This window comes from Prionailurus viverrinus, chromosome C2 (genome assembly GCF_022837055.1).
Source record: "Prionailurus viverrinus isolate Anna chromosome C2, UM_Priviv_1.0, whole genome shotgun sequence".
Lineage (NCBI taxonomy): Eukaryota > Metazoa > Chordata > Mammalia > Carnivora > Felidae > Prionailurus > Prionailurus viverrinus.
The window spans coordinates 74,725,723-74,999,137 of record NC_062569.1 but is presented as its reverse complement, the minus strand read 5'-3'; the positions used below and the strand labels follow the sequence as shown (position 1 = coordinate 74,999,137).

Below are 273,415 nucleotides of genomic sequence, written 5' to 3'. Positions count from 1 at the left end.
GTAACCAGAAGCTGATTTCTCTAGGAACAATGGTTCAGTATTTGCAGCACCTTTATAACTATGAATGAGAATTTACTGCACTTTGGCCTCATTCTGAAGTTGCTGGTGAGATTCTTCCCACTGCTTTCTACAGATGGGAAGTAGGTGAATTTAGTCATTTGTAAAGTAAGCCTAATCAAAATGACTTTTTTTCATAACTTCCTATTATGAAAATCTGGTCTGAAGCTACCCCACTTGGTCTGAGTGGGAAAGACAGTACAGTAATTCCAAGGAGATCTATCATCCTGGAGATATGTTGGGTAGCCATGAAGTTCTCTTTTTACAGGTGGGTCAGACATTAGTGCCTAAGATGTTCCCAAGACTGTACAGTTGCCCATAAGTTGTGGTTACCTTTGGCTTCCCAGACCCTAGAAATCTGGAGTCATTTTATGCTTGATAAATGAATTGGTAATTATTTTCTCATAAAAAGAGAATTAGTGTTGTTGCTGAGATTTTGAAAAACATTCCAAGTGTTAAAAATGTAGCTTTTTTTTTGTTGTTGAAATAGCCCTCCTCTTTTGGGTTTTGCCTCCATTTTTTGAGCACTCACTAAGCTTTATATTGTGCCATGCACTTTATTGACACTTTACTGTCCAATCTTCACAACACTATGAAATGCAAGTATTAATTCCAAGGCCATAAACATTGTTACAGTTTTTCAGTTTGTAGAACCTGGTTTCTATCTTTACAATCAACCCTTGAATGAGAAGTCTTAAAAACATTGAAAGAACTAGAACTCTACTGCAGAATAGCTAATTCATATTGCATTTTATGTGTAATTATTAAATCTTCAGTACTTTTAAAGCAAGATTATTGGAAAAGAATGGATGGATTTTACTTCTTATCATTAAGATTTTTTATGAATTCAACACAGTGAGAACACACTGCTTTTGATATGTAGAATAGAGATATCACAGGATGCTTTCAACTATGTCCCATAAACAGCTTTAGAGGTGGTTCTATGAATAGCCAGTTTTTTAATGTGTACATCTCAATATTAGTTTAGAGAGGTGGCAATGTTGAAACTGAAGATGTGGTTGTATTTCCACGGTTACATTCTGGTAAGTATCAGAAAAACAGATAGGGCCTTGATTCCACTACTGATCATTGTAAACTTGAGGGTAAGTGTGTTTCAATTCAGTCTGTTTTTACATCTGTCAAATGAGGGTTCCTTCTATATCAACAATCTCTGATTCCATAATGCCTTCATGTGAAACATAGGCAACAAACTATCTCCAATCTGTTGGATCGTTCTCTGGTGGAAGAGATGTTATTGAGTAACCTGAAGTGTTAAATAAAACCTAGCTCCACATACACTGTGGCAAAGTCCATCAAAATCTGTTCTTCCTACTTCCATAGTTCCTTGTAGTTGGCTCATGGTTACCTGTCTGGGGACGTTGCTTGGTGTAGATACATAACTAATTTCTTACCAGTAGAATAATCAGATATGATGTGTCTTAGTTCTGGATTAGTGCCTTAACATCATTATTTTTCCACATTTTCTCTTCCTGTCAATTAGAACCCATGTCAACTCAACTTCAGCCATGCAGGTGGTGATAATGTCCCAGGATGACAGATCAACAGGATGAAAAATGTGGATCCCTGAATGACTTCATGGAACAGGGCTAGCTGCTGACTGGAAGTCTCCACAGATTGTAATCACAGAATGTTATACCTCTTCTCTTTAAGCCTCTTTATTGTTGTTGGGTGGCCGCTCCAGTGGCCTTATATAACCATTGTCTGCACTGAGTGTGAAAGACATTTTCCTAAAGGAAAAACAATTTTGAATTGGATACTCATATGCTTATTTCTAGATTTATTAACAAATCCGTAACTTGCTTACAGACACGAGGAAAAGAATGCTTAGTTCACTGGCTCAGATTCGGTGTATTTGAATTTTTTAGCTTATTTTTAATGTAACCGCTTAGTCCTACTTCTAGAGATTCTGAATTGTTCAGCAGAGCTGGAGCTCCAAAAGAAAAGGAGCCAGCCACATGAAGACCTAGCAAAGAAGAACATTCCATGCAGAGAGAACAGGACTGCAAAATCCTTGAGGGATGAATGGATTTGGTAAGTTTGAGTAACAGAAGGGAAGGCAGTAATGTGGCAGCTCATTAGGTAAGAGAGAGTGACGTAAGATGAGAACAGAGGGGCAGGCAGGATACACATCACATATTATGATTTTGTGAGCCAGCACAAGGAGTCTGAATTTCAAAGTCCATTGGGATGTCTTCTGAGATTTTAAAATAAGGAAGGGAAGCATTTGAGTTTTGCTTTTAAAATATGACTCTAGGGACATCTGACTGGGTCCCCTAGAGTGTGTGACTCTTGATCTCAGGGTCATGAATTCAAGCCCTATGTTGGTCAAAGAGCCTACTTAACCAAAAGTAAAAGAGGACTCTGTTTCCTGTGTGGAGAATGGTTCCCAGGTTGATAAGAGATTAGTGTGTAGACTTGAGGTGATGCTGGTTTGAACTGATGTGATAATGGTAGAAGAGAGGTGGGCAGATTAGGGATATATTTTGAAGGTGGGATCAGAGAATTTAATGATAGATGACTGACTATGTCAGGGGAGAGAAGGAAAGACATTCTCAAGTGGTTGTTTTTGCTGTTGGTTGTTTATTTTGAGAGTGAGAACACTCGCAGGTGAGGGACAGAGAGAGAGGGAGAGAGAGAATCCCCAGCAGGCTCCATGCTGTCAGCACAGAGCCTGAAGCGGGGCTTAAACTCATGAACCATAAGATCATGATCTGAACTGAAATCAAGAGTTGGATGCTTAACCAACTGAGTCACCCAGGTGCCCCAGGAAAAAAAATTTTTAATTGGAACAGTTGTGTGGATGATGCTGTCATTAACTGTAATGGGAGAAAACTGGATTAGAAATGGGGAAAAAAATCAAGAATTCTGTTAGGGTTAGACATGAAATTTCTTATTCTCTCAAAACAAGTCAAAATAAGTAATGCCTCAAAGTATAGCCAGATCTTTTTCGTGTTTCTTGTCTGGATTCTGTGAGCACTTTTGGGCAGGACAATTCTGTACTGGATGTGTACATTTTACCCCAGGAAGTGAATTATCAGTAGATTCCTTCCTCCCCAGTGTGACAATCAAAAATGCACACATTTTACTTTATTTTTTTAAAGCAAGCTCTGTGCCCATCATGGGGCTTGAACTTGCAACACTGAGAGAATCACGTGCTCTACCTACTGAGCTGGCCAGGCACCCCACAAGATGCACACATATTTTTTTTCCTTTTTTTAAAAATATAATTTATTCTCAAATTGGCTTCCATAAAACACCCAGTGCTCATCCCAACAGGTGCCCTCCTCAATGTGCATCACCCACTTTCCCTTCTCCCTCACCCCCTATCAACCCTCAGTTCTCACTATTTAAGGGTCTCTTATGGTTTGCCTCCTTCCCTCTCTGTAACTTTTTTCCCCCCTTCCCTTCTCCCATGGTCTTCTGTTAAGTTTTTCAAGATCCACATATGAGTGAAAACATATGATATCTGTCTTTCTCTGACTGGCTTATTTCACTTAACATAATACCCTCCAGTTTCATCCATGTTGCTGCAAATGGCAGGATTTCATTCTTTCTCATTGCCAAGTAGTATTCTATTGTATATATAAACCACATCTTCTTTATCCATTCGTCAGTTGATGGACATTTAGGCTCTTTCCATAATTTGGCTATTGTTGAAAGTGCTGCTATAAACATTGGGGTACAAGTGCCCCTATGCATCAGCACTCCTGTATCCCTTGGGTAAATTCCTAGTAGCTCTATTGCTTGGTCATAGGGTAGTTCTATTTTTAATTTTTTGAGGAACCTCCACACTGTTTTCCAGAGCAGCTGCACCAGTTTGCATTCCTACCAACAGTGCAAGAGGGTTCCTGTTTCTCCACATCCTCGCCAGCATCTACAGTCTCCTGATTTGTTAATTTTAGCCACTCTGACTGGCATGAGGTGGTATCTCAGTGTGGCTTAGATTTGTATTTCCTTGTTGATGAGTGATGTTGGGCATCGTTTCATGTGTCTGTTGGCCATCTAGATGTCCTCTTTGGAAAATTGTCTATTCATGTCTTCTGCCCATTTCTTTACTGGATTATTTATTTTTTGGGTGTGGAATTTGGTGAGTGTTTTATAGATTTTAGATACTGGCCCTTTATCTGATATGTCATTTGCATATATCTTTTCCCATTCTATCAGTTGCCTTTTAGTTTTGTTGATTGTTTCCTTTGCACACATATTTTAAAATGCATTTGGCAGGGTAGTTCTATTCCAGGTTGTACCTTTTGTGTACCTTTGTTAGTGCAAGTGGTCTTTATATTCCTATGTGTGTGTTTTCTCAAGCAATGAACACTAAAAGTACAACTTATACCATAAGTTCTGTAAATTTTTTTTACATAAAAGTTCTTATAAAAGATTTTGCATTATGCATATGGGCACTTTGTCCAAGCCAATTCATTCTATTATTCTCATTGTTAATTATCTGTCTTATACCACCACTGTGAGTCCACAATTACAAGACACCTAAAATATTAGAAAAGGTACCATATAAAAATCACAATCTAGTAACATTTGCTAGTCTTTTTGCAAGTACAGACTTGGAAGGAATTAAAACTGTTAGAAATGATAAATGTAAATAAATATAAAAAACTTCTTAAAATAGTGATTTCTTAAATTGTTTAAAGAGAAAAATGTTTTTTTGGGTTTATAAAAAAAAGTAAATACATAACAATAGTACAAAGGATTGGAAGAAAGGTGAATGGAATTATACTGTTGTAAAATTCTTACATTATTATTGATGAAGTGGTATAATTAAGATAGATTGGTTCAAAGTAAGGATGATGTATATAAATCCTAGGAGTAACCTCTGAAAATAGAGGTAGAGCTAGAAATGCAAAAGAGGAGAGTGAATGGTAAAAAATAATAAATCCAAATGAAGGTAGGAAACGTAGAGACCCAACATAGAGATGGAACAAACAGAAAATAGGAGCAATGTAGAAAGTTTAAAGGCAAATATGTCAATATTTATACCGAACATCAAGGCTAAACACTAATTCAAAGAGATTGTTGGAGCAGATAAAAAGCAAGACCCAAGTAGATGCTTATATCTGAGAGTCACGCTTTAATATAAAGACACAGATGGGTTAAAAGTAAGAGGATAGTAAAAGATGAACCATGCAGGGGCTCCTGGGTGGCTCAGTCAGTTGAGCGTCCAACATCGGCTCAGGTCATGAACTCATGGTTCATGAGTTTGAGCCCCATGTTGGGCTCTGTGCTGACAGCTCAGAGCCTGGAGCCTGCTTCAGATTTTGTGTCTCCCTCTCTATCTGCCTCTTCCTCTCACGCTCTCTCTCAGAAATAAAAAAAAAAAAAAGATGAACCATGCAAAGAATAAGCATAACAAAACTAGTGTGGCTATATTAACATCAGATAAAGTAAAAAAGGACATTTCATATTGATAAAAGGAACAATTTATCAAACCATAACAATCCTAAATGTGTATGTATTTAATAAAAGAGCTTCAAAATGTATGTAGCAAAAATTGCAGAAATGGGCAAATCCACAATTACAGTTGAAGATTTTATCACTCATCATTCAGTAATTGATAGAATTGACCAAAAACAAATCACAAAAACAACCAAAACAACAAAAAAACTAGTATAAATACAGAACTGAAAATCACTATTATATCAACATAATCAATGTTTATAGAACATTACATTCAACACCTGTAGAAAACATATTCTATAGCTGGTATTTTCTACACATTCTCTAGTGCACTTGGTAAGATTTTCACTGGGATTGCATTGAATGTGTAGGTCAGTTTGGGAAGAACGGACATCTTGACAATATTTATTATTCTCATTCATAAACATGCAATATATATCCCATCTATTTAGTTCTTTGGTTTTGTTCATTAGAGTTTTGTAGTTTCCTCATTTAGATCTTGTACATATTTTGTTAGATTTACATCTAAATACTCCATTTGTGTTAATCTAAATGGTGTGTTTTTAATTTCAAATTCCACATGTTCATTGCTGGTAAATACAGTAATTGACTTTTGCATGTTAACGTTATATTTTGCAAGTTTTCTATAATCACTTATTAGTTCCAGAGGTTTTTTGATCGATTCTTTCAGATTTTCTTCATAAATAATCATGTCACCTGTGAACAAAGACAGTTTTATTTCTTCCTTTTCTTAATGCATTAGCTGGAACTTCAGTGCAATGTTAAAAGGAGTGATGAGAAGGGACGGCTTTGTCTTGTACCTCATCTTAGTAGGAAAACTTTGGTTTCTCACCATTAAGTGTGTTAGCTGTAGGTTTTTTATAGATATTCCCTTATCCAGTTGAGGAAAGTTTTTATCATGAACGGATGTTGGATTTTGTCAAATGCTTTTTCTGTATCTGTTGGTAAGATCACGTGATTTTTCTTCTTTAGCCTGATGATATGATGGATTATGTTGAAACTTAAAGGGAAAAGAAAGAAAATTATTAAGATATAACTGACATACAGCACTGTATAAGTTTAAGGTGTATAGCATAATGATTTAACTTCATTAATTGATTTTCAAATGTTGAACAAGCTTTGATATCTGGGGTAAACATTATATTTAATTTGCTATTTTTAAAACCACTTTTATAAGCATTTATTTGAATATATTTACATATAACATTGTATAAGTTTAAGGCGATACATTCATTTGTATATATTGTAATATAATTGTAACTGTAGCAATCATTATCACATTATATAATTATAGCACAATATTAATGTCTATATTCATTATACTGTACTGGCTTATTTACTACTTATTTCAAGTTTGTACCCTTAAACACCATCAGTCTTATCCCCCCCCTTTTTTTTTTTACAGGTTTGACTTTTTTTATATTCCACATATAAGTGATACACAGTAGTTGTCTTTCTCTGACTTCTCTCACTTAGCATAATGTTCTCAAGGTCCATCCATGCTGCTGCTGATGGCATGTTACTCTCCTTTCTCATGGTTGAATAATAATCCATTGCATATATGTACTGCTCTTTTTTATTCAACTGTTGATGGGCATTTGGGTTATTTGCATATCTTGGCTATTGTGAATAATGCTATGGTAAACATAGGAGTGTGTATATCTTGCTGAAATCCTGTTTTCATTTCCTTTGGCAATTGTTGGATTATATGGTAGATCTATTATGCAATTTTTGAGGAACATTCATATTGTTTTCCTTAGTGATTGGACTGATTGACATGCCCAACAACAACACGAGGATTTCCTTTTTACCGCGTCCTTGCCTGCACCTGTTGTCTCTTTGTTTTCTTGATGATAGCCATTCTAACAGGTGTGAGGTGACATCTCATTGGATTGTTTTATTTCTTTTTCTATTGGGATTTGATGTTCATTTCCCTGATGATTAGTGATGCTGAGCATGTTTTCATGTGCCTGCTGAAAATTCTGATGTCCTCTTTGGAAAAATATCTATTTAGTTCTTATGTCCATTTTTAATCAGATTGCTTTTTGTTAAGTTGTATGAGTTCTTTATATATTTTGGACATAGACCCTTTAATATATAGTTTAAAAAAATGTTCTCCCATTCTGTAGGTTGTCTTTTCATTTTGTTAATTGTATCTTTTACTGTGAAGAGGCTTTAGAGTTTGAAATAGTCCCATTTGTTGATTTTTGTTTTTGTTGTTTGTGCTTGTGGTGTCATGTCCAAAAAACCATTGCCAAGACCAATACTGGTGAGCTGCTTCCTTATATTTTCTTAGTAGGAGTTTTATGGTATTACATCCTATGTTTAAGTCTTTGATTCATTTTAAGTTAATTTTTATGAGTGGTATGTTCAATTGCATTGTTCTGCGTGTGTTTCTCTAGTTTTCCCAGCACCATTTTTTGTTTCTTTTTAAATTTTTATTTAAATTCATGACGTGGCCATTTTTGTACCTATAGATGTGCAGTTTGTTCTTTCAGTTCTCAGATTGATTTCTTGGGTGTTCAGAATGATTTGATATTTATCTAGCTGTGTTCGAGGGACCAGGCAAGCTTAGGGTCCCCCTCCTCCTCTGCCATCATAACTTCAACTCACACTTCTTTTCCCCAGCCCTATTTTTGAAGACTTCAGACTATCATTTTACCACTGGGTGTTCTTGATTTCTTTGCTGAATATTAGTTTACCTGCTGGGATTTAATTCTGGGCTCTCTATTCTGTTGCATTGGTTGAAGTGTCTCTTATTGTGGCAGCATCATACTGTTTTTATTAGTATGGCTTTGTGTATGGCTTGAAATCTGGAAGTGTGTTACCTTGGACTTTGTTCATTTTTCTCAGTGTTGCTTTGCCTATTTGGGGTCTTCTGAGGTTCCATACAAAATTTAGGGTTATTTCTTTAACTTCTGTGAAAAAGCCTTTGGTATTTTGATGGGGATTGCACTGGATAGAAGAGCCATTTTAACAATTCTTCTGATCTGCGAACATGGGTAATTTCCCATTTGTTTGTGTCTTATTCCATTTCTTTCAGCAAAGTCTTGTAGTTTTCACTGTACAAATCTTTTACTTCCTTGGTTAACCTAAGTATTTTATTGTTTTTGATGCTATTGTGAATGAGATAGTTTTGTTCCTTTTTCAGATGTTTCATCATTAGTGTAATGAAATGCAACTGATTTCTTTATGTTGATTTTGTGTCCACTTTACTGAAATCACCGATTAAATCCAACAGTTTTTGGACTGACTCCTTGGGATATTCTATATATAAGGTCTTGTCAGCAAATAGTGACAATTTTACTCCTTCTTTTTGGTTTGTATGTCTTTTATTTCTTTGTCTTACCTAGTTGTTCTAGCTAGTACTTCTAATACTATATTGAATAGGAGTGGTGAGAGTGGGCATCCTTGTCTTGTTCCTGATCTTAGAGGAAATGCTTTCAATTTTCCTCCATTGAGTATAATGTTAGCAGTGGGTGTGTTGTATGTAGTCTTTATTATGTTGAGGCAAGTTCCTTCTATACCCAATCTGTTATGAGTTTTTATCATGAAAGGATGTTATATTTTGTCAAATGCTTTTTCTGCACCTATTGAAATGATCATGTGATTTTTCTTTTTCTTTTATGTGATACATTACACTTACAGATTTGCATATCTTGGACCATCCTAGCATCCCAGGGATAAATCTCACTTGGTCATGGTGTATAATCCTTTTAATGTATTCTTGAATTTGGTTTGCTAATATTTCATTGAGAATTTTTGCATCTATATTCATCAGGTCTATTGGTCTGTACTTTTTTTCTGGCATCTTTATCTAGTTTTGGCTTCATAGAATAAGTTTGGAAATGTTCCCTCCTTGATATTGTGGAAGTGTTCGAGCAGCATTGGTGTTAATTCTTTCAGTAATTCTTTGTAGAATCCTCCGGTGAAGCCATCCGATTCTGGAGTTTTCTGATTACAGATCCAATTGCTTTACTATTGGTCTGTTTGGTTTTTCTATTTCTTCCTGATTCAGTCTTGGTAGGTTGTACATTTGGAGAATTATATCAATTTCTTCTAGATTATGTAATTTGTTGGCATATAATTGTGGCTAGTCACGATCCTTTGTACTTTTTTAGCACCAGTTGTAATGTCTCCTCTTTCATTTCTGAGTCTTCTCTTTTTCTTAGTCTAGCTAAAGGTTTGTCAATTTTATCTATCTTTTCAAAGTACTAGCTCTTAGTTTCATTGATCCTTTTTATTATTTTTCTGGTCTCTATTTCATTTATTTCTACTCTGATCTTTAATTTCCTTCTTTGTTCTTTTTATAGTTCCTTGAGGTGTAAAGTTGAGATCTTTCTAATTTCTTAATATGTGTTTATTGTTGTGAAATTTTAGAACTATTTTTACTGTGCCCCATATTTGATATGCTGTGTTTCTATTTTCATTTGTTTAGATATGGATTTTTCTTTTTTCTTTTTCTTTTTTTTTTTTAGCAGGCTCCACACCCAATGTGGAGGCTTGAACTCACAACTCCAAAATCGAGTCAGCATGCCTCCTACTGAGCCAGCCAGGCATCCCTTATTTCCCTTTTGATTTCTTTGACTCATTGGCTGTTTAGAAGTGTGTTGTTTAGTTTGTACATATTTGTAGATCTCACTTAATTTCTAGTTTTACACCACTGTGATGAGAAAAGATAGTTGCTATGGTTTCAATCTTCTGAAATTTGCTAAGAAACGTTTTGTGGGTGGCAAGATGGCGGCGTAGGAGGACGCTGGGCTCACCGCACGTCCTGCTGATCACTTAGATTCCATCTACACCTGCCTAAATAACCCAGAAAACCGCCAGAGGATTAGCAGAACAGAGTCGCCGGAGCCAAACGCAGACGAGAGGCCCACGGAAGAGGGTAGGAAGGGCGGCGAGGCGGTGCGCGCTCCACGGACTGGCGGGAGGGAGCCGGGGCGGAGGGGCGGCTCGCCGGCCAAGCAGAGCCCCCGAGTCGGGCTTGCAAAAGCGGAGGGGCCGGGCGGACTGTGTTCCGACAGCAAGCGCGACTTAGCGTCTGGGAGGTCAGAAATTAACAGCTCTGCTCGGAAAGCGGGAAGGCTGGAGGACAAAGGGAGGGAGAGCTGCTGAGCCCCCTGACAACAGAGCTCAGTTTGGTGGGGAACAAAGGCGCTCGCCAGCGCCATTTCCCCCGCCCATCCCCCAGCCGAAATCCCAAAGGGAACCGGTTCCTGCCAGGGAACTTGCTCGCTCCACTCAAACACCCAACTCTGCGCTTCTGCGGAGCCAAACCTCCGGCAGTGGATCTGACTCCCTCCCGCTGCCACAGGGCCCCTCCTGAAGTGGATCACCTAAGGAGAAGCGATCTAAGCCTGCCCCTCCTGCCCCCGAGCACCTTGCCTACCCACCCCAGCTAATACGCCAGATCCCCAGCATCACAAGCCTGGCAGGGTGCAAGTAGCCCAGACGAGCCACACCACCCCACAGTGAATCCCGCCCCTAGGAGAGGGGAAGAGAAGGCACACACCAGTTGGACTGTGGCCCCAGCGGTGGGCTGGGGGCAGACATCAGGTCTGACTGCGGCACCGCCCACCAACTCCAGGTATACACCACAGCACAGGGGAAGTGCCCTGCAGGTCCTCACCACGCCAGGGACTATCCAAAATGACCAAGCGGAAGAACTCCCCTCAGAAGAATCTCCAGGAAATAACAACAGCTAATGAGCTGATCAAAAAGGATTTAAATAATATAACAGAAAGTGAATTTAGAATAATAGTCATAAAATTAATCGCTGGGCTTGAAAACAGTATACAGGACAGCAGAGAATCTCTCGCTACAGAGATCAAGGGACTAAGGAACAGTCACGAGGAGCTGAAAAACGCTTTAAACGAAATGCATAACAAAATGGAAACCACCACAGCTCGGCTTGAAGAGGCAGAGGAGAGAATAGGTGAACTAGAAGATAAAGTTATGGAAAAAGAGGAAGCTGAGAAAAAGAGAGATAAAAAAATCCAGGAGTATGAGGGGAAAATTAGAGAATTAAGTGATACACTAAAAAGAAATAATATACGCATAATTGGTATCCCAGAGGAGGAAGAGAGAGGGAAAGGTGCTGAAGGGGTACTTGAAGAAATCATAGCTGAGAACTTCCCTGAACTGGGGAAGGAAAAAGGCATTGAAATCCAAGAGGCACAGAGAACTCCCTTCAGACGTAACTTGAATCGATCTTCTGCACGACATATCATAGTGAAACTGGCAAAATACAAGGATAAAGAGAAAATTCTGAAAGCAGCAAGGGGTAAACGTGCCCTCACATATAAAGGGAGACCTATAAGACTCGTGACTGATCTCTCTTTTGAAACTTGGCAGGCCAGAAAGAATTGGCAAGAGATTTTCAGGGTGCTAGACAGAAAAAATATGCAGCCAAGAATCCTTTATCCAGCAAGTCTGTCATTTAGAATAGAAGGAGAGATAAAGGTCTTCCCAAACAAACAAAAACTGAAGGAATTTGTCACCACTAAACCAGCCCTACAAGAGATCCTAAGGGGGACCCTGTGAGACAAAGTCCCAGAGACATCACTATAAGCATAAAACATACAGACATCACAATGACTCTAAACCCGTATCTTTCTATAATAACACTGAATGTAAATGGATTAAATGCGCCAACCAAAAGACATAGGGTATCAGAATGGATAAAAAAACAAGACCCATCTATTTGCTGTCTACAAGAGACTCATTTTAGACCTGAGGACACCTTTAGATTGAGAGTGAGGGGATGGAGAACTATTTATCATGCGACTGGAAGCCAAAAGAAAGCTGGAGTAGCCATACTTATATCAGACAAACTAGACTTTAAATTAAAGGCTGTAACAAGAGATGAAGAAGGACATTATATAATAGTTACAGGGTCTATCCATCAGGAAGAGCTAACAATTATCAATGTCTATGCACCGAATACCGGAGCCCCCAAATATATAAAACAATTACTCATAAACATAAGCAACCTTATTGATAAGAATGTGGTAATTGCAGGGGACTTTAATACACCACTTACAGAAATGGATAGATCAACTAGACACACGGTCAATAAAGAAACAAGGGCCCTGAATGAGACATTGGATGAGATGGACTTGACAGATATATTTAGAACTCTGCATCCCAAAGCAACAGAATATACTTTCTTCTCGAGTGCACATGGAACATTCTCCAAGATAGATCATATACTGGGTCACAAAACAGCCCTTCATAAGTTTACAAGAATTGAAATTATACCATGCTTACTTTCAGACCACAATGCCATGAAGCTTGAAATCAACCACAGGAAAAAGTCTGGAAAACCTCCAAAAGCATGGAGGTTAAAGAACACCCTACTAACGAATGAGTGGGTCAACCAGGCAATTAGAGAAGAAATTAAAAAATATATGGAAACAAACGAAAATGAAAATACAACAATCCAAACGCTTTGGGACGCAGCAAAGGCAGTCCTGAGAGGAAAATACATTGCAATCCAGGCCTATCTCAAGAAACAAGAAAAATCCCAAATACAAAATCTAACAGCACACCTAAAGGAACTAGAAGCAGAACAGCAAAGGCAGCCTAAGCCCAGCAGAAGAAGAGAAATAATAAAGATCAGAGCAGAAATAAACAATATAGAAACTAAAAAAACTGTAGAGCAGATCAACGAAACCAAGAGTTGGTTTTTTGAAAAAATAAACAAAATTGACAAACCTCTAGCCAGGCTTCTCAAAAAGAAAAGGGAGATGACCCAAATAGATAAAATCATGAATGAAAATGGAACTATTACAACCAATCCCTCAGAGATACAAACAATTATCAGGGAATACTATGAAAACTTATATGCCAACAAATTGGACAACCTGGAAGAAATGGACGAATTCCTGAACACCCACACGCTTCCAAAACTCAATCAGGAGGAAATAGAAAGCTTGAACAGACCCATAACCAGCGAAGAAATTGAATCGGTTATCAAAAATCTCCCAACAAATAAGAGTCCAGGACCAGATGGCTTCCCAGGGGAGTTCTACCAGACGTTTAAAGCAGAGATAATACCTATCCTTCTCAAGCTATTCCAAGAAATAGAAAGGGAAGGAAAACTTCCAGACTCATTCTATGAAGCCAGTATTACTTTGATTCCTAAACCAGACAGAGACCCAGTAAAAAAAGAGAACTACAGGCCAATATCCCTGATGAATATGGATGCAAAAATTCTCAATAAGATACTAGCAAATCGAATTCAACGGCATATAAAAAGAATTATTCACCATGATCAAGTGGGATTCATTCCTGGGATGCAGGGCTGGTTCAACATTCGCAAATCAATCAACGTGATACATCACATTAACAAAAAAAGAGAGAAGAACCATATGATCCTGTCAATCGATGCAGAAAAGGCCTTCGACAAAATCCAGCACCCTTTCTTAATAAAAACCCTTGAGAAAGTCGGGATAGAAGGAACATACTTAAAGATCATAAAAGCCATTTATGAAAAGCCCACAGCTAACATCATCCTCAACGGGGAAAAACTGAAAGCTTTTTCCCTGAGATCAGGAACACGACAAGGATGCCCACTCTCACCGCTGCTGTTTAACATAGTGCTGGAAGTTCTAGCATCAGCAATCAGACAACAAAAGGAAATCAAAGGCATCAAAATTGGCAAAGATGAAGTCAAGCTTTCGCTTTTTGCAGATGACATGATATTATACATGGAAAATCCGATAGACTCCACCAAAAGTCTGCTAGAACTGATACATGAATTCAGCAAAGTTGCAGGCTACAAAATCAATGTACAGAAATCAGTTGCATTCTTATACACTAACAATGAAGCAACAGAAAGACAAATAAAGAAACTGATCCCATTCACAATTGCACCAAGAAGCATAAAATACCTAGGAATAAATCTAACCAAAGATGTAAAGGATCTGTATGCTGAAAACTATAGAAAGCTTCTGAAGGAAATTGAAGAAGATTTAAAGAAATGGAAAGACATTCCCTGCTCATGGATTGGAAAAATAAATATTGTCAAAATGTCAATACTACCCAAAGCTATCTACACATTCAATGCAATCCCAATCAAAATTGCACCAGCATTCTTCTCGAAATTAGAACAAGCAATCCTAAAATTCATATGGAACCACAAAAGGCCCCGAATAGCCAAAGGAATTTTGAAGAAGAAGACCAAAGCAGGAGGCATCACAATCCCAGACTTTAGCCTCTACTACAAAGCTGTCATCATCAAGACAGCATGGTATTGGCACCAAAACAGACACATAGACCAATGGAATAGAATAGAAACCCCAGAACTAGACCCACAAACGTATGGCCAACTCATCTTTGACAAAGCAGGAAAGAACATCCAATGGAAAAAAGACAGCCTCTTTAACAAATGGTGCTGGGAGAACTGGACAGCAACATGCAGAAGGTTGAAACTAGACCACTTTCTCACACCATTCACAAAAATAAACTCAAAATGGATAAAGGACCTAAATGTGAGACAGGAAACCATCAAAACCTTAGAGGAGAAAGCAGGAAAAGACCTCTCTGACCTCAGCCGTAGCAATCTCTTACTCGACACATCCCCAAAGGCAAGGGAATTAAAAGCAAAAGTGAATTACTGGGACCTTATGAAGATAAAAAGCTTCTGCACAGCAAAGGAAACAACCAACAAAACTAAAAGGCAACCAACGGAATGGGAAAAGATATTTGCAAATGACATATCGGACAAAGGGCTAGTATCCAAAATCTATAAAGAGCTCACCAAACTCCACACCCGAAAAACAAATAACCCAGTGAAGAAATGGGCAGAAAACATGAATAGACACTTCTCTAAAGAAGACATCCGGATGGCCAACAGGCACATGAAAAGATGTTCAGCGTCGCTCCTTATCAGGGAAATACAAATCAAAACCACACTCAGGTATCACCTCACGCCAGTCAGAGTGGCCAAAATGAACAAATCAGGAGACTATAGATGCTGGAGAGGATGTGGAGAAACGGGAACCCTCTTGCACTGTTGGTGGGAATGCAAATTGGTGCAGCCGCTCTGGAAAGCAGTGTGGAGGTTCCTCAGAAAATTAAAAATAGACCTACCCTATGACCCAGCAATAGCACTGCTAGGAATTTATCCAAGGGATACAGGAGCACTGATGCATAGGGCCACTTGTACCCCAATGTTCATAGCAGCACTCTCAACAATAGCCAAATTATGGAAAGAGCCTAAATGTCCATCAACTGATGAATGGATAAAGAAATTGTGGTTTATATACACAATGGAATATTACATGGCAATGAGAAAAAATGAAATATGGCCTTTTGTAGCAACGTGGATGGAACTGGAGAGTGTGATGCTAAGTGAAATAAGCCATACAGAGAAAGACAGATACCATATGGTCTCACTCTTATGTGGATCCTGAGAAACTTAACAGGAACCCATGGGGGAGGGGAAGGAAAAAAAAAAAGAGGTTAGAAAGGGAGAGAGCCAAAGCATAAGAGACTGTTAAAAACTGAGAACAAACTGAGGGTTGATGGGGGGTGGGAGGGAGGAGAGGGTGGGTGATGGGTATTGAGGAGGGCACCTTTTGGGATGAGCACTGGGTGTTGTATGGAAACCAATTTGTCAATAAATTTCAGAAAAAAAAAAAAAAAAAAAAAAAAAAAGAAACGTTTTGTGTCCTTTCTATCCTAGAGAATATTCCATGTGCACTTGGGAAGAATGTGTATTCTGCTGCTGTTGGATGTAATGTTATGTATATGTTTGTTAAGTCCATTTGTTCTAATGCGTGGTTCAATTCTAACATTTCTTTGTTGATTTTGTCTGCTTTATCCATTGCTGATAGTGGGGTATTGAAATACCCAATTATTATTATAATGTGTATTTATCTTTTAAGATAGGTTAGTATTTGCTCAATATATATTGGTGTTTGGGTGTTGGGAATGTATATATTTATGATATATCTTCTTGATATGTATTGACCCCTTTATCAGTATATATCAGTATATAATGACCTTCTTTGTTTTTTGTTACCCTTTTTGGCTGGAAGCCTATTTTGCCTACCTTCTTTTGGTGGAATGTCATCTTCTATCCTTTCATTTTGAGCCTATGTGTGGTTTTAGAGCTAAAATGAGTCCATTAGGCAGCATGTAGTTTAAATACATCCAGCCACCCTGTGCCTTTTGACTGGTGAGTTCAGTCCATTTACAGTTAGGGAGCTTATTGATAGGTAAGGATTTAGTACTGCCACTTTATCTTTTCCCTTCTGGTTATTTTATTTCTCGATTTTTCCCCTTGTTTCTACTTTTGTTAAGTTTATGGCTTTCTATGGTAATTTTCTCGGTCTCCCCCACTTGTTTGTTTTGTGTTTCTACACTTTGCGGCTACTGTGAGGTTTATATAAAACACATCATAGATATAATAGTCCTTTTTTGGCTGATAGCAATTTATCTTCACTTCCTTTTTTCATCCTTTAACTGTTTCCCTTTTATTTTTGTTGCCACAAATTATCTCTTTTATAGTGTGATTTTATTACCACGTTGTGGTAGTGATTAAAAATTTTTTTTTAATATTTATGTTTTTGAGAGAGAGTGTGTGAGCAGGGAAGGGACAGAGAGAGAGACACAGAATCCAAAAAAGGCTTCAAGGTCTGAGCTGTCAGCACAGAGCCCAACGTGGGGCCAAGCCCACGGACCACAAGATCATGACCCGAGCCTAAGTCGGATGCCTAACCGACTAAGCCACCCAGGTGCCCCAGTGATAGTTATATTTAATGCTCTTTTCCTTTTACCTTTGTGTTATAACTGTTTAATATACTATTCTAAAAAAGGACTATGGCTTTATAATTCTATCACCTTAAGCAGAGTTTTGAGTACTTTTATTTTTTCATTTCAGCTTGAAGAGCTTCTTTCAACATTTGTTTAAGACAGGTACTAGTTGTTGTGAACTCGTTTAGGTTTTGTTTGGGAATTCCTTTATTTCTTCTTCAGATATGGAAGATGACTCACCAGATAGAGTACTCTTGGCTGGAAATTTTTAGTTTTCAATACTTTGAATATATCATTCTACTCTTGCCTGGCCTATAGAATTTCTGCTGAGAAATCTGCGGATAGCCCAGTGGGTTCCTTTTAGCTTAGTGTCTGTATTCCCCTGCCTGCTTTTAAAATTCTTTATCGTGGACTTTTGACAGTTTTAATTTAATGTATCTTAGAGGTCTTTTTGTATTGAGATAAGGTTTTCTATTAGCTTTATGGACTTGTATATCCAGTTCTGTCCCCAGGTTTGAAAAGTTCTCAGCTATTATTTCTTTAAATATGCTCTGCTCCTTGTTGCCTCTTTTCTCCTTCTGGTGTACCCATTAATCTTGTGTTGGCTCTTCTAATGGAGTCTGAAAGTTTTCCTAGGATTTCATTAAAAAAAAATCTTTTTCCTCTGCCACTCTAAACATTTCTATATTCTATCCTTGAGCTTATTCTCTTGTCCAACTGATCTGCTCTATTTCCAATGCTTTGTAATGCATTCTTCATCTCATGTGCTGGGTTATTTAGCTACAGGATTTTTTTTTATAGCATTTCAATCTCTTAAGTATTCCTTCAGCTCATTAATTTTATTCCTTAGATCATTGTATTGCCTTCTGGATTTTCTTGTATGCTGCTGAATTTCTTGGTAACAGCTATTTATCAGATAACAGTATTCCATGTTTTTGGGTTCAGTGCTGAAAAAGTCATTTTCTTTTTGTGATACCATATTAGTGTGGTTTTTCATGGTGTTTGATGCAAAGTTCCTCTGCTGCCACATTTGAAATAGCAAACACCATTCATACTTATGTAGGGCTTTGATTCTAACAGTTCAACTAGTTGGCAACTAGGAGCCTTCCCTTTGTTTTCCAGAAGGTGGCATGATAGCACAAGTTTTCAGTTTCTCTTACTAGAGCTGACTTGTTGCTAAGGTTGGGAGCTGCAAGTATTTTAAAAAAAAAAACTGGTGGGGAGAAAGGGAAGAAAAAGGGTGGCAGCAGAATCAGGGGAGGTGTGTGTTTGACACTTGGGGCTTTGGGTGTGCCCACAGCCCCTATGGGGATCTTCCAGTAGTGGCGATTCTCAGAGGCTCACTGGCAGTCCTCTTGCCATAAATTCCAGGGCAGACAGCAGGAAACACATTTCTCTCAGTTGTCTTTGTCATCCTCCCTTTCCTTTCCCCTTCCCAACCCAGTCACCATAATCTCTTCTCAGAGTGACAAGTTTCTCCAGCTGAAACATGTATGGCCTGGTAGACCCCCTACTCACCACTTTCACTTCCCACATCTGCTAGAAAGGCTGTACTGGTCTATTGCTCTGTGTGCAGACCCCCTACTAACCCCTCCCCCCTTTTTTTTGGTTATGGATGTGTGTCATTAGTTGTAAATTGACAGGGAAAGAAAAAAGGAAAGACTCATGCTGCTATGAAGTGGACATTACCCTTCCTGATTTGCTAAAATTTTATCAGAGGACATCTCTGTGGCTCAGTTGGCTAAGCATCTGATTTTGGCTTAGGTCATGATCTCACAGTTTGTGAGTTCGAGCCCCGCATCAGGCTCTCTGCCCTTCCCTAGCTCGTGCTCTCTCAAAAATAAATAAAAACAGGGGCTCCTGGGTGGCTCAGTCAGTTCAGCGTCCAACTATATAGCTCAGGTCATGATTTCACGGTTTGTGGGTTTGAGCCCCGCATCAGGCTTTGTGCTGACAGCTTGGAGCCTGGAGCCTGCTTCGGATTCTATCTCCCTCTCTGCTCCTCCTCCACTTATGCTCTGTGTGTCTCTCTCTGCCCTTCCCTTACTCGCAGTCTGTCAAACATTAAAAAAAAATTGATTTTTACACGTATGTTCATACAAAATATTCCGTAGTCTTTTTCCTATAATGTCTGTAATGTCTTTGGTGTGGTATTGGGGTAGTGCTGGGCTCCATAGTATGAGTTAGGAAGTATTCCCTCTGCTTCTATCCTTTGGAAGAGATTATAGAAAATTGGTATTTCTTCCTTAAATGTTTGCTCTAATTCACCCACCTGGGCCTGTTGCTTCGTTTCATATAGGTCTCTTCAATTGTCTATTTCTTGTGTGTGAGTTTTGGCATATTGGGTCTTTTATGGAATTGGTCCATTTCATAAGGTTATCAAATTTGTGGGCATAGAGTTGTTGGTAATATTCCTTTATTCTTTCAACGTCCTTGGGATCTATAGTGATATTGCCTCTTTCATTTCTGATATTGGTGATCTTTTTTTTTTTTTCCTTAGCCAGGCTAGAAGCTTACCAGTTTCATTGATCTTTTCAAAGAACCAAATTTTGGCTTCCTGAATTTTTCTCTATTGATTTCTGCTCTAATTATTTCTTTTCTTCTGCTTACTTTGGATTTAGTTTGCTCTTTTATTTCTAGTTTCCTAAAGTGGAAACTTAGATGATTGATTTTAGATATTTCTTTTCTAATATATGCATTCAATGTATAAATTTCCTTCTAAGCATTGCTTTCATTGCATCCCACAAATTTTAATAAACTGTTTCTTTTTAATTTAGCTAAAAATATTTTTAAATTTCTCAAGATTTTTTCTTGACCCATGTGTTATTTATAAGTGTTGTTTAATCTCCCTGTATTTTAGGATTTTCCAGTTCTCTGTTATTGATTTCTGGTTTCAATGCATTGTGGTCCAAGAGCAGACATTATAGGATTTCTATTTTAAAAAATTGGTTAAGGTGTGGTTTAGGGCCTAGAATGTGGTCTCTCTTGGTGAATGTTCTATGTGAGCTTGAGAAGAAATTTTTTTTTTTTTTTTTTTGCTGTTGGGATAGAGCATTCCATGTTATCTCCATTATATTCAGTTGATTGATGGTGTTGTTTAATTATATTCTTCCTGATTTTCAGCTTGCTGGATATCTCCATTTGATAGGTGGATTCATCTATTTTTGTATCACATAGTTTGATGCTCTGTTGTTAAAATTGTTACATCTTCTTGGAGAATTGACCCCTTTATCATTATTTAATACTCTTCTTTATCACTGATAATTTTCCTTGCTTTGAAGTCTGTTCCTTTGAAAATCATATAGCTGCTCATGTTTTCTTTTGATCAGGATGGTATATTTTTCCCTATCCATTTGCTTTTAATCTGTCTTGTTTTAAAATTTTTTTTAATGTTTATTTTTGAGAGAGACACAGCATGAGTGGGAGAGGGGCAGTGAGAGAGCGAGGGGGAGACACAGAATCCGAAGCAGTCTTCAGGCTCTGAGCTGTCAGCACAGAGCCTGATGTAGGGCTTGAACTCACAAACTGTGAAATGGTGACCTGAAGTCAGACACTTAACTGAGCCACCCAGGTGCCCTGATTATTCACTTAAAAAAAATTTTTTTTTAATGGGTGCCCTAGAATTTGCAGTAGGTTGGGGCGCCTGGGTGGCTCAGTTGTTTAAGCATCTGACTTCGGCCCAGGTCATGATCTCGCGGTCCGTGAGTTCGAGCCCCGCGTCAGGCTCTGTGCTGACAGCTCAGAGCCTGGAGCCTGTTTCAGATTCTGTCTCCCTCTCTCTCTGACCCTCCCCCATTCATGCTCTGTCTCTCTCTGTCTCAAAAATAAATAAAGGTTAGACAAAAAAAAAAAATTAAAAAAAAAAAAAAAAAAAAAAGAATTTGCAGTAGGCATTTATAGCTAATCCAAGTCAACTTTCAAATAACACTTTCTAGTAGTGTGAGAACCTTGTAATAAGTAAATAATCCTCCCTCCAGTCCCTGATCATTGCTGTCATTCATTTCACTTATGTTTATGTATAGTATAAACACATTATTGGAATTTTGAACTGTTACCTCTTTAAGAATAAAAAACTTTTATTTTACCTATACTTTCTTCATTACTCTTCCTTTATGTAGATTGGAGTTTCTGACATATTTTTTTTCCTTTTCTCTAAAGAAATAATTCTAACATTTCTTACAAGGCATGTCTACTGGTGACAAATTCCATTAATTTGTGTTTGTCTGAAAAAGTATTTCTCCTTCACTTTTGAAGGATAGTTTTGCAGAGTACAGAATTCCAGGTTGTTGACTTTTTTTTCCCTCTCAACACTAATCTACTTTCTTCTTGGTTACAATTTCTGAAAAGTTGGATGCAATCCTTATCTTTGTTCCTTTGTAGCTATTTTACCCTCTGGCTTCTTTCAGGATTTTATCTTTGATTTTCATTTATCTTCCTTGGTATTCTGAGTTTCCTGGATCTTGATTTGTTGTCTGCCATTAATTGGGGCAAAATCTTAGTCATTATTAAAATTTCTTTTCCTTTTTTATTTTGGTATTCCGATTCCACGTGTCATCCCTTTTGCTGTTGTCCCAGGATATTGGTTTTTTTTTTTTTTTTTTTTTTAGTCTTCATTCTCTTTGCTTTTGAGTATTCTATTGATATGTCCTCTGGCTCAGAGATGCTTTCCTCAGCAGGGTCCAGTCTAATCTGATCAAAAGCATTTTTCATTTCTGTTAACATTAACTCTAGAATTTTTTAGTTCTTCCCTAGGATTTATTTCTGCTTATATTGCCTACCTTTTCTTGTATGCTGTCCATCCATCAGAACCCTTACTATAATTATAATTTAAAATTCCCAGTATAATTCCAACACCCCTGCCATGTCAGGTTCTGATGGTTGCTCTGTCTCTTCAAATTGTGTATTTTTTGCCTTATAGTATGGCTTGTAATTTTTTGACAGCTGGATATGATGTACTGGATAAAAGAAACTGTTGTAAATAGGCTATTAGTAATGTGCTAAGATGTGGCAGGAGGAGTGTTCTATAGTCCTATGATTAGGTCTCAGTCTTTTAGTGAGCCTGTACCACAAGACTATGAACTTTACAAGTGTTTTTCAGTACCCCCCTCCCTGCTTAGGTGGGACAGGATGGCTAGAGTGAGTTAGAGTTGGGTATGTCCCTTCCTCTGCGACAGGTCCTGGATAACTGGTTTCATTTAAGGGCAGGCCTTCTTAAGAACGGAGCACTGTGGCATATTTCAAAATTGTTCCATCCATCTCTCCCCCATCACACACACATCCTGGCTGCTGGAAGCACAATGGAGTTTTCCTCTGATATTTACTGTGAGAAGCTATTCAAGTTCCTGAAGGTTAATCTCACAATGTTTATGGGGCCCCATTATGATAGGGCTCCTTGGAGTTTATCAGATTTGTCCACACTGAGCCTCTAGCAATTTACCAATCACAATTCAGGTTTCCCACCCTGCATTGGTTCCTGCTACTGCATTTTTGCCTTCAATCTGTTCAGCTTTTTACTTGTTGGTAGTTTGGGGTGGTGACTTCCAAGCTTTTTAAATGTGGAACCAGAAACAAACTCTACAGTGCACTTGGAATACTCACCAAGACAGATCAAATGCTGGGTTTTTTATATATTCTTAAGAACTGAAATCATACAGAGGATGTTCTTTGACTATAAAAGAATTTTAACAGGTAAAAAAAAAGTCCCCCAAATACTTAAAAATCAGTTTAAAACACATTCAAAGCTTATTTAAATTAAAGCTTAATTATTATAAAAGTTAATAGAGCTAGTATGAAGGTTGAAAGACAAAAGTAGTAAAAAGGAATATGCGATAAAATATAAAAATTGGCATCAAAACCAGAATGGGGTAGGAAGAGAGTAAAAATGTAGAGCTTTAAGAATTCATTCAACCTCGTTATATGTAAGCCTCACAATAACCACAAAACAAAAACCTACAGTAGGTAAAAGAGAAAGGAATCTAAGTATACCACACACATAAAATCATCAAATCACGAGTACAAGAAAGGAACACAGTAACTACAAAACAGCCAGAGAATAATTTACAAAATGACCATGAGTACATAGTTATATCAGTAATTACTTTTAATGTAAATGGACTAAATTCCCTAATCAAAAGACACAGTGGCTGAATGGATTAAAAAAACAAGATCTATATAAGTCCTACAAGAAACTCACTTCAGATACAAGAACACACACAAACCGAAGCGAAGAGATAGTAAAAGCTATTCCATGCAAATGGAAACCAAATGAAAGCCAGGATAGCTGTACTTATTAGATAAAATAGATTTTAAGGCAAAGACTAATAAGAAACAAGAACATAATTATGAAGGGGTCAATCCAAGATGAGGACATCACATTTGTAAATATGCACCCAATATAGGTATAAATATATAAAGCAAATATTAACAGATCTAAAGGGAGCAATTTACAGTAGTACAATAACAGGGGACTTTAGTACCCCATTTTCATCAATGGGGAGATCAAGACAGAAAACCAAATGGCCTTAAGTGACCCACTAAACCAAATGGACTTGGTAGAGATATACAGAACATTTCATCCAAAAGCAACAAAATTCTTCTTAAGTGCACATAGAACATTCTCCAGGATAGATCACATATTAGGCCACAAAACAGATCATAATACATTTAAGACTGAAATCCTATCAAGCATATTTTTCAACCACAATGGTATTAAACTGAAAACTACAAAGAGAAAACTGGAACAATCACGAAAATGTGGAGATTAGACAACATGCTACAGAACAACTAAGGGGTCAAAGAAGAAATCAAGAAATCAAAACTACCTGCAGTAGGATGAAAATGGAAATACAACACACCAAAACTTTGGGACACAGCAAAAGCAGCTGTAAGAGGGAAGTTTATATTGACAATTATGTTAAGAAACAAGAAGAATCTCAAACAAGCAACCTAACTTTACACCTCCACTACAAAAAGAAAAAAAACGAAGCCCAAAGTTAGTAGATAGAAGGAAATAACAAAGATGAGCATAGAAATAAATGAAACAAAGGCTAAAAAGACAGTAGAAAAGACCAAAGATCAATGAAACTAAGAGCAGTTTCCATGAAAAGGTAAAACTGACAAACCTTTAGCTAGACTCACCAAAAAACAAAGAAAAAAATCCCTCAACATCAGAAATGAAAGATGTTACAATTGGTAACACAAAAATACAAAGGATCGTAAGATACTCAGAACAATTCTATGCGGACAAACTGGAAGAAATGGATAAGTTCCTTGAAGTATAAACCTACCAAGACTGAATCAGGAAAACATAGAAAATCTGAACAGACCATTTACTAGTAAAGATATTGAATCAGTAATCAAATACCTCCCAATGAACACAAAATCCAAAACCAGGCAGCTAGCTTCATACCGGTGAATTCTCCCAAACATTTAAAGAAGAATGAGTATCAATCCCTCTCAAATTCTTCCAACAATAGAAGAGGAAGGAATGCTCCTGAACTGTTTTCATGAGGTTGGCATTAGCCTGGTACCAAAATTAGATAAGGACACCACAAGAAAATAATTACAGGCCAATATCCTTGATGAACATAGATGCAAAAATCCTTAAATTATCATCAAACTAAATTCAAGAATATATTAAGAGGATCACACACCACAATCAAGTAGAATTTATTCCAGAAATGCAAAGATAGTTCAACATTTACAAATTACACGATACACCACACTAACAAAATTAAGGATAAAAATCTTATCAATAGAGAAAAAAACATTTGACACAATTCAACATCCTTTTACAATAAAAACTCTCAACAAGGTGGGTATAGAGAAAATGTACTTCAACATAATATAGGCCATTTATGACAAGCCCACAGCTGACATCATATGTAATACTGAAATTCTGGAAGCTTTTCCTTGAAGATTAGGAACAAGACAAAGATGTTCACTCTCACCACTTTTATTCAACACAGTATTAGAAGTCCTCATTATAACAGGCACAAAAAAGAAATAAACGCCATCCAAGTCAGAAAGAAAGAAGTAAAGTAACTATCTGCAGATGACATACTGTATCTATATTTATATATAAAATATATATAGAAGTGCTAAAGACTCTACCCAAAAACTTACAACTGATAAATTCAGTAAAGTTGCAGGTGCATAATCAATATAAAAAAATTGTTGCATTTCTAATAACAAAGCATCAAAAAAGGAAATTAAGAAAACTATACCATTTACAATTGCATCAAAAAGAATAAAATAGAAGTAAATTTAAGCAAGAAGGTGAAAGACTGAAAACTATGATGTTGATGAAACTGAAGACACAAATACATGGGAAGGTATTCCATGCTTATGGATTAGAAGAATTGATATTGTTAAAATGTCCATACTACCCAAAGCAATCTACAGTTTCAATGCAATCACCATTAAAATTCCATAACATTTCTCACAGAACTAGAATAATCCTAAAATTTGTACGGAACCACAAAAGACCCTGATATACCAAAGCAATCTTGCGAAAGAACAAAGCTGGAGGTATCAAACTCTCTGACTTCAAGCTACATTACAAAGCTATAGTAATGAAAACAGTATGCATTAAGGCAACAGAGTAGAGCACCCAGAAATAAACCCATGTATATATATATATGGTCACTTAATTTACAACAAAGGAGCCAAGAACATACAATGGGGGAAGGATAGTTTCTTAAAAAATGATGCTGGGAAAACTGAACAACTATCTTACACCATACATAAAAACTAACTCAAAAGGGATAAAAGTCCTGAATGTGAAACCCTAAACTGTAAAACTCTTAGAAGAAAAAAAAAAAAAGGCAGTTAACCTCCCTGACATCAATCAGTTTTGGATTTGACACCAAAAGCAAAGGCAAAAATAAACAATGGGACTACATCAAACTAAAAAACTTCTGCACAGCAAAAGAAACCATCGAGATGAAAAAGCAACCTACCAAATGGGAGAAAATATTTGCAAATCATATATTTGATAAAGGGTTGATATCCAAAATATATAAGGAACTTCTACAACTCAATAGCAAACAATCTGATTTAAAAAGGGGCAGAGGATCTAAATAGACATTTTCCAAAGAAGACATACACATGGTGAAAAGACACATGAAAAGATGCTTAACATCACTAATCAGGGAAATGAAAACTATAATGAAATGTCACCTCACCCCTGTGAGAATGGCCGTTATCAAAAAGGCAAGAAATAACAAGTGTTGGTAAGAATGTGTAGGAAAGGGAACCCTTGTGCACTGCTGATGAAAATATAAATTGGTTCAAATTCCATGGAAAACAATATAGAGGTTCCTCACAAAATAAAAATAGAACAACTGTATGATCCAGCAAGCCTGATGAGGGAGTGTGGGGCAAGCTGAGGGCAAAATACAGGCTGGCACACCTCCCCTCAGGTGCAATATGTGTGATATTCCTCAGACACTCCTGGCTACCCAAGAACAAAGGAAAGGGGTTTAAGTGCTTGCCATGGTAATGTGGGAAACTAAGGCAAATGAAAAATTCCCTTACTGCCTATAGCCCACTGACAAGTTCTTGAAACATGCAGAGTGACCTTCTAGGAGATCAGCTGTCTCCTTGATGACACTTTGCTAGGGGCAAAAGAGAACCTTAGCTTAACATTATCCCAACCTCGATGATCCTATAAGTCAACTTACTTTATTTCAACTGCCCCAAGATATATGCTGGCAATCATACTCCAAGCTTATGGCTCCCCCCACCCCTGATATACATCTGAAAGGTCTCATGTCTGGGGTTTTATTAAATGGTAATAAGTGGTTATTTCCCTAGCAACAGCTAGCCTCTCAAGATCCTGGAAACCATGCTTCCAAAATTCCTTAGAGACTTTATCCCTGACCCCCTCCCAATCTGAGGGTATATAATGAGTTACCCATCACAAACCCCATGCAGCTCTTCCTGCCCATGGGTCCTTTCCCCATGCTTTAATAAAATTGACTTTTTGCACCAAAGACGTCTTCAAGAATTCTTTCTTGGCTGTCGGCTCCGGACCCCATGAACCCCCCCCATCACCCCAAAACTTCATCAGTCCACTTCAGGGTATTTATCAGAAGAAAACAAAAAACACTGACTTTGGGGCAGATGGCAGAGTAGGAGGACCCTAAGCTCATCTCATCCCACTGATTCAACTAGATAACATTCACATCAGTGTAAATAACCCCGAAAGCAACTGGAAGACTGGCAGAACAAACTCTTCAAGCTAAATATAGAGCAGAGGTGGCATGAAAGGGTAGAAAGGGCAGAGATGCAGTTGGGAGCTAAATGGACCTGTGGGACTGTCCACAGGAGGGAGGGGCGCTGTGGGCTCGGGAAGGGGAGTGAAACAGACTCTTACACCAGGAAGCCCACACAGGAAAGATGAATTCCTATAACATTTGGCTCTGAAAACCAAAGAGGCTCAATTTCATGAATTCTTACAATCAATAGGACTTAAAACCTGGAACTTTAAAAAATCAGTGGCCTTGGCTCTGAGAGAGCCAAGAGGGAGGGAGGAAACTGAACCCCTGATCTTAAAGGGACAGCACAATAGCCTTAGGGAGATCCAGCATAGAAGCAGCAGTCTGAACAATGCTGGAGGTATGCCAGAGGGAGATCTGTTTACTAGTCAAAGCACCTGCTAAAGGGGCAAGGGATCACTGGGAGACTTCTCCAGGAACAAAGGAGCTGGCAGGCACCATTTCTCTCTCCCACTCATCAGCATAAACAGCCACCTGTGAGAACTAAGTGCTCGGTGGACGTGGCCCCTCCAGACAGACCTCTGCTGCAGGTATTCTCCCACAGCTGACCCATGCAGAACTTGCTAACACCTCACATCTGGCCCTGTGCACTTCTGCGGATCTGCTCCCTCTAACACCCTCTTCGCTGGAGCCCATCCAAAGCAGAGTCACAAGCCTGATAGTGTGCAAGCAGCCCTGACGGGAGCCAGCACCATTCCAAAGTGACTCCTGCCCCCCAGGGAGAGGAAAAGAAAACCACACACAACAATCAGACTGTGGACCCAGCAGTGTACTGCAGGCTCCGCCCACCAAGTTCCCTGCAGTTCTGTGCTACTGCATCTCTGCAAATGCCTAGTCTGACTCAACTAAAGCCCAAGGTAGCCCCAGACTGGCCCAATAACAGCATGGGGACCAAACACTGCCCGTAACAAAGAGAGTCACTACAGATGACTGAAGAAAAACTGGCTGAGCCACAACAAACTGGACAACCTAGAAGAAATGGATAATTTTCTACAAACATACTATTTTCCCAAACTGAACCAGAAAGAAACAGAAAATCTGAACAGATTACAAGGAACGAATTTGAATCGGCAATCAAAAAACTACCAAAAAATAAAAATCCAGGACCAAATGGATTCACAGGGGTATTTTACCAGACGTTTAAAGAAGAGTTCATGTCTATTCTCCTCAAACTATTCCAGAAAATAGAAGATGAAGGAAAGCTTCAAATACATCCTACAAGGCCAGCATTGCCATTATACCAAAACCAAAGATACCACCAAAAAGAAAACTACAGGCCAATATCCTTGATGAACACAGATGCAAAAATCAACAAAATATTAGCAAACTGAATCCAACAATACATTAAAAAGATCATTCACCCCGATCAGATGGGATTCATTCTGGGGATGCACAGACATTTTGATATTCTTAAATCAATGACCATCATATATACCACATCAACAAAATGAAGGATAACGATCATATAATCATCTCAATAGATGCAGAAAAAGTATTTGACAAGTTCAACATTCATTCATGATTAAAATCCCACCAAAGTGAGACTAGAGTGAATGTCCCTCAACATAATAAAGACTGTAATATAAAAAACCCACAGCTAACATTATACTCAATGGTGAAAAACTGAGAGGTTTCCCTCTAAGGTCAGGAGCAAGGCAGAGATGTTTACTCTTACCACTTTTACTCAAAATGATATGGACAATACTACACACAGAAAATCCTAAAGACTCTACCAAATAACCATGAAGTAATAACCAAATTCAGTAGTGGCAGGATACAAAATTAATACTCAGAAATTAATAGCATTTCCGTATACTAATAATGAAGTATCAGAAAAAGGAATTTAAAAAAAAGCCCACCATTTACAATTCCGCCAATAAGATTGCTGTTAGTATAAAATGCTGTTGGTATCAAAATTTTAAGATTTTGATACCAACAGCATTTTTCACAGGACAAAAACAGCCCTCAAACAGCCAAAGCACTCTTGAGAAAGAACAAAGCTGGGTCTCTCATAATACCAGACTTCAAGATATACTACAAATCTGTAGTAATCAAAACAGTATGGTACTGGCACAAAAATAGACACATAAATCAATGGAACAGAATACAGAGCCCAGGAATAAACCGATGATTACATGGTCAATTAATGTTTGACAACGGAGGAAAGAATATACAATGGGAAAAGACAATTTCTTCAATAAATGATGCTGGGAATACTGAACAGCTACATACAGAAGAATGAAACTGGATCACTTTCTAACATTTTACACAAAATAAACTCGAAATAAAGAACTACATGTGAGACCTGAAACCATAAAAATCCTAGAAGTGAGCACAGGCAGTAATTTCTCTGACATCGGCTATAACATTTTTCTAGATACGTCTCCTGAGGCAAGAGTAACAAAGGCAAAAATAAATTATTGGGACTACATCAAAACAAAAAAGCTCCTGTATGGCAAAGAAAATAATCAATAAAACTAAAAGACAACCTACTGAATGGGAAAAGATATTTGCAAATGATATATCTGAAAAGGGGTTAATATCCAAAATATATCAAGAACTTATACAATACCAAAAAATAAAAAATAAAAACAAAAACCACCAAAGAAAACAAAAAACTCCCAAACAATCCAATTAAAAAGTGGGCAGATGGCCAGAATAAACGTTTTTCCAAAGAAGACATACAAATGGCCAAAGACACATGAAAAGATGCTCAACATCACTAGTCGTCAGGGAAATTCAAATCAAAACCACAATGCCTACATTACACCACCTTACACCAGTTAGAATGGCTAAAATAAAAATGATAAGAAATAACAAGTGTTAGCAAGGATGTGGAGAAAAAGGAAAACCTGTGCACTGTTGGTGGGAATTTAAATTGGTGAATCCACTATGGAAAACAATATGGAGGTTCCTCAAAAAATTAAAAATAGAAATAACATATCCAACAATTTTACTATTTAGCCAAAGAAAACAAAATCAACTAATTTGAAAAAGAATAGCATCCCCTGTATTTACTGAACTATTATTTACTAAAACAAAGATACTGAAACAACCTAAGTGTCCATCAATAGACAAATGGATAAAAAAAATGTGATTGATACACACACACACACACACGGAATATATGCAGCCATAAAAAGAGTTTGTCCCAATTGAGACCACGTGGATGGCTCTGGAGGATATTATGTTAAAAGTAGTAAGTCAAATACCATATGATTCCATTCATAAGTGGAATCTACAAAAAGAAAGAGGAAAAAACAAAAGCACAAGCAGACCTATAAATACAGACAACTGATGGATGCCAGGAGGGAGGTGGGTGAGACGGCAAGTGGGTGAAGGGGAGTGGCAGAAACAGGCTTCCAGGTATGGAATGAATAAATTTTGTGAATGAAAGGGACAGCATAAGGAATACAATGTAATGGAACAGATGGTAGCTATACTTGTGAATATAGCACAACATATAAACTTGTCAAATCACTAAGTTGTACACCTGAAACTAATGTGTCTACTAAAAAAAAAAAAACCAAAACACAAAAAACTCTTACACCTTAATTTTACTCCAGTGAGACTTCTGTCAGACTTCCAACCTACAGAATTTGGAATAAATTTGTGGGGTTTTATTAAAAAATTTTTATTTATTTTTGAGGGAGAAAGAGAAGCACAAGCAGTGGAGGGGCAGACAGATGGGGATACAGAATCCGAAGCAGGCTCCAGACTCTGAGCTGTCAGCATAGAGCCTGATGCGAGGCTTGAACCCACAAACTGCAAGACCATGACCTGAGCCCAACCTACTGGACCACCTAGGTGTGCCTAAATTTGTGTTATTTTAAGCTACTAAGTTTGTGGTAATCTGTTGCAGCAATACTAAAAGGTAATGCCTATTAAGAACATTCCCACAAATAAAAAAATTCTAGACCAGGATGACTTGAATGGGGACTTCAAAATAGTAAAAGAAATGATATAAACCTTACATAAACTCTTTCAAAAAAGAGGCCAAGAGGGAATACTTCGTAAATTGTTTTATGAGGCCAGTATAACCCTAACACCAAAACCTGATAAAGACATCATAAAAAAATGAAATTACATATCCTTTATCCTTTATAAGCACAGATACAAAAGCCCCTAACACAAGATTACCATACCAAACAGCAATATATAAAGAATAACATTTCATAACTAGATTTATTTCAGGGATGTAAAATTGGCTTCACGTTTATTTGAAAATAAACTGAGGTAACTTACCGTATTACCAAACTAAAACATTTTAAAAAATGATCATGATAAATGGAGAAAAAGCATTTTAAAAATTCAACACCTATTCACAGTTCCCACCATCCCTATTCAATTAACATTGTGTAGGAAGTTCTAGACAGTGCAGTAAGGCAGTAACAAGAGACATAAAGCATGAAGATTGGGAAAAAAAAATACTGAAACTGTTTCTATTCTCAAACGATATGACTGTGTATGTGAAAACTAAAAGATTCTACACAAAATTAAAAAAATAAACTAGAATGTTGAGCAAGGTTGTAGGTTACAAGGTCGAAAGTACAAAAATTGCATTTTTGGATTTTAATAATGAATAATTTGAAAACGAAAAAACAATTCCACTTACCATAACATCAAATAACATACAAATTTTAATGTAACAAAGATTTGCCAGATGTTTACATCAAAGACTATAGAACGTTCCTGAGAGAAATTAGACCTAAAATAAATGGAGATAGATCATGTTTATGGATTAGAAGACCCAGTATTATTAAGATGTCACTTGTCTTCAAAATGATCTATAGATTCAGCACAATCCAAATCAAAATCATATCATTTTTAAAATAAACATTTTAAACATTTTAAAAATGTTTATTTCTTCAGAGAGAGAGAGAGAGAGGCAGGGAGGGAGGGTGTGTGTTTGTGTGTTTGTGTGTGTGTGTGTGTGTGTGTGTGTGTGTGTGGCGGGGGAGGGAGAGCAGAGAGAAAGGGAGAGAATCCCACGTAGGCTCCACTCTGTCAGCACGGAGCCTGATGCAGGGCTCGATCTCATGGCCCTGAGATCATGCATGACTTGAGCTGAAATCAAGAGTCAGATGCCTAACCAACCGAGCCACCCAGGCACCTCAAAATTATATCATGATTTTTTGTTTCCAGAAACTGATCATCAGCTGATTCAAAATTTATATGGAGATTAAAAGACCTATGATAGCCATAATAATCTTGATAACAAAGTTGGAGAACTTACATTACCTAATTTCAAAGTACAGTATAAAGCTATAGTAATCAAGATAGTGTGTTACTAGTGTTAAAGATAAATGAATAGAACAGAGTCCAGAAGTAGATCCACATTTATGGAGTCCGTTAATTTTAAAAAGGGGCACCAAATGAATTTAATAGAGACAGAATATTTTCAACAAATGGAGCTAAACCAAACAGCCTTATGGGAGTTAGGAGGAAGATGCTTAATCCTTGCCTCACACCATACACATAAATGAATTTGAGACAGATCACAAACCCAAACATAAAAGTGAAAGCTATAATGCTTTCAGAAGAAAACACAGGAAAATATCTTCATGACTTTGGGTTTGATCGGCTATTTTAGATAAGACACAAAAAACACAAAACCATAAAAAGAAAAAAAAATTGGACTTCATCAAAATAAAGCACTTTTGCAACCCAAAATCACCACTTAGAAAATATCCATGAAAAAACATAGGGTTACGGGTACTGGCCCCCTATACAGTTGAAAATCCACTTATAACTTTTGATTCCCTAAAACTTAACTACTAACAGCCTAACTGTTGGACAGGATAGCCTTACTGATAACATAAAGTTGATTAACACATATTTTATATGTTATATAATATTATATGTTGTATTCTTACAATGTTAAGAAAATCATAAGAGAAAATACATTTATAGTACTGTGAAACATCCATATATAAGCTGACTCATGTATTTCAAACCCATGTTTTTCAAGGTTCGACTTTATACAAGCAAGCTACAGACTGGGGGGAATGTTAGTAATACATTCACCTGGCAAAGGACTTACATTCTTCTATAAAGGATTCCAACCATTCTGTAATGAGACAGTCTAATGAAAAAATGGCTACTTGAACAGACATTTCATGAAAAAAAAAACCCAAAACAAAAAACTGCCAATAAGCATATGAGGAGTTAAACATTAGTCATCATGCAAATTAAAATGAGATATAATAGAACTGGAACTCTCATAATTGCATACAAGTGCTCATGAAATGGCATATACAATAATTTTGGGAAACTTTTTAGCAGTTTCATATAAAATTAAACATAAACCTACCTTGTGATCCGGCAATTAGCTATTGCATAAGAGAAATGAAAACATGTTCACAAAGAATGCTCATAGTAGCTTTATTTATAATCATACCAAGCTGTAAGTAACTCAAAGGTCCATAAACAAGAGAAAGGATAAATTGTGAGATGTTTGTGAAATGGAATACTACTGAGTAGCTAACAGAAACAAACTGTGGATATATGCAACAACATTGATGAATCTCAGTCTTTTGAGGAACAAAGCCAGATGCAAAAGAGAACATGTAAAATTTCATTTATATAAAACTTAAGAACAAGTAAAATTCATCTATGGCAATAGAAAATAGAAAAATGGTTACAAGGGCAGAAAGGGAGGAATAAATTCATTGGAAAGTGGCATGAGGGAACTTTCTAAGATGGTGGAAATGTTCTTTATCTGGGTTGGGGTAAGGATTACACATGTATAGATTTGTCAAAGGTGACAGCATGTTAACTCTAAAATCTATGCACTTCACTGTCCACAAATTTTACTTGAAGACAAATCATTTTCCCTTAAAATTTAGAGTAAAAAATCGGACTCATCAGAGGGCCATCCACCACTTCTGAAAAGAGCTGTTCAACACAGACATGTTTACTTATCTCCATTTAGAATAGCTTTGTCCTTTGAGTCAGCTCTTCAGAAGAAAACTTGAATTGTTTCTGGATTCACTAATTTTTTTGGTGAAATGCTGCTCATTTATTTTTTTATCCAAAATTTCTAGTTCAGTAAGAACATTACTCATCATATTGTACCACAGAAGTTACAGTCTGAAGTTACCCTAAAGATAGTCCAAACCCTCAACTACTTTTTAAATAAAAACAGATGCATGCCTAGATAACTTGACTTGTCCTGGGTCGTATTCTCATTTCATTTCAGAAATAAAAATACACAGATCATACATTGTCACCCTCTGCATATGCTAACACTTGGGCAAATACAACAGCATACCTTTTTAATAAATGTAGATTAAACCTTCACATGTGCTTTAACTGGCAACTGAGAAAGCATAAGGAATAATTATTGTCATTAGGTTAGATTATATATATATATATATATATATACACACACACACATACATATATAATATATATACATATATATAATATACATACATATACGATATACATACACATATATAATATATATACATACATATATATGTATATATATATACACATTACATCAGTTATATATTTTTAAAAAACACATATTTCACTTCCAAATTCATATTGGCTGGCTTTTCATGAGTGGTGCAATTTCTAGTTCGAAGTGTGTTGGTCTTTACAGCTGGTACATTTCTATCACACCACTTCTCAGGAGCTGTAGTGATGATCTATAAAATCTGGGTAAACCAAAAACTTCTGGATTTTTGAAAACTGGAGTCAGTGAAAGGCATAAAAGCATTACTGTACTATAATGGAGGGTAAATGTAATAAAATTTCATCGAAAAAATTTTTGGCTGGTTGTAATAAGCAGAGGCTTAAAAAATGCACAAATAATGGAAAAACTTTTAATTATGTAGGAAAATTTTATTCAATAAATATAATTTCATGAACTTTAAAAAATTACTGAGAGCTTATACAATAAGTTAACTACATTTCCTAGCAATGCAGAGAAATTTTAAAGGATTTTATTAGACAGCCACAGTGTCTGAGGTCCTCAATTTTAAACTAAAGTGTGGCTACAGTATTTCCAGCTACTAATTCCCCATAAAAATCTAACAATCGCCATTACTACAAACGTATCATTAGTTGTGATCTATTTTTTTTGTAGGAAAATCATTCAAGTGTTCTCACATAAACAGCACTTTAATAATGTTCTATTTTTATGAAAATAGATGACTCATTTCAAGGTAGAAATAAAAATGTCTCTGAAGGGGGACCAAAATTAATGAAACATATTTTATACAACTCTTTGTTGTGTTTGTTTTATTAATACCTGCTTATATCATCCCCCAAAATGATCTTTACAGGAAAATACAAACATGGATGATTTTCCCATTTCCCCTGCTCCTGATAACTTTTCAGAGTAGCATATTTAAATTTTTTTTGGTATTAACTGTACATTTTTTTAGGGGCCTTGACTCCTGCCTATCAAATAGGAATCTTAAGTTTTTCTGAGAAGCCCAATTTCACAATCTTACAGCAGAAACAATCTGGTTAGAGCAAAGCAGTTTCCTAACATGGTGATTTGCCTAAGTTTAATCTCCTATTCAGGACAGTGCCAGTTTCGATTACGTCTGGGAAGCCTTTGGGTATCATGGAGACTGAGACCCAAGGAGGAGGGTAGTTAAGAGAAATTCAGACTGTAAATTCTCCCCTTCTTTCTTCTCAACTCCACGGCAAGCTTGGTAGCTGTAGTTCTCCTGGCCCATACTCTATTCCTACCACGAACCTACCGCTTGCTAAAGCTGAAGCAGGGTGCTGAGTCACCTTTTAGAGCAGCTGGTGGGCAATTCTGAAAACTGTCTTGGTGCCTGCTACTATCTTCAGGGATATGGCCTTCAGACTAGGTAGGCAAAGGTAAGAAAGTGAGGCAAACAGATCTGAGATCATCAAGTAGCAAAAACACGCACAGAATCTTATTCTGGTTTTGGCAGGTTTAAGAGGAAGTTAATTGCCAACATCGTACTTTCCAAACAATTTTAAAGAAATATGCAAAGGGGAATTTTTTGTGATTACCAGCTATGTACTGTTTTAAAACATGAGTAATAGCACTAGAAAACTATTTAAAGCTTGTAGGCAACACTTTCTTAAATAAATGAAGAAAACTTTTCTTACAATTGTAAGATAATTTTCTTTTAAACAGAGGTTTTGAACAGAGTAGGATGAACGTATCAGTGGATACCATTTATGTTTCTTTGATGTACAGTTCTTAAATAACTTCAAATGGGGAATGCAGACAGTTACTTCACTCACACCTTAAGCACCACATAGGCTAGCTGACCTCCAGCATTGCTGCAGTTGGTCAGACTGCTTGATGGCTTTGTAGTCCTCGAGTGTCGGCAGTTTAGTGTCGGCAGTTTGGCTGACGGCAAACAAGACACTGTAAACTGTAAGGTAGATGCAATGCAGGACTATTAAATGTCATTTTGTTATATAAATATTTCATAAGGCATTCTAAGAAAAAGCAAATTCTGTGTTATCTTCCACTAAACTACCCTCACTGAATATTTCTCAATATTTCCTCTTCTGGAACATGAATTGGAAAGTGTATATATTGTACATACACTGTATTATCCCTTTAATGTATTTTTGGAATAACGGTATATTGCTAAACTCGGTTTTGGAATATCTGACTTAAAGAATGGCTATTTATGAAAATTAATATTTAAGCTGAAATTCATAACCTAGTATCTTGCACTACTGAAACAAACATTATATTAGCAAGAAAATAAAAACTCAAAAAAAATAGTTCACCAGCAAACATGGTAAAGTCTTAATTCTTGACTCTACCATTCTTTCCCTACCAGCCCAATTCCAGAAATCTGATATTCATGCAATGGGAAAGTGGTGGAAGGTTGCAGAATAAATCTACAAAAAGGAATTATTATATTCTCAAAAGAAAATTTTGGAAAACCTTATTTAGCCATTTCCATACAATTTTAAATGTGTATGTACACATCATGTGCTCACAGCTGGGTAAGTTCTTTAACCAATAATCATTTCCAAATTTTAAAATGACATTACTTTTTATCAAAACAAATGACAACACTGATCATATGATAAGCTTGGATGCAAATTAAGTAGTGAAGTACAGTGAGTTAATTCAGCAGTATGTACCTGATTAACCATTCTTAGTATTTTAATTTATCGCTGCCATTACATCCTAAGATTTAGCATTTTAAACTTTGTTTTACTTACATTCTGTAGCCATGCCTGAAAATTTACCTTGTAATGGGGCACTGGACAGATTTCACTTTACATGGTAGTCTACCGTAACTTAGATAACGTATACTATCCTACAAATAACAGGATTCTTATCTGAAATCCTTTATTCTATAATCTAGCTTACTGAAAGTCAAAAGCAATTCTAAATTAGCCATAGAAAGAGGCTCTTATCTTTTTGTTGATTTAATTACCCTAATATTTTTATTTATATAATTAAAAATAGTTGCAATATTTAAATACTGTCCAAACTTGTTTTTTATTGATATAGTTGAACTTTACAACAGTGTCAGAAAATACTATAAACAGAGCCTTCTTCAGAGAGGGGAAAAAAAGCAAATTTAAATATATTAACCAGATTAAAGCATGCAAAAGATCCAATGATAAACACATTAAATAATACGCTAATGGTATGTAATTTACCCACTACAGGTTCTTCGTATTCTGTCACAAAAATATAGTAAACATCAATTTGAAATTTGGTGAATGGACTTGATTCCTGATTTATATATATAATATACCCTTTGCATGTATGTGGTTAATTTTACTGGTTGTGTTACAGTATTTAGAGAAGTTTGGTACTGGTATATAGTTACTACCCATAATGCAGTAAATAATGGTGGGAAATGCATTCTCCTAATTTGCTCTGTGAACTTAGAAAGCACTAATGAATTAACAACATGGGTCACTGAGCGACCAAAATTCCTTTCTATTCACATTAACTTTTCGCATGAAAAGCTTCAAATATAACTCTAATAAAAAAATAGAGTTTTCAAGGCAAACTTTTCAGCATAATTTACAGAAGCAGATCTGAATAGAAGACTCAATAACCAAGCTAATACTAAAAAATACAATTGACTAGGAATTACCTCCCTTTTCTACCTTGATATTAAAATATAGTGGCCTTAGCAAGAGGCTGAAATGCCATTAGGAGTCCCATAAGCACGAGGAACAACCCAAAGAGATGGAAAATATCTGTTTCACGAATTGTGACATGTTCAGATTTAAGTTAGGGGAGCTGAAAGGGGTTTGTGTTAATGCTTTTTGTTTGCCATTATAACTCTGAATGAGTATGAAATATTTGAAATTTCAGAAAGTAATTCTGCAGAACTAGTGTGGCCATTATCACGGTGATCACACTGAATTTTAGGAAAGGAGTTGAAATGGTTCCCACAAAGTACTACTGCCCCTTTAACAAGTAGAGGAGTCCATTGTGGAGAGAGTCAAGATGCTCCTGTCGTTGGTATAGAAAGGATCCGATGCACTCCATGATCTAAAGTAACAATAAGAGAAAAGTTTGGCTCACCAGGACCTATGTTTTAAGTGAGAAAAAAAATTTACTCTAAAATGCAATTTGAATATTAAAATAATCACTTATTGATTTGTTTTTAAATGTTAAAGAGAAATTATTCATACTAGCACCGAATCAGTCTATTTATATTGTACAAAAACTTGGAAAAAATAATGCTCTAGTCATTATATAAAATATTAGCCAAAATTCAGACATTCATTAGCCTTAAAATAATTCCTACAGGTAGTAAAGCATGAGATGCTCTTAAAATCTTCACAATTCAATAAGAAAGAAGTATGTTACTAAGAGTTATGCACATTCAGTTTTACTAAAAAGCAACTAGGTTATATTTTGACATTACAGAAGCAAACAAACATCCCACTTACCAAAAGCTTTGGAATGAAATAGTAATATGTTCATATTACATAATTTCTTTTCAGCTATAAATTCTATTCTAAAGATTTTAGTGTAATTAGCTTGAACGCAGTAAATGGTTTATTCACTAGATATCAAAGACAGCTGTAACTCAGTAGGGTTTTCACTTAACTGAGAATAAACCTGTAGTGGTCTGGAAAAGTTAACTACTGTCTGAATGATAAAACCTAAAAGCAATTAATTACTTTATTTGCAGCTCTATTAATTTAAGCTAAAATAACTCTAGACCCAAACTAGCCTTCTAGGCTTAAAATAGCCTAACCTATATTTCAAGTTCAGTATCAGGATTACCAAGCCAAAGGTGGCTCTTCTTAGAAGACTAAAAGCACTAAACAATAAATCAATACATTTTATGTAACTTTTTTCAGGGTTCCCACTTTCCTTAAAAAAAAATGTTAGAGGAAGAGACCAACATTTAAAGTGGCTCTTAAACTCACTCTTATCAAATATCCACTGTTTCCTAGAGATTCTGTTATTTAAATCAATTAAACAAGTACAGTCATAATGAAGTTTGGAACCTAGAAATTTTACAAAGTTGCCAAAGAGGAACACAAATAAGCAACAAAACCATACTGGTAATTTACAGGTTCTCTAATTTTATTAGTTTCCAGAAAACCTTAAACACCTTAGTTTAAGGAAGGGCTTGTTCACCACCCTCTGTCTAGTACCTAAACTGCACCTGGCACATAGTAGACACTCAGTATTTGTAAAATAAATGAATGAAATGAGATTATTAACATTTCTTAGAGTAAGTATTTATCCAAGAAAAGGCACACTTAGACACACAAGACAAAACATAACTGCCAACACCCTAATTATCGGGAGTCAAGATTCCATTCCCAAATTGCCAGTACTTTATATCAGGCTTTCCTCTTTCCCAACCATTGCTTACATAGAAGAATTTTATTAGGTAAGGCTTCCTTTGTTTGATCTTTTCAAAGCACACATGTGCATTCAGATGTTAAATATCCTATTTGACAGAACATTAAATACTGGAGCTACATATTAACTCCTTTCTATTCAGAAAATAGTTTAAAAAATTATTTTTAAAAATGTTTTTATTTATTTTTGAGACAGAGAGAGACAGAGCATGAGCAGGGGAGGGGCAGAGAGAGAGGGAGACAGAATCCAAAGCAGGCTCCAGGCTGTCAGCACAGAGCCTAACACGGGGCTCAAACTCACAGACTGTGAGATCATGACCTGAGCCAAAGTTGGACGCTCAACTGACTAAGCCACCCAAGCGCCCCGAAAATAGTTTTGATTAGGATAAAGTAACTTGGTAAAATGCATACAGAAAATCATTTATTGCTGAAGTACAGCCCTTTAGTGTACAAGATGGTATATCCTTTGTAGAGCACCATGATGCTACATTTGAAACCAAGCTTGCAATATGGCATATTCCTTTGAAAACATTAACTAATAAGATGTAAGAATTTCTGTGCCTGGATGGTAGAAGTTTAATCAGCTGAATAACATGTCATATGAAAGCACTAGTTGTATTTCTTAAGTGATGCTCATTACCTTTTATGTTTAATAGGTTAATGGAACAAATATCCAAGGGATTCTACAATTTGTAACAGAAGTATCAGCCTTGCTTTACCTTTTAAGTTAAGACATGAAATAGAAATGTAGAATAGAGGCTATTCCAAAATCAAAACAGAAATGTCGAACATATTTCACTAACACAATTATGTAAAACAAAAACAAAACTCTACATATCAAAATGACTTTCAAAGTTTAAATCTAATGTTAATGGATCTAAGGCAATTTTCATATAGTCCTTTGAAAAGCACCAAGTGGTTTTCTCATACTGTATCGATTTGTATCCACTAGAAAATACAAACAGATTTCAAAAGACTTTTTAGATTATTTGAAGAAAAAAGGGGGATAATGACAGTACTAACCAATAACATAACCTGAGATGTCAGACAAAAGTATTTTGGAAGTATTTGGAAAAGTATTTATAGTCTGTCAAATAAGATATTACTGTTAAACATTTTATTAGGAAAGTAAAAAAATAGTCTTACAAAAGAAAATATTATGATACAATTTTAAGTGAGAAAAAGTACAGATGATAACAGTCACCTTCATGTGCCAAAATAAGTCCCATAATTCCAAGGGCAGGTTCAAAGGGATAATGCAGTATAAAAATGGCTACGTAAAGAAAAATGGGGGCATATTACCTGAATTACTGGTATACAAAAAAGTCAGTACATAGAGCAAAAAAATATTTTTGGCTTATTTAAAATTAATTATAGTTTTAAAATATTTATTTATTTCTGACAGCACAAGCGGAGGAGGGGCAGAGAGAGAGAGAGGGAAACACAGAATCTGAAGCAGGCTCCAGGCTCTGAGCCATTAGCACAGAGTCTGATGCGGGGCTCCCAACAAACTGTGAGATCATGACCTGAGCCAAAGTCAGACACTTAACTGACTGAGCCATCCAGGCACCCCTGATTTTAGTTTTTGAATAGTGAAGATGTATACTGTCATTAAAGAGAACTTCCTGCTGAAATAGAAATTTAAAAAATTATGTGGAAGTTCTATAGTTGTCTCTTAGTCTAACTCCCACCTTAGTTCTGTATAGTAAAGCTGTCTTAATAAGTAAAATAATATTGTAAAGTGGGTCTTTCGGAACTTCTTTTGGAAAACTTGGTGGCTTGGGTACATAACAGAGCTTCTTTCTTGTAATGCACTTTACAATACAATTGTGGAAGTCATAATACAGAAGTGCCAGTAAATTTAACTCTTCGTAGTAATTCTTTTATGTGGAATAAAATGACTACAAAATGATACCACAGCATTGTGGAAATATTTTTGATCACATGTTATAATCAATAAATGGAGACTGAAACCACAGACATTAACATAAGAATGCTATTTATAAATGCAACTGTACCATAAAGACATGGCCATTAACTAAAGGCAAAATGGGAACTAATAAGTTCACCAGTAAATGTTACCTGAATTTTACGATATATGAATGGTATTTATTCATTTTTAAAACACAAAGCTAAGCAAATATGAAAAATTATTTTATTAGATTATAGGGCCTCCTCCATCCTTTATTCCCTGCTCCTGCGGTACTTTCCAACCTTTTCCATGCCATGGCACATGTAGAAAGTGATTATTCGTGTGGTACACGCTGGACAATGGAAATCGCCGTCTGTCTACCCCTGCCCATCTATAACTCTTCATGCCTACAAGCGCATTACTACTCTCATTTTAGGACTATGATATAATTCACATTAAGAATACCTAAGTGTGAAAAAAGTTACTTCCACTTTTTAATATCACCTAAATAGTGTGTCTCTCGGGAAAATTTATGAAGAAAATTTATGAATCCATTTCACTTTTAAATAAATTTAAGTGGCATTTACCAAAAAAATGGCATTTTTTGTTATGATCCACAAAAGCGAGCACTGAAATCTAACTGAAGAAACAGATTTGGGAGGGGACAGAAATGCTAAGATTCTTCTACACCATAATTTAAAGTGTCTAACTTATCAACTTAAAAAAATTTTCTTTAACATTTATTTATTTATTTTGAGAGAGAGAAAGCATGTGAGAGAGCGAGCATGAGTGGGAGAGGGGCAGAGAGAGTGAGAGAGAATGAGAGAATTCTAAGCAGGCTCTGTGCTGAAGGCTCAATTGCATAAACTGTGAGATCATGAGCGGAGCCAAAACTAAGAGTCAGATGCTTAACCAACTGAGCCACCCGGCATCCCTAACTTATCTAAACTTTTAGTTAGACCATGAATACCAAGCAAAAAAAAAAAAGCAAAAACAAATCACAACTCATTTAAAAAACCTCATCACAGAAAAAGAATGGTATAGGAGAGCAGTAATACAGCCTTTGTGTTTATAAACACCTCAAAGTCTCAAATGACTGACCAGAAAATATACATGAAGAGTAAGAGAAGCAAAATCCTTCGATTTCACTATTATATGTAGACTATTTTGTAAATACAAAAAACAAACAAAAAACAAATACAGGAAATAAAACAGTAATATAAGGTATAATCAAAAACAGAAAGTTATAAAAACCAAATAAGAGTACCATACCTATTCAGCACATTTTAAAAAGATTGTAAAGCAAAATGTTTCATTCATTAGATGAAGTCTCTTCAAAGGTGCTTTCTCTTCCTTTGTTAGCGAAAGAGCCCCCTACCCCAAGGCCACAAAGTGAAATCTACCATCAAAGAATGCTAATAAATAGCACACTTCCCCGCTTCAGCTGGTAAAACCAGCGGCTGATTTATTAGGTATCTAGAGATGCAGGTTCATCCTGTTCCAGTTTATAGGATACTCATCTGCAGCAAAGGCTACTTAAAGAAATTTCACACCTGCTGACATGGGTCGGACTACATCTTCCTACTACTCGTTCCAGCATTCTTCCAACAGATGCGCACGCTGTTTCTCCTTCTGAGAAACAGCACATGGAGTCCAAGCACTTGATACTTGAATTTGCTTTAATAAGCTGGAGGAGTTGAAGCAGAAAAAAATTAAGTTATTTACAGATTTGGATTTCCAAAAAGCATTAAAAAATTACAACAAGCACTTTAAAAACAAATGTAATGTATATACATATATGTTTTCTATAACATGGAAATGGATGAAGGGCTCTAAGAGTAATATTCAAAAATGCTTAAAAGGCACTGTGATCTAAATTAGAAGTCAAACAAAATAATTATATAAAAATAAGTGGCTGGATATTATTTAAATATGCAAAGATTTTGGATTTTATATCTTATTTATTTTAGTCAAAATGATTTACATCACTCATTCAAATTGAATGAATTCGAATTCTTCTTTGAGTTTTTGTTTATGTGAAATGCTCCTGTAATTTCAATTACAAATGTCTAGCAATTGAGAAACGTGGAGTGTGAACCATTTTGAAGACTGGGAAATAACAACCAGGCAGGACCTAACCCCAATCTTCAACAACAAGAGTAGAAAATACGTAGTGTTTACTATGTGCCAAATTCTAAGCACTCTATATATATGCACTCCATAATTATCCTTGAAAAAAGCATCATTTACCTTAAATTTGCTAAGCAACTAATAAGAGCCAATCATGCCCCTAATCAGCTTATCTTGCTTTAAAAAAAATTAATGGTAGATGTACTAAAATCTCTTAAACAAGTGACTTACTACTATTAGGACTTTTATTAATTTCTGAAGGTATGCAAGATTTATACTGATTCAGGCATAAATAACCCAGCAAAATAACTTAAAGCCATTACTACTACTAATTTTAATCCTGTTAAAATGAGGGGAAAAAATGGTATGACCACATAGCCCAATGAATCCCAACCCTGGTTTTGACACAGACAAGGACACTCCTAAGTTTCTCAGGGGTTATTATTTTAAACAAACTTATTTTCATTCACTTTCCTTTACATATATAACATACTGTACAACAAATCTTTGGAAAGTATAGAGGAGGGAGAACAATAAAATACATTTATTAGAGTGTTGCAATTCACAAAGGTTGGGAATCACCAAGTGTTGAGGGTAGGCATGGCAACAGGGGACAGACAGGGGACAGACGCTCACGATGGACAGAAGACAAATATGATGGAACATAAATAACCTGGCACTCTGACCATAACCAGTGGGTGAGGTCTGCAAACTCGCTGCTCAGAGTAATTCTGCCAGATAGCAGGCATTGTGAGACAACACAGTTCCTGTTTGGCAATTACCTGATTGCACCAATGTCCTAGGATCTGCTAAGCACTGAGAAGTAGCCAAGTTTTACTTGTTCTTTCATCACAATACCCTTGGTTTAGGACTGTTTATGGTATTGTTTCTTAACCTGTGTTTTGAGAGATGTTTTACAGATGTTTCATGAAAAAAAAGTTCCATGGCCTATTAATTAAGTTTGGGAAACAGTTCAGTGATGGTCTAAATAGACTTACTGAGCAAAGCGTTGTCAATAAGTCAGGATGTGTGGTCAATCTCCAGGGGGAGAGCCAGACATAGTGCGAATTCTCAAACTTGTTTTTTTTTAAGTAAAACCTTTCCCCCACACCCGCTGCCCCTGGGAATCAGTCAACACTAGGAAGAATATTAATATTCAGAGGAACAGTTTAGGAAATGTTGGTTTAAGTAATAAGATTTCATTAGTCTCTCAGTTTCCTCCTTGGGCTCTGTTTTCCTCCATCTCAAAATCACCCTCTACAGGAAACAGGATTCTAAAGCCCCCACATGCTCAAAAAATTACAATACAACAAGGAGGCCTTAAGGCCCTTTGTAACCTGACCTCAGGCTACCTTTCCTGCTCAACTTGCCAATGCTCCTTCACACAGCCAACGGATGCAGTGTTCCTTGCCTCTGGGCGTATGTCAGGGCTGGTCACCAAAGAGTCAGAATGCTGACTCCTACACCCAGTTCAGTTTAAATATTATCATCTCCATGAAACCTCCCTCACCTCTCCAGCTATCAGTAGTCTCTTTCTGGATTCTATTCCACTGCTTGCTTGTGTAATTTAAATAGTATAAGCACTTAAATTAAACTTTTACTTATTGAACAAGGCACTGTACTGGTTCTTATAGGAGACAGCAATCTAGTGAGTTAATAAGTTAATAAGGGAAAAAGGTGGGAGATAAGTCAGGAAAAAATAATAATGGCAGTTCCATTAATGGAATACTTACTGTGCATGTGCCAATCACTATTAAGATGCTTCTCATGGATTATTCTCATTTAAAACTTATAAGAAACTTTAGGGATAAGCACCATATTCAGAAACATTTTACAGATGAGGAAACAGAGAAGCTAAGAATTTGTTCAAGACCACCCTGCTGAGGCTTGAGTCTTGGTTTCTTTAATTCCACAGCCCACAACTCTTTATCAAGCTCTTATGCTGCCTTCTTATAATTATGGTATGAGGCAAACTACAAATACTAAAAAAGAGGAGGAAAGCTGTCGTTGCTGGTATTGGTGGGAGGGCATGAAAGATTTGATGGAAAAGATAGCATCTGGAACACATTTTGAAAACTGGGCGGGATTTCAGTAGCTGTTAGGTGAAGAGAATGAGTAACTATGTGTGGGTAGAAAAGTATGATGTGTATTCAGCACATGTTTAGTCTCAGTGTAAGAAAGTAGCTGTTATGCCTGCTTCCTTGCAAAGAGACCAGTGCCACTCAAAGTGTGATCCATGGATCAGTGTTGATTGGGGAAAACATTTTTTACTGGCCTATGAGGAGGTTAAGTGTTTCAGATCTGTAAGAATAAGAGGTTAAAAAATTTTATGGCAATTTGACAGAATACTTTTATAACTGCTGAATCTAATAATAATTTTAAAATCAAGGCTTATTTTATTTATCTTTTAAATTTCATTTCCTAGTACAGTTGACCTTGAACGACATGGGTTGGAACTGCATGGTCCACTTACACATAAATTTTTTTTCAATAAGTACATGTACAGTACTGCAAATGTTATTTTCTTCTCTAGCTGACTTTACTGTGAAAACATTATTGTGATACATAATATCTACAACATACAATATATGTTAATTGGCACTTCATGCTGTTGATAAGGCTTCCAGTCAACAGTTTGCTATTAGTTAGGTTTTTGAGGAGTCAAAAGTTACATGTGGATTTTTTACTGCATGAGGGGTCAGTAAGCCTCTAACCCTCACATTATTCAATGGTCAACTGTAACTAATTTTTATTGCATTTTACGAAAGTATTGGTCCGTGATAGATTGGAAATTAAAAACAACAAAGCAAGAAAACAAACCGGTCTTTCACATTTGGCTAGGGAACACCAAACTAGACTAGAAACTAGAGAGAAACGAGGAGTCTGCCTGGTATTTCTTAATATAACAACTTGTGTTTTGCTTATATAGCTGATATTCAACTGACAAGGATTCACTGAAGAGGACATCCATAATGTCAGCAGCATTTGAGTGCTCCATATGTGTAGAATACTGCTTAAGGCAGGATCTAACTTTAGGTAATAATCTTATTTTGTACTCATAACCTTTCACTTTAAAATCTAAGAAAAGGTATTAATACATGGACAATCCCAGAGAGAGTAAACATCTTGAAATATCAAAAATGTTATAAAGAAATGACTTCTTCAGATCACCTTTTGAACTAAGCTAAAATATATATATTTTATATACATTACATATATAATATATATTATAATATGTATAATATATACAAACCCTGGCTGCTTTAAAAATGCTGAATGCTGGTTAGTTGTGTAAAGCTGCTATCTATATAAAAAAACTACACTGTTCTCTAGCAAACTCCCAACCAAGCTCTACCACTTTCCTATATATATATATCTTTGATCTCATATTCAGGATCTGGGAGCCCAGCCAGAGTACATGCAGCCACAGCTGCCAGTATAACTAACGGGGGGTAGGAAAAGGATGGAGCATTTAAATCTCATTTCATTCAAAGTAAGGAGAGGCAATTATTTCTTTTTTCGGACGGCTTATAAATACAAGAAAAGAAAAAAAAGCAAAGTAATGGGAGTGAGACTCTACCTGGTGGCATTTTATTTTACCAGAAATTTTGATTTATTGGTAAGACACTCTGTATTGCACTTGCTTCCCAGGAATGGCCACATACCTTAAAGCTAGAAGGCTGCCCAGCAAAAAACTATGGGCATTCAATATGACTATGTATGATTAAGAAAAATTTTCATCTTTACACAACTTGCCTTTTGAGATAAATTCTGACTCACTGCTCTTATTCCATTATTTTCATGTCAGTGATAGTAAACATTTAAAAGTTTCTCTTAGTGCTTCTGTTTCTATATATCTTCTTTCTTTCTTGACTCTTCTAAATGTTAGAAAATTGTCATACGTCTCTAAATTAGTCATTTCTATGCTATCTTACCTATCAAGTCAAATAGTTTTTTAAAGTTTAAGTAAGAATTAGTAAACTATTAACCGTATATGTTCTGTTGCCTTTAAAACAGTTTTATAATAAATATATAATCAAAGTGAGAATCTTGTAAAGTCTTAAAGGAGATACTTGGAAACTAATTATGAAAAGAAAAAAGGTTGTGTTCAAGGAAATGTTTTTCTTTTTAATGTGAAATCAAAAATCATCCAATATTACTAATTTCCAAATTTGGTTAAGAATAATAAAACCCCTAAAACAAATAATGGCTTCATCTCATTATTCAGAATTGCAAGAGCTGTTTGGTGATGGCACTTGGAAGACTGCTGTCTCTTACTCAAGGCCTGTTTCTCCATAACATGCCTCAAGCTCCCATTCACTCCTCTATGCTCCCTTCCCTCTTTTCCTTTTCCTCAAGTAAAACAAACAGCTTTGGGTGGTTATAAATTTAAATACCTCCATACTCTCCTTTAGGTATCTCCAGAAAGGAGATTTACATCTGTATGTATTGCCTAAATTTAACTATTAAAATAAGCATACGGTAAGAATTACATCTATCAGGTATGCTTACTTTAATAATTTGGTTTATTCTAGTTTCAAAAAGACTGAGTCCCCTTTATTTTAATGAGGTGGCTGCAACATAAATAACAGTATCTGACTAGGAATTTGAAATTTAAGTGAAGAAGAGTATCTGTATCTGTAAAAAATGGAAAAATCACCAATTTTCATGGAGAGGGTAAATCAGAATAGCACTAATTAATGAACTAAGCCATGGTACAGCTGATGTTAAGGATTCAGTTTTCTAAGTATCAATCATCCAGAGAATGTCAGAGGATAACTGTTTGGTAGAAATAATGTCAACGCTAATATTTTTCTTCATTTCAACCTCCAGATGAAAAAGTTGCTCAAATAAGTCAGCACAGATTTGAAAATAACATGAATTTTGTCAAGTGTTGTACTTATCAGGTATGCAGCCAGGTCCTGCTACTCATGGCAGCCTTAGTATTATTTGTTTTTTAAAATGTTCAATTCTATTTCCTCACAGAAATTTTACTCAGAAAAGTGTAGCTTTTAGTGGCAAACAACTGAATACAGGCCATTAAGGTTTTCTGTTCCTTTGTAGTTCACTTCTTTGTTAATTAAATGAGACAGTGCTAGAAGCATCTTTGTCACAGAAGAGGAAGGTGACTTGTTGGCTGAAACTATTTAAGATGTTTTTTTGTTTGGGGTGGTGGCAGGTTTCAGGCAGGGGCTTAAGCATCCAGGTGCACAATGAGAAAGGTCAATAGTCCTAACATCCTGTTGACATCCTTACAGCACAGCTGGAAAGAGAGCATCCAGAACAGGCCAGGAATCCAGTGACAGAGAAATGACAAAACAATGGAAGCCAAGGAGTCAGGTGACAGTGGAAGGGAGGGAGATGATTAGAAAGCCCTAGCCCATGACAACATTTAGGGCTCAGCATCATCCTCTGCCTGATCTGACAAAGCTGACCAAATTTTGATTAGAGGAAAACAACTGCTATTTCAAGGCAGAAAAAACAGAAGAGGGATATTATATAATACTTATTTTTTTGAAGTGATTTTTATCTCAAAATACATGCCAAAGGCAGAAAACTATATAAGAAAAATATTCAAGGTATATTTCACTCAACAATGAAAGTGATATGCAAAAAAATAAAAAATAAAAATAAAAATTGCAGATCAGGGTAACACCCCCAGCAATTTTACTAAAATCATATTCACTGAAACTGTGTTCTTCTATCATCTTGTTTATTCACTGAAACAGGGCTCTGCTATCATCTTGTTTACAGGAAGAAAGACCAACTATCACAGGATGATGAGAAAACTCACTTATCACCCCTTTGTAAAAGAAATCATAACAAGGCCCCTGTTATTAGGACATTCTAAGAACTCAACTCTCAACTGTATCATACATTTTAATGGACATATGAAAGCAAAGCAGACTAGATCCATGTCTCATGAAATATCCACTTGAACTTGAACCTTTGGGGAACTTTTATCACAAAGGACAGGAATAATTTTATAGTTTTAGTCTAATCAGGTCCCACGTGGATTATCTGTTTTGTAGATTATCTAGGACATAATATAAATCCAGGCCAGCTCCCCCTCTTTACCCAGAGACCTCGTCAGCTGAGTTTTCCTTGTGGCTCAATCAGGGCATATTTTAAAAGTTAAGAATTTTTCTATATTTATCAAAGCAGAATACCAGATAAATATATACCAAAAATAATTATATAGAGCATCCCAAAACAAAAGTTGAGAATTGTTTTGAATTTCTTTTCAATTAATAGTAATAATAACAATGAAATAATTAATCATTTTTCATTTAGAGCAGTTCACTAAAGTAATCTAACTTTAAAAATATGTCTCCCAGAATAATTCAGATTTTTGAAATTACGTACTTGTTCTATGGTCTGATTCCATGGTACAGTTAAGATTTATAATTTTCAAGTAGCTTTGTTTTAAAGTTTCACCATTTATGAGGTTTCATCCCAAATGAGACAATAGTACCTTCCTGACCAATAATTATAATATATAAAAGGCAAATAACCCAAGTAAAAATATAATTATTAGTAGTGAGAATTTTTATCCTCCATAATTACTACCAATCAAAATATTCTGCATATCCTAATTAGGTCTAGAAGTGGTTGTCAGGATTTACTCCTCAAGAGGTGAATGAATCAAGTCCTCATCAATTCATACTTTTTTAGGACAAAGATATAACCAGGAAAGTTTATGAAAAGAAGTGAGAATCTGAGGACTATCGGTCAACAGAAAATTATTCAGTACCTCTAAGCACTCACTCATCTGATCATTTAACTCCAGACCTAGACAAGTAATCTGGTATCTAACTATATTAAGATGCATAAAATGGTGCACAACTACCACTTCAAATGGGAAAACTGATTTCAGAAATAACAGAAATAGCATGACATACTTTCAAAAGAAGTAAAAAGGAATAGTTTATTGAATAGGTTGTGAGAATACCTTACTAGGTTAGAATCTGAGGTGAAGTAGGATTTAACACTGTAACTCCAAAGAGAGACTAGTAAAATATTCAGAGATGGACATAAAAAAATGTAAAGATCACAAAAAAGGAAGACAAGTCAACAAAAACAGTAAACACATGAGGAACAATGAAGGATTAGTGAAATAAAAACTAGGAGTCAGGCCAGTTCTCCCACAGCATGCCCCAAGCATGAGAACTTAGCGGATATGTCCCCAGGCAGGTCCAGCGCAGTACTACCTAGTGCACGCAAGAACTGTCCTGCTGGCTGCAAGCCTCAGCTAGCAGGTGCCTACTGTCCTCCCCTCTGTGCTTGCTTTCAGCAAATTCATATGCTGAGCTGACTGAACCCTTATCTTCTTCCATCTGGAAGGACAGAAAAGCAACAAGTCTCATATTACAGAACAATACTCTCACTGTATAATAGGTTTAGAATCAAAACAGCAAGTTGGGGTCTGCAATCTGCGAGGCACAAATGAATGTTCATACAACACCGCATTCATTTATCGTCACAAAAGAGAGCTAATGGCAGCTTCTTTAGGGGAATACAACAAAGCACACAAAATTAAGCCATGATTTTCCAGTGCACAAAATTAATTTAAAACCAGATTTCCTTCACTGAAATTCAACTCCTTCTATTAAATTCCTTGTCACCAAGATTTAGGGTTCTTATTGCAAAGGTATGTATGCCCACTTTCACAACCCTTATGCTCCCTTCTTAAAAGACTTTTCTACTCCAAGTGAACGTCAGCAGAGTAGAAGGCTCATTCACATGGCCTTCAAATGTCAGACATGTGGGTAAGGGGCAGGGGGCTTGATTTAATTTTTTAACAAAATTAATTTAATCTTTAATTTGAAATATATATTTTTTAGTGAGTGCTAACTAATTTACACAAATTTTTATTCTTTGTTGTTTCTATATTCTTCTCAGGAGTATGTGCCTATAGCCATGCTAATTTTAATCTTTTTTAAATTACAAGAAGATGTCCTCAATGAATAAAAAACAAAATTTTCCTTATTTCTATGTGTTTTCTCAGTCTTAGGACTGACCAATAATTATTTCTGTGAAAAAAAAATGCTATGGTGAATGTCTTACATATATAAAAAATGAAGCAGAAGTCCTTGGTTTTAAGAGTACAATAAGCTTATGTAAAGACGGCTTATTATTATTATTATAGCTTTGGCTATAATATAAGGGATGGGAAAATACTCAAAATGAGTTTTCTTTCATTAAAAAAAGTTAATAGTTTCGTATTAATGGTTCTTAAGAAGTACTAACTTGATTAAAGATTTGAAGGCTCTTAAAGATATTTTATATCTGCACAACTTTTCTGTCACAACAGTAAACAATTAAGCTACCATGGATCACACCCAGAAAAACTGTTTAATGCACTTCAAGAACAAGATGCATTCAAAATTCACAGGATGCAGCAGCAGATAGATGTATATGAACACTTGTTCTTCATGCAGCTAGGAGCAAATGCCCACGTAGTGGTCACTCACTGCTCATTTAAACACCTGGTATTTCTGCCTGGCCTTTGGTTGAGCATAGTATTTCTTTTTGTTTTCTGATGCTGACAATAAGTAAACAGACCACAGTACATAAAATGATCATCTGACAGGTAAAGGACCTGGAGACTCAGAGATGAACTAATTAGGTTAGGACACATAAGCCGCAGTGCCAAGGGCATCACTAACATCCAGGGCTGCTGTCTTCCCAACAGGGCTCTTCCTTTTGCTACACCATCTGACTGGAGAGTGGCTTGCAGCAAAGGCTACCTGATCATATACCTGCTCTCACTGTGTTCTTTTCATAGATGAATGTTAAGTTGACTACCCTAGCACATTGTTACAGAACCTGGGATCTCTCTAATTTATGATATCCTTACCCAATTGTTTTTAAGTCTATTATTGCTCAAAAACAAACAAACAAAAAAAAAACATGGCTTGATTTAAGCCAACATGATATGTGAAAATACGATTTCATAAAAATGGCAAGATTATTTACAAAACAAAACTTATCTTTACTTAACAAAAGAGTTTGTCAGAGTGTTCTTTTAAGTAACAAGCTCTCCTGCTGCCTTAGAGTTAAATAATTAGATGTTCAAAAATGTGATAAATACCCACTGTTTTCAGAAAGGCACATATGGATAACATGTGTTATACATATTTGACTCAACCAAAGGTGAAGGCAAATCTTCAAGTTTGTTTTGATTTTAGTTCTTGTTTTAAACATAAAATTTAGGTGACTACCACTTAAACACCCATTTTTACACCTTTGTAATTCAAAGTAGAATATATCAAAAATCTGGAAGATAATAAAAACAAAATCAAAAAGTTTGATAAAACTTTAGAACAGCTCAAAATTATGAATTCAGAGTTATAAAAGCCATTACTTAAGCATTGCTTTGTCAAAGCCATTTGCTTGATCAAATGAACATAGATTAGAAATTTTGAGAATAAAAAACAATTAAAAAAACATATTAAGAATACACAAGATACTGACGGCGAGAAACTGAAAAGTGCCAAAAGTAAAAAAAAAAATTTTTGTTTTAGTTATTAGTTATATTACTTTTCTGTTCAAATCAGACTGGAGTTAAAGTTAATAAATAGTTCTGGTGACTTAATTATCAAAAGTTTCAGGATTTAAAACTTTCATTTTCTTCTATAAAAAGACATCTATATTATTATTTTTGTGGTAACGGACAGAATGGATCTGTCTGTGGAGATAAATATATGTATCTCATATATATATATGAGATACAAAATATATTGTGCAATTTATAGATGCACTAAACAGTAGCAAGGATATGAAATGTTTCAGCAGCCATTACAGTGTACAAAGACAAACACACACATGTATTTACAGCACAAATTAAGGCAAGATAAAAAATGGGCAACTCTCAGTTCCAAGTAACTGAAACTTAAAAAAACTTTAAACTTTATGATGAATTTCTGTAGCTTAAATTACTCAACATGCAGGAGCATCCTTAATTATGAAAATAATATGACAAGCAGAAGCATCAGAATTGTACTATAAAAGGTAGTTAAGGTGTACAATAGATAACAAGGTACAGATCTCTGTCCTGTTATGCTGAATTTTCATCTGAATTTTCAGTTCAAAGAAGAAATGGATATATATTTTAAGTTTTAATATACATATTAATAAAGGTCAAATTAGAGACAGAGCTGTGCTAACAAAAATGCCCCAATCTTATTTCATGCCTCTGCCCATCTTTTGAATATTGTTTAATTGACCTTTAGCATGCAGAAGAGTTAACAAGGTTCTACTCCTCCTACTCTACCTAAGTTTGCTCAGCTGATTCCTGGCCCTCGACAATGGCTGCAGTGCGATGAACTCGTCACTTAAAGCAACTGTGTTGGAGTACATCTATAAGTGGACAGAAAAGGGATGGTACATACAACAAGTCAGTGAGCTGTAATCATCACCTAAGAGACAGACACAGGACAAACTTTGTAAAGACATCTGTTCCTCCAAGAATAGGAAATATACATGGTACACATACATGACTGACATTTGTAGGGCTGTTGGCTCTGCAATCAAGAGAATTTATTCTTCATTCTTAATACCACATGGTTATTCTGGAGAAAAACAAAGCTCAAAATAAATGCTGACAACTTTTTTTTTTTTATGTTTTTTTTTCTTCTTGCTACTTTTGGCAAACAATGAAGTGTCTGACAATTTTCTAACCATTTCTTCATCATTTGAAATCAGTGGTAATGGTATAAGTCTGAAATAATAAAGATTACTGCTTGTAGCAAAGGAATAATGTCACACATAGGATGTGAATAACCATATACTGTTTCAGCAAAAACAAAACAAAACAAAACAAAAAAACACATAAACCCTCAGCAGGTTAGAAGATCTCTGAATGGAAGAAAACATTTCCTCTTTGGGTTGGACCCCAATAGAACATCGGGTCAAGTCATTTAAAATTAAGTTTAGCGGTGCAAAAGGGAGATTGTACTAGATTACACACCCATTTAAAATAAGTTTAGTTTACCCCACGTTCCATTTTTAATCGATTTTAACCTATGGTAAAAGAACCAAAATATATATAAAATACTTCTAGTTTTTTCTGGTGTAAAGGTCTACTTATAGGTGACAAATATTTCCTATGTAATCCTTTAAAAAGAGGCCATAGAAAAGGTAGCAAGAACTAATATCACTTTTTATTATCATAAGAAATCTCTATAAATACACATATTCTCATGTATCTAAAGATAAATGTAAATAAATCTGATTACTTTTATAAAGAATTAACTTTTAAAAATGGTGTCGTTAATATATTTTGGTGAAATATAACTTTATATAGTCCAAGAGGGGAAGACAAATGTGTTATCCATAAAGGTCTAGAAAAAGTGTAACAGACAATGTATTTAATACACTTAATACATTTAATACTTTCTTACTATATTTATGTCTGAAGATTAGAAAAAAGATACACAAACCTTTTTGATATATGTTTAAGGAATATACTGCAGAATAGAAAAGTTTCTCCATGCTGATGTAACTATGTGAGCACAGAGTAATCAATTATGCAAATTTCTCCAGCCCCATTTGGAAATTAGTATCACAGAGCAACAGCCTCACTGTCCTGATAATTGTGATGCTTTTACTGAGGACTCACTATGTACAGGCCCAGGGTTAGGTGTTTTACATTCATTATCTCGACAATCATGTAAGGTAGTAATTATTATTCTGATTTTACAGAGGAGGAAATTGAGGCTTAGGGATGTGACTTGATTAGGGACACACATTTTATAAATGGTTAAGATGGTATTTGAATTAAGTCTGTCAGGCTTCAGAGGCCTATGCTGTTTCAATGGAGTTAAAATGTATATTGGCTACGACTTAGTTACCAAAGCAAAGAAATGCTAAAGAAATGTTGATATGATCAACTGAAATTAAAGCTAATACATCATTTAGGTACCCACCTCAGATCACTACATACTTAGGGAGCAATTATTCTATTTTTGAATACACAACTAAATTTTCAAAATTTAAACAAAATTTGCTTAGTGTGTAGCAAATATGCAGAAAAAGTCTCAACCATGTACAAGTCAAATATACAAAATGGCACATTCAACTAAATAGCTATTATTTCCTGAGCATCTACTATGTTATTGAACATTATTTCACTTAATCCTCATTATAAAGGTAATGAAATAGATAGTTCTATCATAATTTTACTACTCATGAGGAAAGGGAGACTTAAAGTTACGGAGCTACCAAGTGGTAGAACTGGGTTCTGAACTGAGAATTATCAGGCTCTAAAGACTATATTCTTAAACACCATGTAACACATTGTTAATATTTATTAATATGCATTTAGTAAGAAAATATATTTTATAAAAATCCATTCTGTAAAAATTATTTAGGTTAAAGAACTTATTTCAGACTCTTGTTGAAAACAAAGTAATGTGAAAAACTGATACTAGAATTCTAATGTGTATCTAAAGACATGGATTTATCCCAATTATAGATCTCTGATAGAATGCCATAATGTTATTTAAAACATATTTATTATGTTTATCTGGACATAACTTGATAGTCTTCTATTTAAATCTAGAGCTCTGTTAATAAACAGTATAATTTAAGAAAATTTTAATTTGCCAGGAGTCAAAATTAATAGAAATAAGAAACAACTAAAAAATATCACATATAATAATATTTATTTTGCGAAATACTTGACACAAGAATGGATAATTTCCTATTCTGTGATATAAGCAAATTATAATGACAGCTATTCATCATTACAGACCTCTAATTAAAAAGGTATTGTATATAAAAAGTGGTTACCTGTGCCTTTTCAGTATTTGTAGGATGGAGCTGTCGTTCAAATACTTTCTTCACAATATCAAGTAGTAGACATGTAACAACCATAAGTATTATGGCAAACCAAGCAGAACCACTTGATAGGAGCTGAATAAATACAAAGTACATATTCTGGGAGCCCAAAAATGGCCTGCAAAGAAAGAAAGTAGGCTTAATAGAAATAGAAAACTGGGTACCTGGGTGGCTCAGTTGGTTAAGCATCCAACTTCAGCTCAGGTCATGATCTCATAGTTCATGAGTTCATACGCTGTGTCAGCCTCTGTTCTGACAGCTCAGAGCCTGGAGCCTGCTTCAGATTCTGTGTGTCTCTCTCTCTGCCCCTCCCCTGTTCATATTCTGCCTCTCTCTCTCTTTCAAAAATTAATATAAACATTTAAGTAGAAAACTGGTAAGACAATTTCTTAAATCAAAGCATCATGTAAATCCGCTATATGTGAACATCATAATTTTAAGATTACTCCAGGAAAATGGTCAAAATTTGCAATTAGTATAATTAACTGCATATCTAATAAAACAAGAGAGACTTTAATTGTTAAAAATGAAATCCAATTTAATTACTTTCAATGACAACTATAGTTTTTATTATTAGGAGGGTGACAAGTAGCTGACTAGGTAACTCTACCTGAGCAGTAGGATATCAAAAGAATTATGCAGTAATACAGACTTATGAGACCAAGAATAGCAAGGAAAAGTATGTAACAAAATACTTTCCACTAAGCAACTACATACCGATTACTCAAATCCTAGGCTGAAAAGCTCTTCTTAGAAGTTCTTCTCTAAAAATGTATTTTACAATAAATACACTCACAATTACAAATTCTACATAGTAATAGGTATAGTCGACATACTCTTTTTGGAATTTTTGTATAGATCACTTCAAAAGAACATGGGGAAATACAGAAAGAAATGGAAAAATAAAGAGGATTAAAATTAAACATTCTAGATAATAATAAGGGTATCCTTGTATGATCCTAAATGGAGGTTAATATTTAATCCAAGATGTTTTGGCTACTTTGTGTAGTTTTCTGCCTGACACTGGCATCAAACACACAGCGGGCAAATGTAATTCTCCAAAGGAGAGATTTTAGATTCTCACTCACTAAAGAATCTTAGGAGAGGCATTAATTTTCTCCAAAGGAGAGATTTTAGATTCTCACTCACTAAAGAATCTTAGGAGAGGCATTAATTTTCAATCTATCAGAGTGACAGAATATCTGATTTTACCAATAAAGACGAAGCATATTATTTACTTTTGAAAAAGAAGTTGACTCATTCATAAAAATAATGGTTCTATGTGACTTATATTATGTACACTGATAATTTAGAGGTAATATGGTTAGTGTAATTTAAACACTAAGTGTACAGTAAAACAACTGCGGTTTAAACCCTAGCTTTGCTACTTCTTAACCTTTGTTATCTTGGCTTTCAGTTTCCATATTGAAAGAATAGAGATAATATCTTAAGTTAAAACCACTAGAACATAGTATATATTCAGTAATTGTTAAATTTGCTTCTCCCTATCAGTAAGATCAACTGAAAGAAGCAAATTTATTACCGAATAGGGTCTCAAAATTACTCTGAGCAGAATTTGTTCATAATATAACCTATCATAATAAATAGAGTTGAAGCAATATAATTAAAATATAATATAGTTACTTACCAGAGAATCCCTCCATAAAACAAAGAAAATACAAAATAGAATATAATAGATCCCCAGGTAACAAGATGGTTGATCCAGGTCCAAAAATGAGTTTCCAAAGCCATCTAAAAACAATTTTTTTTAATCTTTAATACAAAATAATACTTACTTAAATTAAACCTCATAGATGAAATTCAAGAATAAAATGTAGTAATTTTAAGTGCCTAAGGTTCCTATGGCAAGTCCCTCAGAAGATAAATATTAATGAAAGGGTCCATATGAAATTGACTAATTTCAAGTTTATAATGTTTTTCTTCTATGAGGAAGTAGCACTGAAATTTATTGAATACTTTATTCTCTACTCCATGGACTAAAACAACCTGGGTTATTTAACATTATATATAGGGAAGTGAAATTTCAGAGATGAATATTGTGAGGTTAACCTTTATTTGACCATAAAAATCAGCTGAGGCTTTCCAAAATAACAAACTTAAATGTTTTTTAATAAAAATTAAAATGAAATATTAAAATAGCAATCAGTGAAATTATTCATGACTAAAAAAAGGAGAAGTTAAAAGGGAAACATATCAACCTACAGTTAAAAAAAAACCAAAGAAAATTAACTTTGAATTATACAGATACAAAATGTGTCCATGTTTCTAATTTCTGCACCATACCTTGACTGTGACTGTAATAACCATGACTGTGAAAACCAAGGTGCCAAATGTCCAGTTTCCAAACATCTAAACAGAAAACAAACAAAAAAAACCAGAACCATTACTCCATTAAGTATTAATAGGATGCTAAAACAGATATAAGGAAAAAGAAAAAAGCCACGTAACTTCACTCTTTACTAAAAATCACTTGCATTATGTAGGCCAGGTACATTTGAAATCTGTGACTACATTTGTAAGGTTAAAGCAGGTTATGAAAGGTTAAAGGTTAAAGGTTATGAAAAAACCATAAAGCATTATTATGTTTATTACCATCATGTAAAAATGATCCTTTGGGTAACATTATCAGATTAGAAACCCAAAGATGGCTTTGAGATTGTGTGACACAGGATGTTTTTAGTTAGAATGATAGTTATTAGTGACTACTTTATTCATGTCACACAATAAAAATGATAACTCTTCAATCACAACTGTCTTCTGAAACCATTCCAACCAGAGGTTATGGCAGATCACTTGACACTGTATTTCTGGACACAGCGTAGGTGAGCAGGCTCATAGGGTAATTCTATTTTTAAGTTTTTGAGGAAACTCCACATTGTTTTCCAGAGTGGCTGCACCAGTTTGCCTTCCCACTAACAGTGCAAGAGGGTTCCCGTTTCTCCACATCCGCACATCTGTTGTTTCCAGGGTTGTTAATTTTAGCCACTCTGACTGGTGTGAGGTGGTATCTCAATGGGGTTTTGATTCGTCTTTCCCTGATGATGAACAATGTTGAACATCTTTTCATGTGTCTTTTAGCCATCTGTATGTCTTTGGAAAAGTGTCTATTTATGTCTTCTGCCCATTTCTTCATTGGATTATTTGTTTTTTGGGTGTTGAGTTTGGCATGTTCTTTACAGTTTTTGGACACTAACTCTTTATCCAATATGTCATTTACAAATATCTTCTCCCATTCTGTCAGTTGCCTTTTAGTTTTGTTGATTGTTTCCTTTGCGGTGCAGTAATTTTTTATCTTGATGAGGTCCCAATAGTTCATTTTTGCTTTTAATTCCATTGCCTTTAGAGACGCATTGAGCAAGAAATTGCTGTGGCTGAGGTCAAAGAGGTTGTTTCCTGTTTTCTCCTCTAGGGTTTTGATGGTTTCCTGTCTCACATTTAGGTCTTTCATCCATTTTGGGTTTATTTTTGTGTGTGGTGTAAGAAAGGGATCTAGTATGCTAGATATGTTACCAGTATGCTACTGGTATCTAGTGGGTAGAGGCTAGGCATGCTGCTTAACATCCTACACCTCCTAGGATGAACCCCTACAATTAAAATTATCTGGCTCAAAATATCATTAGTGCAGAAGGTGGGAAGCCCTGATTCTGAGGGTAGGAAGAGAAGACTGAAGAGGAATAGTCAGTAAAGAAGCCAAAGTAAGTTATAGAAGCTGAGAGAAGATAACGGCAGGTAGGAAGGCTTTGTAAATTGTGCCCAGTGGTTGAGTTCATAAGGGCTGGGAAATGCTCTTGGATTTAACAATGTAGGGGTGGCTGGTGACCATAAAGAACATGGTTTTGACAGAGTGCTGGGAGCAAAAGCCCCACAGGAGTATGTTCAAGGGAGAAGAGGAAACAGGAAGTAGAAACAGCAAAAAAAGATAACTTCTTCAAATTTTGCTCTGAAAATACACAAAAAATACAGCAAACGCAATCTGTAGCTCAAGGAACTGTGGTTTTCATTAGAAGATGGGAAATATTAGAACATGTTTGTATGGTGACTAGTATGATCTAATAGAGGATGACAGATTGATGAGAAGGAAGGTGAAAAGATAATTACAGGAGTAAAGTCCCAGGTTAGGCAAGAAGGGGTTTAAGAATAAACAAAAGATGAAAACTTTTTGTATTAGGTTTAACTTAACTATACAGAGATCTATAAATGAATTACCTTCCCTAATCAGTTGTTTAGTTCTCCAATACAAACTCTCTTTATTATAGATTTTAAACATTTGATCAATTGTTGGGTGATACGATAAGAAGCGAAGTATATTTTTCTTAAAAAAAAAATTTTTTTTAATGTTTATTTATCTTTGAGAGACAGAGTGCAAGCAGCGGAGGGTCAGAGAGAGAGGGAGACACAGAATCTGAAGCAGGCTCCAGGCTCTGAGCTGTCAGCACAGACCCCGTCCTGGGGTTTGAACCCACACAGTCCGATGCAGGGCTCTAACACATGGACTGTGAGATCATGACCTGAGCTGAAGTCGGATGCTTAACTGACTCAGTCACCCAGGTGCCCTGCAAAGTGTATTTTTCTGTTCTCTTCTAATGTACACTAAATTTCATTTTCTATCAATTGCCTGGAGTATTACCAGTGCTTTAAATATTTGTCTCATGAATAAGTGAACATACAGGGAAATTCTTTAATGAACTAGATAATCAAAGTTGTATTAATCATAAAATACTTTATTCAAAGAAATCTGTATCTACTTATAGGAATTAATTGCATATGTGTTCTTGAATGACCTGACTGGTAATTACAGTGGTTAAATCATTTAAATTGAAATAAAAGATACTGTATTCGCTGTGGAATACAGATACAAAATGACATATTTCTAGTCTTAACACAGAGCTCTTACCATTTGGTGGTTAGGTTTCAACAGCTGATGACATGTATAGCATGAAAGAGAAATTAATTAAGGATAGGAAATAAGGGGAGAAATCATTATAATTTCAAGAAAAAATAGTGAACAGTATAAAAAAGTTTATTTTTCTCTTTCAGAATTACAACCTGAAATTTCATCTCTTTAGTCTACCTTGAGTTGCTAATTAATCTGGCAAATGGTCCAGACCTAGAAGGTTTGATGAGGGTGAATTACTTTTTCTTCCTTAATATGTTATATCTCATTAAATTTTTAATGTGGTGGAATAGTGTACAAAATGTATTTTAGAATGGTACTGTGGCTCTGATAATTCCAAAATCTCCACTGGAGAAGTCTAACTAGAATTAGAATACTCTAAAAACTTTTCCCTTTTTTTCCCAATCCTATATATATTTTTGTAATTTCAGTTATTTTAGTTTTTAAAACTGGGTACAATTTCATAAGGACACAAATCATTAATGGTAGACATTTTCCTTTTAGTTCTTGCACACTTCAATAGAACAAAACCAAAACAAGCAAATTTAAAAAAACCCTTATTTGGGCCAGATCTCATTTTAAATAGTTGCCTAGTTTGTCATTTTCATATCAGACCATTGAGAATGAGTGCAGTAGGTATTAGCATTTGAATTCCTGAGTTAACAGGAGCTGTTTTTCTTTAATCTTCTTTCTTATGAAGCCTTTGGCTGAAACCACCCAACAAGCAACATGTCATGTAGGCTTATGATGGGAACTCAGCTACCTCTAAAACTCTTCTCCTGATTATTTTCCTCCCTATATCATCTTGGTTTTCCATTCTCACCATATGACTAAAATTCCCTCCTTTCTGTTTCCTTCATTGTAGTGTTTTAGTCTTCTAATGTACTCTTACCCAAGCTGACATGCCTTTGCCTTTGCATCCTACAGAAGTCCACTTTATTGGAGGTGAACTCTTCGAATCTGAATTGCTTTTCTACCTTCTTTCTTATCTATAATCTTAAGTAGCATCTTCCCCATCTATGATTTTAAATAGCTTTTTCCCTGAGACTGTTACCTTGCTGAGATCATAGGAAGACAATACAAGCTATTTCCAAAAATATTCCAAACAGCAACATTGTCAGAATAAGTGTGTTCTAAGATGAGATTACTTACTCTGCAGAGTCAAGAGAGGGGGAGATAAATTCTTTTTTTAAAAAGACAGTCATTTGTTTTTAGTACCTCTTACTTTACTGAAATAAACATTCTTCATTGGTGTTTACCTCCCAATTATTTAGCTTTAAAAAAAAAAATGATTTCATAGATAGTCATGTTCTTAGAAACAGAAAGCAGAATTGATTTCCAAGGGCTGAGAAGAGGGAGAAATGGGTAGTAGTTTATAGAGTTTTGGTGTTCCAAGTTGAAAAAGTTCTGACGATTTTATTGTACAACAATATGAATATACTGAACTGTACTCTTAAAAATGTTAAGGTGGTTAAAAAAAAAAGTATCACATTCTTTTACAAAGCAGGAAAGAATATCCAATGGGAAAAAGACTATCTCTTCAACAAATGGTGTTGGGAAAAATGGACAGCAACATGCAAAAGAAACTGGACCGCTTTCTTACACCATACACAAAAATAAATTCAAAATGGATTAAGACCTAAATGTGAAACCTGAAACCATAAAAATCCTAGAAGAGAACACAGTCAAGAACTTCTTTGACAACAGCCTCAGGAGCTTTTTTTCTACATGTGTCTCCTGAGGCAAGGGAAAACAAATGCAAAAATAAACTACTGGGGCTGCATCAAAATAAAATTTCTGCACAATGAAGGAAACAATCAACAAAACAAAAAGGCAATCTATGGTATGGGAGAAAATATTTGCAAATGACAAAGCCAATAAACAGTCAGTATCCAAAACATATAAAGAACTTGTAAAACTCAACACCCCAAAAACAAATAATCCAATTAAAAATTGGGCAGAAGACATGGACAGACATTTCTCCAAAGAAGACATCCTGAGGGCTGACTCAAGAAAAGATGCTCACCATCACTTACCATCAGGGAAATGCAAATCAAAACTACAGTAAAGTATCACCTCACACCTATCAGAATGGCTAAAATCAACAACACAAGAAACAGGTGTTGGCGGGTATGTGCAAAAGAGAACACTTGAGCACTGTTGGTGGGGATGTAAACTGGTGCAGCCACTGTGGAAAACAGTATGGAGGCTCCTCAAAAGGTTAAAAACAGAACCACCCTATAATCCAGCAATTTGCACTACTGGATATTTACAAAGAGTACAAAAACACTAATTCAAATGGATACATGTATCTCTATGTTTACAGCAGCATTACTTACAAAGTATGGAAGCAGCCCAAGTGTCCACTAATTGAAAAATAAACAAGAGGTGGTATATATACACAATGAAATATTATTCAGCCATTAAAGGAGAATGAAATCTTGTCATTTGCAACGATACAGATGGAGCTAGAGAGTATAATGCTAAGTGAAATAAGTTAGGGAAAGACAAATACCATATGATTTCACTCATGGGGAATTTAAGAAACAAAACAAACCAGCAAAGGGAAGAGAGACAGACAGACAGAGAGAGAGAGAGAGAGAGAGAGAGAGAGAGAGAAACCAAGAAACAGATTCTTAATTACAGAGAACAAAGTGATGATTACCAGAGGGGAGGTGGGTGGAAGGATGGGTTAAATAGGTGATAAAGATTAAGGAATACACTTGTGATGAGCACTGGGTGACATAAGGAATTGAATCACTGTATGGCACACCTGAAACTAACAGAACACTGTATGTCAACTAACTGGAATTAAAATAAAGACTTTCTAAAAAGTATCAAATTATCTATTTTTTTTTTTAAAGGAGGTGCTTTTTTTTCTTTCAAATTTTTTTTTTCAACGTTTATTTATTTTTGGGACAGAGAGAGACAGAGCATGAACGGGGGAGGGGCAGAGAGAGAGGGAGACACAGAATCGGAAACAGGCTCCAGGCTCTGAGCCATCAGCCCAGAGCCCGACGCGGGGCTCGAACTCACGGACCGCAAGATCGTGACCTGGCTGAAGTCGGACGCTTAACCGACTGCGCCACCCAGGCGCCCCATAAAATTATCTATTTTTAAATATGTGCAGTTTACTGTATATCAAATACAACTCAAGGTGTTTTTAAAAAATGATTTAATGGAAATCAGTTTTCATTATTTTTGGAGGACTTAAAAATTTTTTTAATTCATTTTTTTATATTTCTCAGTAACCTGTACACCCAACGTGAGGCTCAGATTCACAACACTGAGATCCAGAGTTGCATGCTTTACTGACTAATAAGCCAGCCAGGTTCCCCTGGAGGGCTGAAAAAAATTTTAAGTTATATTAAGATCTGACTGACTTATTTCGCTTAGCATTGTAATTTCACTCATACATGTAATTTAAGAAAGAAAACAAACAAGCAAAGGGAAAAAGAGAGGGAGACAAATTAAGAAATGGATGCTTAACTATAGAGGACAAACTGATGATTACCAGAAGAGAGGGGAGTGGGGAGATGGGCTGAATAGATGATGGGGATTAACGAGGGCACTTGTTGTGATGAGTACTGGGTGATGTATGGAATTGGTGAATCACTATATTGTACACTAGAAACTAATATAACACTGCATGTTAACTAACTGGAATCAAAACAAAATCTTAAAAAAATAAAACTAAAGTTTTTGTCAAAGTTACATCAAGATCTCTAACAAATATTCTATAACCATTTTAACTTTTGTCAAAACTCTTTAAACATAAAAGAAATGGTGATTGTGCTTTTCCATGAAGCATGTTTAAAAACACCAAAAAAGTTGATTCTGTTGGATTACAGAAATACTTTAAAGTTTTATGTTAAGCTCATTTTTAGCTTTGAAAATAAAATGAAAAGATTACCCATGCAATATAGCCACCAAATTACTAATCTGTGACTTCTGGACAAACGTTTGTGATGATACCACTGCACTGTAAGATAAGCTCCAGGTTGTAACTCCAAGCACTAGGAGTATCTTAAGCCTGCATAAGGCTAGGCAAATTTTACATGAATTTAATTCTTCTACTATTTTGGAGAAAAATAATTAAAAATTAGTCACTATGTCATTTTTAAATGGTGCTGTGAAGGTAAAGATCTGCCCACAGGAAAGCAGTGTTTAGACACACACACACAAACAAGCATTCAGCCATGTTATATACATTACTCTTTCCAAATCTCAGAGAAGATTTTATCAGGGTGCTTGTATTTTACTAAAGAAAGGAAGTCCTGTTAAAAAGATCTGAGAAAAATGAAAAATGAGTAATTCTTTCCTAAGTTAAAGAGAAATTAAGAATGAGTGAATACTTCAAAAATATTTGTCGAAAATTCATACTTATAATATTCATGATACTGCTAGACCATTATACAAAAAATGGGAGTGGAATCTTAACTTCTCCTGAACTGTCCTGCTCTACCTGGACCCCAAACTATTTCAACTCTTTCTCCTGCTCCTCTCTCAGGGTCACTGATTTGCATCAACTTCATCCTTATCTCCAGCTATTCCTCTTCCCAGTACTTCCCCCTAATAATGTTTTCTACTTTAGGCTTTCAACTGTTGGTAGATTTGTTGGGCACACAAGAATAACTAACTGGAAAACAGAAACCATTCAACATATCCAGTGTTGAACAATGGGACATGAGCTAGATGTCTAAAAAGATTTTCAGTATAGGAAGACGTAAGAGAAGGCTGGAGCAAAAGGACAGAGGTCTGTGGGCTTAACCCTAAGGAACAGATGGTTCTAAGACTTTAGGAAAAAAAGAGTCAAGAGATGAAATATAACAGTGGCTTGGAACTAAAATGAGCACATTCTGAGAGAGTCAGCAAGGAGAGTTTAACATACACATTTAAAGAGGAGAGAGATTCCAGGAGAAGTTGATCAGATGGGATTGGGAAGGCAGGGTCTTCAAAATACTTATTGGATGGTAAAAATAACAACTAACTCTGCTAAGACTGATTGAGTACTTGTACATGCTAGCCACTATGCCTAATGCTCTTTATATATAATAATCCTCACTGCAAACCTAGAAGGTAGGGATTCTGCTCCTATATATAATTTTGTGGGTGAGGAAACTGAGTCTTAGAGAGGTTAACTAACTCATCCCAAATCACTCAAATGGTAACTTCAGGTGTCAGGTTGTGGAGTCATTTCACCTGATCCCAATGTGTGCTTCTTTCCCACCATACCTAGTATTGGTGGCAGGGAGTAGTAGATTAGTTTCTAATGGTATATATCTGAGTGATAGAACAATTAGGCTAAAAGAGGAAAGAAGTTAATGATTTACAAATTGAGTTACCAAAAAAAGGGAAACCAACAATTCATACATGGTAATGAAAAATATCTTCATTAAGATTTTATCTTTGTATACAGCATGCTTAAAATTTAATTTTAAAAGAGTCACTAAACATAAGAAACAAATTTAAATTATCAAGGGAATACTTAAATTCTGACATATAATAAAATACTATGTAGCCATGAAAAAATATTTTTGAAGCATTTTTAATAACATGGAAAATCACTTAGGCTATAATAAGGGGAGAACTATAATAAAGCTATCATTGGGGCGCCTGGGTGGCTTGGTCGGTTAAGCGTCCGACTTCGGCTCAGGTCATGATCTCACGGTCCATGAGTTCGAGCCCCGCGTCAGGCTCTGTGCTGACAGCTCAGAGCCTGGAGCCTGTTTCAGATTCTGTGTCTCCCTCTCTCTCTGCCCCTCCCCTGTTCATGCTCTGTCTCTCTCTGTCTCAAAAATAAATAAACGTTAAAAAAAAAAATTTAAAAAAAAAGCTATCATTGAGACATAGGGGGATATAAATTATGAGGTTAATGGAAAATAGCAAAAAATAAAAAGGAATGGGTGAAAACATGTGAAAATCATAGAATTATACTTAGGTAAAAGGACAACAGGTGATTTCTTTCTTTCTTTTTTTTTTAAAGATTAAAACAATTATTTTAGTAACCTCTACACCTACTGTGGGGCTCAAACTTACAACCCCAAGATCAAGACTAGCACACCCTCTGACAGACTCAGCCAGGGGCCCTGGTGATTTATTTTCTTTATATTTTTTCCTATGTATTTCAAATTTAATGGACACATACAACTTTTAAAATCAGGAACAAAGTACTAACCAGCAACAAAAAAATTAATTTCCTTTTATGGATGACATGTTCCTTCTACTTTTCAAACCTTCTGTCCAGTTTTCACCCTAATATTTCAGGTAGCAATGGGCATACTATCTGTAAGTTTGATGGTCCTTGCACAGGTGGCACTATTGTGTACAAAGGCACTGGGCTAATAACTTGTTTCTCAAAGGAACTTAGGATCATGGCTAAGCACACAGGCTTTGAAGTCACAGAGATCTGAGTCTGAATTCTGTTCTTGTAATTTGTGACCTCAGGCAAATTTCTTAACCTCTCCAAGGTTAATTTTCTTTTTTTTTTTTTAATTTTTTTTTTTTTTTTAACGTTTATTTATTTTTGGGACAGAGAGAGACAGAGCATGAACGGGGGAGGGGCAGAGAGAGAAGGAGACACAGAATCGGAAACAGGCTCCAGGCTCTGAGCCATCAGCCCAGAGCCCGACGCGGGGCTCGAACTCACGGAGCGCGAGATCGTGACCTGGCTGAAGTCGGACGCTTAACCGACTGCACCACCCAGGCGCCCCGCCAAGGTTAATTTTCTAATATGCAAAAAGTAATGATATTTTCCTCACAGTTATTATAATTTAATAAGCTACCACACACAGTTGGCACAAAGAAATAACTCAATAAAACGTAGTATTTGGGAAGTGCTGTAATCTTTATACTGTACAAAATAAGATCATATTTTTGTCCAAATCAGGCTAAACATGTCCTCAAAAGTGAATGTACGTATGTTCCTGCACTACATCTTAAAGGAATGGCTAAAAAAAACCTCTCTACAATTGAAATCCATTTCCTTCATTGCACTTGGATATTTTATTTGCTTATTTTTTGTATCTCACACGACTCTATGCTCCATGACCAAGCATGTTTAGTTAATCTCACATATCCAGAACCTAGTATAGTACACAGTATGCTTGGTCCTTAATAAATATTTGCCAAACAGATAAAACTTCATATTCTCCCAATTGCGAATCTTGTATCTCTGTGTCTCAAAATATATTCTGCAATGCTTAATTAAGTACTGCCAGTGGGAAAGGGAAACTAAAGGCGACAAACATTTCCAATTTACCACAGTACCACTGCTGTCACTTCCTTTCCTCATAACTCATTTAGCTAAGCCTAGAAAGAGAGGCCTAATTCAGCCAGAAGTCAAATAAGCTCTCCAATCAGGACACAGTAACAATGGCCACTTCCTAAGCATACCAAAAAAAAAAAAAAAAAAAAAAAAGAAAAAGAAAAATTCACATGATTAAAAGCAAAAAACTAAACACCAAGTCCTCATTTCTCATATGAAAAATGCAGGTCACAGTATCTCTCCAATAGGATTATCGTGACAATTAATGGAGATGGAACATGTAAAACTCTTAGCAAAATAGTAAGCACTAAATAGACAGCAATTATTATTAAGACACAATCCTAGGGGCGCCTGGGTGGCGCAGTCGGTTAAGCGTCCGACTTCAGCCAGGTCACGATCTCGCGGTCCCTGAGTTCGAGCCCCGCGTCGGGCTCTGGGCTGATGGCTCAGAGCCTGGAGCCTGTTTCCGATTCTGTGTGTCCCTCTCTCTCTGCCCCTCCCCCATTCATGCTCTGTCTCTCTCTGTCCCAAAAATAAATAAACGTTGAAAAAAAAAAAATTAAAAAAAAAAAAAAAAAAAAAAGACACAATCCTAAAGTGAACAGCATGCAAGGATATATCCCCTTGTGTGAATTAATTTAATAGCAAAACTGCCTACTAACTTGAGTTTCATATTAAGACTATAGTGTAATGCTTTTAACTTTTGAAATCTTTATACAATTGCATTTTAACTTAATACCTACAATTTTATAATTTGAATTGAATTTTACTTTTATTTTTTATGAGAGAAAGTTATCAGAGATCAGACTAAATGAAATTATTAACAAATATTCTTTAAAAAATGATATATTTTACCTGGCCATTTCCAAGCAGAGATATATCTTTTCCAATTAGAAAATAGGATCCAAAAAAGAAAATAAAGGCATGACTGAAACCCAGGATGGTCCAATAAAGAAATGTTTTAATGCTTAGTTGACGGTTTTTACTAATGTCTCTGTATATTAAAAAAAAAAAAAAAAAGAGAGAGAGAAAAAGGAACATGGTAGGATTCATGTTTATTATTTCCATACTAAATTATTGTTACAAATTCACAATGAAAAAACAAGATGGATATTTAATTTAAAATTGCTTAAAAATATTAGCAGAAAGTATACACCTGAATTTACAAATCACTGTTTATAATACACATCTGTGTAGCAGCTTATAGTTCATGTAATATATTTAAAAACATTTTCTCATTTAGAAAAAAAAACGTGATATAGGCATAATAATTCAGCTTAATTGTTAAAAGTTGATCTATCTGCAGTATATTCTGTTGTGAACAGTCACTCTGCTATGACTATCTGTTTTTAGTGGAGTCATTTGAGTTTGGTTCAGCATTGAGGCTCCTAATCGATTTCATATCCACCAAAGGCTGGAAGGAAGAGCAGTTTGTGGTAATCTTAGGTCAAGCCCAGTCCTAGATATCCTGGGAAATCAAAGTGAGTTATTGACATTTCTGGATGACTGAATACCTCTGTAAGAGTGGACATCAGGTTAACTTGGGAACCATAAACTGGTCTTCAGGAATAGTTCCACATCTCTGTGCTTACTTACTTGGTTCTGGGGAAACAGGGATAACCCAGAAGATCTGGAATAGGAATTAATGTCCTCAACCCCGCATTTTGCACTGATTATGACTTATTAATTTGTCAATGCTAGAAAATAAACTAATTTTTTAGAAACTCTGGAGACAACCAATTACTAAATAACTTCTTTTGTGCACATAAAATGGAGTATTACTGGTTTGCAACAGTAAATGCAAATTAAACAGTAAATGTCCAATGCATTCCTAGTACAAAAGTGTTCATTTCTAAAAACACTGGAAAAGTTAAGTTTTTCTTTGATATCCAATAACTATAAACCATAAACTAAAATACTTCCTTAGTAAAATATTAATCACTGAGATACTGCCTAATATATTTGCTTATTTATAGGATGCTTTCAAAAATTGGTAACTATGTAACACACTTTTTATACTCAGAAGTGTTATGGACATTTAATACCGGAAAATACTTACCGATAGAGGGTAGGCTTGCTCTGTAATACGTGAGGGTCTATATGCTGTTCCAACAGACTATATATCAGTATAGGTAGGGAAGTAAAACAAATATTGTATAAAGTCAGGTACACGCTGTCATACAGTGTCTAGAAAGAGAAATTGGTGGGAATTTTGAGATTCTAAACTGTGTATTAGTTATGTATATGATCACAAAGAAGCCTACTAGAAATAAGCATAAAAATTATATAGCTTTCTGAATTTACACAAAAATCCAATTTAGTAATTCCAATTTGTTTCTTATATAGACACAAACACATAATATTCCTAGATTTATATTCTTTGTGGGAATTGGAACATTTTGTTATGTCAAGTGATCTGGAATTACAGTGAATTGGAGCTACACTTCAAGATTCTCCACAACTTGGTCATTGAGATGTCGTTTTTACACAATTCTCCTGCATGCATCTTAGGCTTTTTACTATTCCTTTGGTAGGGAAAACATACAGTTTTGCTTTTATGACTCTGTCTTCCCATCTAAGTCCTACATTTCCTTTAAGGTATGATCCATGAAACTTTAAACATTGGCTAAGTTCTTGATGATCAAACGTCCTCTTCGAAACAGCTGTCTGTGCTACTATTGGTACTAAATGCCTTGCACTTTGCCTACACTTCATTTATTGTTTTTATTGTTATTAATACTGTCTCAAATTATACTGTAAATTCCCTGAAAACCTAATCAAAATAGATTAGGTCTACTTATCATATGCTCTTATAGCATTCTCTAATTCATTCAAGTAAGCAAACATTATTACTGGCAATCGATGCCCAAGCAGATATTTGAAATTTAGAGCTACAGGTTGTAAATGGAAGCAAAAACAGGATTAAGGATAGAGACAGCTAAAGAAAAACCTAAGATAATCAGGCTCTTATTATTTCAATAAATTAGAACAAATATCTTAATTAGAGATGTATAATGTGGTATGTAAAAAGGGTGCTCAATTAGTCAAAAGCAGTAGATCCTAGTATGGTTTAGTTATTAACTTCGTAGCTATGTGATCATGGCAAGTTACTTAATTTCTGTGGATTTCAATTTCATTTTCCATAAAATAAAACAGAGTAGATGGCAAATATGTGACGTGTGTACAACCAAAGACCCACATGTGCTCATTATAGCTAATACTACCTGATTACAGGGTTTCTCTTTGAGCCTATAGCTTCAGAACACTTTTCAAAGTAGCATTCCTGGTGGCTCTATCAATTATTTACAGTTCATTACTGAGATAAAGTCTATATGTCATTCCTGGACTCAATCACTAAACTTCCTTCCCAATCCAAAAAAAACTCTGTGAGTCAAAAAATAAATAATGAGGTAATCCCCCAATAGTTACTCTAACATGGCTTAATATAGAGCTTACAGAAATATTACATGTAAGTTGAAAAAGTTACCAAAATTCTCTCATAAGCTGTTAAGAGTTAATACTTATTTTTTAGAAAACATCTAGAATTAAAGTATATTTTGGTATTAACATTCACTTCAAACTGAAAATCAGAATAAATATTATCAATTTTATACTGATCAAATACACTAATTACGGAAGTTTTGTCTATTTATTTGTAGGACTAGGAAAAATGTAAAAAGTCCCTCCAACTACCAAAAACTGAATACACACACCTTATTCTAAAAGGATAAATCAAAAGCTTCTATTTACTTACTTGTTGAGAAAACAAACAGTAGAACTGATATAAAAATTGGGGTGTGATAAAGCACACATTCTGAAAAACAAGATTAAATGGAAATAATTAAAATATTTGGGTCTAAAAGGGAAATGATTTCTAAGAATGGTTATTAAAGAGTCCAGAACACAATTTCTGATATGGTAAGTAGAAGATCTACTCATAGGAACTTGTTCCCTTATTTAAAATTTCTAAAAGAATTCTAAGCAGTACTTCAAATGTCAGAATGAAAATCCCTTGGGCTCTTATTGCTAAACAATGCCATAATTTTGAATTTACAGCCTTCCAGCTATTATTCAATACTTTTCATATATAATACAATAAGTACAGTTTATTTAAACTATAGGGTTATGGGGCACCTTGGTGGCTCAGTCAGTTAAGCATGCGACTCTTGATTTCGTCCCAGGTCATGATCTCAACGGTTTGGGAGTTCCAACCCCGTATCAGGCTCTGCGCTGATAGCACGGAGCCTGCTTCGGATTCTCTCTCCCTCTCTCTCTCTCTGCCCCTTCCCTGCTCACACACTCTCTCTCAAAAATAAATAAAATAAACATTTAGACCTTAGGGCTTAATAGCTTTAAAATAAAAATATTTAAAATAATAAATGGAATTATGAAAACATCTTTCCATTTCAATATACAGTATAAAACCTTGGATTGTGAGTAACTTGGTCTGCGAGTGTTCTGCAAAATGAGCAAACATTTCTAATAAATTCTAACTTGATAAATGAGCAATGTCTTGCAATATGAGTAGTATGCGATACTGAATGTCATATGATCACAACTCTGCCAATGGTTTTTGAAATTTGCTTTGATAAAGTGCTCTGGATTACAAGCCTGTTTCTGGAATGAATTATGCTCACAAACCAAGGTTTTATTGCACTTATATCATAGCAAAAGCTATGATAAGATAGAAAAGCTATAATAAGGTAGCCATCATTTATTAGCAATATGCAATCTACCTGTGTTCTTTCATTGGCTTATAGATATTCTTTATAGAATATATGCAATATAGAACACTATATATTGTATTAAATATCTTGGTATTCAGGAGCTCCTAACATGGGTTCCCTTGAAGTATACCTTCCCAAAAAGGGTTAAGAGAGAGAATGGTATTTCAACATAATTAGTTTCCTTGTAATCCTAAAATGTATCTTATTTTATGCAAATAAAACCCCTCTAATGAGTAGTTTATACATCTTACTAGACTACCAAAAGGTCATTTTTGCCACAAAAAGGATGAAGAACCTCTGCTTGAAACCACTGTACTGGACCTAAATTAAAACTTATTACTTGCTCAGGAAAAAATAACATGAAAGAAATCAAATTAAGTATGTTTCAATTTGCATAGGATAAAATGTATCAATTTTAAGTGTGAATTTTGATGCTAACACATTTATGCACCCAAGTAACCACCACCACAATCAAATTAGAGAGCTTTTTCTATCATGCAAAGTTCTCTTATATCCCTTTCCAGTCAGTGCTATCACCTGCACCCCTGGCCTCAGGCAACCGCTGATTTTCTTTCTGTAGTACACATTAGATTTATGACAAAATAATCAAAGTATATCCCATAAACTGTTACTTCTACTTATAGAAACAATTTTTAAGAATAATTTGAATGGCAATCACATACCTTAAATTAAAACCTCAAATTACTGTCAGTAAATGGTTATATATATCTCCATGAAACTCACCTTATAAAAAAAATACTGTACAAGGGTAGCTATTCTAATATAATAAAAATGACCATGAACAAAAAGCAATTTGGAGAGGAATTTAAATCTAGCTATTGCATAGTCACTGTTTCTTGCAGCTTGTCTTCCTTCTTTACCCATGATTCCTGTAATAAAGAAGACAAAAAGGCAAGTTCATTGATAACTGAGAAGTGCGATTTTGATAATTTAACTACAAATATCTTAATTATCTATAGCAGTTGAACCTGGGCTTGGGAGCACTATTTCCCAATATAGAGTGGATAGAATTTTCCCAAAAGGTTGCTCCACTTAAATCAAATACATAATTAAAACAAATCTACAATACATACCAGGTATGTAACATCAAGTGTCAAAGACTCAAAATAGAATAAAATACAATGAATATAAAAATAATATTGAAAGTTAAGGATCTAATAAGAACATCAAGTTTTACACTAATAGACACAAAGTACTAGTTAACAGATTTCTAATGGAGAAAGTGCTATAAAACAGCTTTAACTTTGTTAATTTCCAATGAACATAAAAAAAATCCAAATTGAATGATTAGAACCTAGCTAAAATGAGCATTAAGTTTAATGGTTTTAAAACTTTCGCACATAAGTCAAACAAAATGTGCTCTTTAGTTATTGATTGAACTTGATTATTTAAAATGGAAGCCCTGATTTTATTACTGGATTCAAATGGCATGAAATATTTCAATAAATATAACTAACAAACATTACACAGAGCAAATGAAGACTTAAAAAAAGTTGTATGCATTGAGGGCATCTGGTAGGCTCAGTGAGTAAGCATCAGACTCCTGATTTTGGCTCAGGTCATGATCTCACAGTTCCTGGAATCAAGCCCCTTGTCAGGCTCCATGCTGATAGCACAGAGCCTACTTGGGATTCTTTCTTTCCCTTTCTCTGTGCCCCTTCCCCACATACATGCTGTCTTTCTCTCTCTCTCAAAATAAACTTAAAAAAAAAACAACTGTATGCACTGTTTGCTGAAAATTCTTGCAAAGGTAATTAATAGTGAGAAAAGCTAGCACACTCACAACTTCTTACCTTTCTACAACTGCATCTAGATAAAAGTTACGTATGAAATAGCAATTCACCAGATTATGTGCACATTTTGAACAAATGCCAAGTATATAAATATTTTAAATGTTTAATGTGACAATCTTGCTCCCTTTGTTAATTTATCTAATCTAGGCTGGATAAAATGTGCTTTTTAAAATAAGTGTCCACAATATCACTTGAAATCAGTACATAATTTTATCTGATAAATATGAGTACATTTTTAAGGTTACAGTTATCCTTTAGGTTTCAAAAGAGTTCTTGCCAAGTTTGTTTTTTCAATCTGGAAACAGCTTTGAAAAATCATTTTTCAAAATTATAATTTTTTATTTTTGTAATAAAAAAAAAAATTTCCAAAATGGCTAGGTATAGATAATCACTTACATTTATAACATCTAGAGAAGACCACTATTTTTGGTCTATATCCTTTAAGAATTTTTCCTTCTGCATTTTTTGTGTGTATTTAATATATACACAAACAAATGTACAAAATGAGATTATTTGTTTTATAATCTGTTATTGTCACTTAATACATTATGGACATTGTTTTTATAACATCTAACTATGCTAACTATTCATTTGTTAAAAATGTTTTTAATTTATTTTGAGAGAGAGAGTTTATGTGTGTGTGGGTGAAGGGCAGAGAGAAAACCAAGCAGGCTCCACAGTGTGGAGCCCCACGTGGGGCTTGATCTCAAGAACCTCAAGATCATGACCTGAACTGAAATCAAGAGTTGGACGCTTAACCAACTGAGCCACCCAGGCGTCCCTTTATTCATTTTCTTAAAAGAAATTCCTAGATGCATAACTGCTAGGTCAATAGGCACACATTTAAAATTCTATTATACATAATAATGCAGGGTATACCAATTTACACTCCCCCTAATACTGTACATGAGGATTTGCCAATTCTAACCTTTGCCAATTCCAAGTTTTACCCAACTTTGTAATTTTGCCAATCTGATAGGTAATTTTAAAAATTGGATTTTTTTTTGAGTGAGCTGAACACTTTTTTTCATGCATTTAATACTCATCTTAATTTTAAAAAAATGTTTATTTTGAGAGAGAGAGAGAGCACGTGTGCATGAGAGTTGGGGGGGGAGGGAGGGAGGGAGAGAGAGAGAGAAAGAGAGAGAGAGAAGGAGAGAGAGAAATCAAATCCCAAGCAGACTCTGCACTGTTAGCACAAGGTCTGATGCAGGTCTAGATCCCACAAACCATGGGATCATAACCTGAGTCGAAATCAAGAGTCAGAAGCTTAACTGACTGAGCTACCCAGGCACCCATGCAAATGTTCTTTATTAGTTTCATGTTTAAAATTTGAATTTGGGTATATTTACTTCTGCCAGACATACTGATCATTCCCTTTACAATGCCTTTCTTTTCTTTTTTCTTTTTTCTTTCTTTCTTTTCTTCCTTTCTTTCTTTCTTTCTTTTTCTCTTTTGTTCTTTTTCTTTCTTTCCTAAAAATTAGATCTTTCTTTCTTTCTGTCTCTTTTGTTCTTTCTTTTTTTCTTTCTTTCCTAAAAATTAGATCCTTCCATACCTCAAATTACAAGATTATTCATTAAATTTTTTTCTTCCATTCCTTTTTGTGGTCTTTAAAATTTTTTAAATATATAATCATTCTGGTATTTGTTTGGCTCTAAGCAACAGAAAGAGACCCAACTTTTTTTTCCTCCCAAATAACCAAATCAGTTATATTAGTATTTTTTTTTATCAAATAACTTGTTTCCCTACTTATTTGAAACATCTCCTTTTTTTAAAAACTAAATTTCCAAATGTTTGCATCTATCCTACTCACTGGTCTTTCTGTTATCATACTAGAATCAAATTGTTGTAACTACTGTAGCTTTTTATGCCTTTAATAGGAAGGTATAGGAAGTTATCATCAAATTGTTATGGAAATTTATGGTAAACAACAGTACACAAACTAGAAAGAAAATTAAGTTTTCAAAATGAAAAGTGAAGAATTGATTTGAAAGCTACACTGGAAATATTAGACCTGAGAACTACCTATCACAGGACATTACAGAGGTTATTCCAGAAGAAGAATTAGCCTTTTTTCTAACTGTAAAATTTTATCCTTCATTAAAAAAACCTCCATACTTTTCTCCTTTGCTTCTGTATTTGCATGATAAAGTTATTTAGGAAGGCAGCTCAGAATATGGTTTAAACAGTAAATGACTGATAATTTAAATATAATAAAATGGTATTAGTCTAAATAAAACAAAACTTTTAGGCAAAAATAGAAAAGAAATTAGAACAAAGTTTATTAAGTTAGAAAATTATTTGAGGGATGCCTAGGTGGCTCTGTCAGTTAAGGTCCAACTTTGGCTCAGGTCATGATCTCACAGTTTGTGAATTTGAGCCCCACATGGGCCTCTCTGCTGTCAGTGTGGAGCCTGCTTTGGATCCTGTCTCGCTCTCTCTGTCCCTCCCTCACTCGTCCTCTCTCTCAAAAATAAATAAACATTTAAATAAAAAGGAAAACTACTTGAAAATATATATTATAATGGTTTGATATAATTTATTATTTCTAAAATTGTCATTAGAATGAGTTACAGAATCTTTAGACTGAAAAAGACAGGAAATAATAACACTCTAAAAGAATTGCAACCATGAGGGCAACTACATAAATTACAAATTTAGAGTTTAAAAATTATAGAATAATGTGAGAAAGTACTTTAAAAGGTACAACACGGCAAAATAAAGCTACTTTATTATGAAGGAGAACTGGCAAAGATAAAATTCACCAACATGGTATTTATGTCCTTGAAACTTTGTAATTAAAATATCCTAAATATTGGGCTTAATTATAATGGGCTTCTGATGCAGATACAGTGATACATTACCACATTGCATTCATATATTTGATACTGCATTTTAGCCTACAAAAGGAAAATTCAAAATCACCAAATAATTATACCAATTTTAAAAATTCAGGAAAAAAAAATCAATCACCTATGCCAACATGTGCTTCTTGTATCATGCTTACATCATTAGCACCATCACCAACAGCCAATGTTATAGGTTTCTCAGGTGAGATTTTTATCAGTCTTATTACCTGAAAGACATATAACTAATTAGTTATTATAAAATTTCAATTTTCTTGTATTTATATAGTCATTTATCTGAAATGACTGTTACAAGAACAGTTGAATAATGAAAAAAGTCAATTTTGTATTAGACAGTAATTTTCAATGGAGTTCATTTTTTGAGGAGATGTTAGGAATGTCTTTTAGAAATTACATAGCAAAAGAGATTATCATCTTTGGATTTTTTGATGGGAAGCAAGTCTCTTTTAAATACAGCTTAAAAGTATAAAAAACTTAATTGTGTTAAAAAATAATTACACTTAATTGAACTTTGTCAGGCAAAATTTTCTCTTTCTCAAGTAACTATTCTTTTTATTTGATAGAGGGAAGGTAATTATTTTCTCTTGTCATAAAATTTAAGAAATTTAAAAAAGCAATCAAGACTAAATTCAATAAAATTAAAAGAAAGGTTTCTTTGGAATTCTTGAACACACATTTATAAAGAACCTAGGCATTAGCTCTATTTGGTCTCCAACTGTAGTCTCCACAGACTGGGTACGTGAATTACAATAATATAGGCATTTTAATAAAATTCCATGAAGTAAAACAATGCTGGATGTCATTAGACCCATATGAGAAACAATCAGTGTGTAGGTGTGCAATTCAGAAGATATTTGTGAAAGATATAAGACCCAAATTTTGAATCAAGTTATAAAAAATATTTGTATAGCCTTTCATTTGTTAGCTAACATTTTAATATTTCCTGTATATAGCTTCAAATCATAAGATAATTGGCTTTTAAACTTTTCAATAAAGTTTTATCACTTAATAGCCACTTTGAACAGAAAATTATCACTGTGGGAGAGTGCAAAAATAAGCCGCGCTCCATAGAACAACCTGAAGTTGCAGAAGAACAGAAGTCTTCCAGACCTCCTCACCAGTTAAGTAACTAACTTATGAAACTGTAGTTATCAAAGTTCAGTTTGTGTCTCAGCAAAATCACAAACTGCCACCCATAGAAGACTTTGTAGGTCATTATGAATAGCTGAAACTAATATTCATTTTGAAAATTTCAAAGGTCTAACGTACATGGTTAAAATTCATAATGTGAGAAGTGACTAAGAGTCATATGCTGCATACTACCAAATAGGACTAGATAAGGCATTAACCTTAAAGAGTACTTTTGGATCTCAGTATCTTTATGGAACGTTTTATAATAGAAACATACCTTTGCTTTTTGCAGTGGTGCCATACGACAGCACAGTACAGCTGAACAATTTCTGCAAACTTCCATAAATAGTTTTTCATGCTCCCTGAGTGCAAGAGACAGGCTAGTCCCATCTACCACCAGCCCATGCTGAATCACATGATCCTCTTTAATTCTACGAGAAAATAATTATATTCTCTGTAAAATACTTTGAAACCATATTATTTATATACATCTAGTAAACAAAAAATTCTTATGAAAAGATGGACCATTTACCCGCAGACTTTATTGTTACAAAACTGATATGTCAGGGAAGAAATGGAGTTATATTACCTGAAAGCTGAGATTAAGCAAAACTGAGAGTGACTGATATGATGAATAAAACATATGATATTCAATTTTACAATGACCTGATAGAGTATATTTTCTAAAATGGGAATTATAAAGCATATAATTCTTAGGATATTTTCCTGAAGTGTAGAAAAATCTTACAAAAATATAAAATTATTAGCTATACATTTAGGAAGTCCTAATTTAAAAAAGTAAATGAAATCAACAATGTTCAGGAAAATTCATGAGATAGATTTACCATGTGAGCAAGAAGGAATAAAGGAATCATAACTGTCTTTTGATATTAACCCCTACATTGGATTCTATGTAATGCCAGATAGTACTATGGTGGAACATGGATAGCATCGCCCTGTGAGCATATGCTGTATGAGTACATCTCCATCCCCTCATGTAATTATCATCTTTTTGTTTTTTTGTTTAAAAAAATTTTTTTTAATGTTTATTTATTTTTGAGACAGAGAGAGACAGAGCATGAATGGGGGAGGGTCAGAGAGAGGGAGACCAGAATCTGAAACAGGCTCCAGGCTCTGAGCTGTCAGCACAGAGCCCGACGCGGGCTCAAACTCACAGACCACGAGATCATGACCTGAGCCGGAGTCGGCCACTTAACCGACTGAGCCACCCAGGCGCCCCTAATTATCATCTTTTTGTGTGGTGACAAATTTAAGATCTACTCTCTTAACAATTCTTAAGTATATAATACAGTACTGTTAATTATAGTCACCATGCCTTATATTAGAATTCCAGAACTCATTCATCTTATATGTAAGCTAGAAGTTTGTACCCTTTGACCATCATCTACCCATTTTCCCTACACCCTAGCTTTGGAAACCACCATTCTACTCTGTTTCTATGAGTTCACCTTTTTTAGATTCCATTTGTATTTGTCTGTCTCTGCCTGACTTATTTCACTTAGCATACTGCTCTCAAGGTCCATCCATGTGTCACAAAAATATTTCCTTCTTTTTTATAGCTGAATAATATTCCTGTGTGTGTATTTACATGAGTTTATATAGACACACATTTTCTTTATCCATTCATCCGACAACAGACATTTAGGTTGTTTCCATTCTTGGCTATTGTGAATAATGCTGCAATGAACATGAGGGGAGGGGGGGTGCAAATTTCAGATAGTGACTGAATTTTCCTTGAATATATCCAGAAGTGGGATTGCTGGATCACACGGTAGTTCTATTTTTAGTTTTTGAGGAACCTCCATATTGTTTTCCACAGTAACTGAACCCTCCATTTTTACTTTTTTTTTTTTTTTAGTTCATTTATTTTGAGAGAGAGTGGGTGCACACGTGCAAGTGGGAGAGGGGCAGAGAGAAAATCCCAAGGAGGCTCCTCACTATCAGTGCAGACACTATCACAAGGGACACGGGGCTAGAGCTCACTAACTGTGATATCATCACCTGAGCTGAGATCAGAAGTCAGATGCTTAACTGACTGAGCCACCCAGGTGCCCCTGTACTCTCCCTTTTTAAGTGAGAAGTGAGAAAACTATCAAATGAGCAGCAAACTATAAAAACTAAATATATATTGATAGATTTTAGTCTTACAAAAAAAGCTTTTATAAGTCAAAATGATGTCTTTCACAGTATGCCTAATCACTACTGTGTTGCACTGTAACTAATAAGTGGTAAACAATTATCTTTTACAACATAAACTTTTCAAAAATGTATTTTTCTTTATTAATTGTCATGTACCTGAAAGCAACACCACACTGACTGTTTTTCCTCCCTATTGGCCAAACTTTATTTAGCAACCTTTGCTGCTTCCAATGTGTTCAGTCTAAGTACCGCCTGAGCCCATGACTCAGAACAAAGGGTAGCAGCCAAGAGTGGGAGAGATCAGTTTTCCTCTGGAAACTTCTTAAGCACACTAAATTAAGTTTCCTCTTTATAAGTCACCATATTATCTCACAATCCATGAGATAATATTTATGGAATATGGGAAAGCACCTCACAGATCTGGCACATAGGTAGCATCTGCTCATCTCTGTAGCCTCATGTCTTAATACCACCTATACCCTCTTCCCATCTACTGCATTCTATGGCCATACTTCACTACTGTCAACTCCTTGAATGAATCCATCTCTCAGTTGTGGAAATTTGCATATGTTGCCCCTTTTGTTTGCTGGGGTTACTCTCTGACCAGTTAACATTTCTTTTAGGAGACAACAATGTTGAGTTTTTCTACAGAGCTCTGTTGTCTAGGCTAAGCTTCCCTCTTGTGTCCACCGACAACTTTCTGTTCTTACCTGTTACAATCCAGTTGTGATAGGTCTATCACAATATATTTATTTTTGTTTTTCCCATAGAAGATAAAGTATTCTGAGAGTAAACAACACACCTTACATGACTTGTGTTCCAAATTCTAGACAGCAGACCACCAATATGTGAAGGAATGGTAGGTTTGTGAAAGGAATGGGTATACAAAGTAAAGCTTTCAAAGGAATGGAATTCTTTGCTCCACCAAAAATTTTTAGAATAGACATGAACTGGAAGTCTGTAAATCAAAACCCTATTGACTTATATGGTTATCTCAGAAAACATATTCTACCAAAAAGATGGTATCTCTAAAATAAAATATAAATTTCACATAGCAAGCCTTAAAAAAGACCAGAATGTTCACTTTGTAATACAGCTTTTGTACAAAAGGAAGATAAACAATATCCATAATCTTAACAGATTCACTAAGAGCACATATATAGAAGACTTGAACAATAAAATACAAATAATAATTACCTTTAGATGGCTGTATTATGGTATATTCCATTATATATTCATCATTTTCAGTATTTTTTAAATGGACACTTGTTACTTTTATACAGGATTAATATTTTAGAAAGTATATATAAAGTAAATGATTCTGAATAATTAATTTCTACGTGTTAGGGAGTTCTCGTTGATATTATGGTACTTAAATGTTTAAGCAGCCACAATGGTGTTGTCACTACTCCCAAATTATAGTATAATTACCTAGATCAATTGCTTTTTTGAACTCAAGCAAAGAACCTTCTGAGAGTTGCACTGTCTCTTTAAAACATCCCTTAAGTTTTTCTTTGATGAAATCCAGAGTTCAGTACTATATCAATGCCTGTATAACAAATATGAATAAAGCTCTGAAAGTATACTGAAAACTGTGGCACTATCTTTTCACATCTGTTTTTCTGCATTAGCAGAAGGCTGCAAATGACAGGTACCTGTGGGAGACCAGAACAACCCTAATGCTTACACTGAAGCAATCCTTAAATCACTGTGAAAAATGAGATCGTTAAAGGGGCTCCTAAATAAAGTTGATCTGTCTATAAAAAACAGATTTAGAAAAAAAAAGAATGAATTTAGAGTATAAATACTTATGAAATTATCTCTGAACAATAAAATGTATATTAATTTCCTAGTTTAGTCATATGAACTAGATCTGGATTTGGCAAGTGTTTTCTGTAAAGAGACAGAAAGAGGTAAATACTTCAATTTTAGATTTTAGATTTTGTGGGCAAGAGGCTAAACTGAGAATATAATGCAGGTACTTTATTAAAATAGAGGAGACAGATTTTGACAAAAATTTTTATGAGCTAAGTAAAAAAACTTAATAATAGTAATTGAGTATAATTTTTCAAGTAATACAAGTCTACCAGTGAGAAGAAATGGAAATCTTTTCTTTCGGGGGAGGAGGCAGGGGAGATAACATTTTGCTTAATTCAGGTTTAATGTTCCCCGTCATCAAAATCAATTGCAAAAGTCTACCTTTTAATGCTGATCTGCAATGAGATTTTATATTTTAACACAACACAACTATCTGTATTGAGATTTTATATTTTATCTTTGAATATGTCTTTTCAAACAGGTGGCATATTAAAGTGTCACTGAGTAATAAACACAGTGCTGTGACTCCTAATTTGGTAATAAAATAATCAACACTACATTGTTCATGAAAAGTTTGATATTAAAAGTCCATTTTTCTTTTCTTGTTTGGACACGATGGATAAATACTACTAATAAAAATATAGTAAAATATCATAGGGCAACATGTGTGGCACTCAAAACACTACTGAGTTACAATGGTGTCACTGTGATCTGTAGTAAATCAGGCAGCAGTAAGAAATGATAAAAGTGCTTCCTAATGGCTCTGTCACAACTACCCAACTGTCCTGAAGTGCAAAAACTTTTTATTGATGATATGTAAATGAATGACTGTGGAACTGTTACAATAAAACTTTATTTATAGGATTTAAATTTGAATTTCATAAATTTTTACATCAAAATATTTCTCTTCTTTGGATTCTTTTTCACCCATTAAAAATATAAAAATTATTTTGAGCTCACAGGCTATAAAAAACAGGCAGTGGGCCATCTTGGACCCAGAAGCCATAGTTTGCTGACCCCTGAACTCATGATCCAGATAATTACATTCTTACCTTCGGGCAAGCTGCCTCAATTGTTCAGCACATTGACTGTCTGATTTCTGGTTTATAAGTTCAAGGATGTTCATGGTTCTGTGAAAATGTCCACATGATAAACTCACACTAACAGCTGTTTCATGTTTATCTCCGGTTAGTACCCATACTTTGATACCAGCCATTCTTAATCCCTCAATAGTTTCTCGAACTCTATCTTGTAGCCTGAAAATAAAAGAAACAACATTAGTAGTGAGAAGAATACTTTTTGACTATTTCAATTATAAACCACCTAGTACATATAAGGTAAATTCTAGACTCCCTGACTTAAAAATGTTATAGTACAGTGATACAATTGATTTTTTCCCCCATTTGGGAAGAAACAGGAAAAACCAAATTAGACATCATCTGGTTAACATAACATCCACAACTTTATATCTTACGAGTATATCTTCAAAGTTGATCTTTATAGAACTAAACTAAGTATACAGTCTTCATAAACTCCTATTTATTAGAAAATATTAAATTTGAAATTAGAAGATTTTTCTTTTTATAAGAAAATTTCTCACATCAGTAGTTCAAAAATCAAATTGTGGACAACAAAGGATGACATAACCGCAGGTGAGTCTTAGAAATCTCATGAGGACAACTGAAAAGTAAATGAAAACCTAAATTAAAAAAAATGCAAACACTTACAGAGACAAGTGATGAGGAACAAACACTAAATAGGCCTCAGGGAGTTCACAAACTAACAGAGGAGAAAGTCTTTAAAGAAATAATTATACTGCCACAAGAACAACACAGAACTACCTACAAAACATGGATACTTCACAAAGGAGAGGTTTTTAATCCGGTTAGGGGTAAAGAAAGGTCTTACTGGAGTTGGGGTACTATCTGAGCTATATTTTATAAAGATATTCACAAATGGGTAAGGGGGAAATTATCCAGGCACAACGTACAGCCTTGCCACAGAACAAAGGCACAAAATAGAATAGTTTTAACTAGAGCTGTTGTTCAGAGAACTACAGACAGTTTGGTACTGTTGAAGCATAATGTGGAAGCAGGCAGTGGTGGGAAGTGAAGCTGGAGCATTAAACAGGTGCTTAAAGCTTTTGTATGCCATACTGAGTAGTAGTCTACAAATTCAAGCCTATAGGGAAAGCTACATAGCTGAGTTCATTCATCTATTTAAGGTATCTGGCTAGAATAAGTGTTGTATCCGCTGAATGGGAAAAATTACCCATTTATTTTGATTTTAAATATATTATTATAGGATGTTAATAAATGGAATTTATGTCATAAATTAGAAACACTTGGCTAGGAAAATTCTTATGAGAAAAAACGGATATTGCCTATTTGTCTGATATTTACCTGTCTTCCACTGCTGTAGCTCCAAGTAATATTAGATTTTTCTCTATGAATTGGAAGACATCTGCCAATTTCTCTTCCCGTTGTTGCAAGGCAGTTCTGGCTTCAAAGAGACGTCTATCTATTTCCTCATACTCTTTAGATGTCAACTGTTTATAGGCCATACACAGAGTTCTTAGCCCTTTCTAAAACAGAAAAATTAAAGACAAAAATTGAACCAAAATAACTAATGGGAAATCAAGAAGTCACTGAAATAAACTGAGGATGCCTTACCAAAAGTCAATTACAAACAACTTAAAAGTACTATCATCTAGTAACAGGATATACATGAAGTGTCACAAAGCCCTAGTGATCTGAGTTATGGGACACACATTATCAGAGCTTTTATAATTTTTGATGAGTTCTTAAAAAGTTGCTCAAAATACTTAAGGTTTTTAATATCAGAGCCTAGACAGGATCATAAAGATGATCTTACTGTGTTTTTAAAACTGTTTTACCTGTAAAGCCAGACACTTCTATAAGGGTATCTTCAGGCTGTCAAGAGACAGGCAGCCCAGGTTCTATTCTCCTGTTTTAACCATTACAAATCCATTTTATAAGAATTCTTTTTAAGCAAAGAAGACCATAATTTCCTGAAGGTGCACAGTATGACGAATTTACAGTTCAAATAACGAAGTCGGTAAGGTGGCCCTCATCCAATAAACAATTCTTTCTAGAGCCACCGAATGATTTTAAACTGTATCATTATACATCTTCATTGGTGAAACGGAGTTACACAATACTTAGGAATATATATTTGATTATCCGATTCTCCTGGGCACAAATTTTTCCTATGGTGTTACTATTTAAAAGTTGGTACCTATATCCAAAAGCTTATAAAAGTTCTTGCTGTACATTTTCCTCAGAAAAATCCAAATATTCTAATAACAGAACTTGGAAAGGGTACATTTTAAAATACTATATGACATTATTTAGATTTCTAAATACTGATGTTCTTGATTTACAAATGACCAACACTTAGGGATGCCTGGGTGGCTCAGTCACCCAACTCTTGATTTCGGCTCAGGTCATGATCTCATGGTTTGTGAGTCCAAGCCCTGCATCAAGGCTCTGTGCTGACAGTGCAGAGCCTGCTTGGGATTTCCTCTCTCTCTCTCAAAAATAAACAAGCATTAAAAAAGACAACAACCAAAAAACCAAATGACCCACACCTATAAATGTTTTTCTTAAATAATAGTTAAGAGGCCATGAGAGTTACTAGTATATGAAAGTAATTCACTTTACAACAAATACTTACTGAAATGCTAACTATGTGCCAGCATTGTTCTGGATATTAAAATGAATGTTAAGTAGAAGAATGTCTTTTTCTTATGGATGTTACAGTGTGGTAGGTGAACTACATCATAAACAATTAGGAAACAAGCAATGGGAGAAAATAAACCATAAAAGGGAGGCAGGTGAGCAGAGATGAGTATGGAGCATACATTTATAGAAATGCAGAAATAAAAGATCATGAGTTCCTAAGACTGAAAGAGAGCTGCTTAAAAATCTTCCTCTTCAGGGGCGCCTGGGTGGCGCAGTCGGTTAAGCGTCCGACTTCAGCCAGGTCACGATCTCGCGGTCCGTGAGTTCGAGCCCCGCGTCGGGCTCTGGGCTGATGGCTCAGAGCCTGGAGCCTGCTTCCGATTCTGTGTCTCCCTCTCTCTCTGCCCCTCCCCCGTTCATGCTCTGTCTCTCTCTGTCCCAAAAATAAATAAACGTTGAAAAAAAATTAAAAAAAAAAAAAAAAAAAAAAAAAGAAAAAAAAAAATTCTTCCTCTTCAGATGAAGTGTGGCACTTTGTTTTTGTAAGATTCTCCTACATTCTTCTAGTAAGAGACCTAATTCACAAACCATAAAATTCATTCCTTTAAAGAGAACAATTTAGTGGTTTTTAGTGTATTCACAGAGTTGTACAATCATGACTACTATCTAATTACAGAATATTTTCATCATCCCTAAAAGGAATCCCATATTCATTAGCAGACACTTCCTTTTTACCCCTTCTTCCAGACCCTGGCAACTACTAACGTGCTTTTTGTCTCTATGAATTCCATTAATCTGGATATTTCATATAAATGGAACATGTGACCATTTATGACTAGCTTCTTTTACTAGGCATAACCTTTCCAAGATTCATCCATGTTGTAGCATATAAGTATTTCATTCCTTTTAATGGCCAAATAACATTCCATTATAAGGAGATGACACATTGTTTAATCCATGCATCAGCTGATGGAATTTGAATGTTTCCACCTTTTGGCTATTTAGCAAAAATGCTACTAAGTTTTTGTGTGAACATGTGTTCAGTTCTCTTGGGTGTATAACTAGCAGTGAATGGGTTATACAGTTACCTTTATTACTCTATGTTCTGTGAGAAACTGTCAAACTATTTTCTAAAGTGTTTGTACCATTTATATTCTCACCAGCAATGAAGGTGCCAGTTTCTCCACATCCTTGGGATTCCCCCATATTCTTCTAGTAAACTCCTCTTTTTAATGTATTAATTTGAATGGTCTTTGTAGCCAGAAATACCCTGATTGTAATAGGTTCAAAGAGAAGACTTGAATTTTAGCAGGTTAAAAGTCATTTTATAACCAAAGAATGTGGAAGACAACACATACTGTAACAGAACTGCAGAATGTCTATAATTTTTTTTATAAATTACTAATGCAAAAATGAAGCCTTAAATCTTTCATATGTATATCTTCTAGTTTTATATATTTTAGAAATCTCCACTCACCAAAGCAAATTCATCTACATGAATTCTGGTTTTTTCTATTTCTCCACCTACACAATTAGGAAGAATTGATGATTCAGCTCCTTTAGCAAATAAAAACTTCTCACCTAAAGAGAAAAATCAGTTATCAGACTCTTAATATTAGATAAATAAAAATTCATAAAAATTTAGACAGGTTACCTGAAGGTGCCTGAACAATCACACTCATTCTCCTACGATCTGAGTCAAATTCGAGAATATGAAGCAGTTTGTACCTAAGGAAAAAAAAAATAAGATAAAAAGTCTACTTTTTTTGAATAGTAAGTGAATCTTTGACAAGAACCCCTATAAAAGATAAAATGGTTGATTTAGAATAAGAAATTAATCTCAAGTACATTTTCAAGATGATGGGTTATGAATCACTAATAATAACACAAGATAGAAATAGAAGGAACTGACATTTATTGAGTACTTACCAAATGCCATGTACTTTACCTACCTTATGTCATTTAATACCCATGAGAACCAAAGAAGGTAGGTCTTATCTCATTTTACAGATGAGGACTATTAAACTCAGAAAGATTAAGTAATTTTCCTAAAGTCAAATAAGTTTGTGAGTGGCACAGCAAGGATTGGAATCCAGATCTGCCCAGCTCCACGTTTTTCTAAAAAAGGTAATTGATTCTCAACCCTTTTCTCTGCCCAAACACACCTGAGAAATACAACACACTGACATTAGTAACAGAGGATCATTACAGCAGTGATTCTGAACCTAGAACAGTGTACGTGTGTACAGGTAGGGAAACAAATGCCTTTATAGGCAGCAGTAAAAGAATTTGTGTGGATGGGTCAGGTGTGGCTTGAAGTTTTTGGGATGGATTTATATAATGATGTTTATATGAAATGTTTTGTACATCTCAAAGAAAAACACTGAGTGGGATGATGGTTTGTAAGTTGATGAAATGAGCTACATAGGCTTCTACATGAAATTAGCCAAAAAATGGCTCTATTTTAGTTTGGAAAACCATAGTTTGGCAAGGGACAGCTACAGTTGAGATATAATTGGAATTGATAAAACAATGGAAGATATGACTAGAACAGGAATGGACTAATTTATAAAGCAGTGTAAATATAAGGAAGGTTTTCTTTATTCAGTAAGAACTTATGGAACTCATTACCCCAGGAGTGTATAAAAATAAACATATGAGTAAATTCAAGAACCATTAAGCTAAAATACAAATGAAAGATTCACAGTAGAATGTTATTATTACTGTGAAAAAGTACAATGGAGTATTAACATCATTCTAGAGCAGGGGTCAGTAAACTTTTTCTGTAAAGGTCCAGACAGTACATATTTTAGGCTTTGCAGGCTATATATGGTTTCTGTTGCATTTTTTTTTTTAAACAACAATCCTTTAAAAGTGTAATATAGCTTGTAGACTGTACAAACCAAGCCATAGACCAGATATGGCCTATGGGCCACAGTTTACAGATTCCTATTCTATACTAAACACACAGAAGATTATAATATAGAAAAAAAATTACCGTTCCAGTTTTCCAAGTGTTTTAACTTCCATAGTTTCTTCAGAATTGCCAATAAATACAATGCCAATTCTAGGGATTAAAAGAGAAGAAATACAGGATTAAAAAATTTTTTTTCAAATGTTTATTTTTGAGTGAAAGAGCACATGAGAGCAGGGTGGGGGCAGAGAGAGGGGGACAGAATATCTGAAGTGGGCTCTGTGCTGACAGCAGAGCCCGATGTGGGGGGCTTGAACTCATGAACCATGAGACCATAACCTGAGCCTAAGTCAGATGCTTAACTGACTGAGCCACCCAGGAACCCTAAGAAATGTAAGATTTAGAGACGCTATTTCATGTTTCACAATATGTCATTATAACTTAGCCTGAATAAAAACATTTAAAATACACATTTAAGATATATTTAAAAATATTTCTTTGAGGGGCACCTGGGTGGTTCAGTTAAGTGTCTAACTCTTGATTTCGGCTCAGGTCATGATCTCATGGTTCTTTGTGAGATGGAGCCCCAGTTGGGCTCTGCACTGACAGCATGGAGCCTGCTTGGGATTCTCTCTCTTCCTCTCTCTGCCCCTTCCCTGCTTGCATGTGCTCTCTTTCTCTCCGAAAAATAAAAAAAAATTAATTTGAATATGGCATTATTTTTAAGAACTTGAAGGATCAGAGTAGGTCCAAAACAACACATTCACAAGTATTTCTCACAAATTATATTATTCATATTTCACAGTAACCAGATTTTTAAAAATCTCTTCAAAATATGATTCAATGCAAGCTTGTCAACAAAATTAATGACACATATAAAATTCTCCTTTATGTGTTTATGAATTCTACCTTTATGCATTTATGAATTTTGTCTGACAATTTAAAATAATTTTCTAGTATTTGTAGTTGTTTATTTAAAAGATGTTTTTCTGAAGATTTGAAAATTAGACTAAACTATACCTTGCAGCAGCTTCCACTAGAGCTTTTTCATCTGGTGAAGATGCATAGTACTCCAACTGGGAGGGTGCAAGGTTGGATTGCCAGGGACCATCACCAATGCCATCAGTCTGAACGTTGCTAATCTGTACAGTGTGACAGAGACTGACTGCTTTAAAGAAGAGATCATGTTCTTTAATCTGTAGAAAAATAATATTCACAATAAAAATACCATCCCCAAACAACATTTAGAAAACCATAAGCAGAATTCTAAAAAATGTGAATACTGTTAATAATTGGTTATCTTAGATTTACAATAAGAGTGCTATAATCTTGAACTGCCTGAATACTAGCTGGTTGCTTCTGACTCCAAAAAGTAAAATGTTACATTTGCTTATGACCTTTCAACATAAGAGTATCTTTTGGGAGGCACCGCCAAATTGTAAGACCTCTTAAAAAGTGAGGTCTCAAGAAGCATTAAATAAATGTAAGCTCTATTTCTTAGCAAAGTCTCTTTACTTCTTTACTTCAAGGCATAGGGTTCTTCTTAACTTAGTCTCATTTACCCAGAGAACTAAGGCAGACAGACACACATTAATTGACAAGTTAAACTGGGTTATCACCACAAATTCTCCGTGTTGAATCAAAGGATATACATTTCAAATATATATTTTTTGTCCCACTAACACTTAAACTTTTTCTCCTTCAATCAATCGAGCAACTACCAGAGAGAATTATTTCAAACGAAATTCCAATTTATTAATTTAAAAGTTACTTACTAGTTCAGTTTCATTTTCAGGACTGGTCCTAAAAGAAGAACTAGTTGTAAGATGGGATAAGTTGTTAAGATGGGATAAACTATTAAGATAAGGTAAGTTTCCGTCTGAAGAGTCTGGTGTTGGTCCTTCAGAGACAAGTCTACCATTGATTTCTTGGTATTTTATGCCATTAATTGAACACTCCCGAAACTGCATCTCATTTTCTGTCAATGTGCCAGTTTTATCTGTAAACACATATTCCACCTAGAGATGAAAGATAAAAGAAAAAAAAACTTTTGTGTTTATGGTCCTATGTTAAACAAAAAAACCTTGTCGCCCATCTCCTAATGTCAAGCTTACCTATTAACATTGGCATACTGATGCTGAGATTCCTTTAATCCAAGCACAATAATTAAAGATACCCAGAAACAAAACAGGGTAACATAAAGTAATTTCAGTCTATATACACATACACTTTGAAGTTTGTGGCATTTTTACATGCATGTTCATCTGTAGAGCTGACTGATAATGTGGTATTAATAGTTCTTTTTCCTCTCCTGGATAAGGTATTTTGAAGTAGTAGGATTAAGAATGATCTTTGAGCAAGGGTGGAAGGGATGCTTAATAACCTAGAATGTGAAAGGGTATGTGGTCCAGAAGAAATGGTACAGAGCTGGGAATAGGAACACAAAGTCATAGCAACACAAGAAGTCAGAGATAGAAAGTTATCTAAAATAGATAGATGGGGGAAATTGAAACCAAGGGTAGGAGACAAACTCAGGGAAAAGGAAAATGTTTAAGTGAAAATATGTTATTTTTTTATTTTTTAATTTTTATTTATTAAAAAAAATTTTTTTTAATGTTTATTTATTTTTGAGAGAGACAGAGAGAGACAGAGCTGGGGAGGAACAGAGAGAGAGGGAGACACAGAATCCGAAACAGGCTCCAGGCTCTGAGCTGTCAGCCCAGGGCCCGATGCGGGACTCAAACTCACAAACCGCGAGATCATGACCTGAGCCGAAGCCAGACGCTCAACCGACTGAGCCACCCAGGCGCCCCTAAATGAAAATATTTTAAAAACGTAAGACAAATAATTGTATTACTCTTGGAGACTAATTTTGGAAAATTAAGCCTAAAAGAAGGTAGGTCCAAAAAGAGAAGATTGAAATAGTTAAATCTTGATACAAACTAGGATCACGGTGAGGATTTAATTAATGCATTGATGATTTGAGAAAGTCATCATTTAAAAAGCGAGGTAGACACCATAAGGAAAAACAATAACCACAGACCAATATCCCTTATGAACATAAACACAAACCAAATCTAGAACAATATAAAAAATACACACCATGAACATGTGGGATTCATCCCTGGAATGCAAAACTGGTTCAACATCAATTAATCAATGAAACCCACCATAATAAGTTGGTACTTGTTCTTTATTCTATTATTAAAATGATCATCTCAACAGATGCAGAAAAAGCATTTAACAGAATCCAATACCCTTTCATGATAAAAACATTCAACAAATTAGGGACAGGCTATTTCCTCAACCTGATAAAATACGTCTACAAAACCCCATAGTTAGCATTTGATGAAGAAAGACTGAATGCTTTCCCTTAAACTGAGTTCAGGAATAAAGCAAAAATGTCTGTTCTTGCCACTTTTATTTTATGATACAAAATATATCAACAAACAGAACTAACACTCCAAAAGTGATTAGAATAGACAGAGATCTGTCAGTCATGGAGGATTTTTTAGAATTAAAAGATTAGATAGAGATGAATAAAATAAATCAATTTTGATTTTTAAAAATTTGTATAAAATCAAGAAGTTTTAACTTTAGTGATAAAGAGGGCACTGTACACCACCCTAAGATTAGTTTCTTTAACAGTATGGAAATTTAAGGACATAGGAGAGTGTGAAATAAAGTAGATTTCACTGGTATAAAAATAGGTAAAGGAATATAGGCAATAAACATATTATGAAATACTTGCAGGCTTAAAAGTAAAAAGAAAGGCTGAGATGAATTAGAAATTTTACAAAGTTATCACTTAAAGTTTATTAAAAAGAAAACAGATATGGATATGCACAGTGTGAAGTTTCAGAAAAACAACATTCTAACATGAAGGAAAGAGGAAGAGAAGAAAATTGGGATAGAAAAGGTCAAAGGAAAGAAAAAATGGGAAAAAATGTGTTTGGAGAAGTAAAAGCAGGCTCTGTTTTTAGGTCCTGAATATGTGATACATAATTAAAGAAATGTGACATAAATTAATATTTAGCATAAGTTACTACAGCCTCCTAAATGTTAAAAATAAATGGATCAACTTCTGGTTAAAAATGGCAGGCTGAGGGGCGCCTGGGTGGCGCAGTCGGTTAAGCGTCCGACTTCAGCCAGGTCACGATCTCGCGGTCTGTGAGTTCGAGCCCCGCGTCGGGCTCTGGGCTGATGGCTCGGAGCCTGGAGCCTGTTTCCGATTCTGTGTCTCCCTCTCTCTCTGCCCCTCCCCCGTTCATGCTCTGTCTCTCTCTGTCCCAAAAATAAATAAACGTTGAAAAAAAAAAAATGGCAGGCTGAGCAAGTACAATTATCTCTGCTCCTCTTGAAACTTCACTTAAGTAAGAATAGAGGAATAAAAAAAGAACAAAAATAATGGTAGATGAGACAACATGAGAAGGGAGATATAACAAGTTTGGAAGATGGAAAGGAGCTGAATGAGTGGCAAGTGACTTAAGAGAACATAGAATATGAAACCTAAGCAATGGGGGCAATCTTTTCCCAGAAACTCGCAGAAAATGGAGGTATCAGGAACAGTCTGGAACCTGAAATCACCTCATAATTTGCAAACCTGAGATTGCCTTACATCTATCCGAGCAACAGCTAGAAGGTTTATTGTCTAAGGAGGAGCTTGAACCAGAGAGAATCTGAACCCTGTGGAAAGCTGAAAACAGGTGTGAGGCAGCTAAAAACAGGAGTGCGGCAGTACACTAAAAACGGAGATTTCTACTGGATGGCCCTAACAATCACAAGCAGCAGAAATACTAACTGGAGTAATTCTCTCTGGGGAAACTGAGAAAAGACCAACACTGATGTCTGGGGATGTGCCAAAAAATAGCTGGGCTGCTAGGGTTTTCTATGGAAAACTTTTAAGCTTGTAAAGAAAACCAAAGATTAGCATTCATTTGAGGATCACTCCTTAAAAGAAAGGTAGAGTCTTAGACAAATTAGACAGTTTGCTACAACAAAGTCATGAAAACATGAACTTATAACAATATGGCTGATATATAAGGGAACAATTTGAACATAACGTGCACTTTGCATTTGGTTATGCACAATTTCCTTTGTGAGAAACACCAGCAAACTGCCAAGCCCAGAAGGAACACGTGAAATGTGCAAGCCTCAAACAGGTACCAGTTACCTCAGGTCACCATGGGTGTTATAAGCCACACCCATCCACTTCTGTTTTCAGATAACCTTCCTTTCTATAGTTTACAATGACACACAGGTAGCAATACTTCGATGATGGTCACTTCTACAAGAAACCTTCTGGTCTATTTCAAGATAAAATGCCACATATATTACAGTACTTATGCATTTCTTAACAATCTATTTTAAATGTGTCATTGACAAAGTTTTTGTTGTACTCCTAATCCCATTAGTCCTGTGGCTTTTACTAAGTAATTTTAAGTAGCACAATAAGTTTTAGGAATGCATATGCCATATTGTAGTAGAACAGACTACTGAGAAAGGAACTAGGGGCAAAGAGAAAATGCAAGGAGCACAAGACTAAATAGCCATCATTAATATCTTCAGAGAGCTAAAAGAATAGATTATATTCAAGAAAAGGAATATGATGCAATTAAAAAAGATTATTCAAATATACTAGAATATTAGAAATTAAAAATATTATAACAGAAATAAAAGAAATTAAAAGATAGGTAGAAAGATAGAGTTGACAAATTCTTCCAGAATTATAAAAACAAACAAGTAAAGGAAAACTGAAAGTCAAAGAAAGAGAAGTACAGAATCAAGATAAATGGTCTGATATCTAAATACTAAATTGAAAAAGACATGTTATCAAAGAAATTATGTAAGAAAAATTCTAGAATTGAAGTACATGTATTTCCAGACTGAAAGGGCTCACAGAGCTCACTGTCCAATGAAAGCATAAAAAAAAAAAAAAACTGACACCAAGGTACCTCATTATGAAATTTCAGAATCATCACATTAAGAGAAGATCCTAAAGACTTCCAGAGATAAAATAACAGATCACACACAAAGAACTCGGAATCAGAATGGCATTGCATTTCTTAACAGCAACACTGGAAGCCAGAAAAAAATGGAGAAATGCTTTTAAAATATGGAAGAATGATAATTTCCAACCTGGGATGCATTATACAAATAAATTACTAATCAAGTGTAAAAAAGGAATAAAGAATTTTCACACATCCAAAGTCTCAAAATATTCTCCTCTCATGCATCCTTTTTCAGGAAGTTATTAGAAGATGTTTTCCACCAAAATGAGAGAAAAAGACACATGTGGGGTGACACGGGATCCAGGAGACAGGAGATCCAAAACAAGAGAGAGGCAAAGGAATTTCTAGAGTAATGGTAAAGGGAAGTCCTGGGTGACAGCTAAGAAGCAGGCCCAGAAATAAGTCCAAATTGAAGCAGAAAGACAAAAGTCTTCAAAAAAGCTGCCACCATAAAAAGAAAGAGAAAGGAAATCCTAGATTACTTGATATGTTTGAGTATGTAGAGAGATTTTTCAAATATTAATCAGAGAGAGACTTGTTTGTGGCATACAGAAATTAAGCAAATGAAAAAACAGAGCAATGAACTCTAGGGAAAATAACATATAAAAAAGAAAGTGTAATTATAGTATCATAGGATACACATAAAGAACTAGGAATTAGTGAGCAATACTAAGAGTCAACATAATGTCAGTAAGATTTACTGAATCCCTAATTGTGATATAACAATATTAGAGGGCTATAGGGAGGCAAAGTGGGTATGTATCTGAATATGTGTGTATAAACAGCAGCATAAGAGTATATCTTTATATTCCGTAATAAATAATGTCTAAAATTTAAAAATCAAGAAAGAACACTATATACAGTAGTGCTAAATAATGGGAAAAACGATTTCAGATTTAAAAATGAGAAACAAGAGTTAGGTGTGGAGCAAAGTAGGGCTATTTTTTGGTATAAGCCTCATAGTATTTTTCTTTGTATGTGTATTGTTTTGATAAAAATAAAATATTAGCAAAACAAAATAAAACGATCTTTTTTACCTGTCCAAGCTCTTCATTCAGATCAGAAGTATTGACTTGAGCTTTCTGGTCTGATTCTTCATGATAGAGATCAAGATCCCAGCCAATAAAAAATGATCCAAGAAATTTTTGCATTTCGACTGTCACATATAATGAAATTGGAATGATGAAATTGTAGAGTACCAAAAAGGCAAGGAAGTCTGAAATGAATCTCAGAATCTAGGCAAAAAAATGATTGATACAAGAATACATATGAGAATTTCCTCAGTATGACTGGAGAAAAATTATCAGAAAGTTTCATGAATTGAAATTCATTTGTTGAATCATTTTTTTAATACATTTCTTTTGGTTGTTTTATTGCTCATTAGAATCTTGAACAAAACGAAAAAAGAAAAGGTTAAATTCAAACTACTTGTTACTTTTTAGAAGCTACCGAAAGGCCTGATGTGACTCAAATAAACTTTAGCAAAATATTTAATTAATAATCCCTGAAGTATACTTACTCTTCTACTTCTACCTTTCAAAATCAAAGATAACTAAAAATTGACTATAATTTAAAATTTATTTAAAAATTGGTAGACTAGAACTGCTGTAAATTAAAACTCTTACTTACAGATGATATAGTAATAGCCTACTTCAGTGGCACAGCAGTTATCACATTTTGACATGCATTCTGTGAAAGGTGAAATACTAATTATGAATGATATGGAAAATATGTTCCTGTGATCTGCTTTGTGGTTTCTTGAGATCCACATCTGTCTTGCAATAGTTGTATTTTAATCTAATGTGAAATCTGGAGACAAAGTTACCAAAATTGCAGATTAAATTGTCTTGGTAGTCCATATTTATTGTTTAAAACATTATATGACAAATTTTGTATCAATACTTCATCTTATCAATGGACTGACAGTAAGACTCCTTGAATTATTCTGACAGAATTGAAAATAAGTCAACTAACTCTTTAATTCACTTACAGCATACAGTAAATAAAATAAAAAAACTGAATTTGTAGTAGTGAAGGGGAATGCCAAAACAGATGATTTAAATTTTTGTGATCTCTTATAATTATTCAAGTCATGTCTTAGGAAATACAATTGCTTATGCCTTAAAATGCAAAAAGTATACCAGTATAAACATAATGGCCACTCTGACTTGCAGTGTCTTTCTGTCACCCTTCAATAGTAATGGTTTTAGGAGATCACAGTGGTCACTCCTATCAGAAGTCACTACCAAATCATCAACTGTGCCAAAGAATAGTTTCCTTTATAGCAGAGTCAAGAACACCATAAAATACCTTACTACTATTTCTTTGATGTTCTGTTTTTTGGTTATACCAAGGTTCATCCCATTTTTCTTCAGCTTGCCATGTATATTTCAAGATAGTACTGATGATGGCTTCAGAAATAAGGATTATTAGATAAATTATCAAAAATGTATTCATTGACCTGGAATGAGAAAAAAGAGCATATGAAACATATCAATTATGTGTTACTATATTCAAATGCCTGAAAATTTTATACTGGTATTAAATAAAATATAAAAATATATAAGATATCATGTAGCTATTTAAAGGAAACAATCTTTGTATTTTAAGAAATGACCATTCAATAGAATCTGTTTACCAAGGGATAAAATAGCTAATACAGAAGATTATAAGCCTATTTGAATTGGTTATATTACTGTTCAAAATGCTTACAGTAAATGACAGTTTTGGCCAATTACTCTCACCATAAGTAGCTATTCTAAGATTTTTTACATTTTTAGCATCTAGTGTTAAGTATAAATATAACTAACATTTATATAGCATTAAAAGTTTTATAAAACTTTGTCACATCCACTAGCTTGTCAAATCTTCGTAAAACCTCTGGGAGGAGATCACACCCTTTTTAAGGATTAAGACCAAAGCCTAAATAAAAATTATCCTGTAAATTTACAAAAATCACATAAGTCAGGAATTAACTTTAGAATCCCTGTTCTTTTCTCCAGGCAAGATTGACATTACAATATTTCACGAAGCAAGCTTAATATCACATCTTTGATTCTTTGATCAGCACTAATTTCAGTTTCTGTCGGTGTTTCTTTACTAATGTTAACTATCTAGTGCTGTGATGGTTAATCTAAACTTGACTGGGCTAAGAGATGACAGCTGGTAAAACATTACTTTGGGGTGTGTCTGTGAGGGTATTTATCTCTTCCAGAGATTACTATTTGATACTACTATTTGATACTATAAATACTGTATCTTCCAGAGATTAGTATTTGATAAAACAGTCTCAGTACAGAAATATGCCCTTACCAACATAGGTGGGTATCATAACTGAGGGCCCAAATGAAATAAAAAAGGCAAAGGATGAATTTTTTTCTTTTCTTAAGTTGGGATGTCAGAGCTCCAGGTTCGTATCAGGGGCCATCCTCAGGCCTTTGGATACTGACTGCATCATACCATCAGCTTTCCTGTTTCTCCAGTTTGCAGACTGCAGACTGTGGGATTTTGTGGCCTTCACAACCACATGAGCCAACTCCTATAATAAATCTCTTACATACATCTACGTATATTCCTACTGGTTCTGTTTCTCCGGAGAACACTAATACAAGTGCTATAAATTTCTCTCTCAGCACTGCTTTAGCTTCATCCTTCAAAATTTGATACACTGTATTTTCATTAACTTCTGGATATTAAAAAAAAAAATTCTTTAAAATTTTCTCTGTGACCCATAGAATATTTAAAAGAGTTCTAGCTGCTCCATGTCCTAGCCAATATTTCGAACCTTTAGATTTTTAATTTTTGTCAATCCTCTAAGTGTATATTGGTATGTATCTCTTTACAGTTTTAATTTGCATCTTTCTCATGACTAATAACATTGTACACTTTTTTGTATGTTTACTAGCCTTTTGTACATTTCTTTGTAAAAATTTCTCTGCTCCAGTCTTATATCCATTTTTTTCATTGCACTGTTTTTATTATAGACTTAGAGGAGCTTTTAATGTATCACTATATATTCTGGATACAAATCCTTTGTCAGATAAATGTTTTATGATACCATCACCCAGTTTGTGGCTTCCTTGATCATTTCCTTAATTGTGTAGTCTAAGAAGTTTTTAATTTTGCGGAAGTAGAGCTAGCCAATTTTTTCTTTTGTGGTATTGTTTATTTATCCTACAAAATATTTACCTATCCCCAGGTTGTGAAGAAATCTTCCTAAGTTTTCTTCTAAAAGTTTTATAGTTTCGGGTGCCAGGGTGGCTTAGTCACTAAGCATCCGATTTTGGCTCAGATCATGATCTCACAGTTTGCAAGTTCGAGCCCTGCACAGGGCTCTGTTCGGACAGCTTGGAGCCTGGAGCCTGCTTTGGATTCTGTCTCCCTCTCTTTCTGTCCCTCCCCGGCTTGAGCTGTCTCTCTCTCAAAAATAAACAAACATTAAAAAAAATTAAAAGTTTTATAGTTTTAGCCTTTCCATTTAGGTATATGACCCACCTTCAAAAACTTTCTGGAGTATGAGGTAATATAGGAATTGAGGTTTATTATTTTTTTCCCATATGGATATCCAATTATTGTGGCATCTTTTAATGAAAAGACTATCATTTTCCTCACTGAATTTACTTGATGCTTTGGTTGAAAATCAATTGACCATATATGAATGGGTCTATTTCTCAACTCTAGTTTATTCCAATGAAATGTCTTTTTTTGCTAATACCATATTATATTTACTATAGCTTTGCACCCACTCTCTATTGTATACTTTTTATTTATAATCTGAAATTCTTTATTATTATTTTTTAAATATAATTTGTTGTCAAATTGGCTAACATGCAGTGTGTACAGTGTGCTCTTGCTTTTGTGGGCAGATTCCCGTGATTCATCACTTACATACAACATCCAGTGCTCATCCCAACTGCCCTCCTCAATGCCCATCACTCATTTTCCCCTCTACCCCCCCCCCCATCAACCCTCAGTTTGTTCTCTGTATTTAAGAGTCTCTTACAGTTTGCCTCCCTCCCTCTCTGTTTGTAACTATTTTTTTTACCCTTCTCTTCCTCCATGGTCTTCTGTTAATTTTCTCAAGATTCACATATGAATGAAAACATGATATCTGCCTTTCTCTGACTTATTTCACTTAGCATAAACGTTCCATCCACGTTGCTGCAAATGGCAGGATTTCATTCTTTCTCATTGCCACGTAGTGTTCCATTGTATATATAAACCACACCTTTATCCATTCATCAGTTGACAGACATTTAGGTTCTTTCCATAATTTAGCTATTCTTGAAAGCGCTGCTATAAACATTGGGGTACATGTGCCCCCATGAATCAGCACTCCTGTATCCCTTGGATAAATTCCTAGTAGTGCTATTGCTGGGCTATAGGGTAATTCTATTTTTAATTTTTTGAGGAACCTCCACACTGTTTTCCAGAGCAGCTGCACCAGTTTGCATCCCACCAACAGTGCAAGAGGGCTCCCGTTTCTCCACATCCGCACCAGCATCTGTGGTTTCCTGATTTGTTAATTTTAGCCACTCTGACAGGTATGAGGTGGTATCTCAGTTTGGTTTTGATTTGTCTTTCCCTGATGATGAGTTACGTTGAGCATCTTCTCATGTGTCTGTTGGGCATCTGGATGTCTTCTTTGGAATACTGTCTATTCATGTCTTCTGCCCATTTCTTCACTGGATTATTTGTTTTTTGGGTGTTGAGTTTGATAAGTTCTTTATAGATTTTGGATGCTAACCCTTTATCTGTCATTTGCAAATACTTTTCCCATTCTGTCAGTTGCCTTTTAGTTTTATTGACTGTTTCCTTTGTAGTGCAGAAGCTTTTTATCTTGATGAGGTCCCAATAATTCATTTTTGCTTTTAATTCCATTGCCTTTAGAGACATGTTGACCAAGAAATTGCTGTGGCTGAGGTCAAAGAGGTTGTTTCCTGTTTTCTCCTCTAGGGCTTTGATGGTTTCCTGTCTCACATTCAGGTCTTTCATCCATTTTGGGTTTATTTTTGTTTATGGTGTAACAAAGGTATCTAGTTTCATTCTTCTGCATGTTGCTGCCCAGTTCTCTCAGCACCATTTGCTAAAGAGACTGTTTTTCCATTGGATACTCTTTCTAGCTTTGTCAAAGATTAGTTGGCCATGCATTTGTGGGTCCAATTCTGGGTTATGTATTCTATTTCATTGGTCTGTGTGTCTGTTTTGGGGCCAATACCATACTGTCTTGATGATTACAGCTTTGTAATAGAGGCTAAAGTCTGGGATTGTGATGCCTCCTGCTTTAGTTTCCTTTTTCAACATTACTTCCGTTATTCCGGGTCTTTTGTGGTTCCATACAAATTTTAGGATTGTTTTTACTAGCTTTGAGAAGAATACTAGTGCAATTTTGCTTGGGATTGCATTGAATATGTACATTGGGTAGTAATGACATTTTAACAATATTATTCTTCCAATCCATGAGCATGGAATGTTTTTCCATTTCTTTGTGTCTTCTTCAATTTCCTTCATAAGTTTTCTGTAGTTTTCAGCATACAGGTCTTTTACATCTTTGGTTAGGTTTATTCCTAGGTATTTTATGGTTCTTGGTGCAACTGTAATTGGGATCGACGTCTTTTTTTTCTCTTTCTGTTGCTTCATTATTGGTGTATAGAAGTGCAACCAACTTCTGTACATTGATTTTGTATCCTGTGACTTTGCTGGATTAATGTTTCAGTTCTAGCAGCTTTTTGGTAGAGTCTTTCAGGTTTTTCATGTACAGTATCATGTCATCTGCAAAAAGTGAAAGTCTGACTTCTTCTTTGCCAATTTTGATGCCTTTTATTTCATTTTGCTGTCTGACTGCTGATGCTAGGTCTTCCAACACTATGTTAAACAACAGTCATGAGAGTGGACATTCCGGTCGTGTTCCTGATCTCAGGGGGAAAGCTCTCAGTTTTTCCCCATTAAGGATATTAGCTGTAGGCTTTTCATATATTGCTTTTATGATGTTTAGGTATGTTCCTTCTATCCCGACTTTCTTGAGGGCTTTATTAAGAAAGGATGCTGTTATTTTGTCAAATGCTTTTTCTGCATCTATTGACAGGATCATGTGGTTTTTATCTTTTCTTTTATTAATGTGATGTATCACATTGATTGATTTGTGAATACTGAACCAGCCCTGCAGCCCAGGAATGAATCCCACTTGATCATAGTGAATAATTCTTTTTATATGCTGTTGAATTCAATTTGCTAGTATCTTGTTGAGAATTTTTGTATCCATGTTCATCAGGGACATTGGCCTATAATTCTTTTTTTTTGCTGGGTTGCTGTCTGATTTGGGAACAAAGGTAATGCTGGCTTCATAAAATGAGTCCGCTTTCGTTTCTGTTTTTTGGAACAGCTTGAGAAAGATAGGTATGAACTCTGCTTTAAATGGCTGGTAGAATTCCCCTGGGAAGCCATCCAGCCCAGGACTCTAATTTGTTGGGAGATTTTTGATAACTGATTCAATTTCTTCACTAGTTATGGGTCTGTTCAAATTTTCTATCTCTTCCAATTTGAGTTTTGGTAGTGTGTGGGTGTCTAGGAATTTGTCCATTTCTTCCAGGTTGTCCAGTTTGCTGTTATATAATTTTTCATAGTATTCTCAGATAATTATTTGTATTTCTGAGGGGTTGGTTGTAATAAGTCCAATTTGATTCGTGATTTTACCTATTTGGGTACAATATCTTTTCTTTTTGAGAAGTCTGGCTAGGGATTTATCAATTTTATTTTTTCAAAAAAACAACTCTTAGTTTCATTGATCTGTTCTACTCTTTTTTTTTTTTTTTGGATTCTATATTGTTTATTCTGCTCTAATCTTTATTATTTCTCTTCTTCTCCTGGCCTTGGGGTTTCTTTGCTGTTCTGCTTCTAGTTCCTTTAGGTGTGCTGTTAGATTTTGTATTTGGGATTTTCCTTATTTCTTGAGATAGGTCTGGATTGCAATGTATTTTCCTCTTAGGACTGCCTTTGCTGCATCCCAAAAGGTTTGGACTGTCATGTTTTCATTTTCATTTGTTTCCATATATTTTTAAATTTCTTCTTTAATTGCCTGGTTGACCCATTCATTATTTAGTAGGATGTTCTTTAACTTCCATGCATTTGGAGGTTTTCCAAACTTTTTCCTGTGGTTGATTTCAAGTTTCATAGCATTGTGATCTGAAAACGTGTACACTATGATCTCAATTCTTTTATATTTATTGAGGGCCGTTTTGTGACGTAGTATGTGATCTATCTTGGAGAATATTCCGTGTGCAGTTGAGAAGAATGTGTATTCTGCTGCTTTTGGATGAAAAGTTCTGAATACATCTGTCAAGTCCATCTGGTCCAGTGTATCATTCAGGGCCATTGTTTCTTTATTGATTTTTCTGTCTACAAAATCTGTCCTCTGCTGTAAGTGGAGTATTAAAGTCCCCTGCAATTACCACATTTTTATCAATAAGGTTGCTAATGTTTGTGAATTATTTTATATATTTGGGTGCTTCCAAACTGGGTGCATAAACATTTGTAATTGTTAGCTCTTCTTGATGGCTAGACCCCACAATTATGATATAAAGCCCTTCTTCATCTCATTACAACCTTTAGTTTAAAATCTAGTTTGTCTGATGTAAGTATGGGTACTCCAGCTTTGTTTTGACTTCCAGTAGCATGATAGATGGTTCTCCATCCCCTCACTTTCAATCTGAAGGTGTCCTCAGGTTTAAAACGGGTCTCTTGTAGACAGCAAATAGATGGGTCTTCTGTTTTTTAATCCATTCTGATACCGTATGTCTTTTGATTGGAGCATTTAGTCCATTTACATTCAGTGTTATTATTGAAAGATATGGACTTAGTGTCATTGTATTATCTGTAGGTTTCATGCTTATAATGATGTCTCTGGTCCTTTGCAACATTCCAACAGTCTCCCTTAGGATCTCTTAGAAGGCTGGTTTAGTGGTGATGAATTCCTTCAGTTTTTGTTTGGCTGGGAAAACCTTTATCCCTCCTTCTATTCTGAACATCAGCAGCCTTGTTGGATAAAGGATTCTTGGTTGCATATTTTTCCCATTCTGCACATTGATATTTCCTGCCACTTCCTTCTGGCCTGCCATGTTTCAGTAGATAGGTCTGCTACTACTCTTATGTGTCTACCCTTGTAGGTTAAGGCCCGTTTGTCCCTACCTGCTTTCAGAATTCTCTTTTCATCTTTGTGTTTTGCCAGTTTCACTATGATATATCGTGTAGAAGATAGATTCCTATTACGTCTGAAGAGAGTTGTGTGCCTCCTGGATTTCAATATCTGTTTCCTTCCCCAAATTGTGAAGTTCTCAGCTACGAGTTGTCCAAGTACACCTTCTCTCTTTCTCTCTCTCTCTTCTTCTTCTGGACCTCCTATGATATGGATATTATTACATTTCATTTCATCATTTAGTTCTCAAATTCTCCCCTCGTGGTCTAGAATTTTTTTTCTTTTTCTCAGCTTCATCTTTTTCCATAATTTTATCTTCTATTTCACTTATTCTCCCCTTTGTCTCTTCAATCCTGTCAGCACATCCAGTTTATTTTGTACCTCATTTACAGCGTTTTTTAAATTTGTCATGACTATTTTTTATTCCTTGATCTCGCAGCAATAGATTCTCTGCTGTCGTCTATGCTTTTGTCAAACCCAGCGATTAATCTTATGACTATTATTCTAAATTCTTGATCAGATATATTGTTTATATCCGTTTTGATCAAGTCTTTAGTTGTCATTTCTTCCTGGAATGTTTTTTTGAGAAGAATTCTTCTGTTTCGTCATTTTGGCTAGTTTTCTGTCTCTTATGTGTTTTAAAAGCTATTATGTATCCTGCACCTGTGAGCACTGTCCAGGACCTGGCCCTTCAGGAAGTGTTTTTTGGAGTGTGTTACTTGCTCTCTGTTGTTGTGACTCTGGTTGTTTTACCTCCCTACTCGTAGTGATGTTTTGGACCCTCCACCAGATGTGCTTTGATTTGTTCGGTGAAGTAGCTCTGGGAAAGAAAAACAAAAAACAAACCTACCACCATCACAACAACAAACAACAGTGTTGGAGGATAGGGCAGTGTTGGTGGAAGGCCTTATCCCATACAAAGAGAAAAATGACAGGGGCAGGGAAAAAAAATTGACCAGGCAGAAAAACTATATGGCTTAATCTAGAGAGAGAAAGGAAAATAAAGAAAGAGATATAGAACAGGTATAAGTGGAATGGAATAAATATGTCTGCTTAAACAAACCAACAACCAGAACAACCAGACTAGAGGAGGGACGAAATAAGAAGGAGAAAAGGAAGAAAACTGCCCATGAATTAAATCAGAAAATGCAAAAACTGGGTGTCTCAAATCACTCTGTTCACAGAGTGCCTCATAGTACTGTGCTGGCGCAAGTGGGCCTTGTTTTTTTTCCACTCCACAGTCTCCCACGCCTCCCTGGGGCTTGTCTGGGATTCAAACCCAGATGTCTTAAAGGGTCCTGCTCTGCACACCCCAGTTCCAGGGAAGTGCCGTGCCACTCCACTCCAGGGATGGAGGGCCTCCTCCCAGTGACGCACTGGCATGGACTAGGTGGTTTGTCCTGCTCTGCCAACTCCTGCACCTCCCTGGTGCTCAGCTGGGATTTAAACCCCAATGTCTTAAAGGGTCCCACTCCGTGTGTCCTGGTTCCAGGGAAGTGCCGCTCCACACCGCTGATGAATGGCCTCTGGCTGGTGAGCACAGGCAGGGTCTCTTGTCCTTTGAATGGTTATATACCTTCTTCCCACAGCACTCAAGGGAGGGAATCGCTTTCTCTCACTGCAGACTGTGCCTCTGAACTAGTTACTGAGCCTGGGGCTAGCTCCCTTCCTCCCCAGGTGCGTGAACTGGGCAGCCAGCCCCAGTCCAAAGAAAGCCCCACAGTTAGAGATTGGCTCTTTCTCCGTCCCCAGTCCATTGTTTTTTCTCTTGTCCAAATACATTCCTGCACTTCCACAGCCTCTCTTTTTCTTCCCTTTGTCTGCAGAAGGGGATCTCTCCCCTCCGTGCCTACACTGCACATTTTATCTCTCCCAGTTTGCAATCACGCACGTATGGCCTGCCAGGTTGTCCCCATGGACATGTCTCTGTCACTCTACAGCCCAGACTCTTGGAATTCAAAGTCCCTTGCCCTCAACACTGCTGTGTTTGAGAGGGAACTTCAGGTTCCCCTACTTCTCTGCCATGTTGGATATCCCCCTCTACTGTATACGTTCAATCAACAGTTTTTCAGACTAAACGCCAAAATCTTCTTTACTAAAACCTGGATCCTCCTTCTCGACATCCTCTAATTCCCATTGAGCTCTCACTCCAGACAGATAGACATCTACTGTGCCTGTCTTCCGGTAAGGTATTAGTTCCCTTAATCTGAACTCATTTTCCATATCCCATCTGCCTTCCACCCCTTCAACCCTGGTCCCTTCACCAGCTTTATAATAAGTCTTAAAGTCAGGGAATATAACTCCTACAGCTTTCTTTTCTTTTCAATTTTTAAAGTTTATTTATTTATTTTGAGAGAGAGAGAGAAATAGAGCACACGAGCAGGGCAGGGGCAGAGAGAGAGGGGGAGAGAGGGAATCCCAAGCAGGCTCCATGCTGTCAGCACAGAGCATAATATGGGACTTGAATTCACCAACTTTGAGACCATGACCTGAGACAAAGTCAAGAGCCAGACATTCAACTGACTGAGGCACCTAGGCATCCCCTACAGCTTTCTTTCAAGGGACTATTTTCTTTATGTATTCTATGTATGCATTTTAGCCAGTGTATTTCAATATTCATTTTAGAATCATCTTGTCAATTACCACAAAAAAGTTTGCAGGGATTTTAACTAGGATTGAAACAATCAAGACATCACCTGACAGCTTAACAATACTCAGCCTGCCAATCTATTAGTGTGATTTTGTCATTTATTTAATGGATAAATCTTTAATATCTCTCACCATGTTTTGACCTTGCTAAAACTCACTATTAGTTCCAATAGTTTTAATTTTGAATGCGTACAGCTATGTGACAAATCATGTGTTCTCCAGTAAGGACAATTTTAGTTCTTACTTTCTAATATTTATGCCTTTTATTTCTTTGTCTGGTGACACTGAATAAGGCTTCTAGAATAATGTTGAAAAGAAGTTGTGAAAATGCATATTTTGGATAGGAGTCCTTTACAAAATATGTGCTTTGTAAGTATTTTTCCTAGTCTGTGGCTTGTGTTTTCATTTTTTCAGCAGTGTCTTTTGAAATACAAGCATTAATTTCTTTTAACATTGACATACAATGTCATATCAGCTTCAGGTATGCTGAAGTTTTTAATTTTGATGAAATTTATCAATTTTTGGTTTGGTTTTTGGTTCCTTTTTTGTATGTTTCCCATCAAACAAATGTTTCCTTAACCCAAAGTCACAAGTATTTTCTCTCATGTTTTACAGATTAAGTTCTTATGTATAGGTTTTATTTTGAGTTAGTTTTTGTATGTGGTGAAGAGAAGGGTGAAAATTTGGTTTCTGGCATATGGATGTCTAACTGTTCCAGCATTGTGTGTTGAAAAGACTATCCCTTTGTGTGGACATATTTTTTTTATTTTTTTATATTTTTACATAATATATTATATATTTTATATATAATATATGATATATATAAAATATATAATATATATTTATATAAAAATATATATTTTATATATAATAAATTAAATCTCTTTGATAGGGTTATTTAGATTTTCTGTCTCTTCCTGTGTTAATTTTTATATGTTGTGTTTTCAAAGAATTTGTCCACTTCATTTAAGTTAAAAAAATGTAGTTAAATAAAGTGTTTCATCATATTTCTTTATCTGTGGATAAAGTGACCACAGTAGGTAGGATCTGTACTGTCTTGTTTTTCATTCTTGATGTTGGTAATTTTTTAGTTTTCTCTCTCCTAATACTTCTCTTTTTTTCCCCTTTAATCCCTAAATCTAGATTGAGAAAGTAGAGATTTATTAATTTTGTTATTATTTCCAAAGAACCAGTTTCAGCTTTGTTAATTTTGTCTATTATTTGTTTTCTCTTCTATTGGTTTTAGCTCACATCTTTTTTTAAAAAAAAAATTTTTTTTTTAACGTTTTTATTTATTTTTGAGACAGAGAGAGACAGAGCATGAACAGGGGAGGGTCAGAGAGAGAGGGAGACACAGAATCGGAAGCAGGCACCAGGCTCTGAGCCATCAGCCCAGAGCCCGATGCAGGGCTCGAACTCACAGACCGCAAGATCCTGACCTGAGCTGAAGTCGGACGCTTAACCGACTGAGCCACCCAGGCGCCCCAGCTCACATCTTTAATATCTGTTCTCTTTCTTCTCTGATTGGGTATAATTACTCTCTTTATCTTGCTTCCTAAGGTAGAAACTTAGATGACTATTTTAAGCTTTTCTTCCTCTTATGTAAACACTCATAGCTCGAAATTTCTCTTTAATTTAGGTTTTGCCTTGAGTCCACAAATTTTGATTTGCTAGATTTAAATTACCACTGTGTTTTTTCAAATTCAAGAAACTTGCCATTATTATTTTTTCAGATATCTTTATTCTGCCCCTACTGTTCTCTCCTCTTTGGGGAAGGACTCAAGTAGAATTATGCTAAATAGCTTAATATTGTGTATTCACATGGTTCTGAAATTCTGTTCATTTTTTCTTCAATCTTTTTTCTCTCTGTTCTTCAGACTGAATAATTTCTATTGCTTTTTAAAATTCACCGACAATTTCTGCTGCCTTCCTCAATCTGGTATTGAGCCCATCTAATGACATTTACATTTCAGTAATTAGATTTTCAACTCAAGAATATCTGAATTCTCTTTATAGTTTCCATTTCTTTTTTTTTCCCCTCAAATTTTTATTTAAATTCCAGTTAGTTAACACACAGTGCCACACTAGTTTCAGGTATAGAATTTAATGATTCATCAATCACATACAACACCTGGTGCTCTTCACAAGTGCTCTCTTTAATAACCATCACCTTTTAACCCATCCCCCACCTCACTTCCCCTCTGACAACCATCAGTTTGTTCTCCATAGTTAAGAATCTGTTTCTTGGTCTGCCTTTTTTTTTTTTTTTAATTTTTTTTTTTCTTCAACATTTATTTATTTTGGGGACAGAGAGAGACAGAGCATGAACGGGGGAGGGGCAGAGAGAGAGGGAGACACAGAATCGGAACCAGGCTCCAGGCTCTGAGCCATCAGCCCAGAGCCTGATGCGGGGCTCGAACTCACGGGCTGCGAGATCGTGACCTGGCTGAAGTCGGACGCTTAACCAACTGCGCCACCCAGGCGCCCCTGGTCTGCCTCTTTTTGTTCCCCCCCTATGTTCACTTGTTTCTTAAATTCTACACGTGAGTGAAATAATATGGTATGGTATTTGTCTTTCTCTGACTTATTTCACTTAGCATAATACTCCATAGCTCCATCCATGTTACAAATGGCAAGGTTCATTCTTTTTGATGCTGAGTAATATTCCAGTGTGTGTATATACCATACATACATACATACATACATACACACTCCATATCTTTATCCAATCATCAGTTGGTGCACATCTGGGCTCTTTCCATAATTTGGTTATTGGTGATAGTGCTGGTATAAATATCAGGAGGCATGTATCCCTTCAAATCAGTGTTTTTGTATCCTTTGGGTAAACACCTAGTAGTGTAATTGCTGAATCACAGGGCAGTTCTACTTTTAACTTTTTGAGGAACCTCCATACTGTTTTCTGTAGTTTCCATTTCTTTGCTGATATTTTACATGTGTTTAGTCACATCTTTTTTTAGGCCCTTAAAAAATACTTATAATATCTGCTCTAAAGACCTTGTCTGTTAACTGCAAGATACAGAACATTATGGAGACAATTTCTATTGAGTGCTTCTTCTCTTGAATACAAATTACATTTTCTTCATATGTCTACTTATTTTTGATTACATACTGAATTTTATAAATAACAGGTTGTAAAGACTGTACTCTTTTATGTTCTTCACAAGAGTGCTGATTTTCATTCCAGCAGGAAGTTAACTTGGCTAGGCTCAAACATCAAACTCTGTTTCCACTGCAATAGACAATAGCAAAATTCTATGTTCTGTTCTTCCCGCCTCCTGACACTGTTTTTCTGCTAAGCCCACCAGGGTCTCTCTTGCACATGTATAGGTCTAATCGTCAAAGATTTAGGCATAATTTATGTACAGAGTTCATTCCCTTCTGTGGCTCCCTCCCCTACACAGTTTTACCTCTGTCTAGTTGTTTTTCTAGCTTTAAACCTTGTCCTCCAACACTTAAATCTTGTAAAGCTCAGGCTCTCTGATGCCCTATGCAGCACATGAATTAGGGAGCGCCTTCAGGCAAGAAGTTACGGGAAAATACTCTCCTGTATTTTCGGATACTTGTTTATGTAAAAAAATTTTTGTCCAGATTTCATAATTGCTATCTGTAGGAGGATTAGTCTGATCAAGTGATTCCATTATTATCCAATAGTATTATTTTAAAGCTGTTGATTTAAAGTCATAATCTAGCACCTACTATATGCCAAACATTGTGCAAAATGCTACATGTATACATCCCTATCATCAAGAATACCATCTTTTGTTGACTGACATGTATTTTTATATACATAGTATTTTATACATATATGAATACATAGACATATTCATGTGTAAATAAATGAAAATAGACAACTTACTTTTCTACTGCAGATCGTTTCTGTGACTTGCTCTTGTAATTTAATGCCATCTTTGTTTCCATTCCAGTGTATATAGCAACACCTGCAAAACAAAACACTCTTTAAAAATAATCTAGCATATTTCACCAAACAGATGTACTCACTAGCATGAAAGGGAGTGTACTGTCTGATTGTTGTTACAATTTGGCTTTCTTTAAGTCTTTCTGGAGTTTTTAAAAGGCTTTCCAAGTCCAATTTTGAAGAACTCCAGTCACTTAACCTGCTGGAAGGGGAAGGCACGGGGATTCCGTTTCTGAGTTATAATTAATATATCTGAATGAGAGATATTATTAGAGCTGGAACCGATGGAAGAAAAGGATTTGAAAACGTAAAGATGGCAGGAAAGGCCGTTATAGATAGAGCAAAAAGTGTTAACAAAGACAGAAATGGAAAAGCACTTTCTGTTAGGTTTTCATGAACAATGGAATGAGGTCAGAGTTCGAAAGGCTTTGAATGCCGGAATCTGTGAAGGCTAGACATAATTTTCTACCACTAGAGAAATAATACGGAAATCTGTCAGAAGAAATTAAGTAAACAAAAGGAAAGTACTATTTTAAAAATGTGTGCCTACTGGGGCACCTGGGTGGCTCGGTCAGTTAAGCAGCTGACGTTGGCTCAGGTCATGATCTCATGGTTACTGAGTTCAAGCCCCACGTCGGGCTCTGTAATGACAGCTCAGAGCCTGGAGCCTATTTTGGATTCTGTGTCTCCCTCTCTCTCTGCCTTGCCCCACTCGCACTCTGTGTCTCTCGAAAATAAATAAATGTTTAAAAAAAAATAAAGTAAAATAAAAATGTGTGCCTATGTGAATGACTGGGATGAGCAAAAATGATAGTATTAACAGCCTAAAATTGGGAAGTAGATGAAATTAGGTAAGACCAGCTTTATAACAAACTTTGTAGTTAGACCTTGATTTGAGTGCTGCCTCTGCCACTTACTAGCTCTGTGTCCTTGGGCAAGTTATTTAATCTGAGTCTGTTTCCCTTCCCATCTTTAAATAGGAAAATATACCTCACAGAATTGTTGTGATATTTGTATGACAAAATAGGAAAATGCCTAGAAGCAGAGAGATGATCAACAAATATTCACACCCATCCTTATATAGTGAAAGCTGAGAAGTAGTATAGGATTCATCATGCCTTTTTCCTAAAAATTTGTCCTGGAATTTTCACCATTCTTTAAAGGCAGGGATTATAACGCAGATGACAAAGGGTACTGAAATTACAGAAATGTGAGAAATCAGCCAGAATGATGTAAGAGAGAGAGGTGGTGCTGCAGCAGATACCAGTAGACCCAACTAAAGGCAAACACACATTTTAAGAATGTGAAAGGCGTTCCTGCCAGGGAGATGTGTTAAAATACAGCATTACATGAGAGGGTCTAAAAGCCCTGAAGGTTTTCTCTGGCTTTGGCCATCAGAACATCATTATGGTGTTTGTTTGTTTGTTTTTAACTGTGGTAAAAATATACATAACATACAGTTTACCGTTTTAATCATCTTAAAGTGTACAATTCAGTGGCACTCAGTACAATCACAATGTTGTGCAACCCTCACTAACTTGAAAACACTTTTATTACCCTCAAAGAAAACCCTGTACCCATTAAGCAATCATGCCCCATTCCCCTCCACTCCTCAGCCCCTGGGAACCACAAATCTATTCTCTGTGTCTGTGAATTTGCCTATTCTGATTATTTCAAGTAAATGGAATCATATACGCCTTTTGTGTCTGGCTACTTTTACTAAGCATGTTTTCAAGGTTTATCCATATTATAGCATTCATCAGTAGAATTCATTTTTTATGAGTGAATAATATTTCATTATATGAGTATCCTACACTTTGTTTATCCATTCATTAGTTGATGGATATTTGTGTGGTTTCTACCCTTTAGCTATTGAATATTGCTGCTATGATTATCTTGGACAAGTCTTTGAACAATTACTTTCAATTCTTTTGGATACATATCTAGGAGTAGAACTGCTGGGTTATATGTAGAATTGCTGGGTCATATGATAATTCTAAGTTGAACAGTTTACTGAGGAACTGCCACACTATTGTTCACTGGCTGTGACATTTTATATTCCCACCAGCACTCAAATGAGAGTTCCAAGTACTCTACATCCTCACCAACACTTTCTATTTTCCATTTTCTTTTCTTTTTAATTTTTAAAGCTTACTTATTTTAGAGATACAGGCAGAGAGGGACAGAGAGAGAAGAAGAGGGAAAGAATCCCAAGCAGGCTCTGCACTGTCAGCACAGAGCCCAACGTGCAGTTTGAACTCTTGAACTGTGAAATCATGACCTGAGCTGAAATCAAGAGTTGGATGCTTAACCGACTGAGCCACCCAGGGGCCCCTATTTTCTGTTTTCATAAGTATATGCATTTCTTTATCAGAGAGCCTCATACTGAGTGATAAGATATAACACAGTTAATAGGAAAGAAGGGAGTGAAGAAGAGAACCTCAAAAGCTTTAAACATTCAGTGAATAACACAGGCTGGGCAGTATATGAAGGGCCATTCCCAAAATGGGAGGAGATAGCTGACAGCTAAAGATTATTAAGACTTCACGATTTGCCTAGAGTTGACTCAGAACATGTGAATTAATTTAGATCTCCAACACCAGAGCACTATTTATTCGGCCTTTTGATTCAGTCAGTATACATTCCAATAATACCTGCCATATAGTCACAGGTCAATAAAAATTTGTTGAATGGATGAAAGAATGAGTCAGCAGTTGAATATAATCTAAGAATAATAATGGAATTATACAGGTGGTTTACTGAACCATGATGTCAGATTACATTGGTTCTCAACCACCATTAACAGAACTGCCAGAATTATCTTCTTAGCAGTGTTTCACAAGTATCCACAAACAACAGAGCCAGGTTCTAGTCTATTATTCAAAAATAGGAATCAACAACAAAAATATACAAAATTACTTTTATACAATCTTTGTAAGAAAATTATCATAGACAATATTTGATTAAGTAAATTATCCAACCAAAAGACCACAAAAGCTATGTTTTAAAAAATATTTTATATAAAGCATCAACACGAATCCATAATTAGAAATTTTCAATATATACAAACCAAAAATTTCCTTTGTATTTTTTAACCTGGCTCCACGAAGCAAGAGACTCTCTGGCCCCAGAGGCCTAAGGGGGATTAAAAAAAAAAAAAAAAGTTGAATATATTAAAAATTCAATTACATTCTAAAATGGCCATCTTTAGCAGAAAATACCTGAACATAGTTATAACTCTGCTTTCATATAAAACCAAAATCTCAGTTACTATAAAGCAGTTTAGGTCAATTATGATGTTAGTGACCATAACAACAAATACCTGCTTTAGCATTTCAGTCACTTTAAGATCAGTGGCTCAGAAATAAGATTACCCCTGTAAATAAACTCACAAAGCCATCAGTTTCAAGATTTTTAAACATAAAACACAGCAAAAGATTAACCAATGATTAAAAATGTTTAACATGATGAAATTTTAAATTTATGAACAAAATTAAAGGTTCTAAAAGGCAATATAAACATGAATTATAGTATGATTTGTGTATAAATGCATCAATTCTGCATAATTAAAATTATACTGGATTATAAAACAAAGTAGTAAGTGAGTTAGTACTTTTTCTAGGCAAGATCAACTATAACTTGACTACTTGCATTGCATACTTCTTGGAGCACAGGTCTTCTTGCTGTTTGAATTTCTCTCCATAAAGGAGAAATAAAACGAGAAGGAATAACTAGAAAGGAAATTGTATTTTCTTAGTGATAGAAAAATGATAAGACTGTTATGGATAAGTAAAAAAGCTTTAATTTTGTTGATATTCCTTATGTTTTTCTGAAACATACATATCCAGTTACCCAAATCAAACAGAATCTGAACCAATTCTGAAGATGTCTGCAAATCCAAACACTCTAAAAAATCTAATGAACCAAAGAGGCTCACATTTTGGGACATGGTTAACAAGTATGATTTTATTAAATAGTCATATTTGGAGCACACTCCATGGATATTCCAAAATCAGTTATTAAGGAGGCATAAAATAGCTTTTTCCCACTTGGTACTGGTTCCAACAATGAACAGAAAAACTTTGAGCTCACACTGGCATATAAAATTGGAATATAATGATAAAAAGCTTCAAATTAAAAGATAATTCCATCAGCTCACTCAGGCTGCTTCAGCAAAGAACATGGCTAATCTTTTTAACCATTTTAAGGGCTGGGTAATATAACTGATCTTTTGCTTTACCAGCCACAATATCTTAATGCAATTCAGATATGTATCCACATATATATCCCACTATGTCACTCTAGAAATCAAAATAAAAGCTAGTTATAGTTATCCAGCAGGGGATCCTACATTTACAAAGACCTTGTTAAGGAGTTTACTGAATGTGCTACTATGTTAATGTTTATTAAAAATGTGAACTGGTGCCGAGGCATCATGATGTTTTTTGGTGGCTTGTCTTGAGGAGTTCATTTAAAAAATGCTTACCTTTTCATGTCAGCAACTTATTTCATGCAGCCAGTATTAACTGAACATGTCTTTAGAAAAGAGGTACAATGCTAATTGGATTAGAAGTTCAAGGGCTGATTCCAAGATTTATTCTAAATTTGGCTTTGTGGTCATGAGTAACAATGTAATCTCAATGTATCAGCACATTTCTGAAATAACTTAAAAGCCTTTCATGTAGGGGCCAGAAATTAACCTGAATATTGAGGGCAAACACACCAACACAACCAACTAAAAAAAATACCAATCAAAAGAGTAAATAAGAGGATTTATATTGGCCACTAAATACTGTAGTTCTTCCTGAATAATTCTGAAGTGAAGAAGACAATAATATTTATACTTGTCAAACATTATATAAAACATTTTTTGTACTCTAGACTTCCAGTGTGGTGGGTTTAAAGGTGTAAAAATTTGAATAAGAACGGCTATTTCCTTTTATGTTACTACCTAACACTGTAAGAAAAAGAAATACAAGTACACAAATAATCTTGCTAAACTATTTTTATATCATTTCATGGGATTTGTTTTATCCTTACTTCTTCTGCTACAAATTATTAGATGAAATGCTAAATGTTTTTATTTATTTTTATTTTTAATTAAAAAAAATTATTTAAGTAATCTCTACACCTAATGTGAGGTTTGAATTCATGAAGCTGAGAACACGAGTTGCGTGCTGTTTGAACTGAGCCAGTTAGGCTTCTAAATTAATCCTTTTCCATGATATGCTGCCCAATTACCTATTCTCCTTTTAATTTGATTTTAGTCCCTCCCAACACACTGTCACATAAAAGTAACTGGATAATGCAAATGTATTCTTACCTTACAATTTCTTCCATTTGCTGAGTTATTATCATTCTTCCCATGAATCTATCAAAGAATTCAACATGTTACAAAAAAGCCAATGATATATTACCTATGACACCAATGGGTGAAGCGTTTTTGACAGTTTTGGCACTATTCTTACACATGAAACAAAACTAATCTTTTGTATATAGGAATGGTCTAATATTTCTGTTAGAGATTACATAAGTAAATACTTATCAGTCATTAAGCTTTAAAAAACTGAATATCTTGCCATCTCTACTCCAGCTATGAATAAGGTAAATGAAAAACTGTTTTCAAAATGATAATGCAAATTTCACATATTACTAGTTTAGTCATCATGAGAATTTATAATTTCTATACAAAGATGAATGTATTATCTAGCCCACAATGAATGCTCACACATTTTATCACAGTTTATTAAATAAAGTCTACTGTGACTAGAATCATTCATTCACACACTCACTGACTCATGCATCACTGAATAGTCACTGAACAATGACACTGTGCGAGTTAAGTGGTGGGGATAGAGTAGTAAGAAAAAACCTATCCGTGAACTCCAGACCTTCTTTAACTTTTGGTTGCCTGAAATCTAGAGTGAGTGGCCTGGTCTGTTATCATAATGGATTTTCACAGCTTGGCTTTTCAGTTCCAACTTCCACAACCAGAAAAGCTCCACAGCATAGTCAATTCAAGGATGCAATCACTTTCTACTATAGTGAGGCAAATTCTAAGTTGAAACAAACTATAGACAGAGCTTTCATGTTAATCGTTTAAACAAAGAAATTGGCAGTCCTTTCTAAATGTCCCTGTTACTACTGCCTCCACTCCCCCCTCCCCCCACCCGTTTCCAAGTCACAGATGCTTGCAGACTTTGGCTTTATTGTTTCTTGCTAATCTCCTACTTCTATCTACTTCCTTCAGCACCCTGTATCAGGGAGGTTTTTTTTTTTTTTTTTTTTTTAATCTCCACTTACTGGAATTTTATGTAGTCCTGATTTCAGCCTTAATTTTGGATTTAGATTCAAAGAACCAATTCAGCTGCCATTTCCTGGGCATCTTTCAGAGATGATGTGTGATCAGCTCAATTTTGCTGCGTTAAATTCCAACAACAGACCTATTTTCCTTAATTTCATTTGTCCTGTTATCCTTGATTCTAAGGTACTCCTATCTATTTATGCCAGTTACATACTGGATTAACTCATTTTGCACTTTCCTTAGCCATTTCTCCAAACCCACACTTAAATTTGATTCAACATAGAAATAGCTGCATTACTCTCTTTTCTGATTATAAAGACTACATACATTGAAACACACACATTTTATAAAATGATTCAGACAATTTAAAAAGACATCAATAGGGAAACAACAATGACTGGTAATCCCACTACTCAAATATAAACACTGTTAATGTTTTGGAGTATGTTTTCCACTTTTTTTTCATCCGTATATAGACACATATATATTTTAAAAACAAAATGGTGTCATGCCATAAGTACTGCTAGTAACGTTTCCTACCACTTAATACGTCCTGTCAAAAACATAGATCTACATTATGATTTTCATTTCTTCTAATTTTACATTTAAATTGTAGTTAGTTAACATATAATGTAATATTGGTTTCAGGAGTAGAATTTAGTGATTCATCACTTACACACAATACCCAGTGCTCATCATAACAAGTACCCTCCTTAACACCCATCACCCATTTAGCTTATCTCCCATCCATCAACTCTCAGTTTGTTCTCTATCATTAAGAGTCTCTTATGGTTTGCTTCCCTTTCTTTTTTTTGCCCTTCTCATATGTTCACCTGTTTTGTTTCTGAAATCCCACATATGAGTGAAATCATATGGTATTTGTCTTTCTCTGACTGACTTATTTTGCTTAGCATAATACAATCTAGTTCCATTCATGTCATTGCAAATGGCAAGATTTCAATCTTTCTGATAGCTGAGTAATATTCCCGTGTGTGTGTGTGTGTGTGTGTATACACACTACATCTTATTTATTCATTGATCTATCAACAGATACTTGGGTTGCTTCCATGTCTTGGCCACTGTAAATAATGCTGCCATAAACACAGGGGTGCATACATTTTTCCAAATTAGTGTTTTCATTTTCTTTAAATACCCAGGAGTGGAATTACTGGATCATACAGTATTTATATTTTTAACTTTCTGAGGAATTTCTATACTGTCTTTCCACAGTGGTTGTACCAATATACATTCCTACCAACAGTACATGAGGGGGTTCTCTTCTCTTTATATCCTTCCCAACATTTGTTACTTCTTGCCTTTTTGATACTAGCCATTCTGCCTGGTGTGAGGTGATACCTCATTATGGTTTTGGTTTGCATTTCCCTAATAATCAGTGATGCTGAACATTTTTTTCATGTGCCTGTTGACCATCTATAGGTCTTCTCTGGAAAAAGGTCTATTCAGGTCCTCTGCCCATTTTTTAAGTTCTTTATATATTTGGATATATTGTGCATATATATACACAACTGCTTACTGTATATATTATTTGCAAATATCTTCTCCCATTCATTAGATTGCCTTTTTGTTTTGTTGATGGCTTCCTTTGTTGTGCAAAAGCTCTTTATTTTGGTGTAGTCCCAATAGTTTATCCTTGCCTTTTTATTTCCCTTGGCTGAGGTGACATATCCATAAATATGTTGATAGAGAGTATGTCCAAGAGATTACTGCTTGAGTATTCTTTTAGGAGTTTTATGGCTTCAAGTCTCACAGTTAGGTCTTTAATCCATTTTGAGTTTATTTTTGTGTATGGTATAACAGTGGTCCAGTCATAAATGTCTACTTTGCTCATGACAATAAAAATTAGTCCAATGCTTTTGTAATGTCTGAAAGGCCAAATCCTATTAGGGCTTTAATCCAATAATTCTACTTTTGCAGCTCTGTCTTTTCTTAGGGAATAATCCAGTACTATGCCATACCTGTACAAGTCTGCTTCTGGTTGCTGACATTCTATCACAGCTACAAGAGTGTCCAAACTGGCAACTGTTTGTAATACTGCTGTTTCTGGAACTGCCACGTGTGTCTGGGAAAATAAAAAAACCAAAAAGGATTACATTGCAGTTTCAGGATCCAAATGGGAACTTAGATATCATCTATGTCAAATCTCTTTTCAGATGAAATTGTAGCATACTGTACTTGAGATCACTTAGGAGAAAGAAGATTGTAAAATAGTAAGTAGCAAAAGGAGCTACTGAGGTTACCTATCTAGAGAAGCCATTTGGATATAAAAAAATTAAATGTGGGGGTGCCTGGGTGGCTCAGCTGGTTAAGCATACAACTGCAGCTTGGGCCATGATCTCATGGTTCATGGGTTTGAGCCCTGCGTTGGGATCTCTACTGTTGGCACAGACAGAGCCTGCTTTGGATCCTCTGTCCCCTTCCTTCTCTGCCCCTCCCCTGCTCACGCTCTCTTTCTCTTAAAAATGAATAAACATTTTAAAAAAATTAAAAAAAAATTAAATGTGTTAAGTCATTATCACTCAAAGTTTATTATGAAGCAATTTAATAGGAAAAATGTGAATTTTCACTTTTATACTCCGAAAACAGAAAAATTGAAATGTGTTCCTTATCTAATTTTAGTATATGTGCTGCCGAAGTGAGCACATCCCTTAGCTAAAAAAAGTACCAGAATATTAAAGGATTACATTTTTCCTAAAAACACTTTCCACTTTTCTTTAACTTGCCTAAAACCAAATGAGGTTACCCTTGAAATAAATACATACTATTACTTCTTTTTTAAAAAGTTACCATTTTTAAAGTTTCAGTGATTTAAAAAATTTTTCCCTTAGCAGGTTAAACAAAGGAAAATATCACTATAACCCAAAAACATTCTGTTCACCCAGGGCAACACTCAAACATATGCATGTACAAACCTTCAGGTTAGTTTCTCCATCCAAACTAGCAGTTGTAACGTGACAAGAACCATCAAGCCGATCTGAGGACAGAAGCACCAAATCTGCAGGGAAAATTTCATCTTTGGCTATTCGAACAATATCACCCACCTATAAGGAATTATGGGGGAAAAGTGAATATATAGATTTTAAAAGGCAAAGACTTATTTTTACTGATTTCTAAACAGATGGCCTATCAATATTTTAATACAGGAAAGCAAGCTTTTAACTAAAATATAATAGATTAGAATGTGTGATACCAATATATATAATTGATTTCTATTATTTACTAAAGGCATACCCGAATGTTTTTTGATCTAGTTTTTACAAGGCCACCACTTCGAACAACATAAACAGGAGCTCCATTTACTTCATTATCTGAGTTATGTCGTAACCAATCTTCATATCCCTATTAAATATTAAAGAACAAAAAAATACCCTTTTTAATATAATTAGAAGATACTTTTATCAAATGAGAAAACAAAACATAAAAACTTATCCAAAACATTTTATTCACCAGAATTATATTAGGCTAATCTGATGCATATACTCATAGGTATTTGACATTCATTCTTACTAGAAACATTCTTTTTCCTTGGTGTCATTACACATATTCCTGGTTTTCATAGTACCTCTCTAGTTACTCCTCAATTTCCTTACAGGAGGCTCCTTCTATGTCACCTTTATGGATCCCTTTTTCACCCTTCTCTTTCTACTACAAGATTTCTTCTATCTCTGTGTCTTCCAAAAAATCCTGAAATTTGTCTCTCTAGCCTATATCTATTTTCTGGACTCTAAACTTGAATATGTACATTCTTAGTATCTCCATTTTGGTGTCATAATAAGCATTTCGAAACTAAATTGATGATGTTATCCCCCAAATCTGTTGCATTTCCAATGTTTCCAATCTTGATAAATGGCATCACCATCTACCAAGTTGCTCTTAGAAGAAATCTGAGGAGTAATTCTTGATTCTTACCTTTTCCTAACACCTATTCAGTTTAGAGGTTCCATGGCTTCTATGTAAAAATATTTTAAAATTTATTTATTTATTTATTTGGGGAAAGAAAGTGTGGGTGTAAGTGGGGAAAGGGCAGGGAGAGAGAGCAAGAGAGAGAATCCCAGGCATGTTCTGCGATGTCAGCATGGAGCCCAACATGGGGCTCAAACCCATAAACCATGAGATAATGACCTGAGCCGAAATCAAGAGTCACTTAACTGAGCCACCCAGGCATCCCTAAAAATGATATTTTTAAATCATAAAATATAAATTCACAGAGATTATATACAACAGCAAAAAAAAAAATGAATAGATTTTGAAACTGAGGTTGAGTTCTTTCACCTTCTTAACCAACAAGCCAACAGAATTATAATATGTATTTCAAAAAAAATATGGTAGGCTAGGGGTACCTGGGTGGCTCAGTTGGTAGAGCGTCCAACTCTTGATTTTTACTCTGGTTGTGATCTCACTGTTGTGAGATTGAGCCCTGTGGGCTTTGTGCTGGGTTTGGAGCCTGATTAAGACTCTCTCTCTCTCCCTCTCTCCCCTCTCCCACAGAAACATGTGCATGCTCATGTGCTTGCTCTCTCTCAAAAAAAAATATGGTAGGCTACATGCATCATCATTAAAAAGGGACACAGACATAAGCATTTCAGAAAGAATCCTTTGATTAAATATTTAAGGAGTGGTAATTTTTTTTTTACTTTATTTTTTAAATTTATATCCAAGTTACTTAGCAAATAGTGCAACTGATTTCAGGAGTAGATTCCTTAATGCCCCTTACCCATTTAGCCCATCCCCTCTCCCACAGCCCCTCCAGGAACCCTCTGTTTGTTCTCCATATTTAAGAGTCTCTAATGTTTTGTCCCCCTCCCTGTTTTTATATTATTATTGCTTCCCTTCCGTTGGGTCATCTGATCTGTGTCTTAAAGTCCTCATATGAGTGAAGTCATATGATATTTGTCTTTCTCTAATTTCACTTAGCATAATGCCCTCTAGTTCCATCCACGTAGTTGCAAATGGCAAGATTTCACTCTTTTAGATTGCCAAGTAATACTCCATTGTGTGTGTGTGTGTATAATTCATATATACATATATGTGTATACACACACACACACACACACACACACACACACACATCTTCTTTATCTATTCATCCATCGATGGACATTTGGGCTCTCTCCATACTCTGGCTATTGTTGATAGTGCTGCTATAAACATTGGGGGTGTATGCCCCTTCAAAACAGCATACCTGTATCCCTTGGATAAATACCTAGTAGTGCAATTGCTGGGTTGTAGGGTAGTTCTAATTTTAATTTTTTAAGGAACCTCCATACTGTTTTCCAGAGTGGCTGCACCAGTTTGTATTCCCACCAGCAGTGCCAAAGATATCCTCTTTCTTCGCATCCTCACCAACATCTGTTGTTGCCTGAGTTGTTAATGTTAACCATTCTGACAGGTGTGAGGTGGTATCTCATTGTGGTTTTGATTTGTATTTCCCTGGTGACGACTGATGTGGAGCATGTTTTCATGTGTTCGTTGGCCATCTGGATGTCTTCTTTGGAGAAGTATCTATTTAGGTCTTTTGCCCATTTCTTCATTGGTTATTTGTTTTTTGGGTGTTGAGTCTGATAAGTTCTTTATAGATTTTGGATACTAACCCTTTATCTGATAGGTCATTTTGCAAATGTCTTCTCCCATTCCGTTGGTTGCCTTTTAGTTTTGCTGATTGTTTCCTTCGCTGTGCAGAAGCTTTTTATTTTGATGAGGTCCCAATAGTTCATTTTTGCTTTTGTTTCCCTTGCCTCTGGAGACATGTTGAGTAAGAAGTTGCTGCGGCCAAGATCAAAGAGGTTTTTGCCTGCTTTCTCCTCAAGGACTTTGATGGCTTCCTGTCTTACATTTAGGTCTTCTTTCCATTTTGAGTTAATTTTTGTGTATGGTAAAAGGAAGTGGTCCAGGTTCATTTTTCTGCATGTTGTTGTCCAGTTTTCCCAGCACCACTTGCTGAAGAGACTGTCTTTATTCCATTGGATATTGTTTCCTGCTTTGTTAAAAATTAGTTGGCCATACATTTGTGGGTCCATTTCTGGGTTCTCTATTCTGCTCCATTGATCTGAGTGTCCATTTTTTGTGTCAGGAGTGGTAATTTTTTTTTTTAAGTGGAAAAGACTTCTTGTGCTATTTCGGAGAAAATTTAAGAACTCAACGGTGTAGCATAAGTACAGATAATGGAATGATATCCAAGAGATAGGATTAAGTGATCAAAATAAGATATAGAATGTGTTGTGTTCTATGCTACTATTTGTTTAAAAAAAATGCATATGTGAACACTCTGCATGGATATTGGGACTAATGTACAAATACATCAAGGGAGGAAAACTAGGAATATAAGAGGCTTTTACTATATGCTATTTTGTACTGTTTCCATTTTTTAAAAATATATACACATCTATTATCTAAAAATATTATAACAGTATAAAACATAAAGCAAATATTAAAGATTGCTTTGAAGGTCTATTTTTTTTCCCAGGAAGAAACCTTTTGGATAAGCATTTTTAAGCTACTCAAATTACACTGACCCCAGTTAAGATGTGGTATGTCAATTACAGGGAAATTTAACTGAGGGTCAAAATATCTTTTCTGAAACTGTCAAAAAGCAAAATTCCTTTTACAGTCAGATGACATTAATAGCTGAGCAACAATGATAAAAACATTATCTTTTAAAACACAAGTTCACAAATTCTAATTCATCCCACATATTACAGCCAGATTGTTTCCAAAACATCATTTTAATTCACTACCTTGTTCAAAACCCCCTCAATAACTCTCAATGCTTACAGGAAAGAATCTTCCAGCCTACATTTCCAGTATTATCTTTTAATACTTTCCTCTACAGGGTCAAACATTTATTCAGACATGTCATTCCCCAAAATAGGTCTTGGCTTTTCTTCCATTTGGGCCTTTGTTTAAATTGTTTGTTTCTATTTCACCTCCTTCACCAACTGTTATTTTACTAATATTCCAAGTCTCATTTCTATTATTTATTCCACAAAACCTTCCTTGATTATCTAAATGAAGGGTTCCATCCTTTCTCTGAACACCTACTGCTCATTAGCTCTTACTAGTACCTTATTAAACTGTAATTGTTATTGTGTTTGGTCCTACCTTCCCTACTTCATAGATTTTAAGTTGATAGAGGGCAAAGACTATGACACCTACCATAGCACTATATCTTGCATTATACAACTAGAGAAAAGACTTAATATGTAAGTATGTTTGGAAGAAGTTAAAAAAACAAAGTAACAATTTAATTCATATTAAAGTGTAAATAACTGATAATAAAGCTTTTCCTATTTTGATAAAAGGACAAACGCAGACTAAAAGGGGGAGAAGTAAGGAAGGTAAGAACATAGTAACTTTCACTTTTATAATTTTTCCAAAATTTGTTCTACTAATCTATAGTGATGGATATATAAACCTGAATGATACACTCTGGTATGAGTGTGTTTCTTAAATGAACAAAACTTAGGAACAGAAAAAACTCTTGAGTTCTGAAATCGTTTCTGAAAAATGGAGAAAATCTTTACAGATCAAATTTTCTCTTTGAAAATTATGACCTTTCATATTTCCTCTTTTGCCTTAGTTGTCAAGATGTGTCAAGAACTTAACTGCAATAACCATACTCACAGGTTTGAGGTAGTCTTCCTACTTTCTATCTTTAGATTTCATGTGTTTTTAGTTAACTCATTTTTGGAAGAAGGCTGGTTGTCAATTGTTATTATTATAGTAAACTCTCTTAATTTGCAGATATAAATTCACCAGCATTCTCAACTCAGTTAGTGGTATCACATTTCAATTAAACCCAGTCTCTATTTGGTCAAATATACTGGAAAATCAGGGCAATAAGTATCACAACATTTTACACTGCTTTAAAAAATGTTCAATGGGTTGGGGGGGGGAGTCTGGATGTCTCAGTCTGTTAGGCATCTGACTCTTGATTTTGGCTCAAGAGATTGAGCCTCGTGTCAGGCTTCATGCTGTTAGCATGGAGCCTGCTTAGGATTCTCTCTCTGTCCCTCCACCAGCTTGCGTGTGTACACATGCGTGCTCTCTCTCTCTCTCTCTCTCTCAAAATAAACATTAAAAAAAATTCAATAGGTTTATTCATTCATTTATTCATGTATCAAACAAATGCTTTTTGAAGGTCTAATATGTACATGACTTTGTTCTGGTCTTTGGAAATAATCTGGTATATAAAACAAAGTCTATGCACTCACAGAACTAAACATTCAAATGAGGGCCAACAGATAAAGTAATAAATATTTATTCAACAGAACAACAGGTAGCAACAAATGATATGAAGAAAAAAAACCAGACCAGAAAATGAGAGAGTGACATGGTGGTCACGAAAAGCCTAAGATATCCAAGTGGAAATGTTGCATGAGCATTTGTATATGTGTAGCTGGACTTCAGGGAATAGTTTCAGGATACATATCAATTTGAGAACCATCAACATATAAATGGTACTATAAACCACTAGACCCAAAGAAATCACCTAAAAGGAAAATATATAGAGAAAAGATGTCCTAGGGACAAATACATGTTACTTTGATGAAATAAATGGCATCTACAAAACCAAGTAAATATGTAACTGTATGAAGTGATTTGGATGCTTAATGAGTTGCACAAATTCTAGCCTCCAATAGAACAGTGAAAGGAACTCACACTTAGTGAAAGTAGCACCATGATATTCTGATACCCTAGATATATAACCTAACTACTATAGTTTCCTCTTATCCTTCTCTGTAATAAATAATATACTACATCTCAGAATTACAGAATGTTTGTCAATTTTATTTCCATGTCAATTTGAATCTTATCCCTAAATCTTATAAAGTGGAAATTTATCATATTTACACAAGAAAATTCAATTAACTCTCTTTCAGGTAGAAGGAATCATCTATTTAACTGGGCCCCTGGCAAGATTTTTTGAGAAGTGATAGCTATACAGACATGACATTTCTATGAATTTCTTTTATTTCTTACTCAGCATGTGTATCTAGTAATAATCTTACTTTTCTATACCTACATTTTAATATCAATTCAAGATTTGGTTGAAGCTATTTCCCCTATGGTATTACTTTATATAAAAATCAACATCACCAGAGAAAGTTGTAGAAAGTAAGAAAAGACCATACAATTCTTATTCAAAATGGTAATGTCAGAAGTATGTGTTCCACTCCCTATAAATATATCCCTTTTGAATTATATTTCCTTTAAATATTGTAAAACCTACAAAGATGATCATAATAATGTACTTCATATATAAATTAGTTTGTAGATCTAAAATGCTTGTTTTTGGATGCTTCCTAGGAGTGTCAAGAGAATAACATATTTTAACTATATTCTGTGAGTCCCTAGGTACCTGAAATATAATAGAGTGACTTAACTCAGTTTAATTTTACCATATGCAGTATCAAACAAATTTGCTGATTTCTTATGGAAATTACTTTCACAACAATAAATGTTAGTGTGAAGTGTAAATATTTAGCAACTTCTAAATGACCTGGGGAGAAAACAATAGAAAGTATTTTCATACCTGCTTTATGGCGGTTACTGTTATCACAAAGAATAATGGAAGTCCACTGGTAATTGGACTGGTAGGTGTATCAATCATAAGCTAGATTTACAGCAACAAAAAGAACCGAGTATTATATTTTTATATTGTACACGTCACACTATTAACATCTAAAATCTCGTATTTATTGGGAATTCTGAGAACACTATATAAAGTGTATATGATTGTCCAGAGTAAAAAATAATCATGCATGTAGTTTAGTTCACAGTTTCACCAAGTTCATTTTGTTGGCCATTATATGAAGTGAGTAGAATATCTAAATCTATTGCATATCCACAAATATTGCTAGAGTGAACTCAGTCACTTCACCTTTTTAACACAGCGTACATAAGGTCTCCCTCCTCAGTATTTGTTAGAAGCAGACCTACAGCTGCTCAGAATCTCATTTTACATTTCTTTGCCCATCCTGGTAAATGCTGAAAAGTCTGTCAGCAATTTTAACCCTAGAATTCGGAATAATTTCATCACTTAAGAAAAGAGAATAAGGAATAGGGCTAGGAAAAGGATTTTTTTTTTTCTACAGGGATTTTGTTACATCTACAGAGCCAGAGGGGTACAGCTTAGAAAACGATGCTGTAATTATGATCTAAATCATACAACTGAGGTTTCAACAAATTGGGGAAGTAATTTTTGCAGTAATTATGTTTGGTTAGTTAAAACATGGCCCCAATGGTTTATTAATGTTCCTTTACCCTGGATAGGCCAATTAAATTTGTTTTATTCCACAGACCAGCTGAATTCCTGACCTTAGCTAGTAATTTCACAAATGCATGTGATGTGGACATGGTTAGTATAAATTTCTCACTTTTCCAAGAAAACCAAGCTGATGTTCTACTGATAAAAACTCAGAAGTTTCTTCTCTGTTCAGGAAAGAAAGCAATTTCTTTAAAATATAAGTGTTTCTTCAAGCTTTAAAGTGACTACTTAACAAGTTTTTTTTTTTCCACTGGAATTCCAGGTTCTATGAGAGTAAAGTTCAGAGTTTATACAAAAACCCAATGCCACACTGAAAGATACTGCTCGTGTATTATCAGAAGAAAATAACCCCTTTAAAAGAAAATGGCAATCACTATTTTTAAATCTTGACTTATACTCAAATTTTATAAGCTATTCTCTTGATACTTTGATATTAGAGAAAAAAAAGCACAATGTGAAAATTAAGAAACTATCAAAGAGTTTATCATGAATAGACTTAAGAAAATGGTTCCCATAATAAAAATCTATATTCATGGGGATTCTTAAAATTAGAAAAAATTTTTAAATAAAAGTAAAATTTAAATTCAAAACAAAGGAAAAGTCAAAGAAAGATTTACTTGGACAAAGATCATTCCGTAGGCAGAAATGTGACAAAAACATGTGCTATATAAGTCAAAATATTTATGTTCTGATGCAGAGCAAGTGAAATGTAAAATTGGCTTTGATTATAATTATCAGCACCATAGCACATCAGTAATGAAACAATATAAAATTAATCTTAAAATTCACAAGCTATTTTTTAGAAATATGCATGTGGTTTAAATAACTACATTCACTGATTACAATGGGGAAGCTATGCAGGAAAAAACTGATCCTATAGTCAAATGATTTAGAATGCAATATAACTTTTCCCTAAAGATAGAGGTCATTATATAAACTTAATCCATTGAGTGATAAAGCTTACCTGAACCAAAAATATAATAAGAAAATAAAAGTTTGCCACTCTTCTGAATTGTTCAAATAAATTTTTTGGAACAAAATTCCACACAGTATACTAAAAAAACAGAGAGAGAAGGATAAATTAACATTTAAAATAATATATACGATATCAATATAATAAGGAAAGCAAAATAAGATTTATGAAGTCCTTAGACAAATTTATGTAACTCTTGATGCTATAAAAACTATCTCGTTTTTAAGAGTTTCAGAACTTTTATTCTATTCTTTTTTTTCTTATACTATTTATTGGCAATTTTAGTGTAATTTAAAAAGATGAGATAAATTGGAATCTACCAATTTTGCTATTAAATTCTTGATTTTTTAGAAGTTGGAGAAGGCAAATCTAAAACAACATTTAATAATTTATTTTGGTCTTTGGTTACACAAAACTAAGTGTAAAAATAAACAAGGGCTGATAAAAATGCTGATTCCAGATACAATTTATTTTCCATTTTATTTAGCTCAGTATCAGAAGCAAAGGAAATGGTATAACTATTTTATTATTCTTTGTTAAGTACAAAATATGGAAAAATAACCAAGAATGTGAAAAAGATTAAAAAACACTTTACATAAGTGGTGGTATAACCACCAAGACAATCTCATAAAGGACACGAAAATCTGTCACAATGTCAATTTTTAAAGTAAGACTGTCACTAAATGACCTTGGACTAATCTCTCTGCACCCTACTTTGTGCCTCTATAAAATGAAGACAATAATAACCCTATTTTATAGGGTTGTTATAAGGCTTAAATAAGCTAATATATTTATGATGCACTTAGGACAGAAACTGGCTCATACTAATTGCCATGTGTCTATTATATTATTAATCAGCATATAAGCTTATAATGCTATATTATAAGGGTAATAATATGCCAAACATTATAGCACTGTTACTTCACCCTATATACTCTCTCAGTAGAATGTAAGATCCCTGAGGCTAGGGACATTGTTTTATTTACTGCTCAATCTCCAGCACTTACCACTACTACTCAGCACATAGGTGGAGATCAAAACTTTAGAAGAACAGATGAATAAATAAAGAAATACATACATACGGTAGAAATGAATTTTTTTCAGATGATTATTTGGATGTCAGGCAAATGAAGCCTTATTGGTTACTGATCCTATTCAAAATTTCTAAAGAGGCAGTTTACTTAATTTTCTCTGGTGCAATGTAAGATGGTTCTAATTTCTGAATTTTCTTACTTCAAAAATTCACTTCTTAATCAGCTGAGATCTGAAATGTCCTTCCCCACATAAACAATTAGGGTTAAGTTCCCAGGAAAGCCCACAACAGTCTCTATGACCCAAGGATATATAAATAGTACAATACCTAACAACATTTCTTTTAGGTCAAATTATAATTTCAGTTCTAATCTGATACCTGAAACACATTTTCTTGTGGTAGTGGTAGCACTAGTGGCTCCAGAATCTGGGACTGGGGACTATGTTCAGGGCTCTGGAGAGAAGAGAGGTAGATGCTTTCCAGTCACTGCTCAATGTGTATCTCTGAGATGGTAACTTTGGGCCATACCATCCTCAGGTGATCTTAACTGGAGTCCCTTAGTTACCAAATCAAATGCGTAAAACTTTTTAAGAATCAAGTTGGCAATGTCCTAACTTCACATCAATCTTTTAAAATCATAACAGAATGCACTTTTGTCTTCCAAAATCTTGAAAAGAACAATTACATAAATTGGCAATAAGGTAACTGGTTTCAGGATATTTTCTTTGGCTAGTTCAATAATACATGGAAAAACTCAGAATAAATAAACATTTCTTATGAAAACCAGCTTACAAATATTAGGAATTGTTTTTTCCAGGTTTTCTAAAATACAAAATACATTAACAGACTGAACAAGTCTATAGTCTGTGCTTATCCTATCATATGTAGAAGAGAAACTATAGGATAAATGTTAAATAATATAAAAATATTTTAAGAAAAATAATAATTATGCTTTAAAGTTATTTTATTATTATGTAAAAATGGTCAATAAAATTAAATTAGAAGTATAACTTCTTTTTTAGCTATGTATATGACTATACAACTGATCTTTTTTCTTCAAGTTCCGATATTAGTAAGAAAACCAAAACATAATTATGAAACTACATCTTTTGTAAAGTTTAAATAAGGTAGTTACTATGGTAAATTAAACAAAGACGTATCATGCACCTACAATGTATAAGACTCTTGTGCTGTAAGAGGAACAAAGAAGCTTTCATATTAGAAGAAATTCAGAATAAATATCAATAGCTATATTGAAAGGTAAAGTAAATGAAGGAATATACAAAGAATTAAAATGAAAAGCAGTCAGTGAGAGAAAAATTTAATGAGGAAGATCATATTCAACATGCGCTTTAATAGGGCAACATTCAACAGGCTGAAAATAGGGGGCAAAGAGAGGGAGACCATTTCAGGAAAAAAGGACAGCATGAACACAGGCAGAGAAGAGCAAAGTTCATCATGACTTTGTGAGACAGAAAATAATACAGTCCAGAAGAGTTTAAGGGAATAAAAAGGGAGCAGAAAGGTAGTACAAAGGGATTTTTTTAAAAGCCTTATTTATGGTCAAGAAAAAAATGGACATTGTATATAAATACCCACATTCCTGAATCTGTGGGTTCAGATTGGAAATGAATTTTCTATTTCCATAAAAACATGAAATTTATAACCTCTGCAAAAAATATAATCTATATCTAAAAAGAAGTGGTTAATCACATGAAATCACAGCAAAGGCACAGTAGTAGGGAAGTTCAACATGGGTTTATGGGATAGCAGGTAATCTGGTTTGCAAGGGATGTGAGAAATTACTAGTAGAATAAATAAGGGAATAATGAGAGAGACAGTCCTTATATGCTTTTAAAAAAGCAATGTTTATTTAAATATCTATATTTTTAAAACTATGGTCAAAAACATGAACCGTAATACTGCTGCATGTGAATACGATCATATAAAGATATTTAATCTCTCAAATTTTCCAGGACACTCAGCTTTCAATACTGGCAGAGGACTAAAGTGGTCCTGTTACTCACAGCAGATGAGATTACAAAAACTAGATTATAAAATGGATCCTGGAAAGTATCCAAAATTTAGATAGAAACTAGAAGAGAGTTTAATTTTTAAAAAGTGCAAATGAAAGGAATATGAATATGAATTGTAAACTATGGCTTCTTAACCTGGAGACACTATCCAACTCTCACAGCTATGGCAGCAAACAGTAGGGAGAAAAATTATACCCTTATCACAAAATATGACAGATTTGAATTCAGGGCTGGAAAACTAGATGGAAATTTAAGGGGAAGAAAATACTGGTAGTGAAAGAACCAGGCAAGGAAAATGACCCAAATTCAGAATGTAAACTATCCAAACCCAGGATGATAGCTAAACTCTACACCAAAAAGGAGTGAACTACTGATATATGCAACAACAAAGATCAATCTCAAGATTACTGTTACATGAAATGAAGTCAGACAGAGAAGACTCATACTACATGACTATATTTATGTGATATTCTAGAAAAGGTGAAACTATAGTTATAGAAAACAGATCAGTGGTTGCTAGTGCTAGAGATGAGGAGGAGGGGGACTGGCTGCTAACTTTTTACTTCTGGATATACTCTTTATCTTGGTTGTGGTGGTCCCATGATGCTATACATTTGTCAAAACTCATCAAATTGCACACTTAAAATTGGTGAAATTTTACTATATATAAATTATACACAAAGGTAAAAAAAAACTTAAAATTTTCAAGGACTTTTATTTCTTGCATGATTTACTAAGAACTGTGTCATTAATCTAAAGCTCTTCTATTACCCTAGATTCTAACATTTTCCCTTCCTGCCCCCTGCTTTAGAACCACTGTCCAAAATGACAGATCTCACTAATGGGTATGTTGCATCTGTAAATAATGTGAAGGATGAGAAAAGGGGCAGAACAAAGAAACCACTGACCTAAGACAATACTCTTGGGAAAGAGGAGATCAGGATGACAGAGATACAATTAGTTACTCTGGAAGGCAGAGAAGGAGCAGTACAAAGACGCTTCTTAAAGTGGTCTATCAAACAATAGCAATGATCTAAGGAAAACTTTACTCTTAGTCTGATTCACATCCTAACTGCACTTTCCAATAGGTAACCAGTAGCTGCATATGGCTCCTGACACTTAATCAAAAATAAATTAAGATTTAATTAAAAATTATGTTTTTCAGTGGCATTAGCCATATTATAAGGCCTAACTAGCCCTAAACAGCTACTGGTTATCATAGTAGTACAGAAAACGTTTCCTTCATCATGAGAAAAGTTTACTGGGACAGCATTAACCTGTAATCTTCAGTTTCAAAATAAACAAAGACATCTTAAAAATGTTATAGAAAAAAATGAAACAAGGAAGAATACGTGAGTGAAGCAGTACCTTGGTACTATATATGTAAATTTCTTGTTTACAGAAGAGTGATAAAATTAGAGGAAGTCAGGCTTTAAAGTCACACAGAACTGAGTTCAAACTCCAATCTTGTCATTTAGTGTGCAACCCTGGGTAAATTATTTCCCAACACTTTAATTAAAGACACAAATATAAAATGAGTATAACACTTTGTAAAAGCGATCTCAGAGTTGCTGTATGAATTAAATGATATGAGATGTACCTAACATAGTACCTGGCACACCATATAAATATTTAGTTCCTCAGTTTAATTGCAACTAGGGATAATTTTTGGCATGTTAGTTACCTGGTATTAGCAAACTGGCAACTCCTTTCATTTTGCAGTTCACAATTTTGGGTAAGATATATTTACCAAACACCATTTCCTTGAATTTTTAAGGATATAAATGTATACTGGAATAAATAAATTACTTTTCAAAACAAAATGGAACATATCTATAGTTTTAATAAGTGTTAATCCTTACCTTAGATGAAATGATCCGGTTATCTATAAATTTCAGAGGTGTGTAAAGGCCATTCTGAGGAAACCTGTTGGCTATGTAAATAGTTCTTGTGTCACTTTGATGTGGTGGGTCAAAACCCTAAGACCAAGCAAAAGAAAAATAATGACTAAGAAGGTTAGTTGTTATGATTCTTTATTGCTGGTTTTATTTAACTGACCAGACTGCACATATTATTACTGGCCTTGAACTGCATATAGGCTCAATCTAATTACTAGCAGAGTTAAGGCATATATATTTTTCTTTCCCAGGTAAACTAACATATTATCTTCAAATAAACACTTAGGTAATACCTCTGGTAATGAAAAATAATCCATACTGTTAGAAATGCTACTGTAAGGGGGGAAAATCATGTAGAAGATCTACAGAAGCATTTGAGGACAGTATTTCTTTCCTTCCCTTTCATTCCTAGGGGTTCCTTGCCTTTCTCTTAAGATGGATTCCTACTCAGTGATGTGGAAATTCTGTGTACCTATAGCCTAATCAGCACCTACTACATCTGATGACAGAGGTTTATATTTTACTTCTTCCACACCCAGATCAACTTGGTTTCAAAGAACTCTGATCTCACGAGACTCACAATGCACTGGGTAGGGTCCTGCCCAGATTCACTCCACATAATCATCTCTTTGTGGTAGTCATATTATCAATTGAATCCCTGAAATGTGGAGATGTAATTCTGGCCTCAAATTTAGGAAACCATTTCTCAAGGTACATTTATCAATGATCTCCAATGTAAAAGTTTTCACTGGGACAAGAATGCTGATACTTTATTCCCACAGTATTTTACTATTTTCCTAGGTGGCAAGTGAGTCTTCAATACTCTTTTGGCAGATCTTGGTGATCCTATGACAGGATGAAAGCAACCAACAAAAGCAAGACCTTTGTTTGTGGCTTTACTATTGCTACTAAGTTATGAAAAAGTTAACTAAAGCTGGTATTTGTAATTACAATGATCTACTTGTAGTCATTAAGGACTCTAATTTAGTAATCTACTAAGTAAGTAATGTGGCTGCCATTTGATGCTTGGCATCCTTGTAAAATTTCCATTAAGTACATACATACACAGATAGTGGAAATTCCCACATTACCTAGAGATATATTTTGTTTAGCACATCAGAATATTAAAGTGCTATGTATAGATTTCAACTGCTGTCATTCTTGGTTTAAAAATTTTTATTCTGTGATCTTAGAAACAGCTACTACAAGACTGTGAAAATTAAATGCATTTGTATGCTCCGTAAAAAAACCATGAAGTTTCATTTTATTTGCTTATGCTATTTATAGTGATGACCACATTTTGTGGATGTGAATGTGCCATTATGTGTCTGATTTCAAAATCAGTTTCTTCAAGGATAAAATATGGCATGCATATTTATCTTCTTCCTAAATTTTCCTTTAAACATTTCACAATTTTTCCCTATAATAACTTATGGAGGGGGGTAAAGGCAGGCCTCATAATCAGAGTTGGAACTTACTGCTCTATCTAGAATACTGCAATCACCTTAAAGATATGTGCTATTTATTCATTCAACAAATATGTATTGAGGTTAAGTACTATGCTAACCCATGTAGGATTATGTGATTTGTTAATTACTCAAGCAAATCATAATATGCCCTAACTCAACAAATAAATGAATAAAGAGTTTGCATGCTACTGCTATAGTCCATGCCTGTATTTCTCAAAGGGGGTTCACAGGAAGTTTGCCAATAAAGTTCATAAAGTTATATAAGAGGGACACACTGGTAACTGAAACATTAGACTACATGAAGCATATTTATTCCACATCCACTTTGAAACCATGTAAAAATAACAGTAAATTACATACCATGTATGTAAGCTTCTGGAATAAATTAAAGAAAAAAGAAAGTACATTTGTGGGTCTGAAAGAATATATAAATCTTTAGGAAGATGTCAAGACAATTGAGACTAAGAACCACTGATACAGAATTTTATTTTTTACTAAATTCCACCAAGACTGGAATTTATTACTAAGTACATCTAAAGTTAAGAAACAAAGTGCAAAACAAAGACTCCCCTACAATATGTATGTTATTTATATATGTTACTATTGCAACATCTCATTCATGACTTCCCAGGATGCAAACATCCTTCTCCATTCATCTCTACTGACTGTACCAGTAATCACATACTAAAGTTTGAAACTCCTTAGATTCCTACAATTATTTCAAGGGGATATATTGAAATGTTCCAAAAATAAAACCAATTTTAAACTGAATTTTAAGTGCAAAATCAGTATATTCCAAAATATAGTAATTTAACATTAGATAATTCCAAAAGGAGATTGAGGAGTTTTTCCTTAATTCCCAAAGATGCTACAAAATCCACCTACGTATTTTGAGTTTTTTTCAGTTGTAATTAATTCACATGATCTCATTCAATCATTTTATAATCAATGGCATGTATATATGTGTGGATGTTATTTTTTCCACAAAAACAGTTAAATTTTATATTTGTGACTGCAGTATAAGTACACCTAGCTGTCCCTTATCGAAATCAAACCTCTAACTTCAGTTCATTAGCATCGCCTTCTCTGCAACAAATTAAGCCAGCCACAACTAAATAAAAGAATAACACTGTCCAAAAATAAAGAAAGTGACTTAGGGCAGGATCCATAAATGGACTTCAGGTCTGTGAATCTCTGAAACTGTATGCAGATTCACTTAACATGGGCATTTTTCCAATGAGAGTGAGCATAGGTTTCATCGGTTTCTCATGATGTAAAGAAGCTTAAAACCACTTATTTAAAGTCTTGCTTTTGTAATCAGTTCTCCATCTCAACATTGCAGATTTTAAAAACAACACAAGAGAATCTTTGTGTTTCAATAACACCTCTACTCTTTAACAGGAGCCAAAACAAACATGTGACCAAAATTAAGTGTATAACTATACTGTTAGTGTGAAGTTCAAGTACAGTTTCACACTTTTCTAGCGAGCATTAATAGCAACTCATGGCACTAAGAAAGAAATAGAGTCTGAACTTCCTAATCACTTGGTCAAGGCTACATGCCAAGGTTGGCACACATCACATTTTCTGCTGTCATCTCAAACTACCCATTCACACCTTCAACCCCTTGATGCTAGCCTGCTCCTTTTTCCTCTGATTCACCTTGCCCTAGGGAAAGGAATTTAGATAGATTAATACTATTCTAGCCACCCTAATTTTATTTTAATTCCTGCTAAAAAGTAGGATACAAGCTTTGGAAACACACAACTGTAAATAATTTAAAAATAAAAAACTCTCATATTCTATAAAAGTATGAAATTCAAAACCTCTTTTCAGTCTGGATTTGTGAGCATACGTTAAATTCATAGGTAAAAAAGAAAAAGCAGGTAAGGTAGAAAAAATCTCATGACGGCATCTTGGGAACAAACTGACAACACATAGGAATGGTTTTAAAAGAGATTCCTTTTGTAACCAAAAACTGATGAGATCTAGGGAAACCAAACCACTAAATAGCTTTATAATTTTTAGAAGTTGGTCTCTGGCACACAGCAGTACTTGGAAATGAATCACTACGTTTTACATTTTCATACCAAATATACCAGCCTCTCCGTAATCTTAAAATCCCAAAGATTTTAGGAAAATTACAAATATTACAAATAAAACGCTAACAATGGCTAAAACTGTAGTCCTATAATTAAAACTGTTACACTTCTTTACAATAACTAAGAAAATATCATCTTTAGAGTTCACAGTGATCAAAGTAAATCTGTGCTTCTTATTCTTATATGTGATCTATTCCCTCTAAAATATAAAGAAAAAGCTTCAAGACAAACCATACACCAAAAAACCCATCCAAACTCAAAAAAACCCAAAAAGCTGCAGAGTCAACACTGCAATACCACTGCTATTAAAATAAATGAACAAAAGCTTTAATCACATGCTTTATATGACAGAAAGTAATTTTTGTTGGCTGTATGCTCCAATGTACACAGGCACATGAAAATGGCCTAGTAAAAATATGATGATTCTGGGGAAGAATGATTTAGTGTATTTTACCAAATCTATAAACTTAATTGTGAATTATTATTTCCTGGACATAGACTTTAAATAAAATATACCTATATGAAGGTACTGTAAGGGCAAGATAATTTTACACTGTTAACAAAGGAAGGTGATAGAGAATAACTTAAAATACTTGTGATGTAAACAAACACAATAATTAAACATTTTTGTTTCCTGTTACATAATTTTCATTTTAGGACTTAAGGTTGTTCTCCATCTATCAAACCAATCTGGGCTTCCAGGAAGTTGGCTTAAATGCAGGGGTAGGTTAGGACTGACTAACTACAGGATATAAAATTTAGAGTGACCTTTGACTCCAAAATTCTTAAATCATTTGTCAATGCTTTATTACAGGAAGCTCATCTCTGATAGATTATATTACTTCCCAAACTTGATTTTTCTGTGCCAACATTTACCTCCAGCAAAAGCCTCTTCATCCTTCAAGTTTCAGCTTAAGAGGTTCCTTCTCAATGGAGCTTTCCCTGACACTTCTTTTTCCCCAGAAACAAAGGAAGGCATTTGTTATTATGCCCAACAAACCTTTTATATACTCTCATTATAGATTTTATTACACAGATTAGTAATTACTCATCTGTATATCCAGCTCCCCTTCCAGACTGTAAGATTTTTTTTTTTAAGTTTATTTATTTTGAGAGAAAGATTGTGCAAGCAGGGGAGGGGGAGAGAGAGAATCCCAAGCAGGCTCTGCACTGTCAGCATGGAGCCCGATGTGGGGCTTAAACTCAGGAACCAGTGAGATCATGACCTGAGCCAAAATCAAAAGTCAGATGCTAATTAACTGAGCCACCCAGGTGTCCCCAGACTACAAGATCCTTAAAGATAGTATGTGCTAATTATTTAATGAATAATTACTGAAATTAATAAATAATTTACTGGGTACAATAAATTCTGTAGTTTTGAGGTTCTAAGTTTAGTTTTTAAATATTTTTAACAATAACTCTTCTACCAAATTGAGTTTAAATTCAATGATATTTAAAAGAAAAAGGAAAAACTTTAAAAGTGATCCTGTAGAGTGAAACCCATCGTTACTAATGAAAGAGAGGGTAATAAGAAGCTTTTCATTCTGCTGTTCTTAGATTTATCTTATTCTCATCAAAACCATTTATTATAACTTTACAGTTGGTTGGGGTTCATTTCTGGATGTCAAAGAAACCAAGTTCTATTAGGGATATGCAAATCAAAACCATGAGGTACCACTTAGCCACCCACTGGGATGGCTACTATCAAAACAAACCAAAACAAAATAATTAGTATTGGCAAGGATATGGAGACATTGGAATCCTTGTATACTGCCAGTGGAAATGTAAAGTGGTACAGCCTCTGTGGAAATATTATGGAGACTCTTCAAAAGAAGTAAACACAATGATCATATGATCCATCAATTCCACCTCTGGGTACATACAAAAAATGTAAAAGCAGAGACTTGAACAGATATTTGTACACAGATATATTGAATAATACGAGTATTATTCACAATAGCCAAAAGGTGGAAGCAACACGAATGTTCATCGACAGATGAATGGATAAGCAAAATATGGTATATACACACAATGAGCTATTACTCAGCCTTAAAAAAGGAAATTCTGACACATGCTACAATATGGATATACCCGGAAGACATTATGCCAAGAACAAATGCTGTATGATTCTTTATGTAAGAGATAGCCAAATTCAGTTTGCCAGATGTTTAGTGAACAGGGGAACAGGGAGTCTGTGTTTAATGGGTACAAAGTTTCAGTTTTGGAAGATGAAAAAGTTCAGGAGATGGACGGTGGTGATATGCACAACAATGTGAATGTACTTAATGCCACAGAACAGTAAACTTAAAAATGGTTAAAATGGTAAATTTTATGTTACATATATTTTACCACAATTAAAAATATCAATTTTAGCCATTTGAAAATTTCCCATGGGTTTTCTGGATTAGAAGAGTCCTATTCGATCACAATTCAACCATAATATTTAATTTCTTTTGTTTGTCACGCTGGTGTTTTCCATGTATGGCAACAGAGACATTTATGATAAAAAAATAAATGTGTGAGGCTGTTTTAGTTTAGATCAAATTTAAAAATCACAAAGAACGCTAAATTTGATTATTTATTTATTTGTTTGTTTGTTTGTTTGTTTTTTGCTGTTGTTCTGCCTATCAGGTTGAACACTGGCTGGACAAGAAGTGAAACTGGTAAATCTTCTAACTGTGGTATCCAAATTAGAGGTAACTAAGTAAAAAATTTCTACGCAGTTTTTCAAATACTTTTGAACCTTTACCTTCTCCCCTCACAATCGTACACAGCAATGGCAATGAAGATGGTTTTGTAAGTCCTAATTAGAATAACAGAAGCAATGGATTATAACTCTGAGAAAGGCTAGAGACATGTAGTCAATCAAAAACCATATCTTTTACACAGTATATACAAGGTTTAATATTTAAAAATACCAAGAACAAAGACACAACCACAAAATTCTAAATAATAGCATGAAAAAGCATCTTCAAGTCAAAGGACAGAGACAGAGGGTGAATCCTATTTAGTTACTCTGGCAAAAACTGACACAAAAAGTCGGAAAAAAAAGTAGGGTGGAAGAAAGATACACAACTGCCTCATTAATTTTATATATAGAAACCTGATTTCAGGAATGCCAGAACCAAGAAACTGCTACCAAATAAACAACAAGAGCAGAAGCAACAATAAGAAACCCAACAATCCTGTACTTCCTACCAGTCCCACTTTCCTTAATCTAGATAATTTACCTTTCACTTGCCATAATTACAAAAAAATTTAATATTGCTCAAAATCTGTAACACTCTTGCTCTTACACAGAATGAAAGCATATGCTGTCCCTGTTATCAGATAGATACAATGTAATACCAAGCATTAACATTTAGTAAATCAACCAAAATAATACTGTTACTGAAATAATGTTTCTGAATGACCATATATTTTTCTACTCATCTATTTTTTTCTGATTGACTGTTTAAGTGTGCTTCTTATTCTTACTCAAAGAACTATATGTAGTAGCTCTCTATTACCGCTAAAAGATTATATGACTCAAAGTCAAAACTCCTCTTGGAGAACGAGCCTAAGAAAAGGAAGACTGACTTCTAAGAAGCATTTCAGAAGTAAGTATTGGTATTGATTTTCACAATGATTGGGGGAGGGTCTACTGACAATTAGTAGGTGGATGGACGGATAGGTGGGTGGGGCAGAGATATCAGACATTCTACAGCGCATTATAGAGTCCTGCCAACAAAGGAATGTCCCGTGAGACAACTTTCAAATGCCCTGCCGGATATCTGCACTGATAGAAAATCTCTTTAGAATAATATGAATCTCTATTTAAAAAATACCTTGCATGGATTTATTAATTTTTCAAGAATGCAACTACCACATATACTGAAGGAAGATAATAGTTTGATTTGTCAGAACTTTGTAAACAGTTGGTTCACTGTTTCAGGAAATTGTATCACCAAAGGAAATGTCACTTGAATTTGAGTCACCAATACAGGCATACCTATTTTATTGCATTTTGTAGATACTGTGTTCTTCACAAATGGAGTTTGTGGCAACCCTGTGTCAACAAGTCTGTTGGTACCATTCTTCCAACAGCACTTGCTTACTTCACATTTCTGTGTCACATTTTGGTAATTCTTGCACTATTTCAAACATCTTCATTATTGTTGTATTTGTTATAATGATCTGTGATCAGTGATCTTTGATGTTACTAGTGTAATTTTACGGGGCACCATGAACTCTACCTAAAGATGGCGAAGTTCATCAATAAATGCTATGTGTGCTCTGACTGCTTCATTCCCCATCTCTTTCTCTCCTTAGGCCTCCCTATTCCCTGAGACACAACAATATTGAAATTAATAACCCCACAAGGACCTCTAAGTGTTCAAGTGAAAGAAAGGGTCACATGTCTCTTACTTTAAATCAAATCTAGAAATGATTAAGCTTAGTGAAGGCATGTCAAAAGCTGATATGGGCCAAAAGCTAGGCCTCTTGTACCAGTTATTCAAGCTGTGAATGAAAAAAAATTTTTTTTTCTTTTTTCTTGAAGGAAATTAAAAGTGTTGCTCCAGTGAACACACCAATGATAAGAAAACAAAACAGCCTTATTTCTTACATGGAGAAAGTTTTAGAATGGCTTAGACAGAAATCAAACCAGTTATAACATTCCCTTCAACCAAAGCCTTAGCCAGAACAAGGCCCTCACCCTCTTTAATCCATGAAGACTAAGAGGAAAGGAAGCTGCAAAAGAATAGTCTGAACCTAGAGCAGATTGGTTCATGAGGTTTAGGGGGAAAAAAAGCCACCTCCATAACACAAGTGTTCAAGATGAAGCAGCAAGTACTGATGTAGAAGCTGCAGCAAATTATCCAGAAGACAGAGCTAGGATAATTAATCATGGTGGCCACACTAAACAACAGATCTTCCATATAGACTAAACAGTCTTGTATTAGAAGAAAATGCCATCTAGGACTTTCATAGCTAGAAAGGAGAAGTCAATACCTGGCTTCAAAGTTTCAAAGGACAGGCTGACTCTCTTGTTAGTAGGGGGCTAATGCAGCTGTAGCTACTTTAAGTTGAAGCCAATATGCTAATTTACCATTCCAAAAATCCTAAGTCCTTTAAGAATTATGCTAAATCTACTCTGCCTGTGCTCTAGAAATAAAACAAGGCCTGGATGATGGCACATCTGTTTACAAAAATGGTTTATTGAATTTTTTTAAAGCCCACTGTTGAAACTTTACTGTTCAGACAAAAAGCTTTCTTATAAAATACTGCTGCTTATTGACAATGCAACTAGAGCTCTGATGGAGATGTACAACAAGATTAATGTTATTTTCATGTCTGCTAACACAACATCCATTCTGTAGCCCGCAGATAAAGGAGTAATTTTGACCTTCAAGACAAATGCTGTTGGGAAAACTAGACAGCAACATGAAGAAGAATGAAACTGGACCACTTTCTTACACCATACACACACACACACACAAAATTCCAAATGGATTCAAGACCTAAATGTGAAACAGAAAACCATCAAAATCCTAGAGGAGAACACAGGCAACAACCTCTTTGATAATGGCCATAGCAACTTCTTTCTAGACATGTCATTAGAGGCAAGGGAAACAAAAGCAAAAATGAACCCTGGGACTTGATCAGGATAAAAAGCTTCTGTACAGCAAACAATCAACAAAACTAAAAGACAATCTTTGGAATGGGAGATGATATTTGCAAGTGATGTATCTTATAAAGGGTTAGTATCCATAAACTATAAAGAACTTCTCAAACTCACCACTCCCAAAATAAATAATCCAGTTAAGAAATGGGCAGAAGACACGAATAGACATTTTTCCAAAGAAGACATCCAGATGGCCAACAGACACATGAAAAGATGCTCAACATGACTCATCATCAGGGAAATACAAATCAAAACCACAATGATATACCACCTCACACCTGTCAGAATGGCTAAAATTAACAACACAGGAAACAACAGATATTGGTGACAATGTGGAAAAAGGGGAATGCTATTACACTGTTGGTAGGAATGCAACTGGTATAGCTACTCTAGAAAACAGTATGGACATTCCTCAAAAAGTTAAAAAGTGTAACTACTCTATGACCTAGCAATTGCACTATGAGGTATTTACCCAAAGGATACAAAACTACTGATTCAATGCGGCACATGCACCCCGGTGTTTATAGCAGCACCATCAACAAACAACCAAACTACGGAAAGAGTGCTTCAATTGATGAGTGGATAAAGAAGATGTGGTATATATATACAATACAGTATTACTCAGCCATCAAAAAGAATGAAATTGCGGGGCGCCTGGGTGGCGCAGTCGGTTAAGCGTCCGACTTCAGCCAGGTCACGATCTCGTGGTCCGTGAGTTCAAGCCCCGCGTCAGGCTCTGGGCTGATGGCTCAGAGCCTGGAGCCTGTTTCCGATTCTGTGTCTCCCTCTCTCTCTGCCCCTCCCCCGTTCATGCTCTGTCTCTCTCTGTCCCAAAAATAAATAAACGTTGAAAAAAAAAAATTAAAAAAAAAAAAAAAAAAAAGAATGAAATTGTGCTATTGCAATGGCATGGATGGAGTTAGAGTGTATTATGCTAAGCAAAATAAAACACAGAAAGACAAATACCATATGATTTCACTCATATGTGGAATTTAAGAAACAAAGTGGATGAACATAGGGAAGGGGGAAAAAGAGACAGGGAAACAAACCATAAGAGACTCTTAACTATAGAGAACAAATAGGGTTGATGGAGAGAGGTGGGCAGGGGATGGGCTAAATGGGTGGTGGGCATTAAGGAGGGTACTTGTCGTGATGAGCACTTGGTGTTATATGTAAGTGATGAATTACTAAATTCTACACCTGAAACCAATTTTACCATATGTTAACTAAAATTTAAATAAAAACTTGAATGAGTGAGAAAAAAAAAACAAACAACTTTTCATAAAGCTATTGCTGCCACAGAGAGGGATTCCTCCGATGCATCTGAGAAAAGTAAACTGAAAACCTTCTGGAAAGAATTCACTATTCTGGATACCATTAAGAACATCTGTGATCCATGGGAAGAGGTCAAAATCTCAGTATTTGCAGGAGTTTGGAAGACATTGATTCCAACACTCCTGGATGACTTTGAGGGGTTTAAGATTTCAGTGGAGAAAACAACTGCAGACGAGGTGGAAATAGCAAGAAAACTAGATAGAATTAGAAAGTGAAGCCTGAAGATGTGGCTGGATTGCTGCAATCTTATGATAAAACTCTAATGGATGAGGAGTTGCTTCTTATGGATGAACAAAGAAAGTGGTTTCTTGAAAGAGAATCTACTCCTAGTGAAGATGCTGTGGAGACTGTTGAAATGACAACAAAGGATTTAGACTATTACATAAACGTAGTTGATAAAGCAGTGGCAGAATTTGAGAGGATTGACTCCAATTTTGAAAGAAGTTTTAGTATGAGTAAAATGTCATCAAGCAGTATCACATGCTACAGAGAAACTATACCTTCATGAAAGAAAGAGTCAACTGATGGAGCAAAGTTCCTTGATGCCTTATTTTAAGAAACTGGCACAGCCACCCTAACTTTTAGTAACCATCACCCTGATCAGTAAGCAGCCATCAATATCCACGCAAGACCCTCCACCAGGAAAAGATTATGACTTGCTGAAAGCTGACATTATGGTCAGCCTTTTTTAGCAATAAAGTGTTTTTAAACTGAGGTATGTACATTGCTTTTTTAGACATGATAATGTTGCACATTTAATATAGTGTAAACATAAATTTTATATGCCCTAGGAAATCAAAAAATTCATTTGACTTGCTTTGTTGTGTTACTCACTTTATTGCATGCAGTGCTCTGGAACTGAACCCACAATATTTCTAAGGTATGCCTTGGAAGTATACACTATACTTTCAGCAGTCTGCATTAGTGGCCATGGATTCACAATGATTATAATATCGGATCTTTATGTCTACTGAAGTTATGACTGCACACTTACCTTCTGAAATAGAAATTACTTAATATAACTATATTTCTCTATTCTTCATGTAACAATTTCAGTTTTGATGTTGATTTTTTAAAGAAGTTATTAGTGTAGGCAGGTTACAGATTTAAATTTTATCACTGGATAAGAAGGGATGTAGCATTCATAAAATATTTGTTAGGGTCTGACAGGGTTGAAAAGCAACTAGATACCTGGAAGACCAAAATATAAGTTACAAATACTCACTGTCTTGGGTCTATAACAGAATCCCTCAAGGAAGAAGCTTCTACTTTTACCATAAGCAGTACTGCCAGTATTCAAACCAGGAAACCACAACAAATATTTTCAAGTATAGATTTAAACAAGCTAATGTATTAGGTAAAAAATCATAAAAACAACATAAAAATATATTGAAATTAAAGAACAGACATGCTGAGTGAATCCTATTTAGTTATTTAGGCAAGAACTGAAACAAAAAGTAGAAAACAGCAGGGTGGAAAAATGATAATTGTCTTATAAATTTTATGCACTGGGAACCTAAAAAACATGCTTCGGAAGAAAATAAAACATATATGTACAAGGTTAAACAAATAGGACCCAGCAAATCCTAAACTACTGGTACAAAAAATTGAAAATTAAACCTCAAGCAGAAAAATTATTATTTAGCAACATTGGGTCAAACTGACATAATTCTAAAAATGTATTTTTAAAAGACACAGACGACTATTTTCACTTCTTCCAGGAAGCAAGTAGTTCATTTACACTGCATAATGACTATTAAAATTGTACTGCTGATCTAGTTCTTGACTTCTACATGTAATGGAAAGAATTTCCTTTAGCAATCAATCAAAGGGTATTTACTGAGTATTTTCTACGTGCTTTGTAACAAGCTAAGGACTAGTGGTGATATAAAGAAATAGATGACTTAATCCCTGCCCACCTGGAGTTGATAAAACTTCAGTGATTTAGGCCTTATTTACCTTACATATCACCTAATTTCCTATTTCCACTCACATATTTAAGATCAAACTACAATTATTTTCTCATTTCAATGTGGGACACCCAGCATAGATATTTATAAAGCAACTGGATATTTTTGTTTAGATGTTAGGAAAGAGGGTTGGACTTGGGATAGGAACCCAGCAAGCATAAAGATGATAGTTAAAATCAAAGAATGTATAAGACTGCCTGTTATGAGTGCACAGTGGAAGAAGAGAAAAAGGGCAAGAGATGGAATTCTCAAGGCTATCATTTAAGATACATGTGGGAGAAAAGGAATAAGCAAAGGAGAAAGATCACCAGAGAGAAGGAAAAGAGAGGAGAGGTGTGGCAGAAACACAGGAAGAAGTTGCAAAAAAGAATTATTTCATATGCTGTAGAGAAAGATGAAAACTGAAAAAAAGAGTACCGAATTTAATAATTAGGAAATCACTGGTGACTTTGATCAACACAGTTTGAATAAAATTAAAAAGGCTATAATGGATTGATTAAATAGGGGTAAAGAAGAGAGTGGGGAAGTAGGGTTAGTAATTACAGCTGAATCAAATAAAATATATGTATTTTTTAGTGTAAGTGAATCATATTTTTAGGTTTGAAATGAAGCACCTGGTAAAGAGGGAGAAAAATCAAGTTATGAGAAAGACAAAATTATTGAAGGATCAAGGAATCATTAAATGTAATGTGTTATGCCAGATGGAGTTTTGAAGCAGAAGAAAGAACACTGGTGAAAAACTAACATCTGAATAAAGTATAGTGTTTAATAATAATAATAATGTATTAATTATTAATAATAATGTATTAATTATTAATTAATAATATTAATACATGTTCACAGTGTAACAAGTTTAACCTAGTAATGTAAAATTTAGTAAGAGAAACTGGGTGAAGGGAATATACACGAATTCTTTGTATTATCTTTCCAACTTCTCTGTAAATCTGAAACTATTCTAAGATAAAAAGTTTATTTTTTAAAAGTTAAAAAAATAGTCCTTAAAAACAAGCACATCTACAAACTGAAGCAAACACACACACACACGGGCATTACATTGACCTAGTTTTTCTTATTTTGCATAGAGTAACTGAAAACTTTATTTCAATCTATGGGAAACATCATCATTAGGGAACTCATGGTCTAGGAGACAGTATAAAGATTATCAAAACCATCTATGATTACTTAAGAATTTTGACTTTCAGGGGCACCTGGGTGACTCAGTCAGTTAAGTGTCCGACTTCAGCTCAGGTCATGATCTCGGGGTTCATGAGTTCAAGCCATGCACTGGGCTCTATGCTGACAGCTCGAAGCGTGGAGCCTGCTTCAGGTTCTGTCTCTCTCTCTCTCTCTCTCTCTCTCTCTCTGTCTGCACCCACCCCTCTAAGAATAAACATTTTAGGGGCATCTGGGTGGCTCGGTCAGTTAAGCCTCTGACTTCAGCTCAGGTCATGATCTCACAGTTCATGAGTTTGAGTCCCATGTTGGGCTCTGTGCTGACAGCGCAGAGCCTGGTGCTTGCTTCAGATTCTGTCTCCCTCTCTCTCTCTGCCCTTCCCCAGCTCATTTTCTCTCTCTCTCTCTCTCTCTCTCTCTCTCTCTCTCTCAAAAAAGAAACATTAAAAAAAAATAGAATAAACATTAAAAAAATTAAAAAAAATTAAAAAAAATAAACATTAAGAATTTTGACTTTCACTGTCCCCTAATAAATACCTAAGTTTTTAAATTTTTTTGTTTTGTTTTCAAATTCTGCAAATATATGCTGGAAAAAGGGTTGACAACACTAGCAGGTAAGCAATGTACCAATTTCCTTTAAAGTTGCATAAAGAATTGGAACTACAAAGGGCGGGAGGGGAGGAGTCTCCTGCATATCTAAGTTAGAGGCCTGTGCCTTCACATTTAAATTTCAACAGGAAAACACACATTAGAGAACCATTTGCCAGTTTTTCAATAGTAAAGAATCAAGTCCACCCTTATACCTTTGTTAGCATTTTTTTTTAAATTTTTTTTTTCAACGTTTATTTATTTTTTTGGGACAGAGAGAGACAGAGCATGAACGGGGGAGGGGCAGAGAGAGAGGGAGACACAGAATCCAAAACAGGCTCCAGGCTCTGAGCCATCAGCCCAGAGCCTGACGCGGGGCTCGAACTCATGGACCACGAGATCGTGACCTGGCTGAAGTCGGACGCTTAACCGACTGCGCCACCCAGGCGCCCCTGTTAGCATTTTTCAAACTTGTATATTAAAGAGCACAGTGGAGAACTGAGATAAGCAAATATATCTATATTCCCTTTGTAGCTCAGGAGATATAAGAGTGAAGAAACAATTTCCTATGTACATATGATTAAGATGAACTGACTACAACTACTTATGCTTTATCTGCCAACTGCACTCATTGCAAAGGACTCTTTCTTCAAAGCAAAATCTTAGAATACCAATAAGTAACACAAGTATTTATTGCAAAAGATGTGCTTGATACAATGTGAGGCACTGTACCAAATGTGAGTAAAGACATCTGAGCATTCTGAAATATCAAACTACTTAGTATGTCCTATATTAAATTATCCTATTAATTTTTAAAAAATAAAATTTATAAATATTATGAGCACTGACTATATACTAGGTAGTATGCTTGGTACTGTGGAAATACCAAAATGAGAAGTCAGGGCCTCTGTTCTTTTTATTTATTTATTTTTTTAATGTTTATTTACTTTTGAGAGAGAGAGAGAGAGAGAGAGAGAGAGACAGAGTATGAGCAGGGGAGGGGCAGAGAGGGAGACACAGAATCCCAAGCAGTCTCCAGGCTCTGAGCTGTCAACACAGAGCCCGATGCGGGGCTTGAACTCATGAGCTGTGATATCATGACCTGAGCTGAAGTCAGACACCCAACTGACTGAGCCACCCAGACGCCCCAAGGGCCTCTGTTCTACATAAAACTTCATTTAGAAAAAATAAGGCGTCTTAAGCACACAAAAAAAGAAACAAAATATCAAGTAAAATGAGTAAAATTTTAACTGAAATAGCAGTAACTCCTTAGATGACTCACTTTTTTCCCTTTAGAAGATTATCAAATACATCCTTCTTAATAGAGTTAAATGTGACATAATTCCATTACAGGTGTAATAAGAGTTATTAATTAAAATGGACAACCATCCTATCTCTTTTCATCATTTCTAACATCTATTTCAACATCACAAACTTGTCAAACTTCAAAATAAATTTTTGATCTCGCCAGGTTCAAGACAAAAAGGAAATTAAAAACATGAAAACTGTAAAAAAAAAAAAAAAAAAAAAAAAAAAAAAAAACTTGCCATGCTGTTCAAAATCAATTTATATATATTGCATTTTATAGTAGATAACATTTTCAAGAGGATATACACTAAGGTACAAGCAAGTTCTAACAACTTCTGGTACCTAAAATATTGTGTCAACTTGAGAATGGCTATAGCTGAATAACTACAGGAATTCTCCACCACTTCTCTCCTCTTCCTCTACAAACCTGTCACTTGTGTCTCCAGAGTACCACTGTTGCCTAGAAATTTCTTCTCCTAACTCATTCCCTAGTGTTGCCTCACTCTTGAGCAGATTTAAGGTGGCAGGATTGGGAAAGAGAGATACAGGGAAAACTGCTGCTACTGCTAGTTCTCTCCTACACTGCTAAACTCTCTGGAAAAACTCTCTAGGTTCAAGTCTTGCTGCTGATATTAGTTATTGGCCTTGAAAAAGTCCATACTGTGAGCTCTTCCCTTTGCTTCACAAAAGCAAAGATGTATAAAATACCTGTTTTTCTTTAATTAAGAAGACTTGGGCTGCCCAGGTGATTCAGTCAGTCAAGCATCCAACTTCAGCTCAGGTCATGATCTCCAGGTTCACGAGTTCAAGTCCTGCATCAGGCTCTGTGCTGACAGCTCTGAGCTTGGAGCCTGCTTCCAATTCTGTCTCCCTCTCTCTCTCTGCCCCTCCCCTACTTGTGCTCGGTCTCTCTCGAAAATAAAAACATTTAAAAATTAAAAAGAGGGGCGCCTGGGTGGCGCAGTCGGTTAAGCGTCCGACTTCAGCCAGGTCACGATCTCGCGGTCTGTGAGTTCGAGCCCCGCATCAGGCTCTGGGCTGATGGCTCGGAGCCTGGAGCCTGTTTCTGATTCTGTGTCTCCCTCTCTCTCTGCCCCTCCCCCGTTCATGCTCTGTCTCTGTCCCCCCCCCCCCCCAAAAAAAAAAAGTTGAAAAAAAAAAAAAAGAAAAGACTTAGCTAAGTTTAAAATAAGATAATCATTTCTGTAATCAGGGGTTGAGCCTTTGGGACTCCATGTCTAGAAACAGGCAGTCTGAAGTTCAAATCCTTTGACATGATAAGGATTAATAGCATCCCTTTGTATCTGGGTCCTAGAGTCAGGTTCAACTTAAAGGAAGCTGAAAAAAATTTGTGTACCTTTAAATATGTATAAAACCTCCAAAGAGATAATAATATCTCTTTTTTTAAAAGAAAATATTATGAGAAAAACCACACAGATATGCATCAAAAACAGACAAAACTGAAAGAGGTCCAATAAATATGGAAATAAAAAAATCACTTAAATATTCAGAAGACAGTATGAACTCTAGATTGGACACAGGTGTGAGAATTAGTGAACTGGAAGCTAGAACTAAGGTATTCACAGTGAAAGCAACACAGAGAGAAAATACATGAGAAATATGAAAAAGAAGTGTAAAAGCCATAGAAGACAGAGTAGTATCAAGCAAGAGTTCTAGACTGAGAATATTAGAGGCTGAGAAGCAGTATGTATGTATGTATGTATGTATGTATGTATGTATGTATGTATATGTGTATGTATGTATTTTTAATATAATTTATTGTCAAATTGGCTTACACACAACACCAGTACTCATCCCAACAAGTGCCCTCCTCGATGCCCATCATCCACTTTCCCCTCTCCCCCACCCCTCATCAACCCTCTGTTTGTTCTCTGTATTTAAGAGTCTCTTATGGTTTGCCTCCCTCTCTGTAACTATTTTTCCCCTTCCCTTCTCCCATGGTCTTCTGTTAAGTTTCTCAAGATCTACATATGAGTGAAAACATATGATATCTATCTTTCTCTGACTGACTTATTTCACTTAGCATAATACCCTCCAGTTCCATCCATGTTACTGCAAATGGAATGATTTTATTCTTTGAGAAGCAATATTTAAAGAAAAAAAAATAGCTGAAAAATTTTCTGAACCATATTAATAACAGCCTTCAGCCTGAAAGCACACACAAGTGCAGAGTAGGAAAAACATGAAAAAATATTATAGATACAGCACAATAAAATTACAAAATATCAAGGACAAAGAGATAACCCTAAAATCCATGTAACACAGATTACTAACAAAGTAATGGCAATTAGATTAAAAACATACTTTATACCAGCAATTATAAATGTCAGAAAGCAATGGAATAAGTAGTATCTTCAATATTGAGTGAAAGTAAATGTTAATCTAGAATTCTGTACCTAAATTAGTGTTCAATAATAATTATGAAATAAAGACATAAAAACTGAAACAGATCACCCCTACAAAAGAATGTATTTCATTAAAAATAAAAGTAAATCCAAAGGGAAGAGGTGGTATGCAAGAAACAATGGTAAGTAAAAGAAATCGTTAAATTTTAGTAGAAAATAAAAATGAGTAACTGCTAAAAAGTTGGAAAATGTTTGAGTTTAAAAACAAGCAGAACTAGAACACACATTATGGGGGAAAATATTTGCAAATTATTTATTTGCTAAGGGTCTTGTATCTAGAGTAAAAAAAAAACTCTTAGAACTCAATTAAAAGTATTCTAATTTTATGAGAGAGAGAGAGAGAGAGAGAGAGAGAGAGAACGCACAAATGGGGGAGAGAGGCAGAGAGAGAAAGAATTTTAAGTAAGCTCAACTCAGTACAGAGCCCAATGTGGGGCTCGATCTTATGACCCTAGGATTATGACCTGGGCTGAAGTCAAGCCCAACTTCAGATCAACCAACTGAGCTACCCAGGTGCCCCCTTCAAAAATTTTTTAATGGACAAAAAGATTTGAATAGGCATTTCTCCAGAAAAGGTGCAAATGGCTAACAGGGATATGAGAAGATGTTTGAAATCATTAGTTATTAGCAAAATGTAAATCAAAACCACAATGTGGTATCATTCCCACCATGATGGCTATAATTAAAAAGACAAAACCAAGAGTTGACAAGGATATGAAGACACCGGAACACTTAAAAACTGCTGGTGGGAATGTAAAATGGTGCAGCCACTTTGGAAAATAGTTTGGCAATTCCTCACAAAGTTAAAAGTAGAGTTACCATATGATCCAGTAACCCCACACTTTAGGTATATACCCAAGAGAAATGAAAATACATATGGATGCAAAGACCTGTCCATTAGAGGTCAAAGTAGTGCTATTTCTAGCCAAAAGGTGGAAACAAACTAAATGTCCACCAACTGATGAATAGATAAACAAAATATACTATATCCATACAATGAAATATTATTTGACAAAGAAAGGAATGAATTACTGATATGTGCTATGACATCAATGAACCTTGAAAATATTATGCCAGGTGAAAGAAAACAGTCACAAAATACCAAATACTGTATGATGCTATTTATATGAAATGTCCACAGCAGGCAAATCGATAGAGACAGAAAGTAGATTAGTGACTGATTAGGGCTGGGGGCTACAGGTTTGGAGGAATGGAAAGTGAGAATTACTGGGAACATAGTCTCTTTTAGGGGTATAAAAATGTCCTAACATTGGAGTATGGTGTTGGCTGCACAATTCTATGAATATACTAAAAAAATTGAAACTTTAAATGGGTAAATTGTATGGTATGTGAGTTAAATCTCAATAAAGCTGGTAAAAGGGAAAAAAGTAGAGCTAAACTATTATGTAATAGTAATGTGAAAAGTGAGAGTGGAAATACTTGAGTTAAAATGTAAATCCCTATATTATTTGTAGGCAGATAGAGATACTCAATATATAGGTATAGCTAGAAAATAATAAAATACAATCCATAGCGTCTACCTCATCAAAGAGAAAAATATGAAAAGAAACTTAACAAATTAGATGCAAAGTCAATCAAAATCCTAGAATTATTTTCCACAGAAGTAGGTAAACTGATTAAAAATAGCATATGGAAGGGTAAAGATCAATGCAATTCTGAAAGAAAAAAAGGATTGGGGGGTCTGTTCAGCCAGATATCAAGACTTTATAAAAAATACTTTAATTAAGACAGTGCATAACATCCCAGTTACATTAATGAATAGATGATCTAAACAGAAAATCAACAATCACATATCAGGCCACAAAATAAGTCTCAACAAATTCAAAAAGATCAAAGTCATAGCATCTTTTCTGACCACATGCTATGAAACTAGAAATCAACCACAAGAAAAAGCCTGGAAAGCTCACAAATACATGGAGGTTAAATAAATGCTACCAGACAATGAACGGGTCAACCAAGAAATCAAAGACAAAATAAAAAAAAATACACAGAGACAAATGAAAATGAAAACACATCAGTCCAAAATCTTTAGGATACAGCAAAAGTTGTTCTAAGAGGGAAGTTTATAGCAACACAGGCCTACCTAAAGAAGAAAAAAACCAAATAAACAGCCTAACCTTCTACCTAAAGCATCCGGAAAAAGAAAAACAAATGAAACCCAAAACTAGTAGAAGGAAATAATAAAGATTACAGCGGAAATAAATAAAATAGAAACTAAAAAATAGAACAGATAATAAAACCAGGAGTTGGTTCTTTGAAAATATCAACAAAATTGATAAACCTTTAGCCAGACTCATTAAAGGGAGAGGGAGGGAGGGAACACACTCAAATAAAATCAGAAAGAAAAAGGAAAGGAGAGAAATAACAACTGACACCACAAACTACAAAAGATTGTAACAGAATATTATGAAAAATTATATGCCAACAAATTGGGATAACCTAGAAGAAATAGATAAATTCATAGAAACGTACAATCTCCCAAAACTGAATCTGGAAGAAATACAAAATTTGAACAGACTGATTACCAGTGATGAAACTGAATCAGTAATCAAAAAACTCTTAACAAACAAGTCCAGGACGAGATGGCTTCATAGGTAAATTCTACTGAACAAAATGACCTAAAGAAGATAAAGGGGCACCTGGGTGAATCAGTCAGTTAAGCATCCACCTTTTGGTTTTGGCTCAGGTCATGATCTCATGGTTTGTGAGATTGAGCCCCATGTCCAGTTCCACGCTGACAACACAGCCTGCCAGGGATCCTCTGTCTTTTCTCTCTGTCCCTCCCCTTCGCACATCCTCTTGCCCTCCTTCTCTCTCTCTCTCTCAAAATAAATTAATAAATAAACATTAAAGAAGACATGATATCCATTCTTCTCAAACTATTCCAACAAATAGAAGAGGATGGAAAACTTCCTGATTCATTCTATGAAGCCAGCATTATCCTGATACCAAAACCAGATAAAGAAACTACCAAAAAAAAAAAAAAGATAGAAAGAAAGAAAAAAGAAAACTACAGGCCATATCTCTGATGAACACAGATGCAAAAATCCTCAACAAAATATTAGCAAACTGAATCTAATGATACATTAAAAAAAATCATTCATCATGATCAGTGGGATTTATCCCTGAGATGCAAGCGTGGCTCAATATTTGCAAGTCAATCAATGTGATACATCACATCAATAAAAGAGATAAAAACCATATGATCATTTCAATAGATGCAGAAAAAGCATTTGACACAGTACGACATCCATTCATGATAAAAGCCCTCAACAAAGTAGGATCAGAAGGAACATACCTCAACATAATAAAGGCCATATATAAATCTACAGATTTAATGCACTCCCATCAAAATACCAACATTTTTCACAGAACTAGAACAAGCAATCCTAAAATCTGTATGGAACCACAGAAGACCCCAAATAGCCAAAACAATCTGGAAAAGAAAAACAAAGCTGGAGGTATAACAATCCCAGACTTCAAGTTGCACTACAAAGCTGCAGTAATCAAAATGCTAATCTATCATACTGGCACAAAAATAGGCCCATTGTTCAATGGAACAGAAGCCCAGAAATAAACCCACATTTATATGGTCAATCTTTGACAAAGGAGGAAAGAATATGCAATAAGGAAAAGATAGCCTCTTCAACAAATGGTGCTGTAAGAACTGGATGGCTACATGCAAAAGAATGAAACTGGACCGCTGGCTTACACCATACAAAAAGATAAAGTCAAAATGGATTAAGGACCTGAATGTGACCCCTGAAACTATAAAAATCCTAGAGGAGAGCACAGGCAGTATTTCTCTGACTTTGGACATAGCAACTTTTTTCTAGGTATGTCTCTGAAGGCAAGGGAAATAAAAGCAAAAATAAACTATTGGGACTACATCAAAATATAAAGCTTCTGCACAGTGAAGGAAACAATCGACAAAACTAAAAGACAACCTGCTGAATGGGAGAAGATACTTGCAAGTGACATATCCATAAAAGGTTAGTATCCAAAATAAAGAACTTATACGTCTCAACACCCATAAAACAAATGATCCAATTAAAAAATGGGCAGAAGACATGAGTAGACATTTCTCCGAAGAAGAATTACAGATGCTCAACATAATTCATCATCAAAGAACTGCAAATCAAAACTACAATGAGACATTACCCCACACCTATCAGAATGGCTAAAATAAAAACACAAGAGGGATACCTGGGTGGCTCAGTCAGTTAAGCATCCGACTTTGGCTCCAGCCATGATCTCGCAGTTCATGAGTTTGAGCCCCGCGTCAGGTTCTGTGCTGACAGCTGAGAGCCTGGAGCCTGCTTTAGATTCTGTGTCTCCCCCTCTCTCTGCCCCTCCCATGCTCATGCTCTGTCTCTTAATAATAAATAAACGTTAAAAAAAATTTTTTTTAAAAAACAACACAAGAAACAAAAAGTGTTAGGATGTGGAAAAGTAGGAACCTTTGTGTCCTGCTGGTGGGAGAGCAAACTGGTGTAGCTGCTGTGGATAACAAGCGGTTCAAAAAGTTAAAAATGGAACTACCCTATGATTCAGTAATCACACTACTGGGTACTTACTCCAAAAACACAAAAACACTAATTCAAAGGGATACATACACCCTCATGTTTAGAGCAGCATTATTTACAATAGCCAAATTATGGAAGCAACTCATTTTATCAATAGATAAATGGATAGGAAAATGTATATATGGAATGTTACTCAACCATAAAAAGGAATGAAATCTTGCCATTCACAAGTATAATGAAAATATAGTATTAGCACATATAATGCTAAGCAAAATAAGCCAGTCACAGAAAGACAAATACCATATGATTTCACTTATGTGTGGAATTTAAGAAACAAAACAAATAAGCAAAGGGAAAAAGAGGAGAGAAAAATTAACCAAGAAACAGACTCTTATCTATAGACAACAAACTGATGGTTACCAGAGTGGGGACGGGTGAAATAAGTAAAGGGGATTAAGAGTACACTTATAATGATGAGCACTGAGTAATGTATAGAATCACTGACTCACTAGATTGTACACCTGAAACTAATATAACACTGCATGTTAACTACACTGGAATTAAATGAAAAACAATAAAAAAGTGCATTACTGGCGCACCAGATCAACAGATGAATTAAACTGAAGACAGAACTTAGGAAGAGAACAAGATGCATGAAAAGAGAATGCTGGTATATGACAGAGAAGTCAAACAACACTGATTAGTGGGGGAAAAGATGGCTCATTCAATAAAAAGTACTGGGACAAATAACTCCATATGGGAGAAAATAAATTCTCTATTTCATACACAAAAATCAATTCCTAAATGTTGAAAAACTAAATTTTAAGACAATTTGAAGAAAACACTAGAAAAACAGCTTTATGATCCTGGTGTATGAAAGGAATATCTAAACAAGTAATAAACTTGTTTATTATAAATAAAATCATTAGTCCTAATACATTTACCTACAAATAGCTTTAAAATTTCTGTGTCAAAAAAAAGACACCATCAACAAAGTTAAATACATACAAGGGAGGATGAACTGGAAGAAAATACTTACAACAAACACAATAAAGAATTAGAATACAGATTATTGAAAGAACTAATAAGGAAAAGACAAACTATCCAATAGAAAAACAAGCAATAGGGGCGCTTGGGTGGCGCAGTCGGTTAAGCGTCCGACTTCAGCCAGGTCACGATCTCGCGGTCCGTGAGTTCGAGCCCCGCGTCGGGCTCTGGGCTGATGGCTCAGAGCCTGGAGCCTGTTTCCAATTCTGTGTCTCCCTCTCTCTCTGCCCCTCCCCCGTTCATGCTCTGTCTCTCTCTGTCCCAAAAATAAATAAACATTGAAAAAAAAATTAAAAAAAAAAAAGAAAAACAAGCAATATATTCATATGAATGAAATACAGGACACTTGAATCTCACTAGCAATCAGGGAAATGCAAATTAGAACAAAATAAAATACAATTCACATCCATCAAATTGGTAAATTTTTTCATGTCTGACAGTACAAAGTGTTGATGAAGATATAGGGAAAGAGGAACTCACATGTTTTGGAAAATAATTTGGCAATACATGCTAATAGTTATAATGTATACACCCCATTACCCAACAATTCCACTTCTAAGTATTCCAATTGAAAAAAACCCCACAAAAACATAAATATGATCACTGCAACATTTTTGTAATAGGAAAAAATGACAACAATCCAAATATCTATTTCAGAAGAAGAGCCTCCTAAAAGACCGGGTAGGGCCAAGGTTGCTTTATTTTGTAGTATGAGAGCCTAGCAACATGCTATCACAGATTAGATGTTCAGAAAACGTTCAAGTGAATAAATAACTAAATGAGAAAGAAATGGTGTTACTGAAAAGTAGATAAAGAGTTGAGAAAATTTTTGCTATATGGAGAACTAAAAATAGACAAAAATCCTTGCCTTCATGAGATAAATGAGACAAATAAATTACAGAGTATGTTAAATAGTGTTAAGTGGTTAGAGAAATTAAAAAAGGGCTGGGGAATAGGGAAATATTGGGAAGGTTTACAGTTTTATAGTCAATGTCCAGAAAAGGCCTCACTGATAAGTAACAATTGAATAAAGACTTGAAGGGAATAAGGGAGCCAGCGGATGGCAGTGTGGGGGATTGACATTCCTAGAAGAGGTAATAGCCAGGACAATGATCTTGAGATTGAAGTATGTCTGACCCTTCTGATAAATTGCAAGGCAGCCAGTGTGGATAAAGCAAAGTGAGGGAAAAGTGACATGGGATTTGAGAAGCAGTTTGGGGGGTCAAAGAAGGGGGAGGTTGCACAGAGGGATACAGATCAAGCAGCCCTTATAAGGTTTTAAACCTTATAAGGACCTTATAAGGACCTTATAAGTCCTTATAAGGCTTTAAACACTGAATTACATGATCTAATGTGTGTTTTAATAAAATCATTCTGGCTGCTAGGTTGAAAACAGACTGCAGGGATTGAAGGGATATTTAATGACAATAATGGCAATCATAAGGTTCTTTTGGAGGATCTAAGCAAGGTCCCTACTTCAGTGCTGCTGGGATATTTCGTATTCCTCTAATCCTTGACCTCCCTAATCAAATGAAAAACTGGGTGTCTAAGAATATAGGTCTAAACACAGAGACAAAAGAAGCAAATATTCAAAGATCTAGGTTCTTAAACACTAATTCCTGAGATTAAAACTTACTTAGCCATACCAAAATGATACTACCATAGGCCTGTGCCTCCTTTTCTACTCTTAAGAGAAAGGCAAAGAACACAGCTACTTCTAAACTGATGCTGAAATAAATATGATAATCATTTATTCAACCAACATTTGGTTGGTGAGCATCTATTATGAATGGGCCAGCTGCTGTCTTGAGTCCAAGGGATATAAAGATGAATAAGATATGCCCCTACCCTAAGATATTTACAGTCTAGTGAGTTATCCAGGCTTATATCATGTGCTATACAGAAACACAAACACACTTTTCATGTTACACAGCAACAGAAACACTATAACATAAGCCACAAATGCAAGCTACATATACAATTTTAAAATTTTTAGTAACCACATTAGAAAAATAAATAAAAAGAAACAGGTAAAATTAATTGAAATAATATATTTTACTTCACCCAATATATCAAAAATACTGTTATTTCAACATGTAACCAACATAAAAAACTGGGATATTTTACTTTTTTTTTTTTTTTTACTGTTTTCAAAATCCTGTATTTATACTTAAGAATATCTCAATTCTAGCTACATTTCAAGTGTACTGGACAGCACAATTATATAGATCTATTTTCTAGAAAATTGGAAATAATTTGACAGCCACAAGTACACGACAAAGTAAAATAGAGGGAGACTTCAACATGTTTACAGGTTAAAGGAAAAGAGTTAAGACTAAACATAGTATAGATAATTGATAGGGCATGTGGAGAGCAAGATCAAAGACAGGATCTAGAGCACAAGCAGATCAGTTAGTTTGGAAAGGAGGACAGTCACACCTTTCTTTGTGACAGGTGGAAAGGGAAGAATTAAATACAGGTATAAACAAGTTTGGTAAGTGTGAGAGAACAGAAAGTTGAAAGAGTTTAGTTTAGCTTCCCATTTTTCTCAGCAAATCAGAAGACCATCTCACCAGGCCTTTTACTACAGCCAAAATCTGAAGGCAGAACAATTTAAGAAATAGTATCCTGGCATGACAAGATTAAGTTGGATTTTTGTAAAATTACAGTAGTTTTCTAGTTTTCTTCTGGAGTGGTCAATCTTGAATTTTGTCATTTTATCTCTAAACAAAGAAGCAATAACTCTGGACTCATTCTTTCCTTACCTATTCATTACTCAGCATACATGTACCCAATGTCTACTTCATGTCAAGTACAGTGAGTCACTGAACATACAAAGATGAGTAAGACTTACATTTGCATCCCCAATATTTAGCATATTATAATGTCTGCACACAGTAAGTGCTTTAAAAACATAGCATTATATTGTTCTGTAAAGAAATATTACATGTCAACTAAAATATGTATTAGCAAAGACTTTAACTTAAAAGTCTAAGGAAGCGCTGTTCAATAGAATTTTCTGTGATAACGAAAATGTTCTACTCCGAAATGTCCAATATGGTAGCTAATAAGCACATGAGTTTTTAATTTAATGAAATGGATTTTAATTTTAATAGCGTATGTGGTTAATGGCTACCATCCAAATCCAAATATTAGAATACAGTGAGTAGCTAATGGCATTTTCACTATTGTAATCAAGGTGCTGTCATCTCTAAAGGGTTAATACACATAATATGCTGTTAGAAATGAGTATACTATAATACTAATTGTATCAGAAAAATATCATAAGAAATTCTACTTAGAATTCTCTTTGTATAAAATAACTTCAGCACTGTGAGCCAGAAAAGAACAAAAGAAAAAGAAAAAAGATATGCCAATTTTTTCTTTTCACTCTACTTCCTCAAGGGGAAAACATCAACTTGAGTTTTCTCATTGTGTCAAGTAGTGAAAATACTGTGTGGAGACAAAGAGTCAAAGATTTCTTAAATTAGGAATTATTAGAGCATAGGAATTATTTTTGTAATGAAATAACAAGAAACTTTTTTGTCAAGACAACATACGTTGTTAAGATCAGGATTCATATAATGAATTGTTTATAACTCAAAAAAACCCATTCTTGTGATTTGCTTATTAATGTCCCCAAGTTTGCCCCACTCACCTGAATTTTTAAAGTGAACCTACTACTAAAAGACATTCAATCCACAGAGTGAATCGAAGAGTAATCTAAACTAGACTTTGAGTTAAATAATTTCTGGCATAATAACTAAAATAGCTGTTTAGGCCTGGGATAGTAAAATGAAGTTTTATGACTCTGTGTATCCACTATCCATTATGTATAATTTAAGTGACTGTACACACTTAATCAGAGATACAAACTCCCACACTGGAACAGATCTGATTACATACTTAGATCTGATAACTTAAGAGTAAAACCAGTGAGGTGTGCAACTAGATGTCAGAGATAGCATTTTTTATGCACAGCAACTTGTTCAACTTGTTAACTACCCGGTAAGGCAGTTGTCTCGTAGATTAACTACACAACTTCCTGCCCTTCCTTTTAGTTGTGTTCCTTTGAAGCCATTTTAAAAAACATTACCAGATTGCCTGTCTTGAAGATGAGAGTGGTTATACAACCAAGATTTTATTCAGGTTAACAGAAATACCTAACATTTAGGTGCAGTGTCTTAATCTATTAGAAAAGCTTTAAGAAAACCACTTTATAATGATCTTCCTACCACACAAAAACAGCATCAGCTAAATAAATCTTCTAAATATAAAGACTGGCAAATCAAAAGCATGAGATCAGATCTGTAATCATTAACTTCCAGAGTCAAGTTGTGCTATGGCTTATTGCAATAAAGCCAGGGTATTACAACAATACCGTGTTATAATGACATCATTAGCTTAGTTTCCTAACAAGGCATATATATGAATCTACAATTAGCTAAAAATAGGAAGCCAACACTTAAGTGGCCGGCAGTTCCAGTTAATTTGTAAGATATTTTTCTAGTAATATATTTCACGATGCCTTTTGCAAAATGAATTAAGAGAAGGCTGGCTCTGAAAACAGATTTAATATTAAAATGCTGTTCTAGAGCAGGGAAAAAGAGGTATCAATGCTTTAGTCCCACAAAATCTTTATAGTGCCACAAAAATCGTTTTTGCTGCACTGCCTTTTGAAGTAGTAAATGAAAATATTGAGTTGTAGCAGCATTAATTAATGCGACTTAGAAATTAGGCAGCAGCCAGCAAAAGACCTCATCATAGAGATAAGATTAGACTTCTTCAGCCAGGACCAATTTCTGTCCTCATTGTCACTGTTGTCTTAGTGCTGTATTTTCTGGGCTGTAGTTGCCAAGAGGCAGGAAAGATTTTTCTCTCTGAATTAATTCTGAGAAAGGTGGCGCTTTTATATGCTTTAAATCACCCTTTTCTAAGATTTTTTTTTTCTCCAGATGTTGCAGTAAAACTGCAAAGTTAACCATTGGTTCCAAACCTGTCTCGTTCAAACTGCCTTGAGAGAATGGAAAAAAGTAAGGTTCACATTCCAAAAGTTTGACTTGAGGTGGGGTGAGGACAGGATAAGAAGGAAAACATAGTTCTTAACTTTCGTCCAAATCTTTTCCGAAAGTAGACGGGGTGTTGGAATATTTTCTTTCCCTCACCCAGGCCTTGAGTAAAATTTCTTTCGAGGCGAGGTGGTTACATGAGATACGGTAACTCCTCCTCGATAACCAACTCCAACACTGAATCGTGACACCCCAACTGCAAACAGTGACAAGACGGGGCTGAAGATTAAATCCTTCCCCTCCCCTTCGCTCAAATGTGTCCCAAATCGTTAAGGGCAGGAAACACAAGCCTCTTGGCTCTCCCCAACACTCAGTCTCTTTCCGTACCCTCGCCCTGTTTCCTCGGGGGGGGGGGGGGGGGGGCCGCAGAACCCGCTCCGGACCCCGGCTCGCGGCCGTGGCGCCAGGAGCAGCGAGAAGGGAGGAAATCAGAAGCGCGGGGAGGAAGCAGCCGCCTCCGGCCGGCCGCGAAGTCCGGGGCTCGGAGGCGAGACGCGTGCGGGGGCCGTGAGGGGCTTTCCGGCTCCGGCCCCGCGCGCGTCTCCGTCGCGGCCTAGCCCGGCGCCCGAGCCCCGGCCTCGCGGCTCCGCGCCGCCAGCCCTACCCCGCCATCAGGGCCCAAGAGGCCGCGCGGCGGCGGACGTCCGGGAGGGGAAGAGGCACTTACCAGCTGCTGCCGAACCCAGCGCCACATGTCCCCGCCGTCGCCGTCCCGGTCCCGCGGCACGCGGGGGCCGAGGGGCTGCAGGTGGAAGCTGACGAGCCAGAGGGGGAAGCGGGAGTGCCCCTCTGGCTGAAGTTCCGCTCGCCGCCGCCGCCACCTCACTCCCCGCGCCGGGTCCCCATCTCGCCGCGCCGGCCCTGAGGTCCTACAGGCGCGGCCCCGGCGCCACCCCCGCCCGGCGCAGCTGAGCCGGCCGCCACGCCGCAGCCACCTTCATTATTGACCGCTGTCACCCGGAGCACCACCACCACCCCACCCTCCCTGCCCGGCCCCCCAGCCGCACCCGGGCCCGCCCCCGGCTCCCGGGCCCGCCCCCGGACGTGACGAAAGGGGCTGTACGGACCCTGGGGCCCGGCGCGCCCGGCAGCGTTCGGGAACCAGAGTCAGCCGGTGGGCGGGGCCAGCCGCGAGTGTGGCCAGGTGCAGCTTCTGCCCTCAGTCTCCCTGGCCCCAATCCCAGGGGTAGGATTAAATCGCGCCTCTCTCTCCCCAGAGTCTGCAGCTTCTTGCCGACTCCTCTTTCTACCTCCTGTGGCTGTCTGCCTTCTCTGGTACCCCCGTCCCCCAAAACGCATACACACAATCTCGGGTGTAACGACTGAAGGTTAATTCCCAGAGGTCTCAAGTTTAGGTTTAATTAAATTGTCAAAGTCTTTGTCTTAATGCATAAAGCAGCTCCCTTCTTAAACAAATGACTGAGCTGGGGCTAGGGGAATCTTGATCACTGCCTTTAAGTAATGTTGAGAAGAGTTGCAACTCCCCTGTGCCTGGTCCACTCTAGACCACTGTTTCCGGGAGAATGGAAGAGATACTCTGTTTTGCCTTGCTAAATTGAACAGGTTAGGGGAAGAATATTTTCTATGGGAAGGTGGTTTTTTTCCTATAACTCCTGTAATCAAAAACACTCAGAAGTAGCAAGACACAGGTAAGATAAGGGTATGGATAAATAAAGGTAAGGAAGAATATAAAAGCCACTAGAAAAGCCAAGGCTTTGACTTGGAAGACTGAAATGAAGTGCCAGGTCTCGTTTTCTTCAAAAGTAGCCGCATATACATCTTGAGTGTTATATACATTTATTGTGCGCAGTATTTTTGCTGAATTAAAGCACACTTCACGAACGTACAGGTGTTTGCGGTTAAAACAATTCTTTCCTTCCCTTTTCTTTTCTTTTTGAGAGAAAACAGAAATGAGAGTAAATGACCAGGCAAGCTATTGCATATGTACATAATATTTTCCTTTCTATAAAGATTCCTTACTATATAATGAGTATCCCGCGCCACAGATAGAGCCTTTCCTTAGGGATGTTTATGACGTATAAAACCAGCAGCGGAATATTATAAGTAATCCAACTATAGAAATTAGCTAGATATTTAAAGGAAAAAATAATCTCACTTTTGTTCTTATGATTGAACCTTGCTTTTTGACCCTAAAAGGAAGTTTGAGATACATTTACTTGTTGTTATACTAATAAAATATTACTACCATGCATGGAGCACTTGTGTGTCACAGGCCCTATACTATGCTCTTTACTTGCATGGTCTAATTTAACTCCCCTCTATCCTTTGAAGTTGATATTATTATTTCCATTGTATGGATGCAGAAATGGAGGCTCAGGTTAAAAATTTGCTCAGAGTAAGGAACTTGGCAAAGCTAGGATTCAGACTCTGGATGGTCAAGCAACAAAACTTGTGTGCTAAAGATATGTAGAGAAACAAAAATATGACCATACCTACTTAGCATACCTACTTTTCACCGGCAAGTGGCCTGATTAAAATTAGGCCTGGAAATTTTTATATATATGCCACTAACATTTATCAAGACAATGTTGTATTGATTCTTCTTATGTTAGAAGTAGAAATCCAGAGGATACTTTGTGCATTATTTAACAGTGTCCTAAATTTCAAAAGGTAGAAGTGGGAAGAGGACTTGATTCTAAATGCTATGGTGGGATGTGGTGAGGAGTGATCTTAAGATAACTATAAAGATCATAATTGTAGCTCAGACTGTCAGGAATAGAATGAACCCTCAAAGCAGTATTTTGTTCTCAAAGCACTTTTCAAGAGCAATATTATATACCTCATATTAATCGAAAAAGCATAGAGTATTTTTATACTGTAGAGTATAACCCATTAGTGGTAATGAAATCAACTTAAATATGTCATGATCGGCATTAAAAAAAATAGAAACAGAAAAATCAGAATATATTGCCTAGTGTAATATGTATTGTTTTGTGAAACTTTTGTTTCAGGTCTGTGTGTGTGCTTGTAGACACATGCATAATATTAAGGCCACAATATAAAAAGAATTTCTTCCTATTGGTTTAGTTGGAAAGGTTTAAAAAGCAGTGACAGGGGAATACACAGGACGTAAGGCAGGCACCAGCTGTAAAAGAAAGAGGGGCGCCTGGGTGGCTCAGTTGGTTAAGCGTCCGACTTGGGCTCAGGTCATGATCTTACGGTTCATGAGTTTGAGCCTTGAGTAGGGCTGTGTGCTGACAGCTTGGAGCCTGGAGCCTGCTTCAGATTCTGTCTCCCTCTCTCTCTGCACCTCCCCCACTCATGCTCTGTCTGTCTCTCTCTCTCCCAAAAATTAAAAAAAAAAATTAAAAAATGTGTTTGGAGTCAGTAGTAATTTATTTATTTCACAGCTATTTCGTAAGTAGTGAGCACCATTATGTATGCATAACAATGGCCTAAAACTAGGAGAAGACACAAATGCAACTTTTAAGGTGACCCCTTCTTTCAGGGTGGAGTTCACAACCTAGTTGGAAAGCGAAGTTACAGAGAGGTATCAGTTAAATAACTGCAGGCACAAATACTCAAAGAGTAGAGAAAGCTCAAGGTGTTTGAGTTACAGCTAATAAGAGTAATAAATAGTAATAAGAGGTGGGGTTGGGTAAGGATAAGCATAGCGCTGGGGGAGTTTCCAGCTAGTCACAAGAGTTTACAGGAGATGGGCAATCCCTGGAATTTTCTGAACAAGGAAATGACGGGATGAAATCAGAATGCTATTCCATAGACACTATACGTGATAGGTAGGAGAGAGAAGAAAGGTCAGATATGAAATTACTGCTAGAGTGAAGCACTGAGGTCAAAAGTGCTAGACTGGCAAAGGGCCAGAAGTAAATAAAGCATGTTGTAGGAAGCTGTGTTTGGTGACAGACAAGGAAACCTGAAACTTAAGCCATTCCCAGTGAGGTGACAGACCTTCCAAGAGAAAAAGTTTACCAGCATCATAACAGCCACTGAATTCATGAGAAATGGTTCTTTTTCTTGAGTAAACTTGTTAATATAATTCTGTGCTAGTTACACTTGTGAGATGTGTTTAATCCCAGGGGGAAAAAATACATCTCTTGGTTTAGTGTGACAGGTATAACAAAGAACAAAACGAAGAAGGATATTTTTCTTGATTGTCTTGGACGATCAATAGAAAGCACAGGCTATGTGCTTGTTAAGGTCAAAATTTCTGGCTCATTCATTTCGGTACCCATAGTGTCTATAGGGTACTCAATAAATGTTTGTTAAATAAATCAGTTATTCTGATATCATTTACATATCAGTTTACTTATATGTAAATGAGTAGTTAAAGAAAAAATACCTAGTGCAGGAATATCAAAGTAATATAAAGCAAAGCATACTGAATGATTTCAGTAGATCCCAGGCTATGCAGTAAGACCAGTGGTCATCATCCATTGGACTCAGGCCACTCTCTGTTGTGTGCCTCTTAGAACTCTTCAAGGGTCAGTCTGATTGGAGGACACAGAGTCTTACCAGTCTTTTGCCTTAATGCCTTAATTATTTCTTCAGCAATAGGAGCCATTAGATGCTCCCTAGAATCTGCTCTTTCTCATTTTTTAAAAGGACAACTTTCTACCTTCTCAAAATCATAAATCTAGTAGATTATACATTATTCCACTTAAAAAGTGATTAATTATCACTTCTGGTAATTTTCTGATTAATTATCATTCCAGAATTTCTAGATCAGCTTTCAGGCAGAGAGAAAACAGACTTCAAGCAACCTTTTCCAGCACTGACCAGGATTATATATTTATCACCTTGTGAAGAAATTCATTAAGAACAATATCACATTACATATTTGCAGATTTTCTTGAAAATTTCCCAAACAAGTATCAATTGTGGACTAAGTTACATAAACAGTTTTAATTTTTGTCTATTTACGCTTACATAGAACTGAAACTTAAAACCACTATGAAGGTTAGAATACAGAAAAACGACTCTTTCTTGGGGCACCTGGGTGACTCGGTCAATTGAGTGTTTTACTCTTGATTTTGGCTCAGGTCATGATCCCAGAATTGTGGGATGGAGCTCTGTGTGGGCCTCTGTGCTGAGTGTGGGACCTGCTTAAGATTCTGTCTCTCCCTCTCTCTCTCTCTCTCTCCCTCTCTACCCTCCCTCTCTGCTGCTCTCCTCCATTCTCTCTCTAAAATTAAAAAAAAAAAATTGACCTCTTTCTTGAAGAGCTTAAGTATGCGAACATAAATATGGTCAGCACCTTCCTTCTTGCTTATTTTTAAGTTGCCCTTTAATAACTCAATACTACTTTTGCATGAACCAGATGCAGCATTCTATCACCTCTCTTGTAAAACATAGAAAAATGAACCTGTATACTTTTTTTCACTTAGTTTTACTTGTCATAAGAGGGGAGACACTCAAATAGACAAGAGTCTGTGATTGAATTACCAACAGAAAGAGTGATAGCCTCAGATCAGCTGCAGCAAAACCAAAGCCACTGTTGTTAACTGACAGTCTCTAAACCTAGCCAAGTTTTGGTTAGTTGCGCTACACAATAGATTAAATTATTTAGCCATCTAGAAGCATTAGTTTTGTCATATTTTAAGTTGTGAGCTTCATGAGGAAATTTCACTGCTTGATATAAGATATTTTATGAGTGTTTTTCTTTCTGATTAAGATGACTGCATTAAGGGCACCTGGGTGGCTCAGTTGGTTAAGCTTCTAACTTCAGCTCAGATGACCATCTCATGGTACCTGAGTTCGAGTCCTGTGTTGGGCTCTGTGCTGACAGCTCAGAGTTGGAGCCTGCTTCGAATTCTGCATCTCCCTCTTTCTCTGACCTTCCGCGGCTCTGTCTCTGTCTCTGTCTCTGTCTGTATCTCTCTCTCTCAAAAACAAATAAATATTTTTAAAAAATTATTTTTAAATGACTGCATTAGGTTGAATTCAGAAAAGATAGAATGGTGGTTGCCAGGGGCTGGAGAGAGGGGGAAATAGGGAGTTTAATGGGTACAGAGTTTTACTGTTACAAGATGAAAGGAGTAAAAAAATAAATAAATAAAATAATACAATAAATTTTCAAAGAGGTGAAAAGAGTTATGGAGATGGATGTTGGTGATGGTTGCCCAACATTATGAATATATTTACTACCACTGAAATATACACTTAAAAATGGTTAAGACCATAAATTTTATGTCTGTTTTACCACAATTGAAAAATGGGGGTAAATGACTGCATTATCTGTATTAGAATGGATCCACAATTGTTTTCTGAGGAAAATCTTGGCTTAGTTCACAAATATTTCCTTAGGTCCCCTCTGTTTCCTTAAACTTTTATGAAACAATATTAGCCCTAGCCCCAGTTCTGCTGAGCACTAATGGAAATGAATATGCCCTAAATTGCCAACATATCTGTCTGCTTTGCGGATATCAGAAATGCTCAGTTGGGAGCAATAGTGTTAATGGAAGATTTCCTGAAGACCATTCACTCTATTTGGGTGATCTAAATTTTATCTTTAGATTAAAGAAAAGTGATCAGAAATCTGTTCGGAAAGTCTTGTTTTAGCTTGTCCAGTGATTATTTTTACTGAAGTTTAGGGAGATATGAACAGCTGGAGTCTGGGGACCATAGAGAAGCAGCCTGAGGAATCCCACAACTGTTTTTACTGTGGAGGTGCAGGTGAGAATGCTGTTCATCATGTTCTCTTAACAAGAACCAGCAGAAATTCATTACCACAAATGACTGTGCTTCTCTTGAGCAACAGTTTGTTTTATAATCTTCTGGGCATTTTGAATTATGTAATGAATGTGTTTCCTTCCATCATGTATTCATACTTTAAAAATTCAGAGGCTTCCTTATGGCAAGTACCCAGACTACACTATACATTTTGTGAATTACTTTTATCCAGAGTTTTTACTTGTCTACTCTTAGTTTCCCGTTGGTTGGTTAGTTCACTTCCCTAACATCTTACTGTAATACATGTATTTCATAAGACAAAAGATTGTAATTTCAATCTTTTCTGAATAAAAGGAATAAAGGAAAGTATGACATAACCATTCATTATAAAGATTAGATTATTTTTTTTGTTTTTTGTTTTCATAAAGATTAGTTTTAAGATGAGACAATGAATCCCAGATACAGTAAAACCTTTATTTGCAAGCAAATTTCTTTCCAGAAACGTGCTTGTAATCCAAAGCACTTGTATATCAAAACGAATTTATCCATAAGAAATAATGGAGGGGCGCCTGGGTGGCTCAGTCGGTTGAGCGTCCAACTTCGGCTCAGGTCATGATCTCGCGGTCCGTGGGTTCGAGCCCCACGTTGGGCTCTGTGCTGACAGCTCAGAGCCTGGAGCCTGTTTCGGATTCTGTGTCTCCCTCTTTCTCTGACCCTCCCCTGTTCATGCTCTCTCTGTCTCAAAAATAAATAAATGTTAAAAAAAAAAAAGAAAGAATGGAAACTTAGATGATTCATTCCACAGCCCCAAAATACTCATATAAAAATGATTACAGTACTATAATACAAACTAATAAAGAAAATACAAAATATAAAGAAAAATAAACAAATTAACCTGCACTTACCTTTGAAAATCTTCATGGTTGGTGTGAGGGAGACAAGAGAGAGGAGGATTATTGTGTAGGATGACTTTCACTATCACCAACAGAATTACTGCTATCTATTGGCTCAATGGAATCTTTTGCTGCACAGGAGTCATTGTATACATTTGCACGGATGTTGACTACAGTATTAATAAGCTCTTGTCATATACTGTATTTAATGTAACTGGCAATAAGGAAGCAGAAGAAGGGGTCTATGTCTGCAGTCAGCCTGGCCTAGAATGAAGCAAAGCATTCCTAAGCTTACTCTCGTATGGAAAAGCAAAGGACTGTCCGTAGGTGCTTTGAAGTGACAAAAAAATACACTAGTGTCATTTGTGGGCACCTTCCAACCTTCTGAAAAATCACTGATTTCTGCCAAACACCATGGCCTGAGACTAAGCATCTGAGCATGGGAGACGATCACCCACAATCCTGCAGTGAGTAAGAGAGAGAACCATTGGCTCAGGTGTGATCATGTGATGTTCAGCATCACATACTACTCCTATTGCAAGACATCGCTTATTTATTAAGTTAAAATTTATTAGAAATGTTTTCTTGTCTTGCAGGACACTTGCAGAACAAATTACTCAAAATCCAAAGTTTTACTGTAATCTAATCTGAAGATTATGTGATTTTCTTTACCTCCACAGCAATTACATATGTATTTTCACTACTTTACAAGTGACTATCAATGCTAACTTGTGTGTGTAGCAGGTTGACTGGAAGCAATGAGTAAACATTCAGTGAGTAAAAGCTGAAGCTAGGTAAGGCAATATATGAAAGGAGAAAAAAAAATGTGAGCGAGAATAAAACATGCTGAGTCAAAGAGAAATTAAGAACAATGTTTGTTAAGATTGCAACAACTAGAATGGGTTGGAAGTTGAGTATTGAGAAATGCTAGTTCAAAGAGACATCTGTATGGGAAACAGGATGAGAGTAGCTACTCGTTGAGGGGCTAGCTTGACCATCTGATTTTGGTAATAGTTTACCACTAAGGAAGGGTATAAGAGATTCACACAAAGGCAAAAAGCCTGTTGCTTCCTTAGTGGAGAAGGACTCTGGGATGAACTAAGACAGGGTCTGCGTTGGTTTGGGATTATAGAAGATAGGCTGCTGGGGCAGAAACAAAACATAACAAGCAGAAACCACACTTCTCAGGGAGTCAGGTGAGAGAAAGATCTCAGCTGGAAATAACTGAAATCTGGCAATGGATCCACAATAACCTAGAGCAGCAGAAATCCTTGGGTATCCCCAGCATTTAACCTAAGGCCTGGGACACAATATGTATTCAAATTTTTTTTTGTAGGGGCACCTGGGTGGCTCAGTCAGTTGAGCATCCAACTCTTGGTTTTGGCTCAGGTCATAATCTCATGGTTGTGAAATCGGGCCCAGATCGAGCTTCATGCTCAGCTCAGAGCCTGCTTGGGATTCTCTCTCTTCCTCTCTCTCTGCCCCTCCCCTGCTTGTGCATGCATTCTCTCTCTCTCAAAATAAATAAATAAACATTTAAAAAATGTTTTGTCATACAAATAAAGCTGGACAAATTAAACCCTGTATCTATGTTACTGTGATTGCACATTTACCTGTGGTTAATGTCCCAACATGGCTCTCATGGCAAGGAGGCCTTCCAATGGCTCCCTACAGAAGAGAGGAGATAGATGAATGCAGCCAAGACTGTGGTCTCAGGCACCCTGGATCATTTCACATTCTGCACATACCTTCTATTTGGAAATCTCTTCTGATATCCTCTACTTTCTTCTTACTTGGCTAATTCTTCGTTGTTTAAGTCTCAGCTTAAAAGTTACCCTTCAGAGGTTAGGTCCCCTTGCAGAGCGGGGACATTTATAAACGCTAAGCACTTAAAAGATTTTGTTGACTCCTCCCCCAAAACACCTAAATATGAATTCAAACACAAAATAAAAGTGTGAAACATGTACTTTTTTTTTGAAATGACATACAACACAATGTATACATATTCAGAATAACTTCTTTCTAGATTTTCTTCTGATTCAGATTATCTCCCTCTTTCTCTCACACATGCTGCCTTATATGTGCTTGTGCTCCCTCTCTTTCTCTCTCTCCCTCTCTCTTTCTTGAGCCTTTGCTGGTGCCTCAAACAAGTGCCAAGTCAGCTGTCCAGCTAATTCTGCACAGTCCTCATTAAATATTCCCACAGTGTCCCATACCTGTGCAAATACTTTGCACGCTGGTAACCATGTAAGTTTTTACTGCAATCTGCTTAATGTCTGTCCTCCCTGTGACACAGTATTCTTCTGTAGGGCAGGGACACAGTTTGTGAAGTTGAAGAACTCAAATATTCATTTGCTTGACCACCTAGCCTGTAAAATGTTAACTTCTAAGTGACCAGTGAAGAAATCAGGGAATGTTCTAGAATAGTAAATTGAATTTTTATGAGTTCAAGGGAGATAAACTAAGATGACTCACTAGGAGAGAAGGAAAAATGAATTAAGTGGTGTTATCCTGCACAATATTGATTTAATCAAAGATTTCACAGACTATTGTTGCTATTCCAGTGAAATAAATTGATTTCCTCTAGAGAATTCCCAGACTAAGCTATTGTAAATCTGTCATTACAATCAGTCTGTTGACAGTTTTAGAAGGTCCATTCACAAAATTATACCAGTGGCTTTGCTATTCTGATCCAGAGGCTAGATTCTGGCTCTCTTCCTCCACCCTCACCTCTTCTGTCACCAATCAGTTATTCAAAAAATATTTGTTGAACATTCAGGGAATGTTAGCTGTTGTGCAAGGTGCCTGTGGGCTAACAGTTCCACATACTCGCCCTCAAGGAGTTCATAGTTTAAGACCCGGGGTACTGTCTTAGAATTAAGTTGTTAAAAGTGGCACACTTTTATATTTGTCATCTTGAATATAATATGAAAATAATATATGTTGAGAGTATTCAGAGATTTACTGACTGTACCTATGTAGGACATTACAGGTAAATAGAGTAAAGAAGGTCCATAGGAAGTTAAAGTTTAGAAATTTCTTAGTTCTCTCACCTCCAACTTAAGACCTGCTTGTTCACTGACCAGATCCTCTGAGTCAATGGTCACTTTTCTAGATGGAGCAATATTTCTTGCCAATCAACATATGTACACTTAGTGACCTTGCATGAAGAAACATCCTGTCTGCAGAAAAGAAGATTGCAGCTTATCTGTACAAAGCAGGAGTAATGTTGTTGTCCGTGTGTGTGTGTGTGTGTGTGTGTGTGTGTGTGTTTATGCATGCATATGAAGACATGGGAAGGTGATGTGTGTATGTTCTACTAGCTCACTTGATTTTTATCCAGAATTATTAATGAATGTAAAATTGTAGTCTCAAACCTACAGAGTGGTTGTTAGCTTTACACACAGGAAAACTTGTCCCATGACCATAGCTTGCACTTTCAGCTCCAAAGTAGGACAAGAAAGAGCAGGTAACTCAGTGGAATCATGAGCATGAAATGACCAGAAATTCAATTCAAACATCTAATGGTGGGTCAATATTATCACTGTAAACAAAGAGGAGATTACTGTTAAATACACCAGTCTGTGACTTTCCACTGTAGTGTGGGAAAAAAGAGGGGAAAAAACCCTCACAATCAAAACAGGGAAGGTAAACAACTTTTCAAACACATACATATATGTGCATATTTTACTTATATTATTTTTTTAATGTTTATTTATTTTTAAGAGTGGGCAAGCATGTGCAGGGGAGGGGCAGAGAAAGAGGGAGAGAGAGGGGGACAAAGGATCCGAGGCAGGCTCCAGGCTCTGAGCTGTCAGTGAAAAGCCTGACATCGGGTTCGAACCCATGAACTGTGAGATCATGATCTGAGCTGAAGTCAGATGCTCAACTGACTGAGCCACCCAGGTGCCCCTACTCAGTATTATTAATTTTTTATTTTATTTTTAATGTTTATTTGTTTTTGAGAGAGAGACAGAGTATGAGCAGGGGAGGTGCAGAGAGAGAGGGAAACACAGAATCTGAAGCAGGCTCCAGGCTCTGAGCTGTCAGCACAGAGCCCAATGCAGGGCTCAAACCCACCATCTGTGAGATCATGACCTGAGCCAAAGTCAGAGGCTTAACTGACTGAGCCACCCAGGCACCCCTCATTATTATTTTTTATATGTTGTTTTTATTTATGTACCTGTATAGGAAGATGCAAATACAACTTAACCTTGAAAATGTGAATCTGAATTCTAATTAATGGGCCTTCATCCAACTCCGTAATTAATGAATGTGAGAGCTCCACAAAATTGCATTAGAATTCTGAATAGCATCTTGTTTTTACTTTATTGAGTTGTTTTGATATGTCAGACAAGAAAATGCAAAATTTTGTCCATGTTAATTAATTAAATGGTATACTGGGAGAAATGCCAGTTTTTAGGTTGCACTCAATTTTGCTCCATCTCTTGGGTTTTATCAAGTTGCTATTTAAACTCTGATGCGGTACTTAGGTTGTAGTTTTAATATTGTCCTATAGCTTCCCTAAAATGATTACTCTATTACCAACTCCTAAACAAGATCTTATGCTTCTCAGCAGCAGAGTAGGTGCATTGGGTCAGTACCAAAAAGAACCTGTTCTTATTTCAGGCCAGATCATGGACATACGAGTGTCTCAGAATCTTAACAGTTCTCATTGGGGCTTTTTGTAGAACATATAGATGGGATTTGTCTCCAGTTGAAACCTGGAATTCTCTTCTTCCTGGATTTCTATTCTTCCTCTTGTCCCTCAGCCCTTCCTCAGAAACCTAGTTACCAACTTCTCCCTGGCCCTCAGATCAGAGTCGAAGGAGATGCATCATTGAATCCAACCTGGGAGAATGTCAAAAAGTACTTGCATTCTTCAAAGTGGGGCATTTGCTGCTATCAGTCACCTGTTCTAATATAACTTGGATGATTTTAAAATATTAATATTTTATTTAACATTATTAAGAATAATTATCAGAGCTGAGCAAGTATAGCCTGCTCTTTAGTTCCTCTTTATTCACCTGGCTTGAATTTCTATTGATTAAATGTTAGACGAAGAGTTAAAGTATATTTAATTAAATTACATTTGGCTACTTACAGAAATATGCAATTTACCTGTGATGCAATAATCACACTATTAAACATTATACATTCTTGCAACTAATATAGAAGTTTTCTTCATAACCAATTAATTATTAATAAATAGCAGGTTTTCCCCCCAATAAGCAGAGAAAATAATTATGGCGTAAAAGATATATCCTTTGTGGATACACAGTGTGTGTGGGGGAGTGTTCAAAGTCAGTGTTACTTCTCTATACTTTTGTCTTCAACAATATCATCTCTGTGGATAAGAGTAGGTCTTCAATATCTTGCTCTTACCTTTTTTTCTCTATAGCCCCAATTGGTTTCAGCATCCTTCTCTGCAAGCAATTGCCTTTATTTCGTCCTCCAGATAGAGTGAACCTTTTGAAAGCTAGTGAATCAGCAGAAGCCAGAAAATTACATATGCACACTGTTTAATAATGAAGTACAGTCTGATTACTGTGAGTACAATTAAAAAAAAAATTCTGTTTAAACAGAGTTTAGGTGGTAGCAACCTCTGTTCTCTCAAGATTGCTTGAGGGGTGCCTGGGTGGGTCAGTCAATCGTCTGACTTTGGCTCAGGTCATGATCTCACGGTTCATGAGTTCGAGCCCCACCTCGGGCTCTATGCTGACAGCTCAGAGCCTGGAGCCTGTTTCAGATTCTGTGTCTACCTCTCTCTGCCCCTCCCCCACTCACACTCTGTCTCTTTATAAAAATAAATAAACATTAAAAAGCTTTTTTTAAAAAGATTGAGTGGAAAAATCCCTTTAAGGCTGTAGCAGAACTTGTGGTATGACATTGACTAATAATAATTAGCTTTGAGCTTACCATCAAAATGAGAAAAACATAACTTTGAATCACAATTGAGAGTAAGACCCTCAGTTCGGCTCTGGGCTTCATTAGGTGGTTGATGTTCTCAGACAAACCTCCTGTAGAACAATGGTGAAGATTGTTACCTTATGGAGAAACAAAAAATAATTTGGTTGACCTTTATATCATCCTGAAATAAAGTCACTAAGAAGAAAATACTGTTAATTTCAGTTGTCAGTTCAATAGAGTTTCACTTCATCTCACCCACATTTTCCAAACCACTAGACCACTAACTGTTCACTGGAGTCTTTAAGATCATTGTAAAATGAGATGGCAATTTGGTAATTAATTGATTTACTATTGAGTGCCAAGACACAATTGAGGCTCAAAACCCACAAACCCAAAATCTATTAAATTACCCTGTTTTGAATGTCGATTTTAGGAAGAACAGGCAGATGATTTTAAAGTAGCTATTTCATTTTGCATAACCACCGTCTGAGAAACTGTTAAATCACATAGTCTGAGAAAGCTTTTGGAAGGCTCTCAAGATTTGAGCTGGTGTATTTAAGGAAAAAATCATTACCTGTTTGCTAATTTAGCCAAAAATATGATTTATGTCTGATATAAACTTCCAGAAATGGAAACAATATACCATCAAATTTTAAATTACCAATAAAAATTAAAATTTAAGTTGCTTCTAGTATGTTAGAATTGATTCAATCATTTTGTCACTTCCTTTTACATGTTGCTGTCTCTGGGTTTATAGTAAACAATTTGTCAAATGCAATTATGTTTATGAATTTAATTTTCTTTTGTCCTGTTTGACAAACTACATATATTCTCAGAAGACATTTTGTAAGAGTTACTGTTTTTTTTTCCTAAAATTACTCACCAGTTTTTTCATATTATTTCCCACAGCCTTATAACCTGAGTGCAGTCATCATTTAAAGCTTTGATATGTGCAATATTTGCTTGATCCCATGGGTCTTTTAATCCACTGCACCCAATTTAGCCCCCACACCACACATTACATAATAACACTAATAGTAAAAGTAATAAGAACAACAGTAACAATGCCTACTATATGTTAAGAACTTACTAACAGCCAAGCCTTGAACTAAATAACATGTTTTCTTATTTAATTCTCACTGTAATCCTGAGTTTGGTATTATTTTATTCCCATTATGGCACTATTATTATTATTATTATTTTATAGCTACCATTTATTGAACTTAATACATGCTGAGTACTTTACCTATATTATATCATTTAATCCTCACATTAATTCTGCATGATGAGGATACACAGCCAGATGGCCAAACATGTCCTTTAACTGGTCCTTAAAACATATTTCATACAGACATATGAAATACTTCCATAGTGGACTGTGAAGAGCTGTGCCCTAAATTCCCCAAATGCCCTCTCAACCATGTTTCTGTAGTTGCCCAGCTCTTCTGGGGTCACTCAGCCTTGCCCTTTTTAAGTCTAGAAACTGAAGAGGTAACACTGGGCACAGTAGGAACTCTTCAGGACCTTGCTCCAGGGCCAAGGCCAAAGTCTATCTGACCAGTTGGTGCTCAAGCTGTACCAGTTGTTCCCAAGGTGTACCAGTTAGTTAAATATTTTGACTCTTAGCAGGCATGTATGTATTATCGTTCTCATTTTGTAGGTTGGAAAATTCACATAAGTCCATGAAAGTTAAGCAACTGGCCCAAGATCACCCACCTAGGGAGTATCAGAGTCAGGATTCAAACCCAGGTCCCCCTCAAGCTAAAAGCCCTGTTCTTAATTTCTACAGTGTACACACACACACAAATGGAGAAATCCAGCTGATTTTTTTAAGTTTATTTCTTTATTTTGAAAGAGAGAGAGAGTGTGAGCAGGGTGAGGGCAGAGAGAGAGAGAGAGAGAGAGAGAGAGAGAGAGAATCCCAAGCAGACTCTGTGCTGCGAGCACACAGCCCAACACGGGGCTTGATCCCACAAACTGCAAGATCCTGACCTGAGACAAAATCAAGAGTTGGACACTTAAGCCGACTGAGCCACCCAAGTGCCCCTCCAGCTGACTTTTGATGTTAACTTTCCAGTGTGAATAGCTTTGGAATTCTGCGCTCTATGTCTGACAACTTGTACGGTGAATTTTAAATTTCACAATATTTTTAATATTTACCTTGAAGCTGTGAGAATATTGTTCTCCTGAGTCCCAGCAATAATAATAAGCATGTAAGTACCAGGAAGATGGGTATTACTTTGCATCATTCTGCAAACAAGTGAATATATTCACTGATTTAGCCAATGTTGTATTTGCAGTCATCTCTCTATAGGTAAAAGTTATTTTATTCATTTTATTACTGGCTTCCCAATTATAGCAACCTTGGTATTCAGCGTAACCAAAAATTGAAAGTTACAAAAGTAACATTTTTATAAACTTTTAAACTGTTTACTTTATTCTGATATTATTTTAGTGTCCAAAGTCCTAATACCAAAGGCTGAAAACCACTGGCATTAGACTCTGCTTCTCTACTTCTGTGTCATGTGTCTTTCTCCATTTCTGATAAAAATGTAGCCTCCAATTTAGCATACAAAAATGTCCATGTCACTTATACAACCCCCATCCTTAGTATTAAAGAAAAGTTGAATGCTGTTATAACAGCGCTATGTATCTTTTAAAGGCAGTTACTCAGCACTGACACATAAATCAACAAATCTGCCAACTACAAAGTTCACTTTTATTTAACAAAACGTGACAAGCCTTCCAGAATTGGATATGCCACATCCACACACCCAAACAAGAAAATCTGACTAGAGGAAAGCAGAAATGACGTGGAGAAATAGTACATTTCATCCCTATGTGGCACTCAGGGAATAAGCAGGAAGAACTCTGGCAGGTATGTTCGGCACCAGGGGCAGGGCCAAGAAGTTTTCTCAATGGAGGCCTCACTCTGGCTTTTTGGGACAGCAGCCTGTGCCTATCTCTTGCTGTAACGTTCAAGTTCACAGTGGGGCTCTGGCTCTATTTGAAACCCCTGGGACCAATAGAGAAGTATCCTGTAGCAGCACCAAACAACCTCACCCCAAAGCAGCAGCAGGAATAAGATATTATCTCTCCTGGGCCCTGAGCAACACCTGGAGCCTTAAGGCTGTGGACACACAGCTCTACGGTGATGGTTAATTCTGGGACTTTCAGTAGCATTTAGGAAGGGATGCAGCCGACCACATGGTCTCCTTTCCACAGGTTTAAGGTGGCTGTGGGCAGAATCTGAGCTCAGGAGTTGTAGGAACACACCTAAACCTGGAGTTATTCTTCACTATGCAGGGAGATTGGGATTGGTGGGGAGCAGCTAAGGGAGGAGCTATCGTGGTTGCCGAGGGCCGGAGAAAGGAGGCCGTGGGGATCCCCTGGGACCCTGATGGAAGACAGAAGGGACCTGGAAGGGGAGGGACGAATCTCTAGTGGGTACCCTGGAGAGGGCCTTAACTGGTGATGATGGTGTTATCTTCATTTCTTTGCTTTGATTCCCCCACCCCACCCCCGCCGGAATCTGAGGAGTGTCTATCTATTAAGAAACAAGTCACCCAAGTTGTGGGCAGTTCTACTGTCTTTAGGGCCATACTCTGAGACTAAATGTTCCATTCACACATAGTCATGAAAATACTCCAAGAACGGCAAGCTTTCTCTTATCCTTTGTGAGAGAATCAAACATGCACAAGAGCAGCCATCATTTTAACACCTGTTATGGAGGTCCTCAGATGTGGAAGGAGCTCTATTTGCCACTGTATAGTTCAAAGGAGATGGAGCAAGTAAGATCTGTTTCACCTGAAGGAGAAAGAAAAGCTAACTTCTGGATGTCATCCCTGTGCATCCGCCATTATGTTTACATTCTGTAGCTGAAGTGTGACCTTGAGTGCACCATGCTCACTAGTAGGGGTGTAGACATTTTGGAAAGGAAAAGGTTTGCTTGATATTCATCGATGCGGAGGGGATTACTTGGTGAAGACTTAGAGAACTAACTTAACCATAGAGTCTGCTCCAAATACCACAGATTGGAAAATGTTTCATCAATAGTTGAAATTGATCAGCCTGGGTGGCTCAGTGGGTTAGGTGACCGGCTCTTGGTTTCAGCTCAGGTCATGATCTCACAGTTCATGAGTTCAAGCCCCAGTCAGTCTCACTGCTATCAGGGCAGAGCCCCCTTGGGATCTTCTGTCCCTCTCTCCTTCTGCCCTTCTCCCACTTGTACCCTCTCAAAAAGAAAGAAATATATATAGTTTTAATTTTGAAATTGATCAAAATGGGGATGCTCAATTTTGCAAACCTCCCAGAGGACTGACATATGAAACTAGAAAGGTACTTTATTAATTTACAATGAGAAATCAAACCTTTAGGGATCAGGGAACCTACTGTTTAATTTTTTTCCCGTTTATTCTCTGAACTGAAACCCCAGAAGAATCTAAACTATTAGCTTATACCTTGAGGGGCATAAGCTTAGAAGATGAGGTACTTGTGAGAGACTTAAATTTAATGGCATTACGTTAAGAGAGCCCAAGCACGCATTTCTGCTCTAAGGAAAAACCTACCAGGCAGACCCGATACTTAGAAGCTGGTTTGGTTTCCTTTCTTCAAGACAAACTAACTGGGCTCTGCAAACATTACACGGTGAATCTCGTTTTCCTGTATTTTGTGGCAGACCATGTTTCTCTACCTTTCTTACCTTTACTATGTTAATTATGCGGCAGGCTATTTCGTTTCTGAAAGGTGCATCTCAGGGTTAATTTTCGGTTTAACACCCAGAGGACAAATTTATTTCCCATTCTTTGAGAATATCTCCTTATCCATGTGCTACTTAAAAGAGTGATTATGGAAGTTCTGGCTACTATTTATTTTGACATAATTTCCAGGTTTACATTAGTTTCAGAAATGGAAGAAATAGTAAGCATGGAGATAGAGCGCATCATTGACAAGCTAGGTTTAAAATTAGGATTTCCTAATGCCTAACCCTTTGATACATTCACTAGTTTTCAAAAGTTAATTATATGTTATTGCTATTCTAATTGCTCATTATTTAATCGGGCACTAAGGTGCCAATTAAAAGAAGAAAAGTCCACTGTAAACTAGGGAAAACAATTGATGTAAATTTCCTAGAAGTAAAATCCATTAGAGATATAAAATATTCTGCAAAATCATTGTCACCTGGGCATTCTCTCACTGTGATTTTGTCTCCGGTTCAAGAAGATTGCGAAACCAAAATGTTTAAGCAAAAATCCCTGTCAGTTTTAAATAATTTAATAGTTAATTTAAATAATTTAAATTAGTTAAGTTTATAATTTATAGTTTAATTTAATATTTAATATAATTTAATAGTTAAGTTAAATAATTTAAATAGTTAATTTGAGTACACGAGGTCTATCTAACCTGTAGCCAAGTCCAGCCAGCTACTCTGTGCACGTCTTCTTCAGAGCCTTCTCCTCTTCTTGCTTCTCTGAATTAGGCCGGGACCAGGGTCCAGCTTGGAAAGTCAGTTTCTCAGGAAAGCAGACACCACGCTGACTTGTATCTGGGTGTTCACACGATTGGTTGTTAAATCCTCTGGGTTTTCTGATGGAAAAAACAAACAAACAAACAAACAAACAAACAAAAATCAAACAACAATAACAAAAAAAGAAAACAAAAAAAGAAAACAAGAAACAAAAAAACAGGAGAATATGTCATCATTAATTCAAACCCTCAGGGAAGCTTCTTTCTCAAAACAGTACTCCCTGCTTCCATCCTCAAGAAACCCAATGTACTAATTACTATTTGCTAAATAAATAGATTTTTTTCATAAGAACTGGTTTTTAAGGAACTTTTAACTTATATCTATTCTCTTCCACCCCCCCACCCCCCCACCCCCTGCGCCAATAGGAATATAAGAGGCAAATAGTTCTGTTATTCAGAGAAAATTCCTGATCCCAAGTTCAGTGATATAACTGAGTGTAATAAGATTCAGGATTGCTTTTGGAGTAACGTTTCTTTTTGTAATGCTACCTTTATATTTTAAAGTCATACTTTAACAAATATTTAAAATAATGACTGGATACTCTACTTTAAAAAAAAAATTTTTTTAACGTTTATTTATTATTGAGAGACAGACACAGAGCAGGAGCATGGGAGGGGCAGAGAGAGGAGAAGATACAGAATCCAAAGCAGGCTTCAGGCTCTGAGCTGTCACCACAGAGCCCAATGAGGGGCTCGAAATCGCAAACCGTGAGATCATGACCTGAGCCGAAGTTGGACGCTTTACTGACCCAGGCACCCCGATACTCTCTTTTTCATAACATTTGAAGTATATAAACTCACTGAACAACCTTCTTTTGCAGTTAAAGTATAATCAGCCCAACTTTCCAAAAAAGTAAAAATCAGAAATATTTATATCTATTCCTAGGAAGCCAAATTGTGAAAAGAATTCACCAGATTCTGCAATTCCATGCTCCTATTGTATAGTTATGTTATTCAGACATGTCTTTTAAAAATTCGAGAAAAATATCCCTTCTACCTAAGAGGAACTATAGTTAGTAAACAACATGGAAACTACATGGGAACTAACATTCATCCTTGATAGTAATAAAAGAAAAATGCCAGTGAAAGCAACTTTAAGATAGCATTTTACATCAACTAATATAGCAAAAAAGTTTAACTTAGAACATTTTTTTAAGCTTATTTATTTATTTTTGAGAGAGAGAGAGAGGGAGAGAGAGAGAGCAGGAGCATGAGTGGGGGAGGATCAGAGAGAGGGAGAGAGAGGCAATCCCAGCAGGCTCTGCAATGCCAGTACGGAGCTGGATGCAGGGCTTGAATTCACGAACTGAGATCATGACCTGAGCTAAAATCAAGGGTCTGACGCTTAATGGACTGAGCCACCCAGAAAGTTTAACTTTTTATTATAAAGTTAATTTTATTATAAAGTTAACACCCCCCAAAGTTTAATTTTTTATTATAACAATTGTCAACATTGAAGTGAAATTATGAACTCATTCTTAATGGCACTGTAAGTTACTACAATCTTTAGAAAGGAATGTGGCAATAAAGAACAATAGACATAATCAAGTCCTTTGTTCCTTTGAGAAATAAAAAGATGAGTACATTCATTATGTCTTTATTCACAGTAAAACATTATTGTAAAGTAAATAATCAATTTTAGGGGTATAGATTAAATTTTGGTGGATTATCTTTAAAAACGAGGTACCACATTTTTTCATCAACCTTAATTGAAAATGAGCGTTTATTTCATGATATAAATGTGTACTACACAGACTACAGACACAATCCAGCAGCTGACCGTGGTGAGAAATGATTGATTCTGCAATATAATGTCAAACTTATAACATTTAATTATTAAAATTGTAATGAAACTATATTTTCAATCATTGATGGCCCAATTATGACCTGTACCTCACAATGACCTAATAGTAATGAAGGAAGGTTTCTCTTTTATAATATTATAGCCAAAAAGTTAGGAAGAAATGATAGAATGAGAATATCATTATAGAGGCATATCTCAATAATGCCTGCTCGCATCCCAGGGAGACAACTAGATATATACATTCTGATGGAAGTATACTAATATCTAGGAGGTAGTTTGTCCCCTAGCAAAAAGAAAGAAAGAAAGAAAGAAAGAAAGAAAGAAAGACAAAAAAAATCTTTTTTTTTTTTTTTTTTTAAATTTTTTTTTTCAACGTTTATTTATTTTTGGGACAGAGAGAGACAGAGCATGAACGGGGGAGGGGCAGAGAGAGAGGGAGACACAGAATCAGAGACAGGCTCCAGGCTCTGAGCCATCAGCCCAGAGCCTGACGCGGGGCTCGAACTCACGGACCGCGAGATCGTGACCTGGCTGAAGTCGGACGCTTAACCGACTGCGCCATCCAGGCGCCCCAGGAAAGACAAAAAAAATCTTAAAAATGACCATCTTAGAGTTTAATTTACAGAAAATACACAGGCTAAAGGAATGTGTTCAATGAGTCCATGGATATTCAATCAGCAAAATCGAGACAGTGAGGCCGTTTGTGGGACTGTGACATTTTTCTTCAACATAAAATAAAAGGAAAAAAACCCAATAAAATGCAATTAATAACAATATATGGACCTTGTCTATATCTAGATTTGAACAAACCATTTTTTAAAATGTTTTAAAAAAGGAAAATGTGAGCACTAGGTATTTATAGTATTAGGGAATTTTTCCTGATTTGGGAGGGACTGATAGTACTGAGGTGATTTTAAACAGGAAGTCCTTTTTTCCCCCCAAAGATGCATATTGAAATATATGTAGAAGAAATGATATGATATCTTGGATTTGCTTCAAAATAATCTGGAGTTTCTTCAAATAGAATTCACACCAATTTAGTTATGTGCCTGAAGCCTGTGGAATGCTACACGTGTGCTCCAGAACTTTCCATTTATAAATACATTTATTCCTTTGAAGGACCTTATCTTTTTTCACCAGAGCCTGTTGAGAGCTTATTTCTGCTTCATGGATTTTGTCTAGCTTCCCCTGCTACTTCAATAGCATATGAAATATTTTCCACATTTGTTTCTTTAAAAAAACAGGAACACAAATTCTGTTATTAAAATGTAGTCTTGCCCCTAGCATTCTCTTCATAAAAGGCAAGTCATAGAGTCTGAGACCAATTAAACCCATTAATACTTATCAGATGTATATGATGGATTAGGCATGGAGGGTGATTGAGAGAGATTAAAACTAAATTCTCTGTCTAGAGAAATTGATCATTCAATTAGGGGAGAAAATCATGTGGAAATAACTGGAACAATAGTGAACATTTATTGACTTCTTACTCTATGCTTAGTACTGAACTAAGTGCTTTACGTGCATTTGATTTTAATCCTTATAATGACTTCATGAAGTAGGTACTAATCATTACTATTATTATTTCTTTTTTTATTTCTAAAATACAAACGAGGAAATTGAAGTGTGCAATCTTGAGATAACATACTAAGTGTCACCCAAATAGATTAGCATAAAAGGGGCTGAAACTCAGGTCTCTATGAAGCAAAAGCCTATGCTATGCACAATTACACAAAACTAGCAATAGTCTATTCAGTTGACATTTACGCTAAACCTACAATATGCAGACTAATAAACAGTGAACACTGCCACATTCCTGTTATGATGGTAAATCTTCTCTGTCAAATTGACTGGGCTGTGGGATGACCAGATACTTGGTCAAACATTATTCTGGGTGTTTCTTGAAGGTGTTTTTGGATGAGATTAATATTTTTAATCAGTAAAGAAGATTGTTCTTTGTAATGTGAGTGGGCCTCATCCAATTTGTTGAAGACCTGAATAGAGCAAAAAGACTGACCCTTCCCCAAATAAGAGGGAATTCTTCAGCAGACTGTCTTTGGAATTTATCTGCAAAGTCCTCCTAGGTTTCTCTGCCTGTCAGTCCACACTGCAGATTTGGACTTGCCAGTCTCCATAATCACATGAGCCATTTCCTTAGAAGTCTCTTTCTCTCTGGAGAGTCCTATTACCAATGTATTTCAAAAAACCCAAATAGCAAGAAGCAGTGTTTAAATTACCAACAGATTTTGCAAAACTGGCACCATGATTATATATGAAAGTGGTCTTTTCTTCCAGTGAATTATGTTCCTGAAAATGTGCCTTTAAAAGTCATGAACAGATGATCCCACTTGCTATGTTTGATTCTCTCTTAGAGAAAATACTAAAGGAGACAGTTTTTAGTTTTCTCATCACCATTTCTTTCCAAATCATCCCATTGGTAGAAGTGTTGACCTTATATTTGTCTTGTACTACTAATTTATGGAATAAACTTACTAATTAATTTAATACACACTGGCAGGCCCCATTCCACATACTGAAAATCCAAAGATAAAATAGTCCCTGATCCCAAGTAGTTTATAATCTTAGTTAGGAGCCAGATAAGCTAAAATCATTACACTGTGATGATACCTGCTGTATCAGAGGTGTGTCCCAACAGCAATGGCTGCAATGAAGCAGTGCCTAAATGTTCAAGAGACTCAAGAAAATTTCCCAGAGTAATCATTTTAGTAACTAAAAAATGTATTTTGTTAGGTCATCACAGACTGATTCTCCTTTAAGATCCTCATTTAAGGCAAGATCTGTATTATATCAACATAAAAGAAATCCTGGTCCTACTTTTTTCTTGCTGAAAATTTCTTACAGAATGTCCTTCTGTACCTAGTTCTACAGTTAATAAGGGTCTACCTTAATATCCACAGGGGAGTTATGCTTCCCTAGTCAATTTCATTTTTTTTCTCTTTCTGTCTTCTAGAGAGTCCTGGAAGATGAGTTTCAGAGCAACATTATGCTAAATGAAATTATGCATGTCCAAAATGGAGTTGCAACCCTTTTTCTCTTGTACACTCCAGATCAATAATGTCACTCTCTGACTCCACTAGCAGACCGGTGGAAAGAAAGATTCATTTCCCCGTTGGTTTTCTACTCTCAAATGCAATTAAGGATTTTGAAATTGTTTAAAATAATTAACAGTAAACTCTACTAATATCCTTCCTTCCCTGCATTAGTTTTCCTTGTGAGCCATCCCTGGAAACTTGTACTTGAGAGCCAGATCTTCGTTGATGATGATGAGACAAAGATTACCTTTCAAGCCGCCCTTTATGCCTCCTTGTTTAATCGAAAACAAATTTAAGTATGGCATTGCATGCTGCAACTTAGACAATGCTCTTAAATTAGATCTTTTGCCAGCTTGTGTCTCCTAGTGACTTTCTTGATCTAACTGGAATCTTTACATTAGAATACATTTTCACGTCCATTGACAAGAGACTAGAAAATAATGGTCAGATTTTAGGCATACTTCTATTATTTAAAACTGACTTTAGTATTATTATTATATATGTTAATTATAGATATAATTATATGTAATTAATTGTAATATATTATATATTAACATAATTATATAATATAATAGTTATTACATAATTAAGTCAGTTGTAAGTATATATTACATACATATATATATAATATAAAATATAGAGAGGCTAGGTATATTTAATTATCATAGAAGGGTTTCTGCCCCTGCTCCCTCTCCTTCCCTCACAGAATGGCATTCTGAATGATAACACTAAGAAACGAGGAAACATTTTGAGCTGAGACGGATTTTGACTTCCTGGCCGGGAATATACCGACTAGGAAGCATACGTGGTGTTTTGCTCAGTGGAAGGCATACGGCTTGATAATATCTTGTTGAGGGTGGATTGGTGGCATGAAACAAAGTTCAGTTTATTTCATGCAGGCATCAGTGGCGAAAGGGGATCTGATTTGAAGGGGAAAAGCAGGAATCACTAGTTCTGGATGTTCTCAGGCCTAAGACTGTAAAGCAGAGAGGTGTGTTTGTGATGAGGTGAGGCATACCATGGGCTGGCCCTGGAAACAGAGCCCGCAGCAGCCAGGAGACAATGAACACCCAAGCCAGCTCATTGGGATCCAGAGCTGGGCTCCAATCCTATAGAGGTTTAGGAGGGAGGTGTGATCAGGCATCAAGGACCAGCTGTGAACCCTGGTGAGTTTCAGTGAAGCTAGATAGGAATAAGGGTCCTTGGTATGCATGTGGCATCCACTACTGGCTTTTCACAGTGGGGAGCTCAGAGGAGCAGATGAGCATTATCCCCGGCAGGGTGGGTGGTGGTGGGAGGGGTGGGCAGGCAAGAATTAAGTTGGGGCTGTGGAAGGGTAAAGGTTTCAGGTAGTGATGATGGCGTTCACAGCTGGAGTTCAGTCCAACTGGGAGTGTCCTGACCACTATGAATCAGGGACTCGGAAGGGAGGCCAATGAGTCAGGCTGACCGCACTGGAGAGATGGCTGTTAATACTTCCCAAAGTCCCATGTAACCTTTCCACTTACCTCTCACTGTCCAGAATTTAGACATACAGCCACAATTAGCTGCAAAAGGTTCGGAAACAGAATTTTATTCCAAGTAACAGTGCTCTCAGGTAAAAATTGGGATTCTGTGAAGGGAGAAGAGAATCGATATAGGGAGGCAAATCACCACTTTCTACCACAATCTCCATACCCTCTGTGAGAGCACTGTCTTTTTTCTTTTAAAATCTGGACTATACCACTTGCCAGTAGTATGACCAAGAGCAAGTTAGTGAATTTATCTCCATCTCAATCCTAGTATCTATAAAATGGGCATATCACTACCTAGTTCACAGGTTTGTGAAGATGAAATAAAGTTAACATATGTAGATGGTACTAAATACATGTTAGTTTCCCTTGTCAGAAAGCTGGTTCTGCTTTTCTCTCGACCATTTCCTTTTACCATTTTCCTGGTATTATTTTGGTCTCTTGATCAAGATTGGCCTGGGGATCATTTACCCAGATCTTATCCATTGAAGACTAGGCGGCAGACTCATCCAATGCAATTCCTCTCCAGTCCAACACCCTCAATGAAGGGAGCTGCTACTATACTAAAACACATCATTTTAGTTCTTGGCATTTAATGATTATAGGTGTCATGAAAACTTTTAAAGAAATTTACCAGTTTGGGTCAGTTTAGGTTAGAGTTTATTGAAATAGTTCTATTTTGGGGGTCTGCCCTAGATAGAGTCTGCAGTTTATGGAACCTAAACACTTCAACACTTGCTGCCTTACAATAAGACATTTATGGCAGTACGTTTTTCTTGTCATATGAATGTCACCTGCTAGACCTCGTTATATTCATAGACTCATTCCTCTGGCTCCAGCTTGTGTTTGCTAGGGCAATGTTGAACTTTAGATTAGATATGAACTGTTCGCTAAACTTGGTGGTTGGAAAGGTCCCTTCAGAAGTGCAGTACTTGATTGTCCTCCTTTTGACCTTCTCTTTGAATTTTCTTTCTTATCTTGGTAACCATAGAAATAACTAGGAGAGGGGCACCTGGGTGGCCCAGTCGGTTGAACTTCCGACTTCAGCTCAGGTCATGATCTCACTGTTCTTGAGTTCCAGCCCCACACCAGGCTCGCTGCTGTCGGCCTGTCAGCGCAAAGCCCGCTTCAGATCCTCTCTCCCCCTCTCTCTGCCCCTCCCCCACTTGTGCTTTACCCAAAAATAAACAAATATTTTAAAAAGAAAAAAAAATGTTAAAAAAAAAAAGAAAGAAAGAACTAGGAGAGGTGAAGTTGGTCCAGATCCACCCCTGCACCACGTGGAAGGTGATCGTTGCACTAGTGTTTTGTCAATGATGATTTGACAGAAAAGGTGAAGGGTTGAATCTTGAACAGCAGCTATGCTGGCTTTTGAAGGAGTATGGGAGACAGAGGGACAGTAAAGGGTACTGAACTTGCACTCTTATCTCTGCTCTCACCATTAAATACACTCACAAATCCCAGAAGTCCCTTCATTTTTCCCTCTACAGGTCACTGCTGCCCACCCCTGTTTGGCTGTTCTCTCCCACTTAGACTCTTGTGTCCTTACCTCCTTCTGTTGATCTGTCTGATCTTCTGTCCTCTCTCAAGGTGTATTGTCCATGTGAGCTTTAGAATTACAAAGATCTCCTATGAGCTAGTGTACCTGATCCTCAACTTGCGGCTCTGTCAAATAGTAATAAAACCTACTTCTCAGAGTTATTTTGAGGATTAAACATATATATCCACTGCATATATTTCTTTTTTTTAGTTTTTTTTTTAAGTTTATTTATTTATTTTTGAGAGAGAGACAGACAGAGAGGGAGTTTGGGAGGGGCAGAAAGAGAGAGAGGATCTGAGGTGGGCTCTGCACTGACAGCAGAGAGCTCGATGCGGGGCTCAAACTCACAAACCAGGAGATCAGGACCTGAGCCAAAGTCAGATGCTTGACCGACTGAGCCACCCAGGCGCCCCACTACTGGATACATTTCTAAGCATATGGTAGGGATTTTGTAAATGTTGGTTACACATTAATCTTTCTCCTTTGACCGTGTCCATGTTTTTACCTCTAAAACTTTACTTCTCAAAAACGCAGTCCCAGGACCAACAATATTGGAAATGCCGAATCTCAGGCCCCACCCCAGACATACTGAATCAGAATCTGCATTTTAACAACATCCTTAGATGCTTTGTATACATGTCAAAGTTTGAGCAGCACTGCTTTAAAGCAAAGACTGCTGTCTTTGTCTTTTTTGTAAAGGGAAAGAACAATGGGCCCCACTGGTTTCGTGCCTACCCTGTGTCCAGTGCTGGTTTCTTGACTGCTGTTTCCCTCATTGTCACTCTGTGAGGTTGGCACTGTCATATCCTCTGACCTGTGAGGAAATGGAGATGAAAGGAAGTTAACTGTCTGGCCCAAGAGCAACTAGGAATGGCACAGGTGAGATTGAAACTCAAATTTTTTTGTCTTTTTTTGTGCTACATCAAAACCACACAGGCCTACTGGCTTTTATTGCTGGAGAAGAAGGCAAAAGTGGGAAAAAAGTAGAAAAGGTACACAAAACAAAACAAAACAAAAAGAGAGACATGAAGACATTAAAGATAACGTTGAGTTTCAATGAAATCAGTAGAGAACCACTTTCCGATGACTGGTTCCAGCTGTCCTCAATTCTTTCTCCAGGTTCCTTGCTCTTTATTTGATATTGACATACATTTTGGCACCTGATAAGAGCTGATAAACAATTCCACAAACACGAAGCGGTTATTTACTTTTCAGCCTGTTTAGTGAAATAACATATCAGCTGATTGTGGCATGTGACTGTGTTGCTTTGTTCCTGATTTTTATTTTCAGGTGTGTTTTTTTTATCTCAAATAGATTATAAGATTGTGAAGGTAAGACAACCTGCCCCTTCTTTCCTTTCTCCCTCCCTTCCCTCTTCTTACCCTTCCCTCCCTCACTTCCATCTTTCCTTCTTTCCTTTCTTTCTTTATTCTTAATGGAGAAAATACCATAGTATTTATGTTTCCAGAATGTGAGATGAAATTCAATATCAGGTTTTTAAATAATTGTAGTTCATCTGCAATTAACAGATTACATGTTATTATTAATGATTCTCCTGATTTGAGCAAGGAATCCATGCTGATCAGTATCATTTTAGACCAAGAGATGGTATCTTTTGTCTTTTGCACTAATCTCAATATCTTAAACTTCTTGTTATGTTAATAAACTCCCTTACTATGATTTCTGAAAATAAAAAGGCATGAAAAAATTAACTAATTGAAATATTTTATTTTCCAATATAGATTTTAATAATTACACCAATGAATCCATATGGATCAAAATAAATAAAATATAAAAATTGACCCATGAAGGCATGAAGGTGCCTGATGGCTCAGTTGGTTGAGCGTCTGACTCTTTTTTTTTTTTTTCAACGTTGATTTATTTTTGGGACAGAGAGAGACAGAGCATGAACGGGGGAGAGCATGAACGAGCAGAGAGAGGGAGACACAGAATCCGAAACAGGCTCCAGGCCCTGAGCCATCAGCCCAGAGCCTGACACGGGGCTCCAACTCACGGACCGTGAGATCGTGACCTGGCTGAAGTCGGACGCTTAACCGCCTGCACCACCCAGGTGCCCCTGTCTGACTCTTGATTACAGCTCAGGTCATCATCCCAGGGTTGTGGGATCGAGCTCTGCATCAGGCTCTGCATTGAGCATGGAGCCGCTTGAGATTCTCTCTCTCTCCTTCTGCCTCTTCTCCCCCCTTCTCTCGACAAAAATAAAAAAATAGGGGCGCCTGGGTGGCTCAGTCGGTTAAGCCTCTGGCTTTGGCTCAGGTCATGATCTCATGGTTTGTGAGATCGAGCCCTGTTTCAGGCTCTGTGCTGACAGCTCAGAGCCTGGAGCCTGCTTCAGATTCTGTGTCTCCCTCTCCCTGCCCCTCCCCTGCTCATGCCTCTGTCTCTCCCTCTCTCTGAAGAGTAAATAAACATTAAAAAAAAAATTTAAAAAATAAAATAAAAAAATAAAACTTGACCGATGTAGCCTATACCTTACATTCCTTTGTAATGTTATTTAGCAATAAGAGGTATGGTGAAAACACAAACTGGATTTTTAATTTTTTGGAAGGATCTTTCTTAGAAGCCAATATTTTACCTTTATAACGTTCTTAAGTCTCTTGAAGAGCCCATGATACATACTGTAAATATAGACATATTCCATATTTGAGCTATCTAAACTGTATCAAATTACCAATTTTTCCATACTTTGATTTTTAATTCACTAGAGAGCATTCCCTAACCATTCAGAAGTGGGATGATAACTGCTCCCAGTAATTTTAAAAAACCTCTCCACTCCACTTATTTATTTAAACTTGTTGAAATATAATTCTGTAAGAGGGAATGATTACCTGAATTTATTTCCTTTGGTCACCAAAACTGTGTCTGTGAAAGTCAGGTGATGCTATCCATCCACTCCAGATACCTATCTATTGTGAGAATGAATTTCAAGTCACAAACAGCTATGCAGGAAATATCACATTTCTTTATTTTCCCTCAACTAACTGAAATCTGACTCTTAGCCCACATCCTGTAGAACAGGCAGAGAATTCACTCACTGTCTTGGTTGTCTCTGGCTACAGGACTGTGCAAAGGTTCTGGGGAGATACTGACTGGTCTGATCAGTGATAATGGCCCACCCTGGTTTCTGGTGGCATGCCTGTGTCCCATCAGCCTGGTCTGAGGGCTTAGCTGCTTCTGGACCATTCCTGGAGAAGCAGAATCTTGGGGGAGTCTTTGGTCCTCTGGGCACAGGGCCTGTCCTGCTTAGGAGCACTATAAATCTTTCCTTCGGAGGTCTTGCCTAGTCCTGTGGACCCAGCTATCAAGCTGTGCCACAGGTCTCAGGAGCTCCACAGAAACCACTGACTTCTGTCCCCTATCTAATCTCCCAGAATCTCAGCTCACTCTCTCTTTTCTGATTTTAAAAATGCTTTCCTCTCTCTTCTTCCCCTTCAAGACATCCAGGGTTATGTCTTCTGTGGACTTAGGTTTTTTTCAAAAGACCGGAAGACCTTCTGACTCTCTATGTACGTGTTTTCAGCCTGGTAAAAATTCCTGAGCAGCAAGTTACAAAGGATGTTCCTTCTTACGTGAGACTGGAAGAAGAGAAAACAGGAGCAATGGGGAAAACTAGAAAAACAAAATTATCATGACACAGATCTATACCAGTCCCTCAAAGAGGTTTTTACCTTGGTGATTCCATGAAGACAATAAAGGTATTTATGTTTGATTAAATCTACTCTGGAATGAAAACTCTATATACTTTATCGTAAAGTCCATTAAAGATAATATACAATTCTGGTATAGATTTCCAGTGCCTCCTGGAGCTATCTGTAGACCGGATTTAGGTCTGCTATGTGTTCCTTTGTGGCATTTCTCTTTTACTTCATCTCATGGAGGCATTTCAAACTTTATATATACACATACATATGTCATCTTGTTTTTTGTTTCATGGAGTCAATAGTTTATCTTTTTCCTTTGAAGATACAGATCATAGTCTTTTTGAAATTTATTTTTACCCTGTAGCATTCTCTAGCACAGGAAACTATGTTTTACATATATGCATCTCCAAATAGGTGATTATATTTTAAATTATATTTAGTTTTGTGTTTCAGGTATATTAACTAAATATCAACATATAGATTGATTTAAAGGTATTTAACTAGATAACTTAAAGGTAAAAATCATTTTATTTTATTTTATTTCATTTTTTTTTTTTTCAACGTTTATTTATTTTTGGGACAGAGAGAGACAGAGCATGAACGGGGGAGGGGCAGAGAGAGAGGGAGACACAGAATCGGAAACAGGCTCCAGGCTCTGAGCCATCAGCCCAGAGCCCGACGCGGGGCTCGAACTCGCGGACCGCGAGATCGTGACCTGGCTGAAGTCAGACGCTTAACCGACTGCGCCACCCAGGTGCCCCGTTAAAAATCATTTTAAAAGGAGAATAATATGTTATTTTTCCAGAGTGAACAAATAAATAGCGATTTTATGCAAATTATGTGCTCCTGAGATGTGTGATACAGGATTTTATAAGTTATATCTTATTTTTAAAATATTAGGATATGTTGGTAAAACCATCCTTGGAAACTCATTTTGGAGTGAAGAGTTGACTGAGAATTTATCTCTTTGCACCATGTTGAGATGGTTAATAATATGGGGTCAGAAATCATACTGCAGTGTTTTGAATCCTGCCTTCACAACTTCTGTGGAGAGTTGAGCAAATTACTCAATCTCTCAGAACCTCCATAAACCTCCATAAAAAGTCGGTAATAATAGTATCTACTTAACAGGGTTAAGAATGAAAAAGTGAAAAAATACAAGTAAAGTACTTAGACATAAGTAAAGTACTTAGGCATAGTACTTAGTACTATGCCTGACATATTTAGTACTTTGTAAACATTAGCTATTATTACAATTTTATATAGAATGAGGAGGTACCACTGTAAATGATTATGGTATGTAATCGATCCTACCAATTACTGATGGGTCACTGTTACTTATTCTTTAGTTAAAAAGTATTGTATATGATACAGTTGACATCTTTGCTTCTTGTAAAATTCCCCACGTGTTATCCAATGTGATTGCCTTGAAGAGCTATTAAGTGTGATCTCAGTCATCCGAGTGGAAAAGCTTTACTACAAATCACATGGAACTCTGCTACGAGACTTTCTGACACACATCTACCTCCTAAACACCTACACACTCACATATACGTGGCAAAGTCACTACTTGCCCAAATGATTGCATGCAAGAACAAGAAATCTGTGTCTCCAAAATAAAATGTTAACTTTTTATGCCAATATAGGTACTTATTGTTTTGGGGAACATCATTTGGTAAGCAGGCATTAGAATTTTACAATTGGTTACTGAAGGTACTATATTTTAACTCTGCATCAATCTTTGTGATGTATTTTCTTCCTTCTTTAATATTTGTACTAGTAACAATGGTACCTAACTGCTAATTAAGTACTATTTGACTGACTACCACATGCCTGTGCTTTCTTTGTTTTAACCGGCAACAACCCAATTAGCTGGATACTCGTTATTCCTATTTTTTTAAGTTTATTTTGAGAGAGAGAGAAAATGAGTGAGGGAGGGGCAGAGAGAGAGAGAATCCCAAGCAGGCTCTGCCCTGGAAGCACAGAGCCCACTGAGAGGCTTGAACTCATGAACTGTGAGATTATGACCTGAGCCAAAACCAAGAGTCCACCACTTAACCAACTGAGCCACCCAGGTGCCCCCTCATCATTCCTGTTTTAGAGATGAGGCACAAAAGTTTGAGTAACTAACTTGCATAAAGTTAACAGCTAGCAAGTGGGGGAGCCAGGACTTGAACCATACAGTTGGCTCTAGCACCAACACACTTTACCGCTATCCCATAGTGTAAACACACTAAGGTATGTATTTGCGAATTAAATGTATAACATTCTACAAAGTGCTGGAGTAGGGTTTGCATTTGCCATGGGGTTGACTTTAAATCAAGTGAAAATCGTGTTACTCTGAGACGATGTTATAATGAACTTTTATAACATTTTAACAGAATATTTTATATAGCAATATACCTTATCCAGTTAGCATAGATTTTGTTCTTTAAGTTCTAAGTTGGTTATTTAAAATGAAAAAAAAAAAAGGTTCTATAATGAAGTTTACTTTGTCAAGGAATGTGCTGAATGAGACTGTCAAAATAATAAAAATGGCACTTTATATTTGTCTAGTGTTTTATTTTTAAAATGTTCATAGGTGTTGGCTTTGCTATTATAGGAGGAGCAATTCTTTACTTTGCAAAAAGATCCAGCATTTTCTAAGAATTACATTATCACATTCATTTAACTAATGAATTTCCAGAAGTTTCACAAATACTATGCACTCTCCTCTAGCAGTAAAAGGGGAAAAAATATGTCACTGTTACTGGCTTCAGGAATGGTGGGCTGATAGGGAAGAGTTTATTCTCTTGTTAATTTCAAAAACCAATGGTGTAGGTGTTACTCACTGGGATTAGTCTCATCCTTTGTTTCATTAATCAGAGCTCCATTTGGTGGAAAACTTTGTCCTGTGAAGCTGAGCCCTGTTGAAAAGTCTTTAAGGTGCTCACTTTGATATCTCAAGCCATCTATGTAGACTCAAAATGGTTAAAACATCTCTTTATTTGATGCTTGAATTCCCCTTTCAATTATCCTTATCAGAGATCTGTACTCCTGTCCTGTCCTTTCTAGAATAGCTCCACTGACACGTGGATGCTCATTGCTTCTCAAGGCAGCCCCCAAATCCTTCCTCTGTTCTTTTCTTTCTCCATTTCCTCCTCATTTCTTCCCTCTTTCTTTTTACTAGTGCCTTATAATGTCCACCCATTGTTGTTGTTGTTGTTGTTGTTTTTATTTTGAAGGGGGGAGAGAGAGAGAGAGAGAGAGAGAGAGAGTGAGCACTTGAGCAGGGGAGGAGCAGAGAGAGGGAGAGAGAATCCCATGGGGCTCCATCTCAAAAACCATGAGGTCATGACCTGAGCAGAGATCAAGAGTTGGATGCTTAATGGACTGAGCCACCCAGGTGCCCCATATCCACTGTTTTTTTATTCTTCCTTCAGGGACACTCAAAACAAATCCATCCCCTCAGACCGATAGTCATACAACTAACTAGAGGCAATGATTACCTTTATTCACATCCCTCCACCCAAGATTAAAGAATTTAATTAATATAATTAAATTAATTTAATATAATTCTTTATATTAAAGTGGATAGATCCCTTCAAGCATTCTTTAGAAGCCAATTTTAGCTAAAATTTATTGAGTGCCTACTATGTGCCAGGTACAACACATTTCTAATCCTTACAACCTTGTCAGGTGAGTTAATGATAGCTAATACTCACACAGCCTTTATCATCAACTCATCTAGGTATGATAGACACAAGCCCTTATAATAGTGGTTGACACATAGTAACATTCTATAAATGTTACCTGTTTTTATCTTCTTGTACTTCTGCAAGCATCTGGAGAACTTTTGACTCAACTACAGTGTTCTACATTTATCTTTTTTCCTTTTTTTTTTTTTTTTTTTTTTTTTTTTTTCATTTAAACCTGAAAGAATTAACCTGAGGAAGCATTTTGGCTCCTTTTATTAGTTCACTATTTCTCCCAGCTTTGTATTAACCACACATTTCGGTTCTTAAAGTTGTTCAAAAGGATGATCAAGGATCAAGGATGGAAGTCTGCAGTTTTTAAAAACTTCAGGTTATTCTTGGCCAGGATTTCATTTACACAGTTGAGTTCTGTTTCTTCTGTAGGAGGAGCACACTCTCCCACACAAGGAGAAAGGCACCTAAAAGTTGAGTTTCAGCTCTCATAGGAGAACACTAGAAACATAGCTCTAGTTTCCTTTTCATATATTAAAATTCATTTTGGGAAAAAAGCCCCCCCTCCTTTTTTCAGCTCAGTGAACCATAAGGGGAGTTGATGCCCTTGGTGATCAGGTGTGGGGTGGCTGGTGTCAGCTGTCATCATAGCCTGAGAACTGGTTAATGTAAGCATAGGATACTATATCTTAACACACCATTACTCTTTTGCTCTACAAGCAACAGCTCGGATATTCTGGCCAATCTCCTTGGATTCACACTTCTTTGAACAGGGAAGGGCTCATGGAACTGGTGTAGGTGGTTAGACAAACCTTGGCAGTTGGGACACCTGTGGCTGCTGATCTGGAATTCTCCCCTTTGGGAAGGGAGGTGCTCTGCAGTGAAGAGTGCCTGGGCAGATTTAGGGAGTATAAGAAGAAACCGGCTAGAAGGAGATGTAGGATTTGGTTTCTGGGTGTCACACTGCCTGCCCCACCCCAATCTCAAGAGGAGTTGGAAGTTTTCTTACCCTGAATATGACCGTGTCAGTTCCCCAACTCCTGCTTTTCTCTTTGGCTTCCACCTTAAAACTTCAGCCTGACATAGAGTGCATTCAGCTGCCTTCCAAGGCACACAAGTTTACCTCTGTTCACAAAATGTCAGAGCCAGAAGCAGAGCTGGGAATGTATTTAGTGAAGATATAAGATGTATTTAGATGGTTCACTGTCACTTCCATGGGTAAAGTTATTGCTAGCCATACCAGTTTAGGAAATGAAGTAGCTTCTAAGAATATTCCTGTCAACCTCTGTGATGACTCACTCCCTGAACTCTCCACCCAGAAGTCCAAGGCCAGATTCTTATCATGAGATGTGTGTGCTCCACAGACAACAGTACCATAGGCTGTGTGTCGTGGAGGACCAACAAGTTTTAAAATATAAAGAGCCTGAAGCTAGTCTGTGGAAAAAAATTTCTAAATACTATACGTCATAAATAGAAAAACGTTTGATGATAGGGCTTTCCCCAAATTTGGCAGCATCTGAAATATTTATATGACATTACCAAATATAGGCTGTGAAGCTGAAATAAGTCTTGTAATGTATCCGTGATAAAAAGCAAAAAGCCTCAGGATAGAAGAAATACTACATTATCTTTCTGTTTTTTAGTAAAAGTACTACAAAATAATCATCAAATGAAGAGCTGACCAAAGAGTACACGACCCAAAATGTACCACACAAGTATTATAGAGAGGTTCCAGGCAGGTAATTAATTAAAATATTGTTGCTTTTGGATCTTGTGATTTCGTGACATGTCAACTTTTCAAAATTTGTAATTAGTCATAATTTATTGGATCTTGTGATGTTGCAACATGTCAACTTTTCAAAATTTGTAATTAGTTGTAATTTATCTTCTCATTCTAAATATATATTTATATTTGTACCTAGTTTTTCTGTCTTCACCAATCTTTTGGGTAATGCCCATAATCTGACAATAGACATTATCTCCTACCTCTGATTTTTGAGTGATATCTATTTGGTCAGGCTTATAGTCAATAAGTGTTAATTGAGTGAATAAAATAATAAATGGCTGCAATCTGGATGGTTAAGTGGATCAAAAAAAGGCTGGACTAATCCTGGTTTTGGAAGATAGATAGAATGTGAAAGAGTGATGGGGTAGTGGCATTAGCAAAAATGGAGACACAGGAAGACTATGGAGTTATCAGAGGATAACAAATAGCTAAGATAGGTTCAAAAAATCATAACTATATGAGGTAACAGATATGTTAACTAACCTTTTGCGGTAATCATTTTGCACTACATACCTGTATAAAATCACTATGCTGTACATCTTAAACTTAAACAGTATTTATTATATGTCAATTATATCTCAGTAAAGCTGGGAAAAAAGATTGGCTCAAGGGAAAGCCTTGTACTGAATAAGAGATGAAAAAATAGGAAAGGAAGTTTTAGACCACATTAAGGGACAAGAGTCTAGAATGTCAGACTAAGGGAATTTTACTGTATTACACAGTCATGAGAGAGTGTATTGCACATCTGTTGCCTTTGCCCACCCCGTCATCTTGCATAGGACCTTATTTTCTAAAGGAACCATGCTTTTCCCATTCTGAATCTATGGAGGCTGGCTGGATTGACAACACCCTGGGCTCTAAGGTTGCTCTCCGTGTTAGGACTTCTGTTGGAGAACTGAGAAAGCATATTTCCTTTCTGCTAGTCATTCTACATTTCTTCGGTAGAAACCTGTAGAAGGTGGTGGCTATTTTGTCAAACTTAGGAAGAGTGTGCTTGACAACACAGGCAACCTATAGCCAAGACACGGAGGTAGAAAGATTCCTAATGACGATGCTTCAGTATCTTAGATCTAAGCATGTTTGAAAGTAGGCACCCTTGGCCTTTTTTGGTTGGATGTGTGCCAATACATTTCTTTTTTCTTTTTTCCAATACGTTTCTTTTTAATTTTTCAGTTTGAACTGAGTTTTTAACTTGCAATTGAAAGGCAACAAATGTTTGTGAGCAGGGTTTATGAAGATTAGTAGCAGACAGGGTACAGAAATCAAAGATGCTGGCAGTAGAAATAGAAAGGGAAGAAAAGAAAAGTATGGAGGAATAAAAGGTGGCTCAGTCATTTAAACATCTGACTCTTGGTTTTGGCTCAGGTTATGAGATCTCCTGGTTTGTGGGATTGAGCCCTGTGTCAGGCTCTGTGCTGACAGTGTGGAGTTTCCTGGGATTCTCTTTCTCCCTCTCTCTGTGCCTCTCCCCTGCTTGCACGCACTCTCTTTCTCTTAAATAAATAAATAAATAAATAAGAAGAGGGCTTGGTAACTAGAACAGGAAGAGGAAGCAAAAATGAATGGAAATTTGAGACTAAGTGAATAAGGGTACCATGGGCAGAAATTTGTGAGTCAGAAAGAATACCATATTCCCTCAGGGGTAAATACACTTATTCTTAGCTTTAAGTTTGAGCTGATGATAGGAAAATCAAGTGGAAATATTTAGGAGATAGTTAAAATGTAGAATTAAACCTAGGGAGAAACCTCAGGATCCACGGTATAAAAAGTGAATGTGCTGCTAAAGTGGAACCATGTGACGAGCTGCAGGGATAGGGAAGTCTGAAACAGTAGAATCAGCAATGGGCTGATGGACAGCGATGTGAAGGGCAACAGCGCTAGGAACAAATGATGCCTTTTCTCCCTGCTGGACATCTAGTCTCCACCTGCAGCTGTTGAAGAAGTGAAGTTTGTGAAACAGGGACATGCCACTTGGGTAGGCACAACTGCTTGCGAGTGCCCCGCAAGGCTAGAATCAAGCAGTTGAAGACCTGAGGGTATGGAGGAGATTCCTGGGGGTGTGGTAAGAAAATGGTGAGTACAAGGAAAACAGAGACAAGAGCACTGATTAGAAAACTGTCTTGGAATTCAAAGAGAACCTTTGAAAAAGGGGATGGTTAGCAGTGGAGAATGGCAGAGACAAGGTGAACATCACTGGAGAATGTAGATTCATGGAACTCCGGAGGTGGAACTAGATTAAATTGAGTGGTTGATACCCAAGTGGAAACAGCAGCTGGAAACCAGAAGTTTGGCAGAGAAAGGAAGATCAGGAACAGGGTAGTTTACTAATGCAGCAGCTTAGTCAAGGTCTTTTGTTTGCTTTGTTTTATGCCTAGGACAGAGGAGGCTTGTTTCAGAGGGTAGACGGAAGTGAAGGGCCAGGGAATTGGAGGGGAGTGAAGATGCCAGAGAGAGAGGGTTCTGCTGAATAAGGAGGAGGCAAGAATGACAGTGGCAGAAAGAACAAATGGGAAAGGAAGCAATACATCCCCCATCTGAGCCTGGTGGAGAGGATGAAAGAAAGGATGTAAAGAGAGATGCTTGCAGGCAGAATGGAGAGGAGACGAGGCATCTATCCTGTGTTTCCAGGATCGATAAGACAGTAACATGAGGTGTCTGCTGCATTCAACAGGGGCTGTGAGTCGAGTTACAGTGGGGATGTCCAAATTGTTTCTCTCCCCATGAGACTTCACAGAAGATTATGTTACTGTAAACCGATGTTTGAGCTAGGAAAAAAATAAAAAATAAAAGGAAACACAGTCTGCCACATACTTTAGCTTTGTAGCTTTCAGTGAAAATGGGGCAATTGTCTGTCTTGTCATGACAAGAAGCAGACAATGCAATCTCATCATGCCATTATACATAACCACTTGTCGTCACTTATGTAAAGCAAAAGTGCAGATGTAATTGGAGGTGACACACATTTCATAACTGTGTGCTGTGAAATATGGACTTCTTTTTCTGGGAGGATCCCAGAGAAGCCAATTATCAAGTTTGGTGGCTATGGCTTACTTTGGTGAGTAATAATTCATGACAACAAGACGGAAGACTTGCTATGAATCAGAGGCAGAGCCAGGAGGTAATCCATCCTTGGTTCTTACTATCAGATCAAACTACCCAACACCAGAAGAGCTGGTGAAACCTGCTGGGCAGGAGCCAGTCATCGTGCCTTGTCTGATAAAAGTTACTGCATTCCCATACCCCCCACCCCCACCCCATCTCTCCCTGACAAAACCAGGCTTTTCTTCAAGCCAACGCCCTCTGCCCTGAAAAAGTAGCTTGTGCTGATAATGTAATGGTGGTGATAGCCCCTACCCAAATTCTCCTTTTTTAGAACCAATCATTTGTCATGCAAGCCCCTCTAACCCTGTCCCTTCCTGGCACTGTGCTCCTGGACACATCCCTCCTTCTGGCTATGTAAGAATATAAAAAGCACAAGTTGGTGGCAGAACTGGGAGGGCAGGTGAGTGAAGTGGGACAAGACTCTCTTATTAAGACTTGCTTACTTAATGACACTTAATTCAAAGAAGTGTGAGCCCAAGGAAATTGGCTAGAAAGTCCAAGCTGATGCTTGTAGGGCAAAAGGGTGTGGGAACACATTTTTTTTCTTGCAAAATAAGTAGCTGGAACCATGTCAGTATTATAGACTATTGATGACATAATGGAGTTAGAGTATATGACTATGACAGATGAGATTCCCCAGAGTCAAGGGAACCTAATAAGTGTACAACTTGTGGCTCTTTGGTAGGATGAGACAACATTTTCAAATGGGTGTTTGAAAATGTGAGGGGGTGTTTTTGGTTGTCACAATTATTGGGGGTTCCCCTGGTGTTTAGTGGGGGTAGGGGACAGGGATACCGATGTCCTGTACTGACTGTACAGATTGCACAGCACAAAAAATGATCTCACCAAACACTCTGATATCACCCTGTTGAAACACTGAGTCATGGATACCAGAGAATGCTCATTCATGGCATTAGACTTCGCAGCTTTTAATTTAATGGATCAGTTCTTTGAAAACAGAATCCAATTAAGTTGGGTGTTTTAGACATTGATTAATTTCAATGGCATTTTCAAATATAAAGGATGGGTACCAAGGGATGGACCCTCAGTTGATGGAGAATGAATAAAGTTGTTTGCATCTTCAAAATAAGCTATAAATGGAACGAGGGGTGGGGAATTAGTGTTAATTGGGTATAGAGTTCAATTTTGTAAGATAAAAAGTTCTAGAGACCTGTGGCATAACAGCATGAATACACTTAGCACTACTGAACTTAAAAACGTTAAGATGGTAAATTTAATGTTATTATTTTTTTACCATAAAAAAGAACATCAGCAAAATAGTAAGGAAAAAGATATAAATGGCTTGGGAATTTCTCAGACCCCTCATTTTAAACCTTTGAGACAAAACTTCCATCTAGAAGGGTGAGATGCAGGCAAGTCAAGGAGTAGGAGAAGTTTGTATTTAGGGTCCTGAGCATCAGCCTCTTGACCAGGAGGAATCTTCTCTGCCATAATTCTTAGCCTGGTACAGTGTGTTATAGTAGAGCAATCCTTTGCACTTCTACTGTCTCATTCATCATCTTTGATTCCTCCCTTCCCTTTGTGCATGACCTGTCCTTCACCATCTAGCCTCAACCAAGGCTCAGCCATCATTATCTCTCTGTTGAAGTCAGCAAGAGCCTTCAATCTAGTCTCCTGGGTTCCTGCTGCCTCTTTCCTCCCCCCTGATCCATTCTCCACAAACCAGCCATAAAGACTTTAAAAAATTATTCAGATCATGTCAACCTTAGCTTCAAACCCTCTAATACCCCCCTCCTTTGGATTTAAAGTAAAAACAATCACTTTACATGCATCACTCCTTCCTCATTTTTATCTCTTGATGCTTTCTCACTGTTCTCCAGCCACACTGACCTTCCTTTGCTTCCTTGGACATGCTCAGCTCATTTCTACCTTGGGACCTTTGCACTTACTGTTCCCTTTTCCTGGAAAGCTTAAATGGATGCCTGCTTCTCATACTTTAAGTCTCTGATTGAATGTCACCTGTTCCAGATTCCTTCCTGGTCCTCCCGCCCCCCACTCTCATCTAAAATAGCCTCCCTCCTTGAGTCGCTTACTCTTGTTCACTGCAGACACAATACTTATCTCAACCTGAAATTATCTTGTTTATTCGTTCACATTTTTGTTGTTTGTTTTCTTCCATTAGAATATAAGCTTTGTGAAGGCAGGGTCTTACCTATTTTGTTCACCATTTTATTACTGACATTCAGAACAGTCCCTTTCACACATTAGACATTCCACAAGTATTTGTTCAATGGTAAAACAAATGGATGAATAAATTTGATTTTCCTAACAGTTCTGTGAGACAGGCAAAGAAAATATTCTCAATCTTATTTTACAAGTATATTTTACAGAGTATCTGTACTTGCCAAGGTCACATCAGTGGTGGAGCCAGGGTGGAGTCAAAACACAGAACCAGACATATAAATAGAGAACAAACTGGTGGTTTTCAGAGGGGAAGGAGGTGGGAGGATGGGCAAAATGGTTGAAGGGGAGTGAAAGATACATGTTTCCAATGATGGAATGAATAAGTCATGGGAGTAAAAGGCAAACATAAAGAATATGGTCAATGATATTATGATAGCATTGTATGGTGACAGATGGTAGCTACATTGTATGGTGACAAATAGTAGCATAGCATAATATACAAACTTATCAAATCACTATGTCTTACACCTGAAACAAATGTAACATTTTGTGTCAAGTACACTCAAACATTAAAAAAGTGAATAAAAATCTCTTTAAAAAATTTTTTTAATGTTTCATTTATTTTTGAGAGAGAGACAGAGACAGAGCATGAGTGGGGGAGGGGCAGAGAGAGACAGACAGACAGACAGACAGAATCTGAAACAGGTTCCAGGCTCTGAGCTGTCAGCACAAGGCCCAATGTGGGGCCCCAACTCAGGAACGAGATCATGACCTAGGCTAAAGTCTGATGCTTAACCAATTGAGCCACCCAGGTGCCCCTTTTTAACGTTTATTTATTTCTGAGAGAGACAGAGTGCGATCAGGGGAGGGGCAGAGAGAGAGGGAGACACAGAATCTGAAGCAGGCTCCAGGCTCTGAGCTGTCAGCAGAGTCTGATGTGGGGCTCGAACTCATGAACCCTGAGATCATGACCTGAGCCAAAGTCAGTTGCTTAACGAACTGAGCCATCCAGGTGCTCCCCAAAAAGTGGTTTTAAAGTGGCTTTTGTAAGGGGCACCTGGGTGGCTCAGAAGGTTAAGCGTCCAACTTTGGCTCAGGTCATGATCTCACAGTCCATGAGTTCGAGCCCCGCGTCGGGCTCTGTGCTGACAGCTCAGAGCCTGGAGCCTGCTTTGGATTCTGTGTCTCCCTCTCTCGCTGCCTCTCCCCTATTCGTACTCTGTCTTTCTGTCTGTCTCTCTCAAAAATAAATAAACATTAAAAAAAATCTAAACTGGCTTTTGTAAATATGAAATATAGGGGAAATATGCTTTTTAAATATAAGACAATGTACAATATATAATATTCTGATAAACTTGTAAAAATATAAAATACACAGTTCTAAATAAATATATTAATTATCATTGAATATTGGTACCTAGAAGAGAATAAAACATCACAAACTAGTAAATTAAGTCCCCTACCCCATGTGTCGTATTGTAAAAGCAAATAATGAGGCTATATTTTATTAAATTTAGTAAATCCTAGTACTAAAAAGAGAATTACGATACAAAATACATTATAATAACTTCCTGCATAGTTTATACAGACAGATTAAATATTTCAATAAAAATGGGCACAAAGCAAATAACAACATAACACACATTTCAATAGACTTCTATAAAGGAGTCACAACACATATAAATAGCCAAACAAATATCTCAATAATAACTACCACAAAATACAGGGGCATTGGGTGGGAAGGAATGCCAACATCATGGTCATGTGTGCAGTTAAATCAAATAGTGTGTTCATTATCAACTCAATGCTTCTCGTTTTGTTTTCAAGTCTTTAAATTTTCTTGGTTGTTGCAACTTCTGACCCATTTGTGGTCCAGGAGAAAAAACAATCTTGTTAGTGGGGTCATGCTGTGAGAACCAGCTTCTCTCTTTAGCTCAGACAAGCCATGGAGAAGGGGTAACTTACAAAGACATTACAGAGAACCTTCTCACTCAGGGAGGAAGGCTTGGGACATCCCAAAAGCCAGACAAACCCAGGAGCTGCTTGTTCCTGACAGAAAACATCAATTAGACTCAATGAGGGTAGACAGTGGATGCTATTTTGTGACTGAATAATTCTATACAATATAGAAATAAAGATTTGACCTAATCCCCACCCCAGCTTCAGGGCATGTTCTTCATGACCAAAGTTTATTCTATAGTTTATTCCTCAGTTCAGGATCTTTTTTAACACATATTAACTATGGAAATCAGAACATTTAGGAAGGAGCTAGGCAAATGTGCCCTGGGACCAGGGAGTGGCATGGGCATGGGATCTGGGAGGGTTCTGTTTAGCCACCTGGAAGATTTTGTAGAGTCACCTGAGATTCCTAGCTACAGAAGTAGTAATCTTGGGGCGCCTGGGTGGCGCAGTCGGTTAAGCGTCCGACTTCAGCCAGGTCACGATTTCACGATCTCGCGGTCCCTGAGTTCGAGCCCCACGTCGGGCTCTGGGCTGATGGCTCAGAGCCTGGAGCCTGTTTCCCATTCTGTGTCTCCCTCTCTCTCTGCCCCTCCCCCGTTCATGCTCTGTCTCTCTCTGTCCCAAAAATAAATAAACGTTGAAAAAAAAAATTAAAAAAAAAAAATAAAGAAGGATTAGTGACAATCCTTTAAAAAAAAAAAAAAAAAAGAAGTAGTAATCTTTAACTACCTTAAGACATTTCTAACCATTGCTGTGGTTTCTTAGATGTCAATGAATAAGTCTTGGTCTATAGCAGTGGCTTTGTATCTCAATAGTAATGTGCATGACAGTAGTTTTCTAGGTGTACTTGAGTTCCTACAATGATGCAATAATTGCAAACTGACCCATCTGAATATGGAAAGAAAACATTAAAACCTCTTTTGGAGATCCATAGCCAATACCTGTCACTCAGCTCCTAATAGAGTGCTCTTTCCACTTCTAAACCCTCTAACATCTGTTCCTCATGATAATAAATTAATTTCTCACACACATTGCTCCATGCCACACCACTGAAGGCCAAACATTTGAAACCTTAAGCCCAATTTGCTGAGCGTGTCTGTTTCTCCTGTTTTACTCCAGTCCACACATTGATCTTCTATCATGCTTTTGTTTCATCCTACCTTCCAGACTATGTCTCCTTGCTGCTAACTACTTAAACTTTTTGGAATGACTTTCAAACCCTCCAAAATCTATACTAACAGCTACAGTTTAGCAGGTACTTTCTGTTTGTCAAGCGCCACAGCAAGAACTTTATACATATTAATTTATTTGATATACTTACCAACTCTATACACACTACTATTACTGCGATCAGTCCCACTTTATAAAGGGGAACAGATGCAAAGCTAGCCACATACCTAGTGAGTGGCAGAGCCAGGGTGTGAACCCATGCAGTCTGCCTCTGGAACTTTGCAGGTTCCATCTCATGTTGGTATGACTCTACCTGTTAAAATCCATCATACAACACCCACCACCATCTCCACCCCATCCTAAAATCCAGATGGAATCACAAAGAAGCAACTAGCTTGGTTTTTCTCTCATTACTTGCCTACATCTTAGACATCCAATAATTTGTGTGTGTGCCAAAGACAAATGTAGGACATTTTCAGTTTTTTTCTCACCATCTGGCCTCCTAAAGAAGTGCTTAGGGTCACTTAGACCTTGTGGCCAAGTCATTGGAGAAGTTGACGTTGAAGCTGAAGGTCTACTCCTAGTCTCCACATCTCTCTTGCCCTGTTGTTACCCATGGTACAAGGCACGGTATATGCTCCTTGGAACACATGCCCAGTGAGTCCCCAAGTCACAACGCTTTTATTTATTTCCTTAGCATGAGCTTGCTTATTGGCCTATTCTGTACTGCCTTTCTACACAATGGACAAGACTTCTTAAATTAACTTGAACTAAATGCAACAAAATGCTAATGGTTAAATTTTGGAGGGTTTCTTTTCTTTTCCTTTTTAAAAATTAAAAAACTTTAGGGGCACCTGGGTGGCGCAGTCGGTTAAGCGTCCGACTTCAGCCAGGTCACGATCTCGCGGTCCGGGAGTTCGAGCCCCGCGTCAGGCTCTGGGCTGATGGCTCAGAGCCTGGAGCCTGTTTCCCATTCTGTGTCTCCCTCTCTCTCTGCCCCTCCCCCATTCATGCTCTGTCTTTCTCTGTCCCAAAAATAAATAAACGTTGAAAAAAAAAATTTTTAAAAATAAAAATTAAAAAACTTTAAATTGTGATAATATTACGAAAACTGGTCTGGATCACCTGCCAGAAGAACCAAGAAGCACTCGGAGATCTTGGAAGGAAGGAGGTTTATTTTACACTGGTGGGCTCACAGGAGATCATTCTCCAGAGATCTGAGTGCCAAATGCAGGTAGGAGCATTTTACAGCGTCATCTTCCGCATTCGTGACAGCTTTTGCGTGCATGGCAAACAGGGCAGGAAGAACCTGGAAGAGGAGTCTCTACGTTGGGAACTAGAGCTTGTTTTAGTCCCGTTGGCCATCTTATGGTGCAGAACTTTACTTATTTTCCCAACAGTAGTAATTTGGCGCCTGAGGTAAGCAGGGTGGGAACAAGAATTTGGAAGGGAAGTCTTCAGGCAGGGACTGAAATTCCCTTCTCAGTCCAGTTGGCCATCATATAACAGATTTTTCCCTAACAATAAAATTACACATAACAGAATATCTGAAGAAGATGGCGGTGTAGGAGGACGCAGGGCTCACCACATCCTGCTGATCACTTTGATTCCACTCACATCAGCCTAAATAACCCAGAAAACTGCCAGAAGACTAGCAGAATTGATTCTCTGGAGCCAAGTGTAGACAAGAGGCCCATGGAAGAGGGTAGAAAGGGTAGAGAGGCAGTGCGTGCTCTGCGGACTGGTGGGAGGGAGCTGGGCAGTGGAGGGGCAGCACGCTGGCAAGGGAGAGCCCCCGAGTCTGGCTTGGAAAAGTGGAGGGGCCAGACTGCGTGAGTTCTGACAGCTGGTGGGACTTAACACCTGGAATGTTAAAAGTCAACAGCTCTGCTCGCATCTGTTGGGCGAGAGGATGCTGGGAGGGAGAGTTGTTGAACCTGGGAAGACAGGGCTCAGCTCACTGGGGGAACAAAGGTGCTGGCAAGTGCCATCTCCCTCTCCCATGCCCCAGTTGAAATTCCAAAGGGAACAAGTTCCTGTCACTGAACTTGCTTGCACCATGCAAACGCCCAGCACTGTGCTCCTGTGGATCCATCCCTCCGACGGGTCTGCCTCCCTCCCAGTGCTGCAGGGCCCCTCCTGCAGGGGACCACCAATGGCAAAGCGAGCTAAGCCTACCCCTCCCGCCCCTGTGCACCTTGTGGATCCACCCCGGCTAATACGCCCTTGGCCAGATCCGATCGAAGCAGCACCACAAGCCTGGCAGTGTGCAAGCAGCCCAGATGGGCCACACCACTCCACAGTGAGTCCTGCCCCTGGGAGAGGGGAAGATAAGGTACACACCAGTCTGACTGTGGCCCCAGCGGTGGGCTGGGGGCAGACATCAAGTCTGACTATGGCCCCGCCCACCAACACAAGTTACTCCAGACAGCACAGGGGAAGTGCCCTGCAGTTTGGAGCTACTGCAGGGATTAGCCAAAATGATGAAACGGAAGAATTCTCCTCAAGAGAAACTCCAGGAAGTAGCAACAGCTAATGGATTGATCAAAACCAACTTAAGCAATATAATGGAACAAGAGTTTAGAATAATAGTCATAAAATTAATTGCTGGGCTTGAAAAAAGCTTAGACGACAGCAGAGAAAGTATTGCTACAGAGATCAAGGGACTAAAAAATAGTCATGAGGACTTAAAAAATGCTATAAATGAGGTGCAAAACAAAATGGAGGTGGCCATAGCATGGATTGAAGAGGCAGAGGAGAGAATAGGTGAATTAGAAGATAAAATTATGGAAAAAGGAAGCTGAGAAAAAGAGAGATAAAAGAAATCCAGGAGTATGAGGGGAGAATTAGAGAACTAAGTGATGCAATCAAATGGAACAATAGCCGTATCATAGGAATTCCAGAAGAAGAAGAGAGAGAGAAAGGGGCTGAAGGTGTACTTGAACAAATCATAGCTGAGAACTTCCCTGATCTGGGGAAGGAAACAGGCATTGAAATCCAAGAGGCACAGAGAACTCCCTTCAAATGTAATTTGAATTGATCTGCACGACATATCATAGTGAAACTGGCAAAATACAAGGATAAAGAGAAAATTCTGAAAGCAGCTAGGGATAAACGGGCCATAACAAACAAAGGTAGACACATAAGGGTAGTAGCAGACCTATCTATTGAAACTTGGCAGGCTAGAAAGGAATGACAGGAAATCTTCAATGTGAACAGAAAAAATGTGCAGTCAAGAATCCTTTATCCAGCAAGTCGGTCATTCAGAATAGAAAGAGAGATAAAGGTTTTCCCAAACAAACAAAAACTGAAGGAATTCATCACCACTAAACCAGGCCTGCAAAAGATCCTAAGGGGACTCTGTGAGTGAAATGTTGCAAGGACCACAAAGTACTAGAGACATCACTACAAGCATGAAACCTACAGATATCACAATGACTCCAAACCCATATCTTTCAATAATAATACTGAACGTAAATGGACTAAATGTGCCAACCAAAAGGCATAGGGTATCAGAATAGATAAAAAAAAAAAACAAGACCCATCTATTTGCTGTCTACAAGAGACTCATTTTAGACCTGAGGACACCTTCAGATTGAAAGTGAGGGGATGAAGAAATATCTGTCATGCTACTGGAAGTCAAAAGAAAGCTGGAGTAGCCATACTTACATCAGACAAACTAGACTTTAAAGGTTGTAACAAGAGATGAAGAAGGGCATTATATAATAATTACAGGGTCTATCTATCTGGAAGAGCTAACAATTATAAATGTCTATGCACTGAATACGGAAGCCCCCAAATATATAAAACAATCACAAACATAAGCAATCTTGTTGATAAGAATGTGGTAATTGCAGGGGACTTTAATACTCCATTTACAACAATAGATAGATCATCTAGACAAGAATCAATAAAGAAACAAGGGCCCTGAATGATACATTGGATCAGATGGACTTGACAGATATAGTTAGAACTCTGCATCCCAAAGCAATAGAATATACTTTCTTCTCGAGTGCACATGGAACATTCTCCAGGATAGATCACATACTGGGTCACAAAACAGCCTTTAATAAGTATAAAAGAATTGAGATAAAACCATGCACACTTTCAGACCACAATGCTATGAAACTTAAAATCAACCACAGGAAAAAGTCTGGAAAACCTCCAAAAGCATGGAGGTTAAAGAACACCCTACTAAAGAATGAATGGGTCAACCAGGCAATTAGAGAAGAAATTAAAAAATATATGGAAACAAATGAAAATGAAAATACAACCATCCAAATGCTTTGGGATGCAGCAAAGGCAGTCCTGAGAGGAAAATACATTGCAATCCAGGCCTATCTCAAGAAACAAGAAAAATCCCAAATATGAAATCTAACAGCAGACCTAAAGGAAATAGAAGCAGAACAGCAAAGACACCCTAAGGCCAGCAGAAGAGAAATAATAAAGATCAGAGCAGAAATAAACAATATAGAATCTAAAAAAACAGTAGAGCAGATCAATGAAACCAAGAGTTGGTTTTTTGAAAAAATAAACAAAATTGATAAACCTTTAGCTAGGCTTCTCAAAAAGAAAAGGGAGAGGACACAAAGAGATAAAATCATGAATGAAAATGGAATTATTACAACCAATCCCTCAAAAATACAAGGAATTATCAGGAAATACTATGAAAAATTATTTGCCAACAAACTGGACAACCTGGAAGAAATGGACAAATTCCTAAGCACCCACACACTTCCCAAACTCAAACAGGAAGAAATAGAACATTTGAACACACCCATAACCAGTGAAGAAATTGAATCAGTTATCAAAAATCTCCTAACAAATAAGAGTCCAGGACCAGATGGCTTCCCTGGGGAATTCTACCAGGTATTTAGAGCAGAGATAATACCTACCCTTCTCAAGCTGTTCCAAAACATAGAAAGGGAAAGAAAACTTCCAGACTCATTCTATGAAGCAAGCATTACTTTGATTCCCAAACCAGACAGAAACCCAGCAAAAAAAAAAAAAAAAAAAAGAGAACTACAGGCCAATATCTCTGATGAATATGGATGCAAAAATTCTCAACAAGATTCTAGCAAATCAAATTCAACAGCATATAAAAAGAATGATTCACCATGGTCGAGTGGGATTCATTCCTGGGCTGCAGGGCTGGTTCAATATTCACAAATCAATCAATGTGATACATCACATTAATAAAAGAAAAGATAAGAACCATATGATCCTGTCAATCGATGCAGAAAAAGCATTTGACAAAATTCAGCATCCTTTCTTAATAAAAGCCCTCGAGAAAGTAGGGATAGATGGAACATATTTAAACATCATAAAAGCCATTTATGAAAAGCCCACAGCTAATATAATACTCAATGGGGAAAAACTGAGAGCTTTCCCCCTGAGATCAGGAACATGACAGGGATGTCCACTCTCACCGCTGTTGTTTAACATAGTGTTGGAAGTGCTAGCATCAGCAATCAGACAACAAAAGGAAATCAAAGGCATCAAAATAGGCAAAGATGAAGTTAAGCTTTCACTTTTTGCAGATGACATGATATTATACATAGAAAACCCAACAGAATCCACCAAAAGTCTGCTAGAACTGATACATGAATTCAGCAAAGTCGCGGGATACAAATTTAATGTACAGAAATCAGTTGCATTCTTATACACTAATAATGAAGCAACAGAAAGACAAATAAAGAAACTGATCCCATTCACAATTGCATTAAGGATTATAAAATACCTAGGAATAAACCTAGCCAAAGATGCAAAAGATCTGTATGCTGAAAACTATAGAAAGCTTACGAAGGAAATTGAAGAAGATATAAAGAAATGGAAAAACATTCCATGCTCATGGACTGGAAGAATAAATATTGTTAAAATGTCAATATACCGAAAACTATCTACACATTCATTGCAATCCCAATCAAAATTGCACCAGCATTCTTCTCAAAGCTAGAACAAGCAATCCTAAAATTTGTATGGAACCACAAAAGACCCCAAATAGCCAAACTAACATTGAAGAAGAAGACCAAAGCGGGAGGCATCACAATCCCAGACTTTAGCCTCTACTACAAAGCTGTAATCATCAAGACAGCTTGGTATTGGCACAAAAACAGACACATAGACCAATGGAATAGAATAGAGACTCCAGAATTGAACCCACAAAAGTATGACCAACTAATCTTTGACAAAGCAGGAAAGAATATCCAATGGAAAAAAAACAGTCTCTTTAGCAAATGGTGCTGGGAGAACTGGACAGCAACATGCAGAAGAATGAAACTGGACCACTTTCTTACACCATTCACAAAAATAAACTCAAAATGGATGAAGGATCTGAATGTGAGACAGGAAACTATCAAAACCCTAGAGGAGAAAGCAGGAAAAAACCTCTCTGACCTCGGCCGCAGCGATTTATTACTTGACACATCTCCAAAGGCAAGGGAATAAAAGAAAAAATGAACTATTGGGACCTCATGAAGATAAAAAGCTTCTGCACTGCAAACGAAACAATCAACAAAACTATAAGGCAACTGAAGGAATGGGAAAAGATTTTTGCAAATGACATATTGGACAAAGGGCTAGTATCCAAAATTTGTAAAGAACTCACCAAACTCCACACCTGAAAAACAAATAATCCAGTGAAGAAATGGGCAGGAGACATGAATAGACACTTCTCTGAAGAAGACATCCAGATGACCAACAGACACATGAAAAGATGCTCAATGTCACTCCTCATCGGAGAAATACAAATCAAAACCACACTGAGATATCACCTCACGCCAGTCAGAGTGGCCAAAATGAACAACTCAGGAGACTATAGATGCTGGCGAGGATGTGGAGAAACGGGAACCCTCTTGCACTGTTAGTGGGAATGCAAACTGGTGCAGCCACTCTGGAAAACAGTGTGGAGGTTCCTCAGAAAATTAAAAATAGATCTACCCTATGACCCAGCAATAGCACTGCTAGGAATTTACCCAAGGGATACAGGAGTGCTGATGCATAGGGGCACTTGTACCCCAATGTTAATAGCAGCACTCTCAACAATAGCCAAATTATGGAAAGAGCCTAAATGTCCATCAACTGATAAATGGATAAAGAAATTGTGGTTTATATACACAATGGAATACTATGTGGCAATGAGAAAGAATGAAATATGGCCTTTTGTAGCAACGTGGATGGAACTGGAGAGTGTTATGCTAAGTGAAATAAGTCATACAGAGAAAGACAGATACCATATGTTTTCACTCCTATGTGGATCCCGAGAAACTTAACAGAAGACCATGGGGGAGGGGGAGGGGGAAAAAAAGAGTTATAGAGAGGGAAGGAGGCAAACCATGAGAGACTTCTAAAAACTGAGAATAAACTGAGGGTTGATGGGGTGGTGGGAGGGAGGGGAAAGTGGGTGATGGGCTTTGAGGAGGGCACCTGTTGGGATGAGCCTTGGGTGTTGTATGGCAACTAATTTGACAATAAATTTCATATTAAAAAAAATACACAAAACATATAATTTACCATTTTAACCATTTTTTAAATGTATAGTTTAGTACTGTTAAGTATATTCACATTGTTATGCAACATATCTCCAATAGCTAAACACTGTTGAAAAAATGAAGCTCTGGTGGATATCATTGTTTTGTTAGAGAAGAATAAAATACCCAAATGCTGTGAATGTTGCCAACGTTGGTACTTCTGCCAATATTGGTACAATATTGGTACTTCTGACAGAAAGAGGGAATTTGGGAGGTTGACATATTGGGAGGGGTTAATGGTTATCTCTGGGTTGTGGCATTATGGATGATCACCTTCTTTTAGTATTTAAAATTTGATGGCTTCCCTACACTGTGTATGTACTATTTTTGTTTACTAGAAATGAAACCAAAGAAACAAAGGGAAAACAGCACAGCTTCCTAGCAGGTGTCAAACATGTGTGCCCTAATTTAATACTATCAGTACAACCAAAGGTTGCTTTTAGGCAAACTTGTAGAGGAACTTTCCTGGTCTCACCCAAGATTAAGCAATTTCAGAACTTTGGGCACAGAAAATTCAAGGAAGCTGCTGAAAGCTGAGTTTCCTTTGGGGGATGCCTAAATTAACTTGGAAGCTCTTTCTGTATACTAGACTAGCTATACAGCTACATAGCTCGACTTTCTAGCTGGTCTGGAACACCATGTCCCATGTGTAGAACCACAGATTAAAATATCCTTTGGCGCCACCTTATGCTAATCAAATGAATTGCACCTACCTCGTGTGGTTTCATTCTAGTTAGATTTAGTTACAATTCTCCATGGATTAGAGAGGTAAGGAACCTATGTTTGTAATTATACACTGTTAATTTCTTTCCTTTTAAAAAATTTACTATTACATAATGTTATACTTGAATTGTTTGATTATAGAGAATCATGATTCAGTTAAACACTTGTTTGGACAAACATTTGTGTGGAATTCATATATATTTGTATCAGGTTTTTGTTGTTGTTGTTGTTGTTGTTGTGCCACAAGGATGGCCTAAGACTTGCTTGGGATGATGCACATGACAACACTTTGAATATGGCATGATCGCCAGAAGACAGAGCTAAGGAGTCATGGCCAAATTGAAGGAAGAAAGTGCTTTATTTTTATTTGTTAAGACATTTTTTCATTCTATGTATTTTAGAGAAAGAAAGAGTGAGTGGAGGAGAGGGGCAGAGGGAGAGAGAGACAGAATCTTAAGCAGGCCCATGCTTAGTGTGGAGCCTGAAGCAGGGTGTGGAGTCTGACGCTGGAATCATGACCTAAGCAGAAACCAAGAGTCAGGCAATCAACCAAATGAGCCACCAAGGAGCCCCGGAAAGTGCTTTATAATAATGGTATGACCAGTCATTAATAACAACGACAGTTGACATTTATATGGTGCTTATTATGTGCCAGGCCTGATCTAAGCACTTTTTATGCACTAATGTATTTAATCCTCTCAACAACCCTATGAAGGAGATAACAATCACTATCTCCATTTTAAAGACCTGGAAATGGAGGCACAGGGAGATTTAGTAATTTACTCAAGGTAACTCAGACAGTAAGTAGCCAAACCAAGATTTGAAGTTTGAACCTATGCATTTTGGCTCCAGAGTCCATAGTCATTAAGCAATACTGCCTCCAGCATTAAGATAGCAGAAGTAACAGTTTCCATTTATTGAACAATTACTGTGTGGCTAAGTGCCCCACCTGCTTAAACTTATTTCATCCTTGTGCTACTATGAGGTACTTCTCATCTCATTTTAGAGATTTGGGACCTAAGCCTGGCCTCGCTAAGTAACTTGTCCAAAGTCATCCAGCTCTTAAATGAGTCCAGATCCATCTGATTTAGAGCTCCAGTTCTTAACTACACAACCACATGGCTTCTTAGAGTGCTAGCTATCTAATCACAATGTGCAGAGATGAAAAAAATTACTACAATAAAATAGTGGTTTGGAATAGGTGAGATACACTCCCTCATGCCCTCAGTTTTCAACATGAATCTTGACTATGTTTTAGTGGGACTCTTTTTATAGTGTACTACACGTTTCCTGCCCTTTTTAAGAAAACAATTTAATTTTTCTTCATCTTTAAGGGAAACCATTATGCACTTCAGCGGTTGTTTATCGTGGTCATGGCATAATTGAAAACCGTGGTGCCATTTGCCCATAAACAACATGAAACCAAGCTGCCATATTTTTTTGAGATATTACATCTGTATTTTCAAATGTTTACTCTGGTCTCTTGATGTCAGACTGTTGTTTCTGGTTATTTCCTATGTATTTCATATGGTAGTCCATTTTTCACTCCTAATGTCAGTATGTTGTATGTAACTATGAAAAAAAAGAATAAAGAGAAAAGAGAATCAAGAGAAATATGAACAAACTAGGAGAAAAGAAACACTAATAGAGGGTGCTGGGGCTTGCCCATGAAGAAAAGATGTGGCTCTTAGTGAAAAGACCCTGTTAAATCTATTTGAGTTCTTTTTTTTAACATTTTGTTTTAATGTTCACTTATTTTTGAGAGACAGAAAAAGTGTGAGCAGGGGAGGGGCAAAGAGAGAGGGAATCTGAAGCAGCCTCCAGGCTCTGAGCTGTCAGCACACAGCCCGACGCAGGGCTGAAAGTTAAGAACGACGAGATCATGACCTGAGCTGAAGTTGGATGCTTAGCCGACTGAGCCACCTAGGCGCCCCAAATCTATTTGAGTTCTTTGGGTCATTTTGGTCTACTACCTTTCTTATCTGCATGCTGGATACCTGATGTAGCTAGATAGCTGGAATCTGAAGAGATGAAATGTTACCCTACATGAGACTAAAATGGCTAGTTTGACCTAATGGTCCATTTGGATATGCTATATTTAATACTTGTTCATGCACATAATCTGGGAATGGGAAACCATTTTCTTTAGAATTGTTACCGTGAGCATTTGCTTTCCTACCTATCTATGCCATAGTTGCTTTCCTCCTACTTCATTTTTCAAAAGTGGCCAGAAAACTTCTCTATGAGATTTGTGCCATCTATTAGTTTGCTGTCTCCAGGGCAGAAGGATTGACCAGGTATCCAGCTACTATCCAGTGGTTACCTATTTTGTGCGATCTGTAACTGTTTTATCGTTGCTTGATCCCTTTCCATTCTGTGAACACCTCGAGTGACAGAGGTGACCTCAAGTGAAGCAGTGGGTGGCCTCCCCCTAAGAGGATGAAGCAGGGAGAAATCAGGATTGGTGATCTAGGTTGAAAACAGGACCTTGATTGTTTCAGGGGAGGGGGTGGTTCCTAGAACAGCATGGGGCTGGGGCTGCAGCACTTTTCTCAGCTCTCTTGCAGTAGGTGTGGCTGTATCATGGAAGAAGCAGTCCCCTGGGGAGGCCAGACCCAGGAGAGCTGGACTTGAGTCCTACCTACCAAGCATAGTTAGATTCCTAGCCTGGAACTGAATACGGGTCTTCCCCCATCTTTTGCTAAGTCTAATGAAATCGCTCACGTTGCTCTGCAGTCCCTCTCTGGTTATGTTACTTACGTTTGGTTTTGTTTTATGACTGTAGCAAATTTCAGAGGGAAAAGGAATTTATTGGAGTGTGTTAAATCAGAATCAGAGAAAAAGATCTACGGCTTTTCCATAGAGCTTCCAGAGCAATTTAATACAAATACAAGTCATTTCAAGCTTCTCTCTTACTCAAAACACACCAAGAGCTTTTCATGACATCTAGAATAAAACCTTACCAGGCCCTATGCCATCTCGCTTTTGCTTTGGCTACCCTGACATCATCTCTGCTACCCTCATGTTACTCAGTCTGCTCTAGGTATCCCCCCCACCCCACCCCCTGCTGTTCTGAGTACCAAGCTCTCTTCTGCTTCAGGGCCTTTGAACTTGTTTCAACTGCTGAAGAAACTCCCCCAGGATTTTATATATTTCACCTCTTCACTGTATTCAATTATATTTACTTGTTTATTGTTTCTTTCCCCAATTAGAATGTCAACTCTATGAGAACAAGTCTTTACTGCTAAATTTCCAGAGCAAGGCTTTACTCTTGAATTTTCAGTCACATAGGAGGCTCTCAATAAGTACTGGTTAAATGGGTAACCAGGTTATAAATAGCTCTAGGACCCTCAGTGGCAAGAATTGAAGGGGTAATCTCTGAGGCACAGGAATGAAAGAACTGAATGGAATACACTAAACTTTTTTCTGAAAAGCATTGAGGAGCAAACAATATAGTGTGAACCACTACTTGACTGAGTAATGCAGTATAGCAGAAGTTGGGAGCTCAGAATGTGAATACATTACTTGATCACTTTTGCTGCTGATTCAGAAGAGGCAGTCATGGGGCTGAGCCAAGGTCTCACTAAGCCAGGACTTGTGGAACTATAATCCAGGGCATGCAGAGTGTGTGTCCTGATAAATAACACCCTCCCCTCTCTCCTTGGACTGGGAAGATAACACTAAAAATGAACTGGAATAAGTCAGATCTTGTATGGTCTACACCCCTCCAGTCACATAGGCAGCCCAGATGACCCCCGGCAAGGTGATCCTAACTGCCTAACTCCCACTACTGCCTCCAGGTATGTGAATGAAGCAAATAAAAACAACACCTGCTATAGCAGACTTTGAGTCTGGAGTTCTTTCTTGTCCAGCAAGAGAGTGGATGTAGAATTGAATATGACAGAGGCTAATGTCTGGGAGGAGACAAGAGCCCCAAACAGGGGTTTTGTCTATTTATTGAGCTCTCAAGGTTTTACATATGTGGTGAACGTGCAGAATAAAACAATAATATAGTGACCATTAATTTGTGTGTGTACGAAGCAAAAGGTTTGGGGGGCGAGGGGCTTTAGAAGTTGAGATTGAAGCACAATGATCTATTGGCACCAGATGCCAGGTGGACAGTGTTTCTCTGTGGGGGATAGAGCCAAGTAGCTGTTATCTCCAAAGTCTAAGATTGCTGGAGCATGCTGCCTCAAGGCTAACAAGGCACCCTTTTCACTAGCTAGCCTTGGGCGCTTTTGCCCTGTAGCGGCTTTCTGCCTCTAACTGTTCTCAGATGCTTTCCTCCTGTGGAGGTGGCTTTCTGCTCTAAGACTTGTTTTACTTAATGACTAACCTTGGGTGCTTTCACCCTGTGGCAGTTTTCCGCCCTAAGCCTTGTTAACCCATTGGTGCAGGTGTAAAGAATTCTTAAACTTATTTCCCACAACCTGGAAGATTATAATCTTACTTTTGGCCTTAAAATTATTTCTACAGATGATTTTTCAAAGTACACCTATCTTTATAAGTTTAATCTTTGTAAGTTCTAGGGGACTCACTAAAAAAGTAAAATGACTGTAAAATGACTAAAAAACAAAGTAAAAAACAAGGTAAAATTGAAACTAATAGGGAAAATAGCACACACAGAAAAACTACTACACAAGAAGGTAAGAGAGGAGAGAAAGAGAAAGGAACATATTGCTGGTAGACAAACAGAACACACACAGTGAGACAGTAAATATGACCCCAAAGACAACAGGAATTACGCTGAATGTAAATCAACTAAATGCTCCAGTTAAAGAATTATGTGTATGACAAACTTTTTTTCAAACAATATAACTCAATGATAAAGATGATAAAGATAAAGTAAGACAGGAAGTCAAATATTCAACCCCCTTGCCCAGTTTATTTCAAAACGGAAACAACTACATAAATATCAGACAAAACTGAGGTTGAAGTTAGGGAAAAAGCATTACTAGAATTAACGGACATTGCTTCATAATGATGAAAGTTCCACCTCATGAGGGAGATACAGCAATTCTATATTTGCATGCTCTGAATATGATAACATCAACATATGTAGAGCAAATCCAGGTATAACTACAAGGAGAAACAAATTCACCATCACAGCAAAGATTTGAAGGTATCTTTTTCACTTATTGATAAAGCAGGGAGATAAAAAAAAATCAGGAAGGATATAAATGACTTGAACAATATGATAAACACATTTGACCAAATATATTCCGAGAGCATTGCAACAATAACTGCATGCTGCACACTTTCCAAAGTCATAACAGGATATTTACAAAAACTGACACTATACTGAGCTGTAAAGAAAGTCTTACCATAGTTAAAAGAGCTGAAATCTGGGGGCACCTGGGTGACTCAGTTAAGTGTCTGACTTCAGCTCAGGTCAGGATCTCACAGTTCATAGGTTTGAACGCCATGTCAGGGTCTGTACTGACAGATCAGAGTCTGGAGCCTGCTTTGAATTCTGTGTCCCCCCCGCCCCTACCCTGCTTGTGCTCGCTCTTGTGCTCTCTCTCTCCCTCTCAAAAATCAATAAACACTAATAAAATGAAACAAAAGAACTGAAATCATGCAAAACATGTTCTCTAACACAGTGTATTTATGCTAGAAATCAATAACAAATAGAAATAAAAATCCTCATATGTTCAGAATTTCATCATTGTGCATCTAAACAACCCACAGGTCCGGAAAGAAATCACAACAGAGATTAGAACATATTTTTTACCTGAATAATAGTGAAGGTGCTACAAATTCAATATTTTTTCAAGTTTACTTATTTTTATATTTAGAGAGAGAGTGGACGTGTACACAAGTAGAAAAGGGGCAGAGAGAGGGAGAGAGAATCCCAGGCAGAGCCTGATGAGGGGTTCAAACTCACGAGGCATGAGATCATGAGATCATGATCCAAGCCACCCAGGTGCCTGTACATGTTCAATATTTTAAGATAGGGTTAGATCCGTACTCAGCAGAAAACTTATGGCCTTAAATGTATATACTAAGAAGGATAAAAAAGGGCTGAAAACTACTTAGCCATACATCAATCTCAAGAAGTTAGAAAATAACAGAAAAGTAAATCCACAAGAATTAGAAGGTAGGAAATAAAACAGATGAGAATATGAACTAATGAAATAGAAAACAAATACTGAAATATTGAAATATTGAAAAGACTAATAAAATCTATTAACTTCTGGTGGAACTGATCAAGAAAGAAAGAGAGAAGGAATAAATCCATCAATGATTAATATATAAAAAGATTATATGAGGGTATGAACAACCTTATGCCAAAAAAAAAAAAAAAGAAAATTCAGATAAAATGTTGATTCCTTAGAAAAGCAGCAAACTTAACAAAACTGACATAAGCTTACCAATTTACTAAAACTGGCACAAGAAAACATAGAAAACTGAAATACTTCTATAATTAGTAAGTAAATAAAGTCTCTAATTAAAGCTCATCCTGCAAAGAAGATCCTATGTCTGATTGGCTTAACTGGAGAGTTCTACCCAACAAAGGGAAAAATGTCAACATTCCATGGATAGTTTCTTGGTATAGAAGAAAAAGTTATACTTTTCAGCTAATTTCAGGAAGCTAGCTAACATAATTCTATGTTAATATCCAATAGAACCTTCACACACAAAAAGAACAAAATACAGAACAATTTCACTTATGAACATAGTTGCAAAAATTTTAGCCAAGTGTTAAAACACTAAATCCAAAAATACATAAAAAAGAATACATCATGACCAAATTGGGTTTATTCTAGGAAATAAAATGTAGCTTAACATCAAAAGTTCAATAAATGTAAATGTTTATATTGGCAGATTATACGAGGGAAGTCATATAACCATCTCAATTGATTTAAGAAAAACATTTGATAAAATTCAATGTCTATTTATAATTAGGAAAAATTCGTGTTGGCAAACCAGGAATACAAAAGAACTTTTTAAGTATAAAGGCTAAAGAATATCTAAAACAAAACAAAGACAGAACTAGTCAAATGTTGGAATTTTTCTCTTTAAGACCAGTGTATTGATCATGTTTAAAATTTTCTATATCTTATGATGTTTTGACATCTTTCTGGTCAAAGAAAGGCTGGCCTCCCAGAGCCAGCTGATTCCTAAAATTAGTAAATAATTTACATGGGAGACAGCCTCTCGTGTGCAAGCTAACCACCTCCTTTACCTAACACTAAGCCAATATTCCTCCTGGCTGAAACCATCCCTGGGCCAAGTACCAGGAAGCTAGAGACTACCCCTGGATCCCAAAGCCCACTGTTTAATATTCAAACTAGCCAATCCTAAACTGTTTTTTCTGCCCTGTCTTTTTCACCGGGAACTCCAATAAAGGTTCTGGGCCTAGGCTTTTCCCTCCTTTCTATCTGCCTCCTGACCATACCTGGTGGTCCCCATGGGGTCCCTGGTGGTCCCCATGTAGGAAGTTTAAGTATGGTAAAACCTTGATTTGTGAATATAATTTGTTCCAGAAACATGCTTGTAATCCAAAGCACTTGTATATCAAAGCAAATTTCTCCTTAAGAAATAATGGAAACTCAGATGATTCATTCCAAAAATATTCATATAAAAATGATTACAATATTGTGACATAATACAAAATAATAAAGAAAATTCAAAATATAAAGAAAAATAAACAAATTAACCTGCACTTACCTTTGAAAACCTTTATGGCTGGTGTGAGAGAGACGAGAGAGGAGGGTTACTGTTCAGGACCACTTTCACTATCACCAATGGAATCACTGATATCTATTGGCTCAGTGGAATCCTTTTCTTTTCCTGAAGCTTTAACAAGGAACTTATCCAATGATGCTTGCTTTTGCCTTCTTTTGAGGATTTCACAGAAATGTGACATTGCATTGTCATTAAATAGATTCATTGCTCGCTACAGCCTTATTTGGGTGGTGCTCTTCTACAAAATTTTGCACTGTTTCCCACATTTTACACATCTCCCTAATCTCATTTGAAGTGAGGGGTTCCTCTGCCTTTTTCTCCTCCTCCTCTGCAGCCAAGATCTCCTCCATAACCTCTTGTCTTTGCTTGTGACACAACAGTCTGATGTCAGTTGTGGGGACCTTCCACTGTTCTGAAAAATCACACATTTCTGCCAAACACCATGGCCTGAGACTGAGCATCTGAGCAATGGGAGACGATCACCCACAATCCCGCAGAGAGCGAGAGAGAGAAGAACCATTGGCTCAGTTGTGATCACTGTGATGTTTGGCCTTGTCTTGCACGACATGGCTCATTTATCAAGTCAAAGAAATGTTTGCTCATCTTGTGGAACACTCGCAGAACAAGTTACTCACAATCCAAGGCTTTACTGTACTAAGTTCTTTTTTCGATGGCATTAACCTCTTTGTGTCATCACTTGGTACCTCCATAAATTCACATCCTGCAGGTACAAATGAGAGAATTAGGAAAAGTAAAAGGACTCCTGCTATTACTATTTCCATTTAGAATTTTAGCTCAGTCCCAGTTAGAGCAGGTAGATGAGAAAAGGGAATAAGAATTATACGGATGGGAAAGGAAGAAACAAATCGTCATTATTCAAAGATGATATGATTATGACATAGAAAATCCAAAAGGACCTATGAATACATTATTAAAATTATACTTATTGCAAAACTATAAATTATTATTAATAATAAATATACATTACTACATTTATTACCAAATTGAGCAGTGTGTATACAATCATTATAAAAATTAATTGCATTTCTATATACCAGTAATCGATAGAGAGGAAATAAAAAACGCCATTCAAAATAGCATAAGTGGTTGTGTACCTAGGTATAACTCTGAAAAAAAGTGTGCAAGACTTTTGTGAAAAAAACTACAAAACTTAAGAAAAGAAAATAAATGCCACTTAAATAAATATACCATGTTTACAAATTTGATGACTCAAATTTTAAAAAATGTTAAGTTTTTCAAATTAATCTACAGATTTAGTATCATCCCAATCAACATTGTTCTCGTGTGTGTGTGTGTGTGTGTGTGTGTGTGTGTGTGTAAAACTTGACAGGCTAATTCCAAAATTCATATGGAAATGCAGACAGTAAAAAATAAGAAAATCTAGAGGAAGAAAACCAACATGAGTAAACTTGCTCTACCTGATAGTAAGACTTAAAACCATTAGTAATTAAGAAGCATCGTTTTGGTTCAAGGATAGACAAATAGACAAATGATAGAATAAACATAATAGTTTAAAACCCATACATATGTTTATGGATTGGTTACATTATTTATTTCAAGGAAGGCAATACAGAATAGTAGAGAAAGGAATATCTTTTCAACAAAAGGTGCTGGGACAAATGAGCCATAAATGCAAAAAGAATGAGAAAAGAAAGAAACTGGACTCATAATTAACACTGTGACAAAAGTAATTTTTAGGTGCACAGTAGATCTCAATGTCAAATGCAAAACAAAGTGTTTTGAAGGTAATCTAGGGGAATATGTTCATGCTTATGGGCTAGGAAGAGATATTTTTAAATGAGGCATGGAAAAGGATTGCTAAATTTTACTACATGTGTCAGAAGACACATTAAGAGAAGGAAAAGGAAAGTCACTGAGAGGAGAAAACACTTGCAACACACCTAACAGACAGAGGATTCACATGTATCCATAAAAATCATCTACAATTCCTTCAATTTCCTTCTAAGGAAAAAACCCAAACAGCCCAACAGAAAAATATAAAAGACTTAAACAGACAATTCGCAAAAGAGGATGTCCAAATGGCCAATAAATATTATGTAAAGGCATTGAGACTCACAAATGAGATCATGCAAGTTAAAACTACAGTGAGGTGCAACTACATACCTATCAGATTACGTGAAATTAAAATTCTAACCCTAAGAAATGTTGGCAAAGATGTGGAACAATAGCAACTTTCAGACACTGTTGGTATTATGGAGGGTAGTAAACTGATTCAACCATTCCGGAAAACTATTAGACACCATTCTGTAAAGTTGTAGATTTGCATAGCTTATAACCCAAAAATTCCTCTCCTAAGTATATATGCTAAAGAAATGTGTGCTGATGTTCATCAGGATACATGCCCATGAATGTTTATAGTAGCACAGCAGTGTTGCAGGATTTTTTACCTCAACGCCTGGGGTTTGTTGTCTCACCGCTTCGAAGAATGAAGAGGTGGACACAGAATCAAATGAGCAGCAGGCAAAGTTTACTAGTGTAAGATCAGAAAGTAAGAATACTATGAAAGCTCTCTAAAGAGAGAGGGGGCATTTAAAAGTGAATGCCCATGACTATAGGAGGGACTTTGTTTTATAGGGTTTGGTCAGGCCCTATCTTTTCCCCCTTGGTCCTTCTTAGATTCTACCCTTATTGGCTTGATAACTCTAGGTGTTGGGTTGTTCATTCTTGATTGGCTCATAGTCAGACTATGTCACACTCTCCCTCATACGACATGAGTTTTATGACTTACTTGTTTTAGTTAGGTATCTTGATTGTCAAATTCCTGAGGGGAACCTGAGGTGGTGAGAGGAGGTGGTGTCTGGGGGAGCTTGGGGTGGGCTGTGAACAAAGTGCAAGCTAGCGCACCACCCCTCTCCCCAGGGGGGATGTGTGTGATATTCCTTCGGCACTCCTGGCTGCCCAAGGACAAAGGAAAGGAAAGAACACAAATGGCCAACTGATAGAGATCACAGTAATACAGGACTTGGGTCTCCTTCAGTTTACAAATATCTTAGTAAATTACAAGAAAAAGGCAATCTTTATCAATAGCCTAATCTCCAGAAACCAAAAGACTCCATTTCCTGGAGCCCCAACATCACTCCTCCACAATGATATGGGGAACAAAGGCAAGAAGGAAATGGCAGGTAAAATTAAATTTCCTCATAACCTGCAGCTCAGCGACAAATACTTGAGGCAAATATAGAGTATAACATTTCTCCAGGAACTCCCTACCTTCCTAATGTTAATGCCTTACTAGAGGGAAAACAACCTTAGCTTGACAATAGCAAGGCCTCAGGCATCTTAGGAGTCCTCTTTAGCATATCAAAGTCCTTCTGGAGGCCTCCCTTTTGACACTACCTCCCTCAACTCCATAGTATAAAACCAGCCATTCTTCACAACCACACTGCAGCAATTTCTGGCCATGGGTCCTGTCCCTGTGCTTTAATAAAATCACTTTTTTGCACCAAAGACATCTTCAAGAATTCTTTCTTGGCGGTCCGTTCCAGACCCCACAACCCTCCCATCATCCCAAAACCTCATCTGTGTCTGTTACATTAAAAAATTTTTTTTCTCTTTAATGTCTATTTTTGAGAGAGAGAGAAACAGAGCACGAGCAGGTGAGGGGCAGAGAGAGGAGACACAGAATCCAAAGCAGGCTCCAGGCACTGAGCCTGACATAGCCTGACAGGGGCTCGAACTCACAAACAAAGAGAACATGACCTGAGCTGAAGTCAGATGCTGAACCAACTGAGCCACATTAAAAAAAAAAAAAAAAAAAAAAAGTTTATTTAGTTGTCTGTTACATTCTTGAAAGGGGCCTTATGCCTGAGGGAGTTTGCTCCTGGTCAGATGCTCTCAGCATTGTTTTAAAATATGTGTTTCCCCACCCAGAGACCTCAGGTCCTAATCTTTCCCTCTCTGCCTATTTATTCTACCTTTCCCTAATCATAGCAGCATTCATTGAAATAGCTTTAAACTGGAAACAACTCAAAACCCATTAACAACAGAAGGGTTAAATAAATCATAGTATCACAAAATGAAATACCATACAGTAAGAAAAACATGAAGGAACAACAACACACAAGCACCTGGATGAATTTTATGCATACAATTTTGAGTAAAAGAAGCTAGATGGGAAACAATACATACTTCATAAATATTCTATTAAACAAGGTTCAGAAGTGGTCAAAACTAAATTATATTGGTTAGGAAACTGTACTTAGGTAGTCAACTATAAAGTAAAGCAGGCAGCGAATTGTTTGGGGAGGGCTGGGGGCATTCTTAGGGTTTGTCCCAGGTCAAGAGGGTAGTGAGCTGAATCCAAACAATTCAACATCTCTAAATGGTGTGGGATGGAATTCTCTTTTGCTATGTAGATTTGAAGTAAAACTTTGAGGCAGTGAGATTCCGGACAGGTGAGGCAGGAAGGATGAATAGGAATAATGTGGCACAGGCAGGATTCCTCTTGGAAGGGCAGAGGGCAGCTGAAGAGGCCCTGTCCAATCAAAGAATCCCATGAGGGTCTTGAATGGATAACAAGAATGGGGTTACTGTGTTGGTACTGAGTAAAACATTTCACAATTTGTTCTCAGACTCCTCTTGCACAGGAGTTAGTTGTACGACCTAGATATTTCAGGATACTCTACATTCCAAATGCTCATGTGTTACCCGTAACAGATATATTGCTCACTGAATTATGTACACGTGACCCTCGACAACGTGGGTTTGAACTGTGGGGGTCCACTTATACATGGATTTTTTTTACCGATAAATATAGTACAGTGCCGTAAGTATATTTTCTCTTAGGATTTTCCTAATTGCATTTTCTTCTCTTGCTTGCTTTATTGTAAGAGTACATTATATAATACAGATAGCATACAAAATGTATTAATCAACGGTTTGTGTTAATGGTGAGGCCTCTGGTCAACAGTAGGCTAAATTTTTGAAGAGTCAAAAGTTATATGGGAATTTTCGATGGCACTAGTGGGTAGCAGTTTGGCACCCCTAATGCCCTGTTGCTCAAGGTTTAACTGTATTTATTTTGTTTATACATATTTTGTATTTCTCTTCATACGATGTATAATAAAAAATGATTCATGAAATGTGTACATAAGTGAGATTTATGTGTATCTTTTAAATAGTTTCCAAATAAATCAATTCGCACTTGAGAGGACATTTTTTTTTAAGTTTATTCATTTATTTAGAGAGAGACAGAGACAGCATGAGCGGGGAGGGGGAGAGAGACAGGGCGAAGAGAGAGAATCCCAAACAGGCTCTGCACTGTCAGCACAGAGCCTGATGTGGGGCTCAAACTCACAAACCTGTGAGATCATGGCCTGAGCTGAAACTGAGAGCCAGACGCTTAACCGACTGAGCCACCCAGGTGCCCCCCGAGGAAGTTTTTTTTTCAGAGACCAGGCATTTGATGGTTGGTGCAGGGACTTTGATTAACTGTCACCACAGCCCTGAGTATCAAGACTCTGGTCTCCTCATACAGAGCAATTTCCTCAGCGTGGGTGGTGAAGCTGGGGTATGTCAGGTCTTCACAGCCTCAAAGGGGCGGAAGTTCATGCACACGAAATTTTGGAACCTGCAACTGTGCTGTTTATAACCTAAGATTAAGTGAAAGGGTTAAACCTAAAACCAATGACAACATGTATGGTAAATGACCATCTCAAAGAACCTTTTGGTTGTAAGTTTTGTAGAGGACACCTCATTAGTGTTGCTAAAATGCCTGGCATTTTGTTTTCTGATGATTTTTCTCCTTAGTTTCCTCAAGGCCTATACTTTGCTGTGGGCCTCAAAATGACAGTAAGAAATAATTTGGTGTTACCTGGGTGGGTGGATGGTGGTGGATGGTGTAGACGTGAAAGCAAAGAAAGTGCTCGCCTTGACACGGATGTTGCCGCAGCTCAACTCAGAAAAAGTGATAGAAATCATGAGGAAAATAAGAGTGGCTTTAAAAATGATTTGGCAGCAATTTTATTTGTTGTGCAATGAAATGGCTGGCCTGTGGCTGTATATGTAGAGTTAGGAGTAAACTTTCAAAGCATGCTCAGGAGGCATGCATGGTAATCCTATTATCTGATAACAGGATTTGTGCACATACCTCCCACATGCAGCATCAGTAGCCCACCCTTTTAGGATTGCTGTGAAATGCAATTTGTGCGCAGATGAAAAGTTTACAGCACATGGGCCTGTGCCATGAAGCTCAACAAAGCCAGCGCACTGTGTGGCAAGGTTTCTGAACCCAACCCCTGTTGTTCCTGCTGTCTCCCTCCTTATTGATTTCTGTCCCTTGGCCAAGCGGGCTGTGTGATAGTCTGCACCGACCCAGAAACTTGCAAAATGAGCTAATCAAATAGGTGCAGCAGAAACCAACCCTGAATTTCTAGGATGCTTCGGACAGGTGCCATACATAGGAGGTGGAGACAATATTGTGTCAAATAAATGGTGGTAGACATGTAAGGGATGAGGAGGCCAACCAACAGGAATTTTGGTTAATTATTTTACAGAAACATTCATAGAAATAGGGTAAGCAACGGGCACCTGGGTGGTTCAGTGGGTTAAGTGTCTGACTTCGGCTCAGGTCATGATCTCGCAGTTTGTGGGTTTGAGCCCTGCGACAGGCTCTGTGCTGACAGCTCAGAGCCTGGAACCTGCTTCGGATTATGCGTCTCCCTCTCTCTCTGCCCCTTCTCTGCTCACGCTCTGTCTCTCTCTCTCAAAAATAAATAAACATTAAAAAAATTTTTTTTAAAGAAATAGGGTAAGCAAGAACTAGAGGCAAATGCTTGATGGATCATGTCTCAGTCCACCAGCGCTGCCATAACAAAATACCACAGACCCGATGGACTGAAACAACAGGAGTTTATTACCTCACAGTTCTGGAGGTTGGAAGTCCAAGATCAAGGTGTCACCAGGCTTGGTTTCACCAGGTCAACCTCTCTCCTAGGCTCACAGATGGACACCTCCTCACTCTGTCCTTACATGGACTTTCCTCACCAGACCCCTTGGTGTCTTTTCTTCTTCTTATGACACCAATCATATTAAATTTCAACCCCACCTTATGACCTCAGTTAAATTTAACCTTACCTATCTATCTTTCAGAATAGTCACACTGAGGTTTCAATATGTGAATTTTGGGGGAATGCAGTTCAGTCCATAACAGAAAATGACATAGACAGTGCTTTTAAAACGTCTTGCTATTCACATTTTAAGGTTTTTGTTCACACCTATCTTCCTTTTTGATAGAGCTTACAATAACTGATGTATCTATCTTCATGGAAACATCATATGACAAGCAGCAAATGTCAGTGATAGAAACTGCTGGGAAAAATATAGAAAAGAATACACTCATTACTTCCATTGCTTATGAGTGAGAAAGTATAGATGCATCCTTTTATTTTCTAGAAAAAGGGTTATATGGTAAATTCACACATTGATATATGAATTTCTTGATTCTTTCCAAAAAGTCAATCAAAATGGGAAACTTATTTTAATAGAATGTATTTATGTCGACCATTGCTCTTAATAAAATGTGATCGTATATGGTTTAAGGAATGTACAGCCCTTCAATATGCAATAGATACAGCACTCGATATATAGGACAAACAGATTTGGTTAGGGAAAACTCTAACCCATAAGATGGGTATAGGAACTCTGATGGTGGCTGATGGGGAAATAGGTTTTTCTAGGTCTTTTTCTTTTCCATATAAATTTTGGAATCAGCTTGATTATTCCTATAAAAAAGTATGCTGAGATATTGATTGGGAACATATTGAATCTGTAGCTCTCTTGGGCAAGAACTGATATCTCACAATAGTGAATATTCTGATTCCTTGGAATTCAGTACATTTATTTAATTCTTTAGTTTTTCTTAGCACTGCTTTATACTTTTCAGTGTACAGCTTTTGCATTATTTTGTTAGACTTATCCCCAAGCCTTTCATGTTTTTTGATGCTATGGTAAATAATTCTGCTTTTCAATTTCAATTTCTAATTATTCGCTAATAGTATATAGAATTACAACTGATATTTTTATATTGATCTTACATTCTGCAATCTTGCTAAACTTATAGGTTAGTCTTTTTAAAAAGATATTCTTTGGGATTTTCTACATAGAAAATTAGGTCTTCTACAAATAGAAGCAGGCTTATTTCTCTATTTCCAATATGTATTCCTTTTATTTTTTTTTCTTATTTTATTCCATTGGATCTCCATGATGATGTAGAATAGCAGCACTGAGAATGGACATCTTTGTCATGTTCCTAATCTTAGGGGGAAAGCATTTAGTCTTTTATTATTAAGTATGATATTAAATGTAAGTTGTTTTTTTTTTTTAACATTTATTTATTATTGAGAGACAGAGAGACACAGAGCCTGAGCAGGGAAGGGGCAGAGAGAGGGGAGACACAGAATCCAAAGCAGGCTCCAGGGTCTGAGTTGTCAGCACAGAGCGGACGCGGGGCTCGAATTCACAGACTGCGAGATCATGACCTGAGCTGAAGTCGGACACCCAACTGACTGAGCCGCCCAGGTGCCCCTTAAACGTAAGTTTTGTTGTAGACGTCCTTTATTGATTTCTACCTTAAGAAACTAGAAAAAGAAGAAAAAGAGTCAAGCCCAAAGTGAGCAGAATAGGGGGAAAAATAAAGATAGCAGAAATCAGTGAAGTAGGAAACAGAAAACAACAGAGAAAAGTCAATGAAATAAAAAAAAACTGGCTATTTGGAGAGATTTGTAAAATTGATACACCTCCAGTTAGACCAAGAAGAGAAGAGACAAGACATAAGTTACCAACGTCAGGGGTGAAAAGGGAATATAACTACCAAGCTCACAGTGCTTACTCAAGAGGTAACAGTGTGTTACTTGAATCATTAAGTTTCTATGTAAATTAGGATTTTTGCTATTTCCTATTTAAAATTGATTCTCAAATTTAAGCATACATAAGAATTACCTCGAGGGTTTGTTAAAACACAGATTGCTAGGTCCTAGGTTTTTACTTAGGAGTTTTGAGGTCAGGCCTGAGAATTTGCATTTCTAACAATTTATTAAGTGATGCTAATATTGCTGACCTGGGGACTACACCTGGAGAGTCACTGTCTTAGTTTTGGGACACTTTGGATCTACTTATTTCTCTCTTGACTTCTGTGTCATCGCTATAATGTATATATTTAACACCCTGTAAGGCAATAGTCTTCTTGTTTATATAATAAATATTCATTTATATTTACCCCCATATTATCCTCTCTATTGTTCCTCATTTTTTCTTGCACCTTTGAACTTTCATCTGGGATTATCTGCCTTTCTGCCTGAAGAACATCTTTCAGTATTTCCTTTAATGCAGGTCTGCTAGGGATGAATTCACCCACTTTTTTTGTCTGAATCTATTGTTATTTTGCTTATATCTTTGGAGAATATTTTTGATGGATATGATATTTTGGATTCCAATTATTCTCTTTCAGCACATTATCTTCTGACGTTCATAATTCCTGTTGAGAAGATGGCTATTCATCTTACTCTTGTCCATTTGAAGATATTATCTTTTCTTTCTGGCTGCTTTTAAAATTTGCCCCTTGTCTTTGGTTTTCAGCTCTTTTACTCTGATGTGCTGGTTATGCTTTTCTTTGTATTTATCCTGATTAGGAGTCATAGGACTCCTTAAATGTGTGGCTTGAAGTCTTCCATCAAGTTTCTATCATTGTCCCTTGACTTCCCCACTATACTGTTGCCAAAGAATACAGTCTTTATGATACTGATTCTTTGAGATGTGTTGATACTTGATTTATGGCCAAGTGGTTGAGTTTTAAAAATGTTGCTTGTGGGCTTGAGATGAGTTGTTAGGTATGTAATTTTAAATATGTTAATTATTGCAATTTTGTGATATATATTCTTTAAATATTCTTTATATTAATTTTGTTTTCTTTTAGAACATCAATAACTACTAGAGGTGTGCTAAAATATCCTATGATGATTCTGAGGCAATTTTATTACCTGCCTCCAAGTTTAAAGTTGTTATAATCACATAGTGAATTGAAAACTTTTTTTTTTTGAATTGAAAACTTTTATCATTATGTAGTGACTTTTTCTATTCCCGGTAATGGTTTTTTGTATTACATTCTATTTAACTAATATTAACATAGTGATCTCTGCATTATTTAGGTATTTGTCTGGTATTTATTTTTAATCTTTATATTTTTATACATTCTATATCTTTGTATTTTAGATGTGACTATTATAAATAGTATAAACAATGTTTTTCTTTTAACTTGTGCTTAATTCATTTATATCTACTGTTATTATTGTTATATTTGAACTTGTTTCTATCAATGTGAAATTTCCCACTTCACTCTTGCTTATTTCCTTCCCTTGCCTTCTTAATTTTTGTTTATTTTTTAAAAAATGCTTATTTATGTTGACAGAGAGTGTGTGAGCATGCATGAGCAGGGGAGGGAGAGAGAGAGAGAGAGAGAGAGAGAGAGAGAGAGAGAGAATCCCAAGTCAGCTCTGCAGGGCCAGTTGCAGAGTCAGATGCAGGGCTCAAACCCATGAACTGTGAGATCAGGATCTGAGCAGAAACCAAGATTGGATGCTTAACTGACTGAGCCACCCAGAAGCCCTCTGCTCCCCTTGCCTGTCTAAAGTTAATTCAGTTTTTTAGTTTTTTAAAAACCAAACTTCCTCCTCTACTAGTTAAAATAACACATTACTTTCTTTTAGTAACTAACACTGAAATTCTATCATATATATTAAATTTAAGTAAGTTTACTTGAAACTAACATATTAAATGTGCTCCTGAAAAATACAAGGATCTTAGAACACTTTCCATCAGCTACTCACTTCTGATTTAGATATTACTGGAACCTAGAATTCCAGTTTTGTGCTCTATTTTCTAAACACTGTAAATTAGATCTCCTCTCCTCCCTTTCTTTCTCCTTTTCCTCTTCTTGTGCTTTTCATTCTTTTTTTTCATACATATGATATCATTTTAAATTTATCTATATCTTAACCAATTCATTCACTACTCTTTTTGCATTTCAAATTTTCCCTTAGCAATCATTCTTTTTTTTACTGAAGCACATTCTTTAGAAGTTCCTACGGTGAAGATCTATTGGTGGCAAACTCTCTAGGCTTTTGCTCAACTAAAAATGTCTTTATATTTTTATTATTTTTGAAAAGATAGTTTTGATAAATATATAATTTTAAGTTGATAGTTAATTTCTCTCAACATTTGGAAGTTATTATTGCCTTTCTTTTGCTCTCTATTTTCACTGTTGAGAGTCTAAACATCATTCCTTTTCTCTTACGTTGCTTTTAAAATATTTTTGTGTCTTTTGTGGCCTGCAATTTCACGGCAATGTGTATCTTTGTGGATTTCTTTTTATCTTTCTTATTATATATTGACTTCCTTCACCTGTGATTTTATGTATCTTATCAATCTTGGAAAGTTCTTGGTCCTTTTGTCCTCAAATACTGCAGTTCCTCCATTCTCTCTATTCTCTTCTCTAGGACTCTGGGTGTATATTAAAGTCTTTTATTTTATTTTCCACATTTTTCAATATCTATCTTAATGTCCATCCTTTTTTTTTTTCTTTATACTGGATCCTAGCTATTTCTTTCAGTTATATCTTTCAGATATATTGTCCAATTCACCAATTCTTCCTTTATTAACATCTAACCTGCAATCATTTTTTTCTAATCTTCAATTTAAAGTATCCGTTTTCTTTCTCAATAGTCATACATTTTTATTTCCAAGAGGTTTTTGTTTTTATTTTTCAAATCTGCAGAATAGTTTTGACAGTCCCTTATTCAATTTTTGAATATCTTTATTTAAAAAGTGTATACACAGCAATTTTATATTCTGTATCTGACAATTCCAAAGTATGAGTTCCTTGGGGACTTGAATCTGTTTGTAACTACTGACAATTTGTAATAGCAGTGTCTTCTTTCTAAAAGCTTCGATACTGGCTTTTGCCTTCAGGACAGTCTGCCTTTCTCTTTCTACTACTGCTTACCACCCTGCATTTTTAAAATTTATTTTTGGAAAAAAAAATTACTTTTGGAGAGGGTATCTCGAAGAGTTTTCCTCTTGTTTACAAATACAGAAGTGCAATACAGGATGGTTTGTCTAGGGTCTAATTTATTTATTGTCAGAAGACCTTACAGAATATTTAGTTCTTTTTGCTGCCAGAAGTGGAACTCTGAGGCATTTTTTGTTCAAGTGCCTCTTTAATAAGGTTTAACATTTACAACTAGTTCTTCAGCTGAGTTTTAAAAAGGTGTCAGACAACAAAACCTATCTTACTCATCACGATCAAGCCGTGTTCCTCAGAGTTCCAGTTTTATGATCTTCCCACTTACTTTATCTTGCATGTGGAATGTAAACTTGCCACAGAAGGCTAGATTTAGAATGTTCAAATGAGCAATTATCTTTTAACACCAACACCAGTCATGCATACAATTTGGCAGATTGAAGATTACATACAGAAGAGACTTGAAGTTTCTTTCAAAACAAATAGAGGAGTGAGAACATTAAGTGAAAGCCAATGAGCTCCATCTCTTTGAAAAGTTAAATAAAACTTTTTATTTATTTATTTATTTTTACAATTCATTAGCTGGACATTAATGAGATTGACAGTCTTTAAAAATTTATAAAAATTTTCGGGGTGCCTGGGTGGCTCAGTCACTTAAGTGCCCGACTTCAGCTCAGGTCATGATCTTATGGTTCATGAGTTAGAGCCCTGCATCAGGCTCTGTGCTGAGAGCTCCGAGCGTGGAGCCTGCTTCAGATTCTCTGTCTCCTCTCTCTCTGCCCCTACCTGTTTGCTTTCTCTCTCTCTCTCTCTTTCTCCAAAAACAAGCACTACATTTTTTTTTTAATTTATAAAAATTTTCTCCTAAACCATCATACATATCCTGTGTATTCAAAGATTTTCTGTGAATGCAGCAATGTGTAAATTTGTTGTCAAGTGTAAGGTTGACTGTAGAAGATTCATAGGCATTTCTGAATCCTATACTTAAAGTTAAAAACGGATAGTATAAGGTGGAATACCATAGATACATCAGCTGTAGTCTCATCCTAAACAATAATCTTTGTGAAACCATAAGCTTGATATACTAGTTATTTTTTCCTACAATATTCGATGTATCCTTTGCCATAGTGTATCTCAGTTCAGAAAATACCATATTCAGGCAAGGGGAAGCTGTGGGTATCAGAACAAAGTGAGCTTACTTTCTGAAATTGCACCACAGAGTCTTCATTGGGGGGCCTGGCTGGTCTGGAGTGATTGAAGCTCTGTGCAAGACGCTGATTGGCAGGTATTGTTTTTTGACAAATAAACAAGTCTGGGCAGGCAGAGTCTTGAGTCCCCTTCACATTTTAAAGTGTCTATTTAGTTCTCAAGAAATGAAGTTTATGTTCACTCCCATCTTTGGCCTTGGTTACTTCTCAGTACCCCACAGAGGCAGGATCAACTCGTCTTTAAGGTTTCTCCTAACACATTAGTCTTGTGCAATATGTGAGTCCTGGGCGATGTGTTGGCATTCACCACGGCCTCTTCTTACCACCACGCTAATTACTGTAACAAACCAAAAGAGAAAACAGGTCCCTCCACTGTGAACCTCAACAGGCTCCCAATAAGGAAAGTATTTTTTTCTTTAAAGACTGCTTAATCTACAGATTATTTCATGAAGAAATATCTTGATTCAAATGACTCAGTCACTTTCATCTGTTATTCATTCTTAGAGAACATTCAGTTCATACAGCTTCTTCATACAGCTAAAATAGTCTTGGTGATTTTATTCATTCACCCCTAGGGTGAAGCCAATGCCTGGAAAGATAGAGTAGAGAAATGGGAAGAAACTAACACTTTTGGTGACTCTATTGGAGCCTCTAGATCAACCTCTGCTTGAAGTTTTAGTCGGAATCTTCAGTTATATAAGGCACTACAATATCTTCATTGTATAGCCTTCCTTGATTTACGATGATGTTACGTCCTGATAAACCCAATGAAAGTTGAAAATATCATAACTTGATAATGCATTTAATACACCTAACCTACCAAATATCATAGATTAGCCTAGCCTACCTTAAATGTGCCCAGAACAGTTACATTAGCTTACAGTTCGGCAACACAAAGCCTATTTTGTAATAAAGTGTTGAATATCTCATGTAATTTATTGAATACTGTGCCACGGGTTGAAAAACAGGAAGGTTGTAAGGGTACAGAATGGGTGTGAGTGTATCAGTTCACCGTCATGACAGTGTGGCTGGCCCTCAAAACTGTGATTTGCTGCCATCGTTTAGCATCGTGAGAGTATCATACCAACTGTTGCTAGCCCAGGAAAAGATCAAAATCAAAATTCAAAATCTTAAGTTTTGTTCCTATTGAACATACATCACTTTCACACCATCATAAAGTTGAAAAGTCATTTTGAGCCATCCTAAGCTGGGGACTGTCTGTATAAGACAGATAACAGATTTTGGTTACTAGCAGTTAGAGGTATCCCAATGAAAATACCTCCATTTAGAGTATAACTTGAGGGAAACCAATGTTCTAGGTCACACTTCCTGCGTTAAGAAAACCAATTCTACAAAAACCCAGATTTATGAAACAGTATATTACTTGCATCTTAAAAGGAGTTTAAAAAATTTTATGGAGGTTTTACTACAAGGTTTCATTATTTAGCCAGTTTCTCCAATGAATCCAAAATGTGGCTCATGAGATATATATACTTTTTCAGGGACATATCATTTACATAAAATGGAAGCACACCTATTCTGGGCTCGTGGGTACTTAAATGTCCCTCTGTGCTCAACTTCAGAGGGCCCAGTGCTAGGCAACCTAATGTAGCAGTTATCTAAGTTTCCTCCAGGAGTTAGTGGGAAGCTTGCACAGTCTGGGATTTGTAGTTAGACATATCTGTTGTCAAGCAAACAAGAGTGAATTGAACACACACTGTTTGTGAAGAACGTTTGTTGAGGGGAATTCAGGGAGATGTGAGTTTAGCAGGTATGTGGTTACTCAGTTGCTCATTATATTCTAGGAGTGCATGGTGACCCTGCCCTTAAACTTTAGGGTTTACAAGTAGGGTGACCACATGTCCCAGCTGGCTCAGGAGAACCCCAGTTTATGCCACCATAATTATTAACACCCCCCTCTGTTAGTTTCTACTTATAAGCTGCATATGGGGGGAGCACGAGCAGATAGAGGTACACAGATCAAAAGGAAGTTTGAGGAATAGGACAGCCTAAGGATGGAATGGGTCAGCATTTAGAGAAACAGGGCAGAGGCTACAGCAATAATTTATTATCACATAGATAAGAATGGGATTTATTGTTAGGCCCAGTGAATGGGATAGGATGAGTACACTGTTTTGACTTTTGAGATGAAAACAAAGACTGAAATAAATTAAACAAACTCACTGACAACTAGCCAATGGCTAGTGCTGTTATATATCAATAATACAGGTTTCTGCTCCTCCGGTACTGAGTGATTAGCTTCCTTTCTGCATCTTGCTCACTCGTCACATCAACCCTACCTTCTGAACCCCAACCTGGCCCCATATCCTTCTGTGGCAGCTGCTGCCAACTGTGAGAGCTGGCACATGAGATAACACTTATTTGTGCTTGTCACGTCATTCTATCTGCTCCTGAATGTCAGAGTGGGGAGTAATACAGCTATGGGTTTTGCGAGAAAACAAATGATCTCGAGTTTTATCAGCTGGAAAGCTTTGTGAGGAGACAAAAGAATTCATTCATTCATTATTTTCAATAAATACTTGTTTCCATGGAAGAAAAGGGATGAGATTCATCTCACGGATGTTTGTTAATGGCAAAGTAGCATCAGACCTCATGGTGTGCAGAGAGAGGTAAAGGACCACGAGGTTCCCGAGACAGCAAGCAGCAGCAAGCACGTACTCACCTGTAAGGAAGCAACTGTAGCATTCATCTTCTTCCACAGAGGGGCACTCCAAGCTCATCACTGAAAACGCCCGCTGCGCTGTTGCAGAGAGCGGTTGGAGAACCAGCGCTGGCGAGCTTTTCTCCACACCTAGGGATTATTAGTGAGTGGAATTAAAAGTGCAGTGGCAGAGCTGTGTGAATGAGGCAAAGCTATTTGAGTTTCAATCCTTATGGTGTTAGCAACCTAACGTACTCTAAATCGAGTCACAATGAAAAATGGAACAGAAGTGTGCTAAATTTCATTTAAGATCTGTTTTGGTCTCCACTATACACAGATGAAATAATTATACAAAAGATGGTATCATTTGGGGGGCAATAGAATTCTCAGTTAAAGCTACAGCATGGCTTATCAGAAAACTCTAGGCAACTCTACCTCAAACGCTCACCCTTCATCAGAATGGGCAACACAGAATTCAAATTACATCTTGAATAAACCGAATTTTAGATATAACTTAAGTCCCAACACATATTCAATACCTTTAACCCTGTGTCTGGGACAAAAATCTGTTAACATTTCCAAAGGCCCGTAGCATTTCCAAATCAGCAGTGGATGAGGGTGGGGACTGGTGGCTCTGATGATGCAGATACAAGTGGATGGGGGTGGCCCTTATATTTGTTTTTCAGTTTCTTAAATGGAACCTTCAAAGGGGCGACGCTTACCTTTCCTAGTAAGAAAAAGAAAGACTTTGAAGGCCAAAGCCGGGAACGCCGGCGCAGGTGCCGCCAAGCGCTCTGGCCCCCCGTCCGCCTAGCAGAGGCGCGGCGGCGGGGAGCGCAGCGCTGGGGGCCCACGCGTTTCTGCGGGCGAGGGGCGCGCGGGCGGCTTGCCGCTCTCCACCAGTCGCCCGGGTGTACGGAAAGGGCTAATTGCTTTGCAACTGAGCAGCGAGTTTAAAAGGAAGCACGGAAAGCCCAAGGGATCACAGCCCAGATTGTGGAGCAGGCAGAGCTTTGAGGGTCCCCGGGGCGAGAGGGGAAAGGGCCGCCCGCCCGGCGGTGGACAGATGGATGCGGGCTCCCGCAGCCGGCGCGCGGGGGGCGGCCGCAGCAACATCTTCCCACCTGGTTCAAGTTTATTCCCGGCCGCGGCGAGCTGGAACAGGAAATGTTCGGTCTTTCATGTTGGTTTTGCACCTCCAGGCGAGCACTGATTAGTCGGTTGACTTGTGCCGCACTTGAAGTTCACCATTTATTATTAAAGAGAAGTGGCTGTGATTAGTTCTGAATCCTCAGAGAACTAAATAAATATTTACTAAATAAGAACGTTCAGCCATAAAGGAATGGCTCGAACAGGTTTCTGAAATCCCGGCGAGGGCCCGAACTGCCTCCCCCAGGCAGGAAGTGGAGTTGAGGGGCTTCCCGCCGGAGGCTGCCTTCTGCAGACAGCAGGTCGGCTGGGGACCTTTGTGAATCTGGGCAAAACCGAGAACATCCCAGGCCTGAGTCAGACTCCGTGGTCTGGGGTTTTAAGTCATTTTATAGGCTGTGTTTCCCTTGCAAAGGCCGAGGTGAACGTCACGCTAAACTTTGAACCTGACTTTAAAAAGATTTTAAACAATAACGTAGCATTTTATTTCTCAAGTAATAAAGAAGACTGATTCGTGTTGCTTGGAACTTCAGGAAGATTTTCTTAGCCTGAGTATGCTCCAAAATGTATCCAAATTGTGAGCCTTCCAAGGAGCATATTGAGATGGGTTATTGGGCAGTTAAATTACATGATGGCATGGTTGTCAAAAGCATTAACGTTGGTTATTGAAAAAGCTTTTTTCTTAATCATTAGACAGTTTACTGTAGAAAATGTAGAATATGTATATATCTACACACCCATATCATGCTCTCACTATCTCCAGTTCTGTATCATGATTTTTTTTTTCAATCACACTTTTTTGGTGAACATTTTCCAATGGTATTAAATATTTTCAGAAAAAGTTTTCAGTTGTGGAGGATTGAGGTGATTTTCAGCTTCCACTATTATAAAAAGCACACTTAACATCCTTGTGCAAAAATCTTTTTACATGTTTCTGATACAAAATTCCCAGGTGTGGAATTGCCAGGACAAAGCCTGTGAAAAATTTTAAGTTTCTTAGTGTATCTTGCCAAATTTATAGAATGTAAATTGAAGGCACTCAATAGGTAAAACATTATTTTCATTTGAATTTCTTTGATTATGAGCTGTGTTTAATATTACACTAAGAGCTCTTCCAGAGCAGGGCCATTTTTAGCTCATCACCATATATACATTTTGTATAACGCCAGGCCCTCAATAAATATTTGCTGATTGAATGAATAAAAGAATGAATAAATGTTAGTAAGATATTTGAATTTCTTGTTTCACCAGTTGGCTTTTTGTACTGTTCATTTATCTATTATTGTGACAGTTGTCTTTCCTATTAATTTGTAAACTGCTTTACATAATAAGGACTTAAACTTTTTGTCACATGTGGCAAACCCCCCTTTACGTATAAGTGTGTGTGTTGGTGTGTGTGTGAGTACTTTTTGATTTCCAGAAGTTAAAAAAATCATTTCATAAGTATGCATTTGTGACTCTATCACACACACAAATTAATTTGGTATAGCTAATTACTATGCAATCTAAGATTTGAGGTAGTTTTACATATTTTAGACAGCTCATTTTCCTTCCTATTCACCAAGTTTTTTTCTTGGCCTTGAAGTTTTTTTTCAGGACATAATGCGCCAGGTAAAAAGGTATCACAATCTTAGTCTTAGCCTGACAAACACCAGGCTCAAGACGTGTTGTCATACTAGGGAAAGATCTGTCAACTCCTTAGTTCCCAAACAACTATCCAGTAAATGCTTCTTGCTGCTCTTTTATTTGTCTTTTTCTTTTCTTGTTCATTATTATTAAAGACATGAATAGAAGAAGGATCTTTGCTTCTTAAAGGGTTTTCCACAGGTATCTCATCCCCACTGAACATATAATCCCTTTTAGTATCCCACCTGGTTGAAATGACATGGTGTTAGGGACCATGGGATGGAAATGGAGTGCCATTATTTCAAGTCGTAATGCTTTAAAAGTTTGGGAGCATGGATATCTAATGGAGAGAGAGAGTAAGCCTTAAATTTCTTTTCTTTGTGTAAGTATTCCCAGAAATAAAAGCATGATACAGAAGCCAAAAACTTGTCTGAGGCAAACACTACAGCGTTTTAAGTCCCGAAAGCTGACAAGATGCCACATTCCACGTACTTTTGTTAGGTTAGGCTTGAGGCTCAGAGATGGAAAAGGAGCCTGTGTGGAGGAGATTCTTTTTTTCTTCTTACCTCAACACCAGTTTGGGTTACCTGCAGCCCTGCTTCATTTTGTCTTTACTCTAGACATAGAACAGCCTCTAACTGGGACACTGATGGTCTGAACTAGAAAAGCCTCTGTGAACTCTACACCGGCCCTTACTGCTTCTGTTAAGAAGTGAAACACATCACATGGAATTGTTTAAAAATAAAATCATTCAGTTCAATAAGCCTTTAGCATTGCTTTCTGGTTATTTGCTTGACTTTTGCAGAAGCTGAGGGAGGTAGGTGTTACCGGTGAGAAAAACAGTGAAGGAGAGTTAGCCCATTCAGATTCTGTGGATTACCACTATTTGTCCTTCAAGGCCCATTGAATTTCTGGAGTCTTCTTAGATAACTCTAGTCAACACTGGCATGCTCCTTCTGCCTACCTTTCATTCATTTACACATTCCATAACTATTTATTGAAGCCGAGTACATGTCGTGGACAATACAGGCATAGTTGGTGCTTTCATGGAGTTGACTTTCTAGTAGGAGGAAACAGATAAATAAGTAAGGGCATAAGTCAATAGGACAATTTCAGATGGTGATAAGTGCTGTGAAGAAAAAGCATGCTCGGGAGTGTTGCAGGTGGGGTGAGGTGCTGGCTGACGCTGGCTGGTTAGGGAAGACTTTTCTCAGGAGTTAACACAGGACCCGAGATCCTACTGAAAACAAACAATCAGCTGTATCATGGGAGGGACTAGCCGGTACAGAGGCCCTATGGCAGGTGGCAGCTTGGCAGTGTGTCTGATGCTGATCAGAGTGAAGATGTGGGGGGTATGAGATGGGGTCTCAGAGGTCGGCAGGGCCTAGGACATTTAAGCTTCTGTGGAACTTTGGCGAGGAGTGTGCTTTTTTTTCCTTGGTAAGTGAAACAAGAAGCCATGAGAAGATTTTAAACTTCACAACACAAGCTCTGATTTGTGTTTGCAAGCAATCACTGAGATTGCTATCTGAAGAATGGACAGAGAACAGTGAGGGCTGGAGACAGAGGGACCAATTAAGACCTTGGCTGGCACTTGCTCATTTCCAAACTAAGGCTCTGAGGCTCTGGGTTACAAGCACCTTTAGGACAGGAACGTGCTGTCTTCTCCTCTACTTTCTCCTGTCCTTCCTCTCTTCCTTTGTTTTCTCTGTTACACTCCTACAGGCTCTAACGCTGTTGGCATCATAGTGGGCTCAATTAAAACTTGCAGTTACTTGGAGAACCCTCTGCAAATTTTTGGATGTAGGATTGGCCCAGCATATTTGCCTTTTGCTTTGAATATATGGAATCAACTTCTTTTAGTGATTTCACTTCCTTGGGAGAAGGTTACTCCATAATGAAGAGGTGGTGTTTTCTTTTAATTTTTCTTCAGTTTTATTGAGGTATAATTGACACAAAATTGTAATATATTTAAAGTGTACAACATGGTGATTTGATACGAGTATACACTGTGAAAGGATTCCTACCTTACATATTACCTTTTTTCTTTTTTGGTGAGAACACTTAAATTCTACTCTCTTTACAAATTTCAGTTATACAATACAGTATTATCAACTATAGTTATCACGTAATACATTAGATCCTCAGAACTTTTCTGAAAGTTTGTACCCTTTTACCAGCCTCTCCCTATTTCCTCCACTTTCCAACCCCTGGCAAGCACCTATCTACTCTCTGTTTCTATGAATTCAACTTATTTTTAATTCCTCATATAAGTGATACCATGCAATATTTGCCTTTCTCTGTCTGGCTTATTTTACTTAGCATAATGCCCTCTAAGTTAATCTGTGTTGTCGCAAATAGCAGAATTTCTTTCTTTTTTAAAAGGCCGAACAAATATTCCATTTGTGTGTATGTGTGTGTGTGTGTGTGTGTGTGTGTGTGTATCACATTTTCTTTATCCATTCATTTGTTGATGGAAACTTAAATTGTTTCCATAGCTTGGCTATTGTCAATAATGCTGCAATGAGCAGACATTTTTTCTAGCTAGTGATTTCATTTCCTTTGACTATATACCCAGATGCAGGATTGCTGAATCGTATGGTAGTTATATTTTTAGTTTCCTGAGGAAACTCTATATTGTTTTACATAGTGGCTGTACCAGTTTACATTCCCAACAGTGTGCAAAGGTTTCCTTTTCTGCATATCCTTGCCAGCATTTGTTATCTTGTCTTTTTGATAATAGATATCCTAACAAGTGTTAGGTGATATCTCACTGTGGTTTTGCTATACATTTCCCTGATGATTGTGGTGCTGAGCACCTTACCCTATACCTGTGGGCCATTTGTATATCTTCTTTGGAAACATGCCTGTTCAAGTCTTTTGATCACTTTTAAATTGGGTTATTTGCTTTTTTGCTATTGAGTCATATGAAGTCCTTCTGTATTTTGTAAATTAATAAAAATGTAATTTGTAGTAGTATTACAGTTAGAAATATTGTATGATACGTAGTTGTGTAGGATATGTAGTTTGAAAATATTGTCTCCCATTCCATAGGTTGCTTTTTCATTTTGTTGATGGCTTCCTTTGCTGTGCAAAAGCTTTTTAGTCTGAGGTAATCCTACTTGTTTATTTCGCTTTTATTGCTTTTGGTTTTGGTATCAAATCCCAAAAAATCATTGCCAAGACTGATGCTAAGGATCTTATTCCCTATGTTTTCTTCTAGGACTTTTATAGTTTCAGGTCTTATTTTTAAGTCTTTAATATATTTTTGGTTGATTTTTGTGTATATGGTATAAGATAGGAGTCCAGTTTCATTATTTTTTATGTGAATGTTCAGTTTTCTCAGCACCACTTATTGAAGAGACTATCTTTTCCCCCCTTGTATATTCTTGCTTCCTTTGTCAAAAATTAATTGGCCATATATGCATGAATTTATTTCTGGTTTCCTATTCTGTTACATTGATCTATTCTGTTTTAATGATCTATGCATATACTGTTTTGATTACTGTAGCTTTGTAACATCATTTGAAAATAGGAAATGTGATGCATCCAACTTTGTTCTTCTTAAGATTGCTTTGGCTATTTGTGGGTTTTTGTGGTTCCATACAAATGTTAGGATATTCTATTTCTGTGAAAACTGTCATTGGAGTTTTGATAGGGATTGTATCAAATCTGTAGATTGCTTTGGGTAGTATGGACATTTTAGCAGTATTAATTCTTCCAATCTATGAATATGATATATCTCTCCGTTTATTTGTGTTGTCTTCAAACTGTTTCATTAATGTCTTAATAGTTTTCAGTGCCTTTCATCTCTTTGGTTAAATTTATTCCTAGGCGTTTTATTCCTTTTGATGCAATCATAAATAGGATTACGTTCTTAATTTCTCTTTCTGATAGTTTGTTGTTAGTGTATAGAAATGTAACTGATTTTTGTATATTGAGTTTGTATCCTGCAACTTTACTGAATTTGTTTATTAGTTCTAACAGTTTTTTAATAGAGTCTTTAGAATTTTCTATATGTAATATCATGTCTTCATGATATTACAAACATGAGCCAATTTTACTCCTTCCCTTCTGATTTGGATACTTTTTATTTCTTTTTTCTTACTTAATTGTTCTGGCTAGGACTTCCAACACTATGCTCAATAAAAATGGCAAGAGTAGGCATCCTTATCTTATTCTTGCTCTTAGAGGAAAAGCTTTCAGTTTTCATCATTGGGTATGATGTTAGCTATGGGCTTGTCATATAGAGCCTTTATTTTGTTGATACACTTTTTTTCTGTACCCAGTTTATTAAAAGTTTTTATCATAAAAAGATGTTAATTTTGTCAAATGCTTCTTATGCATCTGTTGAGATTATCATATGATTTTTATCCTTCATTTTGTTAATGTGGTATATCATGTTTATTGATTTTCGAATGTTGAACCATGCTTGCATCCCTAGAATAAATCCCATTTGATCATAGTGTAAGATCTTTTTAATGTACTATTGAATTCATTTTGCTCATATTTTGCATCTATGTTCACCAGAGTTATTGGCCTGTAATCTTCTTTCATTTCTTTTTAAACTTTTATTTATTTTTGAGAAAGAAGGACAGACTGGGTGAGCAGGGGAGGGGCAGAAAGAGAGGGAGACACAGAAACCAAAGCAGGCTCCAGGCTCTGAGCTGTCAGCACAGAGCCCTACTCAGGGCTTAAACTCACAAACTATGAGATCATGAGCTGAAATGAAGTCGGATTCTTAACCCACTGAGCCACCCAGGCGCCCTTGGCCTGTAATTTTCTTTCCGTGTACTGTCCTTCTCTGGCTTTATTTTCAGGGTAATTCTGGCCTCATAAAATCAGTTTGTGAATGTTCTCTGATCTTCTATTTTTTGGAGTTTGAGAAGGATTGATAGTAATTCTTTAAATGTTTGGTAGAATTCACCAGTGAAGCCATCTGGTCTTAGACTTTTCTGTATTGGGAGATTTTTGATTACTTATTCAATCTCCTTACTAGTAATTGGTCTGTTTAGATGTTCTATTTCTTTATGATGTAGTCTTGGTAAATTGTATGTTTGTAGGAATTTATTCATTTTATAGGTTATCTAATTTTTTGGCATCTGATTGTTCATAGTAGTTTCTTATGATCCTTACTATTTCTGTGTTTTCAGTTGTAATGTTTCCTCTCATTTCTGATTTTACCCATTTGAGCCTTTTCTGCTTAGTCTAGCTAAAGGTTTGTCCATTTTGTTATCTTTTCAGAGAACCAGTTCTTAGTTTTATTATCTTTCCTCTTTTTACAAAAAAATATTTATTTATTTATTTTGAGAGAGAGTAAGCAGGGGAGGGGCAGAGTGAGAGGGAGAGAGAGAATCCTAAGCTGGCTCCATGCTGTCAGCACAGAGCTTGATGTGGAGCTCAATCTCATGAACCATTAGATCATGACCCGAGCCCAAATCAAGAGTGGGATGCTTAACCAATTGAAGCATCCAGGCATCACTCTTTCCTCTTATCTTTTTATTTTCTTTTTCATTTATTTCCACTATGATCTTTTTTATTATCTACTTCTACTAACTGTGGGGTTAGTTTGTTCTTTTTCTAGTTCTTTGAGCTGTAAAATTAAGTTGTTTATTTGAGATCATTCTTTTTTCTTAATATAGGCACTTATCATTATAAATGTCCCTCTTAGAACTACTTTTTTGCTGCATGCCATAAGTTTTGGTATGTTATGTTCCCACTTTTATTTGTTTCAAGATATTTTCTTTCTTTTTTTTAATGTTTTTAAAAAAATATTTATTTATTTTGAGAGAGAGAGACAGAGACAGAGTGTGAGTGGGGAAGAGTCAGAGAGAGAAGGAAACACAGAATCAGAAGCAGGCTCCAGGATCTGAGTTGCCAGCACAGAGCCCGATGTGGGGCTTGGACTTATGGACCATGAAATTATGACTTGAGCCGAAGTCAGACACTTAAGCGACTAAACCATCCAGATGCCCCAAGATATTTACTGATCTCCATTAAAATCTTTTTTAAAATGTTTATTCATTTTTGAGAGACAAAGAGAGACAGAGTGTGAGCAATGAAGGGCAGAAAGAGAGGGAAACACAGAATCTGAAGCAGGTTTCAGGCTCTGAGCTGTCAGCACAGAACCTGACGCAGGGCTTGAACCCACAAACTGTGAGGTCATGACCTGAGTGGAGGTTGGACACTTAACCGACTGAGTCACCCAGGCACCCCACTGATTTCCATTTTTATTTCTTCTTTGACCCATAGTTGTTCAGGAGCAAGTTGTTTAATCTCCACATATTTGTGAATTTTCTAATTTTCTTCTTGTAAAAGAAAATCTTCTTTCTTTTTTTTCTAATTTTTCTTCTTGATTTCTGGTTTTATACTACTGTGGTTGAAAAAGATGCTTGTTGTGATTTCAAACTTAAGTATATTAAGACTTAGTTTGTGTCTTAACACATCATCTATCCTGAAGAATCTTCCATGTATATTGGAGAAGAATGTGTATTTTGTTGCTGTTGGATGAAATGTTCTGTGTGTGTCATTTAGGTCCATTTGGCTATGTGCTGTTTAAGTCCAATGTTTCCTTATTCATTTTCTGTCTGGATTATCTATCCATTGATGAAAATGGGGTATTGACATTTCCTATTATTATTGTATTGCTGTCTATTTCTCCCTTCAGATCTGTTAATATTTACTTTACATATTTAGGGGCATAAATATAACTGTTATATCCTCTCAAAGAATCAACTTCTTTATAATTATATAATGATCTTCTTTGCCTCTTATTGTAGTTTTAAAAACAATTTTGTTTTTTAATGTTTATTTTTTTTTGAAGGAGAGAGAGAAACAAAGTATAAGTGGGGGAGGGGCAGAGAGAGAGGGAGACACAGAATCCAAAGCGGGCTCCAGGCTCTGAGCTGTCAGCACAGAACCTGATGCGGGGCTCAAACCCACGAACTGTGAGATCATGACCTGAGTCAAAGTTGGAGGCTTAACTGACTGAGTCACCCAGGTGCCCTGCCTCTTGTTAGTTTTTGACTTAAAATCTATTCTATGTGATGTAAGTATAGCTGCTACCTTTTCTCTTTTTTTAATTTCAATTTGCATAGAATATCTTTTCCTATCTCTTCATTTTCAGTGTGTGTGTGTCTTTAAAGCTGAAGTGAGTCTCTTGTAGGCAACATATAATTGGGTCTTTTTTTTGTTGTTTTTAAAATCACTTTAGCTACTCTATATCTTTTAATTGGAGAATTTAGTCCATTTACGTTTAACATAAATATTGATAAGTATAGACTTACTATTGACATTTGGTGAAGTATTTTCTGGCTATTTTGTAATTTCTTTGTTCATTTTTCCCCTCTCTTGTTCTCTTCCTTTATGATTTAATGTATTTCTGTAGATAGGGAATGGGAGGGAGCGTGGGTGATGGGTATTGAGGAGGGCACCTTTTGGGATGAGCACTGGGTGTTGTATGGAAACCAATTTGACAATAAGTTTCATATATTGAAAAAAATGTATTTCTGTAATAGTATGTTTTGATTCCTTTCTCTTTATTTTGTATTTCTGTTATAGGTTTTGCTTTGTGGGTACCATGAGGCTTACACAAAACATTTATAGTTATAACAGTCTATTTTAAACTAATAACTTAACTTCAAATGCATAAGAAAGCTCTAGATTTTTACACTCACCCCCACTCCCCATTTTATGTTTTTAGGGTTACAATTTACATCTTTTAGTGTTGTGTTTCCATTACCAGTTATTATAGTTATAGTTACTTTTAATGCTTTTATATTTTAATTTTTATACTTGATTACAAAGTAATTTACCCATCGCAATGATAATATTAGTGTATTCTGGATTTAACTATGTATTTACCTTTACCAGTTAGTTTTATACTTTCACATGTTTTCATGTTACTAATTAACATGCTTTCATTTCAGCTTTAAGAGCTCCCTTTTACATTTCTTGTAAAGATGGTCTAGTGCTGATGAACTTCTTCAGCTTTTGTTTGTCTGGAAAATTCTTTATCATTCCTTTAATTCTGAGGTGAAGGACAACTTTGCCAGTTAAGGTATTCTTGGTTGGTAGCTTTTTAATTTCAGCACTTTAAATGTATCATCTCACTTCCTTCTAGCCTGCATAATTTCTGCTGAAAATCTGCTCATAGTCTTATGGGGGGGGGGTCCCTTTTAAGTAGTAAGTGTGGATCTCTATAGGTTTATTTTCTTTAGTACTCTTCAGGCTTCCTGAATCTGGATTTCTGTTTCTTTCCTCACATTAGAAAAATTTTCAGCTATTATTTTTCACAATAAACTTACTGCCTCTTTCTCTCTCTCTCTCTTCCTTCTGAGACTTCTATAATGGATATATAGATATGTTTGATGTTGTATTATAGGTCCCTTGTACTATCTCCACAGTTTTTTATTCTTTTTCTTTTTGTTCCTCTAATTGGATGAATTCTATTGCCCTGTCTTTGAATTCACTAATCCTTTCTTCCAACTGATCTAGTTTGTTGTTGAACCCTTTGATTGAATTTTACAGTTTAGCTATTACTTTCTTCAGCTCTGTGGTTTCTATTTGGCACTTTAAAAAATTTTATATTTCTTTATTGAAATTCTCTCTTTGTTCGTGCATTTCTCTCCTGATCATGAACATATTTATGACCATTATTTGAACTCTCTATTGGGTAAATCACTTACCTTCATTTCATTAAGATCAGTTCTAAAGAATTATCTTGTTCTTTTGTTTGGAACACATTCCCCTGTTTCTTTATTTTCCTTGATTCTCTGTGTTGGTTTCTCTGCATTATATAAACCATCACCTCTCCCATTCTTAACAGACTGGTCTCATGTAGGAGATAAGCCTTTTCAATTAGCCTAGCCTAAGCTCCTGGCTGTTTCTGAAACTTTTGTGATTGTCCAGTCACCATCTTTGTTTTTTGTGGTACCCAATATTTGAGGATGTGCCAAGATCCATCAGTGTCCCAAAGGAGATGATTGTAGTCAATGCCTAGAAGCAGGCCGATTAGATGCCAGACCCCAAAGCAGCAGCTGGGAAAAAATGTATTTAAGCCAAGGGAAAAATTCCAGGAAAAAAAACAGAAAAAAGCATTTTTCCTACTTCCTCTGCACTGAGGTCTGGGCTGTGGTGAGGGGTGGTGTACATGTGGTGAGTGCTTGTGATCTTGTTAAGAACTGTTTCTTTGTTTGCTATAGTCCTATAGGTCTCATGAACCCAAGCCCTGTTGGCTTTCAGAGCTAGGCACTTTGATGGTCCATCCCTCAGGCAGGATCCTTAAAAGATAGGGTGCTGGATGTGCAGTCCAATCCCTTTGCTCTTCAGGGAGAATCTGGGAGTTGTGAGTTCCCTTCTGATTGTATGGTGCTGTACTGGGAGTGAGATTTATGATAAGAGTATATCTCAGTATTTCTTACTTATTTTGATGTAGTTATTGTTTTATTCACATGATGTGTCAGAGTCTATTAGTTTCTGGAATCCTCTCAGAGAAGTGCTCTGTGTATGACTGTATACTGAAGGTGTCTGTGGGAGGAGGGAAGTTCAGGAGCCTCCTATGTCACTATCTTGGTTCCTCCCTCAAAGTTTTCTTAACATGAATTCACTACAATGGATATTTTGTCCTTTTTGAAACTAGTCATTGTTGCTTACTTAATATAGTAATTGAAATGTTGGAGACCTTTTGTAGTTATATAAAAACAGATTAGTCATTTCATTTTGTGAACTTTCCTTCACTCTTCAGTAGATTTGCTTACTCAAACCAATTACGCACTTTTGTTAAGTTTCTACTGGGTGATGACAGAGCTCTCCATAAAGAAAATGTATCTTTAGTTGGTACACTATAAATAACCTCCATTTTTGCATATTATAATTATATGGTTGTAATTCTGGAGTCTCCTAATTCATTAGCCTCAAACACAGAGGTGCTTGGGTAGATCTTGAGATGTTCAATGTAATTGCTTATGATATTTGGCCCCAGCTAATACTAAGTGAAGGCCAAGGATAATGGAAGAAGCTGTTGCTTTGGAAGGGGATGAAAGAGGGAGATTAGGGACTTATAGTAGCTGCTAACAGAGTTGAAGGAGAGCAGTCACATGGAAATCAGAATCAGAAATTTCTCATGCCTGTTCTGGTTGGCTTTGAGTGTCTTCTTTGGGTCATAAAAGAAAGGAAAATATTTCACCTCTTATCTATCCTACCTATAATAACTAAGAACACAGGTTTTGGTCTTAGAGATAACTGGGTTACAGTCAGGGCTTTTCCATTTACTGTGGGACTTTGAACAAATTCTTAAGCTCATTAAACCTCAATTTCCAAAGCATAAATATGGGTTAATCATAGTACATACCTACTATGGATTGAATGTTTGTGTTCCCTCAAAATACATATGTTGAAACCTGACCTCCAATGTGTTGGCATTTGGAGGTGGGGCCTTGGGGAGGTGATTAGGTCATGAGGATGCAGCTCATGAATAGGGTTCATGTTCTTATAAAAGGACCCCAGAGAGCTCCCTCTCCCCTTCATTTATGTGACAATACAGTGAGAAGATGGTGTCTATTAAGCAGGAAGCACGTTCTCACAGACACAAAATCTGCTGCCACCTTAATCTTGGACTTTGCAACCTCCAGACCTGTGAGAAATAAATTTCATTTATAAGCCACCCAGTCTATGGTATTTTTGTTATAGTAACCAAAACTGACTAAGACAATACCTCATAGTGCCTCTTTGAGAATTATATAAGATGATGCATACGAAACATTTGGCATAATGTAAATGCTCAGTAGATGTTAACTATTGTCATTAGCAACACTTTCTTACTATAGCAGTGATACCCATTCTTTACAAGCAATTAAGAAAATAAAGTCAAACAAAAGGAAATAAAATCATGCACAATTCCTTCATCCAGAGATAAACAGAGATATCTACTCCCAATCATTTTCTCTGCATATCTTATCTTACAAATTTAATTTTATTATATAATATCTATTAATAGCTTTGTACATCATTATATAATCTTCTAAAATATTATTATGACAAGATAAATGTAATTCCATTGTATAGGTGTACTATACTATAGATTATCCTACCAAACCTTTTTTGTTTGACATTATTGTTTACAACTTTTTGCTATTTCAGTGAGTGCTGCAATAAACATTTTTATACAAACATTTTCTTTGGCTCAGTTATAAAAGTATAGTTACTGGATTGAATAATAGCAATGTTTTTGGAGTTTTGGATACTTACTGACCAATTAACCACCAGAAAGTTAACATTTGTATTTTAATCAGCAGAATATGAGAGTAACCTTTCCCCTTTCCCCTCACTGACACCAGACATTAGCTTTTGAAGAAAATTTTCACTAATTCCCCTAAAATTTTTTGAGTGCATACTGTAGATCAGGCACTATTATAGGCATGAAGATATAACAATAAACAAAACAGATAAAAATCTCCCTGCTTATAGAGCTAAAATAGAGTATGCTAAATGATGCAGTTGCTATGGAGGAAAATAAAGCAGGGCAGGAAGATACAGAGTGTCTGGTTTGTGGGGTAGGGAGAAGTACATTTTTTTAAACGTGTTTTATTTTTTATTTTTTAAAATTTACATCCAAATTAGTTAGCATATAGTGCAACAATGATTTTAAGAGTAGATTGCTTAGTGCCCCTTACCCATTTAGCCCATCCCCCACTCCCACAATCCCTCCAGTAACCCTCAGTTTGTTCTCCATATTTGTGAGTCTCTTCTTTTTGTCCCCCTCCCTGTTTTTATATTATTTTTGTTTCCCTTCGCTTATGTTCATCTGTTTTGTCTCTTAAAGTCCTCATATGAGTGAAGTCATATGATTTTTGTCTTTCTCTGACTGACTAATTTCACTTAGCATAATACCCTCCAGTTCCATCCATGTAGTTGCAAATGGCAAGATTTCATTCTTTTTGATTGCCGAGTAATACTCCATTGTGTATATATACCACATCTTTATCCATTCATCCATTGATGGACATTTGGGCTCTTTCCATACTTTGGCTATTGTTGATAGTGCTGCTATAAACATGGGGGGTGCATATGTCCCTTTGAAACAGCACACCTGTATCCTGTGGATAAATGCCTAGTAGGGCAATTGCTGGGTTGTAGGGAGGTTCTAGTTTTAATTTTTTGAGGAACCTCCATACTGTTTTCCAGAGTGGATGAACCAGCTTGCATTGCCACCAAAAATGCAAAAGAGATCCTTTTTCTCCGCATCCTCAACAACATCTGTTGTTGTGAGTTGTTAATGTTAGCCATTCTGACATGTGTAAGGTGGTATCTCATCGTGGCTTTGATTTGTATTTCTCTGATGATGACTGATGTTCAGCATTTTTTCATGTGTCAGTTGGCCATCTGGATGTCTTCTTTCGAGAAGTGTCCGTTCATGTCTTTTGCCCATTTCTTCACTGGATTCTTCGTTTTTTGGGTGTTGAGTTTGATAAGTTCTTTATAGATTTTGGATACTAACTCTTTATTTGATAGGTCATTTACAAATATCTTTTCCCATTCTGTCGGTTGCCTTTTAGTTTTGCTGATCGTTTCCTTCACTGTGCAGAAGCTTTTTATTTTGATGAGATCCCAATAGTTCATTTTTGCTTTTGTTTCCCTTGCCTCTGGAGATATGTTGAGTAAGAAGTTGCTGCGGCTGAGGTCAAAGAAGTTTTTGCCTGCTTTCTCCTCGAGGATTTTGATGGCTTCCTGTCTTACATTTAGGTCTTTTATCCATTTTGAGTTTATTTTTGTGTATGGTGTAAGAAAGTGGTCCAAGTTCATTTTTCTGCATGTCGCTGTCCAGTTTTCCCAGCACCACTTGCTGAAGAGACTATCCTTATTCCACTGGATATTCTTTCCTGCTTTGTCAAATACTAGTTGGCCAAACGTTTCTGGGTTCTCTATTCTGTTCTATTGATCTGAGTGTCTGGTCTTGTGCCAATACCATATTGTCTTGATGATTACAACTTTGTAGTATAGCTTGAAGTCTGGGATTGTGATGCCTTCTGTTTTGGTTTTCTTTTTCAAGATCACTTTGGCTATTTGGGGTCTTTTCTGGTTCCATACAAATTTCAGGATTGTTTGTTCTAGCTCTGTGAAGAATGCTGGTGTTATTTTGATAGGGATTGAATTGAATATGCAGATTGCTTTGGATAGTATCGACATTTTAACAACATTTGTCTTCCTATCCAGGAGCATGGGATCTCTTTCTATTTATTTGTGTCTTCAATTTCTTTCATAAGCTTTCTACACTTTTCAGTGTATAGATTTTTCACCTCTTTGGTAAGATTTATTCCTACGTATTTTATGGTTTTTGGTGCAATTGTAAATGGGATTGATTCCTTGATTTCTCTCTCTGTTGCTTCATTCTTGGTGTATAGGAATGCAACTGATTTCTGTGCATTGATTTTATATCTTGCAACTTTGCTGACTCATGAATCAGTTCTAGCAGTGTTTTGGTGGAATCTTTTGAGTTTTCCATATGCAGTAACATGTCATCTGTGAAGAGTGAAAGTTTGACCTCCTTCTGGCTGATTTGGATGCCTTTTATGTCTTTGTGTTGTCTGATGGCTGAGGCTAAGACTTGCAATACTATGTTGAATAACAGTGGGCAAGAGTGGACATCCCCATCTTGTTCCTGACCTTAGGGGGAAAGCTCTCAGTTTTTCCTGATTGAGGATGATACTAGCGTTGGGTCATTCATATATGGCTTTTATGATCTCAATGTATGCTCCTTCTATTGCTACTTTCTTGAGGGTTTTTGTCAAGAAAGGATGCTGTACTTTGTCAAATGCTTCCTCTGCATCTATTGAGAGGATGGTATGGTTCTTGTCCTTTCTTTCATTGATGTGATGAATCACACTGATTGTTATGGATATTGAACCACCCTGTATCCCAGGTATAAATCCCACTTGGTCGTGGTGAATAATTTTTTTAATGTATTGTTGGATCTGGTTGGCTAATATCCTGTTGATTTTTGCATCCATGTTCATCAGGGAAATAGGTCTATCATTCTCCTTTTTAGTGGGGTGTCTGTCTGTTTTTGGAATCAAGGTAATGCTGGCCTCATAGAAAGAGTTTGGAAGTTTTCCTTCCATTTCTATTTTTTGGAACACCTTCAAGAGGATAGGTGTTAACTCTTCCTTAAATGTTTGGTAGAATTCCCCTGGAAAGCCATCTGGCCCTGGACTCTTGTTTTTTGGCAGATTTTTGATTACTAATTCGATTTCTTTACTGGTTATGGATCTGTTCAAATTTTCTGTTTCTTCCTGTTTCAGTTTTGGTGGTGTATATGTTTCTAGGAATTTGTCCATTTCTTCCAGATTGCCCATTTTATTGGCATATAATTCCTCATAATATTCTCTTATTATTGTTTTTACTTCTGCTGTATTGGTTGTGATCTCTCCTCTTTCATTCTTGATTTTATTTATTTGGGTCCTTTCCTTTTTCTTTTTGATCGAACCGGCTAGTGGTTTATCAATTTTGTTAATTCTTTCAAAGAATCAGCTTCTGGTTTCATTAATCTGTTTTACTGTTTTATTTGGTTTAGACAGCATTAATTCCTGCTCTAATCTTTATTATTTCCTGTCTTCTGATGGTTCTTTTTCCAGCTCTTTAAGGTGTAAGTTTAGGTTGTGTATCTGAGACCTTTCTTCCTTTTTAAGGAAGACCTGGAGTGCTATATACTTTCCTCTTATGACCACCTTTGCTGCGTCCAGAGGTTTTGGGTTGTGGTGTTATCATTTTCATTGACTTCCATATACTTTTTAATTTCCTCTTTAACTTCTTGGTTAGCTCATTCATTCTTTAGTCGGATGTTCTTCAGTCTCCAAGTATTTGTTACCTTTCCAAATTTTTTCTTGTGGTTGATTTTGAGTTTCATAGTGTTGTGGTCTGAAAATATGCACGGTATGGTCTCAATCTTTCTGTACTTGTTGAGTGCTGATTTGTGTCCCAGTATATGGTATATTCTGGAGAACATTCCATGTGCACTGAAGAAGAATGTATATTCTGCTGCTTTAGGATGAAATGTTCTGAATATATCTGTTAAGTCCATCTGGTCCAGTGTGTCATTCAAAGCCATTGTTTCCTTATTGAGTTTTTGATTAGATGATCTGTCCATTGCTGAGAGTGGGGTGTTGAAGTCTCCTACTATTATGGTATTACTATCGATGAGTTTCTTTATGTTTGTGATTAATTGATTTATATATTTGGGTGCTCCACATTTGGTGCATAAATGTTTACAATTGTTAGGTCTTCTTGTTGGATAGACCTCTTATTTATGATATAATGCCCTTCTTCATCTCTTGATACAGTCTTTATTTTAAAGTCTAGATTGTCTGATATAAGTATGGCTACTCCAGCTTTCCTTTGTGATAGATTGTTCTCCATCCCCTTACTTTTCAACCTGAGGGTGTCTTTAGGTCTAAAGTGGGTCTCTTGAAAACAGCTTATAGATGCATCTTGTTTTCTTATCCATTCTGTTACCCTATGTCTTTTGATTGGAGCATTGAGTGCATTGACTTTTAAAGTGAGTACTGAAACATATGAATTTATAGCCATGATGATGCTTGTAGAGTTGGATTTTCTGGTGGTGTTCTCTGGTCCTTTCTAATCTTTGTTGCTTTTGTTATTATATATATATAATTTTTTTCATCTTTTCTCCCCTCAGAGAGTCCCCCTTAAAATTTCTTGCAGGGCTGGTTTAGTGGTCACAAACTCCTTTAATTTTTGTTTGTCTGAGAAACTTTTTATTTCTCCTTCTATTTTGAATGACAGCCTTGCTGGATAAAGAATTCTTGGCTGCATATTTTTCTGATTCACCACATTGAGTATATCCTGCCACTCCTTTCTGGCTTGCCAAGTTTCTGTGGATAGGTCTGTTACAAACTTGATCTGTCTTCCCTTGTAGGTTAGGGACTTTTTTTCCCTTGCTGCTTTCATGATTCTCTCCTTGTCTGAGTATTTTGTGAATTTGATTATGATATGCCTTGTTGATGGTCGGTGTTTGTTGAATCTAATGGGGGTCCTCTGTGCTTCCTGGATTTTGATGTCTGTGTCTTTCCCCAGGTTAGGAAAGTTTTCTGCTATGATTTGCTCACATAACCCTTCTACCCCTATTTCTCTCTCTTCCTCTTCTGGGACCCCTATGATTCTTATGTTGTTCCTTTATAATGAGTCACTGCTTTCTCTAATTCTTAAATCGTGCTCTTTTGCCTTAATCTGCCTCTTTTTGTATGCTTCATTGTTCTCTATAAGTTTGTCCTCTATATTGCTGATCCTCTGTTCTGCCTCATCCATCCTTGCCACTGCTGCATCCGTCCGTGATTGCAGGTCAGTTACATCATTTTAAATTTCATTCTGACTATTTTTTACTTCTTTTATCTCTGCAGAAAGGGATTCTAATCTATTTTTGACTCCAGCTAGTATTCTTATTATCGTGATTCTAAATTCTGGTTCAGACATCTTGCTTGTATCTGTGTTGGTTAAATCCCTGGCTGTCGTTTCTTCATGCTCTTTCTTTTGAGGTGAAGTCCTTCGTCTTATCATTTTGAAGGGAGAAAATGAATTAATGAGGTAGAGAAATTAAAATTAAAAAAACTAAAATTAAACAAATTAAAATAAAAAAATTAAACACACACACACACAATCTAATAAATGATGCTGGATCCTAGGTGTGTTTTGGTCTGGGTGTTGAAAGTGGTTTTACAGATTATAGAAAAGAAAGGGGTGGGGAGGGAAATTGTTGGAGAATTTGAAAAAATGAATACACTGAATTAGACTAAAATGAGATTATGGGAGTAAAATAGAATTTGAAAAAAATTACACGAAAGTATATAGTAGAAAAGAAATTAAAGAAAAATATTTTTAATAAAAATTAAAAATAAAAATGAGTTTTTTCTCTTTCTGTATTCAGGAGAAAGAAAAAAATGAAAAAGAGAAAAAAGAAAAAAGAAATCTTTTGAAAATTTGAAAAAGTGAATACACTGTAGTAGACTAAAATAAGATGATGGAAGTAAAATAGAATCTGAAAAAATTTACATAAAAGCAAAAAATATAGTAAAAGAAATTAAAGAAAAATATTTTTAATAGTAATTGAAAGTAAAAATGAAGTTTTTCTCTTTCCGCATTCTAGAAAAAGAAAAGGAACAAAAAAGAAAAAAGAAAAAGAAAAAACGGAAATCGTTTGAAAATTTGAAAAGGTGAATACACTGAAGTAGACTAAAATAAAATGATGGAAGTAAGATAGAATTTGAAAAAATTTACACAGAAGTAAAAAATATAGTAAAAAAATTAAACAAAAATATTTTTAATTAAAATTGAAACTAAAAATGAATTTTTTCTCTTTCTGTATTCAAAAAAAAGAATAGTGTAAAAGAGAAAAGAAAAAAAAAGAAAGAAAATTGAATAGATGGACCTGCTAACAGATTGAAATAGGACTGAAAATACTTTGTTTTCCCCTAGAAGTCAGTCTATGTAGCGCTTTATAGTCCATAAACTAAGCCGGTGATGAGACTTGTGTTCTTGAAGAGCGAGGTTGGCCCAGTTGGGCGGGGCTCAGTGAAACAGCTCCGTTCTCCACTAGATGGCGCTGCTAGCCTAGTGGGGTGGATTGTTGCAGGGCTCGTAGATATGTATGCGCATGCGCGGGAGCGGTGAAATGGCGTCATCCAGATACCCAGTCTCTAGTATGGGAATTTTTCTCTCGGATCAGCAATCACACACCCATCCTCTGTCTTCAGCTTTCGTCCGCTCCTCGCTTCTTCACTGTCCGTGACCAAGCCCCAGGCAGTACCTCTCTCCCGAGTTTTGTCTCAGATGCGGCTGTTTTCCCCGGCCCCATACTTCTGAAGGACTGCGGCTTTGACCCGTTCCGCCCCTCTGCGGGAGGGTCTCACCAAGCAATGGCCGAATGCCGGCTGCACCCAGGAACGCCTGCTGGACCCTGCTGCCGCCGGTGCCCCGAGACTGCAGCCAGGTACCAGCCCGCCCCAGAAAAAGTTCGCGAGATAGTGTAGCAGCAGCTTTTCAGGGACTGTGGAAAATCACAACACACATCTGGCACCAGGCTTCACCCTTAATGACCTTGTTCCAGCACCAACGAATGTGGCCGCCTTCCAGGGTCTGCTGGGACCAGGTGGCTTCAACAGTCTCTACCAAATGTCCTTCCAGCAGTGGAACCGCTTTTCCCTGCGTGGCCCGAGAACCTCCTGGACCCCACTCTGTTCCTGGGGATTCGCCCTTCCCACCAGAGCACCGCCAGGTATGGAGCTGCAGAGTTGCAGCCTTTGCGCTCCCCTTGTTTACAGTCTTAATGGAATTTAAACCCTCTCCTTTCTGCTTTCTCCCTTTTTAGTTTAGTCCCTGCGGCTGTTTCCGATTTTCCACTTTCTCTCCAGCTGCTTTTGGGAAGGGTGCTTTCCCTGTATTCTCTGCAGGAGAATTCTCCCCCCACCCCCACCCCGAGTCTCTGTCCTCTCTCCACCTGCAAAAGTGGCTCTCTGCCCAGGGCCGGCTTCTGTCTCCCCAAGTTCACCTCTCCGCGCCACGTACCTGCTGAATTCTGTGGTTCAGGTTGTGCAGATTGTTGCGTTAATCCTCCAATCAGTTTTCTAGGTGTGTAGGATGGTTTAGTGTTGGTTTGGCAGTATTTCATGGACGCGAGATACACAAAAAATTTCCATGCTTGAGAAATACATTTTAATATAGGGCATCATGGAAGGTCCCACTGAGAAGATGAATTTTGGCAGAACTTAAGAGGTGAGAAGGTGATCCTTGAAGATATCTAGGGGTGAAATTTCCATGCTGAGGGAAGAGTAAGTGTAAAAATCATGAGGCAGAAGCATTCTGGGCATGTTTAAGAAATATCAGGGAGACCAGTATAGCTGGAATGAGATGGATACAAAGGAGAACAGAAGGTAACGGGGTCAGAGAGATAAATGCTCTCAGATCGTGTAGGGAATATTACACCATTGTAAGGACTTCAACTTTCACTCTGCATGAGATGGGGAGTCATGAAAAGTTTTGAGCAGAGGAGAGGTATCATCTAAGCTCATGTTTAAAAGGATTACTCCAGCTTCTGTGTTGAGAAGACTGAAAGGAGGCAAGGGCAGAAGGAGTAGGAGAGGCTGATTAGGAGACTATTGCAATAATTTATAAGATGAGAGATGGTAGCTTAAACCAGCAGTATAGTTGGTGAAAAGAAGTCCAAAAGTAAGTTCAGTGAAATAACAGGATTTGCTGATGAGAGAAAGGGAGGAATCAAGGTTTTTGATCTGAGAAGCTGGAAGGATGGAGTTATCATTCACCAAGGTGAAGAAGACACCACAAAGCACCGGTTTGGGGAAAGAGCTGGAGCTCAGTTTGAGGTGGTTTTCAGACTCCACATCCATGTAGAGAAGTTACATGGGGCGTCGAATACATGAATCTGAAGTTCAGGGAGAAGTTCAGTGTGGAGGGAGTAGTGGAGGGAATAGTGAGTGGATGGGTGAGGTTTAAAGAGAATTTTATTTTCATTGTGTGATAGACTACAGTGTATTGTTGATGGGGATGACCCAGTAGAAAAGGAAAAACTGATGATGTTGGAGAGGAGTCATTGGAACAATGTCATCAAATACGTAAGAAGGAATGGGATCTGGGAGACAAGTGGGAGGGCTGGCTTTACATAGGAACAGAAGAAATTCGTGTGAAATAGCAAGAAAAAAAGCCAGAATGGGTGAGTGTGGACACAGGTATGTGGCTAGATGTGATGACAGAACTTTGTGGAAGTTCTCTTTGGTTTGCTTCTATTTTCTCAGGGAAATAAGAAGTTTATCCCCTGAGAATGAAGGGTGTTGGACAGACTCACTGTGGTGTATTTAATGCATATCATTCTTGTGGCAGTGTGGGAGACAGGCGGGGTGGGGCAATGCCTACCTGAGGAGACTGTTGCAATCATTCTCAGCAAGAGATGCCAAGAACCTGGATAGGGAGGTGATCCTAGATATGGAGAGAAAGCATAAATATCACATATGTTTTGGAGATAGGGCATGCAGAAATTGCTGATGGATTGGGAGTAGGTGTGAGGGAAAAGGAGGAGGGATCAAACATAATACAGTTTTGAAAAATACCCTAAAAAGGTAATAAATTACAATGGCTTCAGCTATATGGAAATGAGGGCCTGGGAACTCCTACTATTTTGGCTGACACAAATGGAGTACACCAGAGCTTCTTTCTTGTCTAAAAACTTGTCCTGACATTCTGGTAATCTTTGATTTTTAACAAAGTATGGTTAAAAATCAGCACATGTGATTTAGAGAAGTTGTTGGCAATCATTGGGCTCTGTGAGTGGGTAATATATCCTCACTTTGCAGATGATGAGACCAAGGCCCAGAAAGGTCAATGGAGGTATTTACAGATGTTGGGGGAAAAACATCAAACAAAACCTTTTTGTTAATTTAAAATAATGAGAAGTACTTTACATTTAAGATTGCAGATCATTAGCTACATGCTTATTTTGTTTTGTATAAGGCCTAGGACAGAATCTCATGCAAATAAATGTTTAAGAAATGAATTTGACAGTGATTCTGCATGATGCATTAATTGCCATCAATTGCTAAAAGACCCTTCTAAATATGTATAAAGGAACTCAAAATATCAGCAGCCTCTTACATTAGGGTTATGATACTCTAGGTCTTCTGGAAGCAAGAGATGGGAACTTAGATCCTGTAGGTAAAATATTCTTCATTAGATAAAAATGTGAAACTAGGGGCATTTGGGTGGCTCAGCCGGTTAAGCGTCTGACTTTGGCTCAGGTCATGATCTCACAGTTCATGGGTTTGAGCTGCCCATTGGACTCTGTGCTGACAGCTCAGAGCCTGGAGCCTGCTTTGGATTCTGTGTCTCCCTCCCTCTCTGCCCTTCCCTGCTCATGTTCTCTCTCACTCTCTCTTTCTCAAATATAAATAAACATTAAAAATTGTTTTAAAAAATGTGAAACTGATATTTGTCATATCCTGAATCTCTGCATTTAGCAGAAAAAGGAGGCAAGAACTTTAAAACACTGATTTATTAAAGTTTTACATAGGATCTTGTTTTTGTCTTTGTTTCTTGTTTTTAGTTTATACCTAAGAGTGTTTAATACAAGGATTTCATTATGATGTTAAAAGAAAAAACCAAGGGGCACCTGGGTGGCTCAGTTGGTTGAGCATCCAACTTTGGCTCAGGTCATGATCTCACGGTTCGTGGGTTTGGGCCCACATTGGGCTCTGTGCAGACAGCTCAGAGCCTGGAGCCTGCTTCCTATTCTGTGTCTCCCTCTCTCTCTGCCCCTCCCCCACATGTGCTCTGTCTCTCTCTACCTCTCAAAAAAAAAAAAACTAAAAAAATTTTTTAAAAAAATCCAAAAACTTTTGCTATGCCAGTCACCCTTGTGCTGAAATATGGTGGCTTCCTGTAAAAGGCAAACAGTAGCAAAGTACTACAGTATAGTATGGTTCATATTTTTTTTATTCATTGCCTTAGAGCTTGTTCCTTCACTGTTTACTTAAAATTAAGCATTTTCTAAATGTCCAGATTGTTTCTAGGAAGGTTTTGTGTTTGCAATTTGAGTGTCAGCCCTTTGAGGGCAGGAAAGATTCTCTACTTCATGCTTCACACAACATAATACATAATAGCTATTCATGAATGTTACTTGAATAAAAAATAATTGAAATCCTTGAACTTGAATTTCTTTTCATTTAGTAGGTACATTTTAAAATGTCACATTTCCCTCTGTATACAAACATGCATGTACAGAACCTCATTGTCTTTGGATTCATCTACCTCTGACAATTAACTATCTAATTAATTAATCATCTGATAATTAAAATGACCTCCTTTTGGCTGATATTGGATCCCAAGAAAAGTTCAAAAGAAACTTGACACATCATGTTGTGTCATGTTCCATTGGGAGACTCCACTGCTGTTTATCACATTATGTCATATCTGATCATGTGGTGGTAATAAGTTGAACAAAACATGCTGACATATTAGAAAAAAATTCCAGTACATTAAGTTTATATAAAGCCATCCAGTCTTCACTCTTACAAAATGGTATAGTCACTGGGCAAAACTGGCAAATGGCATCTTTTAACCATCAACCAATTTAGGGCTCTGTTCATCAGGTAAGTACACTGAACTTAGCCCTTCCCTCAATTTCTACCTTGAGATTTTGGCTAAGGCACTTTGGACAACATGTGGGCTTATGTAGTTTACAGTCCTTGAATAATCCTATACTTTTGTCTACCAAATTCTTAAGTCAGCATTAGTTTTCACAGAAGAAGACGTTTAGAACACAGAACTTTTTATTAGATTTAGTACACACCATTTTCCCTTCTCTTTCTTGAAAAAAAAAACTGATTAACAAGAACTAGAATGGAAATGGAAACTGCAAGCAAATAAAAAGTTCATAGTCTTCATTTGGCATTCTTTATTCATGGCAGCCTCAGTCATGGCAGTATTATCACCTTTGTATTTTGGGGGACATTTCTGGTTCCAAGATGGTGCACTGATTTCCAAAATGAAATAAGGATTCCATGGCCCTGTGGAATATGCTGACTCCATGGGACTATAATACATTTAACATTGTACATTAAACATTTTAACATACAGTATGCATGAGCCCCAGCTTAAAACTTTAATTTTCACTCACTGTGATTAGTGTATGATGTTATTATGGAGTGACATGGAATTCAGGGAGGACTTATGGAGTAAAGGTGACCTATGGCTGACACACTGTATCTTTAATAAGCTACAGATGATTGGGTCTCTTCTCAAAGGGGATATTGGCTTTCTGTATATAATTAATAACAAGAAAACTGTATCCTGACTTTAAGGTCTGCAGTAGCATCCTGGAACAAAAAGGGCCATAAATTAACATCAATTATGTATTAAAGTTCCAATTAACCTGGCTGACACTGATATACTTTAACAAGGCACATTTAGATAAAAGAAGAAACTCTCTAATTACTTGGAACAGGACCTTATGACCCATTCTGCTCTTTTATCCCAATTCCAACCTAATGAAGAATGAAGCGAGGGAGAGAAAGTTCCACACAAAGTGACAATGCAGCACCAGAAGATATCCCCTGGGATACCCTTTTACCATAAAAAAAAAACCAAACTCCATGATGAATATTTTATTATACTTAGCTTCTTAAAAACAAATACACCCATTGAAGAAAAAGGGTTATTTTAAGGTTGAGAACTGTGGCTTCCTTTGAGATTTCCCACTGGAAGTGGTTGAGCATACTATTACCATTTAATGGGAACCCCCCTTTGTGTCTGCACTTGCTTTAGATACATTCTCTAGGAAAGGAGCTCATTGATCATGATTCCCTCTGCATTGTTTACTCTCCCTGCCCCTCCCCTCCCCCCCCTCCCCCCAATCTTTGGACAGCCTTCCTGTTTTCCCTGTGATTTGGGAAGAGCACTCTGGTCCCTGGTTCCCATCTGTTCTCCAGGTGGCTCTTTGGATTTTGTTCATCTTCGTCTTCTGTCCACCGTCTGGGCATCTTGCCTACTTAGTTGTCTAGGTCTTTGTGTCCCTCCTGATGTCTCTTGGTCAGTTAGCTTCATCCACAATTGCACACGCATCCTCTAGGCTGCACATCACATGCACCAAAGTGTTTCTTCATCTGAAAACACAGAAATAGCAGATGAAGATGTTTGTAGAACGAATGAGAGAGAAAATGTGGTGATTGTGGGTGACAAGGAAGGAGTGGGAGCAAGGCAGATCTCAATAGCTGAGGAGACAGAGGAGGGAAGGACACAGAGAATAAACTAAGAAGTTCTTTATCTTTATCGCACTTTTAATTTTTCTGTGAGTCATTAGCAAATGTCAAATGTTATTATTTGCTTCCCTGCAGTGATCTCCCCTTAGGTGCATTTCTTCCCATTTCTTGGTATTGTTCCTAAAATCGAACTCACCCTGCAGAGTAGATGGAGGAGCCTTGTCTCACCCTGTATTCAATCAGGCTTCCCTGCTCATCTGCTCCACTCCTCCCACCAAATAGCCCAAGGCAGAAATACTTTCTTCAAGGCTCTTCCCTGCCTACATCCAAAATGAGACTAGCTTTTTATAGATATGAACTCAGCTTTTAGCCAAATATGAAATTAAAAAAAATCAAGAAATGCATCTAAATAAAGCAGAATTTCTACTTATACATTTGAATAAATATCCCAGTTCTTTTAAGGCCACAGATATGTGTGAATAGATACTTAGATCTATCTAAGTACTAAGTAAGTATCTAGAGCAGATGCTTATGAATAGAGATGAAAGTAGACATATAGAAATTAAATGTTGGCAACATATGTGGCCAACAAAATATTTCTGAATATAATTCTGACCATGTTTTTTTCTTTCGGCAAAGGAAAGTGATAGTAAAAGCATGGGAATGGATGTTAGTTCAGCTTGGCCGCAGGAATCCAAGGTTAATTGGTTTGAGCGGAGGCTGGTGGGAGAAGGGCCTCCACCCTGCACCCAGGTAAGGAAGGCCCCGGGGAGGACTTTCTCTGAAAGCTGACTTTCTGCTCTTAACCCATTTGCCTATGTGCTAAGGCCCAGGCCTACCAATAGTTTCCTTGTCCTCAACTTTGTGTTTTTCCGACCTTGATTTGACAGCTCAACTCTATACTTTGGTACACCACTTAATATGTCTTTTGTCTGCTTCACTGGAAATCTTAGTTCAAGGATAAACAGGAAAGTCTTACAGACTTCCAAATAGAACAAGTTATGTAAAAGAGTAAACAGACTCCCACTGGCCTTGTTCTTTCCCTTTGAAACACCAAAGCTAAAAGACAGTATAATATAGCATTTACAGAAGACTGAGTTACATTACTGTAATCTAATTTATATGAGAGAAAAAAAGAAACAAATCGGTGAAAGTTTGTCCCAAACAACTGGTTTCAGCCACTCAGGTCTCCCACCTGGATTATTGCCAATAGCTTACTAACAAGTTACTCTCCACACAACAGCCAGAATGATCCTTTTTAAAAGATTGGTCAGATTGCATCACTTTTTTTTTTTAATGTTTATTTCTTTTTGATAGAGAGCATGAGCAGGGGAGAGGCAGAGAGAGAGGGGGACAGAGGATCTAAAGCAGGATCTGTGCTGACAGCAGTGAAATCACCAAGTGCAAGATCATGACCTGAGCCGGAAGGTCAGCTGACTGGGCCACCCAGGTGCCCCTGCATCTCTTTTGTGCTGAAACTTTTTAATGGTTCCCAATGTAACAGCCCTGTCCTTCTCTCATTTCATCTATGACCCCTTTCCCCTTGCCCACACCTCACTGGCCACAATGGCCTCCTTGGAGTTGGCCTGGAATTCACTTCACCAAACTCCCATATGTCTCCCTCCCTTCCTTCAGGCCTTTGTTCATTTATTCTCCTATTGAGGAAATCTTCTCTGACTCCTGTATTTTAATGAAATAGACCCTCCCCCCTTCCATCATTTTCTGTCTTTCTTACTGTGCTTTATTTCCTACATAGCACTCATCGTTATCTGCTTTGCTGTGTATTTGTTTATTGTATCTTTTCTCCCACTATGCGCACCACAAGGAGAGAGGATTTGTATGTCACTGTTGCCACCTTATAAGCTCTCTCTATTTGTGTTATGAAGGGAAAGGGTCCTATACCCAGCCAACATATTCTCCTTCATGAAGAAGAAAGAGACATTTGTTGATATGCAGGGACTCAGGGACCAGATTGCTAGCAAACACCAATTCTTGAAAGAGACCTTGGAATCACCTAGCATGCCTGGTAAAAAAAGAGTAGATTCTCTGGGCATGTGGGTGGCTCAGTTGGTTAAGTGTCTGACTCTTGGTTTTGGCTCAGGTCATATCTCTGTCTGGTTTGTGAGTTTGAGCCCTGTGTCAGGCCCTGTGCTGACAGTGCAGAGCCTGCTTGGGATTCTCTCTCTCTTCCCCTCTCTCATTACCTCTCCCCTGCTCTCTTTCTCTCTCTCTCTCTCTCTCTCTCTCTCTCTCTCTCTCTAAATAAATAAATAAATGAATAAATAAATAAAATAAATAAATAAATAAAATAAATAACAGTAAAAAAAGTAGATTCTCAGGCCCCAACCCAGATCAACAGAATCACTATTTCCTGGGGGAAAGAACTGGAATCTGAATATTTCAAACTGTTAAATATTTCTGAAGGGCCTTATGTAATTATTATAATAAGACAAGTTTGGGGCCACCTGGGTGGCTCAGTCATTAAGTGACTAACTCTTGATATCAGCTTGAGTAGTGATCTCATGGTCATGAGACAGAGCCCCATGTAAGGTTCCGCATTAACAGCATGGAGCCTGCTTGGGATTCTCTCTCTTCCCCTCTCCTGCATGTGCACGTGTGTGTGCATGCTCTCTTCTCAAAATAAATAAACATTAAAAAAAATAAGACAAGTTTGGAAAACTCAGTGAGTCTGATCTTATAATAAATGAATGTAAATAGACTCTTAGTAGCAGTAAACTTTGCAGTTTATGTGTCTGAGTGTATATAAAAATGCAATGCATTATCTATCTATCTAACTATCTATCTATCAATCATCTATCTGTGCCTCCCTGAGAGTTTAACTGGAAATTTTCAGTATAAATCCTATGTAAGGATTCTTGAAATAGAGCATATTTTTGTTATCTGACCCATTCATTAAATTACTAAATTTTTATTACAGTTTCAACTATAGTAAGCTCAGTTGCAGGGTTTCAGTACCCAGCTCCTGTCATCAAACAACAGATACAGCTGGAAATGCATAGACATGATACTCATACTTATTAAAATGAACTCACCTGTCCATTTTAATATGGGGGAGGACAGAAAAGAAATTAGATACCCGAGTCTCACTGTAATACTTAGTGTAAGACACGCTAGTATTCTGTGGCTGACGTTGGGTTTAAGGGAAAATTCTTCTATTCCGCAATATTCTCTGAGAACAAGACTATGTTACAGCCCTGTATCACACCTGATATTCAACTGATAATACACATTAGAGAAAAAGTTAATTATGCTCATAATCTTCATTTTAAAAGGCAGGGAATTGTTAAAATAACTAAACATGGTTAACACAAAATACTCTTTGATAATTAAAGCAAACAATTGTTTGGAAAATGCAATTATGGCAAAAACTAATTCCTGGATACCAGATAAGTAAGGTACTATTGCATAAAATAAGATCCTTGAACACAAAGTGCTTATAATCTTGGTGAAGAGACAAAGCATGTAGAGACAGGAAATAATTAAAGAGTAATGAAACAGTGCTCTTGTACAAGTTACATAATCACTCTGGATCACACAGTATCCTCATCAATGAGGTGGATATAATAATGTAAGACTCCCAGGGAGGTTTGAGGATTAAAGGGGATAATTCACACCCTTGATAAGCGGCATAGAATGCCACTAACTGAGAAGTGACCAGAGGAAGATGTGATGGCTAAAGATCAACACATTCAGGGAAGCCTTTATAGAGATGGAGAGATTGAAACTTACTCTTGGAGGAAAAAGAGATGAAAATTTGAAGTAGGAGGATCAGCATAGGCAAAGGTGTGGAGGAGAGAACTATCATGGTAGTTTGGAGGGACAGCGAGGAGACCATCTGACTGCAGGTGTGGGTCATAAAAGACAAGGTTGTCTAAGCAAATATACTTCTTCAAAGAGGGCGATAGACATGCCCAGGGGAGAGAAAATAACAATATCCTACCACCTAGAGATAACTACTTTGCAATATTCCCTTCTAATAATTTTCCCTGTGTAAAAATTTTCTTCTGTAATTAAAACATTTAATACTATTGTAACTTTTGTAACTTGCTTTTAACATTACATTATCTGCACTTTTGCATGGCATTACATATTTTTTTGAAGAATGATTTCTGATGATGGCCAAATAATACCACATTTTGTGATCTTACTGTAGCTTTATGAGTTGATTATTGTTAGACTTGTAGGTTGCTGTATTTTGTTCTCTGCTAATATGTAATACTGCCATGAGAATGACTTTAAAAATACTCTGATTTTTTTTTTCTCCTTAAGAGGAATTACTGCAAGGGAGGTTTCTTGGAAAAACATACATGAATATTTTTACATTACTGATATATATTGTTAAATTACTGAAAGCTTGTGCCAGTATATTATTTTCACTAGCAGAATATGAGGGCATGAATTTCATTCCATTCTTGGCAGAGAAATTTAGCCTTAGTGGAGTTCTTGGTCAGAAGAACAATCTGGCAATAGTAGGTGGCGGAGGGAGGAGAGGAGATGCTGGAGACGTGTATCAATGCAGAGGTGCCATGAAAGCTACTGAACTTCAGTGGTCCAAGTGAGAGGATAGAGGAAGAAATCTCCAATACTCACCCCCCCCCTTTCTTTACTCTTCTCTTCTTCCTTTTCTTTCTCATCCCCTTCCTTCCTAATAACTTGCTTTCCCCCTTTATTAAAAAAAATAGATATCATCAAAAATTTGTAAAATGTAGAAATGTAAGTTATATTTTATAGCTTTTCAGCTTTTTTCAATATATCAATTGATGTATTTAATAAGTATTGTCACATATTAAATATTCCTTGCAAAAACAAAAGTCCTTCCTTTCATAGATATAAAGATCTGATTATTCATTTGCTATTGATGGATATATGGACCAGACATTTTCTATGAATTTTTACTATTATGTCTAATGCTGCTATAAATGTCTTTGTCCATACTGTTGCCTTTATTTCTGATTTTCTTCTAGCAGAAAGGAATTACTGAGTAAATTGTATAGATGCATTTTAGATAAAGAAACATTTTCAAGGATCAGTAATAGGATTCATTACACACACACACACACACACACACACACACACACAACTAAGACAAATAAAAAATGGTCCTTATGTTTCTAAATTTCAAGAATGAACTCCAACATAGAAATTCCAAATAACTGGTTTTGAAGGGAAGTTGACATTTCAGTTTTGAACACAAAACTATTTCCATTATTGACATTTTGTATCTTATTATAGTATATTAACCAAAATTATGAGAACAATATAGAGATAGCCAGAGTACTATTTTATATTTTCCACACAGAAACATTATTTTTGTAAATAGCTCCCAGCAGAAAAATTGAAGAAAAATACTTGAGATTTCATCTCCCTTATAATTTTATACTCATTCTATTTTTTTGCCCTTCCTTTATGCAATCATTAATCATTACATAAGGAACATATATTAGAGTGATGATCCCTTTTTGTTTGTGAATGGAAGAATAAGTATCTTTTTTAATATAATGTATCCAGTTAGGAAGACCTTTCCCAACCAAGAACAGAATTACAAAACTGGTCCATCTGTTTCCAAAGCTTCCCAAGTGGAATAATGCAAATTTCAGTTTACCCTTCCTTCATGTAACTCAGTTGACCCCATCTTGTGCAAGGCTGTCTTGACTTTCTTTTTCTTTCTTTTAACTCCTGTATTTTTTTTTAACAAGATATAAATGCTTTCTCCGGAAGAAAGAAAGAAGAACAATTTTAAATATTCTCGTTAGTTATCTTATAGCTCATAGAATCACCTTACTGAATCACAGTTGTGTTGTTACTATGATTGCTTGGTTGCCACGACAAAGCTTATAAATAGATTTGCCTATTCACTAAGACCTGTTTGTTTTGAAGGACTAAGTTGGAGTCAAAGAGTGGGTGATGGCTTCGCTGAAATACATGATCTCTATCCTCTCCAGAGCTTTCACCTGCTGAGCTAGTTGAAGCGATCTCTGTGTTTTCATTCTAGTGTGTTTCAAAAGTGTATTTTGATCTGGCAGAGAATAAAAAAAGAGTTTTTTTCCCTTTGTCCATTATTGAAATTTACTGTACTGCCATTTAGTTTCATGGTTTTGAAACAAAACCTGCCTGAGTTGATGATTGTTTTCTGGTGCAGTGTAAACTTTTAGTTAGTTAGTAGGGGCTAGCTTCTTTGTCTCTCACTTGCTCTGAATGCTCTGAATGTATCCATTAAGAAACATTTATTGGATGATTTCCATGTGCCAGATACTCTGTTAAGGGCTAGGCATGTGGCATTAAAAAAAAAATGGACTTGGTCCTGGTCTTCATGGACTTATAGTTTACGGGAGAGAGAGATAGTAGGTTAAGGGGTACAGAAATTAACATACAATTATAAAGAATTATGAATACTATAAATCATACACACAATTATATAAAGTATATGAAAGAAAACAAGGTCCAATCTAAAGCCCTGAATCATAGATCAACAGTGAGAGACACGGAAAGTTCAGTTAGGATGGTATGGCAACATTTCAGGTTAGTAATGTAAACTGCTGTTGCAAGATGGAGTAGGTTATTTACATTTTATTTATTTATTTATTTGGTATTTTTATTTTTTAATTTACATCCAAGTTAGTTAGCATATAGTGCAACAATGATTTCAGGAGTAGATTCCTTAATGCCCCTTACCCAGTTACTCATCCCCCATCTTTCAACCCCTCCAGCAACCCTCTGTTAGTTCTCCATACTTAAGAGTCTCTTATGATTTGTCCCCCTCCAAGTTTTTATATTATTTTTGCTTCCCTTCCCTTGTGTTTGTTCTGTGTCTTAAAAGTCCTCGTATGAGTGAAGTCATATGGTATTTGTCTTTCTCTGACTAATTTTGCTTAGCATAATACCCTCTAGTTCCATCCACATAGTTGCAAATGGCAAGATTTCATTCTTTTTGATTGCCGAGTAATACTCCATTGTGTGTGTATGTATGTGTGTGTGTGTGTGT

The 273,415-nt window shown here is 36.5% G+C and overlaps 1 protein-coding gene across 5 annotated transcripts; it reads right to left on the bottom strand.

The window, feature by feature from the left end:
* Window positions 1–33,924: 33,924 nt before the first annotated feature.
* ATP11B (ATPase phospholipid transporting 11B (putative)) lies at window positions 33,925–164,574 on the bottom strand. 5 transcript variants are annotated; one of them, XM_047874416.1, is made up of 31 exons: window positions 164,264–164,574; window positions 134,862–134,978; window positions 129,922–130,011; window positions 128,223–128,303; window positions 121,922–122,029; window positions 121,603–121,731; window positions 120,649–120,752; window positions 117,692–117,739; window positions 115,439–115,503; window positions 112,309–112,390; window positions 98,903–99,053; window positions 97,630–97,827; window positions 92,357–92,599; window positions 91,602–91,777; window positions 90,666–90,734; window positions 89,322–89,395; window positions 89,145–89,248; window positions 86,366–86,547; window positions 85,016–85,219; window positions 80,263–80,416; window positions 78,961–79,063; window positions 74,915–75,060; window positions 73,198–73,257; window positions 71,503–71,630; window positions 70,299–70,437; window positions 59,566–59,631; window positions 58,910–59,013; window positions 57,214–57,379; window positions 54,695–54,780; window positions 43,842–43,975; window positions 33,925–39,042 (listed from the first exon to the last, which is right to left on the bottom strand). In XM_047874416.1, the coding sequence occupies exons 1-30, from the start codon at window positions 164,288–164,290 to the stop codon at window positions 43,873–43,875; spliced, it is 3,507 nt and encodes a 1,168-aa protein (XP_047730372.1). In that variant the 5' UTR covers window positions 164,291–164,574; the 3' UTR covers window positions 33,925–39,042; window positions 43,842–43,872. The 5 variants fall into 5 exon arrangements, with proteins under 5 accessions (XP_047730372.1, XP_047730371.1, XP_047730373.1 ...); XM_047874417.1 differs by having other exon boundaries at window positions 38,969–39,081; XM_047874415.1 differs by lacking the exon at window positions 54,695–54,780 and having other exon boundaries at window positions 164,264–164,573.
* Window positions 164,575–273,415: the final 108,841 nt, after the last annotated feature.

Excerpts from the sequence above, each read along its gene's own strand:
- ATP11B (XM_047874415.1), bottom strand. The coding sequence starts at position 164,290 with ATGTGGCGCTGGGTTCGGCAGCAGCTG. Across the intron at positions 121,732-121,921 it reads CTAGATCAAAAAACATTCGG|GTGGGTGATATTGTTCGAAT; the intron begins GTATGCCTTTAG and ends AATTCCTTATAG. Across the intron at positions 89,249-89,321 it reads GATTGTTCAGGCACCTTCAG|GTGAGAAGTTTTTATTTGCT; the intron begins GTAACCTGTCTA and ends TTTTCTCTTTAG.